Consider the following 288358-nt stretch of genomic DNA (forward strand, 5'->3'; position numbering starts at 1 on the left):
AAAAGGGCACACCACTTCAGCAGTCTGAAAGCTGTGCCAAATGCCACAGGGGCGGGAGGAGGAGGGGGTGGGCCACTGATGAAAAACAAAATGAAACAAAAACACAAAACTCCACCAGGGCCTTGTTAATCTACCCTACACTTTGCCTGATGAAAATTCCATGCATGGGCAGGTTCCTGTTTGCCCCCCCCCCCCCCCCCCCCACTCAAGGACTGTACCTCTGTTATTGCAGGCATCTCTATTAAAGCAGGCTTGTAAACCTTTAATCACAAAGGAGCAGATTGCTGGGGTGCGGCCATCAAAACAGTTTTATTCCAGTTATTATTACCTACTAGCTTGGAAAAAATAATAAAAACTGACTCTAATTCACAGCTAGGACATTTACAGGGACATTTATAGTGTGCACCTATGGGAGATGTGCCAGACCTTGTATTTCTGGGAGCTGCCATTTAAGGTATTTCTTCTCATGTTACATACACTTTCCCCCATTCCAATAACGCACATGCAATAAAACAAGAAAATATCAACAATATCCACAATATCCAATATCCACAAAAACTGAATAGTGATTTATATTGAAAAAACACCAGAATTTACTGTTCCTGGACTGTGCATTGTCTGGCTAGGTAAGACACCAGTTGTAACAGTCCCTGCCAAATTAAGCAATTTCATAATTAAACTTTTATCAGTAGTCTCACTGGATGCCTAATTTCCCAGTTTCCCGAGTTTTCCATTGTGTGTGCTTAATTCCATATTGGCTGCCATGTTACACCTTTAACAATGAGTGGTTAATGAAAGTTGAAGTTGGGTTATAATAATTTATGTCTCTTGAAAGGGATCCCACTGGTCCGGGGAAAGGTAATTATGGACTCATTTTCATTCTTGCTGGCGTCCTCTTTATATCCACCATTGTAATTCACCTCTCAATAGTGGCAAATTTCTTCCTGAGAGAAAAAAAAGCAGGGCATCAGCAATCTTCATAGATTTACAGTACATACAATATTCTACACACAGAACAGTAAAAAAAAAACCACACACACAATGGATATTTAATTAATGGCCATGCCTGTTTAATTTGATTCACTGATGCAGAATTCCGGCGTGTGGACACACATGAGAAAATAATCCACTCTGACATTGTGAATGAAACTCCCACAGTTACTGCAGCACCAGTTATTGCAGATTATCCCACTGCAGAGAGGCAGAGAATCAAAGGGAGAAAGACCGTCGCCATCTTTCCCAGCGGAGCATTTTAGTAACGTTACATTACTGTTCAGCAGCACTAGATGCAGGAAGGTCATTACTCATCAAGTGTGACCAAAGAAAGCCCCATTACAGTATCACACAAAAGGCAGGATTTCAATCAAAACTTCTACCTGCAGTGCCCGATGTCCACAGAATGGCACAACTTCTGTTGTGTGTTCAAGTGTCCTTACATGCCTTAGAAATTTAAAAAGCAAAACAACTTCTTCCCTCTACCTAAGACAGCACTGTTTCAGAAAATCCCAGAATCCCTTGTTTCTGCGATGTTACTTTAGGGATATGTCCAAGTATAGCATGCTGTGCTATTTCCTAGTCTGTATGTATGACTTAACTTATGGATGTCCTGGGAAAAAATATATTCATCATAATCAAGGACCATTGTAAATGTTTTCCAAAAATGTATTTTATTAGGGAAGCCATCTGCAGTTCATATGTTTGGATTGCAATCCGTTGGTACCCAAACACAGTATATTGTTTCCCACAGTTCAGGCTATTTGGATAAGTAAGTTAATGGTGATGTGCATCTGAGCAGCTTTTTTGTCTAAGGGAAGAATAATGTTGATACTTAGGCAATGTAACACAGGAAGCTCCTGTTATCCTGTTATAAGGTTTGTGGAAAGAATGGCATTCACACAACTTCATTTTAGTCAGCCTCACTGTCATAACCCAGCCAACGGGCTTCACTAGCTATCTGTATAACTCTGGAAACAGTGTCAAACTTGTCCATGTACTTCTGCTTATCAGAATTATTGGTAGATTTTATGAAAATATGATTGTAATCAGTTTCATACGTCTTTTTGTTGTGCCAATTTGAAAGTGATTACACAAATTTTGTGTTGATATTGGTGCTAGAGAGGTATTGTGACAACGAATCGACAAATGGTATCAGTTGCAAAGAAGGCTTCACTTCTCATGTGCTGGATCTGTCTTATTAAATTAGCCTCCTTCACGTGCAATGACTGCCTGAATAAACAGAGTGATGTGGAATCCACAATGTCGACACATCACCGCAATATCCCTGTAACAGACAGTAAAACAATCATGCTCACTTTATTAGCGTGTAACACAGCTCTAACGAGGCAAGTGAAATGACTGCCAGTGCGTTGTGTGCTCCCCCGCGGCAGTACTGCTTGTTACCCTAAATGATGTATAGGTAATGATGTGTCGCGCTCATAAGTCACCATGCCATTTTATTCCACGAAAGCATTGGAAAAATTTGCAACATTGCATTTTATGTCAATAAAACACTTTGAATTTAACTGAGTCAGACCGATTTTCGGATTGTTGAGCTCTCCTCCTGGGGGCAGATATTGCCACACCACCAACCACCACAGCTAAGCATGTTGGGAAGCAGCATTTTTTTTCAGTTTAGGCCATAAAACATCGCAATGCTTTTGTTGCAGTCAAGAATGTGCCCTCAAAACCGAAATAAAATGTTAAAACTGCGATCAGTGAAACACCTCAAATCAAAGCAAATGAATAAATAAGCTGTAAATCTGATCATATGGTCGCAAAGGACACTTCTTGCAGCTGTATTTTTGAATCACCTAAACGTGCAGCCGATGGATATTTCCTGCACTGGACAGACATTTCCTACATTGCAGCAGAGTGGACACTAATTGGAGGATAGATGTGACTCTGCTGACATCATTCAAGCAGCTTGCAAGTGCTTGACAAATGGCAGGGTGTCTGAGAGCAGTAAAATGAGCTATCCCTGCTGATATACTCACCTCTACTCCCGGTGGAAGTGGAAGGAAGCCAATCTCTTCTGCCACTTTGGGCTCCTGGTCATTGTTCGCTGATGACATGCTGGGATCAACATCAACACCTTAACCACTGAGATACCACTGGGCCCAAGTGACATCCTTCCTGGCCAAGCAAAGCATTCAACTTTACAGAAACCTGAGTAAAACATTTCCACTGAAATTAAGTCTCCAGAGTGGGGGTGCTTAGTCATGTGGAAAAACCTATACAGGGATTAAGGTCACTTTAGTGTGTTCAAAAAGCAAATGCCAGTCAACTAAAGCCTTCAGATAGAAAAAAGGTAAACTTGCCAGTAATTAAACTTTTTTAGGATTAAAAATGAACAATAACTTCACCTCTATCTTACAGAACACTACTGAATTTTTTGGTTTTCACTAATCCTCAGTACTTTGTCATTGAATAGTTTTCTGTTCCATCATGCGGTTGACAAATTCTCTGTGCTCTACAGTAATGGCCTGGCAGGGTAATAAATACCAACCTTTTGTCAGAGAGGGTAATTGCCACAATGTTGGTCCTATCTTTGGCCTACTTAAAACCTAATTTTGATAAAACACTCCCATTACTAATGGAGGAACTGCATTTCAAATGCAATTTATACAATAAAACTTGTTTAGTTGTCGGTGCATGGCTCTTTGCAGTCTGAGGCAATCCATTAAGAGACAAAGGTTACAGTCAAGTGTTGCACAGAACTGACAAATAATAGTTATCTGTTGGAACAAATCCAACACTTTCTTGATCCTGCCCTGCCTCTCCTTAAAGTCATCTGCTGCTGAGGGATAACCCATGACTGTCATGAGAATGAGGCGATGTTGAATACATGATGTTACGCATTTACAGTGCCACTTACAGACAAACACTGGCAAATTACACCACTTCTTCTGTTTTCCATCATGAACTCCATTAGAGGGCAGTTGGAACAAAGTTTTACACATGACAATGTGCCCTCAAGAAATAAGCAGTAGGGTGAAATAAAAAAATCACATTTTAAGGAAAATATCTCTTATATCAACATACTGAACATATCTGAAATTGCAAGAATTATGTTTCTTGTCAACAATGGTATTTGTGGATTCACAACATCACTATAAATACATATAGGTACAGTTAAAGGTGTATTCTACGTTATTTACATAAAATTTTATATATATATATATATATATATATATATATATATAATTTACTTAAAATTGACATGAACAAATACATTCCTCTTATTTTGCATTTAATATCACCACATATAAATTAATCTATTATTTTTAACAGAAATGGCCAGATTTTACCATAGCCTTTGTGTGGAGATATTACAACAATTAGATGACTTTTAGCTCCAAATAATTTGACTCCAGAATTGTACCCTGAAGACGTCCTAACACCTGCTCTTGCCATGGCAACCCTCGGTACCTGCAGAGGAGATGGAGCATTTTGTGTCACGCAGGACGCATAATTGGCCCTGCATAAAATTGTAATATGTGGGTTTTAACACTGCGGAAAGCACAATTAAGGCACGCCCTGCCAGCGTGAGGCATTCACGAGAACACCCGCCCCTGCTGCGTGGGGGGTGGGGGTGGGGGTAGGGGTAGAAGGGGGGCGTCAGGAAATCAATTTCGCGTTGCGTCTTTCATTTTACTTAATCTGAATACAAGGGCAAGCCTAATGAGGATGCGACTGGCATAGTAATTTGAGGCTGTCCATTTCAGGTATCAGAGCTTTCTTACCCTGCTGTCAGACTCACATATCCTGAACACTGGGGCACTACCATAGCCAGGGTCCATGAGTATCTGCCCCTCTGGCATGTTGATTGACAGATCAGCCATACTGACCAGTCAATCATCATTTACTCCTTTGCTCCTTGTGCATGGTTAATAATATAATGAAAGCCTTTTTTTTCTTGTCATGAATATGCACTTCAGATCTAAATAATATGTTAAAATATGATATCTGAGTTTTAAGGAATACATTAAGGAATACATTTAAGCAATACATTTTTGATACATGCCACAATAAACTGCATATATTAAAAATATGTCAAATGTTTTGATTTTCTAATTTTTTATTCTGTTTTTTTTTTGTCCAAAAAATATTATGTCCTCAGAAAAGATAAAATAAAACAATACCTGCTTTACTGTGTCTGTCGAAACTCAGCTGACTGATTGCTGGAGCAGACTGAGTGAAGCCAATTCATCCAAACATCAGACAGCATGAAACTCCCCCAAGGAGAGTTTACAGATGCTGTTAGTGTATCTATTTATAAGACCTGTGGTTATTTATTGGCCTGTCTGGTCAACTATATGCATGCATTTCATCTTTAAAACAATGACCTGTTACAGGCAACCCCTTGATGATGTGATGCATTTAACCAGGGTACGTGCATAACAGGAATTAAATGAGTTGAATGGGACAAAATGATAACAATCACCCATACACCATGTAAGCACCATTCACTACTCTGCCACCTTTCTTCTCTTTCAAATGTTTGTCACTGTCTTGTTCAGCAGATGCCTTTATCCAGGGCAATTATACATAGTTTCCTTTTTTCTATCAACTCTACTGATTTTTTCACTCAACTTCTTAGCCAGGGATATCCTGCCTACAGTATAACTACAGTTATCTCCCTGCTCAATGGCTCAACAGCTGTGCCCCCATCTTGTATTCAGATACCAGCCCAGTTGTCTAACCACTATGCCACTATACAGTTAAATCAGAACAGATTAGTATTATTTCACATTAAATTGGACCATATAAAGGACAACACAGAGTTAAAACTATTGGAGACAGACAGTATGATGATGATGATCAGCATTTATTGTTATTATTTGTAGTAGTAGTAATAGTAGTAGCAGCAGTAGTAGTATTTAGTAGTATTAGTGCCGGCATTACTTATTTGTTGATTTTTTTATGTTAACTGTAATGTTTCACCACAGCATCAAGCACAGCACTCTGCATTGACAAAGAAAAGAGTGAAACACCAAAGTGACTTAGGAGGTGTTGTACACAAATGAATAGAATAAATTGCTGTTACCTCCAGGCTGTGTGTATGAGCTTTATCCAAACGAGTGAGTTGGTGACACAACGGCAGAGTGATGTAAATGAACACCATGCAGATACAGCTAAGGCCATGACAGCATCAGTTATAACCGCGCTGACGGTCCGCGCATTTCTAAATATCCAGGCTGACATTTAACTGCAATGTCTTTCTCCTTACCAGTGCCTTCTGAAACATGTTAATCTCTTGGGTTCTGACCAATCAATTCCACAATGCGACACTTGTGCGGTTAATGCTGTATATTGCTGCCACAGACATTTTCAAGAGCGTCCAAAGTCAGGCTTGAACAGACTTGTTGTGAGCCTCCAAGTTAATGGAGGTTATATAGATTGCTAAACGGAAGAGCAAAGAAACATGGACGCATAGAGAAGCACTGGGTTTTCAGTCATCTTTGGCTGTTTGATGCAAGGTCATGGCCCTACACTGGAGACTATGACCCTATAAATGTCATAGAAACCCACAGAATAATGCTGCAGAAACCGTCGACGTCCAGATGAGGTGTTTCACTCAATCCAGCAATACCTATAAACTAAAATGTCAAAACTTCAGGATACAGAATCTAAGGATACGTTCATGGACATTAAGCTGTCACAGGTGCAACTATGAAAAACGCTTTTGTCTGACCCTCTCCACGGGGGAACCAATCAAAAATCAATCAATGTCAAAAGGAGGAGCAGGATTTGGGTTTCGGTCTGATGAGCAGGGTGTGGATGCAGCAGGTCTTGCCCCTGGTCCTCAGACACCCGCTAAAATATGTCCTAAAAATAACCCCGCCACAGACCAGACTCCCCTGGCGTACGCAGGCAGACCCTGAATTGAGTGTGTGAATAAATTAATGCGCGTGTTTACCAGGCGGTTTTCTTGTCGCCGAGGAATATTGCCGTGTTCCCACCCCTCGCGATCTCGTCTGCCTTCTGTCTCACTTCATTTTAATTTATGGCTTGACCTCCCTCAGAGCACCATCTCCTCGTCCTCGACTGGTCCAAGTGTTTGGCATTTGGAGAACAAAGGCTCATGTTTCCTGGATGGAACAATACAGCTACTCCTAACAAGACTTTGTCGTGATGGGGCTTTAATGAATTCAAAGATATGCAAAGCCACGCGGCGCTTGAATTCAGATAAGGGCCAGCTGACTGCATTACAATTTTGAAATACACAACCATTAACCTTTCCACATGTATCAGAATGTAGGCAGGAACCACTTTTTTTTGGCAGGGGTGAAAGGTATTTGGCATTCACAGCTGAGTTGTCTGATGAGAAGGACATCCATGTCCAAGAGACCGGATGACAAGAGAGCATGTTCATGAAGACTGACATCCTCATATTTGGGATGTGCCAGAACATATTTCACACCAGAAGAATAATTGAAATCCAGGATATATCCTAAATTCTGTAAATTAACAAGTGCCACAAACAGTCACTTCTTGGCATGTGAGACATTTAAAATCAGGAAGGGGACGCGACAGAAAATGTCTACTGAAGAAAATAGATAAGCTCTGTTGCATTAAATAAAGTGCTTTCTACTCTGGGCTACAAATAGTAAGCCGAGTGTATTATCTTATCAACGGGACACAGATGATTGGCATCCAGGCTTACATCTGAGCAAATGCCCTCTTTTTTTCATTAGAAAATTATTTTAATTCAACCCTGCAGTATTCAACCAGTAGGCTTACAGTGTGTGTTGATTTGGTTTTTCAAGTGCATTCTAATCTTTCACACATGGCAGAGCAAATCAGTCAACTTTTACTATTACTGATAAGGTTGTATTATTTAAAAATTCAAGCTTATTTTTGGATGACAATATTTTCAGATTTAGAATTAATTCTCATAGTTCTCAAGAAGTGTGCATTGTTTCAAAGGTCAATGAATGTAGCAATGTAGCATAAGTGTTGTTTGGGCTAGTAACCCGAATCTTAGATGCTAGTGCTTGTACCCTTGCTTAAAGTACTCAATGTAAGTCACTTCAGTTAGTATCCAGTTGTACTAATGAAGAAGTGAGCACTGTAACACTGGGAGTCACCGTGGATGAGGGAGGGTCTGCCCAGCAAGGGTCCTGTCACACTTTGAAGGGGGCTGTATCTAATGTCGATTGATTGACGGGTCTTCGGACATACCTCAGACAGAGATCAATCTCTCAGAGGAGTGGTTTCTGCGGAAGACTGTGGTGAGGATTCTTGACGAGAGCGTGTGACGTAGGACCTGTCCCTCAGGGTTAGCCCATCCTCTCCATCCTCGTTGCTTCTCCACCCGGTTGGCTGGCTATGCCCCGCGTCTCACACTCACTGTCTGATCTGTCAGGACAGGAGGCAGGTGTGACAGTGACAGGAGAGAGGGGATAATCTTCTCGCCGTCATTAAATTGACAGTCCCGCTAAAGACGGCGTATCAATCTCACAGACCAGGGCAATCTCGCTTGTTTCCTCTCAACACCTGACGTGTTTTTATCCGCTCCTCCACCCCACCAAACAGTAGACATCAACTGTGGTGCCCCCCATGATGAGAGAGACACAAGATTTGACACAGAGAATGGGGTGATATTCAAGTCAAGTCCAAGTGGAGTATCATTGCAGAGAGCAAGATCTAGTTAACAAGAGGAGGCACCCTCTTGTCTGGCCCTCAGAGGGTTTGTTATGATCTCAGTAACGGATGTGATGTCAGCTCAGTGAGTGAGAGTAACCAATCAAGAAGCTTTCAGGTTTCTCAGGTTTGTCTGGAACTACTTAGCATTACTTGCTGATTAGTAATATCCTCTCAAGTGTCCCAAATGAATTCAGGAGTGCAAATCAGACTCATTTTGCTGCAATACACAGCTCCTCACGGTGAAGATTCTATGTCTTCAATAACCATGGGGCAAAGAAAGCTGTGTCACCTTAATGGCAGTTGTAGTAATACTAAAAGTGATCAATCATAGGAGGCTCTAGTGCTGCAATATCAGCAGGTATTGCTGTAGCTATCAGAGCAGCAATAGGAAGCTCCTGTGCTTGCCACCGTGGGTGCTTGCTGTGGAAGTTCATAACCCAAACATTGATGGTTCAACTCCCCTCTGTGGCACCAGCACCTTGTACCCTTGGGCAAGGTGCTGCACCCATTATTGCCTCATTAAATATCCAGCTGTATAAATGGATAAAATTATAACCTATATAAGTTACTCTGGATAAGACCATCTGCTAAATGACAGTATTGTATTGGTGTGACTACGCCCCTTCATGAAGGGCCAGCAAATCAGTCAATCAAGCCTGCTTCAGTAATGGGGAGAATTTTCAACATGAAGCATAAAGAGTTGAACAGTTCTTCAGTAGACGAGAGTAGAATATCTGTGGTGCTGACCTCATGCCTAGCTCCAGAACACACTGTGTCCCCGTGTCAGATTCCGTGCAACACAGAGGACAGACGAAACGGAGTGGGACACACAGGTGCACAGCGTAGGAAGAACCTGCAAGGGTAGCTTAGCGCGTACACCTGTCGCCATTTTGGCAGAGGGCCAAAAATACTCCAGCTTTTTCTTAACCTTCAAAAGTACCCAACATTCATTCAGCACCTCAGCAATGTCAAGAAATCACCAAGGCACCAAATTAGAATGTCCTAACCCACTCACCGTACTGCTTGTTACACTGTGATTAAGCGCCGACCTCTTAAGAAATAAATAAAAGAGCAAGAGAAGAACTGAACTCGGCTGGCAGGCAGCCAGGTATAAATCATAAGGTTCAGAAATACAAGACTGTTAGAGCGAGAAAATCACTTGCTGATGTTATTAAATAACCCACAGACCAAAGCCACTTGGCAGGAAAAGCCAACCTTGACTGGCCTCTACAAGATATGCTAAGGTCCTACCAGCTTGTCACGTGTTCTTGGCACCATCTGACTGAGTCACAGAGCCCAGCTTCAGAGGACTGTTGTTGATCTACGCCAAAACTCAAACATTGTGATAATTACATTCACTCATTAATTATGTTGAGAGAGGAACAGTCATGAATCTATGCTGTACACCTGGCTGGGTTGTGACTGCATGTCTCTCCCACCCTCACAGCGCCAGAGCTCCTCCAGAGCTCTCTGGTTTGAGAAACCAGCACCGCTCCATGCCACAAAGGATTGAATGATAATGCATGTAAATATATGTTGATGTGTAATAATCATATGCTAATGCATACAAAAACTCCTACAATTCAACTTGAGACTGCTGAAACATAACCAGCAAAGAGGCTGCCATTTTGAGTCCCCACAGGTTATGTGCTAGCGTAAATCTTTGCGAAAAATGTTTCTTGTTTTTTACCCTTCTCCTTTCAGTAGGGCTACATGTAGAAAACATATTTAATGAGGTTAAAACATTTCACTGTAGTAACATTGATGTCAATTGTGTTAATTTCCATGCCATACTAATACGTAATAATGTATTGATCACATTGAACTGCGGCACCTCATCCAGGAAGTCTCAAAGATCCCAGAAAAATTTCAGTCAGTGTTCATGACTCAACAATAAGAAAGAGACAAAAATGGATGCAAAAATGGGCTTCATGGAAGAGTAGCAAGGTGGAAACCACTGCTCATCAAGAAAAGCGTCAAAGCTTGTCTCCCATTTGCTAAAAAGCACTTGGATGATCCCCAAGAATTTTGGGATAATAATCTATGGACAGGTGAGTCAAAAGTGGAACTTTTTCAAGGGTGCAAGTCTTCCTATGTCTAAAATGTAATACAGCATTCCACTGTAAGAACAGGAAAACATGATGGCTGGAAGTGTGATGGTATGAGGATGTTTTACTGCCTTGGGACCTAGACGACTTGCTATCATTGAAGGAAGCATGAGTTCTGCTACGTACCAGACAATTCTAAAGGAGAATGTCCAACCATCTGCACATGAGCTGAAGCTAAAGCGTAATTGGGTTATGCAACAGGACAATGATCCAAAACACAGAAGCAAGTCCACATCTGAATAGCTAAAATGAAACAAAATTGAAGTTCTGGAGTGGCCTAGTCAAAGTCCTGACTTGAATCCAGTAGAGATGATGTGGCAGGACCTGAAAAGAGCTGTTCATGCTGGAAGACCTACCTATCTGAGTTAAAGCAGTGCTGCATCTCCTCCACAGAGATGTGCAAAGGTCTTATCAAATTATAGGAAGCGTTTAGTTGCAGTTATTGCCACTAAGGGCAGTCCAACCAGATGTTAAGTTTAAGGGGGACATTTACTTTTTGACAGGGGTGATATGGGTGTATGTTAACTATTTTCAGTGGAACAAAACAAACATTAAAATACTGCATTTTGTGTTTACTCAGGTTCCCTTTGTGCAATATTACATTTTGTTTGAAAATCTGAAACCATTCAGTGCTCAAAACAGGCAATAATAGAGAATATCAAGAAGGGCAAATATTTTTTCACATCACTGTGTATATATATATATATATATATATATATATATATATATACAAGGCAGGCTGTAATGCTTTAAATGTAAAAAAAAAAAATGTTCAAACAATCCACAATCATGCATAACATTTTTTCATATTTGCCTCCAGTAAGAACCAGATGTAATATATCTGTAGTGTAAAAAAGAAACAGAGCAAAAGACAAATGAATCTCATATTGATCTGACATGGCCAAATTCATGACTAACAAGCCATTTTCTCTGCAAGCCCTCCACAGGACCTTGCCCCTTGTTTTGGAAGGGCAATCATGTGTGGTGCCAATGATTCTGCTTTTCCTGGACCTCCGCCACATTTTTATTTTCGTTATTTTCAGAAAACAGAGTGAGTTTGTCCGCTGTTGCAGCCAGTCACCTCTGCAGACCTCTACAAACATTCTTAAGACTTACAAACCATTACCCACAACACAATGCAACACACAACAAGGCATGTACAGCAGCCACATAACACAGACACAGGCTTTGAACTTTGAAATAATTGAATGATAGGTAGGTTGTCCTTGTCCTGTGGGTACTGCAGGTATGCAGGTGACCCATTAGCACAGTCTTTGTCCATAATCATCACACCAGTCAGGCAATCACTTCTCCCCCCAAGATCATACATAAAGCAGAAGCTTGGCCCCTCACCTCGCTATGACCTCTTGCCATCGAAACGCCCATTCATGCACTGTAGCAATCGATCAATCAGTTAGCTCAAGGTAGATACTATTTACTGCTGTAATTCAGGTCCTATTTCTTTTACAGTCTGTTTTTGAGGTCCAGGGGTTGCAGTTAACAACCGTTGTCTTTATGGTAGACTGTGAGTGTTTAAAATATTCCTCTCACCTTAAATACACTGACCAAAAATAAACTGACCGATAAACCTGGTAACCAAATACTAATAATTATAGTGTAATGCACATACAGTTGATTGAAAGTATAAGCCTCATAATTCATCACTCACAACTGAATGCAAAGAAAATTCCAGACTGTCTTTAATGAGAGCAAAATGTAATTTCTTCAGTACCCACTTAATCTAAAATGCTTTCATACATTTTAAGGATCAACAAAAACTTTTCAAAGGGGAACTATGCTCCAAGACTATGCTCTGGACCAAGCATTCCCCATAGTTGTAGCCTCATGTTAACATTTAACAGGAAGTTGAACACTGAATTCACAGACTTGTGTTCTGGAGCACTCACAATAAGGTAATATTTTGTTAATATATTAAAAGGGCTCTCTTGGTAAAAATCTTCAATTTTTAATATCGTAGCTTAATACCATCTATGGAAAATCATCCATGAGAGACACCACAGTATCATTTCCCTGTCTTTGAAGGACCCTACTGCTAGAAGCTGCAGCACTGAGACCATGGAGAAACACACATAATTAGTCACAAGATTAGACTCCCTTTATCTGATGTTGTAACAAGAGTATTATTCTCACTGTATTTACAGTGAGACAGAAGCTTCTGCTGAACACCTAAAGAGCATATTATCAATAAATATGAATTTAAACTGCTTATATTAGAATATATACTGTACCATTTTCATTTCATAAATGTTGTTTAATGCATATATCCTTAAATATATCAGAAAAGTTACACATCAGAAAATATAATCTGCAATATGTGCATAAAATGGAAATGGTAGTGACTTTAATGTACTTTTTTGTATTCCCTATATTGTCTTATGTATTCTTTTGGTCAGTGTAAGAATATGTGACTGATTTGAATGTAGCTCTGCAGGTCAGGTGCTCTCCACAGAGTCAGGTGCTCTCCACAACTGTAAATGAAAGTCTCTTAACGGCAGAAAAAATATCAAACCATGCCAATCAGCAGGGTTTCTTGGAGCATTCCATGTGCTGGCATTCAGCTGAATTGCTGTGTTTGGTGCCATGTCACACTGCATTGTGGGGAATTTCAGATGGTTAGGGGCTAGCATATGTTTTTTTTTCTCTCTCTTTTTCTCTCTCTCTCTCTCTCCCTCTCTCTCTATTTCTCTCTTCCACCCTCTAACTCACTTTCCCATTCTCTCTCTCTTTGTCTCATTTCTGAGTTGTCATGATCTCTTCCCCCTTGCTCCAGGAGGCTCATGCCATGAACAGCCAAGGTAATAACATTTTGAGATGGGCATGATGACTCATGAGCGACTGAATAATTCAGCCCCCTAGCCATGCTCATGAATTTTTATCATGTGTTCCCCATCAAAAGGCTCCCTTCCCAGGTTGGGCTCCCCTTTTCACACAGGGTCATCAATCAATCAATAAAGGTGTATATACAAAAAAGAAAATGCTCTGATGTGCTTACTCTTCTGCTTTTCTGAGAGCTTTTTCCTTCTTTTCACAGTGATACTTTGGTGTTGCTCCCCCTTTCCTGGTACATGAGACTGTTGCCCATGTGTGAAAACATTGCCCAAATTGATTGCCTTCTGTTTACCAGTTGATCAGTTTTGATTGGATGGCTTCTTCTTTCAGAGGAAAGTGACACCATTTTGGCTCCATACCCTACCATACCCTGCCAGTCCAATCCTGAGCCTGACCATTTTGCCCTTGTCCTAAAGATTGTAGGCTGAGTGTTTACACAGAGACAGCATCACAATGCACTGAAGTTTTATTTTCAGAATATCAGAGATTGATATGAAATCATTAAAAAGACATTTATGGACATTGAATTAAGAAGGAGCTGTGATATATTGAATTTAAAACACAATTTCCTCCTCATTTTGAAAAAAAAAAATATTCATGTTGGTATTTCTTAGATCCTTCTACTTAAATGCTTCTGAGGCCATTTATACATAGACATGGAACGTTTCATTCGAGCTAAAATATAAAGTGATTTAACACAATTTTCATTCAAGGGTCATTACTTTTTTTGGTGTTTTTTTTTAGAAGAAATATAATTCTCGTTGCGTGACATTTAACAGGACACTCCGGATCCGACAAAATTGATGTGTGCAAAACATTAAACTCTTACAAATTCCCTCTTCAATCTAGCATCACTGATTGAAGAATTAAGTTACTGTAGCAAACCCATTCGAGCCCATTTGTCACAGTAACATATGGAAAATACCTCTCACAGTACTTTGCACCCAGTCTGCCTCATAAAGCTTTTCCCTCTGTGATGCCATCCCTTGTAACAAAAGAGACCCATGGTACATGGTCCTTAAGTTTATTCACAGGGCATTTATACACACGTTTCTGACTCTTCCCATTAGGTACAGTGGATGCCATCCTAGGTCGCTTTTAGTACACAGAGAGCCACTCTGGGAGGGATCAAGTGTTATGTAACGTACCATAATCTGATCAGACAATTTCCCGCATTTTGAGTAATATCATCATTGGGATTAAAGGATTATGGGAACTGGAAAGGACAAGCATATTGCATTGGCTATGACCAGGGGCCTAATTCAGTCTTTTCACACTGCTTTTTAAGCACATGCCTGGGACCCATGGATCTGCACTGCACTGTGCTGTAATCTGCTCCAGAAATAGGACTAGGACCATTGTGACCACCTTTTTCCTGACCTCTGATTAAATTTTTCCATCATACCACTTGACAGTATTTATTATGATGGATGCATAAAAAAACAGTTCTGATTGGAAGTTTTAAAAGAATTAAGTAGCTCATTTAAGTGTGACAACTGTGGTCCGAACTGTCCTGGCTTGGTAAGGACTAGTACTAGTACCTTTAAAAGATTCATTTCCTTAAACTGAGGACTGATAGCTGTTCGGACATTAAACCAAGCTTGGTGTTCAAAAATGATGTACCAGTAAATGGATTGTATTTTATACATAACATTCTCATCTTATTTGTTCATAGGTGGCCTCACCTATGAGAACCATTAAGTTTGACTTAGTTGTCAGAGATTGCAAAGCTCCATTTCATTTAGCAGTGCTTAAAATGAAATCTTCAAGACCAAATATAAGCTCATAAGTATATTGATCATGGAGTGTATTAATGTACATATATTATACATTAGAGGCACCCGGTGACATTTCCACAAATGTGACTTATTGATTCCCTCAGTGGCAACAGGTAGTGTTGTTGACCATACATTTTTCATGTTGCTGCATTTCACAGATCATTAACCTTCGCCCTTGTGTGCGTGGCGTCTGTCGAATCTATAATTGCTGAATTTTATTTCACCGTTCTGGTACAAATCAAGCTGCTCCGTTTCATTAGCCAGACTGAGCTTTTGTTTGTCACTGGGGGATTATCATGGGTAGGTTGCTAATACATTTCACATTGTTTCAGTTTTAGATAAAAAAGATGTCAATAGAGGGGCTCCCTTGTTTTGTGGTTCTGCATAGGGTCTTCTCCATGTGAAAGTACTCATAATGGCTTGCCCCACGCTGTTCCAGAAGGCAATAAAATACCACAGAGGATAAGATAAGGTGTGACAGAGCACATAGGCTTGTTTTGAGGAAAATGTCAAGGGCAGGCCATACACATGTTTACTAGATTTACAATGACACGGTTGACCCAATGAGTGAGCAGTGGATCATGTTAACGGCAATAATTACCAACAAACACAGTCAAAAGGGACCATATTTTTTCTAAAATCACACTGATGAAGCACATGGTTTGCTCAAGGCTGCACACACAGGCAAGCCTTGCTTGAAATGCCCTACGGGATAGGGGTGTACTAAAGGTCCCTTTACAAGAGGCATGAATTCCCACAGTGAACGCTTAATGTAAACTAGTGTGCAAATAAAGCTCACAAAGGGCTCAAATGAACCAGGTAAGGTGTCAGATTACTCCTAAACGTCGGCAATCAGCGGACCCCGGGTCACGGCATGCGTCGGGGGCGGCTGGTGAAAATTTGAAATTCATGAGCCCCGCTTGGCATTCACGCGCTGGTGAGTGACACTCTGCGGGAGGGCTCCCTGGGAACCCCTCGCCTCTCACGTCCCGCTTCGGGGGCGTCCCCAGGAGCAGAGCTCCAGCGCCTGGCGCACTCGGAATTACGCAATGTGGCCCACCTCACACTGTTCTCACTGGTGTCGGAGGCAAACAAATGCAAATGTGCCAACGTCAGTCTCCTCGGACGAGAGGCCCGGGCTGAGAGGCACACTCTGTCAGGCAACGCTCTGTGGCACGCACCACGCCACAGCAGATGTTTTCATGACATAATGGGCCCCATTTGCGTCAGGACACTAGGTGTTAACAGAGAGGAGGGAGGTGGGAGCAAGATACTTATTTTTAGAACAACATCATGCAAATTCTGTTGTGGGCCTAGTTTGGTGAGCTATTTTCATTTTGGTTTAGTAAAGACAAAAAACTGACCTAAGAATCAGCAACTAAGCATGGCCATGATGGGTTTTTTGTCCTGTCATGGCCTTGTTGCACAAAGCTTGGCTGTTGGTTGCCACATAACTGGTCACAGCATTGGTCAGTCAGATTGAAGTGCTGGGCAGATATCCTGAAGCCATCATGACCTAACAACATCATCATGACTAAGCCATCCTGTCTCTGTGGAGTGGTTTGCACACTTCACTCAGTTGAATTTCATAGGACAAGCTTTAAAGCTGAATGAGAATGACATGGTTCAGCATGACAGCAGGTGATGTGTTGACAGCAGCATTAGAAACAGGTACTAGGAACCTGTTATCTTATTTTCTTCAAACGATTAGTCCCTCGAGCTGGGGCGCCTTTTAAAACAGGGTTGTTGTGCAAGAACTTTGGCATCACGGACATCGAACGTTGGGTGAGTCTGGCACAGGGAGTTGATGGTGGAGGAGGTCGCATGCGGTGTGTGTGCTCCAGGGGAGAGCAGTAAGACTGTCAGGCACCCCCAGATGGCCAACACCGCACCAACACCAAGGACCAGAGCCCCTCGGGGTTAACCATTAATTTCTCATGAAAGCATACTGCATCTGAACAGTTCAAGTTGCATAATCTTCGAAAAAATTCCTTCTTCAAACATAACAACTAGACGTCTGTGACACTGCGGTTATTTGCTTTGTGAAATGAGTGAGCTGACTGAGCTGATAAAGGTTAACAAGTTGATTAACCATCTGAAAGGAGTCTGATTGTTCCAGCGGTCATTCATTCCTCTTCTCAAGTCTGAAAGTAAATGTACATGCCAAAAACCTACTGGAGCAGGCACACCTGAAGCAGCTGGTTGGTCCTCTCCTTGCATTAGCTGCAATCATTGTTTGAGCCGGATTTATCTGATAGTGTAATTTAACTAGATTTGTTTCCTAAGTACCTGGATTATATAATCAGTAAATCAGACAGGGGTGCGGCTGGGAGGTCTAATCTATCACTGCAGTCCCTCTCAGATGTTAAGTGTTTCACAGAGGCTTTATCTCCTACTCACACATGGCAGGCCATCTGATGGAGCCATAGTACTTTAATGAAGGTAATATGTTCAATTTTTGTGACCACCTTTTGTGTGGTAATACTGTTTAGTATCTCTCTCATGACCCAATATTTTTCTCCCCATGTGGGTGTCATTACTTTGTTTCCACCTTAGATGCACTAAATTCCTTCCTTTAATTACATTCCCTTATTAATAATAGTTTTTTAAAATGTTACAGTTTTATTTTATTTCACTATGGCTTCCACTTTCACTCTACTCTTACGAATACTACTACTACTAGTACTATTAATACTAATATTAATAGTAATAATTAATATTAATAATTATGTTTTGGGAGAAAAGTCGCTATTGCAACAGCGTGTGAAACTCGTCCTTGGGCGGCAGACTGAGGTTAATCCTAGAGTTTTTGACAGAGCTCAATCTCTCATCTAAAATCGTGTGGGGGAAAAAATCAGCATCTGTTCAGTTTCCATCTGGATAATCAGCTGCCCACCTGACCCCGCATCCACCTCCAATGACTGTTCCTGTCCGTCTGTAGCTGAATCCCAATCAACCAGCCTCAAAGCCTGTGCGTCCAGTGAAAAGGAGCTGAAAGGAATGATTAAACCCACCAAAGGAAGGAGAATTCGCTTATAAATTGGCATAGAAGTTCATCAACCCATTAATTAACCCATGCAACCCACCCATTAATTAATCTGTATTCGACCCGCTTGAATACATGCAGGCAAACGCAGTTCTCTTTGCAGCCATCATGTAACATGTCATTACATAAATGTGTCTCTTCCTGTTACTCATTTACCGGTATTACCTTGGACTCGTGACTTTAAACCTCTGCCCTCCATTCCATTTCATCAAATAATTATTTTGGCCGTACATTGCCGCAGTCGAAGTGTCTGCATCCCGTGCGGATCACAGAGGAAGTTTTGCGGGGTGGTCAGATGTCACAAACTACAGTTGATTAAGTGGCATATGGCGGCGGACCATGGGGTTGAGATCTCTGTTCCAGTGTTTTTCGCCTGCAGAGCCAGTGCTCAGCATTGCTTCATTTACCCAGGAACCCTCTTAAATCGCTAATCACCCGGCAAATTAGTGGCATCTCCAAATGAATGAGAGTGAGCAAAAAGTCTGTGGCCCAACACCTGAAGTAAATGGCATGGGTGTATGGGAGAATTTTTTTCTTTATAAAAACAAATGACAGACAGCATCTATTGTTTAGGCAGTTTCTGGCCTCCAAATGATTCAATTACTCACATAATCCTCGACCGTCACCTGCAACAAGGATTACCCGACAATTATGTAGGTAGTACTGTTAAAGGACTAAATTATAATCAGGTTATTATTACGTTTTGCAAAAATAATATATTATTGCTTGCTCACAGTACAACAAATGGTTTTCAACAAATTTTCCCCACAATACCACAGACTTAAGCATTCGGACTTATTACTTGTTCGCTCGCAGGCAATTTCGTTTTGCAGACATACAGTGCTGAAGCACACTGCTCTGACCATTCTATTCCCCTCAGGTAAGTGGTGTCAGGTGTAATCACATTCTCTGTCCTCGCCAGGCCTTGTTTAGATGGCTTCTCTGTTTAAAATACGCGGCTCCTGACAGGCAGGGTCCCATGGAGCTATCGATCGCCAGGATCGCATCCTTAAAAAACACCTTAATCGGAGCTTCGAGGGCCCGGTGACAGAGGTGACAGCAGTGACAGAAAGCTTAACGGGGACATAACAGAGGGGTTAAACTGATCTTAAATTAAATTCCATCTCGGTGTGTTTGAGTTGTTGTTTATATACTCCAGTCCAGCCCTGCTCCCAATAGTGCGCACTTGCGGCTTAGAAGCAATATATTCATTCTGCTTCATTTTATCCAGGTCTGTGATTGTGCACGTTGACTATGCCTCAAACATGGAAAGAATCAAACCCAGGGTGTATGAATGTACAACTACAAACAAACCACTGCATTTCTACATACTGAAAAAAACATACCAATATCAGTTTTTTTAAATACAATACTGTTGATTTTGAATGATCCCTTTTAGCATTAAATTACATTTGAAACAGAGCTGCCGATATTGTCTCAAATATGCCTCAACTCTGTCACAGGGAATTCCACTGGATGGGTATAATATGAATAATAATGCAGAAAAGGTAATGCACAAACAATGGACTGAAGCAAGTGAAATTAGTGCAGCCCCTTTTCCTTTGAGTCAGGATTTGAGGCTGCGTGTGGCTGACTGGGCCAGGACTACAGTATGTCTTTCTGCCAACGTAACATCAGCCCTGCGATAACGACTGCATAAGAAGGACATATCCATGTGACATGTTTTTTTTTTCTCTTTTCCAGCAATCCCACACAAATTTCAGACGGTCATCCACCTCTGACTCAGCCAATGAAAAGGGCCCAGTGCCTGACAAAGAGCTGCTTGGCGTTCTTAGTTTATCTTATCCCTATCTGAAAAGCAAACTTTGATTATTGCTGAGCTGCACGCGGACTGCACAGCACCCAGGCCCGGATCATGCACACCAAAGGCAATACCTGGTAATTCTTGTTTTACTTTGACTTCATTTCAAAATTAGCATTCAGGCTATTTCAGAAATATAATTTTAACTGTGAATTGGTCCATTTCCTGACTGCTTAAGGTGTAACACCTGTGTAGCATTTACCTGGATTGCTAACATGGACCAGAAACGTGAGGTGATACATGATATGAATGAATAGCTATTTTGTGTGTAGCTACTCTTAAATCCCTGTTGATTTTTTTTTCGTGTGTGAAGTACAACAAAACAAGGTATGTCCATGGATTTATGGACTATAATGATTTTGAAGAGATGACAGAGAGGAAGAACAAAGGAGCGATAGCAGAAGCAGTTCACAGTGGTGTAGGTGTATCTACACATAATATTAAGCAAGTTACAGATTAGGACAAGTTTTAAAACCTATGTGTGTGTAGTATTTCAAATTTCCAGCATTTCAGTTTCCATTAGAGTCCTGGGTGCATTGTGAGCTGAGGGAATCTGAGGATTATCAATGTATGATTAAAAGAGCCTATGAGGCTTCATAAATGTTGGCTCTACAGGTGATCCAGTTTTACAGATTACAATATACCACTGATTCAACATGTATGTGTAGGTCGAGCTGCTTTGTTCCGAATGATCAATATCGGGTGTCGCAGATGAAGAGGTAAACTCTATGAATCCACATTTCTTATTTAAAATGGGAAAAAGCAAAGATGGTGGATTAGGGCAGTGATTGACAGAACTTGGTGTCAAGAATGGATGTCCAGTTGGTTTTCAGGGAAGGGGCAGGTCTGTAATACATGTATAATGGTATCAGGGGCCATGTGCATCAGACACAAGCTGTGACCAAAAAGCCCATTCTCAGGCACTACCTCTAGCCCTGCATGGAGGAATGCTTTGCTCTGTTAACCATGTCTAACACAAATGCGTGGTCCAGTAAAGCATTCCAAACCCTCATCTCCCTAATCCCGAATGCAGTCTGTGCTTAAAATATTTTAAAATGGTCTTTATTGCATTCTTTTCTCTTTAACAGGCACTAACACCCCCACCTTTTAATTTAACTTTTTTTAGAGTGTGTGTGTATATTGTGCTTGTATTGATTTTATGAAAGCACTCTTACCTCATAAAGCCAATGAATGTGTTGTGGACCCACACATGACAGTAAATCTATGTAATCTAATCCATCTAATCAAATAAAATCAACTCCTGACCCAATCCTCCACCCCCCGCCCACAATGTGAAAACTTGAAACTTGCTTGCACAATGTCCTGACCACAGTGAGAACAGAACTCTTTCTGAAGTAGTGCAAATTTCCAACATGATCTTCTTAAATGATGGAGACAGATTAAACAGGCACCATTGGAACGGTTTGAAAGTGCTGTAGATATTCAGATGCAGGACGTTACTGGATATCCTCTATGCTGAAACTGCACTTGCCAGTCAGATTTCAGTGACAGCCAAGCTAATTCTAAGCTATTTTATACGGTTGACAATAAATGGAACTATCTCATTGTAAATACTAATCCCCAGACCTCTATTTCCAGACCCCCTGAAGATCAGTGCCCTTTTGTAGCAATTTTCTCAAGATGAATAGCTGTTGCTATTTTTTTCATTTGTGCATACTGATATTCATGCATTTATTTTTTTGGACTATTTTCATTTGCTGTTTGCCATTCATGTAAAGGTGAGTCTGCAGGGTGCACTTCTGTTTGACCAGATCAGACAGACAGACTGAATATCTGTACAGTCTGATAATGATCTGACTGTCAGTGGTAGCAGAGCTGGCAGGGCACTAGATAATGGCTATCAGAATATACTGTACAGAGGCAAGTGGGATAATGACCCTGTACATAATTACAGGGCCATTAAATTGTTGTTTCCCTCTCTTTCTCTTCCCTGGTCCTTGTGAGAAGCTGCTGCTCCTTTGATGACTATAAGCTGACCACAGAATGGCTGCTGAGCAAGACGCGGCACAGGCCCAAGATCGCCGTCATCTGCGGCTCAGGGCTCGGCCTTCTCGCTGACTGCGTCACCAACAAGCAGAGCTTCTGCTACAAGGACATCCCCAACTTCCCCGTGAGCACAGGTGAGAGGGCAGGTGTGCGGGCTGCCGTTTCTATGGCCGGGTGGAGAACGGCTGCCTTCCCTCGAGCCCCTGAGGTAAAGCGTCTGGTGCAGTGACGTCAACAGCCCTGTTCCTGACACAGCTCTCTGTCCAGACGAACACCTGCCTCCGAGGCTGGTTTCCCATTTGTTCATTTGCTCAACTGGTATGGTCAGAAGCAGTAGGTTTTCTTTCCGTCTAACAGAGTGATTTCAAACACGCCCCTGTCCCCCGTTTCATATCCTAAATTGAGGTAACTGCTGATGTTAATTTCGTGCCTCTTTCTCAAACTTCCATGTGATGATTGCAGCACCTTTGAGAACAGATCCACCTAGAAGGTACAAGTGCAAAGGCTGCTGTCTACTTTTAGTGTATGTGTGTGCATGCACTTGTGTATTGAATTAATGTGGAAGGAAACTTTTTTTACCCAACGGAGACAATATACCTGAGCCATTTTGAGTTTTGATATGCTTGTGTAAATACAGTTGACGGTCCAATCTTGCTCCTGTTTTCCATGTGTGTTGATCTGCAGCCAATGAAATGATGAAATTCAGGTGCAATAGTGACTCACCACCTGTTTCCTTTTGAAGCCACTTTAGCAATTCAAATTGAGCACAAAATTCAACATGATACATAAAGAAAACAAATGCAATGCATAATCTGATTTTCATTTTTGTTTATTCAGACTCAAAATGCATGAAGCAATCACATATCATAATTTGATATCTGAAAAAAAATTTACTCCCTTAATATTGATTTGTCAACGCAACATCTCCATAGGTTTCTGTGTTTAAAATAAACACAGAAACCGGTTTCCCTCCACAGCAGTTGATATCATCAAATTTCAGACATCACACACCCCACTAAACATATGCCACCTATTCTGTACTCCGTACTAGACAGGACCCCTTAAATCCACATCAGATAGAACGTTGTGTCCAGTCTTTCATTTCTGTGTGACAGATTTATTACATTACACAAAGTCCTTGTCCTGTGTTGAGTGTCCAGTTAAAGCTCAAATATGTGGATGGGACAGAATTACTCACAAATATACAACCATGCCCCTGTTTAATGGCAGGGGCTTATAGGGTGTGTCTTTCTTGATCTCAGAGACTGTTGTTTAGAATGCCTGTAAGAAATGTTGGAGTTAAAAATGGACTGGCATGTAATCACATCACAGATTCAATTTCGTCTTCGCCCTTATTGTCATGTTAATTTAGTCTTGTCACTGTTGGTTAGGCGAGGACTATTGATAAACTCTTTGGTAAAGCCTTTTAATTACAAAGACTAATTGCTGTTTCAGTTTATCACTGACCTTATCAAGGATTAGTCTATAGCAAAAGAGATTAACACTAACTAATAACGGCCGGGGTACTAAGACGGATTCTTAATCGAAACTGAACAAAATAATGGAACTTTCAATTGCTGAAAATGTTTTAGATTCTAGTTATTCCATAGTAAATCCCAAGTTATTTATGTTCCACGGTTGAACTGTTGCCACTGAGAGAGATGGATATAAATTGCAATGTTCCAGAACAGATCCGCTTACTACATACCACTTAGATTCTTCCTTGTCCCCTGTATTTTATTAGACTGCTTGCTTGCTATGTTGATTAATAATTGTGTTTGCACTGGGAACAAAGAGAACCAAATAATGTATTGCTTGGCTGTTCTAAATCAAACTGAAAGTATCTTTGCAAGCATATTTGATAAATACACAGCATCTGGCTAATAGTGCATGCTTAATGCTATATTTAGGGAGATGATTCGAGTTAAAGTAGGATGTGCTATCTCTTCATAAGTTTTACTTTTTAATTTATGTGTGATTTGTTTATTCACATTGAAAAGTTTTCTGGAAACAGCAAATCATGATACGCTCATTAAAATGTTAGTGTACTCATTAATTCTCAGCATTTTACAAAGTAAATCCTTTCAGCAGGCTAATACCCCCCCGTGATAGCTCTCCCACTATCCCTCAATGCTTGCAGAAGAAAGGGGAAATGACTGCTCTGAACACAGCTGTAATTATTCAGCCTGTATCTCATTACACAGCATATTTTAGGGGCAAACAAATCTCACCAGACAGAGCTCAAGGTTAAATTACCATAATTTCCAACCACTGAGGATAACTCTCATCTCTCATCTAACCAGAATTCCCATCCCGCATCCCAGGTTTCATGAAAAGGGAACCGAGAAAGGTCAGAAATTTAGTTCACATTGTTCTGCAATCTGGAGAGCTTGAAAAAGTCACTATCAAAAACTCCTTTTTGATAGTGGTCATTCAATAACCATTCATTATTCATTGGTCATTCATTGTTCCTTCAAATGATCATTTAACTAACACTTTATTTATAACACTGAAGACTTTTGCCATTGAAGAAAAATCAACATCTATATCTTATGCAGTAGGTAATACACACAAAAACATGGTATCTACCTAGTCTTTATGTTCACTGTTTTCTCTGGATGTGCTGTTTAGGACATCCAGAAAAATTAGTCCATTATGTTATTTATTTGCTGAGCAGACACCTTTGACCAAGGCCAATTACTCTGCTTACAATTAATCAGCATTCGCATCCAGCAGCCCATTAATGCAGCAGGGCTTGTATTGGAGCAGTCAAAGTTCCTCACTCAACTGCACAACAGTAGCAGGCTCTCACTCTCTCAAACTCTCCACCTGCCCACAATCCCTATCATGGATGCTGTCAAGAAGAAACATTGTGGACCCTGTGAGTGAAACTCTCCCCCTAAAGCCTGAGGCATGCAACGACAGCCTCAACTCCTTATTGGGGATCCATCCTGCACCTTGTAACACAAGACAGATAACCCCCTCCAAGGCATGTCCACTGTGATTCTGATTCAGCTGGCTGAAAGGGATAGAGCCCACCGTGTGCCAAGAAACGTTTTAAAGTTAGCAAACATACCATGAAATGTCCATTGACTCTGTGAGCCCAGGCAACTCTTCACCCACAAGGGGCAGAGGCCTAGAACTTACTACATTCACATGCATGACATAAGACAAATGTTTGCGTCACAAGAATGCAGCACAATGGGGTAAAAAAGACGAGGCAGTCACACACTGTACTGTAGCAGGTGTAATGAATGAAGCAACGAAGACGTTCAAATGGAGGTTGTAACCAAAGACAACATTTTAAAAATTGGTGTAATTGGAGGGCCTTTGAAAAAATTTGAATCTCCTGTTTGAATTTACTTTTGAGTGCCCTATGGCAGTCTTAACACCCCATATGGCTGACCCATGTCTGTGTCTCCTCTTAGTTCCTGGCCACGAGGGGTGCCTGGTGTTTGGGTATGTGAAGGACAAGTCTTGTGTCTTCATGCAAGGCAGATTTCACCTTTATGAGGGGTATTCATCATGTAAGGTGAGTTAAACTTGAAAGTAAATATATGCCCCGTCTGTGTCATACATTAATGGGAATTCATAACTTAGGAGTTTCATTCTAGCATGTAAGTGTTAGCTAGCGGGATATATTACAACAACCTAGATAGCACCAACTAAAGCCATAATCATTAAAAAGAACTAGATGTGATGTTAGCTAGCATTGTTACACTTGCTCTTATTGAAGACTGCCTTTTTGACATGACATCCAGACTTTATGTCATGCCATAATTAATTTTTTGTAAATGCATACAATGTTCATTTTACTTTTCATTTGGGGATAAGAATCAAATGCATATAAGAATCAAAACACCCTGGACAGATGTCATGCTTATCAGCAAAGTACACTACACTGACAGCTATCCCTATGAAAGTTCTATCTGAATCTTCTTGTTACAGTTCCTCGGAACCTGCACACCCCACCCTCTGTTTTAGCAGAACATGTAAATGGCACTTTAGCTTTAAAAGCATAAAGACAGGCAAGGGTATTTTTGTTGTTCTTGCTTTTTCCATGCAACCGAACAAACATGGAACAGTCTCCTCTGCGAATCCTGCACATCTATAGCTTTTCTCTTGTCAGATTAATTTCCGGTCCCTCTCATTTGTAATGCTTAGGCGTGCGGCACTGGCGCGGTTCAGTATTTGGAATATTTATCACCGGCTCCCTCTTTGCTTACATTAGCTGTTGGTGTGCAAAGCGCTGCTTGAGGGTACCGATTCCTCTGTCGCCATGGGCCCGCTCGGTGGACAAGGACAAGCAAATTCATGGAAGACTCCTCTGATTTGTAAAACAGAGAAAGGGGTGGCATCTCCCCGCACGGGCCATTAACTTTATCTGTCACAATCAAAAACCGCAAAGCGTGCAGATGAAGACAGAAAACGGCAGAGGAAGTGCTGATTCTGGAAAGGCACGGCGCTAGTGTGCTGTGCCACAGAGGGGGTTCGCTGTGCTAGGGCCACACCGGGGAGCTTCACTGTTTGGTTGCGTTAAGCCATTTTGTCCTTTTTCAAAACTTCTTTGAAATAAGAAGATGTATGCAAATAAGCCAGAGCATGTTTTTACTCCATACACTTTTTCAAGAGTGTTTTGTAATAGTAAAATGAGTACACATGCTATTTATGTTTCATGAAAATATATTAAGAGCAATACTTAGATGGACAGTGTCTTTACCAGCAGTTGTTTATGGTCGTGCTGTTTCCCTGACTGGCCTCCTTGATCCTGAAAAACTCAAATTTACAATTCTCCATCCACAAGCATCATTTATCTGTCATGTTAAGTTCCAAGGACCCGCTTTTCACGAAATTGCTCAACAGTCAACACCTTCAAGTGCGCTGGGAACTCTAGGAAGAATTATAGTGCTGGCAGTATGACACACTGTATGAAAATCAAAGGTCAGAGACATTTAAACTAAAACAACAGCCAAGACAGACCACAGCACGATTCAAGACAAATTCATTTTGTTTGCATCAAAATAAGAGATCATAAGAGATCAATCAAGCTAGGTAATTAACTTTTAAGACATACATATTTGTGAGACTGAATCTACTTAAAAAAAAAAATCATTTTACATCATAATTGTATCAACTGGACAGTTATTACCAAAACAGCAAAAGCCTCAGCCAACAGGGCTGGCATTGGTGAACTGGCTGGGGACAATCTTCAAAATCTGTCTGTCAAAATCCAATAGCACAGTGCAGCAATAGGGACACTGTGCTGTAAGAGATACGCCTTTATGGATATCATACAGCCAGGATAAACAAAGCTAATCACTGTGGAGGAATACAGTCATTGGCATATCTTAAACTGTGGTCACTACACAACAATCACTTTTTCACCTTTTTAAATGATCATTACTGTCGACATCTACATGAAACTTTACATACACCATCAGAAACCTATGAACGACGTGATGGTTCAGCAACTGCGATCAGATTGCTGGGTGGAATAGTGGGTGGGGTTCTAATTTCATGTAATTTTATGGATAATATATGTCACATACAACAAAAATCTGTTCAATGGTTATGTTCAAAAAGATCATGGAGACTCATGTTTCATTTGCTAGGTTAAACATCTTGTGGTTCTGATGGAAAGAATGGGAGTGATACTTAGGACTGCTGTGCATCACTAAAGTGGGTGGCACACGTTGGTGGTGAAAGAATCTCCTCTCTATAAATGTTTTGAAACTCTCGAGAGGGATTGAAAGCACAGTATGGACCAAATTCATCTGTGTCTCCTCAGCAAAACAGTGCTCCAAAAAGTGCAGACAGTACTCAAGTGGATGTACAGCTCAGGTAGGTAGGAGGTCTATAATGCAAGCCACTCACAGTACAAAGGCCTCTGTCCTTTCCTGTGCTTTCACAGGTCTGTTTGGTCCTGGATCATTGGCTGCTACTCCAAGTCTTGATGCTTCAAAGAAACTTAAAAAAAATCAATCTGTGCTAAATTTACCCCATGCGCATGCAACTAATCCACCTTTCAGACCCACATCTGCCTCTTGGCCACTCTCCCCAGGCTGACTGCATTTTCAGATGACACTGGGGGGTCCCCAAATAACACACAAACACGATGCAATCAGTCCAGACAAACAAGCCACAGCTGCTGGTGCCATGGGTGTCGAAAACACTAAACTAGAACATGTATTGTTTGAGCAAAGCAAACTCCTACCCACAGAACTGCATGTGCTTTCCATTATGAAAATCGGTAGCTCAGTGCCAGTAGGTAACCTTCTGGTAAATGGTGCAAACCATTTAAAAATATAGTAGTACATCATTAATGGACAGTAACCATGTGGAGATAAATCCGTTTGAGAAAATATGCAGCTGTTGCTCGATATGTTCTGATGAAACAAAAAAAACCCACTCTCTGAGAGCAGGGGCCATAACACTGGCATCAGCAACGTTTTCAATTTGTTGTCCAATTTTCTTCGCCGAGCGAAGATTTATCGCTGAGGTTAATTAGACCGCTCGTTTTATTAGCCCTTGGGCGACCCCGGCATTCTCCAAGCCGAATGGAGCCGCGCTCTCCTGAGATGCACCGGCCGTCTTCGGGGGCCCGGCTTTATCTGACCGCCGGGTTTAATCTGATAGCGGCTGCAATTGAGCACTGCGTCACCCTGGCCCCGCTGCCGGGGGAGGGAAGGACTGCTCTAGGTCATCGTGCAGCGGGTCTGTGAGCAAACCCTGCAAAACAGGCTGCACAGCGCGTGCTGCACCGCACCTGCAGAGACGACCTCCAGGCATTCAATCTTTCAACAAAGGAAGCACGGGGGCTTTCAGCTCCCTTCTCAGCCGTAACGAGGGGAAATATTAATTAGACGGCCTTTTCAGAGGGAGGTCGAGAGTGAGAGAATCAGAGAGGGGGAGAGGTAGAGAAAGCACGCAGCTGGAGAAGGCATTTGGCATTCAGTCTTGATCACCAATTATTGCTCTGCAGGCTGATGGCCACTCTCCTAACCTGACTTTTGCTCTGTTGTTAGATTTGCTCTGTCATGAGTCACTGTGCGCAACAGGAGAATGGACCCTACTCCGCCCACGTCACCCCCAGCTGTTCATGTCCAGAGTGATTTGAATAACTCTGACTCTTAATGGTGTGATGTAGTCAGTTATTTGAGTTCAGAATGGTTGTTATATGTAAATGTGCATAAGTGATACAACAAAACCAGCCAAGCTTTAGTAAATCTGTGCCTGCTGTGTCATTCACTTTTCTCTAAATACAGATCTTTGGGGTGCCTATAAATAGCTCAAGCCATTAAGATTAGAAAGACTCATACAGGCAAAAATCAATAGGAATGTGTCAGCTAAATGAGGTCAGGTCGAATCTAACAGTTGCCTGCTTGTCAGCACCTATCGGTATTGTATTACTAAAAAAACAATAATAATGCGTTTTTAAATGACTTCCCCAAACATGCATGAATGTTTGATGTAGAGTCAGAAGGCTTGATTGAGAACAAATGGAGTGAGTGCTTCCTACATTTTTGCCAAGATCACATTTGTCAACACAGATTACAGATTGTTGTGGAGGTCAAAAGGTTAACCATCCCACATGAGAAATGACACAACCACTCTGACTCGGGCTCTGGGTCACAACCAACAGTCCTCAACACAAACCCAAACATCAGGTGGCTGCTGCCCTGCCCCAGAGCCTGTCCCACCATTAACCAGCCTAAATATTCTTTCCCATCGCAGCCTGCTCTAAAAAAGATCAAGGGTTTTCGGAAAAGCCCGACACAGAGACGAGACAGCACCTTGTGAGTCGGTTTTGTTTCCATTACCCCCGTCATGCCCGCTGGCTTGACGCTCGTCGCCCAGGCCTGTCAGTCCGACGGCAGCCTGACAAGCTGTGACATCCGTATTGAGCTGTTCTATAGCGAGGCAGGGAGTGCATTATTCACACCCCGTGCTGTGACAGATCATCTAATGGGCTTCTGTAGAATCCTATATTTATCTCATTCATAACTGAGAGCCTTTTCAATTACTCGCTGATGGCTACAGCTGGTTGGCATCGCCAGTCACATTCGGTTACAGGGCACATTTGTAAATGAGCATTTGAGTGCGAGAGAGTGAGATCCAGAGTGTGGGTGTAGCTAGGAACCAGGAGGCACTGGGGGACTGAAGCTATACTTCTCTATTGCTGTAAAAAAAAAATAGTCAGGCTTAGGCGGTGAAAAATAGCCCCTTTTTGCTTACACCGTTGCTATTCTTAAATTAATCTCAGCTCACTTGACGCACGCACCCAAAAAACCCACGCCCCGCCCTTCCCCGGCCTCCAGTGAGTCCTGCCCCTTTGAGCCCAGCACATGCGTGATGAACAAATTGTGCTCCTGACTGTCCCGATTCGCCCCCGCCCCCCAGGTCACGTTCCCCGTGAGGATATTCAAGCTGATGGGAGTGGAGACCATTATTGTGACGAATGCTTCGGGAGGCCTGTGTCAGGACTTCAAAGTGGGAGACATTATGATCATTAAGGACCACATTAACTTGCCGGGCTTCGCCGGACAGCACCCGCTGTGTGGGCCCAATGATGAACGGTAGGCATGGGCGGGTGGCGGGGAGCGAGAGTGGGCCCATGGCACGAACAGCCATCACTAAAACATCACCATTGCAAAGAACACTGCCTCCTCTTTTCTGTGTCATCTAAGCTTTAATGACTGATATCTAACATTTTAGTACTGTGATATTATGCTGCTTCGGACATAGGCTCAAAAGCCAGGATGTGCTGAACAGCCAGTTTTGTTTAGTAGAGTGTTCTCATGTTGTACTGCATGTTGCTTTGCTATGCATTACTAATGATGTTTAATGGAATGAATGATTAGACCCTTGCTGAAGTTACATTTAAATCTCTCCAGTCCAGGTAAGGGATGCAAAGGATGAGGTGTGAGGTTGAGCCCTTTCACAACAGAGCTTCAGCTGGTATTTGGATATGTGGAAATACATGACAGAAAGAATCCATTATAGAATTTTTGTTCAGTGCAGTGAGATCTAGTCCAAAAATGTCTCCATTTGAAAATTCAGACGATATTTCACCTTAAATGTGGTTTCCATGAGGCTTACATTAATCATTTGCATAGCAGTTGCCTTATATAGCTCATATTTTAGCATGCATTTATCAAGTTGGGTTTTTTCACCAAGGTATTTCAAGACGAGCACTTTGTTCAAGGTTACAATCGCAGTTGTTCGCTCAAGCACTGAATGAAGTGCAGTTCTCTGACCAACCTTCCCCTCCTCATCTTTTAGTAAGTTACTCCCCTTGCCTTAGGCAAGCCAGTCTTCCCCAGTCTTCCATGTCCGCTTGAGACATTGATACAACGTCTTTTTAAGGTTTGGGATCCGATTCCCGTGCATGTCGGACGCCTACAGCAAAGAACTTCGGAAGCTGGCCCTGGACATCAGCGCCGAGCTGGGCTACTCCAACTTTGTCCGAGAGGGCGTCTACTGCATGGTCAGCGGGCCGAACTTCGAGACCATCGCAGAGGCCCGAATGCTGCAGGTCCTGGGGAGCGACTCTGTGGGTGAGGATGGACCGCCCCTTGACACTCCGCATGTGACCCGTTTCACCACCATTTAGCTTAGTTTCACCAAACTATGAAGTGTTACGTCACTGGACAACAGGATGCGTTCGACCGCTTCCTCAGAGCTGTTCATCCCACCTGACATTTCTCGGCATGCCGTAATCTTACTCTTCGGTTCGTTAGCATTTTTCTAATTGGTCCCTTCTTGTAGCTCCTCAGACTCATTAATAAATGATTCGACTCTAGCGGCTGGATTTCAGAACGGAGGCACATGATGCTAATTAGTACAGAGGAGAAATCGATATGGCCGAGCAGATGCTTTCTAGCTGTGTGAATCTGCAGCAAGCCAAACTGATACAATGTGATTCGGAACAAATGAAACGCAAACTGTTTTTCAAACCCCAGCCCTCCGAAATCAAACAGCATGAGTTCATGTGGCGGCAAACCGCTCCGACGAATCATGGCCATGGCCTATAACACCATTGTTCATTGCACACTTGTGACCTTTGACCCGTTAGCTAGGCTGGGGAGAAATGAAACTGCATATATTAAACATATCATGTTGCTGTGTGGGGAAACTCAACTTCTAATGGCAGGGCTACCTCCCACTGGGAGCGAAGCGTTCTCATTAAGTATTCACAGCGAGAACAGGGACTGGCTCGGGCAAACATGGATGGCTTATTAATGATGCAATGGGATCCCTATGGTGTATTTTCCCATAAAGGTAATTGCCATTTAATTAAGAGCTTTCCTTCCCCCCGCAACCCCTCCTCTGTCCCCCCTGCCCTCCCCTGTCCCCCTGGAGGCATGAGCACGGTTCCCGAGGTGACGGTGGCCAAGCACTGCGGACTGCGCGTGTTCGGACTCTCCCTCATCACCAACCAGGTGTCGCTGGACTACAGCCGGGAGGAGAAGGTCAACCACGAGGAGGTCCTGCAGATCAGCAAGATGAGGGCTGAGATGCTCCAGAAGGTTGTGAACACCCTCATAGCCCGGTCCCACCAGGTTGATGGAATCAACAGTAACTAGACCCCCCAACCCCCACCCTTCCCCACCCCCCCTTCCCCCGGGGGGGCTCATCTCTCCAGTGTTCTACTTTACCCACCACGTGTCTGAAAACACCATTCAGCTGCTCCTGTCATTTCTGATACACACTGTTGATACACGGCATGTTTATGATACTCCTGGCCTTATGAAAACGTACCATTTATTAATATGCAAAGCATTGCATTTAATGATTATAAGTAATATAAGTATTACATATAATGAATATCTTTAACTATTATGTGAAATTATGCTGCATGCTTTAGAGGTGAAACATACCAGTTATAACCACTTCCACATATGTACGTACTTTTACACATGCGTATATTATAAAATTTATTTGCTGTATATGTTCAAATGAACCCATTTGGCTATTTATGCCAAATGCCAAAAGATTTCACTTGTTTAAAAATGTGAAAGTTGTTGTCTGGAGTTCCTGTTTTACTGTGTACTGACGAATGTTACTTTTCCTTAAGTACTGGTCATTCGTTCTTTTCTTCTGGGTGTGTCAATTACCCCTTTCTATTCTCTACCCACTTCCCTCTCATCCACTATGTAGCTCGAAAATACCACATTGTTCACACATGCACAAGCAAGCACACAAGCAAGATGTTACATGACTACATATATACAAACGCACATAACTACATAGAGAAATATAGTACAGCATGGCAGAATGTGTTCTGGCAAGCACATTAGTGTGCCATTTTTAGTTCAGACTTTAATTCATGTCTCCATACCTCTGCACAAAAAAATATGACTCTTTGACAAAGTAATTAGGGGAGGAAATGCCATGAGAGAGCTGGTTCTGCATCACATTCAAAAAGATTAAAATGACCTGCATTACTGGGCTCTGAAAGGACCAGCAGGGAAGGGAGAAGAATAGGTGCATAAAATAAAGGCCTGAAATGAAGCTCGGCCTGGCAAGACTCTATGAACCCTCCAAATAACGCTCTTTCATTCACATGCTTCTGCCAGCTGGCGAATTACATTTCAAGAACATTATATAGAAATATAATATACAAATAATGTACAGATAATACATCTATTTTTCAACCACATTCCCCTTGGAGTTGCAGCGCAGTGGTGTAATACAAAAACTGACAACTGAAAGCAGACAGCTCCCATTATTGCATAGTATTTACATTTACTGTGTGATTTGTTTTTCCTAACCGTGGATAATGGCAAACAAATCGCACTTTGCCATGCATCATTGAACTTTGCAGCTTAATCTGCTTTGCAGTAGTTTTCAGAGAAACCTCTGCTTTTTTTTAATGTTGTCTCAGACAACATGGTTCACAATTTCATGTTGTAAAAAATATACATGCTTGGTTTCTTATCCTGCATTCAAGGATTTTAACCTTTTCAAGTATACATCATGGAATGGCTGTCCTTAAAACTGCATTATTTTTCTGGATTTCAAACATGCAGGATTAATTAATTGTGGGTGTTAATGGACATTGAACACGCCATTGGTTAACTTTCACAGGGTTAGGTGTGGTTTGCTGAGCTGAGGAGCTTCCTGCCGGCTCGCCAATTGTCCTGTGCAATCAGCTGTCGCACCATAAACATCACGTGGTCCACTTGCCTTTACTTGCTATTCATCACACTTACAGTAAGCGTTTACCATGAGCTCAGAAAGGAACATTGAGTGGCTCAGAAAGCAATACATCAAGAGCAAAGAAGCAGGGAGAAAGTTTAGAGTTTTGTAAATAAAGTGGGAGCGTGGGACAGTCTCATTAAGGGTGAAGCATCAGAGCTGTGACTTCAGCAACATCAGCAAGACCATCATATTAGGCCTCTCTTTAATACCTGGAACTTACTTATTTCCCATGGGACTGGGAAAATGTATCTTGTATATGACTTATGTTTGAATGGTGTCACTAATGTAACACTATAAATGAATGGACACCTAACTGCACACCGTCACCATATCTTGATCATAGATTTTACCCATGGGTAGGAAATCTATTGAAGAGTATTAGTAATACAGTGGGAAATTTTATCAGGAAAATCAGGCCCTACCTATCCGAGCATGCTGCGCAGCTCCTTGTCCAGGCACTGGTTAACTCAAGATTGGACTCATGCAATGTTCTTTTGGCCGGCCTACCTGCATGCACTATCAAACCTCTGCTGTTGATACAGAACACAGCTGCACGTCTGGTTTTCAACCAACCAAAAAGGGCTCAGGTTACACCCCTCTTAGTCTCACTCCACTGGCTCTCTGTAGCTGCCCGCGTCATGTTCAAGGCCTTGATGCTCGTGTACAGGGTGACCAACAAAACTGCACCTAAGTACCTGAACTCACTGCTGCAACCCAATGTTCCCGCCCGACTGCTACTGCTATCCAGGACTTTCTCCGCCGTTGTCCCCTGGTGGTGGAACGAACTTCCACACCTCATCCGTTCTGCTGAGACTCTCTCTGTCTCCAAGAAACATCTGAAGACACAGCTCTTCCACTCTCTCCCGAGCTCCTGAAACACTTCCCCCCATCTCCAATTAAACTATATTATTTAAAAAAATGTAATGGTTTGGCTGTAATAGTTTAACGTAACGATTTGGTTGTAATGGCTTAACACACTCGCTAGCTTTACCTGCTATTTGGTACCTCGCATGGCCAACCTTCGGGACTTTGTCATGCAGTACTTATAATATTGTTGACCCTGTATGGTTTTTCGCTTGTGTTGTATTGTACCTTGCTTGTAAGTCACTTTGGATAAAAGTGTCTGCCAAATGAATAAATGTAAATGTAAATGTAAATTTTGGGGGAGCATGCATTTTAAGAAAAAAGTGAAATATTATTTTGAGAATAAAATCAAATTATTACAAGAATAAACTTAAATATTTTGAGAAAAAATTTGAAATAATAATAAAGTGTGAATGAAGTCAAAATAACGTTTTGAGACTAAACTCAAGAGGGTGATAGGTAGAGATTTTTTTATAGATTCCCTGATCCCCAGTTTTCATTTGCCCCAATGCTCTTCATAACAGCCTTGCACTTGACCACTACTAGAAATTTCACTTTTATCTCACCCAAGTTTGCTTGTTGAAATATTACAAGAATAAAGTTGAAATCTTTCAGGAAAAAAATCAAAATAATATTTTAAGAATAAAGCTGAAATTTAGAGAATAAAGTATGTGGTACAATATGCCTGTTACAGATGACTTGATGAAGTTTTACTTCAGAATTGGTTTCAGCAACAAGGAAATGCTGTTTTAGCACATGATTACCACTTTCTTCGTATCAGAAGAGACTGTTTTGAAAATTGTGTTGAAAGGGAATTTACGCAGGCTTGGATATGATAGTGGTTTTTGGGCAAGGGGAAATTTCTAGGAAAGATCAGATGTTGTTATATCACGCTATTATAAAACAGTATTGCACCTGAACACTAGGGATGTCAGTCTCAGTCTCTCACCTTCTCAACTTTATTCTCAAAATATTCAACTTTATTCTAACAGTAGTCTAATAATTCTATTAGGTTTGACTTTATTTCAACATATTATTTAATCTTTTCTCAGACTGCACACTAAACAAATATTCCCCACCGAGTCCCTAATTCTCACCTGTAGAAATGTCTTATAATGTAAAATATATTACAAAACTGTAATTAACCTATCAAAAGGATCTATCTATGTCTGCTTCTCTCTCTCTAAATGCATGACACTGCTCATTGTAATTAAGAATTCTACTGGATGTGATTATGCCTCATTCACCCTGATCCACAGTGTATTGTTATTGAAGTAACAAATACTAAAAAGTTAGTTTCAATTACAGTATCAACATTTGCATTGCAGTCAAAAGGAAGTATGCCAATTTGTAATTTGATCTGCAGTGTTAGAGACTGGGTGCATCACGCTAATCTGGTATTAATGTAGCCTGCAAAGACACATACAGAGGAAGGCGCAAGAAAGTTTCTGCTTTGTGTGTGCCTTTCAGCTTAGCTCTTAGATTGGAATTGCTAAACCATGAGTGTTGCTCCACTTGATCATACACATAAAAATCATTTGATGGCTTTCTGTGTGTGCGTGTTCACGCATGTGTGTACATGTGTGTTTGTGTGCTGGTCTGTGAAAAGGTCACAAAATGGGTGAACAACATATTAAACCCAAGGGGAAATCCATCTGTCTGAAGTCAATTACAAGCCACACCGAACCCTTGAGCAAAGTCTCAGAGGAACCCCTTCAGATTCCCTTATCTTTCAAGGGGTCTGCAGAAACAGCAGGAAAATGGGTTTTACCTCAGCCACTCTGGGCGAGCGAGAGAGAGCGAGACACAGAGGGAGAGAAAGCAAGAGACATGGACTGTACCGTTTGTGGGAAAGATTACTTCAGCAGAGATGTCACTTTGCATGATGTTTAAATAACCTGTGCTGTGGGTATGTGCTGTACGGCAGAGAAACATGAGGGTGTTTGAAACACAACATGCCAGACGGAAGGAAGACACGAACTGGATTTCAAGTATATATTGGGGAAAAAGCGATACAAATCTTTACACATCACAAAGTAAAAAGAAACACTGGATGGCGGACGTCACACACAATGCCATCACAGCAGTGTTTATAATGACGTGGATTTTTCCCTACATTTTCCTCTGGAATGTTTACAATTGCACTGCAGTGTAATGGGCTGCTCTCCGCGCCTGGTAAGGACCTGAGTTTAACACTCATCTATACACACAGCGCAGTCCGTGTGGCCCTCAGGCACATTCATGCCCTTCCCTATCGGACAGCTGTGCCATCTGAAGTCAGATCTCCAACGGTGTAAACAAGTGCATTTTTAGTGCCTTAATGGCTTTTAGATGCAGGGCCCGTTTTAAATTCCCTTGTGCGAGCAGACCGCCTGTGCCCGCCCCCCCCCCCACATGACACCAGCCCTTCTGCTGGGTGATGCCCTCGATCAATCTCCGTGCTAAGCGACAAGTGGAGTGGCAGCAGGTACTGTTTTTTTTACATCTTTGGCGTTACTCCTGAGAGTGATCCTCCCTGTTTCAGGGCTGACACGACCCGCGAGGCCACCGGACCGATTTTACATTTTACAGCGTCGGGCTCCTTTCAATTTTTTCCTTTCGTTCTTCCCGATTGGAAAGTGCTCTTGGTCCCACGCAGTCGCAGCCATTGTACTATGACTGCCTTCCCTACCTGCTCTGCTCTGCTCTGCTGGACTGGCTCACAGCAGCCTCCTGTGTGGTGTAACCTCCATTTGCGGGTCAGTTTCAAAGGGACCGGTTCATTAAACCCACCAGTGTGCCTCTAATTTGTTAACTAAACAGTGTTATCTCCACGCCACTTTCTCTAAACGACCTCCTCTATCCGGACTGTACCATAATCTTTCTGCTTACTGCTGAGCTATGGTGACTGTGATTGATTCCCAGTTCAACGTAACTTTCTCCTTCACTAAATCTGAGCATGTATCCACTCTCAGGGCAAACAAATTAGTTTTTCACTTGTTTATTTAGGCTGGCCTCTGAAAAAAGAGAAGTTGTAAATGGTAATGCCAAATGGAAATATAGCCACTGGGGTGGAATCGTGCAGAGAACAGTAACTAAGGAGCATGAAATCACCAATATAAATATGTGTATTTTACTAGACAATTGTTTGGTAGTGACATTTGGGATTGAAACTCGTCTGAAATTCACTAAAGCAAGCAGATGCATGATCACAAACCCAATCACGCAACAATCTGCCTCAGAAATCAGTGGCATCACTGTAATCCAATAAGAATCTCCCTTATTTCTAACACAAATAAATAAATACATACTAAAAAATCCTATCATAATAAGCACTGCTCAGGGAGTCACACATCTGACTCCATTTTCAGCAGAGTGAGCTGGCGAGGATGAGGCTTTTGACACAGCTCCACGGAGATGAAGGAGCGTTGCATGAGAGAGAGGAGCAGAGGAGTACAGAGCCTGGGCCGCACTGCTGCATGCGCCATGGTTCTGCTGTGCTGCAGCTCTCAATGCGAGCCACATAAATCACTGCGGCTGCAGCTGCTCTGTGAACGCATTCACGCCCTCGTCAGCTCTGACTGCACAGAGCAGAGAGACGTGCAAGGACAAACGGCTTCCAGACCAACCCTCTGCCTGAACATCTGAAACTGCACAAAAACCGGAAACAAAGCAACTTCTTGAATCAGATACTGTACAAAGGGGAAACTGGAAACAGAGCCGTCCTTTGCTGAATCACAGACTGTACCGAGATTACATTCAAAAAAGAGCAGTCCTTTCTCTACATCTCTGAAATGTCTGCCAACAACAAACTGGAAATAAAGCATCTTTTGCAATTTAATATCCAAAATCGTATTCAGAATATGTTCAAAACAGAGCAAACTTGTTCCTGAATCACAGAAACCGCAACAGAGCAACTCCCTCCCTGAAATATTTAACCCAAGACAGGAAACAGAGCAGCCCTCTCTCTCAACGGCTAAAACTCTATTAATGACACACGGGGGGAGCACAAGGAGTAGGAAGACACTGATTTATGTTTAAAACTTACTAGTACAAGTTGTTTGATATTTATGTTCAGACAAATGTACACAGCCTCTTTGATATATCAATGGATCATTCTGATATTCATCTCACATATTCACATATTCACACCCACACAATACAACCCACCAAAAGTTTACCAGGCATGTTTGCTTGGCCTTTAAAAAGAAATAAAAGTATGCAGCATGTTCTGTAGACAAGCCAAATCTTTCTACAATCATCCGAATATAGCAGGACATTATAGCCATGCCTAAACAAGTGTCTCCTCTTCTATAGAAGATTCCTTACACGTTTTTAGGGTATTTTTGGCAGATTCTAGAATTAGATTAATGATGTGTCACTTTCTGGCAGTTGGCATTCATTTGAACGATGACCATCAGCTGTGATATGTCACTTTGTCTGCCGGACGGTCCATCTCTGTGGCTCAAACTGGTTCTGCAGACTGAATTATTCGGGACAATGTGAGATTGAAAAGGACATCCTCTTAACAACTCTGGCAAAAAGGCAAAGGTTCTGTTTCACATTTAGTTCATTTATAAAGAGTTTTTCTCTCCTCCCTCTCTCTGTCTCTCTCTCTCCCTCTCTCTCTCTCTCTCTCTCTCTCTCTCTCTGCTGGCATCATTCAGCACACCTTTGCCTGAGGAATAAATCCAGAGATGAGAAGACTTCCAACTGAAATGCCTGCATCACTTTCCATGCCCAGATGACCCTGTGATGAAGATAAATTAACAAAGCCCCAATATCCATCCCATTTAAGGTCATGGGAAAAATTCCTTTTGGATCACTTAGATTCGGAATCGGTCATTTGTGAATGGCCATAATTTCCCCCATTAGCACCACCTTTAAAACCAGGGCAGTTTAAAAAACAGTCTTTTTTTAAACTGTCAGCTTGACATCATCTGATGAATTTGCATCTTACATAGAGGCAAGATAAAGTCATTATATTAATTAATAACACCTTAAATGTGCCCTAAGTGGCTCAAGGCCTTAACTTTGAATGCAGGCTAAGCTCTATGACCTGGGTTCGAAACCAGCCATGTAATTTTCCTGAGAGCCATGTAATGTTCAAGATCCCCCAGCTGAAGCACAAATGGCTTCATTCCACCAAGGACTTCATCATGCACTTCATCAGGCACCTACAAGCTGCTAGGTTGACGTCGGTAGAGTAGCACATACACCTCCAAAGAGCGCCCACTCCACTGTAGTAGACTATGTGACTGGTAGTGCAAAAATATTTGTAGGCTGTGGGCAAGTGTATTGAAGAATTCCATTTGTCTTGTTTCAGTGCCCCTGAATGAGTGCAGTGGTCACCATGGGGAGACGAGCCTAACGTACAATTGGCAATTCCAAAACAAAGTTGAATGAAGGGGGAAAAAAGAACAAAAAATACATACCCTGCTTTAGTATTGCTTTTCTAGCTAGTCCAGCTGCCACAAAATTTCACTTACCAGTAAACGTGCATTATGAGCTAAAACCAATTTCAATGCATTAATTAAAATACAAATTAAAATACATTTCAACAAAGGAGCCATTTACTATACAGCATTCAAACTGTATATTTTAAAAACCTGTAAATTTCCATTAGACACTACAGAGATGGGCAAGACAGAAAATCAGAGATTCTGTATTTCTTCATCTGTGTTTGTGACTCATATCCAGAAGTGGTAAAATCTGGGTGTAGTAAGTAGAAGTACTTCCAGTATTTATTGTAGTCACTTGGATTTTCTATCTCTTCAGCCAGAAGGGGAATTAATTATTGAAATAAACTGGTTCAGGTACTTCTACTTTTGAGGAATGGCGTCTTCCACCTCTGCTCAATTCTTCCCCTCAATTTACACTGATGATTTTAATTTCCTATCAACTGCATGCTGACCATTATGCAAACATTTGCATTAGGTGTATGATTTGTTTTCAATTTGGCAGATAGAATTATAATCCATGTCCTTGGACTCTAATAATCTACATTTTATGGAAATCCTTAAATTGTGATTGTGAAGCAGTATAATCATCTCAGAGAGCTATTATATTATTATATACAATCAACTAGACAAAACTGTCTTTGTGCTAACACGTGTATCTCATATTTTGAATTTTTGGGTGTTTATTAGCAAAGTGTTTTAGGGCAGCATACAGTTTATGGTGGTATTGCACCTTTAACATGAAGTAACCAAGCTATCACAGTTGGCTTTATAGGACTAATCATCTTGTGTTTTTTCCAAAAACTGCAACTGGGCAAAATATGCACGTGGCATGTTATATTACGTCTAGACACAAAATACACATTTGATGGTTACATAACCTCTGAATAAATATTGCCAAACACAGAACTGCTATTCACTTTTTTTTTTCAAATCGCCTTTATGAGGATGACATGACATAGAGGTTTGTGTTAATTACACATATTAAATGAAAAGCCTTTCTAGCCAAGCCGCCTCACTTGTTTTTCCTCAGTGCATTAAAACCTAATTGTTGTCCTAACAAAGTAAGATTGAAACCTCATGAATCGTTTCAACCAAATCTGAATTAGTGGAGGGAATTTATCGATACAAAATAAATAGCCTGAGGATAATTATACACTTAGATGTGCTTCATTTGAGTGCTCATTGCCTCCCATTCAGTTCTTTAAACTTCTTCTAATGAAGTCCATAAACACTTAAGTTCAACAATGGATTTTGTTGCTATTGGCGACATGTACCTTGTCTCTCTTCCTTAGTGATCTGCTTATTCCTTTCTCTTCCTCAGCTTCTTCACCTCCTAAATCTACTTTTTACACTGCAGTTGGGGTTACACATCCAAGACTTCGATTTTGTTCTCATCTCTATCATTCAGCCCTATTTGTCAACTGGACATTTTTTTTTCTTCAGACTTACAATGAAAAAAACGTATTTTACGACCACAGTCTGTTTTCAATTTGAAAAGCTGCTTGCTGCAAAAAGCATCCAACTGCTCCACTCCTGTTGGCAGATGGACATGGAGGCCTAATCACTGTTATAATATTTGTTTATCGGTTAAAGGGACAGGTGTCCACAGAGACAGCTCTATTTAAATTCTGTCTGTGAATTGCATGAAGTACACGCACAATAAGCTCTTAATGATGAGTGCATTACTGTTCTGTAGCTCTCTATACTCTACATACAAGTCAACAAAAAAGTTGGATGAAGCTATGTTGGTCTGTGGATGACATACACAGGCCTTCATATGGCTGACCTACGACACAAGAGAATGCAATACTAGCTTGTGTTATATCCATGGCCAAATCAAAACTCCATTTAGGCCAACGATTCATCAGTATGGGAATACAGAAAGGACACCTGAATGCAAGCCAATAATATTAGCAAGGTCACCTAGCAACGCTCCCTCAGAATAAATCAAGGCAAGGACCTTTTGTTTCATTTGGCGTTAAATGCAAAAACAACTTTTGTTTTGTTGTCTTGTTGTCTGTCTGTGAACTTCTGTGCTCATTATTCTGGCATTTTAGAATCTGAACTGACTAGTTTTTATTTTATTCAATTTTATTTTGAGGTGGTATCCTTTATATGGCCATCTTCCTATCTTGCTATTCAACGTGTCTCTTCACTGATCAATTTTTTAAACCTTTTGGTCAAAAGGCATCAAAAGCACAGGATCATCTGGGAGTCCTTGTTTTAACATCAGCCTGGCATTCAAATACAGAATCGACACTTTACTGGACAGTTCCAGCTCATTTAGGCATTCACTTAATCAATTAACAGCCTCAAAGAGGCAGTTCTGCTGCAGTCTCAATAGTCTAGCATTGGCAGAGCTGATCTATAGGCTTCATTCCTCGTTATTAGAATCACAGATATCCTGATCATATGCTTAGTACCACTATGATGTCTAGTGCTAAATGACGTAATGTAATGTAATGTAATGTTATGCACTTAACAGGAATAAGTAAATTCCCAGCTGCATACTATGAATATAATGGGGTGTGCAATTATCTAATATGCAGTTACAGGGAATTGACTGAATATTGCAAAGGCATTTGTTAGTTGTGTCTTTATCAGGATTGCTCTGAGTGCAGTTAGACTGAAGCTGAATTTTTTGTCTTGTGTACAGTACCTTTAACTCAGTACACTATACACTGGATCTAAACAACATTTGTCTTCCAAATAAATTCAAGTTTTCCTTTTTTCAATGCTGGCACACTTTTTCCTCATACATGTTGGTGATTGCTGAATTTGCCAAGCTGGGTTTGTGATGAAAAAGTAACACTTTCATTAAACTGAGTGAAAGTTAAGGGCAAATGTTGATTGACTCCAAGGGTATATAAAGTGTTTACTCAGCCAAACTGACTTCCTACATGGGCAAACTGCGTGCAGGTTTTTCCCTCCAACCTCCTCTCTAATCTAACCTCATTATTGACTAATATTACAGGGAGCACTCTAACAATAATAGATTGCAAACACAGCTGTGGTAGTTTACTCATACAGTTGTGTATTGCCATTTTTAATGAAGTTAGTGGGGTTAAACTGACCTTTATATATATAAGACATATACACTCTTTAAAAAAGATAAATAAAGTGAGGGAAGTAACATTCATTCATTTGTATGTCTTTGTGCTTATCTCAGACAATGCAACATTTGTTTTTTTATCATTTGCCTGAAATAACCTATCAATCACCAAATATTTAGTTATATCCATGGTCACAGACTTACACCTAGGCTGTGAAAACCACTTGCATGTGTGTTTATATGCTTATTTTTGGTCGATGAATTGTGGTATTGTTATGCACACCATAATTCCCATCATATAATGATACATATGTCGTATACTTCGCAATGTGAGTCAACTCATAAGGGACATTCCAATACAAAATATCAATATCTTGAGCATTTTTTTCATGTTAAAATAGAATCTATATGTAGTCTATAATGGGCTATTACCCCACACAGGAAATGGAGGTATAAATTCCAACAGTGCGTCACATCTTAAAAACATTGCAGACGTGAAAATTAAATCCAAGAAATGGGAAGGAACCCAGCGCCAGAGGAAAATACAGAGGGATGCAACTGCAATCCACAGGGGTGCACAAAAAATCATAAATACTATGTAAACATTGGGATATAAGGAGACAACTGGGGCTGCACTGAGGTCCGGCTGGGGGTAAAATGCACCCCTAAGCACCCCCATCACACCGGGCCTGCCGCCCTCTAATGTTGTGCTGAGAGGGAAAGCAAAGGCGTTGAAGTTAGGGCATGCCCGTGTAGAAAAACTGAAATTATGCAAAGGAATTATAGAACACTTTACAATCAGCGGGCGTCAGCATAAAATTCTGCCGTTTTAAATTCTCCTTCTCCTCTGGTGGACCCTAGGTACTTTTTCACAATATAAGAATGTCGACAGTTCTTGGGCTGGATTAAATCCTCAATTTAACATCTGACTGACCTCTATCCCTAAAACCTCGCGCATCTTCAGAACGGAAGCTAAATCTGCTGTAAGCAAAAAACGACTTACTCTGAAAAAATAATGCCATATAAAAAAGAAAAACAGCTGTTGCATAGAGCCCGTTTTATATCCTTATCTGTCTGGAACAATTTGCTACTCTGGACGGGGCTGTCTGAGAAAGGCGCGGGATAAACAGGAACGCTGTTTGCGGTTTCAAGTAGTTTAACTGTCTGAAGTTTAGTGCGCGGACTCTTTTATTTTTGCGCGCTCAAGATTTATCAGGCACATAAAAGAAAAGAAATTTCTCAAAGACAGACCCGAGTTAGGAAACAACATGAGTGGGCACTCAAAGACAGGCTGAGATTAGATAAAGTCTTTGGGTTGAATAATAATTGGAAGATTGCTGGATTACAGATTAGAATTGCAGGCACCCCATTGGGGGTAATGAGAACGCAACAGCAATTGCCGGAAATTTATTATATCCGGAATCAATCAGGACAGGCTGAGAATGACCAGGTGTTTTAGACTGAGAATTTTTAACTTTTTCCTTTGAGTAATGATGGAATATTAAACAACATTCTCGGGGAGTCGTTTTTGCTAACGTTACAGCTACACAAATGAAAACAGATGGCACACAACATTGGCGTGAACGTTACAATCGTAGAAAACAGATTAAAATTAGGTTTAAAATGGTTATACATTAACCATTACAAATACAAATTCTGCCTATTTCATCAGACGTGTATGTGCGTGCACACAGCAATCTCCTTTTCATTTTTAAATGAATGAGATACTGTAAAGTGTCATTATATTGTCTATAAAGCATTGTTCATTTATATGCAGATCATGTCACAATATAGTCGCTGTGGCCCTGATATGAGTCCTAAAATTAATGGCGCATCGCTAGCTGCTGCTTTCAGAGAGCGGTTTCATATACGCGTACAGAAAACTGAGATTCTGTAATAGGCCTATACGGTCTCATTGACGAATATGCAAAAGTTGAAGAGTTAAATCACCTACTTCTCTCTTCCAATTAAATTACGGTCAAAGTACTAAACCGCTGGGCTGTGCACTTGACCTCTAACTTCTGGAAAATCGATCTGATTGAATTAAATGCGAGAGCCCGGCTGAAAATCGCCTGCTTTCTGATTCAGCTCATGGCTTGAACAGACGCCGCCGTCAAAGAGAGAGAGGACGATTTATTGACAGCTTTGTAAAATAATACTAATAATTCCATCAGTGGGACTCACATTATCGGCCCCACAGTATTACAACGCTAGTGAAGAGCAGAGATTCTAAATTGTTATCAAGACACACTGCAACGTCATCAAATATAGTTGGTCTATCTTTATCCTTTTTGAGGAAAGTCTTTCTGGGATACATTAAATGCCATTTCTCGGGGGCTTTGGGGTTGCTCTGAAAACAAACCTAGTCTGTATAAATTAAACCTTTTATATTTTCCAGGAGGCCATCAACACCAGAAACCCCCCAGAGCGTCGTACATTTGCCCGTAGCAGCCATCTGAGTTACAGGCTTACCGAATGCCATCAAGAGAGCGGTTGCATTGTCAGCGCAATAAGCGGTATACTCAAAGAACCGCAAGCACATTTAACAGATACCATGACAAAGTAATTCATTCCCATTTAACCCGGTAATCTATTCCGAAGTCTTCCTGTGACGAGTGGCTTTGGTTGAATGCAGCCGACGGGCATTCACTTACGATAAAGCAAAATTACGACTTGCCCATTTTTATACACTGCATGCGAGGTACAATTCTGTTATGTTGCACAGGCGACTTTCGTGTCTGACACACTTTGTTTGCATACCAGAAGGTGAGACATTTCCTCTATTTTATAAACAGATGTCCTCCAAGGAAAAAGGTGTCTCAGTCTGCCGACCGCGGAGAGGGTGTTTCATAACGGCGCCGACGTGTTGTCCTGAGAAAAGTCACGGCCTGACGCCGCAGTACTTCGCCAGGCTCACCGTATGCTAGTTGGCCATCAGCATTCGCTCGCTTGGTTACATGTACTTTCATAAATGCCAATACAAAACCATATGTTTGAAACAATTTCCTGTTTGAGCCACGTCTCAGCCTTGAGTGTTTTAAGTATTGTTATTTAAATATACTATTCATAAGAAAGGGTGGATATGGCATTGGATGGGCGTGTGGGCTGCTGGCAATATTAATTTCTTACTCTGAATGACTGATGAAATCAGTGTTTGAATGTAACCTCAATGCATTTGGCTCAAGTAACTAGTAAAAAAGAGATGGTTAGCTCTTGCTTGAATTGACAGTTTACAGTTAGGGAACAGACATAATGCAGTTTGATTATATTTAGGCCTTGTTTTACCTTTCATGACACTTCAGAAAGGAGAGGTAGAGTCTGAAAGAAATGACTGAAGTATATACTGACCTGAGTAATATATGATGTAAAACTATTTAATTGGTTGTATTGTAGGTCTGTTTTACACAGAATACATTCCATGGGATCATGATACCTATTTTATTTAATGGTCTTAGCAGCTGTAGCTACCCAGAGGTGTTTTAGAATGATTAGCTGTCAGAGTAATCTCTTTTCTCTTTTGGTGAAATACAAAGTTTTCTGTTATCTGGAATAGCATGTGTTACTCTATGATCAATCATAAGAGAAGAGGAAAAGTTGAATAGTTTACGGCATTGTAAATTGTTATGACTTTGTCCTATAAAATGCCAAAGGCAACATTTTTAATCAAGTGAAAATATATCAATCAATTTCTTTTTAATTTTTTCTCTCTCACACTCAAATGCACACAAATATAGAGTGCAAACACACACATAGACACACACTATGAATAAGATATGAGTATAGATTTAAAACAGAAGAAGACATGAAAAAAAAAACTAATTAGCAATTGTCATTAACAATCTCATTCTTGAAGCAGCCATGATTATGAGATCTAACAAAGTCACGATTCAAGCTGTCACACTGATAAGAATAATGAAACAGAAACAGCCTCATATGAGTCTGACCAATAAAGAGGGAGAGCTCACATTTACACAGAAGGTGAGACATTACTGAGGCCAAGGAGAAAATGATCTGAAAGCATTGCTATACAGTATGTTCCTCCTTCCCAACATGCATTTCAATGTGAAGATTCTGTTCTGTGATTTCAGACCAGATGCAGAAGCCACACTGACAGTACTGAGGTGCAAAGCCACAGTCTACAATACCACAACAGCCCCAACCACTGAGGACAAGCAGAGAGGTCCATTCCAGCCACTCAGTGACATCACGGCCACCAGACAGATCGCTGGCTGCCTGTGGCCTACCTGTGGGGTGAGAGGCAGAACAAGAGCCAGAGCTCAGTTCTCCGGGAGGGATCATCATTACAAACAGATGGACTGCAATTACCACCTGGATGACTGCACATTTGTGTAAACTAATGTGCCGTAACAAAAAAAAAAATCATATCAACAGATGAGCAAGCTATAACTTTCCCTACAGCTGTCTGTCTGCCTTTCTTTCCCCTTGTGGATACAGTCCGTGCTGACACCTTAAATTGATGAAGGTCTTTTTAATAATCCAAGATATATCTTGACAGTTTCCTGTTGACAGTTTTCCATTTCCTGTCCCTTTATGTTGTCTTTCTGTGTAATGTATTTGGAAAGTTACACAAGAAAGAAAATGCAGGCACAGAGCTACTTTGGTATTTTTATTGTTTTGCACTGCCGTTTATTTCTGAGAACAGCTCTAAAATAACATTTAGGGGCTCCCCATATTTCATTCCACTGTCCCCTGTGCCCATTGTTGCATAAACCAGAGGATAGAAGTGTTTTTCACACTATTACACACAGAATTCAGGTGTAATGTGCTATCTGCCTGCTGCTGTTCGGACTTCCATTCTGTAATATGTGCCACTGTCATTACTGCGCTCTGCTTTGCTGGCTCCATGCAGGACCACAGGGCCATGCCTTTTTGTGATTCTCTCCTTGTCTTGCCAGCCTACAGGGAAGGTGATTAGACTCAGGCCTGTCTCTGGGGGTTTGCCAGAGCCAAGTATTTATTCTTCGCTACAAAAGCAGAATAGAAGCCTTTTACTTGCCCACAATGGTATTGTGTGTGATATAATCTGTCCTAAAAGCATTTTTTTCTTCAGTTTCACGCTGTAAGGGAAGCGCAGCAAGCGGCAGAGGACGCAGAAACGACACACAACCAAGGGGGGGGTAATTGTTTGGGCTGGTTGCTCTCCAGCACAGAGACGTGCCAGGGAGTGCCAGCCAAGTGGTGTTGCACACCAGTTGGCGTACAAAGCAACATGCTCCAAGCTGATCCAAGAAACGTCAGATCTGAAAAGTACTTTAAGACACTACAGTTGAGGATGTCATGTCATCTTGAATCTCTCTGATGGATGGGGCGGGTTATGGCAGCAGGACCAGAAAAGGACATGCAAGCATGTCCTGTAAAAACCTAAAGCTGTACCCAGCCACTTACCCTATCAAAACTGTCTAAAACAAAACACGTGACACAAATAAAGTTGGCAAGTATTCCATTGGGAGCATAAACGAAAGCCCTCCCAAGCACATTCCTTCATTGAAATGAAAAGTCGATTTTAAAACTTCTGTTAAAACCTCTTATCTGAAAGCCATATTATTAATAAAGCATCCATATTCGGGATTGTCCATTACTGGAGTTAGGTAATGTGCTGTGCCATGCCTGCAAAAGGCTATGCGTTTTGCCTCTTCTACTCAACTGAACTGCATCAAAAATAGATTGTTGGGGCTCCCAAGTGGTTCAACTGGTAAAAATGCTTGCTGTCACAAATTTAAGATTGAGCACTATGGTTTGGGTTTGACCCCATCTGTGTCATCGGCCAACAATAGCCGGGAATCCATAGAGGTGGAACAAATTGGCTTTATTCCACCACGGGATATAAGGGAGGGTTATTCAGCCAGGGGCTTAGGTTGGTCCATTGCTCATCAGTGAGCATAAAGCTGCATATGCAACATCCTTCTTTGACTCAAGACAGCACAAGTTTAGCTTGGAAGCTGACATCACATGTTTCAGAGGAGAGCGTGTGTTTTTCTGCGCTCTCCCATACTGACAGAGGGGACTGCAGAAATAGGGGCAGCAACTAAGGACGTAATTGGGCATTCTAAAATTGGTAGAAAAAAGGGCAAAAGCATTGGCCATTCCAACAATTTAAACATTGCCTCTTTAGGGGCTTTTGGGTTGGTCAGTCAGTTAAGCCACTTGTTTCGAACTTGGGCTGAGCACTACAGTCAAAGACACTGGAAATTTTAGTCTGGGCTGCATTATTAGTCAGTAGTGAAGGGGAGTCTAATGTAGGGGAGCATAATTGGCTCCATTCCTCTGGTATAGGGTCGTTTACATCAGTTAGGGTCCCTTTGTCACATCTCTCAATATCAATATCTCAATATTCTTTCACAACTTGTTAGGCACCTATGAGTTGCTGAGATGACATCAGTGTAACTCATAGGCACTGAAATCCTGAAAATCCTGGAAAAACTGAAAATAACAGTTTAACTCCCTTTGTGCGCCGATTATCATCTGAAAATCTGTTTAAAAATTGTCCAGGGATCATTGTCTTTTAAAGGATGAATTGAGACATTTTTGGCATCTGGAGTAACGTGTTTTGGTGTAGCTGATAAATGATGAGAGAAGAGGAAATCTTTTTAGAGTTTACTGAGTTTAATGTACTCAATGTCCCGTAAAAAGTCAAAGGAAACGATTTTAATCAAGTGCAAATACACCAATATCAATGTCTCTCACATCTCTTTCAAACATGCACACACACAGTCCAAACAGTCACATGGACAAACTTTGTATAAAGAATGTGTGTTTACATATTAAGCTTATTATTATCATTATTATCATTATTATCATTTATGTATTTATATACAGTATATACTTTTTGGCAATGTCTACAATCTCCATCTCCAAGTAACTATTTTTAAATGCTTTCTTACATTTTCACCACTTTTGCAATCATCAGTTGTATAGTATTAAGCTTGTCTCCTCATACATCCCTAATGCTGGCAGTGGAGTGCCAAAGCAAGGTGAGTGCAATCCTCCAGGATATTCAGACATACTGAATGGCTATTTTTCACACTGCAAGTCCCACAGTGCACCACAAGAGGGCAGATGCCCATTAGAGGACAGGCAGATCTTCACTGACATTGTCCAGGCATCTTGCAGGCACTTCATGGGCCATTAGTTGGCGCCACAGTGGAGAGGTGATGGAGCCATGGCCAACCCACTATATATACCTCGGCAGAACAAAGCTGATTTCTCCTGTGGTTATTGACTCCTGGACACCATTGGTAGATGGCAAAGCTGATCTGAGCAGCTATTTTTAGGTTCATGAAGGCCAAAAAAGGAAAGAAAAGTGGTCAAACATTCAAATTATTCCTCATACATTACAGCAAACTTAAATGAGTGCTTTCAGTCTGAAGTGCAGTAAACGACTTACTTACTGAGAAATTAGCTATAACCAAATGCGATTCTTTGTCTAGAAGTCAGTAAATGAATATAATGTAAGCATGCTAACTCAACTACAGCAAGTTAGGTAAATAAATATCTGTACTGGTCAACTATGAATATTGGATATTGACCAGACCTTTCAATAGCTTTATTAGATGATTATTCAAATTAAGAGTTTTCCTCCCCTCCATCTTGTTTTTGTTCACATGTTACAAAAGCCCATATTCTCCAAAAATGAAGAGTCAGGAACAGGACTTATTTTGGCTCCAGTTACACAGTTATTACAAAAGTTCCAACAGAAAACTGATGTAGAATTTAACGGTAAGATTAATGTGCATGAAGTGCAGATTCTTTCTTTTTTCCATTAAAAAATCTATGTTTATATTTTGTGCATGGATGGTTTTTAAAATTCAATGCATCAATGGATCAATGCAGCAATCACAGTTGTGCCTCAAGGAACTTTTTTGGTATTTAGGATTTTCAAGTTTAGTCCTCTGTGGCCAGGAAAATACAGCATGAAGCAGACAAAGAAGCCACCAGCACTTATTTTATAACATATACAAAAAAGTCATGAAATTGAGAAAGTGCTACTTTTTTGTAAATGTTGAAACCACTTCAAGGGATACTGATGATCAATTATAACCCAAGGATATAGAATTGCAATTGTATAAATTTTGAAAGTTTGAATTACTGTCTTAAAATGCATCCATATTCTTCCAGTTTGGATGTCAGCCTAATCTTCTGGTAAGGGGAAAGTGATTAATGTGATTAATCAACTGTTTGTCTGCAGCTTAAAGTGCTCATTGGGTTTGTCAACTCGGCATCGCAGAAACAAATAGCAGAAAATAGCACATTGTTTTACACAACAATATCCATAGCGGTCTACTGCTGTATTATGAACAAATATGCTTAAGCAAACTTTACCATCTCATTGACTTTTCGGTTGGCGTTACTTTCAATGGCATGCATTGTCAACACCACCACTGTGATATAGTCTACAACATTGGCTGAAAACCTGAGATCTGGCTGAAACTTTACATCAAGATGTAATTCACTTAAAACCACATCTTGATGTAAAGTTTCAGCCAGATCTCAGGTTTTCAGCCAATTTGTTGTTGTCACATGGATGTGAATGGTGGCTAAATGCAGTTTCATTTCCACTCATTTTACTGCAGCTGCATACCAAAGAGCAATGCTGGAATACTTCCAGTTACAGAGTCATGAAACCTTAGCTGTTAAGATGGCCCCCGTGTTTGCACCACATGTGTCAAAATAAATAAATAAGCCTTCCATTGTCATGAAATCCATTCAGGCTGGCTCCCCAGATGATCAGCATTTAGACCTCAAATTACCAAACTGGACTGGCCCCCTAGCACAGCACAATAGTGTTAGTCAGGCATTTGTTATCTATTTTATTTGCCTTTGGACCCTCTGACCTCTATCCGCAATGAGAACAATGTGCTGGACACTCTGAAGATACCCAGCCTTTTCCAACCAGATTCAGATCTTTTTCAAAAAAGGCTTCCATTTTCTTTTGGTTCTACATGACTTTGTTGCTGTTTTTTTTTTTTTTTTTTTTTTGCTTCAGTGCAAAACTTCACACAGAAAGTGTGGTTACCAACTCAGTATCAGTGCATTTGATGCATTGGCAGGGACATTGGCGGTTATATTAAAAGTAAATTTTCCTTTCTCGGAGCTTCTGTATTTTATGTACGTTCTTGTTGAAAACTCATGGCGATCACCACCTAAGATTCCCAGCAATAGCCACATAGATAATTATAGTGTGACTAGAAGGTCAGGTGCAACCTTCATTTGGCATATCACTGCCTGCCATCACCAGTCCTGCACCTTGCCCTTCCCCTAACTAGTAATTTCATATGTTGAGTTGCTGTGTTTCTGTCCTTCATATGTCTGCTCACAGACTACCATCTGTGATGACTCCCCTCCCTAGTAAGCCTCCATCTATACCCTGTCGATTCCTCTTCAACAGTTTGCGAAATACCTGGTGGCAATCGGGGGGTCCCCCCTACCCATGCCTGCCAACATTTAGGTTTCAAAATACGGGAGATTTTTCGGCGCGGGAGGGGGGTCGGGTGGATAGTAAATAAAAAATGTGTGCTTACTGCCTAACGGAAATAAATGTCATTGTTTTATTCACTGAAGTCCTGTCACTGAATCATTGGATGAAGAATGTGCTTTATTTTATGAGAACCTGCGTAGGCTACGTCTTTTGACCACAACTTTTGAATCATTGCAATGAAAAGCAAATACATTATTTTGTATTTATTTTTCATACAAAGTGGCAGTCACCCCTATAATGTCAGCCCTGTGTTGGAGACAATGCAGAAATTTGCTGTGTTTTCAAAACCGGATTACTCGACAACGCTTTTTCGCACAGAGAAACAACTAGAATCATCGGAAAGGGTAAGTTCTGTTGTTTATGGGGATATGCGGTATGTTGTGAAGCAATAGGGACTTTGTGGACTTCGTCTTCGTGACTTATTCAACCGAGAAGCAGGAGTGTGAAAATGGGTGAGGAAATTTGTAAAGATTACTTTGCAGAAGTTTGATCTGTCTTCATAACGTGATTACCTCGGTATGTACAAATATGTGACTGGCATCATTACAAAGCTCCGGTTCTGCTCTTTCTTATGAGATGTGCTCCATATCTTTGCAATCATGAGTTCATGAGTAATTCAAACAAGAGTAATGGGTGTGGAGATGGACGCAGAGCTGTATGCAAATTGTAACTATGATTAAATTTGATATAAACTCAAAAGTATTTTTCCAACACTTCGTCGCATGGACAAGCAACTAGCATCGTTAGCGATGCATACTTCGTGAGCAATTCAACCGAGAAGAAGGGATGGGAATTTGGACGCAGGCTGCGTCTGTCAGGCTTTAAGGGTTAAAAGACATTTTTAGTGACTATTGCAAGTGACAAATAATCTTTTAAAGATCACCCAAAATTTTGCTGTTGAGGCTATCAGGGGGTCTCAAGTTTCAATCAAGGGGTCTCGGACCCTCCATATTTCGCACTCTGCTCTCCAACCTTGATTTTCCAGCCAGTACCGCTAACTGATAATCCACCCAGGGCTACTCAATAGCTCTGAGTATGGCTGACATGAGACACAGAAGGGGTTATTGACAACATACACGGTAAATTGAACTACTCACAGAAAGTCCTTGGACTACCTAGCTTTAAGTAGTTCCCGTGACTGTTTTGTGGAATGCAGACTCTAGCTGGTGTACAAGTCGCACCTCCCTGGACCTGCATAAGGACTGCAACTCACTCAAACTGGCATCCGCATGCAGACAGACAAACTGGAAGAAATCTTTATATACCAATATGAGGCAGTCAACAAGTTTTCCACCACTTCATCACTTCTTGGCGATGTCTCTGTCCACTCAGTCAAGAAGTTCCAGTTTCCTCATGTTTGACATTCCTCTTAATGACATGAGCAGGGGAACTGCTATCCTAGAGAGCCTGTATCTGCTTCACTGTCTTCAGACGGGGGCACTTGGCACTCCTGCCTGGCCCACAATGCGGTGCAGACAGCACACCTTTTCCAACAACCTACATTTACGTGACTGCAGTTTAGTACCATGTACCTACAACTTGCTGAAAGCTTGATCTATATCTAGTACTAACTCAACAAGCAGAATAGCCCAAGTCCAGAGAAATGGGCAGGCAACTGTTGGTCACTGCATTCAGCTTGCAGTAAAAGCACCAGGATCTGTCCTGCACCAGCTAGTGCAGCTTGGTGCCAGTCACCCTGAATTCCTTTGGACTGGTGGCAGATAATTTGGCCAAGCAGAAGAGCAGAGTAAATAGACAAATTTACTGTTCAGGTTCCTCACCAAGGATAGTTCAAAAGGGAGTCTGATAGTAGCTTGATCCTGGACAATCTATACACCTCCTTCTGCTTTTCCTAGGCTGTAGTTCCACAACACTGGGTCTCTGTGCCTGGATGGTCCACCCCAAGGTGGCAAAGACCTCAACCCACTAACTTTGACCCCATCTGAATAGAAGCCTTGGTTTAGTTTAGTTTTAGGCTGCACAGAGTTCATTTAAATATTTTCACTCAAAACTGAGAACTACTCTAAAAAGTCACCTTTCTCAATGATCAACTGTTTTTTCCAGGATGCCTAGCCCTCCCAAAATTCCAAACAGCAAAGCTGATTCTGGCCATTGCCATTCTTGCCTCTGAAAGAAACTAAGACTGAGCAAAGTAGCCTGGGACCCACCAGTTAGCATCAGCTGCATAACTTAGTGGTAACCTTGTAAACCAGGTATTGTGAGTTCAGCCTTCACTGGGTCCTACCAGTATCTACAATTATTTTTGACTGGTTGTTTGTACAACTCTTGATCCAACTCAATAGAAGTGCCCCACACAACAGTTTTCTGTAGCATGAGGTAGTCAAGCCCAGTCACCTCAGTAAATATCCATCTCTATAAATCAATGATACTATATGAGAACTATGTGAATTATCTTTCTTAATGAGACTGCCTGCTAAGCAAATAATTAATAAATGATAATCATGAACAAGCTCCCATTCACCCCAAGCCATCCAGGTGACTCTGGGAATCTGAGTCTTCTACTTGGTCTCTCTCTCGGTCTCCTTCCAGGTGTCCTAATCTGGTGGCATTAGCTTCACAGCTTTCCCCTTTTAGATGGAAATATAGCATAGGGAGACCCTGGATGATGTACTCACCCTGGTCCCTGGTGAAAGGAAGCCAATTGGTTCTGCATTGTGGGCTCCTGGTCACTGTCTGCTGATGACAAGGCCAGTTTTCAACCAGGGCTCAGGCTTCAGGGCTCAGCCTGCACTCAAGAGGGGTACTTTTTCCGGCTGAGCCACTTTGGAGCCTTAAAGCACTCATTAATTAATACAATTAATACGCTGATAGCATAAAATGCTCAGTCAGTTAACACTAAAGTAAATGGCATTTCCAGCAAGGAGATCACTATAGCTGCTAACCCCTCAGCATTACATTACCTAAAGTATCCTCCTGTGGTCTCAGAATTGATTGACTGAGCCCACCAGAGTGAAGCTTAATCTTATCAAGACCCTTTCACACATTATATGGTTTATTGATGGAACGTCAATACCATTTAATGGTGTTTTCATGCACGAATTCACTATATTACATAATTTTCCTGACCCATGGCATGTCCTACCTGGATATTGATTTTGTGGTCTGTGATCACCCTTCCGAGAAACCTACCCTGGGAAAGTTAAAGATTATTCACCCTACTGACTCTTTCTCATGACGCTCTTTAAAACAATGGTAAAACAGTACACTTCCATTACTGTGTGGGGTGATTGTGACAGTACTGGCCAAGGGCAGGAGCACTGGAATATTTTCAAGATCAGGCTTTCTGCAGCAGGCTGAGGACTGTACTTCTTCATGATGAATCATATCCATTCAAAGCATCAAGACATTACAACATCCACTCTCTCAAGGCTAACTGAACCACTGCATGAGATTCAGCAGTTACCATTTTGCTTTGTTACACTAATACTAGTTTAATTTGCTTGTTCATCTTTTAATCTTAATAATCTTTTTGTGTTTTTTTTCATATCCATGTGATCCATAATATTTCCAGCAAACGAGCAAAAAACCACACGTGCATGTGTGAGAGACTGTATACATACGTAGTGTTCAAACACATATGTGCATATCATCGTTTGAAAATCACACGCAACAAAATTTGTCCTCGAAAGCTATGTGGGGAGAAAAACTTTCAAATTTCTCTTTATTAAAAGAGCATGACAGTTGCGCTCTGAATTCCTTTGCACGTCTGTGCGTATTTCTCCAAATTCACGCTGCCAGTGTACTTGATCATAAAATTTCCTGGATTTGGTTCGGACTATATCCCTCTCTCCATGGCATTCTATTTCCTGTCGCACTGTGTGAATGAAAAAAATGCACCCTGGCGCCCAACTGCTCATTTGCATGCGCTCCACATCTTCTGCACCCCAGTGCGTATTTACGTGTGCGCGCGCTACCTGCGGCATGAGGTGAGCTGCGCTTTTGGCTCGGTTTCCCCGCTATGCAAGCGGAGGCGGGGCTGTGAGATTAGGCCGATAGTGCAGTGTTAAATACTGAGACTCACTGATCAAAGAAGCTCAGTCAGAGTAGAGGTTCAACCAGTGCAACACCCGTAGACCGCTCCAAAACCCGGCGACATGGCAAACGCTTACCTGCAGGGAGTTGAGATTTCAGCATCACAGTTCCTGGATATCTTTCATCATTATGACAATGATGGTAACTTACCACATCATTTAATTATGGATTAAAGATGACACTGAATTTCGTGAGTTAAGCAATGCGATTCTGACATATTGATCTGGGAATTATTTTTTCTTCATCCGATTTTAGTGAGTTGTTTCGAAACTTAAACTGTCACCGGTTGAGTTATTTTCATATAGAAAAGAGGGGGGAAAGTATAGTGCTGTAGGTTAACAGCTTTGACAATGCTTTCGAGTGTTGAGTTTTTATATGCCAAAGAATTATTGTTAATGTTTTGTGACATTTGTATTTTTTTCAAACCGCTTACAGTATAATCGTTGTAGTGGCATTTGGAAGCACTCAGATTTGATAAATTAAATTAGATATGCTCTGATAAAGTTGCAGATTCATTAGTTATGAAAAGATCGCGTGTATATATTTATTTTCTGTATGGAATTCATTTTGTTTTTGAATCACTGCATATGAAGCGCTTCGCTAAATTACATTTGCCTTTACTGTATTGTTTTAGTGATATCATTTGCTGATATGGTGATGCTGATTCTTGCAGGAAATGGATATATTGAAGGAAAGGAGTTGCAGAACTTTATTAGAGAACTTCAGCAAGCACGAAAACAAGCAGGACTAGTAAGTACAGATGCATCGTCTTAAATCCTGTTAAGCATTGCAAGTTCATACAAGCTTTTATTCTAACACGACGTGACAAAGGTGTGCAGGCTACTATTTCGCTAGAAATACACAATTTTGATAATGTACTGCCGTGAGTTTGTCTTCAATATTCAGCCCGAAAGTGTCCCCTCCCCCTCCGCAGTTTGTCCTTGCCATCTCAGGGATTTCACGAGAATAACCTACATTTTAACAATCTCTCGTCTGTGTCTTTACCTCCACTTGTATCCTAATGTTTGATCTGAAGACGCGTTGTGACTGTGTCTCATTAACAAAAATTTAATAATGAGCGGTGGTTGGCTGTGGTTTGGTAGCTCGTTCTGCACGTATCCTTGGTGCCTTAGTGTTGCTTAACCCGTGAAGGTACGCTGCAAATCTGCAGACTGCAGTCGCTGCTTTGAGCGAAGGTGGACCACGTCGTCACGTTAATCATCTTATGGGATACAAATGTTCAAAAGCTTTTCAATCTTTTAATATGTGACGGGATAAAGCTGGGGGTTTATAATCGGAGAAAATGACTTGTGAATTTTTTTTTTAACTGGGTGATGTCTTAAATGGATAAATATTTAAGTCCAGGATTCATTGTCCTTTCAGTACAATGACATAGTTATGGAATGCAATATTTAATTAGTTTATAAGTTTACAAAGTATAATTTGCTATTTGATAGTAATCTAAGCCCATCCAACCTGTTTAAAAATAAAGTGTTGCAGTGTACTGTTCTTCAAATATTGCATTGGTATAGTTACATGAATTACAGCACAATATAGCAAATACATTTTGTCTGACATTTTATGTTAAGTGTTAAAATGTTGCACTCAAATGCAGCAGTATGAAGGTCATGTAAACTCTAAACCCTCAAGGAGAATTGATCAGTATGTGTCGGACTATAACAATCCGGTAAAATGAAATGAATCAAAGATAATGGTGCCTTACATGCAGCTCAAATATATTTACTACTGAAAAATACAGAAGTTGGCTGATTTAACTGTGGTGTTTAACATATAGGATTTCATAATTTCTATTTCATATCTATTGCACTTAAATTTAATTTTTCTAAGGCTCAATGGTTTTCTAATACCTTTATAGGATGAATTAGTCTGTCACTGAATGAAATGGCACAAGTCTGAATCACTTGCGTGTTGCAAGGTCAGCTGTGATGTATTGAGGCTGTTCCTCTGCAGGGCTCTCTGTTTCAGATTTTATGTTCATTACATACAGGACTTCAGATCCCTGTTACAGTTAATATCAAAGACAGAAGATATCTGCATTCCCTTCCTCTAGATGTCAATTTGTGTGAGTGTCTCTGTGATCAGTCTGCATGCAGCAAGATTCCAGAATATCCCTTTTAATAGAATGGGTGTAAATCCCCCCAGTCAGGTTCTAGATTTTTCACGTCTGCGCTCAACTAATATAAATCCTTGTGATTTCATAATCTCATGGAGTAGGAAGGGTCATTTTAAGATAATTGCGTATCAATCATATTATTTTATTCATGACTTTAAGCTATCCCTGTAGGTTCCAAAATGCCAAACAGCAGGTAATGTAGCACTTGAGTAAAATGCTTGATTCTGCAAAGGTTAACTCATTTCATTTTCTGTGCAAAATTAACAATGCTTTGCCATCAGCAGTGGTTAGCAGCTGCATAATATTCCATAAACAGGAGTAATTGTGAGGCATTTGACAAAGAAAGATTTTAAAAACCTCTTCATCCACAAAACTTTTCAATTTACAGGGAAGTTATATTTGCATTGTGATCTGCATGTCTTCAGCCCTGTATTAATCATTTTAATTAACTTGCGCTCTGGGTTCATCTAGCCAAATTAATATTCAACATGCATTAGCTATTCAATATGAATCATGTCAGGATTATTAATAAGTATATTCTCTTGCATTGACAATGACCAGAGAATATTTACCCGCTCTGTATGTTCACCATAAGTCAGACTGGCTACTTTAAGAGATCAGATGTGCCAGCATACCAATGTCAGAAATGCATTGTGGGAGCTTCTCCATGATTGGAAGAAGTCCTCCTGATTTTTTATGATTGGTCGGAAATTAGCCTACAGAGACAGTGGTGGGTTGTGTCCTCTCTGTGCCTTCTCTGCTTGAGTTCAGCCTTACCAAGCAGGATGACGTAGCAGTTCCCATGGTGTACAGTAAATTCAAGTTGAGGCAACATGGAAGATTCCTGAGAATGATCAGGATGTCCCATGGAGCTCACGTCATCAGGGCGGTGCCATCACTCAGTGGCTTAATGAGGATAGTTGAGCCGAAGATGCTGGTTCACTGTTTGAGGGAGGCTGGCCGTGGACACAGCAGCTGTAGACCAGGGCTGAATGGACGCCACCACAGACTCTGAAAATGGAGAAGGGTAACCCTCTTCATCATGGACCAAAATGGCTGCATGCTATGTCGGGCTATCGGAGTTGTACATTCAAATCTCCAAGAGGACCAGTGGCCCTGCATTGGTAAAAGGTCATCCAGTGTGTTTGCTTCAAATTGCTGAACCTTAAAAAGGTGATTTGTTAGGTAGGGGTCACACCCCTTTTTCCCTCTGCATCCAAACATGGACATAAGCCCAGGGTTCTACTTTAGAACCAGCTGTTCTTTTTCAAAGACACAGAAAAATCACATGGATTTTTGAGCCGAAGAAAAAAGGCCTGGTAGGCATGCAAATTATGAATGGAGCTAACTGCACAATGCATGTGATGCGGGTGGATCAACACAACTGTTTTGTTTGGGGGTTTTTTGGATATGGGTGCTGCCCCATGTCCTGATGGCGTTTACATTACATCATTGGCCTTTAGCAGATGCTTTTATCCAGACTGACTTATGTCAAGTACAGGTTTTTACAATGTTATCATTTTATACAGCTGGATATTTACAGAGGCAATTGTGGGTGAAGTACCTTGCCCAAAGGTACAACAGCAATGGCCATTGGGGAATCAAACTGGCAACCTTTCAGTTATGAGTCCTGCTCCTTATCCACTATGCTACATTGCTATCCTGGCATTGGCTGCTTTTAGTTCAAAACTGGATAACTTGTTGGTTTTATTGATCATTCCTGAAAGAGGATATAGTGCTGAACTGTCATGTATTGCAGGTAGATGAGCCCTTGGCAGGATTACAGTCTTAGGGTCAGATGTTGAATAGTTGCATTAGAGGGCTGGAATTCTTGCAGACATCAATATAAACTGGTATTTCATCTCCCTCCTATCCTGCCCTTCACATCATTGTGTTACACTAACAAAAGACAGTCCTCTGCAAGATCATTTTAACCATCAGCAATGTGATTGTTGTAGATGTCTGTAGATAGGCAAAGAGACCTTGAAAGTGAGGCCATTTTGTCCCCTTACCACAGTTTTACTAGTACTTCAACAAAATTTCATGCAAAACCATAGCAGAAACACTTCTATTCGCCATTAGATTTTGTGAAATGTATTTAGATTGCTGTGACGTTTTACTGTAGGAATGTATTACCTGAATAATTTGAGCTGACAAGCATCTGGGCTAATCTGATTTTCTGTCAGGCTGTGCTTTTTTGACCTTGTGACAGTACATAACCATATAACGATAAAACAAAGCCTGTGGCTGAAAATTCCAATAAATAATATGCGCACACACATTAATCATTTCATGCATATCACATGACATATCTAAATAAAATACTTATCAATAAAACCTGAAGGGTGCTGGCTGAATGTAAGGCTTTGAATACAAATTTGCATACAGTATATTGTGTATGCAGACATTCTGCATGCTACTGTATGTGGCATTCAGTTGAACTATAATCTTCATAAACACCACTTTGAACGTAAGATATCTGTTTGCTTTTAACAGTATTACTTTTTTTCGAAAGATTGTGTATATTTGAGATATTTTCCACATATTTGTTGTAAAGATAATTATGTACCTTGCTGAAGGGCATTACAAAGATAGAACACTACTTTCAAAGACACTACTTCGAACCCACAACCATGACGGTCCAAATTCACAAATGGGTAGTGCTAAGTTTAGGTTTTGATTTAGTAGTTTAGTCAATAGCTTCATAAGGTGTAGCTGGAGTGAAACTTGTCATGTCAGTCGAAAGAACTTGAGTATAATATGTCAAAAAGTATATTTGTTGTTTCAATTTATTGTTAATTTAAATGCGCATGAAGCCAGCTGGTTTGAATTGATTAAACTCTGAATTTAATTGAGTTGGTTGAAAATGAGTATGGCAGAATCGAGGACAGCCTGTGTAATTTTACTCTCTGAAAATCATAAATACATTAACTTATCACCACTTATTATATATGATGCATGTAGTTATCTGGGACAATTGAGTGGATATTTGGGCTATACAAAAGCAGGGAATGTGTTTGACTGGATGTATGAAGAACTTTTTTATCCATTCTTTTACTGATTTGAAAGTTTACATCATCATTTGAGGAGTAAAATCACTAATTACCTGCCTGAGGCTATACATGCATGTTAACTGACTTTCCGTCACATCAGCCAGCTGCCTTGATTAATAGGTACAGTCCACATTATTATTGTCATCATTGTTAAGGGAAGGAAACAATATCATTGGAAACAAATAACAATGAGCAAATTACAATGTACCACTAGCTGGTGTAGCTAAGTAAGCACGTGAACATCTGTCACATGATAAGACTGTGTCTCTTGTGCCATGTGGATGGCCAGGGCCGCAGTTCAAAACCCACATCAGACCTTCCTTTCTTACACAAGTGATGTACATATATGGAGACCCTCATAGTGTTTAACACTGCTGATACATCATTGTGTGATTAACTCTATCCCTTATTATAAATAATGTAGATCAGTGGTACCAGGCTAGGTACATTACTCTTAAACACTTCTGATGGCTTCATTTTTTCCCAGAAGACGTGTCCTTGAACTCCTCTCATTTGTATGAAAATGGCCTTTGAGGGGGATTGAAAAGAGTAGTTGGGGGGCTTCTATCTTGAAAACTGATAAAACCTGTAATAAACAGACAGACCTCTAATAAGACACTGACCTTGACTGACCTTGGGATCCTTGACCATGTGAGGGGCAGATTGTAGTTTTTCATTGTTTACACTGTCCAATTAGAATTGACAGAGGTCCAGTAATGCTGTCAGACCTATCCACCACGACATCATTCACTGCTATCTGTGTGGCTTTCATGACAGCATTTACACCGTTAAGGCAGTGTGGCATAGCGGTAAATGGTTACAGGTTCAGGTGTGACACTGCTGGTGTTCTCTTTAGCGAGCTACTTAACTTGCTTCAGTTAGGATGTATAAAAGGATATTGAATCAAACTACAAGCTATGCAAGCAGCTCTGGATATGTAAATAAATAAATAACAAGAATAATAGTAATAAAAAATAATCAGCCATTAGGCCACCTGGGAATACTTTCCAGGAATTCCACTGCTGGTGTCTGTACCCTCTGTTACAGCTGCTATATATCTGACAGAAAGTACAGTGGACCAGCTTGAGCAATGGATGCCTGGGTCAGTGCATAAACTGTATTGCATAATTGCATTATGTCATCTGATGTACTTGCCAGTCAGGGACACTTACACTGGGCATGTCACCAAAGGCCCTCCGGTGCACTTGTGAGCAACAGCACTGAGTGATCTGCGCTCTGGTTAGTGACAGTGATGATGCGGTCTTAAGGCCACCAAAGGCTTTTCTCTGAAAAATGCATTTCCTGTTTGACTTATGTTCAGCATTTATCTCATGCACATCCAAACGTAGGTTGAAGTTATTTTTTCAGCCCTTTGGAAAGAAGTGGTTGAAAAGGAACCTCAGGGAAATGTGTTAGTTGGACCAAGGCATTAATTCACCTGCCAAGCATCTGCCCATGGCCTCTCAAGGCTTCTGTATGAACGCATGGTCTGTCCATACTCAACATTTACCCTAGGTTTTTGTTTCTCTCAGAGCCTCACAAGGTGCTTCTTGAACCAGGCATTTTGCTTTTGGCCCAGGAAAACACATTGGCGTACTTTTGACCTTGTCGTCGGGTATGTTTTTTTTAATTTGGATTGGGCCATCACGAGCCGATAAACATCAGAGACTCCCAGGTGGCCCTCCCTGCATCTGCGGAGCCGGAGGGCGTCTTTCAAACAACTTTCAGACAATGGCTTAGAGTGTGGAGGTAACACTGAACTTTGCTGGCTCTTTGCAGGAACTAACAGAGCAGATGAAGGCCTTTGTGGAGGAGTATGAGCAGAACGCAGAAGGAAAGATCGGAATTGTGGAGGTGAGAGCCCTCTGTTTTACAAGCTACTGCTGGAATGCTGTTGATTGAATCCTGAAATTGTCTTTTGAAGGATATTTTCTTTACTATTCTTTGCTCTGAACTAGTGTTTTGGTCCAGGTTAATCCTCTGAAGCAATGTGTAAATATTTCAGTATATTAAAATATTTGTTTAATTAACAGAATTACACAGCTGATCTGTTTTTCAACCATCTGATGAAGATTGACAGCTGGTTGAAACCAGTTTATTCACTGCAGCTGTTAGGTAGACTGAAAGACGACTTAATCCCTCCTCAGAATAGCTAAGATGCCTGAGAGAGAGTTTACAATGCCTCTCCGTTGTCGCCCAGTGAGAAATGGCTGATGTCTTTTCCTGTGAATTTTTCAATATGTCTATCTCCCCAGCTTGGCTGAAAATATGGTTATAGTTTGTTTAAATGCGAGGCCATACAGCAGCAATAATGGTTCAGGAGGGAGAGTACACAAACTAGGACAGATAAAGAGACATGGTTGACCTTCAAAGGTAAACGAAACAGCTGTGGACTTTTCACCTGCCAATCAACATGATCTTAGGGGTGAGGTTGCAGCTGGATTCTTATGCTATAGGTCAATTCTCAAAGAAAGAGCATTGTCATATAGAGACTACAGCATTGTTTGAATAAATCTGGTATGTTTGAGCAATTACTGTTGCCCTTTTGATACATTTGCACATCATGCATGTTTCTGTTTTTACAGATTATACTTGGATGGGTCAAGTACCAGTAATTTCAGCTGGCCTACACCCAATTAAGTTCAGTAAGCTAATTTAGGGGTACATTGTATGGTGTATCCAATGGGAAAAATAACCCATACAACTTGTTGATTGTTGAGGAGTTTTTTTATGCACTGTGGTTACTCCCATTTTTTTCTGTCAACGATGAATTTATAGAACTGAAATGAAAACACAAGTTATGGTGTCTTTCCCAGGAAGATAGTGCTGGTTTGAAGTGTTACAGGAATGGGTAACTGAGATGAAAACCATATTTAAATTGAATGTGTGTTTTTCAAGCTAAACCCTTTCCACATATTGTGCATCTTTCAAAAGATCCCTCGCACTGATGTAACATGGCCCACACTTGAATGCTCTGATCAACTGACAGCGTATTTTTGGAGGCAAGAAGTGAATGCAGTCCACACACTTTGAAGTAATAATTTTGCATGGCTGTTACTGTGAGAGCCTTGTGGAATATTTCTTATAATTAGTCTCTAATTTCACAAGCCCAAAGCATGTTATCTGGGTAGTGGAATCATTACAAACCTATTAGATTCATTAATGAAGAACAGCATCTGTTTAACAGCTATTTGTCTATTGCCTCCCAATGTTGATGTTAGATAATAGACCAGAGTCTGTGTGGTAATAATCCAATTTATTTACAATGTGTTGATGACCGCAGGGAATGAGACAACAGCACAATAGTATGTAGGCAGGTTAAATGAGAAATGCAGCTTGACACTTAAATCTCTGACAATACAGAGGTACAAAGGCCTTATCCATGTAATTATTTCTTTTTCACTATTTAGACATAATGCAGTTACAATGTTGCATGGGGTCTGAAAACACCTGATTAACACCTGATTAATATTAATATTCAAAATGAAAAGCAAAGCACTTTGTAGTAGGATTGAATAAGGCCCCAACCAAGCCCCGGACTGTTGCTACATTGTGGGCCAACCACAGATGTGTCTGAAGCAGTATTGTCCTTTCTGCTCTGTCCAATTTTGGTAACATGCTGTTCTGCTAGAAAGGGTTTTGAAGATAATGTAGTTTAATAACTCAACCCCCTTATACTCCTCACACTGAATGGCCTAAATGGTGTGTTCGCCAGGACTTATACAGTATGTTTGTGACAGATTATTTTATCCTGGGGGTACTGTGTGTCTGGTAAGGAATTTATTCATGAGACTTGTGCAAAAGATGCATTTAGCCCCTTTCCCCTTTGTAGGGGAGGTTTTGATCTCAATGGTGAATGTTTTTTATGGATTTCAACCTGACTACTATTACTTGTATAGACTAACCACCCCAATGGGTCCTACATTTCCTCACAGGAGTTCATGTTAGTTCAGAAGCATCTGGCTTTCCACTGCTGTACTTTGAGATATAGTATAAATCATGTATCAATTAAGCACCATGTTTTTTTTTTTTTTTGCAAATGCTGAAGTGATGTTGCACTGTCAGTAAGGCAGAAAAAGAAATGCCAACTAGCATGTTAAATGATTGTGTGAAAGTCTCTGTTCTGACCCCTTTTTAGTGTTTTAAGGAAAACTAGATGGGTCTTATTCCTGGCTAATTTGCTCTGGCTTTTAAGCAAATACATCGTTTATTTAGCAGATACCCTCATCCAGAGGGAATTACATAGCTTACATACCACCCATTTAAACAGCTGGGTATTTACTGAACCAATTTAGGTTAAGCACCTTGGCTCAGCGGTTCAGAGGTTGTTTTCCCTCCTGAGGACTGAACTGGCAACCTTTTGAGGTTTCTGTGTTGCAAGATTTGCTACTTACCGCTACACAATGATGCTGCCGATGAAGCAATACAGCGCAATTAAACAAACTCATTTTGCTCATTTTAGTTTTAGACCTTCAAAAGCTGTGTCCTGTTGATGTGTCCTGTTCATGCACATTTAATCTAGCTCTGATATGTTCACCAGTAGCTGAGATCTCGTGTGTTTAGCCATTTAGCCAGCATCCTTGCGCACCTTTTCCGTGGACCACAGCTGGTTCTTCTATTCCAGCAATTTATTTGGATGTGATGAATTGAATGAGATGGTACATATGTTATTTGAACATTATTTCTTCACCACTGAATCAAAAAAGGTGATGTGTCATATTAAACTGGGAAATTAGTTTTTGTCTCCAGACAGGGCCTGAACATATTTCCCATGTTGAATTATTTATTTTCTTCTTTGCCGCAGCTCGTACAAATATTACCCACGGAAGAAAACTTCTTGTTATTCTTTCGGCAACAACTGAAATCTTGCACGGAGTTCATGCAGGTATTTTTTTAATCAGTCATTATTTCTATGTAGGATTTTAAAGAGGAACCCCATCCTCCTCCCTATACTGAAAACTATACTGTTTTCAACCTTGATGTTTAGATGATTTGGATGTTTCTACCCAACACATGGCTGTTCTTGTGTTAATTGAGTTTATCTACAGCAGAATGTGATGAGTTTAGAACTGCACAGTTAGCTTGTAATAATGCATTACAATGGATAGATATTGGGGCACCATAAATGTGATTGAACAAACTATTACCTAGAAGGCGTACTAAACAATATAATATTGGTGAAAAAGAAATGTAGTTACAAATAACAGAATGGGTTCTGTAATATAGGAACCTTCGAGCTGAGAGCAATCATATTGAACTTCCCGTTTTCTTCCCATAGGCCTGGCGAAATTACGATGCTGACCACAGCGGTTACATTGAAGCTGACGAGCTCAAGGTGAGAAACGATCATTTGCAGACAAATAAAGACTTGGGAAATCTAGGGTATTTTGTGTCTCTTGCCTCTTCCCTCTGGTCCAGTATCTGTACAAAGCAGCGTTCCCTGGGTCTTACTCTACCATAGCTCATAAGGAAATTATAAAGTGAATTAACGTTATTATATTTCCTTTCTAAGAGACTAGTAATTGAAATGTATGTTACAGACCTTGTCAGCCACTATCGCCCGGAACAGAAACTACTCAGCCTAACTACTAGCCAGACTGTATTAAAGTGGCACTCTTGGGCAGTATTAAGTATTCTGACAGTGGTTATCAGGAAGCGAAATAATTAACCAATGGAGGCATCGGGATTCAAGATGCATGCATGAAGGCCAAGGTCGATATGGGCCAAGCAGTTCATCAGCGGAACGTCTGGGCCTTTTCTTTTCTGGGTCCACTGTGTTTACTCTCATTATAACCCAATTTACCTCAAATGAAGTTAGAGAACACTGAGAGAGCCATCCGCGCCATGCCAGTGCAGAGGCCAGCCGAAGAACGGGACAGCGTCGGCAGGGAAAGGACAGCGCAGAAGCCGCTCAGAACATGACTCATTTCCACTTGCAACTCCTGAGTAGTGGGTTGATTAGTAATGGAGCTGATTTTTCAGAGAGGCACTGTGGGGCAGGTCTGAGAAAGGGATTTTTCTGAAAAAGTGGGGAGGAGCAACTGGAATGTCAGTGTGGGCTGCAAAAATGCCTTGCAATGCCTAGTAGAAGGAGCAGTCCAGGGGTGGTGGTGGCAGTCCTGTGATGAAGCTAAAGAAACATCTTTAACTTAAACTTTAAGTCTTAAAGCCTAACACAAATTGCATTATTGCAGACCCTTGCACTGTAAATGTCTGCCTTTTTTTCCCATATATATTTTATGTTTTTGATTAATCCATTGATTTGTTAGTCTATGTAAACAGAAATAAGTGGTAGAGAAGAGGGTTGCTGACCTGTTGGCTGCAGGGTCACAGATTCAGAATGTCTTACGACAGCATGGCAGTGGGGCTTATGTAAGGGTTGTTCGTGAGCACCGTTTCAGGACCAGAAGACTGCATGACTAAATGTGAAGTCTCATTGTGTGCCTTGCTGGAACATGACTCATCCAAAGGACAACAGACCATTTGGAAGAGTGATGCCATAATGTGAATTTTGTCCTAAAGCTTACTGCTGTCTTTCAGTAAAGATAACCCCACTCAAAACAATGGGGTCATATTGCAAAGTGTTCGGACCTTCAGACATGGCTGTGAATGCAGTGAATTATTAGAGCTAATTAGTTATGTTTGCGCGCACCTGTCTGTGCGTGCATATGCATGCTAATGGCTATGTTTCCTATTGCATGACTTCTGCAAGCAATAACACTAAACTCCATCTGCTTTTCTGTGATTTCAGAACTTTTTGAAAGATCTGCTTCAGAAGGCAGAAAAACAGTACGATGACAAAAAATTAGAGGAATATACGCAGACAACAGTAAGAGTCATTCCATGTTCTTCCTAATAAAACAAGTTTAGCAGATCTATTTGAAGAAAGGGAAGAAAGGGAGCATTGCACAACAGTAATGTCACATTTGTACCATATGTAAATTGTTCCTAGATAGCAAATGTTCCTTCCACAGTGCATGTGCCTTGTGAGAGCTGATGTGCCTTGTGCCTTGTGCCATCACTGTATCTTGTATTGCCTCTGGGCCCCGGGTTACAGAGTTAATCAGCAGTCACTCATGCCTTGATTCACAGTGACACTTATTCGTGAGATTGTTTTGTTTGTGATGTATACTGCATTGACTTTTTCCACCAGCTCAAAATATTTGATTCCAACCACGACGGCAAGCTCTGCTTGGCGGAAATGGCAAGGTTGGTTAAATGTTTGGTTGCATCCAATGGAAATTAATCATCGATATGATGTAGTTACAGTGGTAGTTACAGGTAACAATGTGTTGTGGTGCAAATGACTTTGTTCTTCATACATTCTTAACAGGCTGCTGCCGGATCAGGAGAACTTTCTACTTAAGTTCCAGGTAATGTTTCAAATAAGTCAGGAGGGCAAACTTCTTTACCACATATAATGACCTTCAACCAGCAAATTCACTAAAATGTGTGTTCTTTCTCTGAAGGGGGTGAAAATGGCGAGAAAAGAGTTCAACAAGATTTTTGAGCTATATGATCGGGTAGGTTTTATAATTAATTTTATTAATATAATAAACATGTTGCCAGTAATAGTAAACAAAAGCTCAAATTCGAAAAGGCTAGAAGTGACTGCTTGTTGGCCACACTGTAAAACATCAACTGGTTAGCGTGATGCAAGTTTACTGACTGTAGATCACCATTTTCCTCTGATACCACATATCAGATTGACAGCACAGCAAAAAAAGGGGGGGGGGGGGGGGTCTGGAGTCTCTTTCTGCCCTATGCTAAAACAGACAGCTCTATTTGTATGCGGGTAGGTCGTCCCGTCTGGCTGTCAGCCCTGCACCACTGCAGTTCTTGGCACCGGCAATCTGCGGTGTATCGCTGCGGATGACATGGCATCTGATGCGTATTGATTGGCAGGTCGGGGCTGCGGGAGCGGTCGAATGTACTGGGGGGGGGGGGGGGGCATGCTGATGAGCGAATGCGCAGAGCGGTAGTTGACGAAGGAAACGTGGCACGTTCATTAAAGGGGGCTCTGAAGCGGCACGGGGCAGCCTGCCGCCAGTCGTGTCTGCACACGCATCTGTTTGGGCCGAAAACCGTTTGCAAAAACGGACCATCCTTTCACAGACTTGTCCTGAGTCTGAAGTTTGAAGGGGAATAAAAACATTGGTTGTGCGATTTCGACCTTGTCCTCTGTTCGCACTATACTGTTTACCAACTGCTTACCTTTGCCATGTCAGGACAAATGAAACATACAGTAAATGGATCCTGTCAACTGAATCACATGAGTTTGGGTCCATGGGAATTCCTGGTATGGTAGAGTAGATGGGTACAGTATGCAGAAGTGAGTTTCGCGTTGGCTTCGTTGAGAGAGGTACTCTGGATTGGCAAACAAATGCCCAAGTGTCAGCTATCAAGGCAGATATATCTTCCCATTTAACCTGCCATTTTCCCCTTTGTTCAGATTATTACCCTGAGAAGTGAAATCCACTAACATCCACACCCTGTGCAAAACACTACAGACAATCTATCTCTTCAAAGAGAGATCGAGAGCACTTCTGAAACACAGTTCTGTTGTTTGAATGTGATGGATGCAAAGAGCCTGACATTCTCCTGTCTCATCCTTTTTCTTTGTTTCTCGGTGTGTTTTCAGGATGGGAATGGCTACATGGACGAGAATGAACTGGACGCTCTACTGAAAGACCTGTGTGAGAAAAATAAGAAGGTAAAAACAGTTTAGCTCTCAGACCACAAAAACCCTAAATTAATACAAACCTGAATTACTCTGCCACAGTGTTTCAAATGAACCCATATAAGCACATACACAGAACTCTAATCTTTTTCTTGTATAGCACACAGAGGCAGATGGTAAATTATGGACAAACTTATTGAGAGCTTATTTGCTTAGGCTATGCCATGAAGGCGCAACAGCTGAATTTTAAAAATAGAATAGACTGTCTCTCAGTATGTTGGGTAGTATATGCAGTATATGTATTCATGATTTTTTTCCAACTTCAACTGCCACAAACATGTTTTGTACTCTTCGGTCTTTGCGATCAAAAGCCATAGCTACACAACTGACCCTAAGCTCCTGGAATCAAGTGGGATTTTCCAATCAAACGCCACATAATGCGGTCTCAGCTTTCCCCCTAAAGCAATAAACATGAGAAGGCAGCTTCAAAAGGACACTCTCTTGTCTCTCCGACAGGTGTTAGACATCAGCAAGACCTCAACGTACAAGAATGCCATCATGGCATTGTCTGACGGAGGGAAGCTGTACAGAACGGAGCTAGCACTCGTCCTATGTGCTGACGATAACTGAGGCCCCTCCCCCTCTGTCTCCCCAACTCCGCCCCCTCCGCTCACTCGTGAAATGTGTGTAAAGATAGCTAGAAACTCCAAGGACGTAGGGTGTATTTAATTTAATTTCTTTTTCTTTGAAATCTGTAAATTTGACTGACGGCGTGTAGGTACGTATCGGAGACTGGTGGCTCATACTTTTCAACCTGTTGTTTCTATACTGTTTGTAATGTACAGCTTTTGTAATGACGAGATTGATACAATAAAAAGGACCTGCACCTTGACCTCTATATTATATATTCTGTGATACAGTACCATATCTTTTGCTTCTCTGTGCATTAATGAGAAGACATGCTCCTTAATACCAGATCATCTACTGTATTTACAAGTTATATAATATCAACACCAGTAAGATCAAATGAAAATCTACCTGATGATATCGTAGCCAAAGCAATAATGTGTTACTAGAAGCTGATGGATTGTGATGTGTTTAATGGAGTGAAGAAACAGCTGAAGGTTTATGTGAACTGAAACTATTTAGCTAAATTTACTTTTGCAGTGCATGTTTGTTGCTGAAGGCAAGCCCACTATGAGGCATTATTGACTTTATAAGCACATAGCCCAGTATATCTCCAAAGTTAACAGACTCTGACATGTCTCCAATGATAACTCAATGTCCAGCGTAATAGCAACCTTTTTTGCACTGTAAGGAATGACGTGCTCCTCTATGCTGAACACCAGATTCACTGTGTAACCTGTAATTAAACACTATCCGGATACTACCTAAAACTTTCGCTGTGTGTTGTGGTGTGTTGTCCCCTATACAGATCAAATTAAATCCCTCTAAACAAGTATATCTGTGTGCAATGTTTGTGCAGTATCTAAATGTCAGCATCTATTTCCAGTGTAGAAATGTCCACAGCACCGAATTAGCATCATTCTTGGATCAGCATGCTTGGAAGCCACAATTACAATAAACGCTTGTGTAAATTGTCAAAACTGGTACATTTGCTGAAAATAACCATTATCCACAGTAGTCGACATGATGCTTGTCAGCTGGTACTAGCTTGGTCAATGCTATCATTCACACAATCATTTTCATTTGTATGTATGTATGTATACATACATACATAAATATGAACATGATTGCGTGTATAAATTTATATACACATCACAATGTCATTTTGTCATGCAGTATTCAAAACTGCATTAAAAAAGCTCCCCGATAATGCATTGCTTACATAAAGGTTTTGTAAAGATTTTCTATAAATGTACACACACACACACACACATAAAGGTGTCCAGACCCGATAAAACAGAAACGGAGCAATCAGGGCTTTCGCACATGGAAATGCTATCAATGCGGTATGCTTAAAAACAGCAGTATGATCTTATCATATAATTGGCCAGCTGCCCCCTCAAACTTGTTGAATATATGCAGTGTCTTATCGGGGAGATGCAGTGTGCAGCGGGCACTGGCTGTGGCACGCTGTTAATTCACTTTTGTTCAAAAGTGCCCCTGCCGTTCTTTAACAACACTTTCCAGTTCACTCTTCACTTGCAAGTGCAGATGTTGGACCCGTTTGATCAGCTCCTTGAGACCCTCGCAGACTTGATTGATTTCGGTAGTTTGTAAAGTAGTTCTAGAGCCAAGGCGAGTCAAGATGGCTTCTATGAATTTCTATTTCACATTTTTGGCATATCAGGACATGTGCAAAAAGACAAAGGTCACCATGCTTCACTGTGATATTGGGTATTTATCCATAATATGTGGTGTGTGCATGTACTCATACTTACACCATAGAGCTATGAGGAGAAAATCGCACAGCAGCATCTTTGCTATCAGTGTGAGGTCACCTCAGTACACCCAAACACATTTTTTAATATGCACTGAGAAAAACAAGCTTTCACATCCGTGGTACACTGACTCCAATCCCAAACAGCCCCCCACACCCAGGTGAGCCAGGTGTGAAAGCCACTTTACTGAAGAACATTTAAAACCTGGCAGTGACCAAGGGATGGCTACTCTCACCTGGTACGTGTCTCAAATGAAAGAGCAGCTTTACTGGGAATGCACCCCAACAGATACCGCATGTGAAAAATGAATCTTTCAGGCCTTTCAGCTGGGAGAGGGAAGAGTTTAAAAAAGATTACAGTTGTTTCTCCAACTTTTTTTCCCCCTACACAGCACATCCTAATAGTGACAAAATATGAACAACCGCCATAAGAGTTGTGTCAAAATTTGAAATCATTTCATCTTGTAGTTCATCATACAAAATGGCAAATTGCAATGTAACTGAAACAAACTCGCTAACTGTAATTGTTGCACATATGCTCATGAGAAATCTGTTAAACGATCCCAGAGCACGTTCTTGAAATGAATTTTGCTGCTCTAACGTTTATTTCATCTGACAATTTTTCTCCTTGCACTCCACAAAGTGATTCAAACGCGACCAAAACAGACCAGTAACATTTGCCCTCAAGCTACTGCTGAGCACGGGAAGACATTTTTAAGCCACAAGGTCACTGCACCGGCCCTGCCGAGCGCTTTGTGTTGGGCTGAAAAGGTTTTACTCAACCGTGAATGTTAGCTCACGTTTTATCAATTCAGACACTCCCAAGTGATTCCCGTTACAAGAGGAGGGAAGCCTCAAACTCGGTAAATGCAACCTGACAGTATCGGAGGGCGAAGCCACTCGAGGGACCTCTCCGATCCCCAAGGGAGGAACGTCTGTCGTGCTGTGGGATGAAGCAGAAGAAAACAGCTAGTTTGGAGCTGCTGACTGCGAAAAATTCAACAACACCCCAAAGAGCTATGGGAGATATCAGATAGCGGCGCTTCGGGAGCAAAATCTGCAGCAACTGTGCTATCCTCATGTTTATGGCCATTATCATATCAGGGATCATGCGTTACACATTTCACAAATAAAAGGTGTGGTTTGGCATTATACTTATTCTATTGGACTGCCTCAGGGCAGCTTTCATGAAGAAATCAAACACCACTGCCTAAAATTTCAAGGAAGAGCTCCCTCTTTAACGAGGTTTTATTTGTTTCATTGCATTTTAAATCTCTGCTGTTTGCAAAAGTGTGAGGTCAAACACCAGAAGAAAAGACCAGGATGGAGATGATCAGGATCTCACTCCTTCATATTTTCACATTGGTATTCACACTCATTGGCAGTATGATCACATCAGTACTCAGGCAGTTCACAAAAGCAAACGCACCCAAAAACGTTTCAAATGAAGGAATGTGGAACATGGACATTTTTATTAAAAACTGGCATTTGTACAAACCGACGGAGCATAGGTACTAAATCAGTCATCCACTTAACACAGCGAAATTATGAAGGGATTAATGCTTGTTAGAGGCACATCTTGAAACACAGTATGGCATTTCTGATTTGTAAGGCTGTGAAGAAGCTTTCACTCGCAGACCTGGGGTACAGCACCATCTCTGATATCGAGGGGATTTCTCATCCTGTGGTTTCCTACAATACCATTCACTGCCCAAAACACATCTAACTTGCAGGAGCTGCCACATTACAGGACCGCTACACTCTCCCATCCCCAGGGTAGGCAACACACTGCGTAATCCCATACAGAGCAGTCCAATCCATTGACTGAACAGTGGCTGTCCTTAAGACCCTTTGGTCTTCCTGATCATGGTCTCCAGCATGGCCCACTGCTCCTTGGTGACCTGCATGAGAGGAAGGGTGACACGAGTCAATTAAAGCGAAAACAGAGACCGCAGATGGGTTTTAAGCGTGACCGTTTTCAGAAGAGATGTTACCTTTTTCAGGTCATTGAACTCGCCAGCCATCGACACATACTCCCCGCCGTCCATCCTAATGATCTGCAATCAACGAGAGATGATCGCCACCATGAGTATAAATCAAATGCTTTTAAGCACAGGATGAGAGGGGAAATTGTTCTGACAGTCAATTTTGTTTGAGAGCTCATCTGAGACAAGGGGTGACTAAAAGCTCACACTACAGGAGTGTTGCCGTGGTATCCCACATGTGCCTTTAATTCTGTTCCATTTCTACTACAACATACCGTGTGCCAGACCTTTGCTATAGCCAAAACAACAGCATGAACAGAGAGATATGGTCATGGTTGAGATGGGAAATTGACAGCTATCGACACATACTCCCCGCCGTCCATCCTAATGATCTGCAATCAACAAGAGATGATCTCCACCATGATCATCTTACTTAGACTTCTCATATACACAGATTTCAATGTCAGGCCTTCCATACGATTGATGTGGCCGTCAAAAACACACCTGTCCGCTCCAGGGTTCGAATGTGGAGGTGTGGTGCTGCCATACCTTATGCTGTGACTACCACTGAAACCCAAGGCCCCCAATGGCGAAAAGCTGGGCGTGGGAGCCATCCTCGACCAAGGTCACAGACAGCCACGACGGGAGAACTCACCGCCCCCGAGACCCAGGTGGCGTAGTCGCTGCAGAGGTAGGCTGCCAGATTGGCTATCTCTCCGGGAGTGCCCAGACGCCCCGTCGGTATCCGACCGATCATCGATTTCTCGAACATGCCCGTCGGGTCCAGGCGGCTGAAGGCGCCCTGTGAAAGAATGCAGTTGGCAAAATTACTTTAAAGATGATGTTTCCAAAAGATTATTGGACAGGTAGACAGTTGAGTGAGCAGAAATTTGTCAGAGATTCCCATCTCTATTGTATTACTGTAGTGAATAAACTGGGGACACCTGTGAATGAGAAGATTTATGGATGAGAATTCATTTGCATCAGCACCCGCAGACTATATTTAACTGTTCTATTATTCCACATGAGAAAAGCGAGGTTCACCTACGCACCTTGGTCTTTATTGGCCCGGGCTGAATGATGTTAAACCGCATGCCATACCTGCCCCATTCGGCTGCCAGAGACCTGCAATGAAAAAGCGTCGATTAATCAGAGTCAGAGCACACGTGTGAGAACTGTGCCATCAATTCCTCCATAAAGTGTGTACTCAATTACCTTCTGGAAATAAAACAGTCTCTGTTCATTTTTATTACACACTGCAGTGGACATAAGAGGATGATCACAAACGCAGGCACGGAGCAGAATGGATCCTGCAGTCCCGCTCGAGGAGATGAAGTGCAAACCGAGCTGACCCTCATCGATTTGTGAAACCCTGCACACGAGGCGCACAAAAAGCACCTAAAAATAGAAACCCACCAGAGACTTCCCCGCAATCAAAGGGCTTGATATTCGGCAGCCCTGACAAACGGAACTCGCCTTGGTGTATTTCTGAGAATCGGCATGGGTTGGATTTTTTGGGCCATTGATTTCGCATGGGGCGGCCCCATTTATGGACAATTGGCCTCCACTGCAGGGCAAAAGGGCTGTGAAATGACAGTACTGGCCCCAGGACTCTCTGCTCTATCATACACGCCTTCCTGCTCATGTTACACCTGCATATCGTTACTGCTGAAGAGGTAAATTAATGGGCACATGGCAGTTAAACACAGAGAATGTGTTTGGTTGGACGATAAGGGAAACCTGTGTGGAGTGTGCAATCACCTTCCCTGTAGAACACTTGTAGAATCAGAGTGATCTTCAAAGAGAATTAAGCTATTGCTGATATATAAATATGTACTGCTAAAAACACACATATGCACAAATACATCTATATATATACATATACATATGTACATAGATGAACTAATTATTTTACAGAAATAAATCTTTCAATACACCATTTAGCAATCTAACATTTACCTTCCCTCTAAGCAGTACAAAAAATGAAGTGGAGAAAATACCATGCACTTCTACAGTACAAAGCTATCAGCCATCAAAGCCACTGGTGTGTTTAGAGAACTGAAGATGAAAAGGTGGTATCCTGTCTGCTTTAGAGAGGAGTTCATACTTCTGTCGGATGACATTATGGCTCAGTTTCCACCTTTTCAGACTCAAGGGCTAAAAAGAACTGATTGGTCTGTCCTCGTAAGTGACACTGGGAATAGGATGCAGGCAGGCAGATCACACTTTCTGAAGAACAAACTGCTTCTCCAAAATAATATCTATTACTACTATCACTGTCATAAAAATTGACCGTAACAGATCTTAAGCAGTTTCTATCAAGGTGAAATCTCCTGGGCTGGTTAAGGGGATGTATTGTTTTTTGAGGAGTTCCCTGTCTTTTCTTGAAAGATGACAGTTAAATTCATGTTTCTTTCATGAATCTCCCATGCACCTTTGATGAGAGGCAAGTGCTGTCCTTCTAGCTGATATATTCAACCTCTTAATCCATCTTCATTATGGCCTACTGTCTCAAGGGACTGAAAAAAAAAGATTCACTTTTTTAAATGATAATTAAAAGTTCGGTCAGCCTAATTATGCTTAATGCTTCGTGCATTTAGCCCGGTGCCTGATGTGGAAAAAAAGAGCCAAACCAGTTCCCATGAGACTGCACCGAGCATCTGAACAGGCTGTTGGCTGTGTCTGGACGGCGGGGCATACTTGCACAGAGCCTCGACTCCCGCTTTGGCCGCGGCGCTGGGCACCACGAAACCTGAGCCGCTCTCCGCATAGATCGTGGTTATGGCCAAGAACGCTGCGCCTGCAAAATTGTTTCGCACATCAATATTCCTACCCCATTATTCATTTCTGTCAATTCATAATGACAAAGAACAACACCATTCTCCAACCGGCATATTACAGCACATTGCTGTTTATTTGCTTAGCAGGTGCTCCTTTCAAGGGCAACCAGCATCACACACGTTTTCCATTTTAACCACTTCTGCAGCCAGATATCTCCTAAACAATTCAGGCAAAGAGTACCTTGCCCTGGGGTATGAACCTGCAACCTAATGGTTAAAAGTCCAGCTCACTAACCACTGCTGTCACGCAAGGTGATATTACCCTGATTCATCTGGGTTCAAGAAGGGAAAGTGAAAATACGCGGCCCAAGTCGTATTTACCACCGGCTGTTCAAGAAGTTTATGCAAGACAGCATTAAATACTGATTAAGGGAATGTGTAAGTGATTGTATTTATTTACTGTTGATGGGTTGTGTGAGTCAGGGATATTTTCAGATCAATAGAACACCCACCCCATCTTTATCAAGCTCAGAAAACACAATCTTGTTTCATATTGATTTTTGCCAGAAAACCATGAAAAATGATAATTGCACATTTATAGTATTATTTTCAAGTCAGGCACATTATAGCATACCCCACTTATTAGAATCACATCTGTCAAGGATGACTTGATTAATGTAAGTGATTGAGTCTTAAAAGCAGAATTAAAAATGAAACATAATAGATGATTTTTTTACATTCAAACAGCAGTACTCTCTTTTCTACCAGAGAAATTCCCTAAGCCCGTCTCTTCAAATTTGGAAAAAGACATTTAAATGTAAAGTATTTTCATACGGTGTCTCCTCTATATATATATATATATATATATATATATATATATATATATATATATATAAAACATAAATATTATCCTGACCCCTGTTAATCATCTTGGAGAGTCACTGTGCAAATGGCTGGTACTGCAGAACATAAATCTATGGTGCAGTCAACATCATTAACCAGATTCTTACTAAGCAAACATAATGTAATTTCACCCATGTTCATTAAACATTATGAGTGTCTCTGTGATAACTGCTGCTGTGTCAGGTAAACATGCCGCACTTCATGCCACAGCACAGTCACCCAGGAGATACGCGATTCACTGCGTTTAAATTTTTCCACTCATCATAAGCCTTTGCACTCCATTGAGGAACATACTCACGTGTGACAGGAGTGTTACATGAGTGAGGGCAAAATGATCCTAACAGTGGAGTGTTATTTTGACATTGCTGGTAAAAGAATCAATTTCCCACTGGTTGTGATCACTATTTACTGCTGATGCAAATGTTCAGTTATTAGGAATGGAGTGCAATATGAAAACAAATCTGAAGGATTTTGGGATTTTGACATCGAGGTTTAGAGACTCTTGTTAATGGAACAGACCTTTTGGTACAGTCTACATGTTTTCATATGCAAAATCATATTGTACACAAAACTAGATGTATGTGAAAACGTTTGTGATCAGTTTTCATCCTATCAGGTTACGCTTGCTAAAAGGCAGCACTACACGTGATCCAACAACACTACTCACCCTACCAGAACATATGACTTGCCTGCTGACCAGAGGGGATGGCAGCATTCTCACTCACAGAACACACAAAGTTAAGCCCAAGGCTCACAGTCTGGGACAAAGGCCACACATCTCCACATTTGTGAGGATACAATCTTGTCATCAAGAACAAGGCAGCTGCATACTGAACAATTACACAAATTGTTTTTGCAATACAACTGCATCCTTCAGAAGGCAGACAAATATGATCAACAAAATCTGAACTTTTACATAAGCATGTAACTTAAATTGCCTTTCAATCCTTAAAACTATATAAATCTGTGTTGTCAGTCTGCAACATATCAAAAAAAAAAAACATGCTGAAATTAATGAATCTTTACTACCTCCTGGTGGCCATAATATTCAACTGCATCCTTTTAAGACTGCCTTTACTGTTACTCCTGAACCCCTTAAAACCAAATTTCTCATCTTTGACACATAAATATTAAGCAGCTATAACTCAAAGCAGGACAGAATGTCAATAATCACACTGATGGCAAATGAATTTCAAGCATATCCATCTACATTTAGTTTCAGGAGAAGGACCTGCAGGGCTGCTCTCAGAATGTTTACCTTTCTCTGCCTTTATCAGCCTTTTCCCGACCTCCAGGGTTACGAATGCAGTTCCGTTCAGAACTATGTCTGTTATGGTTCTCCAGGCATTGGCGGAGAGGTTCTCGGAGGGAGAGATAAAGTTTCCTGCAGCATTGTTGATTACCACCTGATGGAGGACAGGGAGGGAGGTCAAATGAACAGCCTCGGCTCCAAGGACCAACAGATCACAGCAGAAGTATTTAATACATACAACCACAAAGGTAGCATGCATTTACATTTACGGTGACATTATATAAGCAGCACTGAATATCTACTGGAAATGCCAGTAGGTGGAACATGTACTACCAGTAATGGTTACATACATCAGGGAGCCCAGCGACATTGATAAGTTCATCGACACAGGCCGTCACTGATGCAGGGTCTCTCACATCACACTGCACAGCATGGACCTAAAAAGGGGTCAATAATTAAATCTGCACCTCGTCTTCGGATTTCAGTCCCAAGCCACATTAGAGGCACAGCTACAACTGTAATTAAAAGTATAGAATTAAAAGCATAATTAAATCATATGCCTCTTCCTCTTCATTGAACTCCTAGATGAGCGAAATTTCATTTTCAGTTTTATTGTAAAGAACCCTGAGATGTTTGCATGAAGAGCATAAAATTATTACAAATCTAGAAAACAGAATGAAGGTGTGTAAAATAATGACAAGATATCTCTGATAATTGAAAGATTTAAAAATACATCAAGGAGGCATGTGAGAGTTGGTTAGCTATGGTTTACATGTTACACAATTCAATTCAATTTAAAATATATGGATACTCACGCGCTACCATAACAACTACAAAAAAACTCAGTGATCCCAAAATGCAACATTGCATTGCGACTGTGGTGAAATGTAAAATGTACTGGAATGACCTGTACCTTATTTCCTGTCTGATTTGATATTTCGTCAGCAGTCTTTTGCAACACATCCAGCTTTCTGAAACACAGTGAATGAATGACTTCAGGGGATGTTTGCTGTCTTTTAATACCTTCATTACGTGACAGATATTCCCATTACAGCCTCCGTGCAAACAAATGTCAACTAGATGTCACAGAACTACTGTGCATTTCATTCCACTGCATAATTAAATCAAATGCGAAGACTGCAAAACTGCCTCGAGATACTTCATAATCAGGAGAGCTTAAGATAGATAACTTTCAGAAAAGGTGGTCTCCTTTTTAAACAAAATATGGCAAAGGTGAGAGGTTGATTCCTGTGCCTTCGATAGCTACACTTAGCAATGTGTATGTGCGTGTGAGCGATAAAAACGAATCTGCGCACCTGCTTGCAATGACACATTCAGCACCCAGCGTGGACAATACAGTGGCCATTCCTTTCCCCAAACCCGTGCCGCCGCCCGTGATGAAGGCCACTTTGTTTTTGAAAGAACCGGGCAGCAACATCACTCCTTCATTCGCAGGGAAAAACCCGGCTTGGGGAGGGCTGCTCTGACACAGAACCTTTGTCCCATTGCTCAAAAACTGATTTCGGAAAAAGAAAAGCGGTTATGTTAAACTCAATTTTAATGATTTGCCAGACGCCGTTTTCACAGTTCGACTTCTGACAACCACTGCATTCAGTAGCACATCACAACACCTAACAGTGAGACTTACTTAACTGAAGCGAGTTGTTTAAAAGAAACTTGCTCAAAGGGGAAAAGTGCCGTTTCTGAGTGCTCCGATACCCTAAAACAGCGTTTCCCAAACCTCTCCTGGAGGACCCCTTGTCCTGCATGTTTTTTGATATCTCCCTGCTACAACACAGCTGATTCAAATGATCAACTCGTTATGAACTCCCGAAGCTGCTTACTAACAAAGTGATCATTTAAATAAGCTGGAGCAGGGCGAGATCTAAAACATGCAGGACAAGGGGTCCTCCAGGAGAGGTTTGGGGAAACGCTGCCCTAAAACACCATAGATTATTAAAATGCCACGTTATCCACAATTGTGCAATATAAAGTAATTTGGGTTTTTCTGTATTAGCTAATACAAGCACAGACAGCTGTTTGCACTTCCCCCAAGCAGTTGTGAAAAACTTGTTTACGTTCGGTTTAGCAAAATAACAACGCAGTATCTCAGTTATTCGTTTAGTTTTCGTTTAATTAGTCTACCAAGCTACTGCACGATGGAAGCTGAGCTAACCTTGATTTGCTGTGTTTGGACACTTGACATCATCGAGCAACTAAATCCAGAAATTAATTAACAGTATCCACGAGATTCTGTGAAATGACAATTTTCTTCATATCCTGAAAATCTGCACCTGCTCGGCAATGGCCTTACCTTTCTGTGAAGAGACGTTAATGGCAAAGTTAAATCACTTCTTAATGCTGAAAACCTTCTCAGTAAAGTCGACGCCATCTTTCTCCAACTTCAGACGACCTTTCACCGCCTTTGTCATGCGAGGGGGGGTGGATTTGGAACCCTTGCTAAACGAGTCTCAACCCATAGGCCACAGTAAACTGCGCAGATTGACTGATACAGATACCAAATGGATGGGATAATATAATCATCATTGGCGGATTTGTACAGCATATAGCGATTAGTGTATCTGCGCAGTATCCCGTATAAATTGCTGCCTGGGAATGTACAGGTCTTAGATCATCGTCCTTGACAGATTAACAGTAATTTATAATTGGTGACATTAAAATGTGTTATAATTCCCTGAACATTACTTATCTGAAATAGAATTGACCCATATATATGTATGTCGGAATAATATATGTCTGAAACATGGAATCATCCTGATGCTCTGTTAACGCGAACAGGATCTACGCCTAGATTAAGGTCTGAAATAACGCAGATCACTGCACTGGACACAGGAGTCACGTGCCGTTTAAAGTGGCTACAGGTCACGCTGTTAAAATGTGGCTATATGTGTATTGTAGTTAAAATTTTAGATTGGAAAATGATCATTTGGACAGGGTCTGTTATATTTTACTCTTAATAATACTGACGACTATGACGTAAAACGTCACACGTATTCTGTTGAGCGGTTCCATAAGACATTTCTGAGGATTCATTAAAGCCATAGCGGTCGATGCACCGAGTTATCTTGCCACGCCGTCACGTTTCCCCTCTTTTATGCCGACTCTGATCAGATTGTGCCCACTTTCACTGCACTTTTGCTGCAGTGTCAGGCTGCGCAACAATACGTGCAGGTTCGCTGATGTGTCATCCGGGTCGCTAATTCCATTAGTTGTACCCTGAACTTTGGGCGATCTATATTCGATAAAGATCAGAGAATTTGCTCATAATTTGCGGTCTTAAATCCCTATTACAGTGCATGTGTGGTCTGACAACTTGTGACGTCGTACCAACCTTGACCGTGGTGAGTGGAGGATCGCGATAAGGGGGCGTGGCGCAGTGTATACAGGAACTTGGGAAAACGGAAGTCTAGCTTGCTGAATGGCCGTCTGGAGGGAATTTCGGAGTTAACAAAGTCCACGAACAAGCTAAATAAGTGAAAGAAAAGAAGAGATAAATATGATGAAGTGATTCTGCATCAAACTACAGAATAGCTTTGCACATTTTGCAAGCTACATGCTAGCATTAAAATTCAAACGGTGTTTAGCTAACTGAGTGAGCATCCTGTAGGAAACGCTAAGAGGACGAAATGTGGAAACTGAATCCAGTAGAAGCTGGAGGTGAGTAGGGTTTCCCTGTCAGAACAATATCGCGTTTACGTAAAAACGTGTTTTTGCGGTATCGTCGGAGTTCGACCTGCCACTTTCCAAGTTCATCATATGAGCCCAAAACAATGTGTTGATTTTGCATCTACGGCCACGCTGTAAGGAGATTCATACGGCTAACTGTTTATATTAGTTAGTCGGTTAGCCGATTGTGCAGCAACCGTTCGAGGTGGGCTAACATTTCTTGACATTTCTGTCTACACTTGTCTGTTTCTCTTAAAAAGGTGGCGCTTCGCTGAATATTTTGGAGTAAGTTAGGAATACAAATTATGGAATAATAGGAATAATATTTCAAACCAATATCAACACCCATCATGGTGAAATATTTCTACAGCAAATGCTGAACCTTTGACATGTCTGTGACATCAGTGTGACAGTATAGAGGCAGTTAAACAGCTTACATTGAGTAAGTACAATATTGTTACATCTGTGATTTATTGCCGTGATTTAGAATGTCTTCTCTGCTTTTTTTTAGGAAAAATATACTACCTGCTACCAGGTGAAACGTATGTGGTGGGTCGCAAAAACTGTGAAGTGCTTCTCCAGAATGACCAGTCAATCAGCCGGATTCATGCGCACCTCACAGTGAGCTCTCCGAACGGTAGCCAGGTTAGTGATACTTGTAAGTGCAGCCCGCAGCCTGCTAAGACAAAAATCCTCCTTTCCATAACATGACACATACATTGCAGTTAATGTGAAGGTAATGTAATGCATCTACGTTCAAAACGCACCTCTCCTGTTTGTTGTTCAGGTTGGTTTCCATTCACCCATCTCATGGCTGTGTTGCAATGTACTAGCATTGGATTTTATTTTTATTAAGCTTATTTAAATGTACCTTCAACCAGGGCAAATTAAAAAGTTTATACGTACATATAGTAAAATATACAAAATGCAGATTGCACCAAATGTTAAAAATTGTGACATATGGGAGATTACTGCAATTACAGTAAATGACATTGTGTTTATTTATTTAATTTAGGCCATAAATCTGAAAAAATTCGTCCAGACGAATATACTCTGGTTAATTGTTAGTTTTAGTAGCCCAGCGGTGACTTTTCAGAAGCTAGGGGGGCAGTTGTTAGGGAGGTGGACTTGCAAAAAAAGAAAAATGACACCACAACTGGCCAAGGCGGTTGATCCAGATTGCCTCTATGTGCACTGGATGCATAAATATATAAATACAATATGCATATAGTGCATGCTACCTCACCATCTGTATTATACTTGATGAAAACTACAGTGGTAGCTGCTAGCGGTTGTGGCCAGTTCATCCTAATGCATTTGGGAGAGAGGTCAGATTGAACAGGCCTTTACCTCCGAGGGTGAGCGGAGTGGCAGACACAAAACAGGTGGGTAGTATACCCTCTGTGACCAGAGTGATTCTCAAGCACTGAAAACTCACCAATGTCATGGGAAGAGGTGACTGGAGCACTTGTGTACTTTGTTGTGTTTGTAACTATGGCTACGTTCACACTGCAGGCAGATATGGCCCAAATCTGATTTTTTTTGCTCATATGTGACTCAGATTTGGTTTTTTTTTTTCATAACAATGTGAACAGCACAAACCACATGGAATCTGATCTTTTTAATTCTGATTTGGGCCACTTCCATATGTGGTCCTAAATCAGATACAAGTCTGATTTTTTACAATGCGACCTCTGAACAATGCGACCTCTGATTCTGAACAGTCATATCGGAATTCATGCGACTTTTACATCACTCTAGATCGACATTCATCACAGTTCTGCGCTGGCGGGAGTCCCATGATTAAATCCCTTGTCTTTTCCAGTCCAAATGAAAAGAAAACATCAAAATCATGCGCATGCGGGTCAGTTCAGGACTGTGACCAGTTCACACTGGAATCTGATATTGGCCACATTTAAAAAATAATGTGAACAGCCAAGCAAAAAAATCGGATCTGAGCAATAAATCCGAATTGAGCACTAAGGCCTGCAGTGTGAATGTAGCCTATGTGTTGTGGCCAACCAAATTCAGATGTTGTCATTTTTCTGTGCTGTAGATGGCGATGTTGCTGCACTAGTAAAGTAATATATGCTACACTGAGCAACACAGTGAAGCATTGGGCTGTTTTCTTAACGTCTTCATTAGCAGTTGAATGCCATAGTACTGGCAAACGTGTACATTACGCTTGGTGATGATGTGATTATGGAAGTCATTATTACAGTGATTTTTTTTGTCGTATTTGTTCAGAACGAGCCCGCAACTTTAACGCTGAAGGACAGCTCCAAATATGGCACCTTCGTCAATGGCGAGCGCTTGGCAAATGAAGCACCAAAGGTTTTGCGGTCTGGGGATAGGGTGACATTCGGGGTCTTCCTCAGCAAGTTCCAGTGAGTACTGACTGATTCACTTAAATCCCTAAACTCTGGATGTTTTATTGAAGCAGCATATGAATCCCTGTAGCAGCGTTTAAAGATGTCTTACACACCCGACAGTTGTGTGAAAGGTATTCCTGTTTTCGCATCATGTGATTTACTGCCGTACGTTTGCGCTGGTTTGTTCATCCAAGGGGTAATCCCGCTACAAATTTTCCAAAGCAGACAGATGGCAGACGGTGGTTTCTACAGCAGTGGTTCCTGTTTTTTCCATCATGACATACCTTTGTCCAGATCTGTCGTTGTTCTCTGTACCCCTGCCAGGACACGTTATTAAATCAGTGCTGGCCTTTTGTTAACTTGAATAGGTCGCACTGTTCGAAGCCCACTTCAAGGACCAGGGGGGTTGAATTACTATGTTTGCTTTCCCGCTGTGTACATGGCTGCATGAGTTGTTCTAAAATATTCTTTGGGGAAAAAAGCTGTTAATACATAAAGAAATGAATTAATCAAAAGTATTCAATGAAATTTGTCAGAATGCAATTTATCCCAAAGGGGACCTCGAGGATACTATGAGGGTAAGCTCATAGTTTGGCAACCAGTTTTCCGCTGCATTTGTAAATTTGGCACGTTGACAAACGCAACATCACTGACCCCCTTCCTCTGCTGTTTGCCTCTGTGCAGCGTGGTGTACGAGCCCTTGGTGGTGTGCTCCTCCTGTGTGGACAATGAGGGGAAGGCAGCACTGTTGCGGGGCGTTCAGCAGCTGGGCGGCCAGCTGGTCAACAGCTGGACGCAGCACTGCACTCACCTGGTCATGCCCTCCGTTAAGGTCACCATCAAGGTGAGAAGCATTAGATTTCGGCTCATGCTGTTAGGCTTTCGTTCTTCTCTGGTGCTGATTACGCGAGTCGGGTTTGAGATGCCTGTTCCTTCAGGTCTGGTTCTGTCTCCTGCTGGTCCACCGATATGGCTGGGCCCAATTCTGTCAAAGGAGGCCGGATTCAGGCAATTTTTAGAGAGCTCTTGGCTGGTGACCAACGCCTCTCTTGGTTGTTTCAGACAATCTGCGCCCTCATATGCTGTCGGCCGATAGTGAAGCCGGAGTTCTTCTCTGAGCTGAGGAGAGCTCTTCAGCAGAAACAGCCCCCACCTAAACCTGAGAGGTGAGATGGCAAGAGTGGATCTTTTTCCCATATGATTTTTCCTGCTGAGTCTGGTCTTTTTTCTTGGTGTCCACCTTTGACATCCTTCCGCTTTTTTCATCCTGTCAGTTTTTACCCTGAAATAGATGAGCCCAGTTTAAATAAAGAGGACGTGGACCTGAACGCCAGGCCTGCTCGGAAGAGCCTGTTTAGAGGAAAGACCTTCATCTTCCTCAGCGCCAAACAAGTAAGAGAACAGATAAACATTCAGCCAAGATTAAAGCTGCCTTTCGGTTACCTCGTTGGAAAACACGTGCTTAAATGTGTAAAATTATGTTTCCTCACAGTATTGGATGGATGTATAAAATCATACAGTGGTTCCTCTGCTTATGATGTGTGAAAGGTTTAATTCATATTTTAGCCTCCAGTTTTCCATGATAAACAAAGACACTGTCATAAGTAGGCGTGCCGTTTCAGAGGGGTGTGGGCCTTCAGCTCTGTCAGTGTCCTTGACTGGATTTGTGTGATGTGTCTCGACCAGCAAAAGCGTCTGAGTTCAGCGGTGGCATTCGGAGGGGGGCAGAGCCAGCTCCTGGAGGAGGGGTCTCTGCCTGTGTCTGTTCTGGAGTCGACAGGAAGCTGCGTGGTTGACGTTGCGACAAGCAACTCTCAGGCGCTCCTTCCGGCTGCCACCAAGAAGTGGAGCGACTCCGTGGCGCAGGTTCTGAAGAGGTACGGGAGCATATTGGAGAATTTACATGCGGAAATGTGCCATCAGACGAAAGCGGCAGTTTTAGGAGTGTCTGCTGTAGGAGGGATGCATGAATTGAGTCAGGACGCCTGTTCTCTGGGAACAAGCTCATTCATTTTATACTTATTGTTTCCTTTAGATTAATTGGATCATATCTGAAAATGGAAGAAGTCATTTTTGAGAATAGAATCCTCGGAGGAATGTTTTGGATGGATGCGTCAGATTCAAGCATTATTGGCCCTTAAAAGTTTGATTAATACATGCCTGATACCTGCAACCAAATGCTTTCCCTGGATTTTATTTCTTTGCAGGACAGCTGAAAGTGCTTTTAAGAAGCTGCTATAGTTTCTCATTGACAATGTGCATTCATCTTCTCAGGCACACATTTTAAAATCCATCTTTATTTAAATGCGCATTTGAAATGGGATGTACACACTTAAGCTGTGATAGGAGGCGTCTCCATCTGTTACATTGCGTGCACAGCGTGGCACCGTGTTTGCAGGGGAAGTGTACTAGCACTACAGAGGGAGATCTCGGTTGCCAGGGCCAAGTCTGGGATACTGCAAACTGGTCAGAGTCAGCAGGTTCTATTTTTAACTCAATCTCTCTCTCTCTCTCTCTCTCTCTCTCTCTTTCTCTCCCTCTCTCCCTCCCTCCCTCCCCTTCCTCTCTGAATCTGAACTCCAATTAGGAAAGGCCTTCGTTTTATTGCTGAGTCAGAGATCGGACTTGCTGCCATTTACGTCACCACTGACAAATACTGCAATCCTCTGTCACAGATAGATTCAGGTGGGTGCTTCACTTCACATCGTCAGTCTAGAACCTTTCATTTCCTTCTGAATTTTAATGTAAGAAGCTGCGTATGACACACACAAGGTCATACAGAATCGCAGGTCAGATGCGTGATGGTAGTTAATAAGGGGAAGCTGTGTGGTGTAGTGGTAAGCAGGAGCAGGCCCTGTACCGTTGAGCAAGGCACTTAAGCCGAATTACTTCAGTAAATATCCAGTAAATGGTAACTGTGTAAGCCACGTTGTCAAAGAGCATTTGCAGGTGTAATTCTAACTCTGAGTGGTTTTTATGCAATTTGGTGTTTGATTCTGCTCACTCAGAACTCTGTTTATGTCGTTATTGATAATGGTCGTCCCTCATCTGTTAGAAGTAGAGCACCATCCACTTCCACCATGTTGACTCCTGCTCCTGCACCTGGGACCTTGCTTCCTGTCCCCTTTGTTTATGATAATTGGGTCTTCAGGGGCCGTTCAGGTTAGGGTCTGACTCTTATTGAGAAAAAGTCGAGCTGGAGGTAATGGCATATGGTGCACAGTGGATCACATTGATGTTGTTCTTGTGTCTTTTGTCCTGCAGAGAGAGTAACGATGAATCCCACAATCCCCAGCGCAACAATGTCTCAGAGCACCGCTGTGGATGAGACAGTGCTGCCTGCGGCCTCGCAGAACGTCACAGCCTACGCCCCGGACACAGAACCGTCCCAGGGCATCAACAGCAGCAGGTACCCCCACAGTCCCCCGCCTCTCTCTCTGTCTGTCTGTCTCTCTCTCTCTCTCTCTCTCTCTCTCTCTCTCTCTGTGTGTTATACAGGCTTTCCCTTTGCCTTTCTCTTTCTCACACATAAAAATGATCTCTCTTTACCAGAGTCTTGTAGCATCACATTTTGGAGGGCACAGCCTTGTCTGAGCATGCCCAGTTAAAGGTCACTGAGGACCACCCTCTGAAAAGACGAGTCAGTTCCCTGTGTCATAGAAGTGTGAGTGTTACAAATAGGAACCCCAGTTCATTATCTAGAGTGGAGTCTCCGAGTGGCTCAGTCGCTCAAAGCACCTGATGTTAAAGTGCAAGGCTGAGCCCTATGGATCAGGCTAAATCCCAGCCGTGTCATTAGCCAATGATGACCGGGAGCCCATAGTGGCAAAACAAAATTGGCTTAGTTCCACTGGGGATATAGGGTAGGGCCCGGTGGCCAGGAGCTTGACCATCCTGTAGCATGTGCCCACAGTCTGCCTGTGTAAAAGCTGCATATGGAGTGTCCTCCTTCAACTCATGTCTGCTCAAGCTTGGCAGGGGAACTGCAGACTGTATAGAAAGCAGTGGCAGAGATCCCGTGTTTCGGCAGAAGGCACCACTTTGTCTCAGTCTCAGTGGTAGAGCAGCAGTTTCTATTACACAGTTTGGCATTCCAGAATTAGGAAGAAATGGGGGGGGGAAGCACTGGACATTCCAAATCTAGATTCTTTTTTTAAATCATTTTTAGAGTGGGGTTGACTGCCCTTTTGTTTGCGCAGAATGAACACCAGCACCAGCGGTGTCAGAGCGGTGGCCGAAACTCCAGAGAAGGAGCAGCGGCGGGCCGGGTCATCCAGCAGGGCCGCTGCGGCAAAGGACCCAGCCGTCACGTGCACCGTAGCAGAGTCCATGATGTCATCATACAGCGCCATAGGCGCTGCAAGCCTCGAGACCAAGAGAGAGAGAGCTACGCTTGCACCTAGATCAAACAATGACAACTTTCCTGCCCCAAAACCTGCCCTGAATAATGGGAACAAAAACAAGTCCCCCCAGAAGCAGTCCAACTCCCTCACAAATTACTTCCAGCCTGTTAGCAAGAAAAGGTAAGTGGAGTTGAGTTAGCAGTCATTTGAATCCATGCCAAATGCATATATATATATTTATATATATATATTTATATATGATATGCATTCGACATGGATTCAAAAATATTTGTCATATATTTAGGATTCTTACATCCATTTGCTGCACAGAATGTTCATTTCGATAACTTATTGACACAAATGGGTATATTTATAAATGTCAGTGTAATGCCAGATGGTTAAACACAGTGGAAGCAATTTACCCACGCTGCTTTGTGTTTTGGATCAGAACACGGGAGGGTAGCGACCCCGCTGATCAGTTAGAAGCCAAGCACTCCAGGAGGGAGGGGGAGGGGCCGGAGGAGAGCACGTCCGCCCCCCAGCACAATAACCCTTGGAAACGGACCCCACAGGCCACTTCAGCGTCTGAGCCCTTCCTGGCAGCACCTGCACTAAAGGGTGACGGGCCGGGCCCAAGCCTGAGTCTCAGTGCGGGCCCATCGAGGGAGGCGGAGCGGGACTCCGAGGCTGGCTGGACGCCCTCGTCAAAGAAGAGGAAGGGAATGGAGGCACCCGACCCAGTGGAGGATCTGGAGATGGATGACTTGGAGTCCATCATGTCTCTTCCCATGGAGGAGCCAGGGGAGCCCGCCACGTCTAGTAAAAAGCAGCGTTTGGAGCCCGTGGCTAAAGTGAAGCAGGAAGAGGTGTCTTTCACAGAGGTGAGATCTGAGTCCATCCTCTTTCACTCCTATGTCCTCAGCTTCAGGTGGAGAGAACAAGGCTTGGGATTGGCCACAGTGATGCCTCATGGGTGGAGTAACTGTTTGCAGATTTTAACCAATCAGGTTGCTTTGCTACCTGCAGCAAAATGCTGTCATTGGTCCAAATCTGTCTGTTGTCAGTAGAAGGCACATGATACCTCAACTCAGTAAGTTGTTCACTGAGCCTCACTCACTTACCCCCTTGCTTTTCCTGGCCCAGGCCTCCAAACCAGAGCAAGGGCTGATCTCACTGAAGCAGAATAAATCTGAACACAAAACTCTGTCAGTAAAAGGAGAAACCAAGGTGAGCTGGCAGTGGGAATCTTTCTATCTATGTACAATGTATATATACAGCATATATTCTGATCACTTTATATTAGGCTTTTACAGCTGTTTAATATTGCTGAGATTCCTTTTAACCTATTTTCACTATACATGGCATATATATGTATACATATTTAATCGGAGCTGCTCATAAAGTTTTTTCTGATTAAAGGTCAGTATGTAAGTATGTAAAAATGAAGCCCAGGGAAAGTTTTTCTTTGGACATGCTGAGCACGCACTGAATAGTAAATTGTGCTCACAAGACGAATAACACAAATGCTTGGTGCGTTCAGCCAAACACTTTCCCTGGGTCTGATGTCCTTGAGTGTCTTTTAAAAGACATTTCGCTGGGCTGTGTGGTGTTGCCCTGTGCTGCAGGACTCCAGAGGCGAGGACGGGGAGGACCTCCCCCGGAACCTGCTGATGGTGGAGTTTAAGTCCCTCGTCGTGAGCAGCGCCCCGAGGCCGAGGACGAGCGCCCTGCAGGCCCTCGACGCAAACAGGAAGAACTTCAAGAAGTTCAGAAAGGTCAGGCACAGGACGCCTTTCCTCTATCACACAGTCAGCAAAATTTACAAGGCCGGCTGGAAAACGGCGCAACAGCGCATCGGAACCAGCCATGATGCGTTACGTGTAGAATACATGCAGAGTGCTGTTTCCAGCTGGTCAGATTCTCAGCTGAATGCGTGTGGAGTGGTCTGTAACTGCACATTAAACGCCATGGAAGGAAGTTTTTTAGTCTGACACCTGCACACCACACCCCTGCTTAATATTAGTCTGCCCACTCCTTCACTGTTGCTATGTTTTACATAGCAAGCATCAGGAAGAAACGCCAGCATTCCAGTAGAAATGTAGCTGTGCTGCTGAGAGTGAAAATGTCAATGGCATTTCAAGACCCAGGGTGGCCTTTACCCTGGAACAGAGGCTTTTGGCGATAACTGACAGCACACTGTCTTTATGATTTGGCTTTTCATCGCAGAGCGATGGCTCCACTCACACCTCACCCATTAGCTGTTTTTGACTAGGTGGCCCTTGTTTGAGAATGTGGCATTTGAAACATAGGTGTTAGGACTAGATTCTCAAAACTCAGATGTTTAACCCATGTTTTAAATTGATCCACTGCAATAGTTGATGCCTTTACCATCATTTCATGCCGACCAGTATAGTTACTTCTGTAATCCTATGTGTGTCGAGCAAGCACTAAGTTAATTGGTTAGTCCCTCCTTCCAAGTTGGATTGTGTTTAGGTGTGTAAGGTATGGGAGAGTGTAGATAGCAGAAAGGCAAGGTTTGAGTATTTCTGTGTTGCTCTTTTTTTATATTTTATAATGCATATTACAATCCAGAGTGATATAGTACAGTGCATTCATATATTTTATGTTATTTCTGAGGGTATTGATCTCCTAACGTTTGTAATGTTAGCACTGTGCTCTTACCAACTGAGCCACACACCACAACTATTTCAAGTAATTGTTTTGATGATTGTTACTTAAGCCTCTGGAGGGGGGAGGTCATAAGCCAAAAAAGGGTCCCCAAAAAAAGACAGTAATATTTTGTACACCCCCCCCCCCCCCCCTTTTTCCTCCCAATCACAAATTACCAGTTACCAAACCTGTAGGTTTATTCTTTGTTGCATGACATCAGCATCAGTCCAAAGTTAGCCAAAGCCTCTTCCAATACTAGCAAAGCCGGTCATTGCCTCTTTTCATTCTACAAGTTGGGACCATTACTGAGCAATCTAACACGCTTGGAGGGGAGTGTTATTGCCTTGATTTCAATCACAATGCGATAGGTGCCCCATTGACTGTAGATGTCGCTACAGGGCGACAAGAAGGAGAGTAACCCATCAGTGTCATCCTGAAAACATGGCATGAGATGGGGAATCGAACCCACGTCCCCAGCTGCAGCGTAGGCCACGTTAGCCACGTAGCCCCTCGAGCGAAAGCTTACTTTCCCAAAATGTCTTAGGCTGAATTAGGATCTTTGTGGTCTAATGAGAAAAGAAGTTTATTATATCATTAACTATAATGTTTTAAACGATGATATTAAACAAAAACATTAATAAGGTGCCATTATTTGATTAAACATTTGTGGGACGTGAACTAATATGCCAAAGGAAGCTAATAGTCTGGGTATACCATGTTGAGTGAGGTTTCATATATGATCAAGAAAGATTCCTCTTCTGGTGATTTCATGCTGTCACCTGGGATTTGATCTTGTTGTTATGCCAGAGTGAACCTGCAGCAGTACATGTTGAGCTATCAGCTTGACTGGGCCTGGAAATATCTAAGCCAGATTTATACAAAACACCTGGCAGTGGCACATTGTACAGGATCACTACTGCTTTGAAAAAATTTACATCTGCGATGGAATGGAACATTTGTTCCTCAGGCTGTCAGCGTTCATTCTGTGTCTGTGTCATAGGTTTCGCCATTTGTGGTAGAACTGTTTTGATAAATCATTCTGTTCCCCATTAGATTTGTAGATAGGACAGGCTTTTCTTTCATGTGGGATGGATTATCATGCCAGGCAAACAGAGAAGAAGGATCAGAAATGTGTAGGTCATGTGGGGTTCAGAACCATGACTCCTGGCACAGCAAGTCTGCAGGTCCAGAAGTGTGTATTTTAAGGCTAAGCTAACAATCCAACCCAAAAGGCAGCATTTCTAAAAGCAATATTCAGCTCAGCATACTGCTTCATCCATCCAGCAGGTGTGGCACTGTGTTCCAATTACCTATCCTTGATTGTGAACTTGTTCACTTTCCCTCATGTATCCAGTGGCACTGATGGGACAAGCCTGATGGGAGAGAATTTCCGCCATATTCCATATAGCAGGCCAATGCTTTTAAATCAGACAGGGGTGGAGAATGGGCAAAGGGAGGGGTCAGGCTGGAACAAAACTGGAACACAGAGTGTGGCCCTTTTTGAGGACTGATACTAGAAGGTGGATTGAAAACCCAAACAGGAGAAGAAACATCAGAGAAGGTAAACTTAATTGGGCATTACAACATCATACTTTGCAAGGCTATTTCCTCTTAAATTCAGGAGAAGCCCAGGAGAGGCTCAGTGAGGCGAGGGTGGATATGGAATTGTTGATTTTCTTTTTTTAGATATGTACAAGGTCTATCATATGCAATATATTGGGTTCGAAAAGGTTCTTAGTAGAACTCTTAGAACACAAAGAGACAAGTAGGTGAAGATAATACCACTAGGAAATAAAAGCGTTCTTGGTAGAACCCTTCATAAAGGGTTTTGGGTAGGATCCCCTGAAAGAGTTCTAGGTAGAATCTTTATAAAGCACTATACCTAGAACTATAAAGGCTTCTTCCACAGGGACAAGCCGACGAACCCTATATGGTTGGGGTTACAGCCCTTTTTTTCTAAGACTGTGTGTTGGCTGTCCTGAGCCCCTCTCCATTCTGGCCTCCTGTGGCATGCTTGTGTTCCAGGTACCCGTGCCAGGAACGAACGGTCTCCCCAATATCATCGGCGGGTCCGACCTGGTGGCCCACAACCGGGCAAAGAACTCGGAGCTGGAGGAGTGGCTACGGGAGGCGGCAGAGGTGCGGGCAGGGCGGGGACAAAGGGACAGGGAGCTGAGGGCAGGGGGACCGGGGGGGGGTGGGCCGATGGAGGGGTGGGGACAGACAGGCGGGCGGGGGGGACAGGGAGATCTACATAGTGACATGGGGTGGCACGAGGTTGAAAGGGCTTTTTTTGGGAAGCTGGAGACCAAAATGTCTTTACTTGACAGGAGGAACAGCAGAACAGCAAGGAGGAGATGCTTGGGGACGACCTCTTCAGGTACGCTGCTCGCTTGGGCTTTATTTATTTAATATTATCGAATCTCATCTGAATAGAAAAGTAACACAGCTGAGGTGAAGATCTGAGCTATGAGTCACCGTGGTTCCTGTTCTCTTCGCTGATGAGGCAATTCTCTTGCATTGATGATTGAAATAATGGCTCGATTTGGACTGTTTTTCATTCAGAATTTTCTATCTGTCTGCGCTGCACTCTGATCTTGCCACAGGCAGCTTTTATCACATGGTGGCAGCAGCCAGAATGCTGAGTCATGCTATGCATTGTAATTTGTGACAAACACCCTATGTTAAAAAAAAGTACGTAAAACCACACATTTAAAGTTAATCATGGAATCTGGTTTGCAGGAAAGCTCTACGTTTCCTGTGAGGTTTTCTTTTTTTAACAGTTTGAAATGCACAGCGTCTGTGAGCTGCTTTCTTGTGTTGCATCAAGAACTAAAAAAAACTTCTAGAAGTAAACTAAAAATATGCCCATTTATGGAATTACATAACATGAGTAAATGAAACCCCTGAAGGTGAAGGGGTTGATTCCTTTCACCTTGCGTGCTGGTGTCAGGCTTCTCCCTCAGTCAGACCAAGAGCATCTGACTCTCTGATGGCAGCCTCAGGACATGGCCAGTATGAAGCAAGGACAGAGTCCCTCACGCTGCTTTTGTCCTTTCACAGAAAACAGAATAATGTAGCATTCCTGAACAGCAGCAAAAGGCTCTTGGGAGATGTACCAGTGGTCTTCTTTATTTTCTCCTTAGACACATCATGCTGTTATTTGAAGAGACAGTTTTGACCCAAGCACTTCATTTTTTTATTTTTTAAAGCATTCGTGGACCAGATGCCAGATTTAATAACTTAATGTAGCCACTTGCTGGCGAGAACGTTCTTACCTTGGAAAAAAGCTTTTAGTGCTAATGCTACCAGATAGCACATATGAATGTTGTTGGACTAAATAAGTATTTTGGTCTTACATGAATTTAATAGTTTTTTTTTTTTTGGGAAGAGATAGTGGCTTATTTAATTTCTGTATTAATGGAGGGCTTGGTTTCCTCATATTAGGGTATTGTCAAACTCATGTCATACATTTGAAAAAGACCCTCTTCCTTGGACTTTACATACTGAACTGATGCATCATGGTAATTGTAGTGGGCATGCTACGTCTTTCCACGTCAACACATTGAATGTCAGCAAGCTTCCCAATATTGCTCGTCTTCGCCCCTTACCAAAACAGTCATATAATGACACTGTGTAACGATAAATGTTTTATCGGCGAACTGCACCTGTATCGGCAGCCTTTCTGAGACACCCTTATGTTAAAAACTAAAATGGTTAGCCCTGCAGAAATAGCGGAAGGAGAAACGGATATTTGTCTCAGTGTGCAAGCACCCCAGTGGCGTTTATGCGGGGTGTTGGAATCCATCCGAGGCGACAGCAATCGATTTCCAGCGCCAGCCCCACTGAGACCTATACCCACACAGAGTGTGATCTGCCTAAATACACAGCGCATTCCCGGGGCGAGGGGGCAAGGGGGGGGGGTGGGATGCCCCATGTTGCCAGTGCACCCGTATCACACTTCACCGATGGCACTCAAACAAAACGGACTTTCGTTGAGCGCCCCCCCCCCCCCCCCCGATGGTAAACATGGGCGTGGTTGAAAGCAATCGCGGCCAGACAGTGTCTGGCTAACCCACCGCAGACGGGGAGCCATCAGGGCTGGCTGTCGCGCACGCCCACACACACCCCCACACACCCCCCGTCCAGCCCGCTCCGCTCTAATCCCACATGTCAGCCCTGAGAAGAAGTGCTGACTCATGGCAATGTCCGCCGCGCCGGCCCGACACAAACACTCGGCCATCGGCGGGGGTGGGGAGGCCCGGGGGGTGGGGCTGGGGGGGGCGGCGGCCCATTGAGGCTGTCAGGATGTATGCCAGACTGTGTGTTTATATTTTATTTGTGATGTGACCATGAGTTCCTTCATTGATCATTTTTTACAAATTCTGAAGGTTAGACCTTTCTGAAGGCTAGACCCTGAAAAGGGTGTTGCTGCAATATTGTGATTGCGTCTGTGGGCTCACAGGTGTGCAGGAGAGCTTACAATGTGTGGGCTTACACAAGTGGTACAGCTGACTTCTCTGTAGAGTTGCACCTGAGTTGTGGAGTATGGGCATCCTTTATGATCATCTGGCTTCAGAAGTTCAGAAGTTACTTTACCATCCACACTTCTCCCCACAAACTACTATTAAGCAACAAACACAGAAATTACCATTGCTGTGGGTTTGGCTCATTGGTCAATATTCTGAAAGCTCGGGGTTGTTATGTTTTGGTTGACTACAGATTTACACTTGGGGAACAAGAAGTATTTTTTTTCTAGTAAGCACAGTGCAACCGTGGCTTGCGCTGAGAAAACGCTGTGGTTTTGTAACCTGACCCTCGGTTTTGAGGTCACCTGAGATTTTCCCTCGCCGTCAAATTTAGCTTGAGAGTAGAACAATAAAAGGCACTTGGTTTCACATGGAAGAGTTACCAAAACGACCGGCACCGTAATGGCCCTTTATGCAGCTGAAAGGTACACTGAAGTCACCCGTCCTCGCAGTCAAAGGCGTGGCCTATCCGGACGCAGCGGCAAAGTGGCTGCCACAGCCCTCCGCTTCCTTCCTGTTCCGCGAGGAATGGGAAAGAGTTGCCTAGAGACGATGTTAGGCCATGATGTAACTTGGCTCTAAAGCCGTGGCATTTCCCTGCCTAAGCTAAAACACCAGGGCGAACAGGGAGAATGGGATCTCTTTTTAGTGAAGCAAAAATGTTTGATCACTGAATTATGATTTTTGGTCAATCATGCATGGCAAGAGAACACAACAGAGGCTTCAAAGAAAAGGGCTTTTCTTTTTTTTTTCTTTTTTTTTGGGGTGTGTCCAGAAAAACATTCCACGTTTATTTCGTAGGAAGAATAATAAGGTTATTTCTGTCCAAATGCTGAAAGGTTGTCTGCCTGAACCATTAGCAGCCTGTCATTGTCTAAATGGGCAAGCAAGAAATCTCAAGATGGCTGTCAAATTGTTAAAACCGAAGTCAAGCTTCAGTTTAGTTTTCTGCCTTACCACAGTACTTAAAATTTGATGGATCAAGGGAGACTAACTATTACAGTAATAAACAATGTGTGAAACCTGATATGGACTGAATGCTGACCAAGTGAGTTTGCATTTTACTGTAAGGAATTTAAACTGTTTCTTGCTTTTTTACAGATACAATCCCAAACCCTCCAGGAGACGATGAGAGTAGGAAAGCTGGCCTTGCAGAATGGCATCTGCAATTTCAGTACATTTCAGCTTTAAATGAAGTCACAGTTCATATTTTTCTCACCATAGTCCTGTCATTTTCACTCTTCTGTTAAGCATATCTTTTTTTTTCGGACATGTACAGTAGACTATTAAAAACACCCCAGATCATCTAACACAGCCAAAAGACCCAGGCTGATGTCCCTCTTTCTGGCAGTTACAGCATACCTTACCATAAGCATGTTTGAGTTGTCTAGGCTGTAACACCTAGCAGACTAATTTCATTAATACCCCACCCCGTTCCCCAACTGCGTTTACTCAATTGGAGAGTTACTTCAGTCACTGATGGCAAGTAATGTAATGCAATGCTTATGTATGCACAGAGAAAAAATCAAGTATTTTTAAAAGATTTTTATTTGTCCTTAATAAAAAAGTACTGTTTACAAAACATGTAGTAAAACATTGTTTGTTTTGCATCTTTTTTACATGAAAGAGGTGTCTCATTTCCATGCACAAAGCAGCTTCTCTTTAAAAAACGGACAGCCGTGTACCCTGGTTATCCAGAATTGTTTGGCAAACCTGGTAAAGCTAGTTCTGAAGGTTCTATCAGCTGCTGCTACTAGGTCAAGCAGACATTTCTATGTAAAGCTAAATGCTTCCTCCCGCCACTGTTTTCTGTCACAGATTACATACTTATTGTATGCAGTAGCTTTCAATATTTCTGCCTCCCCCTCGATTTTCTCTTCTTTGTAAGTGCCACTAATTCAAGTCACTGAAAATGCCACAGCAACATGCAGAAGAAGTTGCATATGGGGCACATGACATTATTAACAGCAGAGTCAAAGGTTTGCCTAAAATAATTTCAACTTATCTTCAGTCTTCACAGCTACCAATGACAGTTGTTTGGCACAATAGAGATATGGATGATCGCTCGTACTAAAACATGTAGTAAGAGAACATCTTTTAAAAGATGAAGTTCACATGAGTTTTTCTGACCCATACATATACATTCAGTTCAGTGAAAATGGATTTGCATAGGATGTGCTCCAACAATCCTGTTACAGAAGAAAGCAAGCTGAACTGATAAAAATGTAATTAAACCAATGGCAAAATCGATCCTTAGTATTTAGAAAGTAAGTAGAATTATCTATTGGGTCCTTATATACATTGGCACTATTGTGTTTTCTTACTCCAGATAGAGTGATGTTAATGTAAATGTTCACATTGTTGCATATATTATGTGCTGTGTACAGAATTCATACTCTACATGTATTCTACATTCTACTATTATACTATTCTACTCTACATCTCTGTTTTTAGATCCTTTTTCCTTTAAATATAAATTAGATGTTGAGGCACATTTGAAATCCTAATTTTAAGACATCAGATTCATCAAAAGAAATGAGCAATAAGTGTGCTATGCCCGAACTGCTGAATCTGGACATTGGGAATCTACCGCTGAAGCACGTTGTGAAGGTAATTGAAAGAAATGCAATTTCCCTTCATAGATCTCGCTGAATATAATTAAGAAAATAAATTAGTGGACTACGCAGTGACTAGGGCCCCAGCTGAACAAAAATACAACCCAGAAGCCATGAGCTTTGTATATATACACACCGAATGAAACCGCTGGCATGTTGTCCTTAATGATACGCTGCATCACTGATTCATAATCGAAAATCAGTTTTAGACTAAAACCATGTCAGAATGGCATTTTGTGTTTCCACATGTACTGTGGAACGTATTTGAGTTTGTACTCATCCCCGTTATTAGCTCTCATTAAGCTGTAAGAAAGCTTTAGAAGTTAAAGAAGATATATCCACTGCATACATAAATGCTTTCGGAAAGCGTAAACTGTCATGCCCCCCGTGTGCTGTCATCTTAACGAGCGCTTTCCAGCTCTCAGACCAGCCCGCCTCCCCCGTCTGCAATCAGCGTGGCCTTCTTCTTCAGTCTCTTCATCAGGCAGCTGGCGATGCCCAGAGCGCCGCCCTTCAGGAAGCGCACAAAGTTGTCGCCGACCAGGGGGCCCATGGCGAAGAGGTTGGCCTCCTTTGTGCACTCGAACGTGTACGGATGGATTTCGATAGGGTTCTGTTTGCAGGAAATGGGCTTGCTGGGGTCGAGGCCCAGGTACTGGCCGTGGTCCTTGAGGAAAAACAGGTTGGGGTGGGTGCCGATGAGGACCAGGGCCATGGAGATTTTGAAGACCTTCAGGTTGCTGCCGTTCTGCAGGACACACTTCATGTCAGGCTGGAAGGAGACGACGCAGTGCTCAGGGAAGCTGGTGTAGTCCCGGAACTGGCTGGGAGCCCCTGCGGCCGCGTGAGACTGGGAGCACATCATGTGGTAGACCTTGTGATACTCCGGGTAGAGCGTCTTCGGCAACTGCTTGAAGATCAGGCCGGGGTCGTCCACGCGCTTCCTGAAGACGTGCAATATGGAGACGTTGTTGTTGTAGGCGCACAGGGCGGCGTCCGCCGCGCTCAGGCCCGCCCCCACGATCAGAACTGGGTCTGAGTTCTGGTCCAGGGTCCCCTTGCTGATAGCTACCCCCAGGTTGGCAATGCTGTGGAAGACGAAGGGGAAGTCCTCCCCTTCCACCGACAGCCGTGCCGGGGCGTCGGAGGCACCGGTGGCGAGGACCACATTCTCGGCAAAAAGGCAGAAAGGCACGTGCGTGTCCCCCTGGACCCGCTGGTAGCCCCTCACCTCCCACACCCCCTGGGGGAGCACAACGGGGGAGCTGTCCTTCCCCTCAAACTCCTTCTTGCCGTCGACCACGTCCCCCCTGCCCTCGTTCTCGATGGTGTCCTCATGGCCGCGGTGGAGCTTCTGTACGGAGGTCACGTACGTGTTGTCCACAAAGTTCTTCTGGAGGCCCATCAGCTTCACGTAGTTTTTGTAGTAGGAGGAGATCTCTTCTGGCGTGGCTCTGTCGTTTGCCACACCTCTGGAGACAACACAAGATGCGTCAACACTATCAGAATTAGTTGCTTTTCTTCACCTAATAAACCTCTAATTAACTATTTCCTGATATTACAGGGATATGCAGATGTTTTCCTCTCTGGATATCAGGATATAGATTTTCTGTCTTGTGCATTACCTTCGATTCCCCGCAGTCAGGTCTCTGTAGTTCACCCCTGGGAGCTCCATCCAAATGCCCAGACTGATGGTGAGCATGGATCCCTCCATTGCCTGAGAATAAGTGAGATGAATCTCACACACTGATCTACAGCTTTGGATAAGAGTAGATTAAGGTTAACACTGGTCAAACCAGGGATCTTGTGAGGCCATTCAGCTGTTGACAGTTTAAGATGTGAGACATGCAGGAATGGGATAGCTTGGTTGCATCTACAGCCCAACTGCTGAGCTGAGACTCGACAACTAAGTGTGCGTGACATTGTCTCTGACAGTCTACATTTGTGGTTCTTATGTTGTTTTGCAATGCTAACAGAGATGTTTTTAAAGGGCAAAGAATCTGAGATGCTTGCACACCAGGGTTTAACAACCACTTCCTAACCCACCTCTGGCGATAGGAGATAGGTGAAAGGTCCATGCCACATGAGATTGATGCAAGTGTAAAGACAAATCTTGATGTGTTTTAAGGATACATTCATAGAGTCATAGGTTATGCATCAAATGCAGTTTACCCTGCCAGTGTTGAACAGAACCAGTATTAAGCCCTGGCATAAACACTGAAAGCTAATCAGTCTGAGTATACTACTAGTATACAGACTAATTTGTCACAACCCAGGTCATAGCACCATGGTAAATGCAAGTGTGGCAAAGATCTGGTGCTGACGTGTATGACAAGTAGTGTGAATTGGTGGAAACAGCTGTGGATATCTGGCCCTAGTAATGGGGATGGCTTTCAAATCACAATACTAACATAACTGCGGTCAGTTTGGTGACAACCAATCCCTTGTCTGCAGCACACCCCTTGTTTGTGGCACACCAGGCGGGTGAGGGACTCACGTGCCAGGCCCCGCCGGGGGCCGCTCTACCCAGCACAAGGTGAGGCACGTGGTGCTGGCTCTCCAGCCTCCACTCCAGCACGGGCGGGAACTCGTAGCCGAAGTCGGCGTTGGGGTGCAGCAGCGTGTCAAACAGGAGTGCCACCGGGTTGGACGATCTCCCCTCCAGCCCCTCGCTCAGATACTTTAAATCCTGGAGAGGGAACAGCTACTCAGTGTTGTCCATGGCTGGTCTTTTTCTTTCAATTCACCTCATTCTGATGGGAGTATTACCGATCAAAAGGCACCAAGGGTGTTACTATAAGAAAATAACACCCAGAAAAAGTGTTCAGTTTGACAGTATGTTTCAAGGCATTAATAACTCGGTCTCAAGAGCGCAGTATACTGTGTGTGTGTGGTTTGTATGTGCAACTGAACACATTCCCAGAGTGCATTTTCAATTATTTACACTTATTTTCAAAACTAGTTTAGATATTATTGTTAAATAACTGCTTTATGGTATACTACTGATCATTTTTCGATGAAAAAAGTTAGATGCCAAATACCTCAAGTGACTATGAGTTAACACCTATATCAGTACAATGTTTACTCTGTATGTATATGTATTTGAATTTAAACCAATATTACCTGTTCAGTAATGGCAAGGTGCTTCGTTTCTTGTAGTTTTCTGAAGAGAATTGGGTTTGGATGTACAACTCCAGTGTCCAAATAAGGTCTATATCCACTTAGTAAGTATGACAAGCATATTCCAGATGGACCATTTCCTAAAAAAGAAATCAACCACTATTTATTTTAATTATAATGCACAAGGAGGACCCTGGTAACCCTGGTAACCCTGGTAACAAATAACATAACTACATTATGAGTATTCATAAAAGTATATTTCTCAATATATTTAAAAGATGAGCTGGAAACAAAAACTTAAATAACATAATCATAATCTTTTAGCTCACTTAGCTAACAATACTGATATCATTGTGATACCCTGAGAATGCTTATTAAAACATGTAACAGTGTCAAGGTCTGCAATTTAAGCATCAACAAAAATGTCACTATTGACTAAGACAAAATAAATCCTGGTAATAGTACCCATTTGAGAATAAGACAGTAGCTGATGGTGGTTAAACCGCAGCCAAAGACAGGTTGGAAAGGCAGTGGAGACAGTGTCGGTCAAAATGCCTGTGTGTTGAGGCACTCACCGATAATGACCACCGGCACAGTTAGCGGGTGGTCCCTGGACAGCGAGTTTTCTTCCAGTAGAGGCATGGCAGCAGCCACAGCTGGCCCTGAAACCAAGGAAGCAAGGTAACCACTACACGACATCGAGACGGCCCGAGACCGAACTGACCTGTTTTTACAGGCGACTGGCCATTGGTTCAGTTTTAGCACAGAAATGTCCAAATAGGATCCAATTCAGCCTAGGCAGTTCTTAAAGCTTTTTAGCTTGGATGCCATATGAGTTCAAAAGGAAGGTGTGCTGTGAACTTTTAAATAGCAAAGCACTGTAAATGCAAATTTGATACTGGACCAGTGGAAGCATTCTGTGAGAAACCCAACTTTGCTTAGTAAAATTGTCCTGGACACCTTCAGGGTGATGGCCTACTTTTGGAAACACAACAGGCAAAGGGGATGCAAACAACAGTATGACTCACCAGAGTCAATAAGGTTAAGAAAGTGTTAAATTTAAGTAATGAATAAATGTCAGCCTTAGCCTGCCAGCAAGGAAATCTCTATCAACCCATTCCTAAAATCTGCCTGATACCCACCTCTTATGAAAAAAAAAACTACCCACCCTTCACAAAACACACCCCACTTGGTGTGGTTAAGTATATCTTTGACATCCAGTTCCTTAAGTTGGTGGAAGGAACAGGCAGTCTGGCCCCTTGACAGAAGCTTCTCCATATCAAGCTGTGGACATTGTAAACATGGTGGTTTTGTGACAGATTCCATTAATGCAATGGGCCAGGCCACTATTGTTTTGTTATGGGGTTTTTTGTTATTTTTATATATACCCATCGTCGCTGATGAGCTTTTAGTCCCATTTCCTGGCAGCCGCCTTTCCCGAGCGGAGCTGGAATTAAAAGTATTCATCCTCCCGTTGTGCTGCTCACAGCCATGACCACAAAAACACGGCGCTGCCCCCCAATCCACATGGCTGACCATTTATCTTGCTATGTTGAAGTTCATTAACTCAGTCGTCGCTCTTTAACAAAAGCTAATTATAATCAGATTTATCGAGGCTCAGAACTGTTATTCGAATGTGCCGTTGTGCAGTGACAGAAACAAATCCCTCTGGTCACGTGTCGATTTGCTGAATAATCCTTCCGAGCCCATGTTTATGTCTTTTCTCTTTTTACGTTTTAACGACTGGCACGCTGGCGGTCCACTCACACCCCCAATGCGTCACCCCCTGTTTTTCTTTGGTCCTCTGTTTACTCTTTTCATTAAAAGAGAGGGATTCCACACATTGCGAAACCCTTTGGACAGGGGGTATCAGACTGTTGTTGATGATGAGCTAGATTTAGGTACCCTCACTGGCAGGCTAAAGCTGGCATTTCAACATCCCTTCACAGTTTAACACTCTCTTAACCACATTCACGGGGGTTACTCACAGAGAGATGTTTTTACATCCTTTTATCTTGTTTCCCCATCGCGTTTTGCAAAATAGGACAGTGTCACCTTTGTTACTCTGGGCCAGTTTATCCAGGCCTACTTTGGTTGTGTCACCCATTGCCCAAACAGAGCACTTCCAGTGGCAATCTGTGGCCCCATTAATATTTTGTAATTTTCAAAGAGATATCTGTATCCCCTCTTGTAAACTCTCATCCTATCAAATCTGAGTAGCTTTCACTACCATCTGGACCAAACCTATATAGGACAATTATGTAATGCATGCATGATGTGTATGTGCATGACATATCTACAAGTGGAGTTTGTAAACTTGCATATCATCCACTGTCATGTAGAGTTACCAAGAGTTAGCAATGAAATTGTTAAAGCTATGAAGCAGTTATGAAAAAGCCTGTGGAGACAGATTGAAAGTAACGGGAAGTGAATATGCTACACACAGTACATAAAATATCTATTAACAAGTGAACACATGTACTCCATTCCATATGCTGAGAGATATCTGTTGCTGGTGGACTGGTAATGTGTATTTTATGCAGCTGTGCAGAACAAACTGGCAGTTGGGTGAACAGACGGGAAAGATGGAATGCAGTCTACTAAACCAGTCTAAATGCTAAGTCAGGCATGCTGTCCGTAGGGCAGTTGCTCTTCTGCTTTGAATGAAATGTGATTTTTAAAAATACATGTACAAAATATATATACGAGTACAGCAGTATGTTCAGCGTTGCTATCACTCTGCACAGCTAATATGCATCCATTCACAGAGACCTGAAACTGGCTGAAACTGGTATGGCATTGATGGTTGGTTGGTGTGTGTGTGTGTGTGTGTGTGTGTGTGTGTGTGTGTGTGTGTGTGTGTGTGTGTGTGTGTGTGTGTGTGTGTGTGTACCCGCGCGTATGCATGCGCATGCATGTAAGTGTGTGTGTGTGCTTGCAGACGTATGTGACTTTTAACAAAGACACTTCCGTAGATCTCATCTTATATAAACTTGTTTCAGAGAGTGGGATTAGCAATATTTGATGTGGCAAATGGTCAACAACCAAGCTGTAGTAAAAATGGAAAGCACAACTCAATGTGATTTTCCCTTACTTGTTTCATTTGTCAATTACATGTTTAATGCACGGAAAACACGACAGTACACTTTTTAAGTCTCCCTGGAAATTATGCCAATATCAACATGTAGCTGGACCCTATAGTTCTCATAGGAGTCACAAATTGTAAAGCCTATATTACTGACCATTTTTTACACGAAATACCGATATACCTAAAGCATTTCAAATACGGTTGCAGTAAAGTTCATATAACTCTATCGTCCAAATCAGTACTGTTTGAGCATGATTTTATAAACAGTATAAGTTGTATAATTAAACACGGCTGATACCTCTTCTGTGCAGGAACTTACATCTGTCTCGGTTAGCCTATACTTAACATTGATTATTGTACATTTATACAATATATTGCCATTTAATTATAAAAGGAAGCGTTAACATCGTAGACTAAAGGACAGCTCCGATCAATTAATTATGGATCACAACTGATAAACGATAATCCCACATAGCAGACTAATCGATTCACATGGTCGTGGAAAGGGGACATTAGCTAAAATACAACAGTAATAGGTACAGATGGAATCTGTGTCGTCAACCTTACAGAATTTAGGTCACGTTCACGGTCATCCTTCACAATACAGACGGCAGCGAAAATTATTTGGATTCACTTACCTCGGTGGAGTTGTATTTTTCTAGCGCAATCCCTCCTGTCTCACTATAACCGTCTCTGCAAATTCTAAGCTGTATAAATAGACATAGTCATTAGTGGGAGGATCTACGAGAAGTCATGAGATGACACAGACCACTGTTCTTCAAAGATGCTATTGCTGCAGTGTAGCGCGCACCGACTTACACATTCTTACCAACCGGTAGAAAACCAAAATTAGAATTTTTAGAGTCTAATCCGGTAAACCCAAACACTTTACCAGACTAAATCAAAACGAAAGTCCCGGTTGCAAAGAATGCGAAAATAACCGGGACGCGGTGCGGGTTTAGCATCAAAGGCACTTCATGTTTTACCGGCAGGCATGGAGCACGAGCACAGATTCGTAGAGCCTGATTATCGCCAAAGCGTAGCCGAGGTGCCGCCGAGAGCTCAATTGAACGTTTTCCCCGTTTAATAGGAGGACTCTTAATCGATCTGTTTTAAATCGCGCTGGTTTTAGCAATCCACTTGACGCAACATAGCTGCGAGTTAATAAACTGTGGAGCTTAAAAGGACAGTTCGGAGGCATAATTTTGTTTCAGGTTGCATGAAATAACCGTTAGTTTGCTGACAAGACTTTCCAAATTCTCTCTGCGACATCCTGTGTATGCTGCTTTTTTGGAGCAACCAATCTTAATCACTTCAGGTTATTTAGAATATGCATTTGAGCTCCCTTGTGATTTTGGCTTTGAGCTCATTTTACCATGTAGTCTATTCGACAGAAGGGGAAATAAGTCACATTCTGTATGGGGCACGGGGAAAGTATATGTCCATGCTAGGTGACGACAACCGGCTATACTTTAGCATCAGTGCGCCGTCTTAGAAAGACCTTCTAAATGTCCCCTTCGTCGCTCCGTACCCATCGAGTACCGGGTGTTACCATGGCAGCTGAAACGTATTGCAGTAGGCAACCGCGTAACTGTTGATTGGTGGGTGCCGCAGGTACTTTCGGCTGTCAGCATCGTTTCATCAACAGTTTACCATGGTAGCTGGCTAGATAGCTAATTATATGCGCTAGTAAATGGTAAGGCTCCCTGAGAGCTGTAATTAGTTTATCGTGTGATAGGCGCCTTAAGAGCTACAATTAGTCTATGGTGTGTATTGTTCTGCAGTGGTGTTCGATTCCAAGAGTTTGGAAGTTGACTGGAATATCGATTCAGAAACTCAGGATTCATGGTGTCGATGGCCAGAACTGAATCCAAAAGAAGTTTTACAATTTCAATGAATCTCAACTCCCACATGTTTTACTAATATGGGGCGTAATGTTTATTATGGAAAAACACCACATTGTACACACGTTTGTCTGTTTTACAGTATTTCAGAGTTAAATTGTATTTGAAGCATAACATAATAGTCCGATATGTTTCATACATCTTGAATATCCTGCATTTTAACGGCGATGGAAAAGAACTTGCAAGTGAGACCCTGAAAGGAATCACGTTTTTCACTTTGGAGTGGTAACAGCTATGCAATCACTTTCCAACAATACCGGTGTCTACTATGCAATTTAAGTTCTGTTTTGTAAAATATAACTATTCATTTAAAATGCATTAACGATAACTAGGAGGTTTATAAACTACACCTCCCTGTATTAAATATGTTTAGAGCGTATATGTGAACATACATATGCAAAAATCGACTCTTCGAGACTGTGGATGTTTCCTAGCAAAGCTGGGCGTAATTTCGTGTCAACTGAAAAGGATAAAAGGTATTCAATGACATTACTGCCACCACCATCACCACTACTACTACTACTACTACTAATAATAATAATAATAATTATTATTATTATTATTATTATTATTATTATTATTATTATTATTATCATCATCATTATCATCATCATCATTATTATTATTATTATTATTATTATTCATAGTAGTAGGTTTTAGTAAGTTTTGTATCATTCCTTGAAATTGTAAAAGAATTTGAATTTTTTGAACCTGTGAAAGCACAAGGTGTGGAGCTCAGGATGTGGCTACAGATACACCTACATGGGATAAACTGGCCACAATAATGTCTGTATCAAAATGTACTAATTCAGGTTTTCATAAAACTTTTTGTTCTGAAAGGTGTCCACAAAATTGGCAGAAAAGCAGCTCCCAATGCAATTTAGCCAGCTTTTCTGCAGGCATCTGTGCACAGGCAGAGTAAGATCATCATTTTAAGACATACTTTATATTTAAAAACCCATGTAGCTGGTTATATTTGGGGCTTTGGATCAGTTAGTTAAGTTTCCCTTTATAGCTGATGAAGAGTAGGGTTTTAAAAGTGCTGAACGACATGGATATTATCTGATGATGAAATAGTCATACATGTTAAACCCTCTAAAGCAGGCATGCTCATTTCTCTGTCTTGCAACATGGCTTCTCTGATGAGATGCAAGGCATATGATGTTTTCTGTATAGTTGTGATGCTATCGCTTATGATGAAATGGCCCACAGGAAGCTCATGTAACATTATACACTATATTGAGCATTAGACGGGCCGCATGTCACTCTGTTTGGGCATGTGTGCATTTTACAAAAGTAAAGTTTTGGATTTCAGATATTTTAAAATATTTTTTGTGTCAATTTCATGTTTTCATGACACATGATGAAATTCATGACACGTTATCTCCGGTGATTTGGCATAGGTAATGAGGAGATTTTTGAAAACCTGTTCAATTTCATGGCATTTGAAAACTTACCAACCCACTGAACAACAGCAGTGACAAGTTTCACTGGGTGTAGTATAGTGGTTAAGGAGCAGTACTCGTAACCGAAGGTTGCCGGTTCAATCCCCGCTGGGACACTGCTGCTCTACCCTTGGGCAAGGTACTTAACCCACAATTGCCTCAGTAAATATCCAGCTGTATACATGGATGACATTGTAAGGAGCTGTAACCTATGTAAGTCGCTTTGGATAAAAGCGTCTGCTAAATGAATAAATGTAAATGTAAAATAGTTGGTTCCTCGTACCCAGGGTATATGATGCGTATGTCAAACCCCCATTGTAATTCATCCATCAAATGGATGGTCAGCCGTTATGGAGGACTCAGTACTCAATATCTGGCAAATAAATATTTTGCAACAAACTGAAATTTGAATTATTAATTCATCATTAGTTAGCCCAAAAGAAGTCTACCGCATCATAGCGTCACATTGTGAACTGCCACCGAAATGGGGTGGCGTACACATGGTAAACACTGCCACCTAGTGGTTCAAAATGTAATTGAATTGTCTCAACTCGACGCACACTTCTCAGGTAAACTCCGTCTTGACTGATAGTATCGGGTGTGCACTTCGAGGATGCCGCTGATTCAGTCATACATACAATGATTTAGACTGTGTGTTTACACTGTAAATGCAAAGCGAAAAGGAGTGTGGAGTATGTCGTTACGCTGTAATTGTTGCTGTTTTCAATATGATATGTAAACATTTTAAATTTAACGAAACATACAGACCTGCAATAGATATTTTAAGACAGGTATTAAGTAGCAAGTGTTATTATTACTGGTTTTAGTAACATGCAGTAGTGTGTATCATAACTAGTTTGTGTTAGTAGTGGTGGTAGCAGTAGTAGAACCGATGCTACGATAGATAAAAGCAGCACTATAATTTATTTGAAGAAGTCCTATTGTGCTTAAGACACCATAACCAATGACAAGGAATGGCTGTACTTATTTCACTAACCATTTCTGGTTTTGAAAGTTCGCCAATGTTTGTACACATGTTATATTAAAATGTGTTCCTCTCTCAGGACTGATCCCGGTTCGGCAACCAATAGAAGGAACGCCAAGGAAAAGCAGGCTAACCTACAGCCAGTTGGACCCTTCAGGCTACCTCTCAGAGTGATGTTGAAGGGCCAATAGGGAGCACTGTTCTGAGGTGGACAGAAATAGATTTTAAATAGGTCATAGTACACCAGTGCTTATAAGTGTCTGCATCATGTTTCATGTTCTGTTCATCACAACATGTTCTCTGCTTCTGCTGTAAGTACCAGTACTGTTTAACACTCCCCCTTCTACAACCACTGCTGGTGCTTAATGTTAGTGTTACTCCTAATACTAATAATACTTCGGTATCTTACTCCTCTTACTACTAATGTTACTATTAATACTAATACTAGTGCTAATAATGTTGTAGATATTATCTATTTTATGAATACATTATAATACTATTATTATACTACGACTAATACTGCTAATAATGTTGAGAAGGAGAATCAAAACAATGATCATAATAAATGATCATTTTTTAAAGTGCTCACAGTTGAATAAAAATCAGTTCCAAGACTGCTGAGCTAAAAAGAAGACACACTAATTACCAAGTATATTATGTGTTCCTTTTTTCCTGGACGACGGAAAACTTCGTGTTATTTTGATTTTCTTTTTGTACATGGGACAACAGGACACAAATGGTTTACGCTAATAATGATGGTATGAAACACAAGATGGCGCTATATGTCTTATTTATATTTCTGTAAGCGCTTTGAATTGTGGAAGTTTTTACTTTATTTTTACTTCGTGGGCCAAAAAAGGTTTTTGAAAAAATAAAGCTCCATTGATCAGGAGCAGAAAGAATTCTTCATTTATATATTTCCATTAAGTAACGTTTATGCTTCCATCCTATTTCAAATTAAAAACTAGCGTTTCTATGTTACATGGCTCGTTATCTACGTTACAAGGAAAGTGGAGGTACTAAGCAACTAATCCTCTTGGTGACATTCATAATAATGTATGCACTTCATATTACTATATGAAGGTTTGTTTTTTAACTTACAGCATTGCGTCATTGTATGTGTTACAGCACTGTGTCACTGCAAAAGTGTAGAGTATGAATTAAAACAAAGGAGTTTTGCCCAAGTAGATGAAGAACACAACCAACTGGTTTGTAGCAAGAAACTGGTTAATTCAGCCTGTGCAGTTCAGTCAGAGACAGACTACATGCAATTTTTATATTTATTTATGATTAAGCATTTAGATAGGTTGGATGTAGGAAGCCATTTCAGATGGTTCAAATGGACTTTTTCAAAGTTGTGAACTATGTCACTGTTATAATCAATAACATTCAGACAGATTACATTGTATATGTGAAAGATGGGTGATAAATCAGTGTTTTTACAGAACGTATGTCACGTGTCTGCACACTGCCCAACAGTAAGCAATTGAAGGACACACAATAGCCCATTGCTTATGCCCATAGGTTGCCCACACTTTTGACTAGTGTGTGGTTTCTGTGAGAGCTGAGAGGGGAGCCACAGAGAAGCCTGGCTGCCCCACTACCAGAGATTGTGCAGAAGCTCTCTGTGCCAAAACGCTCACCCAGAATGTCTGGCATTGGGGTGTCACTTCTGGGTGAAAGACTCACAAAATAAACCCAAGAGTTCTAACTGAGAACAAGGTCAATCTAAACTAAAGAGAGCAGTAAGGATATGGATGGAATTGAGCCTGATAGTCAGATGATTCTCTTAGTGTCTTGGCTACATAGAGGGGTAAGTGTATCAAGCTTAACTACAAATGAAATCTAACTGAACTGATGGACAGTCCTGAGCAGAGGTTCTCATGCAATTTCAGGGGACATTCAGTGCAAGACCCCATAGTTAATCTGAAACTGCAGTAGAAAAGTATCATTCAACAAATGGAATAAATCCCCACAATGTTCACCACAGGAGTTGCACTGCTAACAGAACAGTGCAGGTGTGATTGCTTATTTTCTCTCGACTCCACCGCAATGAACACGGAGCCACATGAAGCTCGTTCTGTCCTCTGTGGACTGTGTTTAGAGTGCTGCCTCACCCCAAAACTGGTTAGAAATGACCTCATTTCTTTCGTTCAGTGAACCAGGAGGATTTTAATCTTCCTGTGCTTCTTTCCAAAGGTGCTGTCCTTCCACATTACACCCATAGATTTCTTTCTGTCCTGAAGTAATGAAACGGTCCATTGTTCCATATTTTGTTTTATTTATATGCCTTTTATTTTGCCAGGATGAGTCGTATTGAGATATAAAATCTGGTTTGTGAGGGAGATGTGGAGGGATGTGTGGATAGCTCACATTTATAGGCAGTACAGAACTAAGGCTATAATGCACATGTGGTCATAAAAACCATGGTCTTAATTCACTCAGATTCATGGCCCAAATTTTAATTGGTTTCCCTCACAATCATTGCTGGCTTTCCAGTGTCAAACATATTTGAAATAAATGTTTAAAACATTCGCAGATCACTAGCAGATTTTTTTAAGCACACAAAATGGATTTGTGTGGCCCACCCACTATTCCAGGCTTTTAGAAAATGTCTGCTTTTGTGAGGTGCTCAGCTCTGGTCCCTCAGGGTCATGCGTTTCTCTGCTCTTCCCACCACTCACGCGGAGCAGAGGAGGCTAAATTGGCCTGGTAAAAGCAACGCTTATCTGAATCAGGTAGTTAAGTGCCTGGTTAGAATGAAAGCCTTCAGGCACAGCAGCCCTCCAGGACCAGGGCTGAGTAGCCTTGTTTTATAGGGACAAGATAACTGATGGATTAATATTTGGTTGTAATTCATGCTTGGCAAACTTATAAATAGTATGCCAAGCTTTGATGTGCACAAGACCCTATTACAATGGCATCTTGCCTGTGGTGTTACGTGTCAACCATGATCAGAACGGGGGCGGTTTTGTAATGAGATGATGTAGTGGAGTGCCCTGAATAGTGGATTTCTGAACAATGGAACCGACATGTTGTCCTTTACTTCAAAGGAAACCTGAGCACAGGAGCATCGTGTTTTTTAAGTATGGTGCTTTATGCTCCAGGTAGCATATTCCTATCTATTTGGCCCCACTTTGCTCTGTGTTAATGTACTCATCTCATTATGCCTGTATGTTTGTAAGGGTTATTGTATGTGGTTTCAGACATGCCTGTATGCTGCACTCTGTATCTCTCTCCGAGTGTCCTCAGCGGTTACACTACTTGCTCATCTATGCATCATCATTTAGAGACAGATGCACAATTCAGGCATTCACCGCACCCTGGAAAAGACCTAATTAGTTGAAATACCTTGCTGTGTGTCACTTTGGCTGAAGCTAGCTGACATAAAAATTGCTTGTCCGATGGAAGCGGGGGCGTGGCAGTGGTGTATATCAGCCAGAGACCATGCCAGTGCTGACATGATTTGGACAGCAAGACAGCAGTGCACACAGCAGAGGGGAATGCTGGGTCCTCGATTGCAGGACACCCCGGAGCTTCGTCCCGTCTATAGCGCACAATGGGACCAATCTAATGAGTGCTCTCGGCCTGGAGGTGTGAAGTTCGAATTTATGGTTGATGCGGAGGCCAGTCCATGAATGAAGTGGCAGGTTAACACAAGCACAGGGAGAAGCTGCAAGGCCCCTCCCTCAACCTTCTGCAGCTGAAGTGGCCAGCTCTGGCTATAGCACAATAACAGTGGGACCCCAGATCCAAACTGGGGGGGAAAGTTGACATCAAGGCCAGGCAGGAGACCCTCAGATACATCCCAGGACTGAGAACTGAAGGTGCAAAGAGAGTGTAGGGGCAAGGGGCATAAACATCCAATGCAAAGGAAGAGTAGGTCTAGCTGGGGATTTACGCACATCCTCTCCTGATTTGGATTGGTAGAGAAGAGAAGCCGTGTATATAGAAGTGTCTCGTCGTCACGAGTTTGATTCTTTCATGAGCAGACAACGTCACAGGGATATTATGCTTGATAGTGACTCATTCTACGTATCATTTTTAAGGTGAGCCTTTCCATACCATGCAAATATGGACAATAAGTTGCTATGATTAATAAATACTGACTATGGCATGGTCAATATTCATTACTCATTTACAGCACATTATAGCTTATCAATATATTGTTCTAAGCAATTATGGTCAAGGCCTTCCAAACCGGGATGCTGTAAACAGCTCTTAACGGTGTTTGATAAATATGGACTGTTGCGGGCAACGTGTCTCAAGGAATGATTATGTTCATTATCTGTTATTGTTGAACAACAGCAGGAATCAGACAACATGAGAACCATTCACAATAGTCTTTTGAGTAGTGAGATGATTAATATACCAGGAATAGATTTCCGAAGGTGATTATGGAGAGCCTCTGTGGCCAGGGTGGCCAACCTGTGACCCTAGGGTCTCAATGCATAAAACGCTATTGGAGTGCAGACGAACGTGAGCAAGGTATACTCAGGTTATCCACTGCATCAATTTTTCCCTGCATAAAAGTACAACATGACGTTGCCCTATGCATAGCTGTTAAGATTAAAATATAATACTTTAAATGGAGAAACAAAACCCAACATGTACATTTTTTTCATCATGTTTTTCTTTGGTTGTATTTAATCAGGGGCATGAAATAATGATCACTATACACTGTACACACACATGCACACACGTATAGATATATGTAAGCTAAATTAAGAATGTCTCTCAGGCGGCTGAGTGTTGTGCTCAGACCAGAGCAGAGACTATAACCCTCCTCTAATTACAGGCATTGCACACTTCACAGTGGTGGCCATGCATGCTGTGGAATGTGTCCAAGACCAAGGGAATCTGTCTGCATCGCAGACCCTCTGTGACACTATGGTGACAGTGGAGATCGTGTCTACACACCTGACTGAGGGGACCCGTGCCAGTATGGTCCCCACCTCAAGGCCAAACCCCCACAGAGCTCCCCTGTGTTTGGGCATTAAAGGCAGTCTGTTCTGTTTAATAATCCGTTGCATTGTGTTGCAATTAGCATGATGACTGTGCGAAGTAATGATGTACTGAAAATGACTTCAAAATGCAGCGGGTTCCTCGATCCTACAGGCAATAAAGACCATCAAACTGCTGTTCTGTGTATCTCTGAAGAGATATTTCTTACATTTGACCTCTGCAGGGACTGGCAGTGTGACCTAGCATTTGTGAACTGGGCTCATGACAAGAATTTTCCATTTTCTGTTTTCAGGTAGGATTTTACTGTTGCCTCTTTGAGCAGGGTTGCGTTATATGTAAACATGTGAGCTGAAAGAGTTGCCCCAGCTAATGTGTCTGCAAGGCAAGTAATGTAATGTAGCCAAGTAATGATTAGGTTTAGCCAGTCTTTTATGACTTGATTTGCCATATCATCATGTTCTTTTCTCACTAAAACAATAATATAATAAATGTACATTTGTATTGATATCACATTTGCACTCATTTTGCACTCAAGTGTTCTGTATGAATCTTAGCAAATCAGTTGAGTATCTTTTTACCTGCTTTTTGACATTTATCAAACTAATAGGGCAAGAATGCATTATAATCCCCAATATTAAACTGTCTTTCAACATTCATAGCATTCTGTATGCATGTTCAAATCACTCATAAAGTCAAAATTATTTACAACTAAAAGCATGCAAATGACTATTCCAGTACTGTGTATTGTTAGTCAATTTGATTCAAAATGCCTGAGATACAAAACAATTGCAATCAATATAACTAAACCTGCAAATATATTTGAACTATTACCATTAAACATACGTTTTATTGTCTTGCATAGAAAAAAGTTTTATTAACAAAATAATGTAATGTTGTCTTTCTGAAAACAAACTGTTTAACGATGCATTAAGAAACAAATGTCTCTTAAAGAAGATACACATTTTACATTACCATGACTTGCACATCATTCAACGAAACGGCTCCATGTACTTAGTGACTTATTTACATTTACATTTACATTTATTCATTTGGCAGACGCTTTTATCCAAAGCGACTTACATAGGTTACAGTTCTTTACAATGCTATCCATTTATACAGCTGGATATTATGGCTTTATGATATTATGATATTATGGATACTTATGGCAGAATGTTCACTCAAATACAGTATATCGAGTTTCCATTGTATCGAGTCTGCTTAAAGTAATACAGCCACATTTCACAATTTTGACACAACTGATGTCCTGAGAATATTTGTTAAACCGAACAAGTTTTTTTTTTTCATTTTTTACAGCAAATACATTATATTTCCAAATAAATACAGAAATTTCATTTTGGAAAAAATGCACTGCGAGAGTTTCACAGTGTTCAATAAAATTAACTCTTGCAACTTATGCTACTAGGCAAGTATAACAGCAGGTTATTTTTTCTGGAGATTTGTTTTTTTTTTAACTTCTTCACTCATTTATTTTCACTTGCCCGTTTTTTCACTCTGAAAAGAAATAAAACAAAAATTAAGTTTCCTTCATGATCACGAGTCGCTGTATTTTATTTTGCATATTTCTGAAATACACAAGAAAAACTAATAACTACAGTGAGTTAATGTCGGACAGACACTTACAAAGGACATACACAGTCGGCATGCATCCCACCGAAATTAAACGAAGTACTTGCTCTCTGTGAAGTTCTGAGAGTACTTTGTGATGTACCGCTTGGACACAATGTATCTCTTGCCGAGTCCATGGGACCTTGACAGCACGCAGTCCACATACATTTCCCAGAAGAGTTGAGCCAGGTCGAGGAAGAGATCATTGTGCTTTTGCAGCTGTGACAGCTTCAGGTAGATCATGAAGTCCCAGAGGCCGCTGACCGTGCCTGCTACGCGCAGCCTCTTCATCTCGATGAGGGCTAGCGAGGCGGAATCCCAGCACTGCGGGTCTATCTCTCCCAGCCCGCCCGGCAGTTTGCTCATTCCTGCAGTGGTGTCTTTCAAAGCGTTCGGCAAGCCACGGGCAGCGGCGAGCGCCAGCAAGCACAGCAGCCGGAGAAACCAGCCACCACTCGGGGTTTTCATTTCGAAGGGGGAGCGGGAGGCCTGGGAGGTCAGAGAAGCGTGACATGCTTTAATATGGTCAGATGCAACATTTTCTGTCTTCGTTAACAGCCTAAAAGTTTCAAAGCTTGAATATATTCTGATTCTTTTTCCCGTAAAACTTCATTCGTGGAACGAAATTGCTTAGATATGTTAGTACATGCCACTAAACAACCGAATACTACTTCTTCACACTTGACGTTTTGACAGCTTTCTCTTTTCAGTTTCTTTTACAGGTGTAATTAAGGACCACATAAAACAAAAACTACTTGCACATAAAAGCATAGCGAAATGCAATATATAATACATGACACATTATATTATTTGTCATTCCTATTCTATAATGTGAAAGTACCTGTATAAAACATCCAAGCTGAAAATAGTTTCACTTACAATATAACGTCCTCCTTAAATGTTGACGTCAGTGGGGGGGGGGAAAGGTCCAGAAATAATGCAGTAAGGTGGTGAGTCTATGCAAATGCAGTCACACCGCGTAGACTTGTAAGAAACACACAGCTTGGAAAACTATGAGTATTTTTTCATGCCTGTGTTATTTTATAGTGGTGACCGCCCACAACCTTAGCGTCATTGTACTGGAGTATATGAGCAACAAGCGCGTTAGTGCAGGCAGGGAATGATCTGCAAGTGGCCGGCAGTCGCGTGGCGCTCCGGGAGGCCAACGTCATAGATCAGCACTAAACGAATGCGAAGGTGAGATGGACAGAACACAGTTCTAAGTTACACAAAGTGGTAACAACATATATACAGACTGTCCAGGAGGCATCCTTTATAAACCGATTCACTGCTTTTCAATCGCTCGGAGGCTGATGAAAGATACCACATGGGGTGGTGATTTTAGGTTTAGGGATTTTCTAAACTATTATATAACGTTAAACATTTAGCTAGAAACCTAATCTCTGAAAAAGCATGTGTTTAATATCGACGTTAGACTACTATTTTTAAAACAACGCAACATAAACTACAAAATAATGGATTGGTAATTTTGTTTGGTGTTGGCTGTAGATGCCCAATTATCTCTAACCGTTAAATTCGCCACCTGGATGGCGAATAACTTCATTGTAGTTGTATGTGTTCATTGTAATTGGCTGTAACCAGATTGACACGGCTAACGTCCAATGAGTTTTCTACTCGGGACGAAAATGTACAGTTTCCGGCTCAATCGCACAATCGCGTTGCCCGAGTGGTGATGCAGATTTGGTGAGCCACAGCACGATGACTTTACTAGCTAGCCGCCTAGCTAGCTACAAAATATCCATGTAAAATTAGAACTAAATCTGTTCATCGTTAGACAAAGTAACATTACAGGCAGTGTATTAGTTTAGAACGCCGTGTGTGCAGCAACGTCAGCATGGTTTGGACCAGCAGAATTTGCTACAGGAAGGTTTGTGACGCTGGACATAGTTTCCTAAAAGGAGCGTATGCTGGGTACAGTTACTGGTTACTGTCCAACCGAAGTGTGTAATGCTGAATACATGTGTCCGGCTATTTGTACTTTCTGGCTGCCTAGTCTGGCAGCCGCATGTCTTTTGACAGCGTGGTGTAGCAGTGAATTGCACTACGCTAGCTGACGTTCATCTGATAGGTAGGAAAGTAGGTAGCTATGTAGTTAGGGATCAAAACGGAGAATGATCACACGAAGCGGGTTTTTATGCTGCCTAATTTATTTGCCAAATTAACAAAAAGTCGTAAGCAGCTGGTAACCAGTTGTGAGCAAAATAAACTAAACCTCTTACACGAGGTGTAACGCAATATTTCAGTTTTTCGTTTTGTTTCTTAAATCGAGCCATAGCACATCAAGACGGTCATTAGCTAGTTAGCTAGCTACAGTCAGTACCTTCTCTTAGGTAGTTAAGCAGCCTACCTGGGGGTGGCCAAGGTAAAACGAATTGACCTCATGTTCAAGTTCCCCAAGATTTATATTCAAGAAACTTATACTGATATTTTTCACCATGGAAAGTTATGTCTGTTAAAGACGTAATAGAACACAGTTACCTTTTTTACCTCACAATGTTGTGGTTGACAAAAATGCAACACAGCTGTAGAAATGATCACCTGGAGGGTAAATTTTCTTCCTCTATATGATTTTGTGCTTAAACTATGCTTTGAAGCACCTGTTTTGCTTTTAATCTTAGTACAACACTGTCATTTTTGGTGAATATAGATGAGAGGAGAAAGGAAACATTTACATGGAGGGTTTAGTGGTAGGATATTACAAATGGCCAACATTTTAGAAAAATTACGAACAAACACCTTTCCTGTTTTCCTAGTGTTTGTTTTAAAGGTGCAGCAAGGTTGAACTAGCTCATCTTGCCACTGCGTGATGCCAAAGGCAGTGATTGGTAGCTCATTCCGCAGCCACACACTTGCTATCTTTTTCCATTTACTTTTCAATTTGCTTTTACACCCCCTCACGTAAAGCAATAAAACCAGCTATCGATTTTTTCCCCCAAAGCTCATTCAACAGAAGAGCATTACTGAAGTCAAGTTTTGGGCAGGATAGGGCGAGTACACCCTCAATAGTGTTGTACCAGCAGCAGTGAGCTTTTTTGCCTCATCATGATTAGCCCTGTATCCAGTAAACATTCATTGGCATGACATTAAGTAACGCCATAATCAATGTTATGGTGTCTTGTTTTCCCTCTGGCAGTATGGAAACTTCGTGGACAACCTCCGGATTTACGTCAAGGGTGGGAGTGGGGGCATGGGATTACCCCGTCTTGGTGGCCAAGGAGGAAAGGGAGGAGATGTCTGGGTGGTAGCGAAACGCGGTGCAACCCTGAAGGGGATCAAAGACAAATATCCTCATAAACGATTCATTGGCGGAGTTGGGCAAAATAGCAGGTAAGTCTTATTCTCTGGTTGGTTGACTGCTGTTTTCTAGGAACAAAGGTGATCACTCGATTGTCTTTGAGCTGAAGTTTATGCCAGCAGCAGTTTGGTCAATACTCATCTTTCTGCCCGTGGTGAGTCATCAGCACTTGCACTGGAGTGCGTCATCGGTTCAATAAGATCATAAAAATTTAAAGGGCCACTCCATCAAAAAAGGGACTTGCAGTGTCTTGAGTTTGAAACATGAAATCATCAGTTATCTCTTTTTCATGTTTTAAATTGACTGGTACCTCTAACTGATGTCAAGAGACAAGTTTCAGGTGATATCAGTGGATGATTCAAATGGTTTCCTTTCACAGAGGAGATTATATTCTGTGCAGCACACTGACTCCTAAACAGACTAGCTTGATCTGCAGTATGGTCAATTCTGAATTTGGCTAGATGTACATCATCTATGATGACAATCTCTGTTGTCCTCAGTGAATGTCATTAAAGGTTTTGGCTCTGAACAATTTGTAAAATATTTGGGTAAGCTTGCAGGTAATTGTGCAGTGCCACCGGGGTTATGTTTAGAAAATGAGGATTTTATCAGTGAACATTTGGAAATATTCAAGTTTATTTGCTTTTGTGCACATTGTAAAATATTACTTTTTTGATAAAAAACAGTATTGGTTTCAACCAATGAATTTGCAAAAAAAAAATATATATAATGTAAAATATATGTATGGTCAGAATCACATGTTCTTATCAAAATGCCAAATATTTGAAAAGTAGAAAAACCCTTTGGTGATTCCTTCATTTTATTAGTGCAGTTTGTCCTGAAAATTCAGAAAATTCCATGCAGGCAACATCTGTTGGGTAGGAACAGAAGTCACCATCAGGTGCTGGAGTGTAGGCTTCTTTTTAGCTGGGCACATGAACTTTAAGTGAGCTGATGAACTTTCTCTATTTCACTCTTGGCTTTATTTTAAATCAGCCCCTTTAATGATCCCAGAGGGGATCGTGGTATTCAGAGATATCCTCCTGCCCGGAGATGCCTGCGCTGTCTGGGCTCCTTCTCCACAGCTCGTTAAGTGTGTCTGCTGATAAGTTAAATGACAAACCCTGGAGAGGAGTAATATGTAACTTCTTGTGGAGAGAATTTGCAGCACGTGATCAGTGTTCTCGTTGAATGGGATTTGATGTATTTCTTTGGGAAAGGAACGCTGTGGTTATGAGTCGTGCATCCTGTTTGCGTCAGCATATTATTCTGATGTTTGTCCTCATCTGATATCACAGATCTTTGAGCCTAGAATGGGATAAGGCCTTTAATGCATGTGTAGTCTCTAAAGTTATGAAGAAAGCTGCGGTATGAGAAATTGTCAAGGTATATTTCTTTGCCCATTTGTAGAGCGTGGGTGCTTCACTTGTCTAATTAACCATTTGACTGGTCAGTAGGTTATTCGGTTAATTTGTGTGTAATTTTGAGAAACGAGGATATGTGAAAATTGAAAGGAATAGCATGGGCCAGACTCGTATCACCTCCCCCCGCCATGACTCTGTAATGGAGTCCTTCATTTGCTCCAGCACGCTGAGGAGATGCAGTTTCCCAGGAGATGAAGGGAATGCCGTTTCCTTTTTAGCATCCGCGCCCTGAAGGGGAACAAAGGCGAGGACCAGCAGATCTTCACTCCCCCGGGGATTGCAGTCACCACCGAGGATGGAAAAGCGATAGGTGAATCCGCCGTGTCCCACCTGCGGTCTGCAGTGTTCTCCGAAATCCAGCGCTCTCCGAAATCCAGCTCCCTGCCACAGCTGTCGAGATGCCTGCTGCGGTGTGCGACTGCGCTGGTTCAGTCAGCTCCCATTTGTCACTGCAGCTTCACGTGGGATGTCCAACAGTGGCATGCCATGCAGGGTTTTGACCATGGAAAGCCATACATTATTTGTGGCAAGGCGTCAGTCGCCATTGATGGCTGAGAAATATCGGAGCAAATTGGAGTTTTATTTTTTCAGTGAGTGAAGTCGGCCATCTTGCCTGTCAGCTCCTTAGCTTGATGTCCTTTACTTCTAAGCCTGGCAATGACCGTCTGATGGTACTGGTAACAAACTAGCTTGCTGGCTTGTACAATACTTTGAGTCTGCAGCCAAATGTCTTTGATGACCGAAGTTCACAGCCAAAGCATTTGCAAATGTGCTCCCACTCAGACAAAATATTTTGAATGCATTATGTCCAAAAAAGGAACCCCTACCCACACAATTCCATCTACAGATATTTTCCTGGGACTGACTATTACAGTGGTAAAAACAATATTTTAAAGTTTTACATTGTTCCATAAAATGTCATTGAAAGGTTGTACAAAATAGAAGTGTAATTATAGTAGCAGCCCTCAGTATGGGCACCTTGTGCACTCTGGGAAATGCAGTTTGTCTGTTCCAGGAGAGCTGAATGCAGAAGGGGATCAGCTCCTGGTGGCCCGAGGTGGCCATGGTGGCTCACTGCACTCCAATTTCCTCCCCAGCAAAGGCCTGGGCCACCACATCCGTTTGGACCTAAAGCTCATTGCTGACATTGGCCTTGTCGGGTGAGACACATTTCAGAATTTGTTTCTTTTATTTCTTTAAAATCAACTTGGCAAAATTTGGCAATTTCCACTTGCAACTCTCATTAGCAACAGTCTAGTTAGCTAAAGTTGTTGGCTGATTAGCTATGTAGCTAGTATTAGCTAGTTACAGCTCAATTCAGTTTTCACTGGGATGGCCAGGGTCATCCTAACCTGATCCAGCTGCCAGTCTTGGTTTACTTGTTGGGCTGATGGTGCACCTGGTTCTTTTTAACAGTTATCATTTACTGGATCTTCCAAATGGCTAATGATTACCTGTCCAATAAATATTTAAATATTTTCTTTACTTGAGAACGTTGGTAGAACAATGTATACATATCAGACTGTTTCTGCATGTGTAAGAGTTTGGTATGATAATGGTTTTGTTTGGCATTTCTGTTTCCTGTAAGGTTTCCAAATGCTGGTAAATCATCTTTGCTCGCTGCACTCTCCCATGCCAAACCACAGATAGCCGATTATCCATGTAAGTAAATCCGTCAAGCAGAATTTCCCAGCGATGTGTTTCACATGCTTTATTGTTCTGCACTGGACCATAGCAGGTACAGTCTTGTGACATTTTTTCCATTTGTATCATATACACACACTGCTTCTATAATGGACTCTGCACATCACACCAAAAAAAGTGATTAGAATGTTTTTCCCCAGTAGTTCAGATTCGCATGTTAAATCCATCCTTTATTTGTGCTTTTGATTAAAATCAGTAAGTTTTTAACAGCCTTTTCATATTTTTATTCTGACGACGTGCACATAGTGTCCTTACATACAGGCACTAAAATGGATCGAAAACTAAATGTTGCATTTTCACACTTTCTGTAGTTACAACCCTGAGACCACAGATTGGCAAAATCATGTATGATGACCACAGGCAGGTAAGCAAGGAAGAGTTACCTGCTCACCCCTCACAAAGGGTCAGTTTGGTGCCCAACTCTCAAAGAATGCCTTACACTCAAATTGGGAGAAAGACATGAGACTAGCCCAATGTGGAAACTGTTAAATTTAGACATTGTAGGAATATTACACTTGCCTAGCAGCTCTTATATGGAGCACCTTTCACAGTGCACTTTATCTTTTATCCATTTATGCAACTGATGTTGACTGAGTTTGTTCTGACTGAAGCAGTTCTGATTTACAATTAAGTTTCCCAAGGGAATGTACCACTAGGGAATCGAACCAGCAACCTCTGGGTTAGAAGCCTTGCTCTTCACGGTTATACCACACTACAGCACTGGACAGCGACATCAGAATGGTGACAGCAGGGGAAGGGGCGAGGTGGGAGAGAGGGGACTGATCGGTGTACGGCTTCCTCAGGTTTCAGTGGCCGACCTGCCTGGCCTGATCGAGGGTGCTCACCTGAACAAAGGCATGGGACACAAGTTCCTCAAACACGTGGAGAGAACCAAACAGCTGATGCTTGTGGTGCGTGCACTTCCAGGATTCAGTGTTCAACACCAACACGTACCCTGACATTTTAAGCTATATGCCAAAATTAGCATGTCTGATCTCTGCCTTCCTTTTCCTTCCAGGTGGATGTCTGTGGTTTTCAGCTCTCCAGCAAAACGCAATCCAGATCAGCCTTTGAGGCCGTGCAGCTTTTAACAATGGTGAGGCATGTGAGAAGCCTCTTTGAAAATTACAGGCAGGATGGTCATCTTATCGCTGGAAAATTTCCAATTGCACACCGATGAATAACAAGTAAATATATGACCTGTAGATGATATCAACAAGTATATGCTTCAATGGGAGGCATTCACCCTAAAAACAAGATCTGACAGAAAAAACATTCACTCCCCCCGCCCCCATTGAATTTTCACATTAACAGTTGTGTTCAGTGTTTATGTGATGTGTGTACTGCATTTAAAAGGAGCTGGAGCTGTACAAAGAGGAGTTACTGTCTAAGCCTGCCCTTCTGGTTGTGAACAAAATGGATCTTCCAGATACAGAGGAGAGCTTTGAGGAGCTTATGGATCAGCTTCAGAATCAAGAAGGTAATTCACAGAACATCTCATAGTCTGTGTTTCATGGAAATGAGAGTGGAATTGTGTGGCCAGCTTTTTTGATTTGCACACAAATTAATGGCCATTCGTATGGTCTTCTGCTTTTAATTTGGCTCTCATATGTGCATATAGTACACTTTTTTTCCTGTGCATGCATCTTATACAGTCAATACACAAACCAGTTATGATACTGTAAGTGTAAAAATGGCAAGATCTCCCAGGTGTGTGTTTCCTTTGCTTTGAATTTCATTATGACTGGTGTATGTCTTCCTATCTTAGATTATGCACATTTGCTTCCAGAGGACATGGTCCCAAAAAACAGCTTGCAGTTCAAGCACGTGGTCCCAGTTTCCGCAGCAACAGGGCATGGCATCGAGGACTTGAAGGTGTGCATTCGCCAGTCGTTGGACGAGCAAGCTGCCGTGGAGACGGAGGCCCGGCACAGAGAGCAACTCCGGGAGCTGCGGGGGACACGCTCTCCTCCTGCCAGCCCCTCATGGGGCTCCCCTCGCATCATGTGATCTGGGGTTGACGCTCGCCCTCAGATTCTGGCGAGGCTGGAGTGTGTATGAATTACGCCAAGGCCACTCAAAGCCGATAGCCAAGAGGAAGCGAAGCTGAACCGGCCCAGTCATGAGGAACGATCGGTCAGAATCTCTCGATTAAGCGCTCGGACGGAGAGAGAGCCAGAAGAACCTGTGGGCCGGCTTATCTTGAATTTGCTCAATTCGAGATTGGTTGGGAATCACCTGGGAGTCACAGCGCTGAAAAGTGGACCTGAGAACAGGGTCGTGAATTGAATTTGAAAATGAGAGTCTCTGCCAATATAGCCCCCAAGAAAGACGTCTCAGCTAAATTAGTCCAAACCCTGCTCTAACAATGATTGTCAAGTAGATCAAAGCTGTAAAGGTGTGCATGAGGTAATTTTCCTGGGATGAGTGTATTTCGGAGCCAAAAAAGTTATGGGAGTGACAGGGAGCTTACCGCTGTCAGATGGCCTTGAGATTGCTGCAGGCATGGGGGACATGTAGTTCTTTGCGACTGCTGTTGACGGGCCTAATGTGTTACCATTTCTTTTCTGTTGAATCCCATTCATTTTGATTTCAATGTAACGCTTTCATGAATGTGAAGAAAGGTACACAGTGCCATTTCGATGAAAGTTTTATTTTATATTAAATATATTACAATACTGAATGATATTGTAAGAAAAAAAATATGGGCATTGATTTTTGCATTGTCAGTCTATGTACAGCATACAGAAAAAAAAGAATGCAGTATATAGATTTTATATATCAGGAGTAGAGTTGGCGATGCAGGTCAGCAGACATTAGCGGGTTTGTAACACAGTGTCCTGATGCCTCTATTTGAGCAGGCTGTTGAATCGTGTACTGAATTGCGTAATACATTCAAAGAGAGATGGACCAGTCCTCTCGCCTTGGTTGGGATGAAGCACTTCCTCAGGGCAGTCACTTAACATAATCACAGCCAGGATTACAGTTACAGGCAGCAACATTAACACAGCTCCCCTTGCAGGGATTGTCAGAGGAGAACAGAGAGGCAGCCATGAGGCAGGAACAGAACTTGGAAGATTTCCCAATGCCTCAACAGACAGACAGTAAGGACTTCATGCTTTTCTCTGGCGTGCACTCTCTCCTGATTGGTCCAGACAGCCCATGTGACATATCTGGACAAGTCATAAAAGAGCAAGCGTTTACACCTCCGAATTCTTGGAACATAAGATAAACATGTTGACATGAAAGGCCCTTAGCCTGTTCTTAGAAATGTTGTTGATACCTCTTCATTTGTGCAAATTTTGAAGTATATTACAGAACAGTTGGGTCTTGGAAAACAAGGTAACCTATACAGTGTGAACTATTGCTTGAAATAATTGTGCCATGACAGAACTTATATCCGCCCAGAGCAGACACCTGGCATGGCTGCACACTTCCGTGGTCTGAACAGCATATGAGTAAAAAAGTGCTCTGACAATCCGACGGATGGAGTGACTGAGGTCTGGAGACAAGTGAAGTGTTTGCGTGTTTCCACAAAATGTGCTCGCACATGGAACTTTTCACAGGTCACAGCCACACAAAAATGGAGTGGCTTCCAGTATACTTCCGAGTTTGCACAAAAACTATGGCTGTACACAGGTCTTGGGTGGAGTCAAGGCCGTGTCTCACACCGGATAAAAAAAAAAGTGGTATATGTATTGTAAGTAAAAAAAAAAAAAAAACACCTAGTGCTCATAGCAATATGAATCCAATATTGTAGTGATCTTAATATTAAGAACAATAATATTGCATACGGTAGTAATTTCATTATCAGTGCCCACATTGAAACAAAAGCTTATTCAGTAAATAACAGACAGCAGGCCTAATACATAGATGGCAAGTATCTACACATGAAAGGAAGGTAAATGTTCTTTCAGGAACGCTTAAAGAAAACTTTCAGGTGAACATTGTAAGTGTTCTGACTGCAGTTGTGTCCCACATTTAACATTTAAGTTTTCCACAAGAGTCAATTTGCAAATTTGGGCAGAGGACTAACTGATATTCCAATCTGATACAGTGTTCTCATGGGGAAAAAGAGCACAATCATTTCCTCAAGAGTGTAAGGTATGATACAAGTTCAGTTAAAGAAAAGTCAAGTTTCTCAAGAAATTTACTTCTAATGCAGTTTGTGAATTTCTGTGCCGGACACATTAACTCAAGTACAATCTACAACACAACCCTAAGACGACGGAAACAAAGGCATCGTGACACTTCACGGCGTTCTTGTCAGCATTTAAAAAAACATGTACAATATCGTTTTAAAAACATTTACAGGACAAATATATTTATAAAGCAAAAATGCTTGTATGAAATGTCACTTTTATCAAAATATTTCTGCGTGAAGTCTTCGCCTCAGCAATCATTTGAGGAACTGTACAATTTTCACATCTCATCCCGTAATGAACTTTACATTCAAAGTGGATCTGCGTTTGATTTTAGACTTTCCAATCATCAGGGTGTTGGATTGGAGGAGCCGGGAGTCCACTTAACTGCTCCCGCTTCTCATTGGCTAACGATGAGTGGGGTGCAGGACTGCTTCACATCATTCATATCAGACATTTCAAAAGGGGAACTTGTCCTCTCAAAACAGCACTGATCAAATCCAAATTCAAAACACAGCGAAAAGACTTTGTTTTCTATTCAAAACTAACTCGTCTGTACAATCAGAATCCAATCATGGGTAACGGACACAAGGGAAGTCTTCCCTAAGTATTCATGACAGTTCCCAACACTGTCTTCGGCTGTCAATGTGTCTATGCCTACCTGATAAAGGGACAAAAAATCAAGAACTATTTTACATTCTGGAAGTGTTAATGTAGTCTTTTTCATCGTTTCCAATATGAATACATTCATATCAGAAACTATGAAAATAAATTCCCATAGTTTGCTCATGTATATATAAATAGAAAGTCTGCGACATCAGTAGGTGTCACAAAATTCAGGGAAACAACCTCCTATACAGCTTCTTTCTTTACCATCCAGAAATGAATTTGGAAGAGCTTGACCTCTCCGTCATGTCTGATGTATGTACTTCTGGTCAGTACTGGCACATCACAGTAACACCTAGAAGAAGAGAACTAATTCATTTAAGTAACGGGTGAAAACTACTGAAAAACGATCGTTTCCTCGACAAAACAGTTTCTCATGTTGAGGTCAGTAATACAATAATGGGGGTCAGTAAAGACAAAACGGTCATTTACGTTCTCCTTTCTAAGAGACCTTTTAAGAAACATTACGTCTGACTCTGTGATATTGACCTATACATATTTACAAACCCATTCCGAAAAACCCGGACAAGAACACATGGCTGGGATTTGTACATGATCTGCGGCTATCGATGGTGCGGAGGGTGATCGCTGATCATCATGGAGCCTAAATAGAAATAAAGTTTAAGGGCCTACATAATTGCCATCTCCCACATGCTGTACCCTACTGTTTGCTTCTTTTTTTTCAAAACACTACAAGGAATTGATAATCAGAGGTTTCTCATGCATACAGTGCTTTATTTCTACAGTGATCGCGTGCTTCAAAATGTTAAATAAATCCTGCTTATAGTGACCTGTTCGAATTGCATCGGATAGAGCACCAATCGAAAGAGAGCGTTCACACTGGACGTGGGCTGGGCCAGGAGGAAGGGGCGGGGCATCGAAGGATGGTTGGGTGGAGGGCGGGCTCGAGAGGAGAGGAGGAAGCGGCGGTCGATCGCTCGGAGGGTTTCCGTTCTCGGTGATGTCGTCGCCGCGCTTGTTTCCCGACGCGAGCGGAACGCTGGGTTTCCGCAGGACGGGCGTTGCGCTGTCTGATGCTGAAGTTGTGCTCCTCGATGCCCAGGGTGAGTCAGCCCACGCTGCAGCGCCCCCTGTAGGGCAGGCCGGTTTGGGAGGTCCTCACACACACCCTCTCTGTTGCGCTAGTTTCCTTTTTTTTTCATTTGTTTCCTTTTTGTTTTTCATTCATATAAAAGCGGACGAAAATGTAGTTCTTAAGTAGTTTTGCTGAGTAAATAAGAGCTTTATATTGATGTTTCCCATAGCTGTAGACCGAGAGAAAAAGATATTTTTGTGTGAGGGGAGACCTATTCAAATCCATGATCCATGAAATAATAATAAATAACAAAATAATAATAACAAATGTAATCAAATTACATTACATTACATGTAAAATTGAATTAAATCTACATATAATTTAATTGCAGTTTTTCCCAATAGGCCGTACACAAATGAGGTGAGCAATGATGCATCCATGACTACCACGTATTCTTATTTGTGCTCTGAGCTTAACAGGTGAGGGAACGGTCTGGCATAGTTACCCTAGCGCTTTGCCGATTGGCTTTTCTCTCTTCGTCAGGAAGGGGGGGCATTGGGTAGGGGTACCTCCGACTGGAGGCGATGGATCCAGTGGAGGAAGTGGGCGACTTGGCCGGGGACAGTGTCCTAGGAGAAGAAAAGGAGAAACACGTCATGCCCCACACCGGCCCTCCCCCCAGTCCAAACTGCAGTGAACAGCAAACCAAGCGCACACACACACTCACACACACACACCCCCAACCCCAGCGCAGCACTGGTCTGGACCCAGTCACCTTACCTGTGGAAACACCAGTGTGACACGCAGCTGTGCATGTGCCTACTCCCGCCAAACAACACCATCGGGACAACTCCACAGCCACAAAGAGCTGCTCGAGTCACATATTAACCCTTTCGCACGTAACTTATTTTGTGCTATGTAGCATGCGTGTAACGTTGTATGGTTCATTACGTTTTCATTAGCGTTATTAAGCTTCTCTTGGTTTTCAACATTTGTTATATTTTTTAATGTTAAATCGCTGTTTCCTCAAAACTAAAATTAGCTACAATTTTTCCAATCTTGTGTTTTAATCGCACCGGGGTTAGCACACGCGCTAAACGGCTAATCACACCGGTGTGACCGTACACGCAAAAGGGTTGGTAATAGACCCTTTAGGGTTGCGCATTGCCCTCCACTGGACATCTTCCCCAGCCCCCATCCCGCGTCTCTAAATCCATCTCAGCAGCTGACTGCGAGGGTGTCAGACACATGGTGGAGATGAGGTGACACTGAGCAGACCAGGCTGGTGGGCACAGACACTCAGTGGGGTTCAGTGACCAGGACACAGAGCCGGCACAGTGACATCACCAGGGCCACGGGACAAGCAGTGGAATGATGGCAGCGTGTGAGAGAATCGGTACCGCGCATGCAGAGACAGATCGAGGCAGCTACCAGCACAGGGGCTTGTCAACACAAAAACGTGGGGGAATATAAGAACAACAATAAATGATAATAATAATATGCTCCCAAGCTGTACAACTTAAGCATAATGGTCATCTTTTTCAATGTCTTAGGAAAACATTAAGATTTATTACAATATGTTATACTGGCACTGCGCAAGGCGCGATCATGGCGCGATCTCCTATGCCTTTAGTCTCAAGGGTGCAATTAAATAACAAGTTTACTTTTTAAGACTTCAATAAATAAATGATTCAATAAATGATTTTCAGAAGACGGGTGTCTGTGCTTGTCGGAACATGGTGGAACGTCCATGTTCTGATTCTGAGATTCTTTCACACTGAGAACATTCTCGCACAAGAACATGGTTTCTGCAGTGAGGAACTAACAACCTCCCTCCCCTTCAAATGCATTTTGAGTAGATACCACGGACCCAACGGGTAGCGTCAGGTCAACGTTGAGAAAACGTTATGCAAGCAGACCACCTCTGGCGATGCATTTCCTGCCTACTGCAGCAACTACACATTAACTTTCAAACACACACAGTAATGGGTACTATTAAGTTGAATTCTTTTGTGTAACTCTTTACATGAAAATCATGAGTGAAAGACAATGACTGTGTCGAAGAGGCCATGCAGATATCACAATAGAGAGGGGAGGTTGTGAAAGAGGGGACATGAGGAATGGGTTGTTTCACGCTTTGGGGTGGATGAAGATGCGATTCAGCCCCCAAAAAGCGGAGGGCGGGGGGAGGTGGGGGTGACACACGCCTCGTGAGCGCAAGAGGACGGGCCCCAGAACTGCCAGCAGATGACCGTAACTCGTCTATCCAAAAGAAAACCGGCAAACAGAAAAGGGCACAAGGAGAGAAAGGGGTGGGGTTATGGAATAATCTTTGGAAATACCTAAGGTACGGTCCTTCAGTGTTTTTATTCACGTCTTCTACCCATTTAGTTACATAATAATCTGTTTTGAACCGGGGGCTTAAATACCTGCAGGGGAGGAGGGGAGGGGGAGGGGTGATGTTAGGCGTACAGAGGAAGGGGGGGGGCAGGGTGGAGGGCAGGAAAAAGAAGAGGAAGACCAGATCTCAGAACACAGCAGGACCTGGCACAGACATTCTGTCCACTCCACCAAGATGCAAGTGCACATTCAATGCAGTTGCTCCAAACCTCCAAGCCTCCATTCCCAACACAGCTATCCCAAAACAACTTATGGTCTCATGACCTATGGTCACATGACACCTAGTACTCTTTTTAACTGAGTTATTTGAATTTCATGTCATCCCTTTGCTGAGGGTGGATGCCCAGAAACACAGCAGACAACATTACAGATATCTGGAATATATGTAGTTGGAAAGTCATTTAAAGAGGACTTTGAGCAGCTCTACGAGCAGGATAAATCCAGGGAATGGGTATGGATGGATATAAAGTGCTCCTAAGTTCTTCAAAGTGCAATACTTTTGTGTGAGCTCAGTAAGTCCAACCAACTTCCCAGGGCCTCATTTTCAAAAACTCATTTTTCAAACCTTAAGATAATATCAATATCAAACTGTAATTAGGTACATATATTCCTTTGACCTTTGATACCTTTCAAAAACACAGAAAATACCAGCTCTGCATTCAAGAGTTGGAGCATCTTAAGCACTGTGCAGTACAGAAGAGAATAAAGTAAGTGTAAATTGAGCCAAAGCCCAGTGGTGTTCAGGACAGAACATTTGCATTTTGGTTTGGTAGCACATTATTTCAAGCAGTTCTGTTCCAGTCGATGTATGACATGCTTCAAAGGAAAACAGGCACAACAAATCAGCAATCACAGCGGATACGGTCAGAAAAGGAAACGACAAAAACTCAAAAGCAGACCACCGTGACACTGATTTGCGGTCATCAAGATGGAAACGTGAGCAACACTCTTCCGTCTGCATTTTGCTGAAAATCGATTTGGTGTCATTTCATCTTAAAAACGATGGTGCGATTCACAGTGCATTGTTCTCGCAACGGGGAAAAATAAACCTAAGTTCTCAGCGGGAGATCTCTGCCTGATTGCGTTGCATGGTAATTATTAACAATGATAATGTATTTCACCACACTCACAAGCTCCTGCAAACGAGCCTAATTAAGTTATTGCGCAACCAGTCTGAGAGACGGAGACGAATATGTGACATTGATTTTTGTGCAATCAGTTTGGGATAATGTCCCCCAGATGCTCACAAGATGCACTCGGTCGATGCAAAATCAATAGTAAGATGAAATAACATTTTGCAATGTCATGGCATAGAGCGTACTGGGTCAGATGCAGCTGCAATTGATTTAAAACGTTCAGTGCTGGAAAGGGGCTACTCGGGCTCAACCCTGGACGACCGCAGTGCCTGCAGGCTGTTCTCACAGTCATGTACCGGTCAAACAAGCCCTCCGCTGGATTTAACAACCATACTTTCCCTCCTGAGTCAAATGAACATTAGCGGAGTGCAGTAAAATCTCAAAGAGTCACTGACTAAGTGGAGCAAACTGAACCTCCCTTCCTTGGTTCGCAGAGCTCAAAAAGCCGCGGGGGTTGCGGTGCTACCGGGGTCGAAGCCGAGCTGCCCCTGCGCTGGATAACAGATGAAACAAAGGTGACTGAGACGGCCCTTCCCGTGAATGCACGGCTACTCACTCTGTGGAATTGGAGCGAGGGCGGAACTTCTTCCCTTTCAGCTTCTTGCGGTTTCCGCCCAGGTTACCTGGAGCGATTGGAAAAAAGTATCACAGACGGTCCTAAAACGCTGTGAATTCAGACGAAAGTATCGCGGTGGTTTCAGCACTCTGCCTGGGGTGAGAGGCAAGGGTTTACCTTGCCAAGAGTTACTCCTCGGGCGTCCGTTTTCGCAGATGTCCGAAATGTGTTTGGCATCCGGGATCCTCTCGCTCCAGGAGTGCGACAGGCCGTTGGACCTTAGGTTGGAAAATAACAAGATCATCCCTTCAACTGCTTGCCACACCTCTCACCTTTTTAAGGCCAAAGATATCTTACATTTTCATTTCTTCATCAAATTTATGTGTATTCATTAATTCAAGTATATTTGTCTGTGTTGTAAAATGGGTAGCCCCACTGCTAAACAAATTCTTAATTTTGCAGTTTTTAGATTTAATTCTATTTAATCAGATTTCTATAATGCATAATAGATTCTCACACTTATTCAAACTGCTTTTTACTGAATCATTTCAGTTGCCCATCAGTCTCATTTTGTTTACCAGAATGACCCATTACTATATTACAATCTAAAATTAAATTATCTGACATGCTCATTTAAAATGGTCTTTACCAGACCAAATGGCCTTAAATCTACATATACACTAACTTGTTTTGTGCTTGTTGACCTATTTCACCTCCAGTTTAAAGTTACGAGGAAATGGCTATATCCACACCCTCTCACAGATCTTGAATCAGGTAGGAGAACTAATTATATATTTTACCTGGTCTTCTCTGGGAGCGAGGAGTTCCTACACCACCATTCCCATTCAATGTGAAACACCAAGACAAATATGGCAACACTTTTTATTCGAATAAGTGCGATTTACTGTTGGTGGAAAACAGGAAGATGCCTTTTAACACAGTCTGTAAAAAACATGCTTTTTAGACAAGGTGACTGGAGTCACATTGCCACTCTTCTAACTGGAAAACTTCCTGCTGCCAGACATAAATTTTGGCTCTCACACAGCGAAGTCAAACCATTAACACTGAGTGGGGAAACCCTGGAACTGATTTCCTGATTCTCAAGGGACCTAGTTTACCTGATACCTGGATACTGCATATTCGATATACCCATGTTGAAAGAAACCACATATTCTTAGAGGTGGCATTTCACTGCTCAAATGAAACACCAGTCTCTCACCAATCGCCACGATTTCTTGACCATCTAAAACCAGGCAATGCTCCGAGAACAGGATGAAAGAGATAAGGAATGAAAACAAGATGATCAATGGACTGCAACAGGACAAGCACAGAACGTAGAGAAGCTTGCTGTAGGGAAGGTGCACGCAACATACAGAAACATAACCCTCAGAGGAATTAGACAAACCGGCTTGCTTTTATATGAATACCATGTGACATATTGAAGAATGACACATTTGCGATTAACAATACTTTATAAACACATCAGTATGATATTACACATGGAGCGCTGTGGAGCAGGGCGTCCAGCAGCTCCAGCCAGCGTCATTACCCACTGACATCAACACTAAGTGAACTAACACATCACACTCCCCCCCGTGACTCTGTGGGGAGGGGAGGGGGGGAATGGGATTCTGGGGAATGCGTGAGAACACATTTCCTCCTTGACGCAGCCGGCAGATGCTGTTTCATTAGCTCCGTGGTGAGCTCTTCCCCTGTCGTGTGCGAGTCATTGCGCCGATGGGCTGTGCCTCGGGCCGCTAATCGCCCGACACCAAGAGGGCACACGCTGTGCTCCTTCTTGGATTTTTGGGGGACTGGCAGAGACACCATGGGGATTACAGTGGTGCAGCAGAGTGGTGTTGCAGTAAGGAACAAGGCTCGTAACTCAATATTTACTAGGCTCAGTTCTCCAGCGGGGTACTGCTGTTGCATCCTTGGGCATGGTACTTAACCTGAATTGCGTCAGCAAATATCCAGCTGTATAAATGGATAACGTAAGAATTGTACACAATGTAAGTCGCTGTGGACAAGAGGGTCTGCTAAGTACTTAACTGTGATATAATGTACCACTTTACAGCTTGTGTCACAGCTGTCTTCTGTATTTAAATCCACTGACATGAGTGGACATGTTCTACACTACCAAGCGTGAGAGGAGATTCTGAAGCAACACCAGTGGTCGAGTGCCTGTTCCAATGCTGCCTATGTCTACATTTCGCATTCATCACCGAAAGGTGGGATGATTTAAAAAATGTCAGTGCCTGCGTAACTGTGCTGACAGTTAAACAGCTCCGCGGACGGTGCGAGCGTGCTGCGTTCGTTTCCGACAGCCCGAGGTGTTGAGAGCCGGCGTGTCATTCGGTCACACGTTAGGGAGCGTTTAAAAGGCAGAGGCATGACTGGCGCAGTTCAGAGAGAGACACACAGGAAACGCAAAACGCGGTGACGGCGCAGCACAGAACCTTTTCCTGCGTACAAGGTCAAGCCCCTCCCCTTTCCATCTCTAATTCGGTCCCTTTATCTTCACGCACGCACGTCGAACACGGGAAATGCACGCTCCCTTCTGTATTTCAAATCACCCCCCCCCCCCCCCCCCCGCCCCCCCCAGCCCACCAAGTAACACAGCACCCAACCCAGGACGCAGGAAAAGGTTCCGCGGTCCCTGCGACGTCACGGGATGAGAATGAGAAAGAACGGAGAGAGGCACACCTGAAGCCAAACAATGAGATGTTCTGACTAATGGAGGGGATGGATGGCGTGAAGGAGCACGTATAGATCTGTAAGTGTGACAGATAGGCAGACCTCTTCTTCGAGCTGCTCGCCGAGTTGCTGCTGACGCCGGGGGGCATGTCGCTGTAGAAGGAGTCCGCGTCGCCCGGCTTTTTCACGTAGTCTCCCGGCGGCATTTGCCTGCGAACACAGCAAGGGGAGCGGTGACAGAGTCCTCCCTGAGCTGCAGTCGTCTGTTTCATGTGCGTGTCATTCTATTCATTCCATAAAATTCCATTTCCTGCTGGATTTCACAGCATCAGTTACATGTCACTACATACATTGCCACAGATGCCATATTATAGATACTGTATTATTTGGCTTGCCAAAGGCAAAAGCCAAGTACTGTTCTTTCAATTATTTGTTATTAGTTCTATTGTTTTCCTACTCAAATGACTAAATGTCACTGCTCCTACAAATTTTAAACCAGACATATTTGACCAACAATTTCAGCCAAATTTGTAGATTTATGCTTTGCTGCTTTAGGTGCCACTACTCTAAATACTTGACTTACTGTTGACCTACACTTGCATTTACTACTGCTAAAAACACCCCCAGAAACTCATTGTAAAATGCAAGGAATTCTGAGATAGAACTTAGTCTCTTACTGTCAAGCTGATGACATAACAATGCAACTCCTTGTTTATCAAACCTATATACATATATCACAAGGCTACCTGGCTCTTTTACCTCTCTGTCAAACTATTCCTCCCTTTATCCCTCCTTTTGAGGTGATTCTCTTCTATTAAACCATTTTTTTTTATTTTAAATGACCCAAGGCAAGCTGAGTAAAGTTAGTTTGTTTCCAACTTTCATTTCTAGTTTCTACTTGTATTCTACAAACAAAACAAAATTTATCTGTAAAGTAGCCTGGATGGGGGCATTATTATTAATTATTATTATTATTATTATTATTATTACTTCTGATGATAATATCTACTTCATGAGCACAATGAGCTTAATGTCTTCCGTCTCTGTGAAGAACTGCCGGCCCCTCACCCACACACAATCTCTACAGCAATACGCACAAGGCACTCACTGATGCATCACAGCGAACACAGAAAATGTCATCTGCATGCACAGAGCTGCATCCTGTTATGTGTTATGTTGTGTACATCACAGTGACAACGCTTCTGGGTTAGCGTTTGCATTTCTGGGAAATGTCCTGCAGTTTCTGAGGTGACATCAGCGGGGTGCTGTCGTCTAGTATGTGTCTGTTCAGCAGCCCCAGACTTACATGATCCAGATTCAAGAGCAGAAAAATGATTAGGGTTGTCATGGATTTCTGATAATAGAGACCATTTCAGAAGCTGAGACAACAAAAAAAATCTCAGCGTATTAATTGTGTGCTATTCAAGCTTGTTGAGAAAAACATTGAGTGAAAAAAGATAGAGAACATTGCCAAAAGAATGAAACTGGAACAACAACAAATTAGCATGAGAGAGCAATGCTAAAAAGACAAAATAGCTTTCATTTCCTTTCCATCTATATGCTATATTGCCCTTTCAGAAATGGATACTCACTCAACAAAGCAAATGGAAGTCTGCCTTGAAATTAATAGGACTGAAACAACCAATTGGCTCAACAAAGCCAAAACCGTATAGAGAGTCCACGTATAGATGGAACCAAGGTTTAGAAAGGAGAAAACACAAACCATAACTCCCTGTTGTCTATGTTCGACTCACACCAATTTAAAATGCACCCCCAGTTTGGGGATCAGGAGTGGTAGGAAGAGTTGAAATCCGGGCAGAGTTTTCTCAGAGTGGGTGTATCTCAAGCAGCCCCCACATCGATCAGTGTTTGTGTTGAGCTCTGATAGGGTAGGGCTTTCACCCCATTCACAGCCTGATTGGATACTGCAAATATGGGCAGGCCACCAACAGCCCAACCAGGATGGAGGTATAAACTGAAAAAGAAGCTTGAGGAAGTGTCAAGGGGTTTGGAAATGTATTTGTCAAATTGAAAGGTAGCTACACTAAGTAAATGTCCATTTTTGAGAGTGTGAAACCAACATACCATTCAAAGGTGGGCTATCACACACTAAACACAATGAGATTCTGCTGGAGGTAATGAGAAGAGTGAACGTGGGGGTTAACACCATGCTCTCTCCCTCTATAAACCCATCTGCCATGCTCTCTCCCTCTATAAACCCATCTGACACATTAGCTAAGAATGGCGAGAAACCTGTAAACTTGTAAACTGCTAATCAGTCAAATTTCATTGAGTATAACATGCTTATCATTACAATTCATTTTCCACGCAAAACATATTTTAATGTTCTACCTTTACACCCACATAAAAAGTTTTGAGCATTAAGCACACATGGACTACCAGGAGCAAAAGACAATGAGACAGTTACACAGTATCTCTAGCACTGATATACACAAACACATGCACACGCACACACACACAGACACACACACACACACAAAGGCAATAAGTAGGAATATAGTATGAACAAACCGACAGAATCTTCTGTGCACCTCCGACTCCTCGTATCTCCGCTGCCTGTAGCTCCTTTTAGGAGTTGGAGAACAGAGACAATACCAAAAAAAGTTACCATCCCGCACATGTGAAGGGCTGGCTAATGCTAATGAAACAAGGTAAAACAAAGACACACCACTTGGGTAAGACATGTCTCCCACCTGCATTTCCTGCCTAGTTTAAATTGTGCTACATAGGTGAATACTTGGTTGGACATGCTACACATAGACACATTAGCCTTTTCAGAGCCATTCACATAAGCTTCAAGTTTTACACTTCCAAGTGTTCATTTACAAATATTTATCAGCTCCAATTTATTAGGTCCTGCTATACACAACATAGCTGTTTAATAATAATCACAAGGTAAACATACTGATCTTTTTTTAATGAACGGCCCAGTATAATCTGAATAACAATTATACATAATATTATGGATGGAGTGCACTGTATTTTTTATTAGAGAGCACAATGATAAGATTTTGGAGAGCATGCAGAATTCACCTGTGGGTAATAATGAACTGTTCTCTGTGATCGCAATGCTACAAATCTGTTCATTTTTTTCACAAGATGCCTAAAAAGTTTACTTACTTGTAGCCCCAGGCAGTGATCGCTAGTATCAGTGCAAGCACCAGAATAGTGCCCGCAATGGCACCGATGATGATGTTGGTGCTGATGACACCTGCAAGGAAATAGGAGAAATGACCATGCTTCACACAACAGAACAGAAGAGAAAAGGATAGGTGTACGTCAAATCCTCCTTTGCGACCATTTTCAAAGATTCAGTTTGTTTTCTTTCTCAGTCAAAACGTAGACCAAGCAGTGTCAAGGGGCGTATGACTTTTTTTGTTTTTTTGTCCATTAAAGAGGAGATAACCTAATTGTTCTTGTAAGGGCTTTTGTTTCTGCATCACAAAATTTCCATATATTATCTGTAATACTATGTAGTGTCTATATACTATGCATATACTATTCCACAAATACTACAGCATTTTTATGTTTTTTAGCTAACATATTTTTCTAACATTGGCTCCAAACTAAGTTACCAGTTGATTAAAAAACATCACGTGCTTGGCATCTTCCCTCATTCTACACATAACAACAACTCAATCAACATTTGTCCTTAACTTTTACCCACAATGCCATGCAAGTACTGCTATTTTTCAAACACAAACACAGCTCAATTTGGTGATTTCTGAAATCTGACTGTGAAGGAAAAATGTAGCACTTGCATCTAGTTGTATGTCTACATTAAAGACAAATGCTCATTCAATTCAGCCCCAAATCTCAAAACCTGGAGATCCTTTGCATCAAGTATAGAACATATGCACTGCAGTGCCAATAATGCCTCAACAGCCTTTTGAATAATAATAATCGAATGATAATTTCAGTACTTTGCCTTTAGTGTGACTGTGTGTACTTTATGCAAAGGCATTGCTGACATTTTTTGCATCATTGGTTTACTGTTACTGAAGGGGATATAACTTTAAATATTTCCTCTTTAGCTCACCAGGCAGTACTAAGTATTTTTTAATTCCATATTTGACATCACTCTTAAATTTCTTTACACATTTTTAGAGTGTACAATGTTAGCTAAAGCCTAACTATGATTTGAGCTGGAGGATGCTTTCTCTACGTCAGTAGATAAATAAATCAGCAAGACATATTGTCCACTTTCATCCAAATACAAACAAAGAGAAACAACAGCTACAGCACAATGCCAAGGGAACATTTGTACTCAAAGTTATAAGCCCTTCAGCTGAGGAAAAGGGGAGATCAATGGAAGGTTTATTCATACACGCTCTGGGCACTTAGCACAAAGAACAATTTGAAACAAGCTGATTTAATCAACATACTCTAGATTTCACTTCAATTAAGAGTCATTCGTTACAAAGGCAGTAGGACGAAGAGACTGGGATGGGAGAAAAACTGAGACGGAGGATACTGACAATACAGACAGGACAACACAACGAAGAAGAACTGAAATCTGACCTCACTGTCATACCATTCAAGAATTCCAACAAAGACATGACCCTGTCAACAAAGAACGAGTGTGAAAACACTTTGAACGCAAAAGAAAGCATGAGAAGAGGTCATGCAGGCAGTAGCCCTTTCAGTGGACATAGACACACTGGCCATCCCTGTGGAGGAAGTTAACACAACGGCAAACTCGGGCGCACTAAGCTGTTTACACCAGTCAATGTACAGGACTTCACACAGAGTGACTGTGGTACCAAAAACATAGACTACAACATACACTGCGCAAAGTGCAAAGACACCAAACTGTCCACATTCCTGCATTCCCCTGTATCTAAATCCACAGAAAAGGGTCAGCATGCAAGCAGTAGTTAATCCATCAACCAATCATCTTTTACATGGCATAGTGCCCATTACACTCAGACTGTCACAAAGTGTTTTGTGGGCTCCTTGTTCCAGTAAAAATGGGTTAAAATATGGAAAATTGTAACCATTATAAATTACCCTGGACAAGGGCGTATGCTCATGAAATGTGTAATGGCTGGCAAAATGCAATGAAAAAATAAAGACAGACTCCCCAGCTCATTAGGGTATGTACATTTCAATCTGAATTTTCCAAGTATACAGATGTATAGCTTTTGTTCCTTCACTCCTATAGGCTGGACTGATGTCACATGACCATCTCTGCCAATCACACTCCATCTTTCACAGGGCAGTGCTAACCTCAGTGCTTGGGATTATCAGACACTGTGTTCAGGTAAAAACCCCTGGGAATGTGACATATTTTTTCTTTTATGGTAATATTCAGTAAAAAAGGGATTTTCTGTTTGTGACTGTCTGCAACCACAAGAAAATTCAGAAAAAAGCATAAATTCACTGCTCTATGAGGAGTAGGCTGGAGTTTCCAAAATAACACTAAAAATAATTCTGACCATTCTAACAGTATTCCAGCTGTCACACTGCTGAAACCCAATACACTGAGATGTTGGGTAAGCCCTGCTGCCTGAGAATCTAGTATCCATGTATCCTTTGACCAAGACATCGGTGTTCAGAGATGTGCCCTTCACATTTCCTTCACACAGGCCAAACTCCATGTCATCAGGGACCAGTGAGAACAATGGGGGAAGACCCCTGCTGGTTATTCAGGCTTAGATGTTTCAGTGGGGTGATGACAGCCTCAAGAATAGGCGCGTGTCATAGGGTTGAGACAGGAACGAGGAGGTGCCTACCGGAGGTGCTGGCTGTTGGCCCGACAACCAGGTAGCTGAGGGGTGAGGTGGCGTTGCAGTCCTCCCCAGCCCACCCCAGGTGGCAAACGCACTTCAGCTCATTACTGCACACCTGCAGAACACACACAGACACACACACACACACACACACACAGGTGAGAGGGAGGCCACTGAGGGCATACAGGTGCACTGAAAATGAGGACTCTCTGAAGAGCAGGAACACACTGTAGATGATGCACTCATTACGATGTCAATGACTATTAAATCTCAGGAGTCTCGAAGCACCACATACTGTGACATGAGCTTATTACCTCTTTGCCAAACCATTTTCTCTCAGTCACTGTTCTCTCATTAAGATAAGCCCAACTCTTACATCAATCAACAGAACAAAGATAATTGAGCTAATAAAACTGTAACTGCTGCGGAAAGCATTAGTTACGTGTTACGGTAAACTTGTAAAAAATGAATTAAAACCCATATTTTGAAGAAACTAAATTGAAACTGAAATGAAATGAGTGGCTAATGAAAAGGGTTGATTTTGTATGTTTTTTTTAAAAGAACTCCTCGCTGGCCAGAGAGAAGCGCGAGCGGTGAATGTGCCAGCCGCACGGCAGCATGCGGGGCTGTGAACAGATCGGGGAGCCGAGGAGCACAAACTGCACGCTGGAGCGCCATCGCTGGAGAGCTGCCCCGCTGTCTCTGCCCGAGAGCTGCACTCTCACTCAAGGCTCTTCCTCTCCTCATCTCAGCCCGGGATCGCCTCTCCTTCATTAAGGGGGAGCGCTCAGTCACACAGCGTCTGTCTGCATGGGGGGGCGGTAAAAGGAGGAGGAGGAGGAGAGGGGAGCCTACCCCGTGCCCCGAGCAGATCTTCTTGTCGGTGGTGCCGGGGCAGGTGCTGAAGTTGAACTCCTGCACCGGGAGGCACCGGTGGTTGAAGCAGATGCGATCGGTGCCGCACGCCGTGCCATCCTCCACGTAGCCCAGGTCTGTGTCTCCATCGATGATCACGTGACCCCCGCTGCCAGGGGTGACAGCGACACGGTCATCAACCCTCACCTGACAGCCCCTCCCCCTCCCACAGTCGACATCATCACTCCTTGCAGTGTGTGTCGTGAGTGCATCAATGTCCAGGATAGAGCAGAACCAGTACACACAGCAGAACCAGACCTGCTCAACCATTATTGTAGCTGCAGTGAAAATTGTTTGCTACTTTTGGGTCAATACACATTATAGGGATTCACTGAGTGACTGTAAATATAAAAATGGAATATGGCAATATCTCTTTGCTGTTCCATCTTTTTCACCCAGTATGGAATTGCCAATTGTACTACACCAGAATTTGATAGACTCTCATGCAGCCAACAACTATTTTTCACACTAGTGTGAACCCCAACACAGCAGAATGACTGCCCAAAAGGCGATAAGCACATCTGCACAGTGTCATCTGAGTAACTTGGTTGACAAAACCCACTCTACACTGGCAGAACAAACCACACTGTTCCACTGTCAATTGTCAACTGGCCTTTGCCAGTGAATGACAGCCCAGACTTCAACCCGGGTCTGCATGTAACAAGTGATTCAGCTGCCTGAGCCACTCTGGAGTTGGCAATGATTTTTGGCAATACTCTGAAACTCTGATACACTGATTTTCTGTTCTCTGGCCATTAAATCACATTTTAAAAATTAAAGTAAAATTAAATTAAAGTTGTTTCACTCAGAGTAGGGCTTGAGGGATTGCATTTGCAAAAAGAAACATCAAAGTTCAAATGCTGGCTGGAATTTGCTGTTGTATTGTTAAGTAAGTATTTATCCTGAATTGCTCCCATCTGTGAAAATGAACTATGTGTAATATGTAAGCTAATGTTGATAAATAACTAGGACAAGTACAATAATCACTCAGTGTAATTGTGTGCCTCGTTAATTGTGTGTTCATTTGACAATATGTATGGGTGAATATGAATTTTGCATGAACACGTCACTATTACGGTCCTGTCCAAAGAGAATCACCTGCTGTTTGTCGCTTGCAGGCATGCATATGTAAGCATCCAGATCCCCCGCCCCCAGCCCTCCAACACATACTATGGTAATAAAGACATTTGTTCATAAGGTCATTCATTTATTGTGCTAAAGAAAACCATCACAGACACACAAACAATTGTTGGTTTGATGACAAATGCTAGGCCGTAACCCCAATTCGATGCATAAAACCTGTCATTTGGGTCACAAACCCGGGACGTGGTGCAGGGCAAGCTGATTTCAAGGACAGAGAGCTTCACAGTTTGAGCTTGGCCAAACAACCTGAGCTAATGAACGCCGGGGAAGCAAACAAATCCCTTTAATCAATCTGAATTAAGGCCCAAAATATGAGACAAATAAAAGCACAGCGGTAAACCTTTCAACCTTTCACACCTATCATTACCATCACCTGCACTCACGACGTGGAAGGACCAGTAGCAGCAGGCATGAACACGTCTCACACCATCACCAACGCCAAAGGGTAGCAGGCTAAAGGAGTCTGCAGAATGTGGGCATTTTGCCCTGAGGTTTTTGCACATGGTTTCTTTTTTTGTAACGGCAGGTGAGCAGGTATCAGTAGGATGTGTGGCAAGAGGGAATTATCAGTGAAATATGTTAGGGTGGTGTTGTGGGGATTATCAGTCAGGTCTCTGATGGTGCAGGGTTGGGGATTACCAGTAGGGTATAAAATGGTGGAATAGAACAGATTATTTTCCAGTCAGGTCTGTGTTGGAGAGGATGTGCAGTTATCAGTTGCTCAAGCTTGTTACACCCTCCCTAACTGGCCTATACATCTGCCAGATGTGTGTATTTCATTCATTAATCTATTTTATCTATTCCATACTGGCAACGCCAGATATTCGAATTAGGGGAAAATTTAGGGGGCTGGATCCATGGGCTGTGCAATTGAGGGGAAATGACATTTACTTTAATGGTTCTATTCCAATACTATTAACAATGTCAGCTGTTTTTACGGATGTAGCTGAATTTTAAACACACTGTGCAACACATTAAAGGCAATGACTATGTGTGAAAGATTGAAAACAAAAATTTGAGGTTATACAAGTGGCCATTCAGAAAAGTGATCAGTAATCTCACATTTTTAGTTATTATATTATTTAAGAATTTTCACCATCTCTTTAGAAGCAGTCTCTCAGTGGTGTTCTTTGTGCTGTATTTGTAAGGTTGGTGATGGGGATTTATGACACTGGTGATGGGGGAGGTTATCAGTCAGGTGTGTGACAGGTGATGTGGTTATTACTCAGGTGTGTGGCAGAGGCGATGAGGGTTTCAGAAGTCAGATGTGCGATGGAGGTAATGGGGAGGGGGGTGTTACCTGCAGTCCAGAGAGGCGCTGTGCTGGGCCACGGAGAAAGAGGTGAGTCCCCCTTGCAGCTCCCCCAGCCTGGGGGCCGGGGAGATGTTGGAGCACAGCAGATAGCCACAGTGTACGTCCCTGCAGCAAAGGAACCCGTGTCATCATCAAAAGAGCTGCTGGACCCCAATAAAATCCCAGCACTGAGGACCTCTCATCAGTGTGAACCTCACAGAGACATGGCCAGAGCAGTTACCAATCTTAGGGCTGACCCCAACTCAATTTTGATGGGGTTAGGCATCAATATACACAAATCCATAAAAACCACAAAGGTCTAAAACATTACTATTCTTACACTTGTTATAGTGTGAAGCATTTGTGTATTTCAGACCGAAAGTACAGCAATTTCAGGCTTTATTCATGTCACACTGTGTGGACGAGACTAACTCCCTTCCGTACTGAAATGTTGATCATGCAGTGGGGCAATGAATGGATAAAGCTACCCCACTGAGCAGCAATTTTCTCATCAAAACTCATTACTTTTATTGCTTTTGTGAAACAATGGAAGAATGAAAAGTGGAAGAGGAATGGTGGACTTACTGCTTGTTGCACTGAATCCATGTGTCTTTGTCTTTCCCACAATTCCCTTTCTCAGTCCCCTCAATGTTCAGTTTCTCATAGCAGAACTTGTCTGCTGCAGTCGCTTCTAAAAAAAAAAGTATGCACAGTGTTGATGCAATTGTGACGAGCCAGTAATTTAATGGTTAAACTGACTTTTGCAAATATCAAACATTTACTTACTTTCTCCCCATATGTATTTACACTGTCTGTCTTTTGTTTTGCACTTTCCATTGAAGCAACGTCCCTGAATGGAATATGAGCAAAAGATTATACATAATTCCAATTTCAAATCAAATTCTTCCCCAAACAATGGATTTCTTTCCTTTGACTCACACAATCAGCAACTTCCTCCACAGGCTATTCAATGTTAGCTGCCCATTGACAACTTTCATAGTAAAAGCTGAAATACCTGATCTTTCTCACAAGTGTAGCCATCCATCTTATGGACATTTGGTGGGCACTACAAAAAGAAATAAACACTTTTTATAGGCAGATGTGCGACATGTCTTATGAATAAAACATGTATTCTGTAACAAAGCATTCCGTCCTGGAAATAGGAAACATTCAGAGCAGCTGGATGTTTCATAAACCACATGCTGCATGAAAAGGAGTTGTTCTGCACCAGTTCTTATTGGTTAAAATATTTTATACAGCTCATGTCACAAGCTTCTTTTATTGAAAAGCCAGATTTCACTTACCGTAATACGGAGGCCCTCATTCTGCTTATAACATTATAGCGAGTAAAGCTACAAGCCTACCCCCAAAACACCATTTTCTCAAAATTAGCAGTTTAACACATCAAACTAATTGAGCCAACTGGTGCTCGAGACCCCAGCTATTTAGTGGAAATGACTTTGGGACTGGCTTGGATGTTTCTACTGCATAATAAAGGACCTACAGCAAGAGGGGTCCATTCAATCTAATGTTCTACGCTAGCAGTGGTCACTGCCAGTCCTGGGGACCCACAGCACTCTTTATAATAGATTATTAGAGATGTTCTTTTACCAGCAGCAAATTGATACCTAAAAGAACAAGCAATCCAGCTACCCATCTACCCAATGGCACCAGTACGGCTTTGAGATGTGAGCTAAAATGAAGAGCAGAGAACCATGATTCTCCAGTGAACATCTTTGTTATGTACAGACTCGAGATTTCTATATGCCAAAGACAGAGGTTATATCCACAGGGCTCAGTGAAGTATCTCAGTTCAATATCTCTGCCTGAACTGTTTATCCATCATTGAAGGTGAGTAAGGTGATGAATAAGGATGAATGAGATGAGTAAGATGATGAATGAAGAAGGAAATATAATAAAGTGAAGCATCACAACAAAGAGAAATTCAGCCCAGCACTCCATTGTTTCTCTGCATGCACTGAGAAAAAGTGAGAAGACAAAACATAAATTGCTCACTCTCAGACTGCCCACTGGGCTTTGGGATACAGAGTACCTTCATGTCTGTATGTATGTCATACTGTGACGTATCAGCAACAGCGCCCTCACCTGGCTGGAGTTTCCAGTGCAGTTTTCAGGGATATCGCAGTCATTCACTGCTTCCCGGCAGACTACACCCATGAACTCCATCTACACCAATGAAATGGAGAAACATACATCAAAGTGATCACAGGCTCCAGGCTTGAACATTCTTGAATTTAAGAACAATTCTGCATAACATAAGGGCAGCTCTGTTCGGCATGTACTGTAGGGATTACAACTTAATCACATTAATCACAAAACATTCTAACGTAATGTTGACAAAATGTTTCAGTGCTTGTCTCTCTGAACTCTGGACATAGCACTATGAAATTGTACTGTACAGTGTAGAACACAGAGGGCTGCGCTTGCTCCTGGTGCACTCCTTTAACACTTACACTAAGGATAGACAGACAATAACGTCACAGTAACGACACTCCGCCAGAAAACAGTGAGACAGAGCTAAGCGTCAAGTCAAGTGAGACAGAGTTAAGGGCCATCCACAAGTCCAGGAGGAAACACGCCGTTATCAATCTCAGAAGCAGCTGTTTGTATTAAGCCGATGGGAACTGAGGCAGGGGAGATGAAATACGTCAGCCCTGCACAGTGATTCAACCGCAATGGGCTGCCTCCCCTCCAGCCACCCTGAGCTGCTAATGCTCCTCTGAGAAAGGACAGCGTGAGGTCACTCACGACGGCTTTTTATCAACCAGAATTATTCCCAGGATTCCAGTTGGGCTGAAGGGTCTTCAGATGACAGCATATTCATAAAACAAATTTGACTCTCAGGTTTTTCAAACTTTTCTAAACCTGCAATGCTGTTGTAACTTCAGAGAACACAAAGGAAAACTGTAAAGCACCCAGGGCCTCTCTGTGAAAAATAAAATGATCAGCAATTCACAAAGCATCATGTAATGCGCACGTAACATAATGGAATAAAGAGTGTGTTTAAGTTTCTGAGAAAAGTCCATAAGCATTTCAGAATGAACTTCAAGGAAAGTGTTTAGTGTGGCTAATCAATCAGCACCCAAGTATAAAGGCCTAATTAAACTGATTTAGAAAGACTTTATGTGTCTGAGCAAGCACTTTCCCAGGGATTTAATGTCTAATAAAGTCACCCCAAGTTTACTACTGCAGTACAGACAGGCAGCTCTGACCCCCGACTGCTGGTTTTGCAAAAAAACACAATGGCATTGCCTCCACACTTTGGCTGAGGCTGGGGGAAACATATGACTCACCCCAGGGTTGTCACCTCTGACCTCATATGTGTCTTTACTCTTGTTTATACTGCAGCTCTGTGCATATCCAATTGGAGATGGCACGTCGCGTACCTGGCAGTTTTTACAGCAGAGTCCGTTGCTGCATTTGGAGCCCTGGGTGAGCAAGCACTTCTTACAGCAGTTCTCCCCTTCTCTCTGGCACTCCTGTACAGCAGAGAAAAGCACAGGGGATTTATGGAGAAAAACCCCTAACAAACATGACATGTTGTGTACTGAGAACATGATTCAGTGACTGCTTTTGCCCTAATTGCATTAGAAATACACTGTGTACATTACAGTTGCTCTGGATTCAAAACAGATTCCTCTCTCTTCTACCTTCTGTGAAAAACCAGTTCACACTTGTAGTCAGTATTGCACATACTGTATTTTCCCAGTACAGCCACAAACATAAAGACATCACATGGGACTGAAATGGTTGTAGCTGGTTATTTGTAATGCAAGCTAGTGACTGGACAGATCCAGGATCAGTGACTCACCGCAGGGCTGCCACAGTCACATTCCTCTCCCGGCTCCACGAACCCATTGCCACATTCTGGAGGATCCAGCAGCTGCAGGAAGAGGAGACAGCACACATGGGGTTAATACCTGGCCTGGAGCAGAGACATCACTCAAACAAAGCTGAGAAAGGGGTTAGTCTCTCTGTTTCTTTAGGCATTAAACCTTCATCTTTTGCACTTCCTGCTGTCAAACAATGCAATCCTCTACTCAATATAAACATTGACAATCACAAAACTGTTTGGTTTTGCCCTACTAACATAAAAGATCCACAGCTGCTTTTAGGAACCAAACCATGTCACTCTTTGCAATTGATATTCATGAGGATATACAGGGGACACTTGCCATTTGCAGGGAACACATTCCAGATATCCCTGTGGATGTGGAAATCTGCCAATACTGAATTTTACTGATAATGGAGCTAGGAGCAAAGAGGGATTGGTTCCAGGCACAAAACGACCACATTTTCATTATGAAACCAATGCAGCAGTCCAATAAAAAAGCAATGAATGTGTATATTTCCTTTTATTCATTAATAATATTACAGGCACATGTAATATGTAAAATAAGTATAAGAGAGCATGAGTTGAGTTGGCACGGTACTCTGCCGCCTGGGAACAGACAGTAAGGCCGGAAACACAGACTGCTGCTGGATGCAGGTAATCAATGCAAACCGCATGTGGTGAGGAGGTCCTGTTGAGCTTTTCTGGGACATCAGCGATTTAAACTGAGGAGCATGCGTCAGTTACACACAAAAAAATTACCAGCAGTGACACACGCCATTTTACAAATCCTGAGTGAATCGCAAGGCAACATTTTGACACAAGCAGAGAGGCATGATCCTCAACTGACTACTAAATCCCTTTCACCCAGATTCCACTGCTTTGTTCGTTACTTGAAACAGAACGACTCCACTGACATCCTCAAAAAGGCTCATCTCGGGAAGTTTGGTGAAAATAATTTTCAAAGACTGGGGAGCGATAACCACAGATGTTTGATTTGAGCTTAAATTGCCCACTGACTTCACTACACTGAGATAACACTAGTGGGCTGAGCAATCAGATGGCAGCTGTGATACGGTGATTGTGATCACAGTTAGAGTACCTTCGAGGGCTTGTTGAAGAGGCATGCACCGCCACCACTGTTAAGGAAATTGTGGTACTCTTCCACGTTGCAGTCTGAAAACTTCTTGGGGAGGTAGAAGCTGTTTGGGATGACAAAAACATGAATAAGGAAAATGCTGGCACTTGTATCATAACTCAGGGGACTTAGTTCATTCTTTTCAACTAGGATTTGAAGTGTCAGGTGCATCATGTCATGCCAAATAAAAGCTAGGCCCGTTCACATTAGCACCCTGTTTGAGCTCTAGACCTGGAAAACAATGGATCTGACAGACTATCTCTCTCTCTCTCTCTCTCTTTCTCTTTCTCTTTCTCTCTCTCTTTCTCTTTCTCTGAATCAGAATGCATGTTGGAGGCCAAAGAAGGTTTTTGCTGAAATTCTGATCTTTCAATTACTGCCCACCATAAATATAGATATGCATCTTTTTGCCACATTTCTTGTTTGGTTTGACTATGACTGTGGTCCAGCTCAGAGCTCAAACCCTTTCCCGACCTGAACACAGTGCTAGTCACATGAAAAGTAATATCTAATGTCCTGTCCACTAATCCTTTATGGAATATTGGATCTAAGTATTATACAGAGGATTACAATAATATATAATCATTGCTATCTATTATAATCACTGATATGATCAGTCTATTCAATGACATTAAGATCAATGGGCCTGAGCAACACCAATGAAAAGCAGCTATACTCTGCATGGCACCTTGAGGCAGTAGGGGGAGCCAGAGAGCATCTCTACTATCCCCCACAGCATTTAACAGCACTGGTCTTTAGAGACGATTGGGATTGCCCTCTGAACGCTGCGACCTCAGACTGGACAAAGGGCCCAGCTTGGCAGGACAGGAGTTCTGGCTCCCTGGGCAGTAACATGTACAGAACCACACAATCGAGACTGAAACGGGGCTCTCGTTGGGTCTCTCACTAACACTCGTCCGTTGTGGGCAGGGGGAGAGAATTCCTTCAACAGGTTCTGGGTCACACAGAGACAAGCTGGAAGAGTGTGAGCACACAAAGGAAATGATGAACAATGCACACACATAATCACTGTGACTGACATAGCGGCCCATCCAGTCGACCCAATCTGGAAAATGTAGTGACTTAACTCATTTAAATGAAGGAGTTTGAATTTAAGGAAGACATAATTAATATGAATAAGACTAATTTATATTCTACAGTCAATGTGTTTATACAAAATATACTAAGTCACCCTTCAGAAGTAGTCATGTTCTAAATACTCTGTTCTAAACGTTCACTACTCTAATAAGGAAAATCTACAAAGCAGCTGAGCTGTTGTCCTCTTTGTAGCATGCCAGATCACACTGGTTCACTGCTTTGACTGAATGAATTTCATACTTAAACTGGATTAAATACTCCACGGTACAGTGTATATTCTGGAACCAAGTCTCTGGCCTGGACTTACTTTCTGGCATTGTGACATGAGCTAGTGTAGAGGTACTGCTGAAGCTGTTGACTTGAAAATGCCATAGGAATGCCATTTAAAGCCTACATGTGTCAGCCCACTATTGGGTCTGTGGAGATCTACAGTACCGCGTTTCAGTGGTGGCATCCAATGTTGGCATCCTTCAGTAGGGTTAAAGCACATGGTTGCCGTCTCAGTTTACCATCTCAGAGAAGGAAATGGATCCTAAGTGCTCAAAAATGCTCAGAGTGAAGCAAACTTTGTCATACTTCTGCACTTAAGAATAAAAGCCATTAGAGATTCCTTAGACTTAAAAGTTCTCCTATCTCGACAGGTATTTAGGAGTCTTCACAAGCTGTCCTAACCCGTTAGGAGTTTCTGATAGATGGCTGCATTGAGGAGGTGGCATGCACCCATTTTTCAGAAGAGGAAAGATGTTTTGCAGACATTTGGCAACATAGAGCTATTAAAAAGATATTGGTTGGATGAAGAAGGTATGCTACCTGTCACTACGCTCGTAAGAGACAAACGTCAGCACTTACCACTGAAATGAAAGTAATTTTAACTATGCCTCTCATGGCCATGGGGAGAAATCCCACAATGCAACAGAAATTATTTGGGTCCATCACAGCCAACCCTCAGCAAAGCAATAACCGAAACAATAATGGCCTGCACATCCCCTCGTATCTTGATTTATTGTATTGTATCATGATTTAATGATCACCCAGCATCAAGCTGCATTCATACAGATTGCTGGCTTTCTGGGAGTTGCTGGAGTCATTGGTGATACTCACAGAAGTATCACTACCCCAGGTAAAGACGAGGATGCGTATGTCAAGAGAAGACAGTGTCACAGCATCAGTACCTAACAGTGGTATTTGATGCCAAGTAAATGATTCTCAATGTTGTGCCAAAGGGATACAGGCCAACCCATGACTCATAAGTCGTCATCGAGAGCGGTCTTAATCTTTTATTTGAACATAATTTCGTCCTTCCAGGAGGTCACTCACTCACAAATAAGGGAAATCCCCTAAAACCATAGCTGATGACACCATTCTCACGGCCACTGACAGGTTCGCAATTTAATAACAACAGGTAGCTGCACATCAAACATTTATGTTGCATTTCCATATATAGCACTCTTGGGAGTGTATGAAACCTATGAAGACCTAAACAATATTTCATTTATCAATTATGTCATCTAAGGAGCAGACAAGATCACAGGGTTTCAGGTTCGCGCATGCAGCACTGACAAAGCCAGCCTTACTAATAACAGCCTGCATAATTCTGCACAATATCTGCAAACTGCAGAATATCACAATGGAACATATGGAATATCCAAACTTAATCATCCTTGGGGAAAAATTGGGAATCAAGGCAATATTACCTTTAATTAAGAAAAAACCCAATATAGCCTAGACAAATATTTTATTGTGATTATTAACAAAAACATGTAAAGTAAATTATTTTTTGTTGCTTTCAAGCTGACCAAGAGTGGAAACCATCAGTGCTAATTTCTTTATTACCATTGATTGAAATTCATGTACATGAAGTGTAGCTGCATGACCACACTACTTCTTTGCATGACTGCATTTATTGGCCTTTTTCCCGACATTTGGGACAAGCTGGGAAAAATGTCATCACAGCTGTTTGTTTGTGGCACTTCACATGTCGCAAAAATGAAGGAAATGGCTTTAATCCCCACTGAGAGGAGGTGTAAGTAGCTTCATAAATAACTCCCAATGCCTATTCTGACTTCTTTAGGATACACAGCAGTCATCCTGAGATCCTTTATAAATACACGACCACACCTGCTCTGCTCTGCTCAGTCTTCAGGGGTAAGTGATGAGATATCTGGTTCAATATACTGTACCTATAACCGAAAGGTCCTGCTTTGCTGAACCTAAAGAGTTCTGCTGAAGGCAGGTGCTTATGAATATTCATTGCAACCGTTATTATTTTGGCTCTGATTATAATCACTATTGGCGATGGCGGATTTTTGTACCAGCCATTCATTCACTCAGAACCAAAATATATTCCAGGCATGCTTGTAAATGAAGAGAGAGCAGACATCACTGGAACTCTTTAGGTAAAGACTGGAACTCTAAAGCAGAGAGAGACAGGAAGAAATGCAGAGGATAGTATCTTGCTAGCAATGAAGTCTCTGACTCAGTATTGTCACTGTCTGTGCTACAATGGTTTATTTTTCATTAGGAAAACCTGCACTTGAGAACTGGTGTGAACTGGAATCAACCAGACAAACCAGATACTGTGTGAAGAAACTGCAGAAAAACTACACTTCTCAGAACTGCACTAGTGCAGGGATTCACAATCAAACAAACATCAAAATCAACAGCCTCTGAGGCGAGACTCCTCTTAAGGGCCGGCATTTGGTAATTTTGGAGAAATTTAGGGAGCAATTTGCGGCACAAACTTAATCAAAGACCATTTTGGAGGACAGGGTACTTAAGGGTAGACATTGTTCTTGGAAATAAAGCCCCCAGACTTCACAGCAATCAGTGCTTTACTGAGGAAGCCATTGTGTTTATCCAGAACTCATGTTGATTATTTGAATTTTTTTTTTGCATGTACAAGTGCCTCCTCGCACTTAATCATCATTCAAATCTCAACAAACAATATTAAAAGAGAATAATACGTCTATAGATTTTGCAAGGGCGTACATTGTTTCAAAGCCTAAAAACTGAACTGTGAAAGATGGGTTCTGTGCTCTAGCTTATGAAAGATTTTTCCTTTAACAAAGGCCCAAGTGGACTCATTTAAAAATGAAGCTACACTCTATGCATAGGGCCCTTTCATAAATCACTTCTGCAAGAGTAATTTAACTCAGTGCGTGGTGCCTGCAAGTAGAACACTCACCAGCCTGTCATTTCCATATACCTAATTAATGTTTTCCCCTAAACACTTCCTACAAATAAGTTCCCTCAGATAAACCTGTTAAATAATAACTATATTGCAAGCTAATGTAAGGTATTATTATGATAGAACTTTTAGTGGCCTTAAAGTTCCAATTAGGACATGGCACAGAGCTGGCTATGTATAGCCCTCCATATGTGACTGCATGTTTGGCCAAGAATTTTCATTTAGGCCTTGCTTCAACTCCTTCCATCCACTGTGTTTATAAAAGCAAGCTGCCTGTACTGGGGTCTACATGTAGCTCTCCTACATGTAGCTGTCCTCCCCAATCAGAGAAGGGTGACATCCATATTCCTCCTCTGTTGAATCCATTCCTGTGCCACTGGTACAACACAGATCACCCTCGGGCAGCCATGAAAGGTCTGTGACCTCTCTGTCAAACACCCTTTGAATACCCGTCTTGCCTTCTGACGGGGCCGTCACCAAACAAACAGAGCAGTTCTTACTTCATTTCCATTTCTCCCAGTATTGAAATGGTGAAAGGGACGGTGTGCCGGCGGGGGTGTGGGGTGTAGGGGTGGGATTAGTACGTTTGATCACACATGCAGTCACTGAGAGGTACTGAGCCAATGGAGTGACAGATGGGTGGTTAACTGGGGGGTGGGGTGGGGGGAGTAAAGCATTGAATACAGTCTGAATAAGGGTTAAACAAGTCTGAAATACCATTGGTTATTTAAGAAGTACTGCCGACAGAGGACACAAGGGGAAACAGGAGGTGACGCACAGCTTTGGCACTGGAGGACCTCCGATTAGAGGGGGCGTGAGATCAGTGGTGTGGGCCAATTGCTAAGAATTACTAAACTAGCTTACATTGGAGCCACTCCACAGTGTCTAACACAATCTGAAGAGAAGGAGCACACAGCGCTTCAGATGGGAATGATATTACAGACTGTATCAATCGGTTAGAGATGGTACATGGCGAGCTGGGCTTAGTGTCAAGACGAGGCGGATGTCACCCCTTATTATGGTGCAACCCATTTCACTGGTCGTGTTCAGTGTTGACCATTCTCGCCAGTGACTTCAGCCAAAAGAAGAATGTAAAAAAAAGAGAGCGAGAGAAAAACACAGGCTGTGTAACCAGGCTGTGTTTTCTTCTCATTGGCAAGAAGAGAAGCTAGGCAGAGCATCGAGCTGTAGGGCCCGATGCTGGCGAATGGTATGGAGGGTCGGGATGACTGACAACCCTTCCGAGCAGCCGATTGGTCAAACCGCATGAGCAGCTTTACAGCCAAGCCTCTGCTCACCTGCTGTCCCATTTGGGATTGAGGGAAAACGCAAAAGGTATTAAAAAAGAAGAGTAAAGACACGCACGCACACACAAACACATACATGACACACAGAAGACACACACACACACACACACACAAACTCACACGCTCATTATCAAGTACTGGTACCCTGTCCACAGGAACCCAGTAAATGTCAGGCATCAGACAGCGGCGTCGTTTAGGGCTGCTGTCCCACTGCATAATGAGAGACCCTTGGGCCTGAAAGAGGTGAAGCTAGAGGCTTACCTTTAACCTGTGAACCGTCCTGAACCCGTTACCCTACAAAAAAATCTATCTTATTCCGAGAGGATCAGAATGAGGTTAAGACTGATCTGCGATTTACTTCTGTCAATCAGATTTACGTAATGACACCTATCCTTGTTGTGTTTGACATTGCTTTGATGTGTAGTGCACAAAGGCAATGTCACAGCATTCAGGTGACTGAGGTGCAGAGGGGTCATCCTTATTTAAGGTGGCACAGTTATTAACACAAAATCATGGAAAAAAGGCTCGGGACAATCAGCAGTTTAAGGGTAAGTCTTCAGCCTCCCTTGTCCAAGCTCATGGGTCCCTATTACATTTCTGCTATGTGACTGACCCATTTCCAGGGTTGTTGTCAGCAGAGTAGCAATATAAGTGCTTTGCTGTAGCCACTTTGGCAAGTGCCAATTTATTGAAATAGGCCAACATTAAGTCTAACCACAGTGAGCTTTGTCCTTAACTTTGAGAGGTGAATTTAAGCAAGGTTAACATTTTTTATGTTTCTTATGCAGCATATTTTGCTGACGCCACCTTCTGCTCCACACAATAAGTTATGCAGAAGATGGAAAGAGCAACACTCCCTTATAGCTGTCACACAAAGTCAAGGACAGAGCACATTGCTTTTAGACTTTATTTGGGGCTGTAGTGTCTGATCTTGCTGCCTGCCATTGAAATATTATAGTACGTGTACATAAATGTCATAAATCCAAACACCATAAAACAGGATATGGTGGAAGTGGGTGTGTCTGAATAGAATGTATAATCGTCAGCGTTTAAATAAAATTAGTCAGAAAATTTTCCCACAGGCATGGCTTAACAAATCATCGAATGGAGAAATGAATGCTGGTCAATTTTACTTCAGTAGTTGAAGGGAAATTTTCTCTGTATACACACCCACTTCTCACATTGCCAATTCTTATTCACAAAGCTTGGCACCCTGGTGTTGTAATAAAACATTATAGGATCACAGTCAAATTATTTTTAATAATGATAGGGCTGCAGACCACTTTGAATGAGAGACAGGGGTTAACAATAGTTAGTTACAAAACTGCTCGTGTCTACAACTTCTGGGTAAAAATGGAGGTGTTAAAATCAAATTGGTATACATGAATTTGCAGTAATTCAAGAATCTTACATTCAAGTGTATTACGATCACCTCAATAAGATTAATCCCATTCATACCAGCACATATGTCTTAACAGTTCTAGTTTAAAATATTGTTATATATTGACACCTAGTGGTGACATTATTGCATTACTACTGCCATTTGTTTGGCACAATTTCCAAGTTATATCATTTTTCACAAGTAAGTCATGTACACCACAGCTTTATCAAAAATACGAACAGAAAAAAAGTTTTATCTGTCAGTTTTCAATGACTGAGTAGTCATCTATCAGCACCCATGAAGGAAGGGTGGAAAAGGGAAGATGTAAACAAATTACCAACTGTTTTTTTTTTATCCTAGTATTTAAAATGACATCATTTGCTTTGTGTTGTGCTGCATGCTTTAGAACCTCCTACTCCCAAGTGGAAAGGACTTATTTCGGAGAAAAACTACACTTCACAGAAGATGCAACACAGCTCGCAGCACAGGCACACTATCAGGGCAAAACTATCACAAGTACATATGAAACAGGGCACACAAGACAGGCTCTCAATGCTGCCACTAAAGACAGTGAGGTGGAGTATGGGATGGCCATAAATTCATCTTTAGGGGCAACTTACCCAACGTCATCCATTATGCACCCAGACCATCTGTCGTCACACTTGCATTCCCCTGAGGAAAGCGAAAGTGACACATCATGCATGACAGCAGCGCTTGTCACCCATGTGATCAGGTCCTCTGTTTCACCATAGTCTTTGCCAAACATTTCTGAATGGGGCAGAACCAAATGGAAGTGCAAAAAAAGTGAGGTACAAACCATTGAGGATCCTTTTCTTGTCTGAGAAAATGCCGATGTTTTGCCCCAGAGACTGTGCAAGCGTTATCGCCATTTCGTCAGTCTTCCCATACTAAAAAGAGAGACAGGCAGCAAAGCTGTAATTACCCATTCAAGTGATGAGGAGGGCTCAGGTTACATTTAGTTGTTTATAGAATAATCCCAAAGAATGATCACAAAGACCTTGACTAAAATAGCCAGGAGAAAGCACTGAGTTCTCTTCCAAGCTTGGAGCCACCAAGGTTAAATGTGTTTGTGTTTGTGTCTGAGAGCACATGCTGAATATATCAATGGCTGGATCCATTTATTCTGACGCAGGAAGCAGTGACCCATCTCTGCGAGCCGCCTATTCAACAGAGTTGAATTTTACTCATAGATAACCTGGAGTTACAGGGGCAAAAATCAGACTAGGCTGTAAACAGCCTCGGGTACATGTTTTTTATTCTTCATGCAACAGTACAACAGTTTTAATAGTTTCCATAGCACAACGTTTCCGTAAATCAGTGGTACAGTGCCTGGCTCTACCAATGACATAGTCTGCTTCACCGGGTTCATGATTTGAACAAAACGCGAATAAGCACGTAAAACAAAATCGATTTCGAGTTCAAATTTTGACTGCATGATGCTGTCTGGGTGAATCCCACATTGAAACCAGGAAAACCCACAGGGCAGGAGAGGGGACAGAAGGACATACCCATTGTGCTGCTACAGAAGCTGCATACCTCATTGACTCCTCCGCCTTTTGTAAGTGAACAGACTCCTCCCAGATAAGAGGCTCCTCCCCGACTGCTATGGAAACGGCTCCCTCTGGTGGACAAAAAAAAAAAAACAAAAACAAATAAATAACAGAGGTCTTAAAAACTCAGGACAAAGCAAAGGTAATCTGACATGACTTCACCAGATGTGGTCATGCACAGGCCTATGTCACTTACGAGAAAAGGTGCACCGAGTCACACTTCTCCTTGATGAAGTCTCGTCTGTACTTCATGAACTCACGTAGGGTCACCAAGGGGTCATCATTGATATTGAATCTGTCGTCCGCTGCCCAGGTTTCCATAGCCACCAGGACGATCCTGGTTTTGAGCTGCTCTTTGAAAACCTAAAATGGGACCAAACCCAACATCAGCTGGCAGCTCCCAAATACAACATGAGGGGTTCTTTATTTACTGGAAGAAATATAAATATTTAAGGTGCTGTTTTATTGCGTATCGGAAAGGGCAGGAAGAGAAGCTGATTGATTGAGCTAAATGGCAGCTGTCTAATATTATATGTCGCAGCATGCTGTATGTGCAGCCTTACTAGCACTGAGATGAGGAAAAACTGCTGAAGACTAGAGTGGAGATCAATTCCTCCTCCTGTTTCCATAAAGCATCGGCTTTCATGTCATCACAGATTCTCAAGGGCACCCAGCAAACGGCCATGTTTAACTTGCTCGAGCCTATCCAATTTCAACGGGGCAGCAGAGCAGAGCTGTGGATCTGAGTGGTCATCGTTCTGAGCATGCTGCCGCCGGGGCCTCACACCATGAGTCCACTGTTTGCAATCTCAGTTATTTACATTGATGGCTTCGAGCTGTACTCCTGCCCTTGCAACTACCTCCGGCATGAGAGGCGGATATACATACATTCAATACATGTTATATATAGAAATTCTATGTTTAGATTCTGTAAAATTCGGAAGAATAAAATTATTAAATAATAAATACTTAACAAATTAAGTTAACAATAATGAAAATGTATAAAAGTGGAATTAAAAAACTAACAGACTTACTATGTCAGCCATGTTCACAACAGACTTGGCATAATTATTCGTCTGACCGACAGAGAGACGGTGTTTCTTATACTGGGGAAAAAACACATAAAGGTCAATGCAAAACACTGCAGAATTTCTGCTGAGGAATCAAATAGAGTATATATACATATAAAGTGTGTACACATGGGTTGTGTGTGTCAGTGTGTGTGTGTGTGTGTTTGTGTGTATACACACACACACACACACATATACACACACAAATCTGTGTTGTATAATAAAATGACCAGACCATTTGGTCAGAAGACTATCATTTTTGGTTTGTCTGTAGGGCCTGTAAGGATTTTTCACAATTCTTCTACATAATATCATGTAATTACATGGAAACACAACAGCGTTTTGCAGACACTGGCTCTTACCATCAGGTGATCATTGATAACCATGAGCTCAATGTACTTTGTTTCATCTTCAACGCTGCGTGGAGTCCGGGATACCTGCAACACAATGACAGCCCCCCCCCCAAAAAAAACCACAGATTAAAGGCTAAACGAGCACTGAGTGAGCACTGTTTTTAATTTTAAGAAAAACACCAACTATTGTTTACATAGTCTGTTAAATGTTCTTGTTACCTTGATCAAAAACAGAAATGGGGAAGGACTGAACCCAATTCTGATGAATTCAGGGATGCACCAGTTCTTAAGTGATGCAATGTGGGGCACCAAGATCACTGTTGTTTGTAGTTTACAGTTCCCATGTGTGAACTGCAGTTCATATCATGAATGCCAATTAGCTGTCTTACTTCAGTTCATTAACAAAAACAGCAGCACCTCCTCTCTAATTCTCACGACTCCTGCAAGACTGCTTGCACAATCAAATTCCACCTAGGACACAATGGGAGTCCAACACATGCTGAACTCAGTCAGCAGTTTCTCCCATAATATCTTGTATGAAATATACTGCTCTCAAATGCTTATTCAATGTAGCTATGTAACATAAAAAATAACAATTCTGTGAGGTTCCATGGATTACTCATAGGGGGTTTGCCTGCAGAAAAGGTGCTTACCTGTCTCTTCCTCCTCCTGTGAACTCCTGCAATGGTAGGTGGACTCTCTGTCCCAGGGACACCAACTGAAAGGACAGCCACACAACAGGACCATAATACTAAACAAAGAATTCTTTACCACAGCGCCAAAACCAGGCTGTGTTCTTGTGGTCTGACCTCAGGAAGCGGTAAAGAGGACCATTACAATTAACTCCAACTGGGAGCCATAAAACCCTGACCAAAACCCAAACAACACACCCCTTTTCTTTTTGCGCTCACCATGCAAAAACACATTGCTCTGATTACCTCATAACTCAATGCTCCCACCATGCAGGACTTAACTGTTAACTGCCGTGCAGCTACTCTGTCCTCGAATGAAAAGAATACACCTCCATTGTATTTGTATATACGAAAATCACTCATTAAAAGGCAACCAAACCATTTCCTGACCATCCTTCCTCACAGTATTCAATATGTTGAGGCTAGAGATGAGTGTTCAGTAATTTTAGACTGCAGAGTAAGACTGCAGAGTATTCCACTACTGCAACAGTAAGCATGAATATTCATCGATGTTCTCCAACTAAATTTTTCATCAGCAAAATAAACAAAATTATCAAAATGTGTTGGTTATTCCATGCAAGGTCTGTCTCTCTTCATCAAACATGCTAACAGAATAAAACAACTGTTGATTACAGTACCAAGCACTTGAATCCTGACACAATGTTTCAGCGTTCTGTTGGTTTTACGTTAAAAAGAAGAAGTACAGTAAATTATGCCCAGTGAAGCAGGCCCCAGTCAGAGTTACTACAAAGGAAAACTTACCAGGGGAAACATAGTCAGCCACATTGTCCAGACCCACGGATTTGTATATCATGTGAACAGAGACATCTTCCTGCAATAACAGTTAAACAAGAGCAGAACTTAAACCATTGAATCATCCACTGTACAAACAGTAGCACTTGAGATGATTATTCAGTACATGACTCCTTTCAGTAAAACTGTAGCATTTAACTTTAAATTTAAATAAATTTAACTGTGATGCTGAAATTAAATGGTGTATGCAGCACACATTAAAACTGTACACTCAGACACACACAAAGACATTTGCAAACACACCGAAAGTCTCTCTCTCTCTCTCTCACACACACACACACACACACACACACACAAACAAACATACACACAAGGACACAGACATAGGTGGATACATACACACACACAAACACACAATCAGACCCACACACATATGCACACACAAACACACACACACACACACATGCCCCTCCCTGTGCCTCCCTGATTTAGAAAGTACACATGCAGATCCCAGTTTCCACATATGGTAACACTGGCCCTACACAGACACAGACAAGTCAATTCTTCCTGCAAAACACAAAATATCACTGTTCATCAACACTATCCTAGAAGGAAAAATAAATTAATAAAAAATTACTATCTGTATGTATCATTCTACAGGCAACAGTTTTAGAATATATTTGTCTGTACATACGTATAGAGCAAGGAGTTAATTCTGTGGTCAACAATAATATTGATCATAATGTCAAAATGTCTCTGTGTATTTCTCCGAATGAAACACATTCAAAGTACCCTGGCGTCGTAAATACATGTATTTGATTTTTTTTTCCCCCAGAGAAACAGTGAGCGGTTTTGTTTAGCGCAAAATCGCAGTGTAAGTGAATGCACAATAGGCGCCGTGGCCGCGCTGATGACGTCTTCCATTTGTAGGCAAGGGAACGGAGTACGCACTTCAGGAAGCTGGCACAGGAAACAGCAGCTCTGGACGGAGGAGAAGGTGCGAATAACAGACTGGAGATGTCTCCTATTTCGCCACATATAACGCCATAATATACGAATCGCAGGTGTGTAAGTTCATGTGTTCATGTAGTGGACTTATTTGGTGGATATTTTTGGATTCGCTGCATTCGGGGCTGGTCGAATACGTAAAGAAAATGGACTGCAACAGGTTGCTATTTCGGTATTTAGCTAACGAGCTAGTTAGCAAGCTCACAGCCCAGCTCACGATTCCTAAAAGACTAACAAAATAAAGACTCTTGTCCATTTAGACGAAACAATGCCCCATACTTGTCTTACATTTTGGAACGAAAAATATTTACTACACAAGTTAGCTAGCAAAGTTAGCTAAACTAACCAGCCAGGTGGCTAACATAACACAACGTTGCATATTTAAAACGTGGGACGTCGGGGATAGCTAATTTAGCTAACTACATCATTCGCAGGATGTTCTTGTTTACTCTGCAGTCGGAGCGGAGTCATAATTGCATGATAACGGCTGTGCGGCAAAATCTGTCCGTTTCTTTAAAAAAAAAAAACCCTCTTTGCTGATAAACTGCTTATTGTTATAGCTAACGTAGCTAGCTAGCTAACAGTTATTGCCTATTGTCTATTGTTTAATGGGTAACGAGCTGCTGTAGTTAAGTGTTTGCCTGATGAAGCAAACAGTGGAAGAATGGGCGGATTAAGCGAGTGGTGGAATGTGGAGTGTATTCAAGCCTGAACGCTTGCCGAGGCGAGGATCATGAATGCACATTGACACACACATTGGAAAAAGAAACACAAATAATCCATTCTCCGTTCAACGGCTGCTACAGTAATTTGGATGAGTAGAAGTTAATAACTGTCCATCTACCATATATTAAGGGGTGTTAAAATGTTTTTTTGGCACACGTTTTTACTGTCTTTGACTGTGTTCGTCTTTCCATATCCTGTTAACGTTGTTATTTCCCTCCTCAGGCCCTCAAAGTTGAAACGGCAGCCAAAATGTCGTGCCGTGACATACACGCCACGAACGTGTTCGCCTTCATCATCGCGCTGGTTTCAGTGGGAGGCCTACTGGTGGCCACCCTGATTCCGCAGTGGAGGGTGACCAAACTGATCACCTTCAACAAGCACGCGCGCAACGTCACCGTCTACGACGGGCTGTGGGCCAAGTGCGTGCGCCAGGACGGCAACCCCACCTGCTACTTCTACGACTCGGAGTGGTACACCCGCGTGGACCAGCTGGACCTCCGCATCCTGCAGTTCGCCCTGCCCTTCGGCCTCCTCTTCTCGTCCCTCGCCCTGCTCCTGATGATGTGCGGGATGTGCAAGACAGCCTGCTGCTCCGCCGAGCCCGCCCCCGAGGCCGTCGGCAAAAGCAGGTGCCTGGTGAACAGCGCCGGGTGCCACCTGGTGGCCGGCATGCTCCTCCTCCTGGCCGGGAGCATCGCCATGGCGCCCTCCGTCTGGTTCCTCTTCTACACCAAGGAGATGAACAAGAAGTACGACAATGTCTTCTCGGACGACTTCGCCGTGTACGTGGCCATCGGCTGCTCGGGGGGGCTCCTGCTCGCCGCCCTGCTGCTCTTCATGTGGTACTGCATGTGCAAGCGGCTGCCCTCGCCCTTCTGGCTCCCGCTGCCCGCCATGTCGCACAGCTTCTCCACGCAGCCTCTCACCTCCAACGGCTACCCGTCGCCCATATACGCGCCGCAGACCTACGCCCCGCAGGTGTACGCGCCCACGGTCCTCGACGCGCAGGCGTACGCGCAGTCCCAGTACGCCCAGTCCCAGTACGCCCAGAGCGTGGCCCCCCAGGGGGCGGCGGTGCACGGCTACGTGTCTCAGATCTCAGCCCCGGACGGGTACGGCTCGGAGGCGGGGGCGTCGCAGGCCTACACCGCCCACAGCTACGCCCCCTCGCAGGCCTACGGCTCCAGCTATGGCGGCGGCGGCGGTGCGCGGTACTCCACTCGGTCAAGGCTGTCCGCCATTGAGATTGACATCCCTGTGCTGCAGCAGGGACACTGAGCAGGAGCTCTCGCCCCCCCGCCCCCCCCCCCCCCCCCCAAACGGTCAAACTAGTGCCTAACTGGATGAATACGAAGGAACTCTCATTAGGAACTGATAAAAGCACTGCCCTCACGCCCAGCACTGGAATGCCTGCAGCACTGGAAAAACGATCCTGTCATTTGTAAGACTTTGAATATGTAGACACGTCCTTATGGCACAAAACTTAAGCACAGAGCAGAAAAAAGAATACAGATAGAAGGAACCAGTTGTCCTCTGAGAAACAAAGTCCATACACTGCTGATTGGTCAGTTGTGTGTTTTTAACCGAAAGCAACGGTTTTTCAACGTTCTGCTTGTGTTCTTTATTTCGCCTACATGTCTGGTGTGATTCGCGCTTTACACTGTCGTATATTGATCGACCCTGCTGTTTGAATACAGAACATCGAAAAAGTAACGTGGCTGTCAAGTGGTTTCACAGGGCATTAAGATTTTTAAAAGGGAAGCTGACATTCTGCGCCATGGTGTGCTTTTGGTCCTGTGTTGCCATGTGACGGTTGTAAAGCGACTTCTGTTGTGCCTTTTAAAATGTCATTCACAAACTCTATTCTACCATGTTGCAGTGGTATAATACATTTACACTAAACTGGATTTGCCTGTAGATTTGTCAGTAAAACCGTAATCTGTATGGATGTCTTAAAATGATAAAAACAGGAAATATAGTCTTTTTTAACACTAAATCAGAGAAGTGCCATATATTTTTCTTTATATCTGAAAATGAGCTATTCACAAATGGTGCATATGGTAACTATAGGTCATTTCCGTATGTAGAAGTACACTTTTTTTATTAAAGTATTAACGTTTACAATATGTTGACCTTTTCAAAAAATGTCTCAATATAGCCTGTGGGTCTATGAATAATGAATATCGCCTCCCGTTATTGTAGTCCTCGGTGTCTTCTGAAACGGAAAAAAAAAATCCACTTCGGTCTCTTCTGCCTCTTGAAAAACATCTGTGATGCGCAGCTCCGTCGCTGACGCACTATAAATGAAACGGTATGCACTGAGCCTCCTTCTTACTCCCATCTGAGGAGTATTTATAGGTCCGCATGGTCGAAGCGCTGTAGTCTTAGCTGTGCAGCATCCCAGGACAAGCTCTGTTACATTTCCTATGGCACTGTGAGGCAGGTGGACTTGATTTTTCTAATCTTACAAGCTGTGCTTAGAGATACTCACACTGCAGTCGACCAACTAATGTCCCTATATCGTTTTATTGATTTATATATAGTATATATGTATACAGCAGGGCTGGATCCAGCTGCCCTAAATAGGGCAAACCACATTGCCTTTAAGATAGTCTGTCAGAAGTTGTTGCCATTGGTTGATGTTTGGTGGGCCCAGTCCTCATAACCCCCCCCAATAAAACAAACAGCCCCCTGGTTCGTTCTTGGTTCTTATGAAGAGAACAGTAATTGGGTTGTTTTTGCACTATGCACTAGGGACAGAGGATACAGTTGGCTCTGTGATGACTCACCACTAACCCTAGAGATGCACTGGATCAATGATAAAATATAATTACACTTATAAAAACTTAATTCTGTTAGTCGTAGACGCTAAAGCTGAAAATGCAAGAGATTTGTCTTTGTGTTTTTGTGATGTGATTTTCCATGTTTGCGCCAAACATTGTATCAGCTCTCTGAAATGTGCTTTTGCGTGTACAGATGTGGTTACACTGCCATGTCATTTCTAGAATTGCCTTTCAATAAATGAGTTTCACATAATTGAATGGATTGCTGTGTTTGCATTTCACACAGGTCAAATGGATGATTGGTTAAACCTGTTCAGCCATGATTCATTTTATTGACGTGAAGCACTTAAAATGATTAAGCAATCATGAAACTGGTGTGTGAGGAATTGTGGATTCTTTCCACACTGAAAGTGAGCAATGGGTATCGGTTTAGTAAGTGAAATCTGAGGTGATTTAGTGTCTTTTCAAATGTATCTTTCAGTATATAAACATGTCTGCGTTATTAAAAAAAGGCATAAATTAGCACGGATTTCCAACTGGATTGGCGGCTTGTCAGGATGAAATGTTTCCGATCAATTCAGCGATGTGCGCTCTCTCAGTTCCACGCAGGACTGGCCGATAACACAGACATCTCCGGATGCCATGCATTATTCAGCGATCGTGCCGAGAATGGCACAATGCCGCTCGCCCCTTGACCCAGAAGAGCGCTGGCTGTCAGGCCTTGGCGTGACAGCCGCGTCAAAGAGGACAGGAGCGTCAAACGTTAGCGCCACGCGGGGGAGAAAGGTGTCAACGGCGAACGGGCCGACGAGTGGCTCCCGCAAGAACGTCGCCAAAGAGGCTTTTACGGCCGGGACGAGAGCGCGTTTCTTTACGATATCTGCACATTCCCCACAGCAACCAAGCACTGGTTACTGTTGCTGTAAGGATTTAAAAATTTGCAGAGAGGGCATGCACTTAGCAGGAGAGCAGTATGGTGGTGCAGAAAAGACTGAATCGCACCAGAAATGGCATCAAACTGCATATCTGGGTTAACAGTCGGTTTAATAGTCTGAGAAACTCAGGGTGTTATGTTTTGTGGTTTAAGAGCAAGAGTGCTTGGAGACAGCGGAGCTTCTCCCTGTTGTCTCTCTCTAACTGTAGGGCATCAGTGCTTACACACCCACACAGAATCCACTAGCAGAACTGCATCCCCTCACTGCATCCACCAATAGAACCAACCCCTCACAGGCCCCCTCGCATCCACCAATAGAACTGCAGTCTCTCATAGCATTCACCAATAAAAAGTGCTGCTTCACTCCCCGAAGAAGATAGGGAAGTAACAGGGGAATTTGCAGTTTTAATAATTTAGAGGCTTTGATGCCACAGAGTCCTTGGATGCCACTCTGAGGACTGCTAAATCCATGCTAGGACTTTAGTTCCTCTTCGTACATCATTATTATCAGTGAATTTAGCATTTGCGTTACTGCGCAAGTTGTTTCATTACAAAGATGAACAGTGACATTCATGTCAGGTGCATTTGCAAAATGATCACATTTATGGACTTCAACATAAGAGGCTGCACTTCACATGAGCTCCCAGATCTACAGATTCTAAATAAAACCCACGCTGCCCGTCGGAGGCCGCCCAGGGCTTGAACATGACCGCGTGATAAAACGGGATCTAGATCACAGAAACACAGTGGGCTCTTGCCTTGGGAATACATTTACTGACTGACTGAAAGCTGTTCGACCAAATCAGCGCAGTGCTGCTTTTTAAGAGTTCTTCGAGACGCAGATCAGCTCAGGTGGGACAGAACGCACGCACAAACCAGATGGACAGCAGCGTGTGTCGTTTGGAACGGAAATCAGCGTTATCTGTTTGAAATCAACGCAACGTGCGCTCCCTTCCCCGACTTGCACTGCCTGTTTGGTGTCACATAATGCTGAAACCAGCAGCGGCCTCTGTCACAACCTTCGCTTGTCATTACATTCACTCAGATGCACAGATGTTTTGTGTTCGGTTGCTGCGCACGTGTGGGACAAAAGCTTTCTAGCTATTGCACGGACTAAGCTCTGCGTGAGACCCGGCTGTCCGTAGCCCTGCAGATGGAGCTTAAAGAAGCTATTTCTGGATGCAGCCCTCAACAACTTACTGGCTGGAGACGTGTTTCCCTTTCTGCTCAGTACAGGGACAGGGTACACATGGCAGCACGTGCCTTGGGAAGTGCTATCGCAGACACGTCGTGGGCTCTTGATTGTGAAGCAGTGCTATCTATAACAGGGCAGTGGCGCCCCCTGCAGCCTCCCCGCAGAACAGTCATAGAGCCCACAGCCTCATGGGAGCTGCCTTTCACCAGTCTCCCATGGTAGCACATCTGAAAAACCCTGCTGCTGGTTGACTGATGATTGTGTGTCCTGGTATTGGCACTTACGGCTTGATATTGGCACTGTGAGGCAGTGCCAGTGGGAAGGAACCCAGACAGCAGGAAATGCCTGGGTACCCAGGAAGGGAGTGGGCAAGGAGGGCTGGCAAAGTGGGTCACGTGACCAAGCATATGGCGTTCTCCGCAAAGGCAACTCAGCAGCTCCAACTGTGCTGGAGTTCTGCCATTTCTGCCATTTCTGCTCCAAAGGCTGTGTGTGTGTGTGTGTGTGTGTGTGTATGTGTGTGAGTGCGCTTGCATGTATTTGTATGTGTGTGTGCGTGCATGTGTGCTTACCCATCAGTATGTGTGTATGTCCATGTGAGCGAGTGGGTGTGTGTGTGTTATGTGTTATATATGTTTTTGTGTCGGTATATATAACTGTTTTATGCGTGTATATCTGTGAATTACTGTATTGTGAGTGTGTGTCTGAATGGAGCAGTCCTCTCGTGATCAGGGTGGAGCTGGCTGGAAGGATGACAGCAGAGAGCTCCTGCCCTGTAGGGATTCAGTCTTAATTCAACAGACTGACTGGATCACAGTCATACAGGCACTTTCTGATCTCCATCCATTGGCCCCAAGCCTCCTCTGCAGTGGCAGACATTATGGCAGGCTGCACAGGACATGTTCCTCTAATAATGCTGTTTGTGCACTAACCTGGATTCAGCTACCCTCACCCTAGCTACACCTCGGCCTTGGCCAAGACGGCTCTCACTCAACTTCCTCTCTGACATGATACACAAGGTTTCGAAAAGCTGGCTGAGCTAAAGATGGCATGTCGGCTGTGATGTTTTGATATCTGCGGTCGTGGAGTCAGGATGCTTTAATTCCAACATTGTGGTATATGGCTCCCGTGAGTAAATGGTGCAACAAAGAATACCCTGCATTTTGTGACAGTACATTCAAGGAATATTTTAAAAAAAGGAAAATTTGAGGATAAACTTTCAGTTTGCTTGAAAAGGCCTTGCACGATAGTAGCTAGCACTTACAAGCCAAATGAGTGAGAGCTGGAAACCCTGAGACTCAATTTGCTCACCTTTGCTCAACAAATGGTATGTATCTGTGGCCACTGCTGCAAGCCTACTGTGACATCAGCTGCTTGTGCTGGAAAGTTCAGATTCTGAATGCTCTATTCTTGTTAGTCGATGGGAAAATTTTCAATGCAAAATCATAAATATGTCATTATTGGCACAATAATGGTATTGACACTCTCAGGTATTGACACAAAAATCAAATGCAAAGCAATTCAACACCAGCTGCAGGTTTTGGCCAAGTTTTGTAAGTGTAAGTGTAAGTGTCATGTACAGAAAATTGGATGAAATAAGAAAAGGAAGAATAAATAATAGGAGCAGTCAATTGTATTATCCAAGCCAACTTAATAACTTACCAGTATTATTCCAAATGGTACTGTAATGTGATGAATGCACAGAGCCATTTAATAATACATAGTGGCATTTATTTAAGTGGGAGTGTTGAATGCTGGGCAGAGAGTGGGCATTCTCACATAGTCTGGGAAACTTCATTCATGAAATGTATGTTACAAACAACCTCATGAAACCATGACTTTCTCAAACGACCAAATTTGAAAACATATTTTTCAAGTTACACTCGGATGCTAACGTGTGTGTGTGTTTTCACACTGCTACCTAGAATTAACTAGAATTCCAGAGTGGCAACTGAAAATCAATAAACACTAAAGCCTAAACACCTGTCAGAGGCATACACGAAATGATGTCGATGTTAACATGATCATTGTGTCTCCTGCAGTTTCCGTGTTCCCTTAGTTTTCAGGCCAGCTGTCACACAGAAGACTGTGAATAGTATGCAGCCACAAAAGATGTAAACCAACTGACCCCAGCAAGCACTGCCGTGTCACACTGTACCGAAAGGTGGCACACGAGGGCAGATGGAGATAGCTGGTGACCTCTCACACTGCTGGCGTGGAACACGTGGATTTTATACAGGAACAGACACTGTGTGGACGGCACCGACCTGACACAGAACCGATCGGTCACTTGGGTGAAGAGGCACAGCGCACACTTGAGCCTGGCCGGTGAGAACGCTGTTTATCCCTCATTCCGAAGAAGACAGCAGATGCGTCAGCCATATGGTCAGACGCGGTTTAACACACTTGCTCGGTTATTGTCACAACCAACGGGATGGTTCCGCTGGATCACGGAGTCACGGTGAACTCTGCCGGGTGCCGCGTGGCCACGTGCGAGCCCCTTCTGGTCAAGTCAGTCATTTATGCAAAATCATTCAGAGAGATTCGTGACCGCTTTGTGAATGGTGAGTCACATTTCAGTGGTGGCTTGGCCTGCTACTGAACCAGATAATGTGATCTTCTTTAAGCCAAAACAATCAGCGTTATTACAGGTATAAAGTAAATGACTAAAAGCAAAAGTAAACCCTTTTGAAAATGCAAAGCATACCTAAAATGATGGCATACATTACATCTGTCACTTGAATGACTTGGCATTCACAATGCAGATACATTTGATCTTTTTGGGATTCGCATTTGTCATTTTGTGACACGCACATCAGGCAATAGTGCAGATGAAGCATGAGAGATATTTCAGAGCTGTCGGGAGGGAAACCGCAGGGATGTATCAGCCACACGCTGCTACGTGTCAGCTAATGCAGGACAGGAGACAGCGCTGTGCTCGGGGACACAGGCAGCAGCACTGTTAACCAGCTAACAGACTCAGGGTGGCTCTATGAGAGAATAAACCCGCGGTCTTTAGCCCGGACGTGCAGGGCATTCACAAATCAGCGAGGACAGGGCATTTGCTGGCGTTTGCACTGCGTATCCAGCTAAGCACTTCATAAAAACTATTAGAAATAGAAATATCTGACATAGAAATATCTATAGAAATATCTAATAGAAATATCTGACATTCATTTCAAACTCCAATCAGGTGATGTATGTATTAACTGACAACTCTAGGGTAAACCGCTGATAAATGCTCAGGAAATCGGCATACTGAGGGGAGAAGGAACAAGCGGATCGAAACACGATAGCTGTGTGGATCTCATCTCTGCTGACTGCTCTTTCTCTGATGGAATTACTTCAGGTACGTGTTGGGGAGAATTGCTGGGGTACACCGCATAGCTGGTTACCTATTCAAATAGCTGAGACCACAGAAAGTACGTGGTCACTGGCCCTCGCTAAGGACAGAAGCTGATGGCAACCACCTTCTTAGGTGTGTGGAGAAAAAGACGACAAGCCCCATTGCTTTTTGAGTTTGAGAATTGCCTCTGCGTAACCGTGTACTTGTGGGAAATTAATCTGAATCATTAATGTGGTCTCCGTGAGCGACGGTGACGAGATAACCACAAGGGTGATTCATCACCGGTTCTCTAATCGTTCCTGCTTTGCAGTGCGTTCTGGATAGTTTCGACATTTAGCCTTCCCTTTCATAAAACATTTTAATTAGCAAAAACAAAACTATCAAGGGAACATATCTATGACTTGATTCTGTCGTAGGAGGAAGAGACAGCTTTTAAACCATTTAAGCTTTTGGTTTTAATTTCAATTGTCGACAGAAACCGCTATTATTTCCATCTAACTTTGGTTATGTTAGGAACTGGAGACTCCTGGGCCACTGCAGGCCTCCTTTAAGGTGAATATCCACGCCTGAAGCCCTCCAATGTGAACCAGAGTATCGGGTGTCACGATTGATTGAGAGTTCCGCATGTGAGATGCATTGGCGTGACCTCTTCCGAAAATAGCATTTGAAGTCATTATGCGGGCCGCCGAAAGTCCTCTACCGGGCAATTGGAGAATCCATCCTGCAATTACCCAGGCGGAGCCAGAGTCCCCGTCACCACCCAGGATCCCTCAGTGCTCAATGCTACATGACACACTGTATATTAAGCTCAGGCCCATTCAATTACCTTCCCCTCACCCACTTCCTATATTTGGCATCAAACTGGGCACAATCAGAGAGAGAGAGAGAGAGAGCGCAACAGCAGACCATGAATATTCCAAAAGGAAGAGGGGACTTACGCTGACACTGTTGTTTCCTCCTGGCTCAATCATGTACGTGTGATTTCCGTCAAAGAACATCCCACTGTCAATGGAGAGAGAGAGAGAGAGAGAGAGAGAGAGAGGGAGAGAGAGAGTAAAGGGAAATCAATATGGCCGCACGCCATCAAGGATGTAAACAAAGATGAACAGGGGTTCCTCCGCTTGCCCCATGAGAAATATGGGCGTTCTGGAGTATGGCTTCATTTGAAATCAGTGGATCTGGGAAAGGCCAAGGCCTGATCGCAGGTCCTTCCTATAGCATGACACTTTAGAGTGTATCATCAGAAATCTAAGATACATATGTGCTTTGAAATATATGTTTCAGTTGTTGTTACTTTCATATATGTAACTTTACATATACATGTATATTGCAAATAATTTTGCATAATCACACATATTGTAAAGAATGTTAAAAAACTGCACATATCAGGAGTTGATATACATTTTCTATAACAAACTGTGCTTTTATTTTGGACTTCAAGTTTTACTATATATTGACATAGATAAGCCATAATGCAGCTGATTCATTTGCAAGCAACCAGCCAGCATCTACAGTAAACTTGCTTTACACCCTAAATGTGCTTTGTATCTGAAAAAAAACACATCATGGTGGGTAAAAGGCCAAATGAGAGTCATTTTCAATAGTATTTGGTTGTGGTGAGCTTTATTGCAAAATAGATTTGTGTTAGCTCTCAGGTTTTGCCTAATGCAACTGCTCACAAGACCACATTCTGTTTGCCTGGAGTTATACACAGGAGTTATGTGATGTTTTTATACTGGAGCCACATCGGCAACTGTTTAATTCCATAATGTTTCGAGTCACTTGTTTTGTTGTGTATGTTTGCTAGCATGGCCTCAGCAAACTCACTTTGCAAAATTTTAGAACCAGCAGCCTCAAACAAAAATAATACTTAATCATAATCCCTCAGTGTTAGGGTGTGGGGTAGGGTTTCAATCTGGCCCAGCTTTACTGCGCTTGGGATCATCTGTTCCAGTGTACACGGCGCCGCAGTGAATCCCACTCCCACACCCCCACAATGCATCCTTTCATCTCCCAAGCTTTCCAGTGTGAAGACCTCGTACATCTAAGCAAGCGCCTGTGTGAGTCAGTGAGCGAGAATCAGTCAGGCTTCGACCCACCCGTCATCGCTTCTTACCTCATCACATGATGTGGGGTGTTACAGCGACACAAACAGACATTTTTCTGTGGGAGTCAGGCTACGTAATTAAATGTTGTTTCTATGATTGTAGCTGAGCATGCTTAAAGAGCACCCTGGGAAATTCTCAGAAAAATGATCAGTGCATTGCCTTACCTTTATTATTTAACACTAATAAAGTACTGTTAGTACTGTTAGTACTAATAGCATTAAAACTAAAAGTACTACTATTACTACTACTACTGCTAATAATAATAATTTTTATAAATTTATTCTTTTTTGAGCTTTCTTGGAAAAAACAGTACCCACAATTACCATTTTACAATAATTATATGTATAACATTATAAGTATAAACAAAATTAGATACCTTGTTTTCTCAATTCATAAAGTATTTGAAATAAACCTCAGGAAAACCTAGGCTGGACAAACAAACCACACACCATGTAAACAGGTTTCATTTTCTCACTGAATAACCCAGGGAGCCTTTAAATAAGATGACATGGATTGCCATAAAAATAATACCGCATGATCAGCTGATTGATTGCCTTTGTGTGTCCTGACCTCGTAACCTGATTGGTTCACAATTATTTATGAACAATGCTTCAGTAGTTTAAAAACGAAACAATACATTGAAAACAGCAAACATCTCATCGACCGGGTGTGCACTAAGCAAAGTGAAAGGAAACGGCACAAAGATCTATTTTGAGAACAGACCAAACGGATTGTTGTCTCCTCTGTTTTCAGCTGGAAACTATATTTGACCCGACTTGCTTTGTGCAACTGAGCTCAGACTAAAAATACTGTCGTTGGGAATCGAAATCTCCCAGGAGGCCAAGCTGCCACGCAGCGCAGGGGGGATGAAAAACCAGGGGGGTGGGGGGCGGAGGGGAGGTGTTAAGCCCATCAGAAGCTGAAAGGAGCCCTCTCAATTGAGACTAATTCAGTCCATGCCATGTGGGGAAACCTTGGGAGTAGTCCAGGTTAGCGCGACAGACAAAAGAATCCGTTTCTGAGCGACGGTCTTTGTCTGTCTGTGCAAATAGGGTTTTTAGAGAAGGGGGCGGGGGGTGGTAAGATGCATCCCAGCTCGTCAAGGGCCAGTGCTCACTGATTGAGAATTAAATATAGGATCACTAAATTACCCCCTCTAAATGCATTTACAAAGTGTTCATGTATGATTAAGGTTCAATGACTGGCAATGAAAGGAAGTTGTTAGATTAGCCACTGTTTATTGCATGCTGCTGGTAGGTCGTGAGTTCTGGGTTTTGAAGCATTAATCAATCCAAAGTGATCAATTCTTAAAGGGCACTTGAGGCTCCTCAGATGGAAAAAAAATTAACAGTTTATCTCACAAATAGCAGGTATATAACAAATAACAAGTATATTTAATTGAAGCTGAAGGTGCCTTTTAGGCTTTGTAGCAGGTAGGAAAAGTGTTTGATTGGGCACATGTTACGCCAATGACTATCGCATTGCAGGCTTACAAGAGCTCGGTGTGTCCAACCGAACACCTTCCCTGGGGTTTCTATTCCCACAGGATTAACCCTCAGTGTCTTGTCAAAGGAAAGGGCCAGGCGTTCTCCAGGTTCTGCTTTTGAAGGGAGTCAAATCTGCGAGGAGACTCTTCGCAGAACAAACCAAACACCTTTCAGATGAGGCCTTAACCCAGACGCGAGGCTGAGGTGCAGATGAACAGACCAGGCCAGGCTTCACACCAGCACGGCGGAAACGGAGCGCGTACAAAAGAGCACAGCGAGGCAAAACAATGTTGAATATCAGCACGGAAAATAGCGTACAGTAATTACATTGCACTGATTGTTAAATGGGATAATTGCTACTTCAGTCCATTACCCGGGCATGGTGCTGTGTGTGCGTCTGCGGAAAACAGCGCAGCAAGCGGGAAGCGCGATCGACTTACTGCAGGCCGTGGCAGGTGGAGAGGGCGACGAAAGACTCGGGTACCCCTCGGACTTTTCCCTGGTAGTAGCAGTGCTCCCCGCCCTGCGAGGAAAAAAAAAAAACACAGAGATGGAAAAACGTTAATGCCAGGCAGTCTGCTCTCTCTAGAGACAGTGCGAAAAACACTGAGAGAGGGATTTTTTTTCCTCCGCTTCTTCCGTTCACAGCACAAAGCACACCCACAGCCTGCCACAGTTCCGTGCCGCAGTAAAGCATGAGGGTTAAGGAGCTGCACTCTAAAGCAGAGGGCTGCAGGTTCAATACCCAAGTGGGCTAGTGCTTTCCTCATCAGTGAGCTAGTAGTTTTACCCTTAGGTGAGGTATCTGACCTGAATTACCATATTATAGTGGCTCTAATCCAGAGAGATTTAAAAGGTCATCATGGCAAGATCCATTAAAAATGCACGCCACAAGAGCAAGGAAGAACAAGAACACACTATACAGAACAGCAAGTAATACAGTCCATGAGTGAAGATGAGAAATTGTGTTCTTTAAGCAAACATGTCAAACGGCTTAAACAGGCAATACAGAAGGTGCACTGGTAACCATGCATAAAGGTATCTATAAAGCAAAAGTATTACAGGTCAATTTGTGCTTATATAAATTGATAGCTTGAACAGGATCATTTTCTCATCAAGGGTAAATGATGTCATTTTTCTTCAGATTCGCAGAAGCAAGGACAGCAGCCGCGGTACACAGATGAACATGCCGTCAGGGGAAGAAGAGGATGGCGCTAACAGAGCTGCTGCGCTGTGCGAGGGCCAGCTGAACGCTGTAGAAGGAGAGGTCTGGGCACAGATTCAGGGCATATGGGCCAGCATGTGGCCCGTCAGAGGCCTGTATCAGTCCTCTTGACACCCGGCCCAGCCTGGACCAGCTCCCCTCTGCCCCCGCCACCAGCCAACGCAGGCAGCACGAGGAGGCTCGAGGCACTGGTCAGGGTTCTAGACTTCTAACCAGAGGGTTGCAGGCTTAAATCCTAGCAGCACCACCAAATGAGAACCTGAGCCAGGACTGCTTCACTAAACATCCTGCTCTTTAAACGGATAATGTGTCAAAGGGACGATATGCAAGCCCCCCCCCCCGGACAAGTGCATATGCATATCAAATGAAAATAAATAAACAGGCAATGACATTAACATATTGCCATTATGTGTGTAGACACACTCTCCTTTTCAAACATTCATACATATTACATTTCTAATCTTTGTAATTCCACTCTGGGTCTGTCTGAAGTGTAGAAGAGGCTTATGGGTAATTGCATCTCCGTTACTCAGCACCTTACAGCTGACTTTGCTCACAATCTGGAGGATATCCCATTATCAGCATCCATAAGATGACTTGCAGTCTGTGCTAAACCTCTCCAACCTCTCCCCAGCCAGGGAGGCGCTAGCTGACAGGAAGTCAGTGGCAGCCGCTTCCTATCTCCCATAACCGCTGTTATCCCTGACCCTCACAGAGCTTCCCTATAATATGCTGAGCGTGTCCATTCGCGTCCACATAAATATGTAGGAATATATATCATTTACAAAGTGCCCCAGCCCTCTATTTATTGTTCCATTAAGGTCCGAGTCAGAGCCTAACTGCTTTTAAGCTGGAAGCCTCCTTCCCTCTGGGTGCTCCACTGCAGCTGCTTTTAACTGCAGATCAATTACAGCGCTTCCCTTCTGGGTCTATTACTGTAAGTCAGTAATGCATCGATGAGCCGTGTCTGTGCTGCACCCTCCGTCCTCTTTTCACAAGCTCTCTTTATCTTTTCAACCTTCCGTTTGCTTTAGTCCATCTCCTCTCCTTTCATCTCCCCCCAACCCCTCATCACCTCCCCTCCCTTCTTGTCCCCCTCTTCTCCTCCAATCCCCTCTCTCCTTTTCCCTCTGCTCTTCTCTCTGGCGCCCCCTGTCTGCAGAGGCTGGTTATGGCACGTTCTGACCTGCCTGGCAGCAGCACCCTGACAGCCTGATGAAAGAGATGTTTTCACTTTGCCAGCCGGGGCTGTGCTCTGGGCCTCAGCGCAGAAACGGAAAAGAGGCAGAGTTGTGGACATTTTCCAGACACAACTGAACCAACAGGGATACTCCAGACCAGACAGGCCAAACGCAGAGCTCGAGAGGACATCAGACACCAAGGGAATTCTCATGCCAGGCCCATAGATACCGCTCAGCTCTATACCTCTCGTCATGGCAATTGAATTGAATTTGCCCAGCTTCAGGGATTTGTGGAATAGAATGAATTATACATTACATTTTCTATTATACATTTTTTTATTTCTGAAGAACTGATTCCATGAATGTCACAACTAAAATCTCCTTATCAGGCATCAAGCAAAGAGGGATGGAAGTGGATTGCAGATTGTAGAAGTGTTCGCTTTCTCAGATGATCTCCTGCACAGGGGCGGCTGCCACCTGCTGCACCTTGATAACGGAGGGATCTCAGCAGTGCAGGAGACTTTTCCATTTCACTTTGCTGAAAGGGATTATCCTCCCCGTGGTACAGCGGCGCGCTCAGTCAAAACCCAGCAATACACGGGCTTTATGACAGAGGTGTTCGGCAGCTTACCAATACAATAAGCGGTCAAGTACGGTTTTAAGCACAGTTTACAAGGCTTTAGCGTGGTGGCTGATCCCGAGCGTCCGCATTTGGAAAGAGCATCAAACTGGGGCTGGAAAGACTGAAAAGGACTGAGAGTCCTCATGGCTTCACTGGCAGTGAAGGCAAGGGGTGAGATGACAGATTCTACAAAAAAACAAAACAAAACAAAACAAATCAAAAACAGGATGTGAGCTGTACGTGTCACTCTGTCCTCTTCTCAGGCAGATGAAGTTCCTGTAAACATTCATCACTCTTGTGCACAAACGGCCTCTCCTCAAGCTTAGCGTCTCCCTCTGGGAGCTGGGCTTAGAGGGACATGATGTAATGCACTTCAGACCAAGATCTGGGCTCAACCCGAAATTCCAGAATAGGACTCCAGAAAGAGGGTCCCCTCTGAGCCCTTCCTGTCTCTCCTTTCCCGTTTAAGAGGGCTGCTGTTCTAGCAGGCTCGGATAGGGGGCTGGTGAACACTGCGGAGCAAATTTCCGGAAGCAGAGCGGAGGCTGGGAACAGAGGGAGGGAGGGATAAAGGAAGGAAGAGAGGAAAGACAGAGCAAAGAGAAGTGGAAGACAGGAGAGGGAGAGAGGCAGACATAAACAGCACGATGGGAGAGAAGACAGGTACTGCTAGGTAGAAAGAGATGCATTGCACGAGTTGGAAGGAGGAGAGGCATCAGGAGGAGAGAAAGGACAGAAAATAAGAAAATGAGAGAGAGATGAGAAAAGAGCAGAGGGAGAGAGGGGAGACAGAATGCAGAGAGAGAGCGTGAGATGCAGAGAGGGGTAGAGAGAGAGAAGAGAGAGTGGTGGAGGTGGAGGAAGAGAGAGAGAGGCAGCTATTTATAAATGCGGCTCCGCTCCACAATCCAGCGCTGCTCTACTCAGCCTCACACCAGCCTCCTGAACCTTCTGCTCCACTTCTCGACGAGCGGGAGGGATACCCACGTTTCAGCCGTGCTCCTCCGTGTCCTCAATACACACTAATCACCAGCCGTCCGCAGAAAACAACTTCTGTCGTGTGAGCATGACGCTCTGACATCAGTGCGGAGAAATGAGACAGCATAGGAGCACAGGGGCAGTGATCAGTCAGTGAATAAAGGATTTATCTATCCATCTATCTGCTTAAGTCAATACCCTTCAAAAACCAAACCCCCTCCCCCCATACCTACCAAAATAGAAAACCTGCATGTATGGTAGTTCCTTTAAAGTATGAGAGGAAACCCAATAATGCACTAAAAAATTACAACTAGTTTGGCAGCAATGATACATCATACGCCATAACTATGACTTTCACCTTTTAAAAAATGAACAACAGGACAATAAGCGTGTCAGGTACTGCATAAACAACTAGGTCGCTGTGACCTTTGTGTATGGAAGGTTTCAGAAGGCAGTTCCGAGTCTCATGACATCTGGAGGAGCAGCTCCCAGGATAGAAATCACTGCCTGTACCTATTGTCCCAACTAATGAAACAACAGAAGTTGCAAGGTGGAGTTATGATGCCCTATATTTTAACAATTCATAAGCGTCAAACTGAAGACTTCTAAAAGCCACACACTGCCTTAACTTTACTATGCAGTAACGTTCCCGCGGTCCCCTAGCTCATGGCCCCCTCAGTTTCTCGCCCCGCCACCCCCCGTAACCACACCCCCCCCCCCCCCCCCCCATCCCCTCCCGCGGCGCGGGGACGGTCCTCTCCGATGGAGGAGACGATATGAAGACACCAATAACGTAGCTGAGACGGTCACACACAAAACGGTGACAGACAGCGCCGTGTTTCAGGGGGAAAAAAAACAGCACGTGAAAACAATGAGACTGACAGGAGCGCGCGCTAAAAATAGAATGAGAAAAGTCACGATTTAGTGCTCGCCGCGAAAAGAGAAACAACCGTCACAGATACGTCTTCAGATAACCCGTGACTGTAAACAGTTTTAGTGCTGGTTTCACAGTCTTTTGTTTTTCTGAGCCTGCCAGTCCGACAGTTGCAACACTACTGTAATAACTGTAGTGGTCCTGATAGCAGTAGCATTTGCATTCACGTCATAGCTTCCTCTTAGTTTAAGAAGTTTTGAAATTGCTTCAGAATCCATATGAGCCCTGAAATAAAGTATTAAAATGTGTATTGTTAATTAATGAAATGAATGCAGGCACATATTAATAGGAAAGGTCTACAGTGGGATAACTGAGGCACTCTTATAGGATTATTATGGGATATGAGGATCCCTGGACTAAGGAGGTATGAGTTGAGAGTTTATTTCTCACAGGCCCTGACAGTTTTAATACCCTGTAATTCTAAACTCTAGGGTTTTAATGTAAAACCCAGTTAATTGAATATCACAGTTTGGTTTCGCTTATAGGATTTTGGCGTACACCATGGAAATTCATATCAAAGCCCACCACGGGACTAAAATGAAATTACACTAACCCTTTCTTGACACGTTCGTGGAGGATGCATTACTGCACACACTAAAGATTTTGATTTCATAACTGTCTAGGGTCATGAACAATGGGATTGAGCCTAGAGCACAGATGAGTACATGTACACCAGGAGAGTGAATAAATATCAATACCTGGGGAGCCAGAGTGCGGCCCAGTCACGCACTGATGCAGTCGGCAGAGTTGTTTTCATTATAAAATCATACATTACAACCGAAGCCTGCAAATGCCAAATACTGTCATGCTCTCTGTAGCACCTCCTCACTTCACATCCATGCAAGGAAATTCTTCCCATCTAACCATGGAAATCATCCTACATCCCTCTAGTCTCACAAAAAAACTCCAGCCCTGCTCTGCATAGAGGCCCTGCTCCAACACTGGGCCCTGTGGCTGCTATGCTCCGCCTCAGCTGCTAATGGCTGATAATGCTGCAGACTGTGCGCATCTTTTCGATCTTCGTTTATTTTAAGTTAGAATAATTGCATTACATACCCGAACAGATACAGTGGATCTGCTCTTATGGTTTTATCTTTGGTTGCCTCTCAGGTTTGAAGGGAAATTTTCAAAAGTTTCCAAAGTTTCCCTCACTAATGTTGGAAGGTTTTCATCTCGTCAGCAAATAATCTATAATTACAATTCATATATTAATGACATAATACTGTTTATTTCATATTTCAGTCTATGTAAGCTGTAAGACATCTCATTAACTGATTATATGAAATGTAATCCTTGAGTCAAACAGCATCAAACTGACAAGAGTGCTATGAAATCAAAATGCTAACCAATTGTTATTATATATTATCTATTATATAACGTTATGTATATTATAGTATATATTATATTACACAGCAATATATTTTGGAATATACATCAGTGCACAGTATAAATGTACACACCTACATATCTAACTGCATCAATCTAGACAGACTAGTGATCACAATGAAAGCCAACACACATACCTGGACTAAACGGATTTAGGTTGACAATCCCCACTCCCTTGCTATAGTTATATAGGCCAGTATATAACCCTCACTCCTGTTTAAGGGGTCTATAAGTGGGCCATTTTCATCGTAAAGGAACTTGATTACAAGGTAAAAGGCTTCTGTTCTTCTTCTACAACACTTATTTTCTTCAGGTGTTTTCCACTTGTTCCGACACCAAGCCATAAGAAGAAAAACCCCAGCAGCACAGTTAAAAGTTGAAGTAAGACAGCAGTTAGACTCTAATACTTACCTTGGAAATGACAGCCTTTCCCTCTTCTGAAATATGCCTCTCTATGTATTTAGAAGACAGGAGATCGCTGAAAGAAAAAAAAAGGAAAATTATACAATGGAAAAATTTGGATATCCCCTGCTGGTCTATATCTGTTTAACTTACTTTTTTGGGTCAAATAAATTTTTTGGAATATATATATTTTTTTTATTTCATATTGTGAGGCTTCAATACATCAACCAGACCAATTATCACAATCTCTAACATCCTATTGTTTTCTGCATAGAAATAAAGTTCCACAAAGTAATTTCCAAGGGCACGTCAGTCTGAGTGGTGCTCTCTCAGCAAAAGAACAGACTCCGAATCCCCTGTGGAGTAACTAACAGTATTTAGGACAAAGATTCAAAAGCCACTGTGCTGTGCCACACCAGCCATGCCCCTAATCAGACAAACCGCTACTGTACTTGGGAGTGACAGCAAAGACCTTACAACCAGTTGGGATGAAACACAGGCAGTCTGTTAGTTCACAAACATCCATGCAGAAAAATGCCACTCATTAAAGAAAACACCCTGTGGGGGAGTGCGCGTAACAGCTGCGCACTTCACTGTCCACAAACGCATCCATATGGTAATGAGCGAGTGATGTGCCAGTTGTGTCGGCCTCCTGTCTGCCTGTGGGTTAGACAGACAACGAGATGCCAATCTCGCTCAAAGGAAAGGACTCTCTACATGAAGTCAGCTGAGCTCCGGGATTTCATTTTAGTTGTCGCTCACTCTGGTGAAGCACTTCTCAGACTGCATTAATGCACTGTCAGCATGACTGTTGCTGTGCAAATATTCATTCATACAAACACAGTGAGTTCATGTTAATTTGGTTAAGTCTTTATGACGCATCATTATGACTCGGGAGCCAGAAACCATTTCCTCAAAAATATAAACAAGAATGTGTGCTGCTGTAAGCATACCTTTCTGGATCCTGCGTCACTCTACAGAGGAGCACAGACCTAAAAGAACTGTCCGTGGTCCTGAACCTGTCTAGTCTCAGGAAAGGAACCCTTGCCCCAGACAGAGAATCTGTAAAAAGTCATTTCCAACTGTCAACTCATTTGGTTACGCCACCTCTTTAAAGTCTTTGAAAAGTTAAGGATGTGAAATTGCAGAATATGACCATACCTTATGGCATCCATAATTGCCAACATTTTTCTCACTGAAACGGAATCTTTTTTTTTTTTTGGAAAGCCTAATATGGACTAATTTCACAGTCCATCCCATAAGGATAACTAAAAGTCTGTTCCTAAAAGAATTCAAGTAACTGTTCCTTTCAGGCATTCATTTAAGAGTTCCTTTGGTCTGGTAATATTATAAGCCTATAAACTGTTTTGCAACTAGTGACAACTAAAAAAGCTAATATTTCAGCTCGCTATAGGAGAAAGCTTTGAATGCTAGTGAACATCCCTAGAGAGAAGTCTTTCTCCTAACTCTACTGCAATTTATTTCTGGACACTGTCAACTGATATTTATTGCAAAGGCCTAATTGAATTGCACAGGCTCTTCAAATAGCTAAAACACAAAGGAATCTAGTGTGCAGGATCCGTGATGTAATCTTGGTCACAGCCTGTCTGGAACAGACCGCTCATAGGGACAACACCCCAACAGCTGTTTATCATTAACAACTAAAGGGTGCATTGCACTGTCCTCTCTGGCTGTAGTCTCCCTTGATTATTACCCTCTATGTCAGGGCTCCGTCCCCTTAGCTGTGGTGTTTTGTTTTTCCCTGTCCATGTGCTTTTTGTTTTCCTTGTGTTCCAGCCCCGCCCCGCTCCCCACCTGGTCTCTGCCCGCCTGATTGCCCCATCACCTTCACTTGCCTGCCTGCCCACCTGCATCCCATCTCCTCGTCACCCCAGCCCTATATCTTCCCTGCGTGTCTCTGTCTTGTTGCTAGTTCGTTTCAGTGTTTCGACCGGTTTCGTCCCCGCCGTAGTTTGTTCCTGTGTTTTGCTGTTGCCGCTTTTCCTGCCTGCATCCCGACTACGATTCTGCCTGCCGCCTGGACTCGATCGCCTGATTTCTCGCCTGCCTGGTTCCTGACCCTGTCTGCTCCGATTCCCCGACTTTGGATTTACCCCTGGACTGCTACTCTGTGTTTTGAACCCCTGTCTTTGATCATATGAACTGTCTGCCGTTTTCAATAAACGCCCGGAACCTGAAAATCGCGTGGTCCGCGTTTGTGTCCCAGTCACTCCCATGACACTCTAACATGTATGTCTACTGGATACCAGTCTTGAAAATTAAGTTACTTTCTGAAGAAAAATCAAGATATTTGAAAATAAATCCCCGAGGGAAGGTGTTTAGTTAGCCAGACTACACATATTGTAATTTGATTGCCCTGACAAGGTTGATATGTAAATGCTTGGTGTACATTCTTAAAAACAGAGCCTAGGTGCCTTTTCAGGTCACAAGAAGGTTGGAGACAGTTATTCTTGAGGTTCTCATGGTACAGTAATCAACACAAAACATAAACAGTTAAGGAAAGTTTTTAATTAAAGAAAACACACTTGACATACTACTTAAGACCCTGGCAGAGGAGTCTATCAAAAAAAGAGTAATGCTCTAAGGCTAGTGTCACTAAACCCTGGAGTAATTTCCTCAGTCAGACGTTCTCTGTGATCAATGCAGGGGCCAAGGATAGCTTTGTACCAAGGGCACCTCTCTGTCGGCATTCATAACAAGCAGGGCCCACACTCCCATTCCACCACAGTAATGCACAGCACTTAACAACAGGGCGCCCACGCTCAGACTGTGATGCTGTGTTTTAGCATCTTTACTCTATCCAGAATCAAAGGCAACAGTGAAATGCAGAATTTTCATCATTACGTTCCATCATGCAGGTCCATATATATATATATATATATATATACATATATATACAATTTGCAATAGCGTGCAAGTGCAATGTGTGCAAGTGTATTATAGCAACAATAACAAGTGTATTATAGCAACAATAGCATCATTTAATGCAATACACAAGTTCTGTACACACTATACTTCTGTGTTGGGTTTCCAACAGCCCTGCCATTTATATTTCTGGCAGGGCTACGTGACTCTATGGTGGTAGGGCATTGCTATCACCAGGACAGGAATAAACCAAGGCATTCCTGACGTTATTACCATATAAATTGATCGAGCCGCCATGCTATCACGTGACTGTTGCCTGAGCCATAAATTAAATACGGCTGCTTGTGTTCTCCCTTGCCGATTGCAGGGGGAACACGAGCAACATCACACGAAAATGTAGCATCTATGAAATGGCCGTGTTTTGCACTTTCCAGAACCAGAAAACATTGGTGTCATTCCCGCAGCACTCACCGCGGAATTTTTTTCCAGACTCGCTCAGCTTCTGCACACGGGCGCTTTAATGGCCCACCTAATTAACTACTGTCCATTGCAACGTATCTTTAAACAATTTATCCCCTGCTCATGAGTCACACATAATTTTTTATGAGCGCAGGTCACGTATTCCTGTCCGTTTCACATTTACGTGATGAAAACAACTATTTGGTATGACTTCACCAAAACCAAACAGTTTCTATTTATTTCTTAAAGCAATTTCTCTTGTGTTCCTGAGTCATGCACGGGACTGTGGAACAAACCTAAACCGGTCATAAATTGTTAGCGCAGGTCATGCATTCCCGTTTCATATTTGCGTGATATAAACAATTACTTTGTATGACTTTAACAAAACCAAAAAAAGAATATTTTATGATATAATTTCTGAATGGACCAACACGTTTCTGTGTGACTTTTTTACAACCTTCATCAATCTCCGTCCAGACTTTGCTCTATTTGGTATATTTCGCTGCTTTAAATTCAAACCACTTAAAATCTATTAAGAAACCCTGCCGAAATTCGGAACGTCTTACTAGTGGTGGATGCTGATAAGAGATTCTGCTTTTAATTGCTTTGGGATTTGAATAATTTATTGGACGGGCCAGGACGTGTACTCATTCCTCCCGCCTCGGCTTCCCCCTCCCCTCATTACGAATTTCCATTTGCATAACATCCATCTCTCTGTAATGCACTATATCGACAGAAACCTCCGCTCTCCTTACAATCCATTGTGGAAAGGGCTAAATTGAACAGAGGCCGCGTATTAGCGTCTATTACCGGACGTGAAAGGGTTTCATTTTCGTGAGAAGGACACAGAACTCATCTGCGGAAGGGAATGGAGTTTTGTCCTGGCCAGTGGGGCTTTGTCACGCTGTGTCACCGGGACGCAATCCCAATTATCATCGGTGCGGATTACGTGTGGCATGGTGCGATAGGAGCCGCAGAAGTGTGCCGGAGTCTTGATGATTGAGCACGTCGCATGCGTGTATTTGCATAAACTATTCAGGCGCGTGTGTGCACGCGCGAGTGTGTCATGGCAGGTCTTTCTGAGCAGACCCCTTTGACGGTCTGACCTGAAGTGAAACACACTTCTGAATCCATGTTTATCCTCAAAGCTGGTACATGCGCAGGCTCGTACATATACACACGCTGTGTGGCTACCACCTGGAGTGAGGCCTCAGAGATTCAAACTCATGCTTTGCGAAAATATACCGAATAAGCAACCTTATATGAAGACAAAGGGCTTTCTTTTGGACTTGAGATAGCACAACAGAATCCAGAGCCAGCTCTTCATTAATCACAGTTGCGTCAATCCCCCCCTCCATCCACCCCCAATGCCTTCTGGGTATTCCTCTCCAGGACACTGTGGCCCTCTCTGTTCTCTTGTGGGATTACATCCTGCATCTCTGCCTCTTTCATCCAGCATTGCTGTTGTGGCCTCTTTGGCCAGCACACACTTGATTAACTGGACATCAGGCCTGGGACCTCTCTGAGGCATCATGTGGCTGTGGCAGTTCGTTCACCAATTTCGCACAACCGGTCACATCATTGATGCCATTCCGCTGATACACAACAGCACCTGCCTTGATACCAAATATCTTAAATATTTTTGGCTGCATGTCCACAAACAAAACTCTCCTCCCCGTTATTTTAAGAGGGTGGACCTTTTCTTCAGGAGTCCTTCACAATGGGGGAAACACTTATCAGCAGCTGAACAATAAGCCTCTTACACGCCTGCCCGACTGCATCCAAACACTGGCACTGACAGTGGCGCTTCAGCCAAGAGGATCCTTCAGGCTCAGGGTTGCATTATCAGACCACGCCATGAGACATGAAAATGATGCAGCTAGCAGGGCAGGCCACAGAAAACAAAACCAGACAAAACAACAAACGCAAAGCTGATCTTGCAGATCAGCAATCAAAATCCACACGAGTACGGGCACATCCTTTACTTCTCTAATGACTCACACGGTGGAATAATGATCTTTTTTCTTTTTCATTACCGGGTAAACATTTTGCTCGCTGGATTCGGTGAGGTGTTAATTGGATCATAGCCTGGGGGGCTGGCTCGGAGCTTGCCCCCAGAGAGGCATTTTTCCTTCTGTCTCCAGGGCCAGCGCACCACCAATCCCTGACGCCCACCACCTGCCAGCTCAGTCTCGCCTTTTTAGCATTCAACAAGCAACGGCCTGGCCCGCCAGCAGGAGAACTATCCGCCAGGCCGCAGGCGCTACATCAAATATGGCAGCCGTACACAGGCTCCCAAGTGGCTCAGACAGTAAAAGTGCCTGTTTCAAACGCAGGCTGAGCCCTACAGCAAGGATTTGAAACCGGCTGTGTCATTTATAGACAATGACCAGTAGACCACATAGGCAGAACAAATTTTTTGAAAAAATCATTCTGCTGGCTACAGGAGTGGGTTGGTCAGCAAGGTTCCCCTTGTTGCCCTGTTGTTAGTGCCCTGGGACTCACGTAGGTTCATATGAGTTACTCAGATATCATCAGGAGGATGCCTCCTGGTACACTGTGGGACTTAGTGTGTATTGGAGGATTACGGGCACCTTACCCCCTTGCTCCTACATGAGTTCAGAAGTTGTCATTGTGGTGGTAACAAGCTTAAAAATGCATAACCAGTGACTACTAAAATGGGTGAAATGGAAGGAATGCAAAAGAACAAAAAAAAACAAAAAAAGTGTATATATATATATATATATATATATATATATATATATATATATATATATTCGATATGTATATATGCATATACATCTCTCAGATGCTTTTCTTAGATTCAAAACATCGCCCCCAGCACCCAGTTCACTCTCCACACGCGTACACACACACACACACACACACACACACACACACACACACACACACACACACACACCTCTGAGATTCAAACTCATGCTTTGTAAAAATGTACCATCTGTTGAACGTGATTGAGATGTAACAGACAGAAGTGCACCATATGTGGAATTTTAATTGTGAGGGTGTACCTAGCAAACAATAGCTTTTTTCCTTGTTATTAACCACCAACGAGTGTGAAGAAATGCATCACATAAACACCTACAAATGCCTCATAGATGAACCGGTGCTCACTAAAACTAAGACAAAGACATACTATACTCTCCCACAGTCCCAAGAATATATGAGGGGCATTGTATGTTATTGCCTTCCATATTAAGCAGAACTGACAGCTGGATCCCGGCAGTAAAAGAAAAGATGATATTTTTATTTCCAAGCAGCTTCAGCTTTCTTGGGCATCCAGTACGGTCCTTGACTTCTCATCATTCATTACCTCATGAAAGTCCACAGCATCCTTACATAAACAGGCTACAGAGAGGATGTCTTCCCGATCAAGCTCTCGGTCAATGAACCAACCAACCAGCCTGAGTTAAGCAAGTTCAGTCACCATGAGTTTAGAACAGCCATGCGGTCACTGACCGTTTGTGGGTTCGACTGCACGATTCTTGTTTCTTTACTGCACTCGCCCCAGTGGTGGTCAGTCAGCAAGAGGCAAGGGAGACACAGAACTTCTTTTCAGACTAATGAATTTTCTTGAACAGCAATCAAAAACAGCGTAAGATGAACACTTTAAGTAAGGATCACCCAACGGCATCTTGTTCCCTTTGTACTCAGCCATGTCTCGTGTAACAACACAGCACCTCTGCACGCTTGCGAACAAAGATCTAGCTGAATTTAATTATTTTGATTAGAGTCCTGAGATCAGAGATTGGTTTTTACTTACAACCAGGTGTTCTCTGCTTCCCCTATTCATTGCCTACCAGCCACCAGTGACTCACTTGTACTCTGTATCTGCCTTCACCTTTCTGGGAGGCAATAAATTGTGGCACCAGAAACACAGGAGCTTGAAGTAAGTGATGGAGGCTGCAGTGGCTGCAGTACTCCTTAGTCCTGCTGATCCACACCTTCCTCTCTCCCTGTCTCTTTCCCCTTTCTCTCTATCTCTCTGAAACACATTCACACAGAACATGCATTTCTAAAACACATGCGTATAAATGCATGCACGATAACACACACACATGTTCAAGCAGAAACAAAGCACAAACACACAAAATCACACTTGCACGCATTCATATACACACACATGCACACGTGCATACACACACACACACACACATACACAAAGGGGTGAATCTGTGAATGGGGGGAGGGCTATGATGTGAGTGATTACAGCAGGGGGAGCACCTCCCCCACCTTGATAAGACCCCTCCCCCAGAGGGGGGGCTCTTCCAAATGACAGGAGCAGCTGGCCAGCGCAGTCGCACCTGCCCCTCCCACTGGGCTCTCATTAGCACAGAGGGCAGACCTTAAGCACGCTCACATGAGTGAATCGGAAGGCGAGGGCCAGCGCTCCCCTTTAACTACAGACCCTTCTACCACGTTAGCATGCAGCAGAGGCCTTCTGTTCTGCCACAAACGCCCACTGAATAGCTGGCACTCGACAATTCAAGCAAGGGTTGGAAGGATGGCCAACAAGACACAATACACGACAGCAGAATGCCATACAATATGATTTTACTCACTGCACTTCATGTACTTCACAGGGGGTCTTTTTCTATGCCTGACCTCACAGGTTAACCCTTACCCCTTGACACTCCCCACCCTATTATTATTCATACCTTGTAAGGTCTATTAGAATAAGTGTTCTGATTTCTGCTAGCAACGCTGGTGACGCCTCTCCAAAGGGACCAGACAGTTCGTGCATACATAGGACTACCTTTGTGAGAAATCCTATTACAAACATCCAACACATACTGCTGGAAAAAAAAAACAAAAGGGGGCATTTTGGGTTGCATCTTTACAAATATGTCTGTGGAAAAGCTGAACACAGCATACAGACAAGACAAAAAAGTGAAATGCCTGGTCCTATTGGACCTTGCATGCTGTTCAGTTGTCGCTAGTTGGCATTTGTCTATGCTGATGACCTTTCTTTTATTTCACTTCCTGAGATCTCTAGCATCCTCAGTGCTGCAATGCAGTCAAACCCCTGCACCCACAAGCCAAGTGGACCCCACCACAGTGTCAGGGAGGGTCACCATCCACCAATAATGTATTCAGACCCACTCTATTCTGTCCAGTCCTTTTAAAACTCATGTCAATCATGTTTTTTTTTATTTAATTCGCTGCCCCGTTACCTGCTTATAATTAATTTTAATTTAGTTTTATTCACTTATTTAAAAAAGGGAGTGCTATCAAAAACAGAAGCTTTTATGAATGTTGTCTCAGCAGGCAATTGTTTTGAAAAGCACCTCCCACTCAGCCCCAAAGGTGATCTCCAGACCACTGCAGTGTTCAATCCTTGCCATTACGAGACAGACAAACAGGTCCTGTTAAAACACTCAGGAGTGAATAAGGAAGGCCCTGTCACTGTTCATGACTCTGGAATATAAACTTGGGACTTCAGATCAAACCACAGGATGGGCACAGGCCTGCCTTCCCCATTCATATGTTCAAGGACTCACTCATCTATCAGGAGAAGAAATGTGTCAAAAGGCCAACCAGCTGACACCGAAAGATCAGATGGGAAATACAAGCCTAAGGCTTTAATTAAAGTGAGGAAAGCACCCACTACTGTTTTTACATTATGTATTAAATATTTTCCAGAGCAAATTATATCAAATAGATTAGAATACTTACTGCATACTGTATACTTACTGAAGCAAGTCAGAATACACATACTGCTTAAGGGTACAGGTGCGCTGCCCCAGCTGGGAGCTGAACCTGCAACCTTTCAGTGACAAGCCCAACTCCCCACCTCGCTACACTGCCACAATTTGCCACACGTTGGCCGCGGATTGGGAGAATTGAGAGGGGTTGGGGGCGGGCTGGAACTGAACCACGCGCAGCGGTACTGAACCGACCCAGAGCCCTCTCTCTTCTCTGCGGGGGGGGGGATGAGGGGGAGGTCCTGGCCCGGCTTCACTCTGTGGGCTCAGCGGCCTGGAATCCCACACCAAACTCCCAACTCCATCCCAAGACAATTCGGGGAGCTGGAGGGGGGAGGGCAGTCACAGGAAAGCCTCCATCTCATTAATCACGGCCGCTAGCCCAGATCCGACTGATTCTGCGATTTCTGCAGCCACTCCGGGCCCTCCATCCGCCCCTCCGCTCGCTGCCTGTCCCTCTCCTTCCGCCTGCTCTTCCCCACTCAAGGGTGCGTGAAGGACGTCTGCATCCCTCCTTCTCATTACCTCCGCCATAAATCAGATCTCTCCCTCCTCTTTGTCAATTATGCATGAGGATTGCACATTTACAAGCAGACCATCAGTCCACAATGAGAGAGGCAAAATAAAAAGAGAGTGGCAGAGGAACTACCACTGCACCAATGCCTGCAAAAAAAGGGCCCGTTCCCGTATCGCGCGCCCCTGTGAGAGCAGCAGACGAAAGGCCGCGTATTAATAATATCACAGCATCAGCATCTTTCGAGGTGTGTCACCCACAGGCTAAGCTAGAGCAAGAAGATATTAAAGTGAACAGGAGCACATGTCCTTTATTTTATGATTGACTGGGGAAGCCGGACTGTCACAAAGTGTGTAAAAAAAAAAAAGAAAAAAAAGAGTAGGCACTCATTACTGAGAGAGTTGCTCACCCATCCCGCATGTTTACCACATAAATTAGGAGAGGGGGGTATATCGGGGGAAGAGATGTGATAATGATTTTCCATTAATCAGATTAAAGCAAAAAAAGAGCCCAAAGCCATCTAGAAAGAGCGCGACAAAGAAAACACTGCGTTTTCGCCTAATTGAACGCAAGTCAGTGCACGCGCGTGTTTGGAAAGGCTCGCATTGTCTCACCACAGAATACAGGGAGGCAGAGAAAATGCTGTTTCACTGCTGACTCTCTCGCGGACACAGACCGTATTACTGTCAGGGTAATTGACCTTCAATTACACTCTCCTCTTCCTCAGCTGCGCACACGCAGGGAAAAGCCCCCTTTTTTTTCCCCGCGCCTAAAGCCCGGGCGGCGAAACGCTCGCATGTTTTCTCACATCAATCTCTCGACAAAGCCGAGCGGATCTCGCCGCTCCGCAGACTGCTCAGCTCTCTGCTTTGTCTTCACTCACATGACTCAAAAAAGGGGCAGACTTAAATAATCCCTTTTCAATTAGTTTCTGTTATGATCTGTGTACTCTAATTTATTCGAATTCTTCCCTTCTCATTTATTTTTATTTTATTTCTCATCAAACACATCAAAAGGCATATGCGCATATAAATGAGATTTTCAGGGCGTTTTCTGCGCTTATCGAATGCCCTCCAGGCCCGACACCCCTCCACCAAATCTCCAAATGGGATGAATAATAAACATTAATATGAGCACTGCACATGCATACAGTACAGTTAAACAAACACATACATAGCAGCCTGTCTGCTCTTACACATCCATACATCACTGCTCAGATACCTCATCTGCCCCGTATTTAACCTTCAAAGGGAGTTTGCTTTTAAAAGCTTCATTTGCACACATGGAGCATTCCAGCAAACACCTAGAGAAATGCAGCCTATAGAACACTGTCCATTATTTTTACTAAAAAGATGTAGGCGTGACCATCATGATGGAAATGGGCACAGGACACACGTCAGCTCAATAGACCACGATTGCGCAAGTGAGAGCAGCCATGGAATACATTCACCTTTAAGATGCTACATAAAACACCTTTGCTAAATAAAACAATCCGGGCTGAGGAGGGTGCAGACCTCACGCTTGCTGAATAATGGATTTGCCCCTCTGGATGGTAATTGACATCATCATTTGCATAAAGAATATGTCTGGGGCCCCCGATCAGCTTCATCTCTGGGTTTAGAAAGAGTACATTTTGTCTCACGTAGATCTGTTGGTTTTGACACCCACCCACTCAGGTATGACAGCGAGCTGCTCACAGTATATGGGTCTGCCAATATATTTAGAAGTATGCAAATTGCAAAAAAGAGATGACTTGGCTATGATTGTCCTCACAGCATTTTCTACAACATTCTGTTAAAAAGCAACTAAAAACGGAGAAACAAATAAGACATTTTCATGAGGTAAAAAGAAACTAATACATGAGCACAATGATCTGGACACTGGGAAAATGGTAATAATCAACAAAACACACATTCCTTCCAGTAAACAAAATAACAGTTTATACTACAGTGTTGGATACATCAACTGGGCCTGCTTAAAAGCACCACAAACAACCCAAATGCTACAGCACCGAACCGTGCCGTTTAAAAGTACGGCTGTCTAATAAATGCCAAATCCTGCGGTAGCCAATAAAGGATGGGCTTAATGTTTCCCTTTGAACGTAATTACAATGCTTAGAAAACCCTTCTGTCCTCATGTCAAGCCAAGAGACTGAAGTAATATGAAAAAAGCCCATTTATAAAGACCCCTTTAATCTCGCAGAGACGTTAATTATTCAGAGAGAGCAGTCACAGAGCAAAGGAGGGGGGAAAGGGTATTATTGAGAGCCAGCAATCAGCCCTCTGTGAATGGCAGTTTCAGAGGCGAAGAACAGCATCTCCATGGCTAAAAAAAAGGGGGGAGCAGAACACAAGCTGTTCTAAACACGCACAGCAACACATACACGCTTCAGTAATAAAATCAGGTTTTCACTAACGAGGTGGCCGACTTAAAAATAGAACAGGAAAAAAGGACCCAAGTCCGAAATGGGCTGAAATATGTCAGTATCAATTCCCTATGGGCCTATCCACATTTTTGTGGAAATGCGGCAGAGGGGTAAACAAATTCTGGTGAAAAGAAGGCATCCCCTCAACCTGAAGCACGCAACGTGCCTGGTTCTTCAGTTTGTCGCTGGATCTTCATAAAAAGCCAGAGTTTACCAGCCAGTGATTCAGACAGAGTAAAGCTAGGGGCCATTGATCACTCTGAGAAAACTAGGCCTCGCTGTGGGGCGCCAAGAAACCCGCCAGCTCATTCACCATGCCCTTCTTCTAACAACACACACACACAGACACGCACGCACACCCAGCTTGAGAAAGTTTCACAACGGCAAAAAAACACCCTTTTTCAAAATGAAGTCAGTGGACAATGGAGGAGACTTGGCGGAGAGTGAGAGGAAGCAAGATGAATCTGAGGGGCGCAGGGTGGGCAATCTAGGATGAAGTCAATCACGGCCGGCTGCGCTGAACCCTGTCCCCCAGGGAGCGCCTGGAATTCAAGGCTTTGCCGGTGACCGAAATTGCTTGGACAAACCCGCTGCACGGTCCCACGCTCCAGATGCTCATTTGGATTCGGACCTCAGAGGCCTTACCCGAGACAACGTGCGGCAGCTAACAAAATGTACAGTCACACGAATTGTAATTACCGCAAGTGTGAAAATGACGCAACGTACACTGCAGACTCTAAACGGCTCCACAGAACACGGAAAACGGAACACTATGCATTCTACCATCCTGTCGGACACTGAAGTCCCATGCAAACATTCTCCAGCACCATACCAATTCAGAGAGGAAAAAGTTGGCTTAAGGAGTCAGGGTACATTATTCTCCTGGTGCCATGATTAAGAGGGATTTGCAGACAGATGGATTATATTAGAGGCTCAGAGATTAAAGAAAATACATGCACAGATAGTGCCAGCCCTTTCAGATGCCTCATAAGAGTTCATCATTACAGCTGGGCTGCCTATAGCTCAGGTGTTAAGCTTTCGGTATTCATCAGCTGGCTACCTTTTGCACTAACGGTTAGCCACAAAGGCATAGGGTGTCTATCTCCAAGAGTTTGCTGGGGAGAGGACTGACAGAGGACCCTGAGATATATCTTATTATAATCATACTAGTTCTTATATCCTGGCTGTATCATGTACTATACAACTAAGATTGTGCTGGTACACTATTGGACTAGTCACAATGGGGTATGACACTGATTTCATTGGATGAGATCTGCATGTGTCAGGTATGTGCCAACATCACAGGCCATAAGAAAAACAGGAATGAGGCCGCCTGCCGAGTGCCCTAATCTTTGCGGTCACCGCTGTCATAGATTTCGTCATCGTTATCATTGTCATCATCATCATCATCTTCTTCATCATCATCAGCATCATCCTCCTGTCAGAGCAGCACACGTCCGCAGACCGGCCCTTCCCGGGCATCACGCGGGACGCGCTGGCTGCAGCTACAGCAGCAGCTCTTCCGTCAGCAGCGCGACTGGCTCATTTTCCGTTCCAGAGCGGCGTGATCAATATTTCAGTCTGACACGACCACAAGCCTGTCTCTACTCGGCTTTCAACGTAAATCAGCCAGCACCATGATGGAGTGCTATATCATCATCGTAATAAAAGTATGGCCCTGCTAGGGTTAAAAAAAAAAGGAAGGGGTGTTGGGGGGGTGGGGTGGGGGGTGTTGGCAGCTGGGAAGTGAAACAATGATTTACGCCCAAAGAGTCCAGCATCAAAATTACACTCACGTCAGAGATCGTGGACAGAGAAGGGAGCGAATATTGCTGTTGTCTTTAAAGCGATCTTGAGGCCAGAGATTCGCGCAAAGCGTACGACTTGACCACAGGCGCTGGCTGGATAAGGGAGAGAGGTGCTTCAGACATCTTTTTTATACCACCTCCTCGCACCGCCCACACACCTCTCGCTGGAGGTGGGAGCCTCCTCCATCGGCCTGATCATGAAATATACAGCATGCTCCGGGGCCTAAGCAGAGTAACCAACCTTGCAAAGTGCTATCTTGATGTATGCTCACATCCTGTTGCTTAGTGAAAAACACTGCAGCGAAACCATCCAGTCAAACAGACAAACACTTTACGCCTCCCCATGCTTAGGAGAGAAAGCAGGACAGAAACTCCACAGAAAGGTAAGAAATAGAATTTATTTGTGAAGTAAACACCCACTGAAGTATAACCGCAGTTATCATGGCCTATGAGGAATCGGCAGCACCAGGTGTACTCACTGATTTAGCTCCACGTCCAAGATGAACGTTGCACCAAAAGCGTCCACTTGGAAGCTTGCTTGAGCCACGTGTGTATTCTGTAGAGGGAGAAGAAGAGAGGGAAGCTGTATTTTAACAAGGGTGCTCCATACATCCCATGCTTAAAACGAACATTTAAAAATAACGGGTAAAATGCACCATGGAAAATGGTTGAAGAACCTTTTTTTCCACCTTGATGTCTTGTATGAGAGTGATTATGCAGCTGTTAATTTGTGCCGTGTTTAGTCCCATATGGCTTAGATTTTCTTTCATGTCCCAAAGGCAAGAAGTACCCCCTATTGTCCTCATAGCAGTCAAAAGGAGTCCCCCAAGCCGAGCAAATGTTTCCCCTGGGTCTTCCTGCTGTGTTTCCCCAAGCAGGTGTACATCAACAATAAAACCCGGACAGCGCGCAGATCTTACACCCTTATACAGATGGTCAACCCTTGGCAATAAGTTCCCAAGTGGCCACGCTTATCTGGCTCATTCGATAGCCTGCTGTGTGAATCACTCACCTTTCATAACACGCTTCAGAACAAAATCAAATTAAGCAAATTCAATACATTTTAACTGGACATTCGATTAGATTATGGGACGCCTGCATCCCCCCACCCCCCCGCTTCCCGACCCCCAGACTGAAATTCTTTGACCATTAGAGGCTGGTGTCAGTAATCATTGTGCCACTAACGGCAATGTTCTCTGACAGAATTGGGCTGTAGCATTTATGGTCACATACAGGACTGAGGCAGGATGTTCACTCTTCTCCCCAACACCTAACAGAGACATCAGCCAAGCATTTTAAATCCATCCTGCAGGCAAATAAATCTCTGTTTACATTTCACCTTCAGGGTGGCTTCAGACACAGCAGATCGCATCACAGCACTGATCACAGAAACTAAAAAAACATGTGCAGTCCCATGATGCATCAGGAGACCCGGCTGCAGACATGCTCAATGCAAACAATGAAATGCTGGTGCCCCTGGGGAGTCACGCAAACTGTAAAAACAATTACATTTTAAAAAACATCAGCACCTAATAAAAAGAATGAACCGGTATGTTACGGTCAATTTTAAAAACAACATGCAATCAGCACATCAGAGCAGAACGCCTTCTACGTTCATGAAGGAGGAGTCAGCATACGAACAACTTGTTATGGTCTGAAAACTGGGTTCAATGTGGTGCACAAGGGATCGTACCTCTGTTGTCCTAACATACAAGCATATCCACAGCAGACTTGCCTCACAACATTATACAATGACAGGACTCTACAGCAGAAAACTTCTCTGATGTCATATATCATCACCTGTCTGACTGTTTTTGTTGCATTTCTTTAAGAGAGTTTAAGTACTCTAAATCATGACTGATTCCAACTACCCTAATACCAGTAAATGCTGCCGATTGTTTTGTCTATCTATTGTCTGAACAGTTCATTAGGTATTCCTGCACAACATTACATTTTGCCCTGGGGGGGGGGTAAATACATTTTCTGCTTCATTTGCTTATCTATCAATGGAGTATCATCTGCAGGTATTCCAAAAATGAATGATCCTTTATCTGCCATATTCACAAGTGACACAGTGTAGTCACAATGGTCCAGCAAGCAGCTCTGGTTATGTCTTAACTCATCATATCAACAAAAAACAGGAAACTGAGTTAAATTCCAGTTGCCTATAGTAATAGACTGGAAGCTTGGTGAGAAGTATTGAGCGAAACTGGTAAGACACTTTATAAACATCAAGACTCAGAGTTACAAGTCATAGGACTATAAGCAATTATTTAGAAATGTAATGGAAGAGAAAAACAGAAATTTAGACTTGGAACATAATGTCATCACACATAAACAAAATGTTTTTCATTTCTTCAGTCATACAAAAGGAATCAACCCTCTAAATATTTCAAATGTATTTTTTTTTTTTATTTCATCACCTTGTTGGGAATTGTGTATAATTGGAACATAGCCTAAGCAATACACACTTAAGGCAAAAGAACATCAGGATCATATTACTTCATTTCAAATTTGATTTCCTTAGTTGTTCACCATTATGTCCAAGATATTCAGATAAAGTGATAAAGTAAATAACAGTGAAAACTAATGGAAGCATTTATACCAAAAAGGAGACAAGTGGTGAATTTCAAATTTTCAGATTTTTCAAAGAAAAAATACATTTTTCAACACATATTGTCACATGGCCCCAAAACAATGCTCAATTTAACAAAACTGCAAGAGGATCAGGGGAAAATAAGGACCACCCCATCCTTCCTGTACTCTGTTATTAATTATTATTAACTGATAACTGATTAATACTGGAATGAAAAATAAATGTTATGATGGGGAAAAAACAACAGTATTTAGTTAAATTTAGTTAGCTCATTCTATGTGTCCAGTAATAATCCCATTTTCAAAAACTGCACACTAAATATGATTGTCAGCCTAAACCTTGAGTTTGTATTGTCCCATGTTAAAACGTAAAACGACAATATCTATCATCAGATTTCACAAAATTCCAAACAGCCAATTAGCCGATAGACTAAATTCCTGCCACCGTCGTGATGCGTAGACCCAACATTTTAATTAGAAAAAAATACTTAATACGGGCGAACATAAGTAATGCAGTTATTTCTGGTGAACGGTCGGTCCAATGAACTCGCGCATTGTTTTCCTTCCGATAACAGAGAGGCAATGGGTTAACACTTTATGGGGCTGCCATCTGCAGCTTGCTAACACTCCGCAGGCCCGTAGCCAGCCAATATCGCCTGAAGGACTGCAGCGTATTAGCAGACGGCAACCCCTGACGGAGACCCAAGGAGAAGGACTCATAAAAAAATAAATAAAAAAAAACCTTCAACCAAGCCGCCTGATAGAGGATTTGTTGTTCATCTCGCAGTTTGTCGAGGCCAGGTGCCCATGAAATTTATGACAAATTTTGGCATTTCCAGGCGTCTAATTCCCCAGGTTTTATCATAGCCTACACAATTATTATATATGGGTACAATTTTTACCGTTATTAACCAAACGTAATATACACCAATTAAGAAAGGGTACGCTTGTTTACCTTACATTTCTGTTCGAATATCATTTAGAGTAAGTCTTTAGGAAAGGTGGTTTCCATCAGAATCACAAAATTGTGGATAATTATGCCAAAATTTTGAGCAGGCCATGGAAGTTTGCATGACGAGTTGACGAGTGCATGCTGAAGTTTAAATAATTACATATTTGTCATCAAAAGTTGACATTGTATGCAATGTATATAATGAAATTACAGGTCTGGTGCAGTATGTTCTTCTAAGCCTGAAAAGCCAGACCAGACCTTTCAAGTATAGCTAATACAATTTCAGAGTATTGTAATTCCATCGATTAAGGAAGCTAGTAAGATAGTGTGGTTAGACAATATAAGTTCAACATCCATATCGCAATAATGCGATTAGTAGGCATTAAGTTAAGTGTTTCTTAAAGGTCCGAAAATGATCTTAACAGCCTAAAACATTTACATGTTTTGTTTTCATGAATTAAACAGACAATGGTCCAAACGTATTTGTACAATATATCTTGTTCTATGATTAATTGTGTTGGTAGGCTACTATGAGACCAAATAAATGAGATGCACACAATTATATATATATATCAGATTAAATTGTCTTAATTGTTAAATGATTCCCAAATATCGAGATCAGTTGTGTTGCAAATCAAAGTTTTGTAAATCATAGGACATTTCATCTAAAGGGTGGATTCAGGTCCTTTGTTGATAAGGCCCACCGAACATCTCAATGTAAGGCAAGCCCCTTTGTTTGATGACGCTTCCTCGACCACCAACCGCTACTGCGCTGAGTGTAAGCTAATTGTTTTGGTTAGATGGCTAGCTAGCAACGTGTGTCAAAACATAGATGCAGCCCTGTTTAATGCGATATTCTCCATTTATCTTGATGTGATGTTTTTCCTTGTCACCCCAAATCATAGCCAAATTCATTTTTGCTCTTCATAAGCATCAAATGTAGGGTATTGTTATGAAGTACAGAGACCATGTTTTAAGAGATGAAGGTAGGCTAAATTAGTTAAAAACAAACATTTCACCGACAGAACGTCTCCAAGGGCAACGTACAGAGAAGACATCTGTCAGCCTATATTCACACATAACAGTCAACGACGAAACATGCACTCTACCTGTTTTGAGTCGGAACTTGCTTTTATCCTGGTGTTGAGTACATCGTGCGTGGTTTGACTGTCGTTGTCCATGCGGTAAATTAAACGGAGAGGTATGGTAATTTCCTTCCCGAAAAACCTGCTTGCGTCCCAATCAGTCTTCCCGTTTGACAAGGCCTCTCCTTTAGTAGAGAAAACACAGATTTATATGATTGCATCAATTTCTTTGCGAAGCAAATGGAACATCGGAGCGTTTAATGCATCGTCAAAACGGATACATATAGCTATAACCCAAATAACGCCTGGAAAGCCATCCCTCTTCTAAGAGAGAACCTTAAATTAATAATACAAGGCTTTCCTTTGATATCATTGCATGCATATTGTAAGAGGTGTTTACATCGGACATTCTATTGTTATTTGTTTCCAAACAGGATAACAAGATACATGCTGATATTAAGACCCGCAATGTTCGCTTGTATCCATCGAATAAAGATTTCCACCATATTTCATAATACAATTCTGAGATTACCTAGGAGAGGATTGCTGGAATGTACGATGTACATCGCTCCAAAGATGCAAAGAAAGGATATCCCATATTGCGGAGCCATCATAACCGGACCTTCTTGTTAAAATAATCCGAAAAAAACCCACAAGATTTTTGGTAACCTTGATGCTAAAGTCTGTTCTGAGCTAAGCACATCCACAAACGCGCTCTGGTTGTCTGGTTAGCGCATTCTCCCGTACTGGTTGCCATTAGGAGGTTCGTGCAGCCTCCGCATTGAGACGCTGGTTAAAACGCCAAGTGCATTTGAACGCTCTCAACCTCAACGGAACACGGAGCCACCTCCTTAAAACACATCACTATCCAGCAGCTCACTGCAGAAGCGCCTTATACATATACATGATGAGAACAGCGAGGGCCTAGACGGAATGTCGGGAGCTGTAGTGTGAGGGATGTCTTGAGACCACTTCATCTTCTCATCATTTCCGGGATATTGCAAAATTGTTTTCGCAGGATTTGGTGTAAATTAGATTAGAGTACATACTAATATACACAAGACCTACATATAAACGAACATTTGTTGCAAACAGGTTTGATCAATCTGATTTATTAAACGGTTGTAGGGGTTGTAGTTACCGCAAATAATGCTTGCATTTTATTTGCGTGCGCAAAATCTGTGATATGATCAAGAATGTATTTTTGCCTACTGTCGTAAAACAAGCAATAGAAACCTGACAATGACGATAAAGAAATCAAATTACTGGGTAAATTCTATCTTCTATTAAACGGTAGATTTGGGCAAATTATTTACATTTTCGTTAAAGTCAGTTATAGCCATGGATAAAAACATACACACCTTAACTCTATATCCCCCAAAATAGGAATACAGCAGTAAGTGTGTAATTAAAGGATCCGACATTTCAACAAATATATACGAGAGAGAAGAAGGGAGAGGGAGACTTTTTCATTCACATGCTTGAGTCTAACTTTTAATGCCTCTCTGTTAGGTGTATTTTGGAAGTGCATCAAATAAAGTGATGTACTGTCAGACCAATGCTCTGCTAAACGACAAAAATGCAGATGCAATTTTTTTTACTGAGTCTGACTGGTAGAATTTTGGGTTTATCATGAGAATTTACATTTAAGAAGTTTAGGTAACAACTCTGCATGCAATAGCACCTATCACTTGTTTAAGAGGAATGATCTGAAATTCTGTTCCCTACTGTAGTAGCAAACAAGCCTTCAAGTGCACAAAGGCCTTGCCTTATCGGCGCACCTGATGAAACCTTCATCTACAGGCGAATTAGCCACGAAGCTAGCTCTGATTTGTTGCAATTTTCTGCCACAAGCCAAGAAACACAAGTATACAAGCAAGAACACCTGCCAAAAGTCCACATGTTCTAAAAATTGCTTGTACAGGGAACTGCCTTTTCAGATCCCCTTCAGCACCAGACTGTAAAGTACATGCTGGTTAAGATCTCATGTTGACATCCATGGTTGCTATTATCATCTCCACACTAGTTATTCAGAGTAGATTAACAATGGCTATGGTTGAAACTGACTAATTTTATTAGCACAATTTTAAAGTTATTCAGATTCCTTGAAAAGACTTGAGAATTGTTTGCTTCATCATATAATCTCCAGATAACATTAACAATGCAGAACAAAGGGCACAACAACCTGAGTGTTTAAATCTTAGCAGTAAAACTCGCTTGCATTTTTTTTTTACTCCCACTTCCTATCCAGTCATTAACAATTCTGTTTGTTCATTGTTGCCATGTTGGTTGATCCTCGCACACCGTTTTATCTGCCGACCTTAAATTGCAGAGCATATCCTGGTTTCTAATTAACGGTGGCAGGGCCTGCAATGACATTTCGCATGTCGCCTCAGCTGCACCCATCTGAAGAATTAATGCACACACAAAAAGCTATCTGGGTAACGCTGAGAGATGTTTAAATAATTTACGTGGCAATTCCATGCTCATCAGTGCTAGGCAATTCCATTTCTAAATCCGACCAATGAACAGACTTCAGCTTTTTGTTCCTGTTCATGATACATAATAAACAGAAGAAGAAAGTATTGTATATTTAGTATAATGCAATATGCCCTGCCCCGGCATCCACAGGCATGTCAAGCGGAGCAGTGATTTAAGCAGGCTGTGTTGTATACACCCAAATACGATCTGATTACTGACATAAAAACACATGGTTATATTTTTAAGAGGTACGGTGCCAATAATGGACAGGTGTTTGGAAAGTAGGTCAAAGTCGTAACCCAGTTTTAATGAGAAATGGCCTCTCAATTTACAGTGTCATCTTAATGAGATTAGGTGACAAGTGATATCTGGAGCGGCTAAATGCACACTTCAACATCATTTTAGTTTTAAGTCTCACTAACAGACCATTTCACAAATGGTCATTAAAAATATCAGTCTAGAATGAGATTCAGATCTAAAATAATTTACTATAGCAGTTATTCAACCAGAAATAAAACTAAATCTGAAAGTTGCAGGAGTCTCAAGAAATGAAGTAACACTTTTAAAGACAATTCCCTGGGGTAGAGATGTGGTGAGATTCATGAAGTGTACTGTAAATTATTACAGAAGTTAGCTGGTATGACCATCTGGCGAGTAAATACATTTGAGTTAATTGCTCTAAATCCTCATTTGCATTTGCTCAAAGTCCTAATATTCACTGAACCAGATTGACAACATAGTGAAACCAACAGCCGGCTGAACGTGTAATGTTATCCAGTGGCTTAGTACATTAAATGTGGGAGTTTGTTAGCCTGCATACAGAGATCTGAATGCAACTGTAGTTAATTCACAATATATTGTGGTATTATGGGGGTTGGAAAATAGCAGCACAATTTGCAACAAAGATGCACATTCATGACAAATTGGAAATCTGCAATAAATAAATAATTCATTATTGTTCCTTTTACCTATTTTGTTTCTCACCTTGTATTATTGTGTCATATCCCTGCTGTATTTGTGCATTGTACTTGTTTTAAAAACGTAATAAAAAAAAAGGAAATCTGCAACGAGCTGGCAGCCTCTGGAAGAGCGAACTTGACATTGTAGAAATGGTTATCAACGCTATCATAATTTTCACTTTGAGATAAACAATGTAACATACCAGGACACGGTGGACCTTAATGTGTTTCACTTTCCTAAAAAAGGATTACACTGACTTCTTAAATATTACCACTTTCATAAAAATGCAAAGACTCGTTTTAAATTGTAAAAAGAAAGAAAAGTAAAAAATTCACACACATTTAATAAGGAATATATTCAAATTCATACAATCATGTTTTGTTATACAATATGTACAATCACAATGCAACAATACAGTACAAAGAAAAAGTTATATAACATTTAGGTAGAATTAGGTGTATGACACCATCTGTTTAAAAGTGGCACCCAAAAATTGTTCGATATTTTTCTCTGAGAAAAATGCACATGTCAATTCTAGTCATGTAAAGGCATGTAGACAGGCCTGGGACAGGCAGTTACAATGAGTGCTGCTATAATCTCATCTGAAGTGAGCTACTTAAGGAACTGGGGCCAAGTCCTTTGCAATTGGTTTGAGCGAAAGTTTTAAAAATCATTTTTAAAACTACAGGTTGGTAGGCCCCTGGCTTTTCTGTAACTGCAGTTATATAATATAATTATACAGCTATAATTAAAATATGCATTACAACTCATATAATGCAGTAACTCCTATTAAAAAATGGCGCAGCAGCGCAGGTGATAGCTTTGAAGTGTCCAATTGCTCCCTCTTTAATCGGCAAAGCCCTTGAATTCACAGTCCATGTCATCGCTTGACTGAAACAGTCGCCACAGATTTGGATAGGAACAGCTAATGGTGTCTTCTTGTTTACAGGTCTGCTCAGGGGTTTGTATATTGACTTTTCGCCGTCTTCTGAAATTCCTGACCTTCCTCTGTAATCTCCGGACGGGGGGACTGTGTATTCCGCTAACATGGTGTCCCATACTGTCCACTAGCCTGTCTTCTACAGTCTCTTTCAACTGACTGCCGCTCTCTTCACATTCAGTAAGCAGTTCTTTGGTTCGGTTTGCCAAAGCCTGTGTAACTTCAAGCTGGCTGGAAGTAGTTTTAAGGCTTTTGGCTGGAACGGAACAGTTTAAGTCCTCTTCAAGACTTGGCAAAAACTGACCATCCTCGTGAGTCCTCTTGTTTGCCAGCTCTCCCTCAGTAAGTCTCAGGTTCATTTCTGGGGTGCTGGCAGCAGACCGATTTGCAGAATTAGATATGGCTATTTTATCTAGCGTGTCTCTCCCGGTTTGATGATGTTCAGTGTTATCCTGACGATTGGAAACCCCGGGTCTCAGGTTCTGCGGTTTCTCACATCTGTGAGAATTCTTTGATGCCTCTGATCCTTGGCTACCGGAGAGAAGGGCCTTACTGAGGGCTCTCTGCCTGCGAGACGCAGCGCCGTCCACACTGCGGGTGGTGGAGGACTCTGCAGAGCCACCGAGAAAGGCGGGGCCTGTTCTACCTTCCACACTTGGGTCTGCTTCCATGGTCTCCTCTTTTTGCACCTCAAACATCTTTCTTTGTACAGATGTATGTACTACAGAGGAGACCGACCACTTCGGCCTGCATGGGGGAAAAAAAAAAGACAAATTTTCAAGATGTACTCATAGCTTTAACAAAGTGCAATGCGCAAAATATGGCAAACGTTCACCTTTTTGTCCGCTTTTGAATTGAATTTTCAACAAAATCACAGACGAGTTCGGCAATGGCTTTATCCACAACGCAGTACTCCTCACTCTTCGAAAAAGCCTTGTGCTGCTCGCTGTTCAGATGCTGAAAAGCAAGGGGAATAAATAGTCACAGCTGTCAGTAATCAGAACATAATCAGAGGAAGCGCCCACGCGTGGTCCTTAAAAACCCAAAGTCGCCTACCGCTTTCACGCTTTCGTATTTGACCACGCAGCATTCACAGTATCCTCCCCGCTTCTTCCCGCGAACGTCCGCCACTTTGCTCTTGGCCTTCAGGAGCTTCCCTGCCTCGCTTCCAGCACCTTTAAGGCCTTTGTTCCTGTGCGGGATGAACACAGACCAGTCAAAGGGACAGCAGCAAAAAGCGAACCACATCATCCCACCCAGAAATCCCCTCATTGACACCACAAGCAAAAACATCACATTATACATTAGTGAAATAAATGTGACATTCATTTTGAATGCGTGCAGAGGGCCTATAATTTGATACTCTTCTGATACCTCTTCACAGAATGAGGAGAGACAGGGGGCCCTACCGGTGCTCTTTTGGTTTCTTTCCCTGCCCATCTTTGCCGTGCTCCTCTGCCAGAAAGGGACTGCCAGGAGGCGCAGAGCTCAACTTCAGCTCTGGCAGGTGCGGCATAGAAAGGAAGATCGGCCTGTAGTGCCTGACAAAGGAAGGTACATTTCAGAATTCATGTCTGTCAAAGCATCCTCCTATGCCCCAGTCTGACAGCTGGCGTGTTTTTGAAGGTGCATATTGTGGTTACTGCTCAAACAAAAATAACACAAAAAACACAAATACCACTGGCAAACCAAGTGGCTGGGTAGTGCAAACATCTGCTGTAGAAGTCCACAACTCACCTGCTACAGTCTTCAACCTTCACAAAAGGCTTACTGATCCTTCCAGCTTAAATAAAGAACAGGAACATATTAGAAAATATGGTCATGATACAAGCTAACAGGTTTAGAGCACTGCTGACAAACAAACTACAGATTTCTTAGAGTTCTTACAATTTCAAACATAATATCAATACTGATGATTAGAATATACTTACCATCATATTTCTGAAAAGTGGGTTTTTCTGAGGGTCTAGTTTTTCTCTGCAAAACAAACAAAAAAACCACAACTGTCTCTACCAAAATCTCAAAAACAAAAAAAAATAATCCATGCTATGTATGTGAAAACACATTAGATTCCTCTGCAGAAAAGAACTCACTGTCTCAACAGCTGGGGTGGATGCGTTACTCTGCTGCTGTGTTGTGAAGTCTCTTTTCTTCTTCTCAACATACGATATTACATCTGCCGGGGTGTCAAAGTCAGAACAGAAAGAACTGTTTCAAAAGTATAAACTCTCGTACAAGGAAGTTTGAGGGACACGTCATCTATTGATTTAATTCTACCCAAGCACTTTTATTGTTTAAAACAAAGATATTTACATCATATGTATTGACTTTATATACTCAGCACAAAGCCGACTTTTTACATAACACGTTTAAGTACTGTCCATTTATACTAAAGCAATTCAGAGTAAGTGCCTTGTTTACGGAGACAATGACAGGGATGTATCTAAACCTTGAGCCTTGTTACATAGCCAGTTCTTTAATGTCAAAGTCACACAGCCACCCTAACTGATACCAATGAAGTCACCAGCTATTCCAGTTGAAAATCAGGTGCTAATAGCACAGCCATCAAATGGCCATCAAAGCCTATGGCCACCATTCAAAAATAAATTTAACTCACTTTAATTTTCAAATGTAATACTTTTCAAATCTTGATTCACTGTTACCCAATCAGGCTGGCTTGTAAAAAAGTAGCCACATTCTTTGTCTGTCATACTATACAGTTAAACTTATACACCAACATTTATGAGGTGTCCATCTTAGAAAACACACGCTATAAAATTCCAAACAGATAATTGTCAGTGTCTCAGCATCAACAATGTTGATTGACAGGACTGAAAGGATACCATCAACGTAAAGGATTTTGATTCCCCACTCCAGAGCATTGGAGAAGATGCGGTTGATTTGTACCCGTTCCTATAAGAACAAACAAATGAAAGTTTTCAGATCTAACAACCCAACTGATTACCTAACCCCATAATACATAACACATACTATACAATGTAACACATGCACATCAAAACATTCCACTGGAGAGCCTCCCCCCAAAAACTAAAAGTTTGAATGTATGTTCACCAACCTGCTCCTTTATTACTTTCTCTACTAATGATTTGCCTCTACTCGTAACCACCTGTAAAGCAATTAACAGAAAGGCATCAAAAACGTTGAAAAAAAAAGGAAAGGACTAAAATAAATGAATGGATGGATAGACGGACTTATGGAGGGATGGTAGTAACTCACAGTCTCTGAGGGCCCCTGGGAGCTGCCTTTGTGGCTTCCTCTCCTGCTGCTGGGGTGGGGGGAGCTGTGGCCGGAGTCGGGGCTGGGCACCGGAGAGTTCCTGCCCAGTCTTTGGGCATATCGTGCCTCCTTCTGACTTGAAACCAGGTACTTGATGTCCTTGCTGAAGAACTTCTCAATGGTCTAAGGTGAGATGAGATGTAGTTAGAGGGATGATGTTTCTGAGAGAAGCTGGGACCATATGCGCATACGGTCCAACTTCAAACGAGAGAGGCTGAGAGAAAAGCTTTGCTTTGAGTGGTATATTTACTGACAATGGGATTCCTAACTAAAACTAACCTGTGGCCAAACTGGGTTTGATGACATGTTATGTATATTAAAGTTGTGCCAAAAGTTGTGGTATGTTGTGCCAAACAAATACCCACATCCTGAGAAGAAAAGAATCTCAACCCCATGAATGAAAAAGGAAAAAATGCAATAGTTATATTATATGTACTGTCATGACATATTTATGTGCACAGACATAAAGTGAACAAGGCTAACACTTTAATAACAAATGAATAGTTAAAACTGGAATACATACCCCTCCCAAAATCTTGATGTCCTTCTCCAAGTTTTCGGTTTTCTTATTGAATGGTAAATCGAGATAGAATCCCTTCCCAAGCAGGGGCTTTTTTTGTGAGGGGTTTGCTTCAGTCACTGTTTTAAGACAGCTTTTGGAAGTGCCCTTGTTTTGCCCATGTTCCACATGTGATTCTGTGTAAGGCAACATGTAAGTTAGTGTAGGTTAGATTTACATGAACTAACTTAGGCTAAGTTTCACTTACTGTTTTTTTTTTTTAATAAAAAGGACATAGCATAAAATTGGTTAAAAAAACACTTTGTTTTATCATGATCCTCATTCCAGAGCCGAAAACATAAGTCATAAAGACAACGGCCTTAGTATCTGACATTTTCAATGCTCAAATTTACAAATGATGCAGAATACAGATTTATACGATGGTAAATTAAAGGTAACGTTACAGACAGAAAACAAAATACTGCCTGGAAATTGTTTTTTTTTAAACACAAAGTGATTACAGGAGACAATCCTGAAAGCTAGCTGTATAAATACAGTTGAACAGCACAAATGTCAGCTACCCAGCTACTTACCAACATCACTCAAGTTTAGTTTCCATTTAAAGTACAATAGCGTTTATGTTACTATATTTATGAGATCAATACCCATCAACGTTAATGTACTGCAATCAGAAAACATGCTTTAATGTCAACAGCTGGAAACCAGAAAAATCTGACAGATATCCTTGCAACCTACCTTGCAACTTCGTTTTCCCTAGCCTCGGAATACCTCTAGGTTTCATTTTAAGTTAATCACATTGAGGAATAATGTTCCAGTTTATTCCCTGGAGAAAAAAGAAAGCATTACGTTAAGTCGCCTTGCTAGCCAGCTAGCTGTCTAAAAAAAACATTGCAGTGACTCAAGTCAACAAATGGACGACTGTTAACTAATCTTAACTAGCTACCAGACTAACCAAATAGCATGTAGAAAAAGAATGCTGACTGATATTAAAACGCACAACCAGCCGGTTAACGCGAACCACTACCTACCGTTACTCTCATAAGACACAAACATCAACATTATATCTCGTTATTTTGCCGATCTATAGATGTTACTGTCGCCACTCACAGCTGACCGAGTGCAGTTTAAAAAACTGCCCGTTTAATCAGGAAGTAGCGATCTACCCCCTCTCGCTCAAACAAGCTGGGTCACTGTCTTATTAGCTAAGTATTCCGAAGCCAGAATTACAGGGTAACGAGTTACAAAAATAAAACACCACAAATTCATATTTAGAATGATCCGTTTCCTTACCCGGTTATAGTGTTAATAGAATAAGTAAAAACTACTACGAAGTTTATGTTCCATCAACCTATTGAGAACTTCATTGTAGTTTCTTCTTTCCCGCTTCGAATAGAACACATCCCACAATCCTCCTTCCTTGTGTATTTACGTAGCTACTCTATTATCTTGGTTTTCACTTGAGACATTTCCATACACATGTATCCAGTCGGTTTGTACACATCCATACATCTTCCCATGTAACCCAATAAAATCATAAGAAATAAAACAAAAAGATAATATGTATTGTAAAATATAAATACGTAATTTATTCCTGTACGCCAGATGGATCTATTGCGTAACTAAAATGTTCCTCAACACGAATGTGCGGTCTTCAAAAGTAAGATGTAAAGTTATAGATGATGACAGGTTATGTAAGTGGTCGGTAGATTGTGTCCCATGTGTTGAGAATAGATAGCGAAACAGTAGCTAGATGATAGGTCAAAATATGCCTAGATGGTTACCTATCTGAATAATTATAGCTTAACGTTCGCTTGCTATCATAGAGGCGTATGTGTTTGGATTTAGCTTCTGTGTCATGTTGTCATCGTCAAAATAGCAATGAATTTGTTGAATTGGATAACTCAACTAGTCTAGCCAACTACGTTAGCTAACCTGTGCTAACCTGCTAAAAAACGTTCTTCACTTTCAATTCTTCTGTTTCATGCCTCCGGCAGCTTAGAGGGTAAGTTTGTTCCAGGTGTCTTGACACTCATTTAAGTTGCCAGACTAGTTAATGGATACTGGACCTAGCGCAGAGGTAAAGCTAGCTAGACTAGTCAGAAGTACACGTTCTCTCACTAGCGTGCTAGCAGCTGAACGACTCAAGCGGCTAGCTTACCAGTTTGCCAGCAACATAAACTGTTTCGAGTCTATCAGAACTTAACCATCGAGTCCCAAAATTGACAGTAAAATCTTCAACTAGCTATCAAACCGATTCTAAATGAATGCATAGGATATTAACTATGTAATGTACAGTTAACCTGCTAGCTAGGTGGATGGATTGCTTATTATTGTGTTTTTAAAATCATGATCAAGAAAAACCAATATGAATTAAAAGGACTATGTATGATCTTTGCAGATATCGAGATGAGTGCACAAGTGTCTGGATCCGAGTTCAACGGCATAACGCCCCTCCAGCAGATGGTCTCGTCTTGCTCAGGGGCTATCCTTACGTCACTGCTTGGTAAGCACTTTGGGTTGGAAAACCTTGTGGAGACCTGACCGTTCCATACGTGAGCTCTGGGGTTGATATTTGGATCACTGTATTTCCAGTCACACCGCTGGATGTTGTGAAGATCAGACTTCAAGCTCAGGAAAGCCCTTTTCCCAAAGGTATTTTGATTTATTTAGAATTTGTTCTGTTGCCATGTTTGTTGTTTGATTCAAATCAGTTTAAAATACATTCTCTTTGACACCCCTCAGGAAAATGCTTTGTGTATTGCAATGGCCTCATGGATCACATCTGTGTTTGTGAGAATGGAAACTCCAAGGCATGGTACAGAGCACCTGGACACTTCAGTGGCACTCTGGTAAATGCATATTACTGTAATCATCGCATTTACATTTTGCAATTATCTCTTATCCAGAGCAACTTACAAAGTGCATCCAATAACCATACCATGGAAGACTACATACAGGATGCTGCTGACCACATTTGAACATGCTTTATTCCCAACTAGCGCTGAGAGATTGCATACATGTTTTGAGATATAAGAGCAGGATACTTTATAGTAACATTACACCGTACCTAATAAGAAAAACCACAACACATCCTGTTGCAAAACATCAACATGCAGTAAAACTACACAAAGGAGTTAGGAGAAATCAAGCTAGGGCAGGAGGGGCTGAGAGGTAGATCTGTGAGGGAAGATGGCCAGCAACTTATTACCTATCAGTGCCAAGAGTCTGTGTCTTTGGCTGAATTTGTACACGTGTGGCGTGGGATTGTTCTTTGGTCACAGTGCCAAAACTTGTGATTCAGAAGTTGTTTTTCCACTGGCCAAGAAAGAATGTCTTCCTGTTGCTCAGAGTCTCAGGGTGGGGTGCAGCTGACTTAGCAAATCTTGAAAGTCTGTCCAAACACTTTCCCTTGGTTATATATTCTGACTGAGCCACTCCTGGTCTTTTTCCAACACTTGCTGGACATTTGTGCCATGCATTCCAAAGGCATGGCAAGCGTGACTGGCACAAAAAGACTTCTACATTGCATGCTCATTCTGTCTCTTCTTTAGGATGCTTTCATCAAGATCATTCGGAGGGAAGGGATCAAGTCCTTATGGAGTGGGCTTCCCCCAACACTGTAAGTGCAAAATGGGGATTTATTAGCATCGCTACCAAGAGCATGCATGTCCGGATATGTTTATTGTTTCTGAGCTCTTGATCCAACCTCGCAATAGATTTCGAGTGAGTGAGAACGCGGTGGCGCTGTTTCTTGCAGAGTCATGGCCGTGCCGGCAACAGTCATCTACTTCACCTGCTATGACCAGCTCTGTGCGGCCCTGAGGACCAGGATGGGCAGGCATTCTCAGGAGGCCCCACTGCTGGCGGGAGCCATTGCCAGAGGTGAGGCTATCCCATGAACTCTGATGAGTCTGGGTCTCAGTGAACGAATGATGGCCAGATCCCATCAGTCACAGCTCACTGCTGGTTTGCCAATGAAATCTGATGTGGTCGCACTATTGTAGATACGTCTTCAGAAGCACAGAGCTGGGTTATGTGTCTACATTTCACCCCGGTTCAGTGCAGTTGAGTTGCCACGACAATTCTAAAGGAGACTGGAAGCACAAATGACAGAGTACAGCTGTGTTGCACTTGCTCCATAGTCTTATATCCCATCGTCCAAATAGATTCATAAAATATGTGGAAATGTATATTTTGCTAGCTAGTCATCATAACACCATTGCATTATTTTGTGAGTATATTTTGATTAGTTGCATAATAATTAGAGCATCATTACTTCTATATAATAACTAAAGATTAAATTCTACAGGATGTTTTTGTTATTTATGAATCAAAAAGCTGATTTGGAGAATGGACCTTTCACATTACAATATTGAGCTTGTCAGGAATAGAAGTGTTCAGCCTGAATGGAAGTGTGCGAGGAAGTTGCAGAAGTCATTGGAGAGGCACTATGCAGGCTTTCACTTGCAACCTGCAGCAGACCCATTCTGATTGGCTGAAAAGTGTCACGTGCTTGTTGGGATGTCGGCTATTTGTGTGTAAAGAGGCTGAAGATTTGTGTTTTCTGCAGTGGGCTCTGCGACCGTGATCAGCCCGCTGGAGCTGATCCGGACCAAGATGCAGGCGCAGAGGCTGTCCTACCGGCAGCTCAGCGCATGCATCTGCTGCACTGTCCAGAGCGAGGGCTGGCTGTCCCTGTGGAGGGGCTGGGGTCCCACCCTGCTGCGGGATGTCCCATTCTCAGGTACCCACCACACCCCTGACACCATGCCTCCACTGCTACTCCCCCTACCACTATAGCACACAGCCAGCGGCATGCCCCAAAACCCATGCACTTAACACCACGCTTCTACCACTACACACCCTGTACCATTTATATTTGCATTTACATTTATTCATTTAGCAGATGCTTTTATCCAAAGCAACATACAAAAGTGCATATAGTGGGCAAACAACAGGCACAAGGGCAAGGTGTGTACAGGTCATACCATGCCCCCAACACCATGCCCCCAGTGCTACAAACTACCCCCCACCCCCCCACAATGGTGCACCCTCCCAAAGCCATGGCCTAAAGACACGCCCCCCAGCACCACTCCCCCAACATCACACCTTCCAACACCACATCTCGCTGAAGTCCCGTCCTTGGGCCAGCAGTCTCTTTTTGTACAAACAGCCTTCATGCTATCAACATGACCTGGCCCTCACCATTCTGCCTCATCTCTCTAATGCTGCATTTAGACTCCAGGCTTTAATGTCAAATTCTGAACTGGTGCTCAGATCCCATATTTTTGTCTGACTGTTCATATTCGTTCTTAAATGTGGCAATATCAATATCCAATATCAGTGTGAATGGAACTCCTGAAATTTCTTGTATGCAATTACAAGACAGTATAGTCATGCAGAGTTTTAACAATGAGGGTATTCTGACATGTGCAGACTGACATAACTATCATTTGTGGCATATGAAACACTCTCATTTCCAATGTGAGCATCCACACACAGACCACATGGGCAGATAGCGGATTTATTTTCACATATTTATGTGGCCCAAATCAAAACTGAAAAGATGCAACTTCATGTGTCTGTTGTTCACACTGTTCTAAAAACATCAGAACTGGGTCACATATGAGGGGGAAAAATCAGAAATGGGCCACTATTAGCTGCAGTCTGAGCTTAGCTATTCAGCTGTGCACTGGTCAACATGTCCACCTTCCTGTTCCTCCGCAGCGATGTACTGGTATAACTATGAGCTGGGCAAGCGCTGGCTGTGTGACAAGCAGGGCACCAGGGAGCCCACCTTCATGATCACCTTCATAGCTGGGGCGACGTCCGGATCTGTGAGTGGGGGATTCAGATCTGCATTCTCACAGGCCACTCAAATGCACGCTCAGAGTCTTTCTGCAGTACAGTATGTCCATAATTAATGTTATATTAATGGTATTGATTAGGTATTGTGAACTGCAGTGGTAACTTCAGAGATCTTTGAGGAAGCATGTATGAATTCAGAAATATCTGAAAATATCTGAGCCTGTTTTGGAGACTGGTTTTCTTTCATAAAACTTTGACAGTCACAGTTTTTTCTGTAATCACTTATCAGTCGATGTAGTGTCCCTTTAAGTTCACACTGTCCCCTTTGTCCTCAGATTGCTTCCATAGTAACACTCCCCTTCGATGTGGTAAAGACAAGGAGGCAGGTTGAATTGGGAGCACTTCAGGTTCTGAATAGTGAGTATAAATCCTCCATTAAGGACAGGGTATTGGTTTATGGTGCACCATCATCCTAGAATTGCCCATAGTAGAAGATTTCACAAAGATTAAGGTCCATGTTAACGCCACTGTGGTCTTGTTCTACAGTAAGCACACAATCGTCATCGTCCACCCTCCAGGTGATGAAGAGAATAGTGGCAGAGAATGGTGTAAAAGGGCTATTTGCAGGTACGGTATCCATGTGACAGCCACTCCTCTGTCTTCATCGGACAGATTTACTATTATTTGCTGACTTATATGTCTCCATGGTTGTAGTTTTAGTGGGGTGTAGGCCTTTTTAATCGTAGAAAGTAACAGCGTTCTTTGTTTGGGTTATGTGTGTTAGGTAGTGGCTATCCCATAAGTCTGTTCTGCTGGGCAAGTGAAGTGAAGTGAAGGACAGTTGCCACTAGGTGGCATCATAACATCACATGATGAAAACTGAGATAGCAATAGGAGTCACAACAGTAAATGTTCCCCGCATTAATGACTGAAGCTTTCTAGTTTGCCAAAGAAAATAAACCAGATTTCCAGATAAATTTAAATGGAGTGACGCTGGATTCTTTGAATTGCTGCTGGTTAAAGGGATAGTTTTGTGATTGTGTGTTTGAGAGTGGCCTGTCAGTGCTGAATCGTTCATGTGAGTGTGTGCTCATTGTCTCCCTCTTCCCCCCCCCAGGCTTTCTGCCTAGGCTGATCAAAGTGGCCCCGGCGTGTGCCATCATGATCAGCACATACGAGTTTGGGAAAGCCTTTTTCCGCAAGCGCAACCAAGACCTAGCAGCAGCGGCGGTGACACTGCAGACCAGCACCTGAGACTGGATCCCCAGGCCAGGTGGTCACAGAACCCAGTACAGGGCCTACACTCTCATCAGAGCGACTTTTGGGAACCCCTTTTCTACCGCAGAGCTGGCACCAGGCTCACTGGCCCCAGGCTCACTGGCCCCATTCAGGTTCTGGATGGTCTTCCATGATCTTTTTAGTCGTGCTTGTGTCAGCTCCGCCTGCTAGCCTTCCTGGTCTGTTACCAGCCTGTTAGCAATGGAGCTGTGGGCGGAGTCCACAAGCTGCACGGCTTCCATCAGCACTAATAACAGAAGTGATAGAAACAGAATGGAGAAAGGAACAAGCCATTACCACTGATCACAGCAAACAGCTAGAAAGACATGGACTCAAGTTTATTTTTCCTTGGACTTCAGATGAAGTTAGCATGACTTCACATATTACGACTCTGGTGGAGGGCAGTGAGGTGGAAAAGCAACCATGCTGAACTAGGTCAGCCATTTTGGCTCCAGCTCATATTAGCCTGGTTCCAGTTCCAAAGCAGAAAAGGGGCCCGAGAGACTTGAACACAGCGTTGCTATATATGTTGGTATAGCAATGCTACAATACTACGGCATCTGTTCAATCTAACTAACACCAGTGCACTTTGATGTCAAGTGAATTTTATGCAAATCTTATTTTTTATTCAAAATCTACACAACACAGTAAATTAAGCAGGTACTCAAATGAATGAAAAATATTACATACGAAACAGTAACACTTGCATAAATTTGCTACCAAAAACACATCAGTTAGACTGAGAGGCCCAAGTATGCATGCAGTCTACAGTTCAATGTAAATATATGCAAAGGGGGTTTGTGTTATGTTAAATAAGAAATGGTAGATATTTCAAAATACATATCATCTACCACAGTTTTCCTCTTTTGTAGGAGAATATTGAAAAATGCAAAAGTTTAATGTGGCCAGTATGAATAATTTTGTTTTTGTGTATAGTGCCAATATGTGTCTTTTTATTAAATTTTATTGACTACTGTTGCACAGAACTTGCACCATACAGCGAGGCATGGCTCTTTCAGTAAAGAGTGAAGCAGTGAGGAGTATGACACATTTTACCGTAAAACAGAATAATCCCACCACTGCCAATAGTGATGTGCATGAAGCATTTTGGTCTCAATAAGGTGCCACAAACACTGCTTATTCAGCCTGAATTCCTGTGGCCAGAGAAATGAGCAGGCATCAGTTTGTTCTTGAACCCCTTCATTTCTAAATTCATTTTGAACTGAATGTATTCAAAGCTGATGGAAGTTTCAAATTTGGTACCTTTTAAAACTGGAAAATGTGATGAAGACAGACTGCCTCAAATCTGAGTGCTAATCAAGTCAAGCCAAGAGTTAATTTTAAAGGCTACTTTGATTCGTTATTTTATTGTATTTTTTTACGATGAACATGTTATGACTGAAGGATGTTTCTTTTATTCAGTCAAAATAAAGAAAAGATGTATTTAAAACCTTTTACAAAATTGCATCAAAGTGAGTTAAAAATGACATTTAAGGTTGCAGCTGAAGCGTGGTGGCTCTTTAAGCACAGCGGCACATTTTCCTGCTAGATCTGATGGAATTAATAATACCTTGAGATGAACCTTTGTCTCCATGATTCATGGTAATGGGAGGAGGAGAAGCTTTCCCCCCTTTGTCAGGAAAAAAACATCGTTATGCATAGAGGAAAGAATAATGAAGTGTCTGGCATTTACTGTGAACCAGGATGTGGGGGCGAGGGGATTTACCGCCCCTACAAAAGGCCTTGTCTGCTTGCTAACATTAACCTTTCAGGTGTGGTAATGTTAGCTACAGTAGCCTAGTGGTATCTAGGATACCTAATTAACATTATTCTTTCAGGCTAGGCAGTGTTAGCCACAGTAACATTGGCAGCCTGTCTAGCTGGCTACCATAATCTTTACAGTCTGTATCATGTTGGTGTCCAGGCATTCTGGCTAACATTATAGTTTCAGGCTAAGCCATGTTAGGTATAGTGACACATTGGCATCCAGGCTAGCTATCTGTCCTTTCGGGGTAAGCAACATTAGCTACATTAGCATCAGATGAAGGCTAGCTAAGTAATGTAGTATTTTCAGGGTTAGCAACTTTCGCTTCAGCAGCGTGTTGGCATCAAGGCTCGCTGACTAACATTATCTTTTCAGGCTAAGCAATGTTTGATGCAGTGGCATATTGGCATCCTGGCTAGCTGGGTAACAGTACCTCTTCAGGCTAAGCAGTGTTAGCTACAGTAGCAGTACAGTTTAGTAAATCGCAATTTGTAATTGGGTGTATATGTTGATAATTATCATGATCATAAAACTGGTAATACAAATACCAAATACACTCTCCATTTAGTGAACTTGTAATAGATCTTTTACAACTCTCCCATTCAGCTGAAGTTGGATTTTAACTGCATGGTTTGAAGCCATGTGAAGTGGCAGTTTAGACTAAAAGGGAAGGTCCTGAGTGGGATTCTGCTGTTTAACCAGAAGAGTAATGGTTTACCAAGGTATAGGGAGGTTTTTTGTTGATACCTGGTAAGGCATATGCTGTCAGTCATGCACACACACTCACACAAACATACACACATTTACATCCATGAGATGAAAAAGTATTCATACCCTTGAGAAATTGGGAGAAAATATGGCTTTTACAAAATGAAAATACATGCAGTTTTATCATTTCAAAACCCCCACATGGCAGCGGCATATGCTTTACGAAAATCACGGTCTTGTTTGTGAACAAAAAAGAAAGGTTGCTCGCCTGCATTTCGTCTGTTCCTTTATCTCACAAATGATCAAGGGTTTGAATACATTTGGAGATCTCGTTGTATATGAAAAATACTGTAGGGCAAATTGGCCCCCATCTGGTGGGCGTTTGAAGACACCAAGGCTGGGTGGAGTGGTGTTTTTCTGTTGATGCCATTTGATGGCTGCTTATTACAGGCACACCTAATGCTGCGGGTGGCTGATAACTGCAGGTAAAAGCCTCGCTGAGCCTCATTTGAAGTGCCTGAAAGGGAAGGAGGAGAGATTTGCTAACCACCTTGGTTATTTTTCACAGAGTGAATGGAAGGTTCCTGAAAGAGTGCAGGAGAGAAAACTGTGAAAGGAGGGTATAAGTAAAGAGGTGCGAGACAAAGGAAGATGAGAAACTGGAGGGGTGGGGCAGATGGGTCCACAATGATAGGAACTGAGAAGAAAACTGGAGCTGAGGGTTTTTTTTCCTCCTTTTGATTTTTTTGCAGACCACCCCTAAACACGTCTGCTGAAAAAGAATGTGCGTTTGCACCAGAAGTCCCAAGAGGATGGCTAAATCTGCAAATCCATTGCCTCTTGGGGTGGCACTTAATTCTGGTTTTGTGTGTGTGGGTACACTCTACACTACACTGTCTTTACCTGAGTCGCCCTATCAACTGTACACATACTAACAAGTACATCAAACTGTGTCTTCATTAAATATAAGTTTGAAGAAAATCCTTTCACCTCCTTTATTATTATTATTATTATTGTTATTATTATTATTATTATTATTGTTATTATTATTATTATTATTATTTGCATCTTTACCTGCATTCTACTTACCTACGTTCTGCTTGCAGGTAGAATACTCACACCAGATATGTCACTGTCAGCTGTGCATCAAACACCTCTTATACTTTTGTACTTTACCTTTTTCCACACCTTTCCTCACACACTCACAGTGTTTTTCTCTGGTCACAGTTAACCCCTATGTTTAAGCCCTTCTGCAGTTTGATTACCTCACATGTGTGAACTGTGACTACTGTCCTTCAAGAACTTTTACTAAAAGGTGACTTAATCCAGTCTTGTAAGTTTGTCAGCTGTGTGTACGTAAAAACAAAGTCATATTTGCTGAGATACAAGTTGCTGTTGTCAATCTATTCATTGTTACAGCATGTCCCTGACCTATTCTGTCTTCGCGTGGTGGTTTTGTATGGTAGAATGTGCATCATGTATGTGTATGGAGGAATATTGCTGATTTGTGTGTCTTTAATGTCACAAAGTGCTAATAGTTAAGTTTTCAATACATATGAGTGCTTCTGAATTTTAGAAGGAGTAGAATCAAGGGACCAGCTGAGATTATTGATGGATAGGGGAATGTGTAGTTTTGAGACTCTGGGTTTCCAATGGATTCAAAGTCTCAAATGCCCAAAGATCATGAATTTTGGCCATTGTGTATGTGGGACCAACAGTGCAGCACACGTGATTGTCATCTGTTTACTAAAACTAATAGAAGAACACATTGATCCACAAACAGAATATAGTGAGGTAAAGGTCAGAATTCATTCAGGGTTTCCTCCAGGTTTCTGTTATTGAACCCATTCTGACAGGCTGACTCAGGAGGTGGAACAGCTCTGAATGCAGAGAATTGAGTCCGTATCGTCACACCTCTGTTTACAGTCAATTTCTTCATGATTTCAGCTATGCTGTTGCATTTTTTTTTTTTTTTTTTGCACTCGGTATGGGTTTGCTATCATACCGCGCAGCGCTAGCCGAGATGTGTAGATGCATACGCAATGAGCTGCTTGCTTTTCACAGCCATGCTGCGCTCAGTATGGGGTTGGCTATTGTCTCACAAACACTGTGCTTCTTCCCGTGGCCCGTTATAAGTGTTTACCATGAAATGATACAGGGCGCTGAGAAAATTGATTTGTCAAGCAAAAAGGAGCACAAACAAAAACTGTCAGCGTTCATTGGAACCAATTACTTTGGAAGTCTTTTCCCCTTCTAGTGGCTCAATTTTGTTACTGCAGGAGTTTCTCAACAAGTCAGCAAGTGAGGTAGCGAGAGGCGCTACCATGTCTAGTGCCATTTCTTCCAGTCTTTTTGTGGCCAAAAGCTGTTTACGTCAGCACAAAAAGCATAAACACTAGGTAGGCTGACTAATTCTGGGCCTTACGGGTTCATTCTAACGACAGCATTATCATTATTAGGAATTTGACTAGCAACTAACCTTAAGTAAAAGTTCAACCCAAACCTCTATTACCCACAGTCCCTCACTAGTATTTTTCCACACAATTTCTATTTGAGTGGCATCTTTGAAGAGCATGTAGCTCCAGCTGTAGTGCCATACATGTGTCTACCATACATGCGAAAAACTGGTCAACAGACAAGGTCAAGAAGCTTATGGTATGATAAATTAAATGAAGGTCAAATATGCGTTAAATATACTGAAGCCAACAAACCAGATTGGAGAATGTCACAATAAGCACATATCTGTGATAAGATTCTTTATAGGGGCTATGAAGTTGAGAACTGCTTGTCTATTTTCTGTACCTATTTTAATTTCTCTACTCATTGACACTAGCTTTTTTACATTCTGAAGAAACATTTGGAAAACCACTTTTTAACTCCTCAGCCTGCAAGATAAAGGCACTGACATTGGAATGGGGCCTGACACTCCCTGCAGGAGAGGGCTACAAGTAAGGCTACAGTACAAGGCTACAGTAACATTCACAACCTCAGAGGATGTCACCACTCAAAAGCCTCCCTCTTTACCAGGCACTTCAAACACAGAGTGATATGGCAGGTACCTTTATCACACACTTTGCATTAGGAGGCGTGTAGCTTTCTTTGTTCAGTGCGTTGAACATAGCGAATGGAGGATGGTGTTTCTGACAGCAGAAGGAGCAGTAAGGCTTGAGACAGTTGCTGCCCTGCTGGTTTGGAGAGGCTCTGTGGGCCTGACTGACCCTCTGTGTGGCTTGGGTCCAGAATCGGAACCAGCCAGGACCCTGTGGTTTTGGGGGAGGGGGGCTGAGTTAACCCTTCTCTCAGCTCTCATAATGTACAAATAAATACGGCCTTGAGCCCAGAGAAGTGACAATCACTGTTTACTGTGCAGGCGCGGATCAAACACACAGCCTGCCTCCGCGGAGGGGGACGTGACAGAACACACACACAGTATTTGACTGGCGGCATTCATGAGATGGGACGCGCTTTCCAGAAGACAAGGTTTTGAATAGAAATCAGAGACTCTCTGGGGCACAGTGAGCAATCCAACCCCGAGGATAAAAATAACTTGCATGGAATAAATATGTGAAACTGAGAGCAGAAAAGATATAAACGCATTTGTAAGAATGTATTAAGATACAGAACAGATGCTGTGAGTGTACAGAAGGAATGCCTGACTACTTGGAGTGTATTGCCAGATGAGATAATTGAAAAGATGTTAGCGTGTTCATTATGTTCATGTGGACAAAATATGAAAATCTATGTTTTAAAATTGGGGCGGGGCGGGGGGGGGGGGGGTTTCCTCTATTGGTACATCTGATAAAACACATTTCACTTTCATTAAAAAATGTAATCCACACAACAATGCAAAAAAGCCACTTTGCAACAAATGTTGATAAACCTGGATTTTAAAAATATTTTAGTGTGTAAAATATTCACAATGCAATGTTGAAATAATGAACTATATTAAATCAGTGAGTTATGCAACATATTCACAGATGCAAAATGCTGTCACTAAACTGAGTTTCAATTATGTAAATCAGCTAATTGATTTTATTGATGAATCATCACACTCCCATGATCAGGAAGGTGTCTGTGACAACACACACACATGCGCACACACACGTACACACACACACACACACACACACACACACACACACACACACACAAAATCATTCTCAATCATTACAGGATAATCAGTCATCAAGTATAAACCCATGGGGTAGCATTCATAGCTCTTGCATCCACATTCACTGCTTTAGCAAATTTATTTCTGATGAAATAAAATGGTTGAAACAAATTAATTTATTCTAAATTAAGTACAAGCATTAAATGAAAAAATAAACACACAATATAATAAAAAACAAAATGAAAATTGACATTTTACATTCCATTTTTTTTCAGTTAAAAAGATCTGTTAAAACCACTGCTGAAATCTCAGAGTAGCACAAAGAGATGTACTGTGGACACAGAAAAACTGTACGTTACAGGGGAGCAACGCCATTGGTTGTCAGCGATAAAGATTATAGAGGTAAGTACTGACTGTTAAACTGCCAAGCTAAGAATGCCAAACAGGCACTGCACACTACACGAAACAGATTAAAACGAACTGGTTGAAATCGGTGGATTACCAACCCATATGGCACAGCAAGGTAACAAGTCTTGTTTTGCCTTTCTGCCACAAAGGCATTCACAAAAAACCTGACCTATTTGCAGGCGCCGGTGCAACATCAACAGTTAGGTAAAAAAGCGTAATAAACCAGGATCCCCAAGCTTTCTTTGTCTTTTTGACAAATGACTGCATTCATTTTGCACTTTATTTAATGTTTGATTATCAGCGCTATAAACCGAATTGAGGGGGAATAATTCATTTTGGCATTAGTTCTTGAATATACTAATAACTCGGTTTTTTAAATGATATAGCAACAGCTCCCTGCTGATTGGCCAACAGTATGTATAATACTAGAATAAGTCATAATGTTGCACAGCCAAGTCAAGTATAATACACATGGTTGCACATACCTTCCATGTTTGGGTTTTGCCAATATGGTGCATTATTTTCCTGTCTGTGTGATGTAGGCCCACTTGTAGACTTGTAAGCCGACCTAAGCCAGCTTTAAGAGCTACAGTCACACAACTCATAGATCAAATATATTATCTTCATTAATCTTATACTGATTATCAAACACTGTAAATTTTAATGCACACTAGTAAAACATGATATCAATCATTGACAGCTGGTTCAGTTAATAATTATAATTCAGTATTATATCAATGTTCATGATGTTTCTTTTCAATAAGAAATTATATAGACAAATAAATAAATCAGAAGGTTTGAAAATATTTCATTTATTTAAAGCAGGTCATTGCTAATTAGAGCTTTGGTTAGCAGATCTATGTAATTTATCCATTAATGGCTGCATCCTGATCGATAATAATAATTATTCACTTCTGAATCATTGACTTATATCCCTTGATCATTTCCTATATAATGTTATGATTTTTCCAACCTCAGTCTGCAAAAGCTTGAGTCTCAGCCAGTTTTTTATATACAGGTTTTTCAATCAGCAGCTCACTTGCTACTCTGCTCCATGCTATTCTGATTCACATAAGCAGCTCACTCAAGTGATTCAGAGCTGATCTCTCCAAAAGACAGAAACCGGCCATCCATGCTGAATGCAAACTTTTATCATTTTAATGAAATCAGCGAGTGAAACTGAACAATTGATTTCCCATGATACCGCTGAGCGTGCGAACAGCATCGGGAGCGGGGCTGGCAGAACAGCGTTTTGTGGGTAGCTTTTTACATTTATTACTAAGAACGGGATAAGTCAGTCACTGTACGAATGAAGCCAGCTCCCAGGGGCCATTGGAAAACTGAAGGAAGGTGGTAAAAGTAACATTTTTGAGAATCACTCATCAGTAATTTCACTGTCTGCCAGCGGCTATTTCAACGTTCTCATAGCTTTGAAAGGAAAACGTCCCTTCAAAACTGGTGTTTGGAAATTGTGTAGTTACCAGCCACCATTACTGTAGGGGGTCTCGTTCCACTAAAACTTCAGTTGTACGCATCGGAGAAAGGCCTGAAAGGTGTTTGTCGAGTTAAAAGCCGTCAACACTGTCTGTAAACAAGTACATTCAAGTAGTGTGTGGACTGGGCTGCCTTTTAATAATGCACTGCCAGGGTAACTTACTGCAGAGTACTGTAGTAGGAGAGGTGAAGGCACAGAGCACACATGCACTGGGCACTTTCTGCACTTAAAAGATCAAAGATCAGCTTGCCAACCCACAGTCCTAACACCAGCCATTTAGTGGACAAATGTGATTCTGATCCAGGATCAGTTACTAATGGCAGAAGGTGCCTACACCAGTACTGCACTCACTATTTACAGACATTTGTCTTCCGTGTGAGTGGAGGAGCATGGGGGAGTGTGGGGACAAATGCCAAACAAGGCGAGCTACTCCCACATCTAATGAATTTCAGGATTTCACCCAACTGATCAGATGATTTGCCTCAAGGTGGAAAATAAGATCATTTTTAATTTTTTTTCTCCCCCCAACAGAGATTATATTTGCTCTGTTGTCTCTACTTGAAAGTGCTCATTTCTGTCATAGCTCAGGGACAAAGAAAACAAAACCATCAAAACCTAATTATAATGTGTGTGGATAAGCACTTGTGCAGAACAACCAGGCTGATATCGCGAAAGCTTTGACCGCTTTGCCACCGGCAAAATTTAAGCCTTTTTAGCCTGTGCGGCAAAATGGGTGAGCTGAGATAAGTTCCAGGAAGTGTTGGCTGTGCTTTGTCATGTGCCTCCCCTTTCTAAAGCTCGATGGGAGAGAGAATGTCCTTTGAAGCCTGCCGCGGACATCAAACAGCCGGAACGGAGACCCCGCGTAGCTCAGTAAGACTCAGCGAGTGCAAAACAAAAAAAAAGGCAGTCAAAATGACACTGACCTCGGTTTAAAAGAAAAACAAAAAAAGCTCAACAACATTTCAAGTCTAAACTTGTAAGTCCAGTCTCTTCAAAGCTGATGTGGTAGGGATGTTTTTTTGTTTCTTGGAAAGGCGGGGGGACGGTCTGACAGATAGGGTGACAGGATGTCGTCAGCGTGGGATTGGCCTGACCCTCTGCCAAGTTCAGGAAGGAGTGAGTCCGGGGCTCGTCATCTCTGTAGTTGGGCTTGCTAGACATTCACTGGACTTGAGACTAGCCAAGGACTTGTAGCTGGCCACTGATGTCAGGGACCCACAGAGGCCTCTTAAAGAAGGGGTGTCCTCTTTCCCTGCCAGAGAAACAGCACATGGGTTAATGAGGACCGCACTTCATTGACAGTTTCTCAGAAAGTGAAGAAACCTGCTGCATACTCCTAGGTTATATCTGTCACATGTCATGTATAACCTAGCACAGTTGAAATGAAAGTCAGTAAGTGTGTATGATGCCGAGGACACAGATACAACTGCATTATGAGAAGCAACCATGATTAAATATACAGCTGGTGTAGATAGAGTGAGATGATACTTGACTTGAGATGCAAACTTGAAAAAACAAACCATCTGCTGTTGAAAAGGTGGAGTATTTATAATTCAAATACCAGCTATCTGACTATATCAGAGGCACAGAAGAACAGAGAACATGTCATCCTGTGGTGTTGTGTCCAGACCATTGCGGCCCTCATATGAGCTATTGAACATTTAGGACACTTCCACACTTCTGTTTTTAGGCATTTTCATGTGTCATAAGAACAAGCACTCACCCAAACATTAAATGATATTCAAACTATATTTCTCCAGGAAATCTAATACTGTAGCTGAGAAGTGGACCATGGGAGATTTTGTATCTTGTACTTTGTCAAATTGTCTGTCGATATATCTGTTTAAATGTGTACGTTCAGGAGTGTCATGAAGGTGTCAACAATATGGAGCAGCAACCCCATAAAAAAGTATGAAATCCCTTATGCAACCAAAGGTATTTACATGTTTTGCTGAAACAAAAAATGTGATTTACCTAAATTATAACAATATGTCCCATGAATAATTATGTCAGACAGTCATTTCTTTGTCTGTGTTGTTAAGCTGATGTCAGTAAGAGAAGCACCATTTGCCACTGCTTTCTTGTAGTGCACCTCGGGTGAGTCCAGGTAGTTTGTCAAAGAATTGCAAAAGCCTTGATTCCTATGTAGTTCCAATTTTCTGCTGAGGTTGAATTTATCTTTCAAATTCTCTTCTTTTAGAAGCAGGGTGGAGGGGTGCCTTATAATCAGGACCACCTCATATGCAGGCCAAAGTGGTGCAAGGATGCAATCAGGACTGAAGAGGAGGGGCGTGGCTCCCTCACTCTCACAGCAGGCTCCTGTGAGGATGATCAGCCAGGCTGATTGACAGGTGAAGCTCTCCCCCGCAGGACTGGTGTTCTGCCGCTTAGTGAGGGGGTGACATCACCATCTCTGACTCACTGCTCTCCGCGAGCTGACTGGGGGTGGGGGGGGGGGACCTCCCTACCTTCGCTGTGCCAGCGGGGGCGCTCTGCTTTGCCCTCCAGCTCCTGTGATTGCGCCGGGTCCAGGGACGTCTGGGACAGGTTGATGTCCGCCGAGAGCTGGTCCAAACTGTGGAAGCTCTTCCTGTCGCCATGAAAAGAGAGAGGAGGTAAGAGCACAATCCAGTTGGGGGGAGGGGGGGGTTACAGATTGATCAGGGAGGTGATCCCCACCACTGGAGGTCGGGCACTGGAGGGCGACCTGATAAATGTCACTCCAGTCATTCAACATTACGTCACCCTGGGGCCTGCAATGGGTTCCTCAGGGTGGGTGGGGGACAGACTTCCAGTGCATCGCCTGTCAGGGGAAAGCACATCTACACTGGATCAGAGGGCTGCCAATGGAAAACACAGCCAGCCGGCTGTACCACTGGGCAGACAGCTCTATGTCATATCCTTTCAGCTTCTTCCTGCAAAAGATCCACAGAGGCCAGGGCCTTTGTACATGAAGCTTAAGTGTGGCACAAAAAAATGAACACAAAAATGGCACAACAAAAGATTTTGACAGTGTTTATAAAAGGCAAAATAAAAAAATCTAATAGCACGGACAAAAAATAACAGAGAAAAAAGGCCCACTCTCCTTATCACGAGTTTCCCCTCATTCTGGTACTCTGCGAGTGTGATTTGCATAAGAGCCTATTAGCGGCTCCATCTGTCAGTGGCGCCGGAGCCTCCGTCTCGCAGTGCTCTGCGTTTTAAGCCCAGGGTTTATTTGCCTTCACCCTCTGTTGACCCGCTTGGCAGAAGCGGGAAGGAGGAGAAAGCGAAAGCTTCTTGGTGCGCGGCGGCCGCAAACATGAGGGAAAAGCAGTTTAATTCGATTTGAAAACGTCAATAGGCCTCTATCTGCGTGAGCAGAAACAGTCACCCCTAATCACCCAAAGACTGCTTTTTCGGCAGTGCGACCGTGCGGCCCCACAATGGATTATTTCACATGGCTTATTTCACAAAGACATCACTACCAACACAGAAGGACAAATTATTTTGCTTGTGTAGTCAACAGGGGTGTATACTGTTCTGCAAGTCTTGTTCCGGCACCCCTCTGTGCTTTCCAATATTAGTGGCTGTTTACAGCTATGCCTGCTCCTGTTCTTACCTTGGAAGGTGTTTATACTACAGAGTAAGAACCTTTAGCTCCTGGGTTGAAAGTACAGGTATCCCGCCCGGAACATGAGCTCAGAGCCACTGCGTGGTGTTTTTCTTTAAGCACGTCGATGTCGCTCTCTTGACACTTGTCTGATGCCCTGGCAGCAATTCATTCATTTTTTCCTGAGCTACAGGAGAGCGTTTGATGTTTGGCAATATGTTGCGCTATGCAGAATAAAAGTTATTATTGCTGTTGGCCAAAGGCCCGGGTTTCTGCTTGCTATGCCGGTCATGATAGTAACAACGGAGTGGAGATGCTCAAGACACATACTCCTCCCATTGGCCTGTGCGTCTCCTGTACAGCAGCGTATCCAGGGCAACGGCGTTGGCGTCGAGAGCACCGGGAGAAGGCCACTGATTGGTGAGGTGGGCGGTTAACTCCTGCCTGGATCTCAGGTCATGGTTCTTCAGCACCGTCCTGGGGACAGGGGACACGGGGACAGGGAAAGGTTTGGACCACGGAGCCACTCTACCGATTCGTAGATAAACGGCTTCTTTCATAAACACAGGACTTAAGTATTGAATAGATTCCACCCCCATACAATTTATCCCAGGTAACTCCCCACCCCCCAAGTCATCCCATACTCTGATTCAAGAACCAATACTGCAGACTTGTACTATCCACTGTTTCACAGGAAAGTTCAGTGTGCAGTCAATCCTCATGAAGATGTCTTTTTTGTCGAAAGGCTTGCCTATACTGTGGGATTGTGAAAAATGTAGTGCATTGCTGGAATGGTAGTCATTTCCCTCAATATACCACAGCCATGACTACTGCAGAAAGAGTGGCCAGGGTAAGGGTTACAGGTGCACTTTATCTTTTTGCAGAAGTGACAAAAATAACTCATGGACTTCCTTGTGTTTCAAAGTTCAATTATATTTCACATCAAGTTTTTAAAATGCACATTGTTGAATGTCTAACAATTCAAGACAATCAAAAATGACTGCTTGATGAAGGCCTGATTTTGTGTCTGCTAGGGAAATCAGCCAAGCTTGTCGTTAAAGGATATCAGCCAGAAAACAGGACTCCTCTAATTGCAGCCATTTTGCATGACTTGTGCAAATTTTCTCTCTGGAAAATCAACAGCAGGGTCATCCACTTTTTAAAATCAGGATCTGGCTTTCATTTCTCATAACTTCCACGTCAACAGTGCTATGTGAGAAAGGACAGAGAGGATAACTCAGGAATACTGCCAAATCCACACAAGATCTGCGTACACACCCTTTCGCCCATCTCCTGTACACTGGGGGAAAACTGGGACTCTGGGACAAACTCACTTTGCACTCCTCACACCTCTGTCCCACGAGGCAGATCTGACACAGCTCTGTCAGGGCCATTTCCTGCACTAAATGATTCAATGACAGGTCTGACTCCACTAAGGGATTCAGTGGCGGCTCTGACGCTGCTTCAGTTTCCAAGGACACCTCCGAATCCATTACAGCGTTCAATGGCAGGTTTGAGTCACTTCAAGATTCAATGATAGCTCTGACTTCATTACATGATCCACTGACAGCTCTGACTCCATTACATGATTCACTGACAGCTCTTACTCCACTAAGGGATTCAATGACATCACTGAAAACTTGAGTACATCAGGCCTAACTCCAGCTCCATTTGAGTATCCAATGACAGGTCTTAGTCTTTAAAAGATTCAATGACAATGACAGCTTTGACTCCACTGTTGGATTCAGTGATGGATGACTGTAACTCCACAAATGTATTCAATAAGAGATAGCTCATAGCTAAACAGATAGCTTTGTATGACAGAACTGAGTGACAGCTCTGACACCACTAAACGATTCCATGACAGAAGTATTCAGGCATCACTGAAGTATTCAATGACAGAAATCTCTGACCCCATCAAAGTATTTAATGACTGACATCTCTGACTCTATTACAGTATTTACTAACTGACATACACACCTAAGGATGCAGGACAGGCTAACAACACAACGTTGACTTGAAGCAAAGGCGAGACCTCACACATTTTGTCAATCCTTACAGAGCTGGCTGAGATGAGGCTCCTAAGTGTTTAGCGTGCTCTCAACATAAGGAGGGCGAAATGCAAATGGCATTGACATTAACATCATTATTGCACTGCACTGAACACAATTCACAATTTCAAGGCAGCCATCTGCCTAAAGTGTTCTCATTAGTGAATCTAATGTGCTGGAGCTGAACAACGGACTACCTGCTTCGCTCACGTTAAACAGAATGAGCTGTTCTCAAGGAGTATAGAAGACATGACAGAACTCAGTTACCAGCATCTGACAAATGGAACAAATGTGGGTAGGTCCATTCAATTTCTTTATGATGATCAAACAAGGGAAAGACTAAATACTGCTCAAGTAACAGCACTCTCAATGTCTCTTCTATGATAGTACAGAGAAGAAACACACGTTCACCATTTTCCCCACAGCTGGTATTTGACGCAGTCACTGTGTGCTCACACGCTGGGACACATTGCCGGGCTTCAATGATTTAACCGGTTTGATCCTTGTGTAAACACGGAGAGAGCCGCACAGAGCAAAGCACAGACAATTCCTCATCCATTTCACAGTGAGCACAAAAACAGCACACACAAACAAAAAGAAAAAAAATGCCATTCAGAAACTGACTTACACAACCGTGGACATGAAAGAACTGGACATTCACCTTGTGTGTTTTTTTTCCCCTCACACCCTCAGGTTAAGGCACATTTACAAAGCAGAAAACAGCAACATATGCCACTTTAGGAGATGGGAGAGCTGTCTTTGCACTCCCATGGGGGGAGTGGTCATTTGTGAGCATAATTTTTTTTTCTGCAGTGGCAGCACTTTGTGGGTTTTGACTGTGTGGATAATGGCAAGCGCTTGGCAGACCCTGATAAGGTCCCCGCTTTGGTCTAGAGTCATGTGACCATTCTTACCATACTTCTTTCCCCCTGCTGCCAAGGAATTCTACTTTCAAAATGTCTGAGCCTCTGTCTGATCTTTAATGCATGGCATCCTGAATTTCCCTTTCAAGCCAGTACACAGTGCTGCCCCTCAAACGCAGACAGACATTCGGCACGTCGGTATCGACTCTGACAATCTCCAATCTTTAAAGCTATCATGCTCTTTCAACAGAAGATAAGCTATTAACAAAAGATAAACTATTAGAAGATAAACTATTACCCAAAAAAAAACACAGCACAGACAGGACAAAGACCCAGAGCAGCCAATCAGAGCTCTCTGTGAATGGGAATTTTGCTTTTGCAGTCCCTTGCCGTGATTCAAATGTCAAGCAGCATCCTTTCTCTGCGGCTGCCCAGAAATTGGCTCTGCAGCTCCTCATTTTCATCATTCCTCCTCCCGTATGGGTAATTATCCTCCGCAGGCATTCTCAAAGGCCACCCATCGCTCCCCGTTGTGTCCTGAGAGCAGCCGATGCATAATGACTGCCACGGTAGACCCCATGCCTGGACGCAATTGTAAATAAAACACGGCGGCAAGCTGTCTGAGGACGCCGATTTTCTTTCCACCCGTATGAAATTGAGGGAGCAACCTTTGGTCGCTGCCTTTTGAAAATATCAAGTTGAATAACGAGTGACGGGTGGGCTGTAGGCACAACAGAAGTATATTGGACAGATCAGATCTAGAGATGATTGATGCCGGTTCAGTTTAGGGCGCACTGTAAGCGTGAACCCTTTGCTGAGGGTTTGGATGACATGACCTGTAGGGTTTGGTGATCTGTGGCTTTGGGTAGCAGGCACTCACAGCTGATCCTGCAGCTCCAGCACAATGTACTCCAGCTGCTCCTTCTCCAGTTTGTGGCTGAGGTCTGTCTCTGACAGTCGCTGCAGGAGCACCTTGTTCTGGGAGACTGACTCGGCAAGCTGGGCCTCCCGCAGACGCACCAGCTCCTCCAGGTAACCCTAGAACACACACACATACAGAGTTGGAAACACACACACACAGGCATACACATACACCAGCAAGGGCTTCACCTGACCCAGGGAAACCTTAAAAAAGCACAACATCAGCATGGGCCTCTTTCACCTGCACCATTTATACTGGCAACATGCCAAAACAGACACACAAACATTGCAGGGAATATATATACAGACTACATGCCAAGTTACCCAACACAGTAAAAGCTACACAACTCTGACAGTTTTAGGAGGAGATGGGTGCAAATACTCTCCATACATTCAATTTAACATTAGACTTTGAGACAGCTACAGTACCCTTGACCGTAAAACACTGTATATGATAAATTCACATATGAATGTTCTGACTGTTAACTAAAACTCAGTGCAGGACTGTTCAGTGAGAGAAAAACAAACAGATGGATATGGAACAACATTGTAAACTGTTTGTCAGCCGTGGTTAGAGCTGAACCCACCAAGCAAACACAAACCTGTTATGATTATCAGATTTTTCTTAGTGTTTAAAATGCTGTTGCTTATAAAACTAAAACCGAAACCGGTATTTGCACTGGTGGATCACATGATCCTGTCCTGGGATTCCAGCATAGCTTTGGTTTGCGTACCAACAAACTCAAAGGTGTGCGAAATCCTAATTTGGCCAAAACAGCACATCCACTTGCGCAGGCGGCATAGCTTGTTTATGTGCAGGCAGAGGCCGCTGCTCTGATGAGCACTGGCATTCATGCTGGCATTTAGAGCCCAGATCATACCCAATTACAGCTGTGAGACACAGCATTTTCAGTACATAACATCAGGGTAAAAATACACACCCTGGAAGTACACTTACAATGCGTGTGAAATATCAGAGACGTCTATTACCAGCAGTGTGCATTCAAATAATTCAAAGACTCAAACCAGTACAATAGGTGAAATTTAAAGTAATTAGTGAGTAAAACTATTGTTCCATCAAAGAACATTTATATAAAACACCAACCTGCGATGATTCATTCACTGTCGTCTATTGTTTTTACCTTTCCAGAGATTTTTATTGTGTTAGTGAGGTTATTCAGAACCTTCTGCAAAGAGCCCGTCAAAAAAGTATATAACTTCACAGCACCTGGCACACAGAAAGGTAGAGTTTAAAGCTCAATTTAAAGTTTGTTTCCGAGGCAGTTCCTTCCCATCCTTTTACTGGTTAGTCTCAAAAGACTCAGCACAGAGGCCAAGTGGCACACAGCTCCTGACAGAGAAGAAACACTTTCATGGATTTTAACGACCCAGAATTGAGCACCCCATCTTTTAACAAGGCGCACTGAAGCAAGCTGGAAATGCAAGGGATTGTGCTTGGAAAAAATATGGTATCCTGCATTTTGAACTTCGATGACTCTAACTCCCTGCTCAAGTCTGAAAGGCAATGGAGGGAAACTCTCGGACGGGCTTCTATCTGTTTAGGCCAGAGCCTCTTGTCACTGTGACAGCAGGCTGAGAGGCTGCCAGGCAATGGCTGCCAGCCACTCGCTGCAGCCCGGCTGTGAGACCCACAGAGGCTGTGCACGGCCGCATCGCTCCGCTCCGACATATTAATCCGGTCCTTTCCTGCCATTACGCCAACACTGGCGAGGTAAAATGGATTAGGCTGACGTTAAAAGGAGGGCAAATTAAAGAGGTCAGGATGCAGTGCGGTCACCTGTGACTCTGTGGGCCGTTAAAACGGTCCGATGACCGTCCTCCGGTGGGTAGGGGGAGGGGGGGGGGGGGTTCAGGAGGGGGTCAAGTTCGAATCCCACTCTCCTGGTGTCACCCAATTTACGGCAGACGAAGAGGGTAAATATTACATCCTGCTACATCTGTGAGTGGGGCCAATATGTGTGCTATGACAACAGTCACTAAAATGAAGGCTGAAATCAGACCTGGAGAGAACTGGAGTGCAGAGAGCACACAGGCATGCAGACTCAAGACAACTCCTCCTGGCAATGCCGTTCACCTGTCATACATGAATTGACATAATCATCACCATTACTTTCATTCTATTACAATGACTACTTTCTCTCTTAAAATAATTTCCTGGGCTCTCAAGTGGCTTAGTCAGTAAGGCTGAATCCAGGCTGAGACCTACAGCCTGGGTTTGAAGCCAGACATGTCCAAACATGTCTGCATTAAGGAGCAAAAGCATTAAATAAAGAAATAAATCCCTTTCATGAGTCAAGGTTATGGCTGGCAGTGTTTGATTAGTGTGGACAAGCATGCCAAATTCCGCTCCCCCATGTCCTGTTCTTCTTCCTATCTCTGCCCTTAATTTCTTAATTAGCCAGAAAAGATTTAGTCACTTTGACATTTATAACAGTTCTGCAATGATGAATCACAGATAAAGACTGTAAATGCTCTGTATTTAACTGTGGTTTGGTTTTTGGTGAATGCAGTGGAGTAAGTTTCAGTGTCAAGTCAAATTAATTGGTTAAATACTGTAAATCCGTTGCTCTTAATAATAAAAATAACAACAACAGATTACATATATAGTGCCTTTCAATGTTCTTAAAGTACTTTACAGTGAATGGGGGACTTCCCTTAACCTCTGCAAATGTGTAGCACAAACCTGGGTGATGCACCGACGGCCAGACTGAAAGAGCCCGATTTGGAATTTAGCCAAGATGCTGAGGCACCCCCTGTTGTCCATCTTTTGGATGAGAAATGTGACCTGATGTCTGGTTAGCATTCTGGCACCAAATGGCTGCTCTGTATCACCCAGACAATGTACCAACTGAGTGACATTGGTTGGAGAACAGGAAAATTGGATCCAGGAACCGAGTTTGACAAATGAGGTGCAGACTGCAGATGACAAACCCAGACTAGGATCTTACTTCTTGTTTGACAATAAGTGCAGGGTCTGTCACATTAAAAGTACCTTCTGCTCCAGAACCATCCTGTATTTCTGCTCTACCCTCTTGCACTTGTTGAACCAGCTGCTCTGGTCCATGAAGAGGGCGGGGCCAATGTTCTCCGGGGTGCTGCTCTCGCTGCCGCTGCTACCCAGAGTCCTCATCTCCTCCTCATCACTGCTGATGCTGTCCGAGCTAAGAGCCGGAGGGCCGGGAGGCACAACATGAAAGGGATTATGGGATCTCGGTGGTCTTAATCACACTCTGAAAAGCCCCTGGGCTGTTGTTTATTCGTTAGTGATTAACTGTAACCATTATTCATGGCACTGGCCTCTCTGCGTGTTCCTGCTTCCCGCATCCTTACCTCTGCGTGAACTTCAGGTAGGGGGTGTAGTCGATGACCGCGGGACAGCTGCCATCCAGCCCCTCCCCCTTTAGGCAGAAGCTGAAACGGCACAGAGAGGGGAAAGGGGAGGAGTCTCAGGAGCTACACAAGGGAGACGCTCCGATCCCGATGGAAACGTCACCAGTGCCTGACAGGAGCCCTCAACTCTGTGCAGTCTAAGGAGCGGCAAACATTCCCGTCATGAGTGGGGTGCTGACTGGCACAGAGAGGGGCCTGGAATGCACTGAAAAGATGCCAGCAAAGTGGCAAAGCCTTGTAAATCAGTAGAGCACAGCTTTGAGTCATTCTACCAATCTCAGCTCCCTTTTAACCTCTCCAAACTACCACAGCTCCTGCATCAAATAGCCCGGTTAAAAAATTGAGATGTATCACTACATTGACACTTGAGGTTTGTTGTTTTCATGCTAAAATATCCATGCTTTTGAAATCAGGGAAGGTTTTTTTTTTTTTTTTTTAGGACAGTAGTCAAAATTTACACATCACCGAACCACTTCCTCTGAAGAGGCTGTTTCTCCATATTTTCATGGTTTTGACGTTCTCAGAGCCATGAAAGGTACTTCACACAGCCTGACAGCATAGTTCCACATTTAGACACGCTGTGTGTCAGAGTCCTTTCCAATGTTCAAGAACATTCACTGGCTCACAATGGAACTTGAATTACTTGCAAAAGAATTGTTGGACCACAAGGCTGAGTAAGTCAAAGCTTTGTGGTACAGATCTCAGCAACAGACCCGCACTTGTGAGGAAAAACAACAAAAGCATAAAAAATGAACTCCATGCGCTGCCTCTTTGATGTTACCCAGACTGCCGGCGCTCCGTCAGCAGGGCCAGTGACAAAGCCCATCAGTCACAGTCTGAGGTGGCCTGAGGTGACCCGAAAGCAACGGGCCGAATTCGCACCCGGCCGACACCACCCCGCCGGGCAACCCTGCTGTTGTCACCCAGTGTCAGCTTCTGGGGGGGGGGGGGGGGGGGGGGGAGCACCAATTATCTCAGCAGGGACACAGCTGTGCGGTGGTGAGCGGCACTCTGAAGGAGAGAAAGGTCACCGCGAGAGCAGCTCGGGCAGCCCCGGCGCGGCAGGCCGAATCCCCAGCTGCTACCCCGGCACACAGGGCCCCGTTTCCGCACCACCGCTGCACCACTACACCATACAGCAGAGGAAGGGCCGGCCCCAGACGTGGCGAGCCAAAGGCACCTCTGGTTTATTCTGTCTGAACCCTCAGCTACATAACTGAATCTTGCATTAAGGTATGTGGTTCAGACCTACACTGTATTTTACTATTTATAGACAGCAAGGAAATCTAAAGGATTGGGGATCAGGAATGTCAACTCTTATTATCATTGTCCTCAGCAATAATAATAACAATATTAACTTGGAAAAATAATAATGCTTATTATTAGTATCAGCACTCACAAATTTGACAGACACTATTTTGCAGAGCAACTTGAAAGGCTAATATGGTGCATTCAATATAGATATGGAATATAGCACAGAAACATAGCCGTAATTACACATTCAGTGATCTGCAGTCTGCACATAGGCCCTTGATGGGATAATGTTCCCCTGTCTGTGTGATCTTCCCGCATTTCTGCAACAGAAAGTGCCACAGGGAGAAACCTTACACTCAAGATCTGGGAAACATGGAATTGTGATTACTAATATGTAACCTGCAGCAGGGCATGTCTACACCAGAATAAGGGCCCCCAGGTGGCCGAGTGTTTGCTGAGTCCTACAGCTCAGACCCAGGTTTTGTTCTGACCTGTGTCATTTTCCAACAATGGCCAGGAGTCCACAGTGGCGGAACACGATTAGCTTCATTACGCCACGGGAGAATGGATATCATCGGCCAGGGTCTCTGTCCCACTGTTCATTGGCTCATCAGTGGCTATCCAACAGTCGGCTCCACTGTCGTGTACTCGGGGACTTGTGTGAAAAATATCTCTCGACTGCATACAAATGTATTGCCAGCTTGCATTTGTCGCGGTTCAAAGCTCTTGTGCAGGTGATGTGGAGAGTATGGAGAGACGAGCTCAATGTAGCACAAGTGGTGATTCCAAATGGGTTATAAAGTGGGAAAAGAATAAAGAAAATATTAAAAATCAGTAACTCTAGACATACTTCTCCACATTGAAAAGACAGCAGACCATGTCTACACATGAAGCAGAGAGAGTGAGACTTACCTGAAGTCAATGGCATTGAGGCCAATGAGCATGTCTGCCAAAAGCCCCGCCTCCTCCCCCAGTACGATCGCTCCATCCTCGTAGAACCGCCTGTCCCCAACAAAACAAGTCAGACTGGGGACTCTGAAAGCCATCGTTACTGAGACTACAAGGGAACCTGAGTTTATTCAAGGTGAGGTATGCAAAAACGCTTAGGAGTTTTGTACACGTTTTAAAACTTATGAATTTGAACAATGGGTATTCAGACAGAACACACAATGAAGTACTGATGACCTAAGTCTAATGTTCTTTCCTTGGTTTCAATGGCTGAAATATGTTGAGTTACTCACATTAACATCCTTACCCCTTGCATTAAAAAGACATTTGTGGACATAAAATCTCCTTGGAGCACACTTTTCTAACTCTCATTTAATAAAAAGACTAGCTGTGAGAACTGAGAGCGTCGGTGGAAGATCTTAAATTAACCATGCAAAAATGAATGAAATAAATTGGATGCTTTGGGCGTGACATTGTTACTGCATAAATGAGAATTTCCCCCTTTGAACAGCTAAGAGTGAACCTCATCCAACACAAAGATGCAACAAAAAAGAACATTCACACAACAGGGACATGAAACAACCCTGTAACACTGCTGAAAGTGCTGAAAACGATCTCCTCAGAGAGATGCACAACATTCAAGAAAAAAAAAAACGAAAAACAAAAGAAAGCCATGTGACCTGGTTGTTTTGAAGTCCCGCAGCGCGGCTGAGATGTACTCAGACAGACGCTTCTCCATCAGAGCAACCCTGATCCATGCCCGACCCTGACGGGGAGAGAGAAGCATTGCTGAACATTTCTGAAGGGAACAAAATAGCAGCCGCTGTGTCCCAAAGACAGATGACACACTTAAAATCTGACGGCCGAGCGCTGGTTTAATAGAAGGATGACGTCTCTGTCTCTTATTAAGGAATGGTTGGATCTGTGGAATAAACCATCAGAGAACCTTCTAGGTTCATCAGGGTCACTGACTGGCTTATATTTTGTTAATGGCAGCTTCCCTGGATGTCCAATGTAAAAATCAGGAGACAAGTACATTATTTTCACAGATCTGTAACACTTCTTGCTTATTTATGAGGACATGAAACAAAAATATGGAACATGTAGTTCCATAATAACATGTATTATGGGGTTAACCTTCTCCTCTATCATACATATATTAGTGTGACTTTAAATACATATATCTGACTTAGCTATTCATGGAAACTAATTTGACTCTACATCAGTGCATGAAAAGCATGTATTATGCCGGATCAAATGCTGTTTGTATTGTTAAAATTTAATTGACTGTCATTAATTGCAATACATAATTTCCCTCCTCCCCCTTCCCTCCCCCTTCCCTTTCCCAAGGAGCGGTGAGCAATTTACACCAATTAATATTAATAGTGAACATGCCTTCCTGGGCAAAACGAGAAAGTTGTGATTAAACGAGAGGCCGCCAACTGCATTGTAATGTGGACTATTAGACACTGTCAACATCACTTGCGCCGTGATCACATTTCCATCACATTAGCGTACGCCCTGCGGTACACCAGGCACAGAGGAATAGACTGTTATGGCTATGAATATGCTGATTTGTCTCATCACTCCCCCCTATTACGCCTGAAGCAGATAAGGGCCTCCATTGTCCATTGTTCTCTGCTCTCCAGCTCCACCAGACGGGCTCCCAGAGCCACTCTTAGCCATATTGACATTTTCATTACTGCCCGAGAGCACGGCGCTTTTGTGTCCCCTCATCAACGGCCCCTTTCTTCTTGCACACTCATAGCATTATAGGAGAGAGGGTCTTTCGGAGAGGAGCAAATCAAGTCATCAGGGCTCATTCAGGGGCGCCTGTGTCCATGCCCGTCATGGGGGTTTTTCAGCGAGCCACGCCCCTCTGAGGTCATTTCTCTTCGGGCGGGGACCATCTCCACTGCTCGGTCAGCGTCTGCTCCTCAGCAGAAGCACCTGTCCGGTTGCGCATCCGGTGAGCGCAGGGTGCACTTTTATGCAGATGGGTTGTTCTGCCCGCCCAACTCAGGCAGCGCAATGCGGGCGCTTTTATGCAACTCACGCAGCGCAACATCCATCCAATACTCCAGGGTGCAGCTGCCATGCCACTCATTTATTATTAAATGCTTCTTATGTTTTTATGTTTGTTATGTATTCATTGTTTTCCCTAAGCTGTGTGTTCTTGATTCAGATCCACTGTTGCGATGATACTGAAAACAATGACAATACTGATGACAGCAATTCTCCTCATTGTTCTTCTTGTTATTATTGTTCTAACAACAAGAACAGTAATACAACAATAATGCAAGTCCTATTCATACTAAGTTATACTAATAGAATGCTGATACTGTCTGTCCTTTAGCTCCCTGTGCCTCTAGTCTCCGGGGGAGGGGGGGGTCGTCTCACCTTGGCGCGGGACGTGCGGACGTTCTCCATGTTCTCGATGCTGCTGATGCAGCTGTGTGGCACCTTGCTGCAGGCCACTCGGATGAAGTCCCAGAAGCTCCGTGGGCTCTCGTAGCCAAACCAGGTGATCTGCCCTGCAGGAGAAGAGCCAGCTCTACCACATCCTCCTAGACACCTGTCCCACAATGCTCTCAAATGCTGCAACCCGTCCATGTGGCTAAGATAACCTCACTGGAGTTGCATCTTATCCAGAACTGATTGGACCACCCCCTCCACACACACACACACACACACACATATACACATACACACCCACCTTGTCACAGCTCAAAAACACTGCCTTCTAAACCAAATGCCTGTCATAACAGAAAGCTGTGTGTACCATGTGCACGCAGTGTCCCAATAGCAGTCATCTCCTCAAAAGGATCTAGAATCCTAATGGAGACCTCACTGAATGTGGCTGTTATTTTCACTCAGTCGCCTCATGTCCTACGTGTAAGTCAGCAGCCACTACTAAGGTGAAGAGACACTCTAACACTCTCACACTTGAACAGCCCTTCCTTGGTCTGGCCAGCACTGGGAGCGTTTCTTACAGAATGTAAACTCTACACTTATGTCACCCACTGACAGCTGAATTATAGGTATGCCAAAGCAACGGGTATCTGTGTTTCGAAAAGCAGACGGCTGAAATGTAAAAGAGGGGAGTGACTGAGCGGGCAATCATGCCCACGGTGCGAATAAATAAAGGATATGGGAAGCAGTCAGTGCAGCGTACGGCAGAAATATGCAAACGCACCTTTCATTTCCGGGAAAAAAGCGCTTATCTCAGGGGCAGCTCCCCACTGATTACTGCATTTATCTCAGAGTGTGAAGCATTCCCCCTGTTTGCGTTGCCATTTCGAGATGGATGTGTATAATCAAGACTGGGAATGTAACCATTTCTCTGCGCAATGTCTGAATATTTCTAGAAGGATGACAGGTCACAAAGTAAACAACGTCTCTGAAACCTCATTCTTAAAGGACCTAGTTCTTTCAATGAGGCAGAGACAGTCTACCTAGTGCTTCAATGAGGCTAAGAGAGGCGATTCAACCTGTCAGCCTCAATTTGAGCTTCAGAGAATTATATTAATCTTCTCAGCATGAAACTTCCCAATGCTCCAATTATGACTGGAATGGGTTATCAATGAAACTGAAGGTGTTTTTTAACAGTAGAAAGAGCAGCAAGGCATAGGCCTTAATATGTCATTCTTTTTCATTTACCCTCACCACAAACCATCACAAATCCCCTTCTCCTCAAAGTTTCTCCCTTACACAATGCCTGTTCTGTTCACATTACACTTAATGCCATGGATGCTCTTTAAGTGACCAGGACATTTCCCCTTGAACCTTTTAAAAATCTGATCTCCATGGAATTGTTTGCATATTATATTATTGCATAATATATTATTATATTATGGATTTTTATTTAAGCATCCAATATAACAACAATGACAGCTGTGAAGGAGATGGGTGGGACAGTGACCGCTTTCGGCCGCACTGCACACACTCTGTGACCAGATGATCTGTCTGTTCATCTACGTTCAAGGAGAAGAACACATATGCACTGAAGACATTTATACTTAACCTCTAGGGAACCTGGGTAGCCTAATGGCCTTGTACAACGTTTCCAGGTTCTGAGAAGTGTGTCTATAAAAGAATGCTGCCACTTTAATGGACTGGGAGAAAGACAAAGAGGCTGGTGTACATTACTGAGATCCTCTTAAGATATGAAATGCACTACAACATTAGAGGCTCAGACCAATGGACACACTCTTGTTTTCAGCACTACTGAGCAGCAGCAGCTGTTGACAAATTCCTCAGGTGTTTACTGTAATGTGTACTCAAAGTAACAATAGCATCCCATTATCAGACATGGTTTGGAAAAGGAAGATGACTGACCCTCCAACTTCTTATTTGTGGGAGGGGGAGGGGCATCCAATAACATGTGGAGGTGAGAGGAGTGAAAAAAGCAAAAGTAATAAATTCAGAGATGGTGGGATCAGGTCACACGGGTTTCCAGCCAGGGCGAGTAATAAGAAAATTTGGAGTCTGTTCACTTCTACTTTCACCACCTCTTTGCTCTGTTTTAATGGGGTTCACTGCCCCTTTGGCATGCTACTTGGGACTCAAATTTCTCCAAGACTCACTCAGGGTGGCACAATAACCTTTGGGTCAAACAATAAATAAATCCAAGCACAACAAAATACCGGTGGACATAATAACAAAGGCCAAAGCCAGGGGTAGAACGAGATAAACTCTGACCTTAACACCTTAGCAAATGTTGACTCATTCCCATTGAGTACTGACAATATTGGATAGAGGGGATTATCTACGTGTGCTTAACACCAGGTTGGGTCCGACAACATTACTTTCCAGCATAATATTGTGAGACACATGGGTGCTACTGCGTAGAGCGAAAGTAAGGTGTTTGACACCGCTGTAGCTCTGTACTGTAGAAGTGGAGCTGGTAGGTTCTACAAACTCCACTTCAAAGTGCTCACTGTTAAAAACGAAAGGCTATTTAGAGTCACAAATTCCCAAAATCAGACTGTGGATTTAAAAGGTATGTGAAATAAGGACCAGGTGTGTTCAACAGAAATGGGGGAAAAAGCTTTGGCACAGGATTTAAATGGATGTGACCTCAGGCCTAGATGCCGCGTGCACTCTGCATTTACAGAGCACCAAATGGATATGGCCGATGCGAATTCTGCCTGTCTAAGAGGCATCCTTTCTGCCTTCTGCTCCCTCTCCCTCTCTCAGCTCGCTGCGGGTCACTTCAGGTCAAATTGCTTTGCTGGAGTGAATTAGACGTTGGTACACACATATTTCCAAAAGCTTGCACTGTTGAAGAGTCATCAGTTGCTCACGGTGCAGTATGAATAATAATGAAATTTTAATAAAGAATGAAAACAGGGTAGGAAATACGGCCATTCAAACAAACGGCAGTGAAGGTGGAGGCAGACATGAGAAAGTGTGTGAAGGAATTGTGCTGAGCAGTGCCTCTGAATGATGTCCCTCAGGTTGTGACAGGCTGTTATGTGCTGAGCATTCAGAGGGACAGCCTGTACCTCTTAGCTCTCCTAGTATTTTTGTGTTTCTCTCAATTCCAGGAAACATGGGGGACGAATAGGTTACTGTTATTTTCTTTTCTAGTTTTCTGCTTATATTCGAGCACTACCGCTCTTCCTCTCTCTTCCCATCTTCTCTAAATTTCTCTTTATTGCCTTTTCCCCCCACCCCCACCCTGTGTGGATGTCTTCTCCTTCCCCTTGTTCTACTAACACTGGTCCTCTATGCTCCATCCAAACACCCAGATCCCACACCTGCTGTAGCACTGTGATTCATAAACTGCTTTTATCTTCAATTTGCCAGGCATCGCACTTCAAATCTGCCTCTTCACCCAAGCAAACATCTGCAACAGGCTGAGAAGTAATTTACCTGGTGAGGAACAGTGACAGCCGGTCAGTTTGTTTCAGAGATGATTACCATATTTAATTTGATGATGGCCTTTCCAGTCTAATATTACTGTTTGACCAACAATCGTGACATAATATGATCTCCACCCCATATCTGCACGTACCTATGCAGCAGTTAAAAAACAAAATAGTTGCAAATGTTTCACTGTCAAAACTTTAATACTTAATATAATTCTTAATGATTACAGTTTACCTCTCACGCCAACATTTTGGTAGAAGGATAGCTCAGATAATCAGGGCATTTTGAGAGTGTGGTTAAGATGTCTTGTGGCTTTTTCTACTGTTGTGATAAGAAACTATCTGCAGAACTGAAACACAACCCCCCCCCCCCCCCCCCCCGCCCCCTCCAAGGCTGCATATTCATAATATGTAAAAAGAGTCAAGAGACAAATCACATTCATAACATTGTAACAAAAATAACAGGGAAAACAGATCTATCTGTCATGCTGAGTCGTGCCTCTGTAAACAGACGAAATCCTATTATGTTTGTTTGCAGTTTGTGTTAATTAGTCTGCCTGATTGAACAATGCAGGACCTATCTAAAAAGGTTTGGACTTTGAGTCCAAGTCTGCATTAAGGAGCGTAAAAGACTGCACAGGGTAATTGGCAGTGTGCTCTCTGCATACTAACAAAAGCTAATACAAAAGGATAACTTTGATTCTGGGTCTTAGCTGTGTTTGTGTTCGGGAAGCTGGCATGGTCACGCTGTCCGGTTGAGTGATGAAATTTTTTGTGTGGAACACTCGATACCATCTGCTGCAACAACAACAGCTCAATATCCTTTCAGCTATAAAACACAAAAACACATCCCTGTCTCCGACCTAAAGACTAGCGCTGCAGAGCGCAGAGCACACAAGCTTAGAACACACAGAACTGAGAACTCCCTTTCCACCAATCGGAGTGGGGACATGCCCCACAACACTGTGACTCTGACAGACAACCATTTACACCTCCTTAAGAGTTTAAAAATTATAATGGTTAAAATGCATTTAAAAAACCTTGGTTTAAATCACAATTTGTAAAATGTTTCCATACCCCAAAGCAAATCAACATTTAATGACCAGGTGTAGAGAACAGGCCATTAAGCCTGCCAGACGTTGCCTCAGGGCCTGAACAGTGCAGAGAAGGCCCATGCTCTGGGCCCTTGGGTTGTTGTTCCAATTTCTTCTCTCCCATACTCAATAGCATAGTCAGTTTGATCTTTTTATTTTTTACAAAATAAAGATCAATTGTTTTAACCTGTCTCAGACCAAATAAATACTTATTTTGACTACCTGTTAGAGAAAGACACAGTATTATATAATTATAATAATTAACTAATTTAAAATACCATCTACTGAAATACAAATCTGAACACCAACACAAGGCCCTCAAGGGGATCTGAGTCTGACACCAGCTTTAAAAAGAACTGATGCAGAAAAATGGACCTCTCATTTCCTTCAAATGAGTCATTTTCTACTGCACTGAGGTAAACGTTTGAAGGAAACACCTCTTACCTTTCAGACGATGGCTCAGTATTTGCTCTAGTATTGAGACAAAATTGATGAACTCAGGAGAGGAGTCATCTATGGTTTCGAAGCAGGACCGGTCTATGAGAGTCTTCACAGAGAACCTGTGAAGGAGAGACATCAAACACAACTCAGACCAACAGGTCACACAGCGTATCATGTTCTGGGACATGCAGCCTGTGATGGTCTGTTAGAGCAAACCACTTCCTCATGAACAGCTCTGGTACACAAAGGATGTGCTGATGATGAAACAGCTGTCATGCGAGAGAGGAGGATCATGAGCTCCATGTGTAGTCATGACAGCTAAAAATTATTTAGTGGTTCTTAAAGCCTCACTCTTCTACTACTCACTGGTCCTCTTTCTTGATAACTCATAATGACAAATATAATTCTAACAGGCAGATGTCTAGCAGGCATACATACATATATACATATCAGCACATAAAAGAAAAGAGCTTCTACCATTTAGAAAAATGAGATGAAACTGAATGCTCTGCTTCAGTCAAATAAATGTAACCATCTGGTCAACAGTAAGTGGCACACAGAACCTTTCCACAGCTTTATCACACTAACACTTAGTTTGATTTTTGTTAAATCTGTTCAGTTGAAAGGGAAGCAGGTGTAACAGGGGAGCTTTGGTAGGGGGAGGCACTGGCAGGTGGGGAATGGCTATGGAGGAGAACTTCTGAACTAAACTCTGGGGGTTACATTCATGATTCTGTGTGGATTATGTACACTGTATCATATATTAGGTATGGCAGTTTGCAATTCAAATGCATTAGACCCTTGGAGAGAGTGGTTCTGCTGGTATCATAATAAATAAATTCATAAATAATTGATAACATGTAATCTGTGGGCTAGAGAAAGGGAGATGATCTAAGGTCACCTTAAAACAGCATCACTGAGTTATACATGAGTACTGTACATTAAAGAAACTATTCAATAAAAACTAAACCACTATGTCATGATTATGGAGCTTTTCTGAATGGGTACATTTGCACAAGATTTGACCACACTCTCTTGCACTTCAGTTTAATAAAGGAATCATTACAGCCAGCAAATCAGGCTTCCAGCAGTCTCTCGCTGATAAAACAAGTCAACACAAGGTTGGAACATCTATCACACCCCATTGGCTTTTATAGGCGGAGCTCAGTGATCTAAAAGGGAGCACAAAAATAAAATACTGCCAGGAATTTGTGAACAGCACTGCCAAGTCTTCCATAAAATAAATGGAACCAAAAAAATGACACCAAAATGACATTGTCCCATTTTTTCTGAAGTAATGGACCGTGGAGCAAACGTCTGAATGCAACACGCGGGAATAGTGTTTTCTGCAGTCAACAAGCTATAAAGACACCTTCAGAACAATCTCCTGCCGATAATGCTATGCATAATGTAGAAACACTGGCGGTTAAATAATCACACCTCTGCTGTAAAGCTAAATGGCACCGCATAAAATGACAGGCCCATCAAATTTCAATGAGAGAAAGCCAGGCACAGCTCAGCTCCCACACAGATAAGCCCAAGCACTGATGATAACACCTCCCTGTTAGTTTGCCAGGCTCGAAGTGCGTCATGTTGTGGGGGGCTTCAAGTCTGGGTCTTGCCCTGTACTCCTCCTCCATTCAGCTGGAACACATCGACCTTTCCCTTGCCTTAAAGCACAACACACCTCTGGGTCATAGAGACGGACCCCACTGCATCTGAATACACCTGGCGTATGTGTCTGTTTGGGCCCCGTTTCCAGGGAGACGTAAGCACGAGACGTCGGAGTCTGGGGGGGCACGGCCGGGTGAAGAACGGCAGAGAATCTGCTGAGCACGGTGAACCACTGCCCAGTGCAGCGAGTAGCGCGAGGTTGGGGGAGGGGGAAACAGCCACATTCACGGAGTGACAGCAGTGGGGGGAGCAGCTGCTGACCACAGCACAGGCTGTCAGACACACTTACTGGAGACCTGCTCCCTCTGCTCCCTCAGCCCCCCCCCCCCCCCCCCCCCCAAAAAAAAAAGTAAGTAGACAACCCTACCATCTACACCCTGCAACACTTTCTGCCCATCCCATTCTTTAAAAAGGTAAAGATGCCTACCAGTATGGTAGAACATTAACCTAAATATTACCAAGGATGTTCTGAAACGATAAAGTGATACCAAGTACTGCAGACAATACAGAGATATAAGACTGATAAAAAGAGTGGCAAATGAAATTTTAAAAAAATATATTAATTGTTTGATTTGAATTGTTGGAAAAACGCTCTAGTCATGAAAATGAAGAACACTTGCCTGATCCACAACATCCGAATGTGCAGAGCAGATCACATATGAAAGCAGTACCTACTGCATTCCTATTTAATAATTAATTACCTCCCTGTACAGCACTATTTGCAACTGTAAAAATGTTTTATGTTTTAGGTCTGAAATATATCTGAAATTAAGACCTTGCAGTCAGACCAGTATGTATTATTACCTGGTTAGCTCACTATATTTTTTTGACCATTTTATGATCTGGCCAGTTAACTTCATCTCATTTATATTAACCCTGTACAATGAAGTTTGTGTCCAAGAGTTCACACTTGCACCAATTGATCATCAATTAGTAATGGAGTATCTATTCTCTGTGTGTCTTGCAGCTAGCTAATTATACTGTATCTTAATTATTAATGCCGCAGCCTCTGTTGCTACACCTTACAGTAGGTAAACTGTAGCTGTGTCTCGGGAAGACTCTCAAGTGTAAACTGCAGAGTGAGGATTTTTTCAAGGCTTGGGAATCACTTCACACTTTTAGCTCATCAGACGTCATGTGCCAAACTGTCAGTTTATGGTTGTGAAGCAATGTGGAAAAACAAGGTGATGCCAGAGACCTTCAATATGAACGTGAACGGCTGCAAAGTATTGACTGGAAATGGATTAAGCAGTGACAGCTGAGGAATGAGGATGCTCTAAAAGGTATGTGGATGCATCTGTTAGCGCTAACGTCATATTCACACAAAGACGCGTGTCTCGACACGTCTATCTTTACGTGTTGAAAAATGGGCTCACTGGGCTAGGATTGCCTGTGTTGTCATCTCCTTACTGGAAATGGCACATGAGGAAATCTTGCGTGCACTCAAGACACTGATGTCATCAAGACTATACACAGACTTAAGAGAGACCTTCGTCAAGGCCACTCTTTGATCAGTCTATCTATTCAGGACATATAACGTGATAAACCTTGGTATCCAGCAATACATCTGAAGGTAGGACAGCTTATCCTACACGGTGGAGATCACACCAAAATAGTGTCATTGTTTCTTTATATCCTATTCATTCACTTATATCCATCATTTCTTTTTAAATTTTTAAATCCAATTTTAAACTCTAAACAAAATTACTAGATAACAGGAAAAATAACACTGAACAAAGTGCAGAATGGTACAAACAGGAAAAAAAAAGATTAAGAAATCCACTGCAAGAGTTCACAACCAACGAAGCAATCCTACAGTAATCATCACAGACTTGAAATGGATCTGCATACTGCTGAATGACGCAAAAGCAATTGAGTTTTTGCAAAATTCTATTAACATACCCAAAAAAAGGCATTCCAACCTGTGTCAAAGTGCAAAATGTGCAGTGCAAGCGTGTTAATTGGTGGATTCAGACAACCAAGCAAAAAGATACAAAAACACTTTCACTCTGTATCAAGGAACATTAACACACTGCGTATCTAAATACCAATTTGCAAGATAACACAGCAACACATAAATGTCTAATAGCTCGAGACACAAAAAAGGCTATCTATAAGCTGTGAGGCAGACACTAATCACATGTTCATGAAAAATAACTGCTTTGGTTCTACATTATTTCTTCCTGTATGGACTGCAGCACTGTGAGATTTTCATAAAGGAGATTAAATCAGCTCTCTCCTTCTGTTTTTTTCCCCAGCGATTCAAAGACAGCAGTAAATTAACGCTCAGAGCCCATATCCTCTGGGGTCATCAGTGAGAGGGCTGACAAATTATGTTTCATATGGCAGTGTGATAAAGCTCAAATCTAAACAGGCCATGGAGACTCAAACAATGACAACTGTGAGGGTATAGCTCAGAAGGCCCGTATTTCCATAACCTCATTGCTGTCACCCTGCATGTAATTACGAACACCAAAAGGACGATCTTTCTGCCAAAGCACGGCGCGGTAGTTAATGGCCCCACCCAGGGAGGCCGCCAGCAGTGACAAAAAACCCATCAGGGACGAGGCCGTCCTGTCACATGACGCGGTGCACTCCCGGAGCCATTTTCCTTCTGTCTAGTCATCTCGTAATATCGTTCCTGTAACTGAACCGTCCTGGGAGCCTGGGGCTCCGCGGGAACCGCGCAACCAGCGCTGACACGTCGGAAAAGAGTAATTAAAGTGCCAATAATTAAATCAGTCCTGCCTGAATACAATTGATGCTGCGAAATTAAAACACCCCAGCAGCGGTACTTGAGGCATCAGGTGGAGAGGATCAGAGCACATGGCACTGATAGACAAACCTAATGTTACCTCAAGGCAGAGGCTGCTCAGGATGCTAATGTAGCCTGCAGAGACTTAGACACCAGGAACCAATATAAAAACAGCCAGGATGCCACATCCATTATGTCTTTAGTACAAGTATCTCAGTGGTGAAGGTGCTCGTCTTGACCATAAGCTGAGTTCTACAGTCCAGGTTTGAACCCAGTGATGTCATCAGCCTATGATAGGCAAGATCCAACAGCAGCAGAATAAACTCTTCGTCCCACCGGGGGTAGGGGTCAGCACGTTGGCAGGTGTTGCCCGCCTCACCGCTCTCAGGCACTTTGCGATTGGTCAAGCACCTGCGAGTGGCTAAGATGATGGCTATCCTTCAGTCGGCACCCGCTCCATTGTAGTGCGCTATGTAAAGAGCTACAGAGACGCAGTGCCAAAAACCAGCCTCACTTCAGCGCTCCTGTCACAGTGCAGAATTGTTGCAGTGAGACAAGCTTTGTATACAATTATAGATTCCAAAACAGGTTTGCATAAAGGGGCAAAGAGCAAAGGAAAAAAACTGTTTCATGCTTTGGTTTATAGTTGTTGGGCCATCCTATCAGTAGCCCAATGTCCTGACAGTTACTCCTCATAGACTGGGATCGCAGTTATACCATCTGTCAAATTACAGGATGCACCGTACTGTAAGTAGGCCTTTTGGAATTTTCGAGAGAAATTCATTCATTCAAGCTTAACCTCTTACATACTCATAAAATCGAAACTCTAGACCAAACCACTGAAGATCACCTTGTTCAGCAGTTTCCCCACTGCTGGGTTAAAGCTACTTTTATCACTATGTTTCCAGCGGGCAGCTATGTGAAACTCCTAAGAGCAGCGGTGGCCCTGACCTCAGGCCACGAGAGAGAGCAGATGCAGCTATCTCAGTGGGGGACATTATCCCGGGTTAATTGCACCGCATCACACTACTGATGATGACATCCATCGCCGAGTCCCCTTGATGAAAAAGCCCGAGAGGGCATGTAGGGACATGAGGGGCAGCGTGAACGGTCAATGTGGTTTTGTGTGACAGAAGTTGCCGGTGTAGCTAAAGCATCAATGGTTTTTGCTTGAGAGTGTTTGAACTGGTCAAAGTTTGATTAAATTCCCAAGAGTCTGCTTCAGCTTTTTCTTCCTCCTTCACCCACTTCCCATTGTAGAGAGTAAAGCCCACCTGGACAAAATGAACGCACTGCCACCAATCACAGCACTCTCTTTTCAAACTGTTCCTTTCCAACCTGACAGTTTTATAGATTTTGTAACTTGCTCACCAGGTCTACTGCTCAATAAAAAACAAAAAACAAAAAGCATGTCGAAGAGAACAACGGTAACTTGTGGGGCAAAAGCGTCAAAAACCAAGAAAACCTGCCACAAATTAACAGGCGAATAATGGACCATGCAAAAAAAACATAGTCATTAGCAATAAGCCCTGGGTTGGCACCAACTCACGCTCAACACATTACAAAAAAAAATCCTGCAACCTTGTGACTGAATGTCTTGATTATTGTCTTAAGTAATACTTGCTTAATTCAAGTTCTTAGAAATTTTCAGGGCAAAAACAACAAAACAAACACTGCACTGCCTGCATTCCGCCCTCCTGCATGGCAGTAACACACCAGAGATGAAGCATTTCTAATGCTCAGGGCTCAACTCAGAGTCTACTTACAGCCTCTGAGAGCTTGCAGGATAGACACTTGATTCATTACTGTTAGTGTGGGAAGCTGCTCTGATAGCTGCCTGTTTGCTCCTGGGTGGTGACAAAGGCTCTACACCCACTCACCGGGAAGTTAATAGTCCAAATCACGGCATTCGATAAAACTGCACTCCGCACTTCCCTGGCCCTAGAACATCTTAATGCGTTTCGTGAGTTAAACCCCCAGTAGACGTGTTTGCCGAAGTCCATCCGGTGTGAATTATATGTAAAACCACTGCAGTGTCATTACAGACAACTCATTAGACCTTCTCAAGGACCATTGTTCCTGCATGTGAATGAGGCATTACAGAATAGCCGTAATTCAGAATGGCATTTTGCAGTCCACCTTCCCTTTTCTGAGACGCACAGACCATTGTTTCAGGGCAAAAGCGGGATATAATGATTTCCAATACTTTCATCACAAGACACAGCTTGATGGCCGTCCGTCACAAGCCGTACTTGACCAGTGTAATACAGAGAAACATTATCTTTGACAACTCTTAATGACGCACAAAGGGTTAAGCGTATTTATGCATTTGGCTAAAATGGCCACTACCACTTAAACAGTCATGACCATCCATGAGTTTAAAAATTCAGCAGATTATGTAGAGGAGTATATTTTCTGATTTGTGGAATTTTCCATACACTGCACCTGCACCAAAGACTGAAAACGCTGCATATAATCCTGCCTATTTGTGAGGATTCTCGTGACACCTGTGTGTGTCTGCTCGTTTGAGGGTATTTTGCCTCCCCTGGCCTTGGGTTAGACAGGGCTGACTGATTACCAGGGAATGCGCAGGTGTAATCCATTCTTTTATCTACAGGGGTCTGGCTGTTCAAATATGATGTATGTTCCCCTCTTTACGCCAAGAACAGCAGAAACACCACCATGCCTCAGTAGCTTTCAGCCATGTTTGGGAATTTAAAGTAGCTTCAGGAATTAGGAGGTGAACGACCGAAAGCTAGCTCGACCGTTGCCTTATCAGCCCCACTTAGACCCATCTTCACAGCCTTCTTCTGCCTCTTTGGTCTGGAGAGAGTAATCACATGGCCTCTTCGCCATCGTCATCTAGGTACAGTTTACTGCAATCGGAGTGGAGCCTGGGTAAAAACACACCTACATGCCCATTCCACTCAATGACCGCAGGCGCTCTGGATTGCTCCAATTTTTTAATCAATTCAGCTAGGCAATTCACTCAACCACTTCCATCTTGTGTTTTGCGAGTCAGAGTATTGACATTCTTCAAACAAAGGACACAGCCTAACAAATCTGACTCACGCAGCAATACATCTTACATTGCTGTATGACATATTGACCCTTTGTACACAATGACGTAGGAACAAGGATGAAATTAAAAAAAGAAAAAAGAAAAAAACGTATCTGTTCAATCTACATGCAGGCACTACCAACTGAAGTCAGACTCTTCTGTAGTGTCAGTAGGTCTATTCACACCCTCCAAAGGCCACCTCTCCTCCTACACTGGGTGAAACATAAGTGAGAGCTTAATAAGGGAGGGTGAATCTGAGTGGGAGGACGCAGCAGAAGGCTGCTGAATGGCCACATCTCCAGTCACATCTGCAGTTTCGCGTCACTGTGCAAGTCAAAATCAATGCACAGAGGACGCACTGGCGCAGACTGCACCGGCTGCACCTCCATCAAACTCTTCTACAGTTAGAGTGGAACTACAAAAAAAAAAAAAAACCAAACACCTGGGGGAAAAACTCAGCGTGCACTCTCTTATAAGTACGTCTCTTCAAGTTCCTTTGTCAACTAGCTATCAGTCTCTTCCATAAATCTTATAAATGATTTTGAGCACGAATTAGATAAACATGTTGAATGATAAAGGTAAGGTAAGTGATGGATCATTTTTCAGTCAGCGGCCCTTGGGGGGCAAAGTTTGCACAATCCCAGACTGCCTGATTCAATGTTCAACGCTGAACTTAAGAAATCCAGAACACAGTAAATCGCCCTTATGCAGGATTTAATGACCTGTACCTTCAACAATTGAATCACCTATAAATGACCTGACAGTCACCTGTGTACTGTCAGCATAATGGTGTCAGGTTCTTGACTCAAAGCATGTCTATATGCAGCTGGGGTGATCCAGGTACTGAGCCAGGTACTGGCAGGCGTGTATCAGTTCTCCCACCGACATAACACTAGGCCTCCCTGAGGCACTCCACAGAGCTCAAAGAGTGCGCTGATTTTTTCCTGCAGTAAAATCCTGTTCTTCCGTCTTTCCATGCTGCCAGTATTCCTGAGAGGCTGACCTGAACGCATTCTCATTTCTCTCCAGACAGGAGAGGCCCGCTCTTCATTCACAAATCCGCTGTCCATCCCATTCAGTCCCCTCTCCTCCTCCAGAGAGCTCTCCTTAAACACAGTAGGCCATTCCCCTCTGCTTCTAGCGGAGAAATAGAGCTCTGCCCTAATCCTGCGTGCAGGAAAAATCCTCAACAACATCCCGCCGTCTTCCTTTCTCAGCCCTACCTCAGAGGCCTCACCTGTGGCCACTGCTTAAGTTCTTAAAGAAATCTTACACCGCCTTGAAAAAAGAAAAAAAAAAAACAAAAACAAAATCGATTTTCAGGCACAACACCAAACCATGCACTGACAGCACACATGTAGGGCTATCTGATTGGAAAGCAGGACCCCCTGCATCACCCACTATAAATCCAAATAGTGTTTCATGACTTATGACATCACTGCATCACATGATCATGGTCAAACAAAAACAATAAGCGACTGTTTAAGACAACGCCTGAATTCTTATCCCTTTCCTGTGACACAAAGGAAACATGGGAGGGCTTACTTATTTAAGTACACCAAAGCATTTCAGTCATGCTGTGTTGAGGGTGGTTTCCTGAATAGCAGCGCAGAGCTGGGGGCATCCGTGTACTTAATCAGCCCGCAAATTACGGTTAGCATTTCCAACACACCATGCCTCGGTTTACCCTCTGTAACGCCGCGAGAGGACACAAGGCCTTTGCGGTTGCTGTTGTTTGTTTGCTGCGAAACCGCCATGTCCGTTTGCGTTGGTACTTCTGCGTGCTGCTCACTGAACTGGAGCAGGTGTCTGATCCATCGCTGATGAAGGGACATGCTCGCTCCCCGGGAGCCTGAAATTAGCAGGATGAGAGCACCGAAGGACTCCCGGATTTTTCGGTACTTCAATTACAGAACGGCAGGGGGCTGCTGGGCTTTGAGCTGGCGCGGGTTCACAGGGAGCCCTTTTAACCATTTGCACCTACCACACTCGTGCTGACCTGATTTGCACTTCTTATTACGGGACTAAGGGGCGTGAGAAAAGGTAATGAAAAGCATGCAGGTGCTTCTTTCAACAGCAGCGATGGAAAAGTAGAGGCCTCAGCCAGGACCTTAGCGTCCAGATTTTTTAACCGTTAAGACAATTGTGAACTGCACTTCCAAGCTACCATCTACTATCCACGATTCATGTTACAGCAGACAGACATGACTTGACTAATCCTTTCAAATACATAGTCATGCACCAGTGTTTTCACTGTTGGATGGGTGACCAGCTGACATAAACACCTACAGTGCAAAACATTTTAAAACTTGCCAGAAGACACTGTAGATTTGACTTTAAACTATAAGAAAATTTCTCCTGGTGCTGACTGGAAGAATACAACTCTGTTAAAAGAAAAAATGCTTTTAATGCATTCTACAACTGGCAAAATATGATTAGACATGGACTGAGAATCCAGCAGAACTGTGAGAAATATTTACAAAAATCTTTCAGGGAACAATTTGCATTTAATAACAAAAGACAAAACGAGGTTATGTTGACTGTCACAGTATTACTGCGCCATCAGTAATGTTCCTGCGGTGAACACATTGTTCTGTCCCAAAATAGCCATCAAATCAATGTTACAGGATTACAGTACTCTCCCCTTCGGTCTTAACGTCTGTAACGTACTGTATTTTTGATTTATTTAGGCTACACAAAGCCTTCTCAGATGCACCATTGACCATCGTACTGCTGCTGAGCTAACCGGTGAAACTAAAGCACTGACAGATTGGAGACTGCAACATCTTCATTGATCAAACTACATGCACAGGGCGGTTTCCAGGGAGCAACCTGCAATCATTACTCCGATGAGTTAAGATACAAGACTGCTGACTTCATTGCGAGCAGAAGGCAAAAGAGAAACTGCGCAGAGACACTCAATACTAACAGCGCTGTGGAGAGACACCATGGATCAAACATTAACAGTACAAACATCAGCAGAAAACAGCTACATATATCCTACTTAAAAGTAAGCTGTCTCTGTATGTTTATTTTCCCTGAACTCCTGCATGTGTGTTTTTCCCCTTGTTCTCTTGTTGTTCCCTACTGTCCAACCAGGCACGGAACAGTGCAAAGTGCAAAAACAGTGATGAAAATAAGAAAAATTAATACACTATCATTTAAGTGTGGATGGCTATGAAATTTTTAAGGGGAAAAAAAAATCACAGTTCTTGGTGAGATTCAAGTCCAATGACTCTTCATTTCAATAAACACACTGATGGAGGGGATAACTAGGGCTGGCTTGAACAAATCTGAGTCATACAGAATTAATAAAGATGAAATTAAATGAGACTGCAAGTAATAATGAAGGCTTGGTAACCGCCATTCACTGGAGAGTCAATAAGCTCTTTTTAATTTGCCACTGTGGCTTTTTGTCCTCATGAGAGAATAATATCCCTCAATATTAAAACTGTGTTGGCCACATATCTGATATTTTTAATGCATCTGTCACCTCATTTTAACCAGAACAAGCTCAAATACAAGGGCTCCACCTGGCCAAACAGGTCTACCTGTGGTGCTCAATATGAGCTCTGCACCATTCAAGAAATAGGACTCTTTGCTGTCACCATCATGTTGTTCATAGTTTATGAACCACTTGTTCAATAAGCTCCAAAAAAGCCAGACTGGGGAAACTAAAGAGGTTAGAGTGCATAGCTTGCACTTGCATAGATCATAGATCAGATCAGTTCATTTTCACTCATGCAAAACTTTGTGCTTACAATACTTTAATTATGATTTTTAATCGCTGTTTGGATTGTTTTATTTAGTTAATGCATTTTATTGTGATTTAGCAGAAGCTCTCCAAAGCGACTTTCAGTTTTATCAGCTGGATATTTACAGAGACAACTGTGGGTTAAGTACCTTGCCCAAGAGTACAACAGCAGTGCTCCAGCAGGAAATCGAACCAGCAACCCTTCAGTTACAAATCCTGCTCCTTACTACTACAAGACACTGCTGCCTGCTTTAATTCAATTTCTGATTACGTACACTGCCACAAACTAAAACAATATGTCGTGCCATCACCCTTATCAGCAGCAGCCACAAAAACTTATCACCACTTTCTCGCTCCAAAGGTGGTTATTTCCCCAGGTTTCATTCAAATGCATCCACAGATTTTTTTAGTTATCCCAACAGACAGACAGGCAGACATAGCAGCGCCCAGACAGGGGTGATCATGTCAGCTCTGCTTCACATACTGGTGACAGAGGTAACAGACGTTGGATCCCACCTCACTGGTCTCACTCGTCTATTGGGAAATGTTTAACTGCACACCTTAAATTACTTCTATAGTATTGACTTGTTTGGAGAGAAGTCCCACAAGCAATGATGAGGGTACTAAACCAGCCCATAATTTTCCCTCTCTCCAAGGGTTGCAGCAAACAGGCAGGCATATTGGTCAATTAAAGCTTTGCTGGGGATCACTTTTAAACTTCTAATTAATGATTTTTTTTTTCAAATATTTTGTCTGCTTAATTACTACGTTAAGTGCATGAATAGCTTTAATAGCTTTTAATAACTGAAGCCCAAGAAATCTGCTATTGCTAAATATGTACCAGTGTATTTCAAATGACAATTTGAAATATTTTTCAATATATTTTGGTATATACAGGACACAATTAGACATTTAGACAAGGTGACAGAAAAACATTTGGTTTACTCCTAGACAAGAGTTGATGACGTCTGCGAAATACCTTTTTAATACCTTTTTCATGAGGAATGGCTGATATACAGTCATTAGATGAAGAATGAACAAACAAATCCTATTTGAGAAACAATCGCCTCATTATTAAATGAGCTACAGAAGCATTTTGGGAAAATGTCCCTCCTCTTCTGGTGTAACTATGGATGATGCACACATTAGGACACACTTCAGATTATAAACTGAAAATAATAAAACCTTGGTACAATGGTAAGGGAAAACTGTATTCTTTTGCATTGGCTGTCTCCTTCTAAAGACAGAAGATCACACAGGCGACATGTTCGTGAAATTTGACTAAAACTCAACATAACAGTCGGATTCTCATGGGAAATGTTACAAACATACTGTATATAAAAGTATACCACACACAAACACACGCACACCTAATTATATATTTACCACACACAATATTTGAATGCATAGCACACCCTGCGGTTCTTACTGTGCCATACTTATTAATGCTACAAATATACGGAGAAAACTCAATTGCCATGCCTTAGCTGGCAGAGTTTAGATTCAGAGATGAGTTATTCACGACACGATCACGGTCTAACCTGCTGGCTTGCCAGCATTGTGCATTTTCAGAGTTCATTGTGCTTTCTTTGAAGCGTGCAATACACGTATACATAATCTGTTTCAAAATTTCAAACTGAACTGGTTAGATAAGTGTTCTAGAGCTCGCTATGTCGTTGGGCGAGAGAGACAAAAGAGCCTGAGGCAGCGACGTGCTGTGTTTTGAAATTCCATATCATCCTTTGCTACGACCGTTCTTATATAAAAGGCAAATCCTCCCGTTTATTGTTATATAGTGGTTGCGGGTGACGCGCTCACGGTACCTGCAGACTGTGACCAGGTTCTTTCTCTCCACGGCACCGGTCCTTGCTGCCCCCTTCTTTCGGGATAAATTCAGCCCCAGGCTCAGAGATGCCATCCCTGCTTGTCTTTGAGACTTCTCACGGGTGCGCAGTTTTCACGTTTTGTATTTATCAGGTTTCCCGTCCCCCCTCTTCCACTGCAGTTTTATATCATCTCAGCTCCGGCGTGTTGCCTGGCCCATTACAACAAACACACACGAAATGCACAGCGCCTGCTTGCGAAAGACGTGGTCATGAGATCTGTGCGAGGAACGGCAAATAAAAGAGGAAGGATTTCGGAGGCTGATATAATCTCTCATTAATTGACAGTCACATGCGCGGCTTGTGAATTGTGACAGGTCGAAAATAGGGGAGTTTCCGATGGGAGGCTTTGTGGCTTGAGCTGCAGACGGTCGGTGAAAACGCTTGCCTTTGAGCACAATTGCCGAGCCATAATTCCGTTATGGTTTATGTTCGGTGGGATGGGCCGAGGCTGACGTGAAAATCTCGAGACGTTTAAAAAAACGCGGAAACAATTGAAGGTAGTTCTGTTGACAACGTAATGACTTCATAGTCTATTTGAAGCAGGTTTAATTGGATGTCATTCCGTTAAAAAACGAAAATTAAAAAACGAGAATTGAAATACCGGAACCAAAATAATTTCATCGTACGTTTCAGACAAAAACGAAGGGTCAAACAGTTATGTGCTACCGTGACCAACCTGCTGTATGGGGAACAAAATAAGGTGCACATTTTAAAGATTGAAAATATAGTGTAATTGTTCTAGTGCAGAAAGGTATTGAATAGACTAACTTTTAAGGTGGGCATCGGCCACACGTAAACGTGTGAATATGAAAATATTTACATGTTAACGGATTGAAGTAGGAGGTGTGGCATCACAATCGGTCCCCCACCTTGGGTTAAGTTATCCTGATGGCATTACGAGGCTTAAGAGGAGATATTTCACATATAGGCTATTGCTAAACTGCATTATCAGGCCAACACTGATACCTTATTGTAGATATCCTCAGCAAAACTACTGATCTACCAATGACTGAATGATTCAATCAAGCAAGCATCTCTTAGTTAAAACAGGCAGTTTAACAATGTAGTTGGAAAAGATTGTATTGCTGAAAGCCAAATCAACAAAGAGGTAAAACTTAATGAAGACATTAAGACCTGACTTTGGAACTAGGTGGCAAACTGAATGCAGTATTTCCTCAGGCCTATGTCTATGTACAATCCAAATGGCCTATTGCAATGATGGGGACACCATGCAGTGGGAGTTACTAGCTTTTGTGCCACCATCTTAATTCAGGGCCTTGGCCTCTCTGTGGTAATTGAAAATCACAGGGTGTCTTGTCAAGAGTCAGCTGTTATCCTAATGCCTGGGCAAAAAACAAAGTTGTATCATTAAGGCAATCTGCTTAATACCACAGTCATATCACCTTGGTTATATTCTGTGTCCTCCATAAGGACTAATGTGTGCTGAGTTGACGGACATTCAAGGACGGCAGGCACTCTGACTACCTCCCTCCCTCCTTCTGTATGTATGTCAGTGTGTTTATACATACACTGTGCAATGACATAAGTGTACACACATACACATAAGATATAGACAATGCCTCAACAACTAAAAAAAGAAATCATATGATCATGCCAACTAGCTTCTAAATTTAATGTCCACATATAATGTGCTGGACTGATACACAATAGGCCTACCTTATACTTCCTATTATTGTGGGATACCCAATACACATTTGGTCAAACTATAGGTGGAGTACATGAAATTCAGTAAAAATAGAATGCTACAATAGAAATACTTTAATTATTCAACAGTTCTTTATTTTACAACTCAAACTAAGAATCCAGTTAATTCAATCTGAATGGTGCCCCTAGAAGGGAAAAAATGGAATATCGACATGCTCAGGAACCTTACTTAAATAAGGAGAGTGACATCTACTGGTCATTATCTGAAACAGCAGGTAATGGAGTAGACAAAATTCCCTTGAGAACAAATGGATTCAGAGTGATGTATTAGCCACCATTTGCTTTGGAATGTAAAGGAATAAATGTACTAGTTGATGGGAACATCTAATAAAATTTTCAGCAAAGCTTTTCTCCATTTCAAGCAGTCAAAAGCTACACTGACTTTTCTGTTGAGGAAGATGATCGAAAGCTGTTATGCATTCATTTTGATGGCCAAAGGCACTAAAATCAATATGTCTGCAAAATCAGGACTGTACTGGATGACAGCAGCAGAATATTTTATTAGATTTCCAATATTTATATTGAATAAAGTTTAAATGCTGTGACCTTTTCTTCAAGTGTTTGTACCAAAAAGCATTTCACAAGTTGCTGACTGCATGAAGGAGTAGAGCATTTTAGCAAGCTCTGAGTAAACACAGCGCAATAGAACGAGCACAAAAATAAATTTGAGGAAAACAGATGCGGAAAACATTCCCTCTATATACACTGTATGATCTGTATTGTCTATGCATACCTTACTATTTGGAGTAGAGTAGGGGTTGTTAGAGTTTTCAGGATGGGTTATTTGATTTGGAGTGTTTGGTTGACACCCTTTCACTATGCATGATGACAGTGAAACCAGGTAACCAAAACGGCACAGATGGACCGATCACTTACACATTTAGCTTTGACTGACAACAAAGCTCATTTTAATTATTCTGTATAAATAAAATGAATAATGCAAAATATGTATTCTGACCCTATGTACCTATGTTATTGTTGGTCCGGTGATATGTATTTAATGTATCATATTAGTTTTGTCCACATAATGAGTCATGATAATTATGCTCCAACAAATGATCATTGAGTTCCCCTGCGCTCTGTATCGCCATCTTGTGGTAGAATGTTGCACACGGCTGATAGTCCCGGGCAATTTAGTAACTACAGCAAAAGACTTTGCCCTCCTGAATTCTGTTCTGCTCCTGGTTCTTCTGACGTTCTAATCGACGTGAGCGGTGCACTTTTTAAAGAAACTATTGCTGAGTCCCCTGAAATCAGCAACATGGTATTAAAGTGTGGACTAACATAAGAGAACACTTCAAGTTGTCCCGTCAGCTCACCACAATGGACAAGTACGATTGGCAAACCAGACATTCCAATAATTCCCCGTCATGTCAAGTGTTAAAAATGCATTTTACATACACATAAGTATCTGGATGGTCAATAGACATATCTGATAATCTTCAGGATAAAAAATTAGTTGTATTTTAACATTTTAGAAAAATATTTAATGTCGCCTATTCCCCTGGCAAGGACACTTGCCCACTTACAGGGTAGAGACTGGCGATTTGCTAAAGTTTAACGATCTAGGATTTTATTGCTGTATGCCCGAATGTTATGGATGACAACACGTGATATCATGATGACTCACGATGACATCATGGTACTTCACCCACTGAATCGGACTAGAATCGACCACAGCATGTTCTACGGGTCCAACCAAATACCGCTTTTATAATCATCTATTGAACCATTCAGACAAGTTAAATTAAATATGTTGGAAGGAGTCGTTCATGTTGGTCAAAATGTGTATTTTCCCCACGAATTACAGTTATAACACATTTTACAACATCTCTACGAGAAATATTTGTTCTAACTGAAGAAATGTTTCCCTCATACTAATCAGCAGTCAGTATCTGTCTACGGTACACAACTCAGCAAGTGAGAACGTAAGTGTTTTGTTTATTTTTGTGTTTTACACCTCTGAAAGTGTCCTCAAAGACAAATATTTCGTGAAAAGATTATGTATTCTGTTGATCATCAAACTAATGAGTAAAGCGGCCTTACCTTTAGCAAACAATGTCTTACAGTTTATTACCCAATATGTAACAAGGGCTATTTCACCTGTGAGAAGGTCTAGGAATGCCAAGAAAGGTTTGAGCGTTATGATAGCACCGGTAACCCGTCCCTCAACACCACTGCGTCTCCTGGAGGATGCACGTGAATGGTGCAGCTGGATGGCTGCATGTAACACAGCTGGCTTCCACGGGCCTGTAATTCCCCTCCAACCTTCCGGATACTGCTGTTTCACATGATACAAATAATGGCTCCCTGTGGTCTGAGATAATGTCGTTCAAAACGTAGAAATTACATTAATACGTGGGGCTAGTTGAACAGTTACTGCGGAAGCAAGCTGAAGTGATTCGGGTTTTTGCTTGTATATTCATCGGAGCCTTCAGAATGTTCACTTGTTTGGCAGTGACATTATCCTGTCGCAGACCAGTTTTTTTCTGTGGCTGCATAGTAAATCAAAGCTAAAAGTGGTTTAAACTTGCGCGGTTTTGCATAACTTATTTGTCGTAGGCCTACTCCTACTCCTACAGCTTAAGACTTGTGGTTGAAACGAAAATTGCGCAAATGTAGCCTACAAATTTTTATTGTCACCCGTTATGGCTGTGTTCGCCGCCGTTGATACGTAACAGTGACAGAAGCCTGTCCAGATCCAACGTCTTGTGCGTTTATTCACTATCCGCAGAATAACGTCCCCAACGGTACAACAGACACAAAATGAAACATGAATTTTCTTAGTTCGGCTAAATTGCCTCCTGATATACCACTTATATATATATATTTTTTTTTTTGAATTGGTTATTTCCCCTTCTCATATTGTGGGGTATAACAGTAAACACCACTAGTAGGAAAAGAGTTTCTGATTTTACGGCCAAAAAAGTCACTCTGAATATCTATGTATATTGGCTATGAGGAAATTTTAAGGCTGACCATTTGTATATATCTAAACTATATACATATATCCAATTTATGTAATATATATACGTACCCATAAAATGTGATCAATCCGCTTTAAATGCATTTTATTGAAATTACTAAAGTAAAATGTTTAATAATAAAGTTAACAGCAAGCGGATCAAACATAAATAGATTAACAATTGAATCACTTTCTTAAATTGTAAGCATCTTAACTACATTTAAATTATACCTGTGTCTTGTCTAACGAAAGGTAAGCAACAGTTTTGGCATATGGTGCAATAGCACTCACGTGTGCAGTGAACGTCAATGTTATAAAAGGGACGCGTCGAGCTGCGTTGGGCACTGTATCCTACAGTCAAGGAAAGCCAGGTCGTGAGGCTCGTTAAGACCACAGTGATATCTCAAGCAGATCTAGAAAGGGAAACACCAAAGGAAAAGGCTCAACACTGTAAGTATACGCGAACTGCAAGTTTATCATTACTGTTATTTGTTCAAGCAATGATGTTTTCATTTCGTTAGAATATTAAACTGGAGCTCATATAGTGATTTACGCGCGCTCAAAGAGAATACTATCGTGTTAAATATCAAATGGTGAGTGTTTATAATATCTTACAGGCGTGGTGATTCGGACCATTGTTTTAAGCGTTGCCATATTGGCAATATTGTGACTGAAAATGTACATCCGTATCTCTCGACTTCATTTTGATACTTGTTACGGCCGCCAGAATCGGTTGGATTCAGTGCTGGATACTATACTCTGTCCAAAATAAACAAATTCCAAATAACTTTTTTCTCTCTGTCTGGCGGTCGGTTTTCATGATGGCGTGAATGGCGTGGTTACATCTGTATGTTGCAACAATATAAGTAAAAATTGACATTTTAACAGGTGAAAATGAAAGGTAAGAAGAGTAAGGAAGATATGGCCGTGGAAAAGGCAAAAGTCGAACAAAATGGGGACATAAGGTAAGTAATGTATTAAGTTAAATAAAATGCAGTGTATGTTATTATTATTATTATTATTATTAGTAGTAGTAGTAGTAGTAGCAATAGCAGCAGCAGCAACAGCAGTACAACCAGGTGAGAGCAGTAGTAGTAAAAGTTAAAACTGTAGTTGTAGTAACAATGGTCATGGTAGATGTAGTGACCAGAGCAGTACTAATTGTAATGTAGCTCATGTAATGGTATCAGTTAGTTCATTTACAGTCAAGCAGAGTGGTTTACGTGCCAGTGCTTGACATTAATTAAAATATTTGAGTAATATTTTAGATTTTTATGAACAAATGTTTCAGTTCTGTGTCAAACATGATGTCAAAGCTGGAACAGAAAAGCTTTCAGAGGTTATTGTGTGCAATCATCTGTATCTTCTGGTTTTGTGGGTTTAAGTAGTTTACATCACACACAATCCTACCATTCACAGTGAAACTAAGGAGAAAGAGAAGGCCCCAAAGATGGAAATGGTCAGTCCGATAGCTATTGTAAGTACTGGTATTTTTATCATCACTTTTTTTTATTATCATTATTAATAGTAGTAGTATAAGTGCTAATTGTAGTGTATGTACAGTTATTAGTGTATAATGGTTTGAAAATTATTTGCTTTGGTTATATTGCTGTTAAAAGCAAATCAGTCTGTAGGATCATATCACACTGTATTAAGATAGCAATTTAGTAGCCAGAGTGAAAAAAGTAGGAATTCAGTTTATTTTCATGTTTCTAGACTCACAAGGTCAGATACCTGTCATATGAACATAAGTAAAAAATGCACTTTGATATTGCAGTGTGTATGTTCAGTTACTGCATGTATGTTCAGTGGTGGCATCTTTAATTTCAGCATCAGCAATTTCATCAGACCTTCCACTCCAGCCAAGCTCAGTATAAATTCCTTTGTGGTGTTACTCTTCTCCATAGCAAAACTGCTCTCAGAGGACTAGAGAGGCACACATGCTTATCTTATCTTTCCTGCTTTTCTCTCTTCCCTCTCTACCTCTGTGTCAGTTTCGTTTTGCAGATGGATTGGATATATTCCTAATGGTAGTTGGAACTATAATGTCCATGGCCAATGGGGCTGTGCTTCCAGCCATGGTTGTTGTCTTTGGCGATATGACTGACAGCTTTGTGACCGATTCCATAAAAGATCAATTAAGTGAGTTGCCTGGCATGGGGGTATTTATCACTTAATGGCTGTGTGACAATTCCTTAATCATTCCACATTCTTAATTAGTGTTAATTCCATGCACCTTTTGTATTTTTATGGTGTCATGTTGTTTGGGAACCATTTTACTGAAAATCTTACTGAGAATTTTCTGTGATTTTGTCATGTTCTTATTGGAATTGTAACCATGCAGCGCTGTTTCTTAAACCCTAGACATAACCCTTCCATCTAACGAGACATTGGGAGAGCAGCTGACAAGGTATGGGTGTTTTCTAACAAGAGTAATCCTAGCATTTCTGATCTGATGTCATGTGCGGAACCTTGTCCTGAAAGTGAGATAGAATGACATCACATTCTGGTATTTCTTCACTCACTCGACACCCACATCCAGACTATCTTGCCTAGACTACATTTTACAGGCTTCTGGATACTTTACAGGATATTTTAACTTCCTTACTCAAGGGCACAAAAGCCATGTTCCATCCAGGAATGAAACTAGCAACCTACTGGTTCCATGTCTTTTCACCCAATCTGTAGACCACAGTGCCAATCCAATGTACTGTTGAAAAAGGGATTAATAATGTTCCTGTTATTCCTGTATCACTATACAATGTTTCCAGTGTTTTTCGTTTGTCTCAGTATTTACGCAGTCATTCTGTAAACGGACTTCAAGGATGCCCCATCCAAACTCTTGTCACACCAAGCTATGTTTAATTGCAATTAAGAGTCATCGAAACAGATGGAAACAAAGTATTCAAGGTCTGCATGTACAATTTAAGGGATGAACTTGAAGCACTGAGGACTCTAACTGCGCTTAGAATCAAGGAGCTGAAGCGATGATGAGCCATTTTGTTTGAAAAGCACAGTGATATTGTTCCCTATTGTTCTCTAGACATGCCATTTACTACTCCATCATGGGAGCCGTCGTACTGATGGCCGCCTACCTGCAAGTGGCCCTCTGGACCCTGGCTGCAGGGCGCCAAGTGAAGAGGCTGAGGAAGCTGTTCTTCCACTCCATCGTGCAGCAGGAAATAGGGTGGTTCGATGTGAACGAGACAGGGGAGCTCAACACTCGCCTGACCGAGTGAGTGACAGTTCTCATCTTTTTGGTCTTGTCCCCAGCAACAACATTGCTACGCACAGTTTTTTGGAGGCCCCTGAGAAAAGTGAGCCTTCCTCTAAAGACACAGGAAGTCATGTCAGTTGTGATTACCATTAATGAACTGGTCCTGTGTATTTTTGAGAGACCAAGACTTGTTTGTCAGAAAACAAACAAGTATATTTCAAATGTGTACACCCTGAAAGATTGTTTTTTTGCACATTCTTTTGTCAAATAGCATGTGAGTTTACCACCTCATCAGAGGTGATAGAAATATATATGATTTCCTGAGTGTACTATCCTGACAGTTTGATCAGTCTCACTCCCTTTTTTTTTAAAGTGACATTTTCAAAATCAACGAGGGCATCGGTGACAAGCTGGGGATGTTGATACAGTCCACGACCACGTTCTTCACCGGCTTCATTGTCGGCTTTGCCAAGGGCTGGAAGCTGACCCTGGTCATCCTCGCCATCAGCCCAGCCTTAGGAATCTCCGGAGCACTGCTGTCCAAGGTGAGTCCCCCTCTCACCCGGCCCCACATCCCAACACACCACACCGCGGCGTGCAGGTTGATTTGAGGGTCACTCACCCTGTGTTTTGATTCCCCCTCAGCTCATGACGTCGTTCACCTCCAAGGAGCAGACGGCCTACGCCAAGGCTGGGGCGGTCGCTGAGGAAGTGCTTTCTGCTGTCAGGACAGTCATTGCCTTCAGCGGGCAGAGGAAAGAGATAGAGAGGTGAGGGCAGAGCAGGGGGGCCTATGTCATGGATCTGTAATGGATCAATAGGAGGCATTTTTTGTGACTAAAGCTGGACGTCCCCTCTTTCTTAGGGGGCAGAATTCAGTCTAACTGTGAAAAATGCTCCTTGGGCCAAATTCAAACTAACAATCAAAAGACGACAAAATGAAGTGACAGACTCCATCTCACCCAAATCCTCTGCTGAGATGGAGAATACAGCTTTACATTTCATAGGTTTACATTTTAGTTTTTTCCTCTTCTTGTTGTAAAATGATCTATTTCTTGTCAAAGGTACCGCAAAAATTTAGAGAATGCCAAGAACGTCGGTGTGAAGAAGGCCATCACTGCCAACATTGCGATGGGCTTCACTTTCCTGATGATATACCTTTCTTATGCCCTGGCCTTCTGGTATGGCAGCACTCTCATTCTGGCAAAGGAGTACACCATCGGTGTTGTGCTAACGGTGAGTTTCTGAGTGTGTTTGCTCCCTGTTGAGTGAGTACCACTCTTCATATGAGCTGGGAACATTCCATTTACCAGATATAAACAGATCCCATTTCAAGTGTAGCATCCGCTGCTTCAACTTAACTCCTGGCCTATTTTCCAGGGACTCTCTATGTTATGTCCGGGTCACACTCTGGAAATAAATGGATTGCCTAACAAAAGCCTGAGCCTAGTCTTTCACACAGCACACACTATTTCATGTGTGTTGCGTGCGAAAAATGTGCTGTTATTTAACTGAAGAGTCTCATTGCATAACAGGAAATTACTCTTGTGACTTGATTTGGCCCTCATAAAGCTGAACCTAGAGTCACTCCTGTAATCTTACCTGCTTGTATTATAAAATTGATTTACTGCTGATGTGGTGATAGTGATAGGGAGCATTCGCACATGAACAGGATGGTGAAAGATCTCCAGGACAACAGGAGTAAGGAGACATCCTCTCTGCAGTGTCATCTGCATTTTGACAGGAAACCCAAAAGCTCTTGTGCTACTAGGAACACTAAAGAAATTGAAAGCATTTGTGACTGAATCCCATTCACAAGGTGTCTTAAGATCTGCCCATCCAAAATGTCCCAAACTTAGCCCACCATGGCTACACAGCACCCAGCATCCCCTAATCCGCATCTGAAAGCTAAAAATCAAAGTTAAAAAAAATCATATTGTTTTGGCATAGCCTGTGGACCTATGATCTGTAAGCATATGTGAAGAAGCTTTTTAATACTCATCTGTTCTCTTGATTGGAACATTCATTATGACAATTTTTTTTTTCATGCATTTTAAAAATGTGTGTTCTCAAAACAAAGGTTCTCAGCTGTCTGAAGCTGTTACAGAATATATAGTATGGTTTAAAACACACAGACAATCTTATACTCTTTGAAATGAGCTGTGAAACATGAACTAGTCTAGTCTGTAATGCTAACAATCATCCAAACATGGAAACTGAATATGGGAAGTCATTGATAAATGGGAAGGGCTACTAAAAAGGACAGAACCACTGGGGTGCTACTGCATTCGTTGATGTTACTGTGCTTGGCTTTGATGAATGAGACGCTTTATTTGATTGGCCAGGTCTTCTTCGCTGTCATCATTGGCGCCTTCGCGCTGGGCCAGACGACGCCGAACGTGCAATCGTTCGCCAGCGCACGCGGGGCCGCCCATAAGGTCTACGCCATCATCGATAACGTGAGTACGATCCCTCACACGCACCAAATGTCCAGCGTTAATTTACACTCACTTTGTCTTTGTAAATGTGTGATATGAATAAAAATGCAAAAAAGGTAGGCCCAGAGAGTCATTGTAACACAGAGTTTTGGAGTTAAGTATTAAATATGTTTGTTAATGTTTGAAATTATACACAGGAGTCTGAGTTTACATCAATTCCTCTCTAAGCACAAACTTTGCTGAACTTTGAGGTCAGAAGAGCCTTCCTGTCTCCACCAGGGTGGCAGGGTGGAGATTTCCAGCTTTCTGTGAGCGCTGGTTTTGTCTTGGGGAGGGTCATTCAGAAGGGTCACGTACAAATGGTCTTTAATTAGACTAAAGCTAACCAAACAAACAGAGAAGAAACACATATTTGAGGAACAGAATGCAATTCAGAAATCAAAGTCCAGCTAAAATAAACCGCAGTGTCGCTAGGCTTCCTTTGATTGTTCTGAAAGGAGGAACTGCAGCTTGAAGCTGGGATCAGACATGAAATCCCAGAATGCATCAGAGAAAGAAGTGATCTTTCCAGGCTGTATCTCTTTTCTAACATCTGAGATACAGAGGGGTGTGATGCTTAAAAATGTACGGAATGTGCTGGCACCAATCACAGCATTCACTAGCTTAATAGAATGAAGGTGACAATTAAGAGAACCACTTAGTCCGTGATCGGTGGCTGTTTCCCTAGGATTGCATAACCTGTTTCCCAAATATGCACCCCCATTGGCTTTGACATAATAGTCCAGAAAACAATGTAAGAACCACCTTTAGTACAGAGCATGATGAGAGTATTTGCATTCTTTTTTTCAGAAACCCAAAATTAACAGCTTCTCCAATGATGGCTACAAACCTGACATCATGAAAGGGAACATCGAATTCAAAAATATCCATTTCACATATCCATCGCGACCAGATGTCAAAGTAGGTGCCCCTCACTTTCAAATCGTCTGACACCTGCTACCTGGTAACCCCAAAGCCTAAAATAGAAATTTATTAATGTTACTTATCAAATCAGAAAAACAATGCAGTTTTACAAGTTGGAGTTTAACTTTGTTAAACAAATGGATGACAAGTTGTATAGATAGCCTGTGTGAAGACACCTCAATCATGCTGATACATTTAGTTTTCCACAGTTTGTTATTGCATTCTGCACAAGGTTTCTGATTGGCTATTGTCCTGTCAGTCATTCCTGTGAGCAATGGGAAAGGCAGAAGCATAAGGATATTTAACTGTTGTGATTGGAGAGTGTTTCAGAAAGGTATGAAAATGGCTGAATCGTCATGACGTGGTATCCAAAAGTGACTGGGCAATAAGAGTCCTATACTAGGCACCTGTCTGCTGGGCTGGCTGGTGTGAACTCCTCTGCTTGTGTGTGCTGTGCAGGTGTTGAATGGCATGAATCTGAAGGTGAGCAGTGGGCAGACCATCGCTCTGGTGGGCAGCAGTGGCTGCGGGAAGAGCACCACTGTTCAGCTGCTCCAGAGGTTCTACGACCCACAGGAGGGCATGGTGAGCAGGGCACACCCTGAGAATGTCTGTGTGTGTGTGTGTGTGTGTGTGTGCGCATGTGTGCGCGTTTTACAAGATATTAGGTAAATCTTTTATCTGGTTATCTAAAACCAACTATTTGAGCTATTTGTGTGTCTAGATATTTGCATGTGTAGACGTCCACGCCTGGTTACAGTTCATGTCCCTCACTCCCACCCACACCATTCAGCACTCGTGTTTCTCTGGTGCTGCGCTCAGGTCAGTATCGATGGGCATGACATCCGCTCCCTCAATGTTCGCTTCCTGCGGGAGATGATTGGCGTGGTGAGCCAGGAGCCAGTGCTGTTTGCCACCACCATCGCCGAGAACATCCGCTACGGCCGCCAGGACGTGACCCAGCAGGAGATAGAGCAGGCCACGCGGGAGGCCAATGCCTACGACTTCATCATGAAGCTTCCTGATGTAAGAACAGCCCCCGCCCCCTGTCATGCTCAGAGTGTGATCAGCTGAAAGGCTAGGAGAGCACGTGTGTGAGAAGAGGTTGTGATACCACGGTTTGTGGGGAGAGAATAACTATCGTCAGCAGGTAATGATGTAACAGACCATTGAAGTAAGTCAGAAAAAGGTCAGAAGTATAGTATTTTCCTCTGTGTTCCTCTGTGTGCAAGTTTCTGTTTTATGAGAGTATAGTTTAAGTTATCAAAGTTATCAAAAGAATATCAAAGTTATCTGTTTCATGATCTCTTTTCTCTTTATGTCAATATGCTTAAAGTGTGTGTGTGTGTGTGTGTGTGTGTATAACGGAATGGGATGGGAAACATGCACAAAAGACATTTTGATCTGAAGACTTGTACTTAAAGGTTTGAAATTTGTTTCTTAGACAAATATAATTACTGAAGTTGATGCCTACATATGAATTACTTTCCAGTTACTTTACTGTTTTTTAAAAATATTTTGGCTACTTTGAAGAATCTAAAATATAAGAAAGTCTTTAGTCACTGCATAATTCTATTTCTGTTATTTCATAGTTTGGTTGTCTTTACTATTATTCAAAAATGTTGAAAATAGTAAAAATAAACTATAAAATTTGTGTCCAAACTTTTGATTGGTAGTATATATATCAAACAGCTGTATACAAATGTACAGATAGATAGATTTATAGATAGATAGATATACTTTACAGTATGTATGTGTTTAAGGATGTATGTATGTGTTTAAGGATAATAGTACAGTTCTGATAATGAGAATGCTTAAAAGATAGTTGAAAATGAACTCTGTTTTGCACAGAAATTTGAAACCCTGGTGGGAGACAGGGGCACCCAGTTGAGTGGAGGTCAGAAGCAGAGGATTGCTATCGCCCGCGCCCTCGTTCGCAATCCCAAGATCCTCCTGCTGGACGAGGCCACTTCTGCTCTGGACGCAGAGAGCGAGACCATCGTGCAGGCTGCTCTGGACAAGGCAGGACCTCTTTGGCTGTGACACTAATGTTGAGAACCAGACGTGTTCAGCAATGTTAGGGGCTGCTCTCTGAAAAAAAAAATACTAGTTTTCATCAAAAATTACAATTCATCATCTCTATTTTTTTTCAAATAAACTTCAAGTAAATGTTTAGTTGGAAAGGTGCAATTTGCTTTTGAAAATCAAAACTCAGTGAAAGTGTTTATTTGGAGGTGCCAGTCACATAAACGACCCATACTATGCTGTTTTATGCTTGGTTGTCCAGCCAAACAGCTTTCCCTGGGGTATGTTTTCTTCATAGAAGCAGCCAAGGTGCCTTTCAAGTGGTCTACCTATCAGCTTAGGCCCAGCTTCCTACATGTTGAGTGTTTTGTGCCGCTGTTGTTGCGTCCTTGGCAGGTGAGACTGGGAAGGACTACAATCATCGTGGCCCACCGCCTCTCGACTATCCGCAACGCAGACGTCATCGCCGGCTTTCAGAACGGAGAGATCGTGGAGCTGGGCACTCACAGCGAACTGATGGGCCGGCAAGGAGTGTACCACACCTTGGTCACCATGCAGGTGTGTGGAAACAGAGCCCTCACACCACCAAGTAGTCATTATGTGGACCGAAAGCCTCAGTCACTTCAGTGCGTATGAAGTGCTCACCCTCTTTTGTAAGGCATTCTGTGTAAATTGTCACAGTCCCCGCTATAGTGAAGTGTCTGCTGTGGTACAGAGGGCTCGCACTAAGGCAGGAAGCCTATACTGTATTGTAGCTAGTTTTCATTTTATGCTAGGAACAGTGCATCTACACATTTACCAAGTGTATGGTATGAGGCCTTTATGAATCTTTACTCTGTGATATGAAGTGTATGGTATGAAGAATTTATGAATCCTTACTCTGTGGTACAAAGTGGTCTCTCTATGGTATGAAGCCTTTATGAATTTTTACTCTGTGGTAAGAAGTGGTGTCTATGGTATGAAGTCTTTATGAAGCCTTTACTCTGTGGTGCGAAGTGTTCGCTCTATGGTACAAAGCCTTTATGGAGCCTTTATTCTGCAATGTTGCAAAGGTGTTCACTTAATTTTAGAGGCCATTGCTCGGTCATCACTTCATGTGTGGCACATTAATGACGCAAAATGATTTGTGCAGAGGATGTCTCACATCTCAAGTATAAATATGGATTGCTTTTTGTTAGACGTTCAAGAGCGCTGAGACCACAGAGGAGACAGGGGAGGAGGTTACTATGGATGAGAAGAGTCCATCTGTGATGTCACTGTCAGAATCCAACCTCTTCAAAAGGAAGTCCACCAAAGGCACCCACGGAAACGCTGAGACAGACCAGAAGGATGACAAAGACCAGCCTGAGGAAGTAAGATGGTATACCACTTGAATGTCCAGGCAAACCGCGGGCACAGTCTTTCCTTCAAAAAGAAAGTCTCAACACAGCAGACCAGTCAGTGTCCTGAGTCAGCTTCTGCAGTTAATCGACTCCTGCCCGGTGACCTGGGTTTTCTTTCTGTTCGGCCCAGGAGGAAAAGGTTCCGGAGGTGTCGTTTCTGAAGGTGCTGCGCCTGAATCTGCCCGAGTGGCCCTACATTGTGGTGGGCATCTTCTGCGCCATCGTCAACGGGGGCATGCAGCCCGCCTTCGCCATCATCTTCTCCAAGATCATCGCGGTACGTTCTCCCTGCAGCTGCAGGGGGTCTGAGGGGAAGGAGGAACTTCTGGCTCTGAACAGAAATTTGCTACAGCAGTGACATCCCAGCATTGAGCTCAAAGGCTCATTCTGCAGACAGGAAGACTGTGTCCCTCTGTTTCCTCTCAGGAAAGGAGGTCACTGCCACCGTGACATCCTAATATACACAAAAAATCACTAAAACAACACCATGTCAAAATATACATCATAATACATATATGTATGTGTATTTACATCATGCATACCTTCTTATGGTTTCAGGTGTTCGCTGAAACAGATGAAGACGTGATGAGAGAGCGATCCACGTTCTTCTCCCTGATGTTCGCGGCAATCGGGCTCATTTCCTTCATCACTATGTTTTTCCAGGTACCGCATCTCAGATTATCCACACAGTTTGCCATTCACGTCGATGCATAAACATGCTCCAGGGTATTTTTACACACAGGAAGTGCGAGGTAAACCAAGCCTCTCGTTTCCTCAAAGGAAACATCCTGTGGGGGACAGAGGATGGGCTGCCAATACCAATACGCACTTTTGGGGGTGCTGTCCAGAGCTCTTTAAATATACTCCACAACCTAAAAAGCTGGACTTTATCCCCCATCATCCCCTCTGTGAAAGATTTTGTGTTGAATGTAAAAAAAAAGTCTTTCAAAGGCAGCCCAGTTCTAGCCACTGTAGTTTCATAATGCAATTATGTGGCTGTGGTTATATTCTGGTATCAGTGAGGCATGGGTAACTGTATGGAATTGTGCTCATGTGGTCAGACAGACACTGCCAGAGAAGAGATGTACACAAGAGCACATGTGAGATTGCACTCACTCATGAGACAGGTGATATGTAAGAAGAGGACTCTCCCTTGTTTATCTCCCCTGGCTGGGCCAGCTGCCACAGTGTATAATCACCAAGGCCATCCCATCAATAATTAACCCAATGACAATAACACCTTGCAAACCCACACAGTTTGATTCTCCAAATTAAATTCCATTTATGGAGTTTGGGCTTATATAAAGTTGAGGCGTGCTGTAATTTTGTTTGTGTGAAGGATGAGACAATGATTCCAAAGTCCTTTTTAATGTGGGATATCATGTGTATGTTTTAACATTTTCTGTTCATGCCCGTTGAGTCTTAGCTATGCAGTGTGCAGGCACTGGAATTTATTGTGTGTGATAATGGTTCTAGCTTTTCTTGTCAAATTCCCTGTGTTCAACCAAATTCCAAAGTTAACTTTGAGTAACAATTTTAACCAAGTCTTGCTTTTTTCTTACATAACAGTATGAAATTTCATGTATAAATCAAAACAAAGTGAGAAGTAGTTACATGGCATAGAGATACCAGGTAAGACTGATTTGCTTAACCAACTCCTCCTGAACTGTTTTTCTTCAAAATATACATCTATTTGCCCCAGGCATGCTAGGTAATTTTGAACAGTTTCTAGTACAGTATGCACAGTATTTACATTTTTCAGTATAGAGTAGAGCCTCTGTTTGCAGTGAGTTAGGCCCTGGTTCTGTCCTATGCCACCTGGCATTAACATGCGTCTTGGGTGATCCGATTACAAGTGGACAGCTCTAAGTACGTCTGTTCACACTTGGCATTAAAATGCATCTACACATGCCTCTCGAGTGACCACTTGTGATTGGATCTCACTTACCCACTCTATATACAAATAAACACATACATCATTTCCGTTTGCAAATGCAGGTTTATGCATCATTTAAAGGTCTGTTTGAACGAATCTTGTTATGACTGTCACTATGAAATAATGCGTGTTGTATCTGTAAACCTAGTTGACTAGCAAGCTAGATTCTGTTCATCACTGAAGTTAAATACCCTTAACTCAGCTGCAGCTGATCTTTTGTTAAATTCTGTTTATCATTGGAAAAAGCAGAAACGCTAGATTGTTGAGTCAGTTGAGTAGGCAGTCGAGTAGTCCTTCAGTGTGGCCCAGGACACATTCGCATTCACACTGCTAAAAGAATGTGGCCATATGCAGCCCAGACCACCTCCGTTTGTGGTCTGAGCGATCGGATGCCAATACGTCCTCAATGCATCTTGGGTGCGTTCTCACCTGTACTTAGCGCTGTCCACTTGTGATCGGATCACCCAAGACGCATGTTAATGCCAGGTGTGAACAGGGCCTTAGTTACAGTATGCCTGTCGCTGATATGTCTTATCTCCACAGGGCTTCAGCTTTGGAAAAGCTGGTGAAATTTTAACCATGAGGCTGAGATTTATGGCCTTCAAGGCCATGCTGAGACAGGTAGGCAGACATCTATAGTGTATCTATAAATAACGATATGAAAATGCCATTTGATCTCTTTTTTTACATCAGACCATGAGCTTTGAGCTTGACAAAAGGGGTTGCCATTTTGTGTGATATTGATTAAGCCCTGTGTGAAATTCAGCTGCCTGGGGCTCATTCATGTTTATAGCTGCAATTAAGTGGTGGCAATAGTGACAATTTGACCACAAAGACTGATGAAGGCTATCCATACCATCACAGTTGAATCATTCTTGGATTACCTTCCCCTTGATTGTTTTACACTGCCCTGTCGTCACAGAGCAATAAAGACCATTGTGTGCTCTTCCGGCCCCTTCCGCAGGAGCTGGGCTGGTTCGACGACCCCAAGAACAGCGTGGGCGCCCTGACCACCCGGCTGGCCACGGATGCCGCCCAAGTGCAAGGCGTAAGTGGAAGGCAGTGACTCACCCGCCCGCAGCCACGGTGACGTCACCCTGTGTGATCTCACGCAACAGACAAGCAATTCGCAGAGTCATGGCCACACCGGGTCATGTGAATCTGATGAGTATTTTACTTCCCTCTCTTGAAACACTCCCAGCTAACCCTGACGCTCAGTATGTTCCTAAAGCAGTATCTGCTCCTGGAAGGCACAGGGTGCCATGCCTCTCAGGGGAAAACTTGGGTACACAAGCCCCAGCCTTGCCCGCTAGTCACCCCTCAGTCAGAGGGACTAAACCACCATGCCAAACTACCTGTGTCTGCAGCATGTTAACTCATTAAGGGAAGTATATAGCATGTTTGCTTAGCAGACACCTGTATTCAGGGCAGCTGAGATAGACTTTTTTTACATGCTATCCGTTCAAACAGCTGGATATATGCTGAAGCAATTCAGGTTAAACATCTGGCTGAGTGCTACCATACCAGTGCCTCACGTAGGAATTGAGTCTTCAGCCCTAGGCTCTACGCCTCAGCCGCTAGGGTACACTTCCCCCTTATAGTACAGTGACGGGTGATTGTGTGTACCCCCTGGGGCTGACAGGCGACGGGACTCAGGCTGGCCACCTTGGCGCAGAACTTCTCCAACCTGGGGACGTCCATCATCATCGCCTTCGTGTACGGCTGGCAGCTGACCCTGCTCATCCTGTCCATCGTGCCCCTGCTGGCCATCGCCGGAGCCATCCAGATGAAGATGCTGGCGGGGCACGCTGCCAAGGACAAGAAGGAGCTGGAGGTGGCTGGGAAGGTAGGAGTGCCCCTCCCCCACTGCACCTGTACCTGTGTGCCAGGGCTGTGGAATCCTCACCTGTGTAGAGAGAGGGTTGTTCAGTCTGGAATTCTCTTAGCCTCACATTTGTGAGGGAAGCTTTTCCCCCCATGTCTTTTCCCCCCACAACCCAAATAAGCCATCATCTCACTGTAAATCATACATTCCAGACATGCAGTGCTTTCCAAAAGGAGAATTCTTGCATATGAAACTAAAGGCTGCGGTTTTTGTGCCACAGGTGACTTATATCTCATATTTTCCATGCGTTTGCATTTCAGGTAATGACAATATGGAAGCTTTAATGCAATGGTGTTCATTTTTGGCTGGTACACTAGATTTCCGCATGTTGTAAGAATGTTACAACAAGGTAGTGTGAAGAGAAGCAGGCTGGCAGTCAGGTGCTGTGTCTAAATCAAGTGTTTCTCTCTGGAACATGTTTTGTTTGATGTGATGCGTCTCCGCAGATCGCCACAGAAGCCATAGAGAACATCCGCACGGTTGTGTCACTGACCAGAGAGCAGAAGTTCGAGAGCGTGTACCAGGAGAATTTGGTAGTGCCGTACAAGTACGTACACACGCCTCCACCAGGCACATTTGACTGGTGAAAAATTCCTCTCGTTTGCGGACACAGTGGTTTCACACAGGAAGTGTCCCCATGTCTGACTGGCTTTCTTGTTTTTAATCCCTCAGAAACTCGAAGAAAAAGGCTCATGTTTACGGCCTCACGTTTGCATTTTCCCAAGCGATCGTTTACTTTGCCTACGCCGGCTGCTTCCGCTTCGGGGCGTGGCTGATTGAAAAAGGATACATGGATTTCGAGGGTGTCTTTCTGTAAGTACTGACATCAAATGGTTTATTTTTTACAGGTGCCTCTTAGGCGCTCAGAGATATTATTATTGTTTTGATTGTTATACATTATGACAATCACCACCTTTACTATGTGAATAGTAGGCAATGAAATGTGGAAGGAGGGCTGAAAAAGCCCTGTAATGAATATGTGTCAAATAGGAAAGAGACCCTCACATCACCTTCAAGGACTGGCCATTCAGAGTTTGGATTGTGACTGCAGTCTCTGCTCCCAGCTTAAGTCCTGGGTCACAGTGCGCTGTGCGAATGCCTACATTCTTATGTTTAATTCACATATTATTAATATTTTATTAATATGTATTTCATTATTACATACAGTATATGCACAGATTCAACCCTTTTTACTAAGATATTACATCACAGTGCAGTGTTTCCCCAAGATATTATGCCTTTGAATGGTGAAAGTCTCCTGTAAATCAAAATGTTTGCCATGTATACTGGTAACAAAGGTTGGCAATTCTATATGCTCTAGTATGTACGTTATAGGCCTTATTTTATGGTGTATGTAATGTTGTGCCTCTTCAATGCAAGCATTACATTAGGGCTGCCCCCGACCAAAGATTTTCCTAGTTGACTGGTAGTCGTTAGTTGAAGCCATTAGTCGACTAGTCGTCGCACTTTATGACATTAATTTAATTATTTAAATATATATATTTTTTGGGACATCAGAAAATGGTTTGAGTTCCAGGGCTGAGGAAGAATGTTATAAGTAACATTGTTAACACTATGCTACGTTACAGAGAAATACAAAACTGTAATAATGAGCCTTTAAAATACCCTATAAGTTTTACAAGCGCACGCACGAAGCGAGCTGTCTGTTAGTGACAATGCTAACAGCAAAAGCGGTAATGATTCTGAATGTGTCGGAAAAACCAGCAAGGAGATTGAACATTTTTAAAATTTATTTCAACACAGTATAACATGATACAACTTATGAACTTGTAACACCAACACAGTGACTTATAAAACAAATGATAAATAAAAAACAGAACATGAAGTTAAACATGCAGTAAGCGAGGTAATTTAGCTTCCCCAGTCCCCACGAACACTTGGATAAGCCTAATAGCGCATATGACAGTATATTTATTTAGCTGCATATAGCCTTAACTTTGCAATTCGTTAATGTTAATTAGGCCATTAATTATTTAGCCTAATGGAATAACCCTTTCACGTGTATGGTCACACCCGGTGTGATTAGCCGTTTAGCGCGTATGCTAAAACCGGGGCGATTAGAACACTAGATTGGAAAAAATTCTAGCTAATTTTTGCTTTGAAGAAACAGTGATTTAATGTTATAAATATAGCAAATGCTAACTAATGAGAAGCTTAATAACGCTAATGTAAACATAACAAACCATGGTAACAGCGTGCTACATTGAATCAAAATAAGTTATGTACGAAAGGGATAATAACGTTAGGCTACTTAGGGGAGAGCTGGGATGGAAGTAACACTTTTCAGATAAACGTCATTTTAAAAGATAACGTTACAGACAGAAACTAATTTTCATTGTGATCAACAACTCACGTATGTGATCTATCAATACCAAGGTGCTATTTTGTACAAATGTGAAACGACTTCGGTATAATAATATAATAAGTATAGTTGTTATTGTAGAGGGACGAAAGAAACAACTGTTACAATCATCCCAACAGTTAAACCTGACTTGCTTCTAAACTGAGAAACTCTGATATGGCAAACTTCAGGATGTGTTCAAGTATTAATTAATCTGTCAAATGATCGTGACTATGACACATGAAACAATAGACACAACTTGTCATTAAAAAAAATTACCGCTTGAGTGAATTTACTTTCCGTGATCGAAAACAGCTTCTCGGGTGTAACTCCGAGAAAGTATGATGTATCCACGCGGTTTTTCGGGGTTCTGGTAAGTGTTGCATGCTGTACATGCTGATGCAGTCAGGCATATCAGACTTGTATGGGCTTGGAGAAAATCACTGTGTTACTTTCGTCCCGTGTTAGTTTTGTACCGGCTTTCCCCTACATGTTTCAGATGATAAGCCATGTCTGAGGTTGGGGTCGTTGTTTACACCCGAAATGATCCCATACTTTGGATGATTTCCTGCCCGACATAGTCTAATAACTTTTTAATGACAAGGCGCAGCCCCCGAATGGAGTTTGAGGGGTTTTTTTTTCTGCGACTAACCGACTACTGAAAACTGAAGACTCCTCATCGACTAACGTTTAGTCGACTATTAGGGGGCAGCCCTACATTACATATTTGAAAGCATCAATAAGTGATATGTTTGCTAAGACATGCAGAGATTATGAAGCATGCAGAAAAATGCCCCTTTGCCTGCGGTTGCATTTCATAAGCTTTGCCATGAGAAGCAGCGGAGCAAAGGTTCTCCACTTCGCCATGGGAACAGTTAATCATTAGTGCTGCTTGAAGCATATGGTCGCAGACAAGCAATTCTGAGTAAATGAACTTAACAGCCCGATGACATTTTTTTCACGGGGGAGAGGTGGCATGGAGACGCTAAAATGAGGCGGGGACTCCCGTAGTGAAGCGCTGACACGCTAATGCTCGTTAAACATGAGCAGGTCATCCGTGCACTGCCCCTTCATTGCGTGGCTCAATCTCTCCTTTGAGGTGCAGGAGACCTCTCTCTTTAGAAATGTGCAGGATGACGTTTTCTCTGAGTGACGATGAAAGGGGTTCATAGCAGACTTACCAAGACTGTGTTTGAAGTAGACCAAAAAAGAACCCCAGGGTATAGCTAGCTTTTAGTATGCTTTGTTTACACAAGTTTGCAAGCGGCCCGTGATTGTTGAGCTCCTGTATTATGTAACAGTAATAATGGAACTTGGCAATGGCTTGACAATGTCATGCTGTAGTTAAAAGGAACCAGAGTTTGGCCTCTGAGAGGCTCAGTGGTTAAGGTGCTCGCCTTGAGCACAACCTGAGTTCTGCAGCCTGTCCTTGATCCTTTGTAAGCTTTGGAAGAAAGCTTACAAAATAACCTAGAATTGATCTATGGGATAATAAAACCAGGGGAAAGTGTTTGGCTGGATGTATATTTTAGCTGTAAATGAGCCCATTGTGTGAGCCTCTTAGGTCCAACTAAATACTTTCTCTGGGTTTCTTTTTCAAATGCTCACGTTCTCCAAAAAGCTTAGACTAACTTTCTGGGTCTTATGAGATACGCATGTTGTACATTAATTTTAAAGTAACATTCTGTACTAATAATATTTCTCCAAACTGTCCTAGGATGCTGCGGGATGAAAGGGCGTTGATGGTGGAAGATGAAATTTCCCACGAATTTCTGATCGTACCGCACTGACGGAGAGGTTTATGAGGTTGTTGAATGTGACTTCATTTGCAGGGTTGTTTCCGCTGTGTTGTATGGCGCTCTCGCCCTGGGAGAGGCCAACTCCTTCACTCCGAACTACGCCAAGGCCAAGATCTCCGCTTCCCACCTGTTCATGCTGATTAATCGAGTCCCAGCCATCGACAACGACTCAGACCTGGGAGAAAAGCCGGTACGTCTATGTCTGTATTGCCAAAAAATAGTCTCCTATCAAAATGTCCTATAATGATATTTAAAAGTGTTTTCTTATTATAGGATTTATTACATGGGCAAAAATGTCTGCAGCTTCAATTTGTATCATTTGTACTATAATTTGTATTCAGTAAGTTTGTAAAGAGAAACATTTACACAAAGATAGGGATGATGACATTGAAAAACGGACGGCAGTGTAACATAGTGGTTAAGGAGCAGGACTCATAACCAAAAGGTTGCTGGTTTGATCCCTGCTGGGATGCTACTGTACCCTTGGGCAAGGTACTTAACCCACTATAGCCTCCGTAAATATCCAGCTTTATAAATGGATAACATTGTAACGAATTGTAGCCTATGTATGTCACTTTGGATAAAAGTGTCTGCCAAATGAATAAATGTAAAAAAAAATTGTTTTAGAAATATTTGAGCCAACTTACAGTGAAAGCACCAGAAATGAATTGTCTACATTCCTGTTTATTCTAGCTGAATATTTAATTCAGTTTTCATTGGATAAATCATGAAATTTGAATTGAAAATCATTGTATCATTGTATCATTGTACCTTTTCTGCCTTTTCCTCACCTTTGCCCAGAGGGGTGTGTGACTGATTAGACAATTAACAGACACTTCACACGAGCCAAAAGCACGGAGTGAGGAAGGCTGAACATTAACAACGTGACCCTTTCCAGACACAGGTGTCTCGGCATGTGACAGTGGGGCCGGCTAATGGCTTGTATCTGCACCTCAGAGAATAACAGACTGTTGTTTAGTGACACCTAGTGACTGATTTTTGTCGCTCTTGTCCACTGTGAAATCACCCATTTCTTTGTTGGACCAAAAAGGAAGCAGACTGTGTATTTTTTCACCCAGTTCAGATTTAAAAGATATCCCTTCATCATGAGGATCCGCTGTTCTATGTTACCTTTGCTCTTAGGCCTTACTGTCAGGCACAGTCAGATAGCAGTCTAACAGAACTGGTGCTCCAGGACTGTGATAGAGCATGAAGATTTGGCGATACTGACTGTTTGTGTCATTCTCTCCTATTGACCACTGGATCTCAACCCCTCTCCACCCGTCTGCTCTGCTGTTCCAGGATCAGTTTGACGGTAATGTGAGGTTCGACGACGTGCACTTTAACTACCCGTCCCGGCCGGACGTGCCCATCCTCCAGGGCCTGAGCCTGCGAGTGAAGAAGGGCCAGACCCTGGCACTGGTGGGCAGCAGCGGATGCGGGAAGAGCACCACCATCCAGCTGCTGGAGCGCTTCTACGACCCACTAGGGGGCGCTGTGGTGAGCACCGACCTGAAAGGGGGGTGGTCTTAAGGTCTCAAACTGTTCAGTTAAAAAACTTGAGCTTGTTTCAAACTTGCCCATAGGTGTCAGTACTCTACTTATTATGATCAGTTTCAAGTATAACCTAAGAGGAGCAAAAATAGTGTGTTGAGTTCATTCTTGAACATGTGAAATATTACACATTTGTGTTGTAATTTTTTCACAGAAACACATGACCACCCAGCACATTACAAACATATTATTTAATGTTGGTAAAAAGTCAGCTGGTTCTCTGGCCATGTATTAAAGCATCTGCCCTGACCATAAAGAACTGTGGGTTCAATTTCTTGCTAAGCCATACCAAAGAACTGAAGTGTGTTTGGGTAGCTAGGACTGACACTCTGTCCTGAGGTACTACTTAAAATCTTTTAAAATGTAAAGGAAAAAATGTTAAATTCATTCATGTATTTTGTAAGTCATTGGTGAACACTCATGCATACAATTGAATATTTAGTACTGTAGAAAATAGCTATTATTATTATAAACACCACAACAGATAACCTATACCTAAAATGACTTGAAATTGTCAGTATAAAATTACAGCATTTTAGTATACAGCAGGACATCCCACAGGGAATAGAGTGCACTGAGTGTACAGAGGTACTGCAGAGGGACAGGACACTGGCACATGAGGTGACTTTTATTGGACTTTTATTGCACATGGGGATATTGCTGTGTAGGTGAGAAGGCTATGGTTTAACTGCTCTCGTCAAGGCCAGTAACGGAAAATTCATACTGTAGATAGTAACTTTAGTGCCAAGGATTACTCAGCCCATTTATGGCACGTTGCACAGATCTCTTTTCCTGTTCAACAGTAAACTGTTCAACAGCAAACTGTTTACACGTAAAAGAATCACAATATATTCCACAAACATGAATGATCTCTTCAATGCTCAGTCACACATTCACAAACAAGTATCAGTATTCTCAGTTCCTACAAACAGAATATTGCAATGGCAGTACTCACTGCTCACTAACTAGTTATATTAATTACTTGCAGATTACATACTAGGTAGATGGCTTAAATGACTAAGGTCTTGATTTTCAGAAAGCTTCAGCAGTATGTCATCTGTGACTCCTTATCTTCAATAGACACTCAACAATTTATTTAATAAAGTGTTATATTTGGATATACATTGCATACTGTGCATACTTTATTGTGCATACTTTTTGCATACTTTATTGAGAAACATATCGTCAACATAGTGTCTCTTTCTTTGAGCTGTGCACATGGTTAGTTTTATTAAACCAACACAAATTATCCTGCATTGAAATCCATTCACTCAGTACTTGCTATGGGCCCACACAGAGGTATAATCTCATCCTCTCCTTGGTCACAGATGTTGGACCAACATGATGCCAAACAGCTGAACATCCACTGGCTGCGGGCGCAGATGGGCATCGTATCCCAGGAGCCCATGCTGTTCGACTGCAGCCTGGCAGAGAACATCGCATATGGGGACAACAGCAGGGAAGTCAGTCAGGAGGAAATCATAGAGGCAGCCAAAGCTGCCAATATCCACTCCTTCATTGATAACCTACCCCAGGTATGCGGTTTATTAGTGCCTATTGAGATGAGAAAGCTGTTGCAGTCATAAACTAAAACAATGCCTGCTCCTGTCTTCCATTCCTGTATAAAGGTATTGACATTAGCTTTCCAGGGGTTACGTCAGTTGTGCTGATAGAGGATTCCCTTTGATGTAGGCCCACCAATGAGAACTTTATTATGTCAGTTAATTTCAATTAATGGCATTTTAGCAGGTGGGCCAAAGTGAGACTCATTATTTTGAAATTTTGTCACATGATTACCAAAAAAGAATACTTGTTATACTTATAAGTTACACTTTGTGGATATATACATACACTCATTACACACCCACTGAAAGGATGTGGAATCTCTTATGTTTTGGTACAGAGACAACAGTGAAGATGTCCCCCTTTTTCTCTTGGCAGAAATACCAGACCCAGGCTGGGGACAAGGGGACACAGCTCTCAGGGGGTCAGAAACAGCGGGTGGCCATCGCCCGAGCCATACTCCGAAACCCCAAACTGCTCCTCCTGGATGAGGCCACATCCGCTCTGGATACAGAGAGTGAAAAGGTGCTGTTTGCAATTCTTACCCCATTAAATCAGCTGGAATTCATCTAAGTGATTAAACCAAGCACCTCAGGGCAACTCTGTTACCCTTCAAGCATGAGTAATTCTTTTGAAACATTTTTTGAAACTTTTCAATCTTAAACTTAAACTGTCTTAATAGTTGATACTACTACTACCTAGAGAATGTCAATGTTAGGTCTTTAAAAGTTATCCATCCTTTACGAAACTATCAGTACGTGTTCTTGCTATTATCATTTCACTGACAAATCTGAGTGTTATCATCATTATTAACATCTTTAAAAAGAATAATTGAAGGTTTATGGATTGAAGGTTTATGGTTTGTACCAACCACACAGTGAGTACTGTACACTGTAGACTCTTTCAAGGTTGCCTGATACAGTACTTACTGTGGTTGGTACATCTAGGTGCCCTTTAGTGAGACACAACCATGAAAATGAAGTATGCTAATGAAGTTTTCAAAAAATGAACAGGTTCATGATGCCATACCTCAACCTATACCACTATACAACAGGTATAACTGGTGATACCTTTATGGTATGACCACAGTTCTGTGGCATGAGCCCAGTCCTAGAGTCCTGCAGGTTTTACATTTAGCCACTGATTTACACCTCCTACCTCCTCTGGTGTCCCTACCTTTAAGTACAGATTAAATAAATATTCCGATCAATTGAATTAAGTAAATGCTCATCTCTACTTTATAACTAAATTATAAAAAGCTTATAAAAAGTAGCCTTTGTAAGTCAACCCTGGATAAGGTCATCTACTAAGCATATTAAAGCTGTAAAGTAAGAATGTTAAGAGTAAGAATCAGACCCTGTGGTCCCCCAGAACTAAAGCTGCTCCTCATGCCCCATGTGAAGACTGTATCAGAGCTCATCAAGACATCTCTCCTGTCTCCCTCTCTGTGAAACAGATCGTTCAGGAGGCCCTGGACAAGGCACGAGAGGGCCGCACCTGCATCGTGGTGGCCCACCGCCTCTCCACCATCCAGAACGCCGACCGCATCGCTGTGTTCCAGAACGGGCAGGTGGTGGAACAGGGCACGCACCAGCAGCTGCTGGCCAAGCAGGGCGCCTACCACACCCTGGTCACCTCCCAACTGGGGTACAACCACAAATAGCGGCGTTATCCCACAGCTGAGGGGTCGGGACTGAGGGACGCAGGGAAGCTCCAAGGGACATCTGACATATTTATTCACCGCTGTGTGTCGGCCACCGCGTGGCGCTTCAGCTCCAAAGCTCTGCACCATGTGCCTATATAGTTTACATGCTAATCATCTCATATTGCTGGTATATGATTTACCAAAGATTTTAGATTTACAGATACTGGTGCAGCAATACTAAAATTAGGGTAAAAATCATGTCTTTTGCATACAGAAGTCACCTTCAGACTCCCAGTCGGTTTCGGTTGTTGGGAATCTTTGCCGACTGCGACTTGTTCTTGTGTACAGACTGGTGGCCTTGATCTAATATCTAATACTGGGCACTTACATCTCAGCGCACAAAGAGGAGGAGGGAGACCATTGAGCACCGCGCTTGGAGAGGTAGAGCAGTTCTAGTACAGTAACACACGATTAATCATTTACATCATAATCGCTATTTCCTCCTCTTCATGTACAATTGCACTGCTGAACGGATTAACGCTGTCATTGGCAAAGCCGTTCTACTTAAACGTATTTAAGTTTCAACTGTTTTTTTGTTTTTTTTACTTTTCTCCGCTAACTTTCAGATGTACTGCTGTGTTGTTTGAGAGTGTTTGGAAAAAGAAAAACAGGATGACACAATTGTTGCCTTAAGAAGAGCATGCTGTTCAGAATGCTTTAATGCTAAGTGCTAAGAGCACCACTTAAAAGATCTGGGTTCAGTCAGTGTATTTATCCTGTTTCTTGGTTCACGTTTTCTTCACTGTGAGTGCAAGAAATAGCTCCAAAAATGTAACCCATTGGGTCCACAGAAGCTGTGTGCTCTTTGCATAATAAACGTTAAGTTTTTATTCAACATTCAACAGTCTCACTACTTCTTTTAACACAACCTCGAGACCTTCCAATACAGACCTATAGCAAAGCAACTTGGTAACATGTTTTTGATATTCTGAGTTTTACTGCAGATGCAAGCCAGTCATTGTAAATTTCATTTCATTACTTTTTAGGGACTTGGTGCCTTTTTCGCTCCTTTCAGCAGCTCGATTTTTTTTTACTATTTTCAGCACCACTTTAAAACCATAGTATTACATTACATAGGTGGTAAACCAACGGCTAGCAGTGCCCTAACTGGGAACTGAACCAGTAGCCTTAGGGTTACCAATACTATTCCACCCCACCCAGCCATCCACTGCAACTGCCCCCATCTTCAAATGCCAAAGAGCTGTGGAGCAACTGAACAGTGAATAACAACAGCAAGACTGCATTAATAAGATTAAATGACACATTCAGAAAAATCAAATTACCGTCAACTTTATTTTTTTTTCCATCAACATAAAGCACACAGGCATTCATTTCATTCATTTCAGCTTAACATTCTTTAAAGCAGCAGTTCTAGATTTAAAATCTCAGTGAATAAGAGTAAAACTTGATCATTCAACAGTCAAGAGATGTTAGTCATCTTACATGTTAATTTGTTACAGCTTAACTGTCAGTAAAATATGCATTCACTACCCATCCTATGTCAACAGAGAATCATTCCCAAGTGCAGTGTGGTCTGTGAATTACATTAGCATTGATGAAGAGCGTGCAGACATTCTTTCTGGATCTTCAGGACACTTAGAAATGTTTGAAATATGAAGCTGGACTGTCTACGTTACAACTGACATACACACCGTACCTTCAAACAGCAAACTACATCACCCACTCATGACAGTCTCAGGTCATAATATTTTGCTTTAAATAAAAATGACCATTGCTGTTTGAAATGAAAGGGTCAAAGTCTGGACTGAAACAGGATGCAAGCACTAACTTAAATGTGCCAGAATAACATACTGCTGAGAAACGCAATACAGTGAAAAAAAAAATTAAACCAGGAATTTCAAATAACAGACAGACTTTGACTGTTGTTAAAACAGTTGTTAAAAAAAATATTGTAAAGAAAAGCACTGTCAGTTTTCATCCTTATTGGGAATGTTGGACACATAATGGACACATGCTTAATCACAGTAGATTGCATTGTTAATAAGATAGCAATTTAAAGAATTTCTTTGCCTACTTATTTCAAAATGAGTGCAACGAAGGACTGATCACAAGCCACCCTTCTCTCCCAGGCCTCACCCTACCAAACGCAGCCCACGTAACCCAGCCCATGCTAACCATTTTAAAACACTTGCATCACCTCTACATGCACTAAAAGGTGCTCTTTGGAGAACAATAGCGTTGGCAGATGTCTCCTAATCCATTCTCA

The 288358-nt window shown here is 42.5% G+C and overlaps 13 protein-coding genes across 20 annotated transcripts; 7 read left to right on the top strand and 6 right to left on the bottom strand.

The window, feature by feature from the left end:
* The first annotated feature begins 20149 nt into the window (after positions 1-20149).
* On the top strand, positions 20150-32854 carry pnp4b (purine nucleoside phosphorylase 4b). Its single transcript, XM_036539341.1, has 6 exons — positions 20150-20330; positions 22222-22394; positions 25689-25792; positions 30661-30836; positions 31627-31817; positions 32623-32854. Exons 1-6 carry the CDS (start codon positions 20308-20310, stop codon positions 32844-32846), a joined length of 891 nt encoding a protein of 296 aa, XP_036395234.1. The 5' UTR covers positions 20150-20307; the 3' UTR covers positions 32847-32854.
* Positions 32855-57387: 24533 nt separating this feature from the next.
* calb1 (calbindin 1) lies at positions 57388-72678 on the top strand. Its single transcript, XM_036539211.1, has 11 exons — positions 57388-57511; positions 58044-58120; positions 64337-64411; positions 67362-67442; positions 67836-67892; positions 69309-69386; positions 69711-69766; positions 69891-69930; positions 70027-70080; positions 71199-71270; positions 71754-72678. Exons 1-11 carry the CDS (start codon positions 57433-57435, stop codon positions 71865-71867), a joined length of 783 nt encoding a protein of 260 aa, XP_036395104.1. The 5' UTR covers positions 57388-57432; the 3' UTR covers positions 71868-72678.
* Positions 72679-75096: 2418 nt separating this feature from the next.
* On the bottom strand, positions 75097-82965 carry decr1 (2,4-dienoyl CoA reductase 1, mitochondrial). Of its 3 annotated transcripts, XM_036539149.1 has the most exons (10): positions 82876-82965; positions 81878-82077; positions 81475-81532; positions 80912-80998; positions 80568-80715; positions 78327-78426; positions 76679-76751; positions 76282-76428; positions 75636-75698; positions 75097-75542 (listed from the first exon to the last, which is right to left on the bottom strand). In XM_036539149.1, the coding sequence occupies exons 1-10, from the start codon at positions 82951-82953 to the stop codon at positions 75483-75485; spliced, it is 1014 nt and encodes a 337-aa protein (XP_036395042.1). In that variant the 5' UTR covers positions 82954-82965; the 3' UTR covers positions 75097-75482. The 3 variants fall into 3 exon arrangements, with proteins under 3 accessions (XP_036395042.1, XP_036395041.1, XP_036395043.1); XM_036539148.1 differs by lacking the exon at positions 75097-75542 and having other exon boundaries at positions 75573-75698; XM_036539150.1 differs by lacking the exons at positions 75097-75542; positions 75636-75698 and adding an exon at positions 75918-76018.
* Positions 82966-83992: 1027 nt separating this feature from the next.
* nbn (nibrin) lies at positions 83993-99631 on the top strand. 2 transcript variants are annotated; one of them, XM_036539513.1, is made up of 16 exons: positions 83993-84239; positions 84760-84893; positions 86496-86635; positions 87305-87464; positions 87683-87786; positions 87895-88012; positions 88307-88497; positions 89208-89305; positions 89885-90029; positions 90820-91143; positions 91412-91844; positions 92107-92190; positions 92589-92738; positions 95659-95772; positions 95964-96013; positions 99264-99631. In XM_036539513.1, the coding sequence occupies exons 1-16, from the start codon at positions 84209-84211 to the stop codon at positions 99292-99294; spliced, it is 2307 nt and encodes a 768-aa protein (XP_036395406.1). In that variant the 5' UTR covers positions 83993-84208; the 3' UTR covers positions 99295-99631. The 2 variants fall into 2 exon arrangements, with proteins under 2 accessions (XP_036395406.1, XP_036395405.1); XM_036539512.1 differs by lacking the exons at positions 95659-95772; positions 95964-96013; positions 99264-99631 and having other exon boundaries at positions 92589-92962.
* Positions 99632-100814: 1183 nt separating this feature from the next.
* On the bottom strand, positions 100815-107663 carry osgin2 (oxidative stress induced growth inhibitor family member 2). The gene is made up of 6 exons (XM_036539514.1): positions 107624-107663; positions 104473-104559; positions 103901-104037; positions 103275-103466; positions 102403-102494; positions 100815-102249 (listed from the first exon to the last, which is right to left on the bottom strand). The coding sequence occupies exons 2-6, from the start codon at positions 104537-104539 to the stop codon at positions 101199-101201; spliced, it is 1539 nt and encodes a 512-aa protein (XP_036395407.1). The 5' UTR covers positions 104540-104559; positions 107624-107663; the 3' UTR covers positions 100815-101198.
* A 10298-nt stretch (positions 107664-117961) lies between these two features.
* LOC118785049 (protein FAM237A-like) lies at positions 117962-118378 on the bottom strand. Its single transcript, XM_036539575.1, has one exon. The coding sequence runs from the start codon at positions 118376-118378 to the stop codon at positions 117962-117964; it is 417 nt and encodes a 138-aa protein (XP_036395468.1).
* Positions 118379-119036: 658 nt separating this feature from the next.
* On the top strand, positions 119037-126980 carry gtpbp10 (GTP-binding protein 10 (putative)). Of its 3 annotated transcripts, none has more exons than XM_036539162.1 (10): positions 119037-119107; positions 121065-121258; positions 122869-122960; positions 123666-123810; positions 124239-124312; positions 124666-124718; positions 125158-125265; positions 125373-125450; positions 125711-125834; positions 126123-126980. In XM_036539162.1, exons 2-10 carry the CDS (start codon positions 121119-121121, stop codon positions 126362-126364), a joined length of 1056 nt encoding a protein of 351 aa, XP_036395055.1. In that variant the 5' UTR covers positions 119037-119107; positions 121065-121118; the 3' UTR covers positions 126365-126980. The 3 variants fall into 3 exon arrangements, with proteins under 3 accessions (XP_036395055.1, XP_036395056.1, XP_036395054.1); XM_036539163.1 differs by lacking the exon at positions 119037-119107 and adding an exon at positions 119585-119614; XM_036539161.1 differs by lacking the exon at positions 119037-119107 and adding an exon at positions 119606-119798.
* Positions 126981-129837: 2857 nt separating this feature from the next.
* adam22 (ADAM metallopeptidase domain 22) lies at positions 129838-202261 on the bottom strand. 2 transcript variants are annotated; one of them, XM_036539160.1, is made up of 32 exons: positions 201793-202261; positions 201285-201445; positions 197108-197184; positions 182820-182886; positions 176523-176605; positions 173426-173489; positions 162505-162574; positions 161704-161768; positions 161060-161134; positions 160662-160733; positions 159824-159990; positions 159614-159698; positions 158874-158964; positions 158677-158728; positions 151048-151147; positions 149925-149996; positions 149500-149592; positions 148199-148279; positions 147108-147158; positions 146879-146942; positions 146678-146783; positions 146099-146218; positions 143596-143764; positions 142744-142855; positions 140129-140219; positions 139520-139573; positions 136997-137197; positions 134468-134568; positions 134291-134357; positions 132541-132627; positions 130704-130827; positions 129838-130427 (listed from the first exon to the last, which is right to left on the bottom strand). In XM_036539160.1, the coding sequence occupies exons 1-32, from the start codon at positions 201872-201874 to the stop codon at positions 130407-130409; spliced, it is 2925 nt and encodes a 974-aa protein (XP_036395053.1). In that variant the 5' UTR covers positions 201875-202261; the 3' UTR covers positions 129838-130406. The 2 variants fall into 2 exon arrangements, with proteins under 2 accessions (XP_036395053.1, XP_036395052.1); XM_036539159.1 differs by lacking the exon at positions 132541-132627 and having other exon boundaries at positions 137090-137197; positions 201793-202258.
* On the top strand, positions 163466-165528 carry cldn12 (claudin 12). Its single transcript, XM_036539164.1, has 2 exons — positions 163466-163559; positions 164452-165528. Exon 2 carries the CDS (start codon positions 164479-164481, stop codon positions 165505-165507), a length of 1029 nt encoding a protein of 342 aa, XP_036395057.1. The 5' UTR covers positions 163466-163559; positions 164452-164478; the 3' UTR covers positions 165508-165528.
* Positions 202262-205996: 3735 nt separating the features above from the next.
* On the bottom strand, positions 205997-210828 carry dbf4 (DBF4 zinc finger). Its single transcript, XM_036539576.1, has 14 exons — positions 210749-210828; positions 210194-210281; positions 209462-209634; positions 208879-209061; positions 208718-208768; positions 208485-208554; positions 207735-207817; positions 207573-207618; positions 207379-207424; positions 207051-207182; positions 206698-206833; positions 206477-206598; positions 206138-206388; positions 205997-206010 (listed from the first exon to the last, which is right to left on the bottom strand). Exons 2-14 carry the CDS (start codon positions 210237-210239, stop codon positions 205997-205999), a joined length of 1353 nt encoding a protein of 450 aa, XP_036395469.1. The 5' UTR covers positions 210240-210281; positions 210749-210828.
* Positions 210829-211170: 342 nt separating this feature from the next.
* On the top strand, positions 211171-217866 carry slc25a40 (solute carrier family 25 member 40). Its single transcript, XM_036538886.1, has 11 exons — positions 211171-211460; positions 211857-211961; positions 212051-212110; positions 212201-212307; positions 213010-213077; positions 213216-213340; positions 214029-214202; positions 215186-215295; positions 215602-215683; positions 215813-215893; positions 216384-217866. Exons 2-11 carry the CDS (start codon positions 211865-211867, stop codon positions 216518-216520), a joined length of 1041 nt encoding a protein of 346 aa, XP_036394779.1. The 5' UTR covers positions 211171-211460; positions 211857-211864; the 3' UTR covers positions 216521-217866.
* Positions 217867-223493: 5627 nt separating this feature from the next.
* rundc3b (RUN domain containing 3b) lies at positions 223494-259023 on the bottom strand. 2 transcript variants are annotated; one of them, XM_036539390.1, is made up of 11 exons: positions 258550-259023; positions 245486-245601; positions 240475-240608; positions 238755-238840; positions 238039-238128; positions 235813-235893; positions 235475-235643; positions 232421-232578; positions 228957-229103; positions 227503-227624; positions 223494-226286 (listed from the first exon to the last, which is right to left on the bottom strand). In XM_036539390.1, exons 1-11 carry the CDS (start codon positions 258642-258644, stop codon positions 226141-226143), a joined length of 1344 nt encoding a protein of 447 aa, XP_036395283.1. In that variant the 5' UTR covers positions 258645-259023; the 3' UTR covers positions 223494-226140. The 2 variants fall into 2 exon arrangements, with proteins under 2 accessions (XP_036395283.1, XP_036395284.1); XM_036539391.1 differs by lacking the exon at positions 228957-229103.
* A 4639-nt stretch (positions 259024-263662) lies between these two features.
* On the top strand, positions 263663-286187 carry abcb4 (ATP-binding cassette, sub-family B (MDR/TAP), member 4). Its single transcript, XM_036539335.1, has 28 exons — positions 263663-263752; positions 264191-264267; positions 264722-264779; positions 265297-265444; positions 265667-265712; positions 266346-266537; positions 266893-267064; positions 267165-267289; positions 267584-267755; positions 268865-268978; positions 269807-269917; positions 270380-270505; positions 270743-270946; positions 271772-271942; positions 272342-272503; positions 273124-273297; positions 273458-273604; positions 273886-273990; positions 275807-275884; positions 276228-276311; positions 276906-277109; positions 277595-277695; positions 277821-277961; positions 281343-281499; positions 282612-282809; positions 284192-284398; positions 284805-284951; positions 285883-286187. The coding sequence occupies exons 2-28, from the start codon at positions 264197-264199 to the stop codon at positions 286087-286089; spliced, it is 3822 nt and encodes a 1273-aa protein (XP_036395228.1). The 5' UTR covers positions 263663-263752; positions 264191-264196; the 3' UTR covers positions 286090-286187.
* The last annotated feature ends 2171 nt before the right edge of the window (positions 286188-288358 follow it).

Source organism: Megalops cyprinoides, chromosome 10, assembly GCF_013368585.1.
Source record: "Megalops cyprinoides isolate fMegCyp1 chromosome 10, fMegCyp1.pri, whole genome shotgun sequence".
Classification (NCBI taxonomy): Eukaryota; Metazoa; Chordata; class Actinopteri; order Elopiformes; family Megalopidae; genus Megalops; species Megalops cyprinoides.

What these genes read in the sequence shown, in the direction of transcription:
- calb1 (XM_036539211.1), top strand. Translation starts at nt 57,433, where the DNA reads ATGGCAAACGCTTACCTGCAGGGAGTTGAGATTTCAGCATCACAGTTC. An exon ending in TTTTTGAGCTATATGATCGG is followed by an intron (nt 70,081 to 71,198) that starts GTAGGTTTTATA and finishes GTGTGTTTTCAG; the next exon opens with GATGGGAATGGCTACATGGA. An exon ending in TGTGTGAGAAAAATAAGAAG is followed by an intron (nt 71,271 to 71,753) that starts GTAAAAACAGTT and finishes TCTCTCCGACAG; the next exon opens with GTGTTAGACATCAGCAAGAC.
- gtpbp10 (XM_036539161.1), top strand. Translation starts at nt 119,766, where the DNA reads ATGGTTTGGACCAGCAGAATTTGCTACAGGAAG. An exon ending in CGAGGATGGAAAAGCGATAG is followed by an intron (nt 122,961 to 123,665) that starts GTGAATCCGCCG and finishes TGTCTGTTCCAG; the next exon opens with GAGAGCTGAATGCAGAAGGG. An exon ending in CCGTGCAGCTTTTAACAATG is followed by an intron (nt 125,451 to 125,710) that starts GTGAGGCATGTG and finishes TGCATTTAAAAG; the next exon opens with GAGCTGGAGCTGTACAAAGA.
- osgin2 (XM_036539514.1), bottom strand. Translation starts at nt 104,539, where the DNA reads ATGCCTCTACTGGAAGAAAACTCGCTGTCCAGGGACCACCCGCTAACT. An exon ending in ACCTTGCCATTACTGAACAG is followed by an intron (nt 103,467 to 103,900) that starts GTAATATTGGTT and finishes TTCCCTCTCCAG; the next exon opens with GATTTAAAGTATCTGAGCGA. An exon ending in CCCCCGGCGGGGCCTGGCAC is followed by an intron (nt 102,495 to 103,274) that starts GTGAGTCCCTCA and finishes ACTTATTCTCAG; the next exon opens with GCAATGGAGGGATCCATGCT.
- rundc3b (XM_036539390.1), bottom strand. Translation starts at nt 258,644, where the DNA reads ATGGCATCTCTGAGCCTGGGGCTGAATTTATCCCGAAAGAAGGGGGCA. An exon ending in AACCTGGTCACAGTCTGCAG is followed by an intron (nt 245,602 to 258,549) that starts GTACCGTGAGCG and finishes TCTCCTTCACAG; the next exon opens with GTTCTCTGTGAAGACTCTCA. An exon ending in CTCAATGCCATTGACTTCAG is followed by an intron (nt 235,894 to 238,038) that starts GTAAGTCTCACT and finishes GTGCCGTTTCAG; the next exon opens with CTTCTGCCTAAAGGGGGAGG.
- slc25a40 (XM_036538886.1), top strand. Translation starts at nt 211,865, where the DNA reads ATGAGTGCACAAGTGTCTGGATCCGAGTTCAACGGCATAACGCCCCTC. An exon ending in TATCCTTACGTCACTGCTTG is followed by an intron (nt 211,962 to 212,050) that starts GTAAGCACTTTG and finishes CTGTATTTCCAG; the next exon opens with TCACACCGCTGGATGTTGTG. An exon ending in GGCGGGAGCCATTGCCAGAG is followed by an intron (nt 213,341 to 214,028) that starts GTGAGGCTATCC and finishes TGTTTTCTGCAG; the next exon opens with TGGGCTCTGCGACCGTGATC.
- pnp4b (XM_036539341.1), top strand. Translation starts at nt 20,308, where the DNA reads ATGCACACCAAAGGCAATACCTG. An exon ending in TGTGGGCCCAATGATGAACG is followed by an intron (nt 30,837 to 31,626) that starts GTAGGCATGGGC and finishes CGTCTTTTTAAG; the next exon opens with GTTTGGGATCCGATTCCCGT. An exon ending in CCTGGGGAGCGACTCTGTGG is followed by an intron (nt 31,818 to 32,622) that starts GTGAGGATGGAC and finishes GTCCCCCTGGAG; the next exon opens with GCATGAGCACGGTTCCCGAG.
- nbn (XM_036539512.1), top strand. Translation starts at nt 84,209, where the DNA reads ATGTGGAAACTGAATCCAGTAGAAGCTGGAG. An exon ending in GTCTTCCTCAGCAAGTTCCA is followed by an intron (nt 86,636 to 87,304) that starts GTGAGTACTGAC and finishes GCCTCTGTGCAG; the next exon opens with CGTGGTGTACGAGCCCTTGG. An exon ending in CAGTAAAAGGAGAAACCAAG is followed by an intron (nt 92,191 to 92,588) that starts GTGAGCTGGCAG and finishes CCTGTGCTGCAG; the next exon opens with GACTCCAGAGGCGAGGACGG.
- LOC118785049 (XM_036539575.1), bottom strand. Translation starts at nt 118,378, where the DNA reads ATGAAAACCCCGAGTGGTGGCTGGTTTCTCCGGCTGCTGTGCTTGCTG.
- dbf4 (XM_036539576.1), bottom strand. Translation starts at nt 210,239, where the DNA reads ATGAAACCTAGAGGTATTCCGAGGCTAGGGAAAACGAAGTTGCAAG. An exon ending in AGAAAGTAATAAAGGAGCAG is followed by an intron (nt 208,555 to 208,717) that starts GTTGGTGAACAT and finishes TTGTTCTTATAG; the next exon opens with GAACGGGTACAAATCAACCG. An exon ending in CCACCCCAGCTGTTGAGACA is followed by an intron (nt 207,619 to 207,734) that starts GTGAGTTCTTTT and finishes TTTGTTTTGCAG; the next exon opens with AGAAAAACTAGACCCTCAGA.
- adam22 (XM_036539160.1), bottom strand. Translation starts at nt 201,874, where the DNA reads ATGATGGCTCCGCAATATGGGATATCCTTTCTTTGCATCTTTGGAGCG. An exon ending in AAGGCGGAGGAGTCAATGAG is followed by an intron (nt 158,965 to 159,613) that starts GTATGCAGCTTC and finishes CTCTCTTTTTAG; the next exon opens with TATGGGAAGACTGACGAAAT. An exon ending in ATCACTGCCTGGGGCTACAA is followed by an intron (nt 139,574 to 140,128) that starts GTAAGTAAACTT and finishes AACTCCTAAAAG; the next exon opens with GAGCTACAGGCAGCGGAGAT.
- decr1 (XM_036539148.1), bottom strand. Translation starts at nt 82,953, where the DNA reads ATGGCGTCGACTTTACTGAGAAGGTTTTCAGCATTAAGAAGTGATTTA. An exon ending in TAACGTCTCTTCACAGAAAG is followed by an intron (nt 82,078 to 82,875) that starts GTAAGGCCATTG and finishes TTCCGAAATCAG; the next exon opens with TTTTTGAGCAATGGGACAAA. An exon ending in GGAGTCGAGGCTCTGTGCAA is followed by an intron (nt 76,752 to 78,326) that starts GTATGCCCCGCC and finishes TTTTCATTGCAG; the next exon opens with GTCTCTGGCAGCCGAATGGG.
- cldn12 (XM_036539164.1), top strand. Translation starts at nt 164,479, where the DNA reads ATGTCGTGCCGTGACATACACGCCACGAACGTGTTCGCCTTCATCATC.
- abcb4 (XM_036539335.1), top strand. Translation starts at nt 264,197, where the DNA reads ATGAAAGGTAAGAAGAGTAAGGAAGATATGGCCGTGGAAAAGGCAAAA. An exon ending in TTGGGAGAGCAGCTGACAAG is followed by an intron (nt 265,713 to 266,345) that starts GTATGGGTGTTT and finishes ATTGTTCTCTAG; the next exon opens with ACATGCCATTTACTACTCCA. An exon ending in ACGACCCACAGGAGGGCATG is followed by an intron (nt 270,506 to 270,742) that starts GTGAGCAGGGCA and finishes TGCTGCGCTCAG; the next exon opens with GTCAGTATCGATGGGCATGA.